General features: G+C 38.4%; 4 protein-coding genes across 4 annotated transcripts; 2 read left to right on the top strand and 2 right to left on the bottom strand.

Annotated features, from left to right (window-relative positions):
* Positions 1-27,228: 27,228 nt before the first annotated feature.
* Positions 27,229-36,206, top strand: SBSPON (somatomedin B and thrombospondin type 1 domain containing). The gene is made up of 5 exons (XM_083876989.1): positions 27,229-27,466; positions 33,026-33,220; positions 33,784-33,874; positions 34,709-34,885; positions 35,560-36,206. The coding sequence occupies exons 1-5, from the start codon at positions 27,250-27,252 to the stop codon at positions 35,675-35,677; spliced, it is 798 nt and encodes a 265-aa protein (XP_083733115.1). The 5' UTR covers positions 27,229-27,249; the 3' UTR covers positions 35,678-36,206.
* Positions 36,207-36,750: 544 nt separating this feature from the next.
* Positions 36,751-53,378, bottom strand: TERF1 (telomeric repeat binding factor 1; the record flags this gene model as incomplete). Its single annotated transcript, XM_083859276.1, has 10 exons — positions 36,751-37,961; positions 42,221-42,285; positions 43,306-43,349; positions 43,434-43,499; positions 44,652-44,758; positions 46,838-46,987; positions 48,273-48,359; positions 48,910-49,040; positions 51,123-51,218; positions 53,018-53,378. 10 exons carry the CDS (start codon positions 53,376-53,378, stop codon positions 37,803-37,805), a joined length of 1,266 nt encoding a protein of 421 aa, XP_083715402.1. The 3' UTR covers positions 36,751-37,802.
* A 1,173-nt stretch (positions 53,379-54,551) lies between these two features.
* On the top strand, positions 54,552-81,324 carry LOC310908289 (ATPase family AAA domain-containing protein 2-like; the record flags this gene model as incomplete). Its single annotated transcript, XM_083859144.1, has 21 exons — positions 54,552-54,567; positions 62,373-62,451; positions 63,395-63,493; positions 64,387-64,477; positions 64,664-64,779; positions 66,045-66,219; positions 66,918-67,006; positions 67,338-67,497; positions 68,740-68,830; positions 69,256-69,570; positions 70,198-70,303; positions 70,780-70,960; positions 72,030-72,215; positions 73,443-73,578; positions 73,730-73,926; positions 75,150-75,309; positions 75,698-75,820; positions 76,523-76,813; positions 77,520-77,650; positions 79,680-79,808; positions 81,268-81,324. 21 exons carry the CDS (start codon positions 54,552-54,554, stop codon positions 81,322-81,324), a joined length of 2,928 nt encoding a protein of 975 aa, XP_083715270.1.
* Positions 81,325-97,904: 16,580 nt separating this feature from the next.
* On the bottom strand, positions 97,905-261,057 carry KCNB2 (potassium voltage-gated channel subfamily B member 2; the record flags this gene model as incomplete). The annotated part of the gene is made up of 2 exons (XM_083869949.1): positions 97,905-100,367; positions 260,479-261,057. 2 exons carry the CDS (start codon positions 261,055-261,057, stop codon positions 98,205-98,207), a joined length of 2,742 nt encoding a protein of 913 aa, XP_083726075.1. The 3' UTR covers positions 97,905-98,204.
* Between the last annotated feature and the right edge of the window lie 27,301 nt (positions 261,058-288,358).

Raw genomic sequence — 288,358 nt, 5'->3', positions numbered from 1 at the left:
GAAAGAGGAAATGTTTTCTGTAGAACTTTTACTGTATCCCATGTATCTCAAAAAGGGTGTGGCTGACTGGAAAATCGTTCATATAAGAGAATAACCTGATTGTGTGAGGTCCCTCTCACAGATGTCCAGGTGGGGAATAGGCTTGGCAGTTAATACTGGAATGGTATGACCCAGTAAATCTGGGAGACAGATTTTCCTTCCACACTGGAAAGTTAAAATATTGTTTTGCCTCTGGTCAAAAATTTAGTTGATCTGGGAGGGAAAGAGAGCAAGCCTTCACTGACTGTGGGTGTGTGAGGACAAGAGGAAGTGGAGGATTCAGCCTTTTCTGAAGTTTCCTGCATCTTTGGGCTGTGTGTGTCTCTGGGGGATGGGGGTATCACCCAATCGTAGTCAGAGCAGTCTGGCAGCTTCACCAGCCTCACTGCTCCTGTTCCCTGAGACAGCTCTTGTATCAGGGACAGGAGCCACAGGCTCCCACCATTCTTAGAGCTGTTCCCTGTCTGCAGGGAATATTCTCCAAGATCAGGTTCCACTAGGATTATGGCCCATTTTCACATCTCCACAGACCATTAGAATGTGCGTAAATTATATGACTTATAAAAACAAAGTTATCCAAAGCAGGAAGACAAGGAATCTTGCTCTTCGAATATAGTACATAGAATACAAGAAGGACATGACTCTGGGCTGAAGGAAATCTATTAGCTCACAATTTCTCTACTGGCTTTGGTGGAGTTAGTCCAGGTTTTAGTTGAGCAGTTCAGCATCTGGCAAGGTTTGCAGAGCTTATCTAATCAGATCCATTTGGATTTGCTGTTTTCATCAATTGAGACCTTAAACTATTTCACCACAGTCACCAGATTCAGGTTCCATAAGCAGGAAGTGAAGGCATCACTTGTTATACCATGTCACTCATTTCCATAGGGAAATATATATCTTTCTGGGGTTTTTCTCCAATTCCTTAAGGCCTGTGCTCCATAGTCAAATAATTTGACTTGTATTTGTTCCATGACTCCTGAGCCTGAGATTTTTAAATCGTCTAATGATGATCACTGTCCTCCTCCAAAACCAGTTAAATACAACCCGGTCCAATTGGTTGGCTTTGTCAGAGTGCTGACCCAGCATGTTTTTTGAGTGCCAAAAGTCAATAAAGCCAAAAAATCAGGGTCAAAAGTTGCTATTAATTGGCACATACCTCTGGCAGGCTTTAGAGAATACCCTGATTAAAGCATTTGTTAAACCTTGACTGATTGTTTTTTCCCTTTATATAACTTTGTCAGATTTCATTTTTTACTCTCCACATGATTTTGCGAAGAGGACTGTGATCAGAATGGTGGAATAGCAACCTAAAGCAAAAAAGCGGGATTTCTGCCACACCAGGGGGGGTTGCGTTATTTTACATTATTAACTAGTTTGGTGACAGGTGCTACCTCCTGCATTAGCCCAAGATCTTTTGCAAATTCAGCTGGGAGTGCTGACAACACCGCTGGAACACTGGGACCTGCTGTTGCAGCGACTGCAAAGAACCACCAGATGGTGCACGGAAATAATGCATAGACTCGTAGCATAGTTTGGGTTGGAAGGCACCTTAAAGATCCTTTATTTCCAACCCCCCTGCCACTAGACAAAGTTGTTCAAAGCCCCATCCAACCTGGACTTGAATCATCATCAGAGGGAAAGTATCCAGCTGGGCCTTTTTCAGCCTTGGCCAGGGCTCAGCCACTGCTTGGTAAAGTTCCATCTCAGTTTCGGTGGAGATAGAAGTGAGCCCTGACTGAGGGAAAACTAGATGTGACTTTGTGGTTTTACATCAACCCAGCAGGCTTGTAGCTAAGCTAGTTTTGCTTTCAGGGGTTTAGAATTAAAATTTAGACACTGACACAAGGAAGAACAATTGACTAAAATTTTTTGAGATTTAAATGGAGTTCATTGCCTGTTGAAGCGGTGCAACAAAAGTACAGTCCAGCTGTATCTGGTCATCTTTCAAAGTTCAAATCCATAGTGAATCCAGGGTTAATTGATGGATGGACCTTTTGCATCCAAATGGTGAAAACCTTGCTGATTTTTCAGGTCTTGTGCAGTTTCTGCTTCCTTGGGCTTGATCTGGAAAAAATCTGGCAAACGCTTTGTTTGTAGTTTGTGCCTGGCCCAAACTCAAAAGTTTGGAGTGAAGTTTTGATCCTTAGGTGTGAGTCCAACCTCTCATCTAGGCATTTGGCGTTTGGCTTTTAGGTGCTATTTGGATCTATAACTGATCCAAATATGATACAACACAGCTGAGCATGTGCCATTCTGCCACAAGAGGAAGTAATCCAATGGTATGTGACTTCAGAGCCTTCCTGGTGAACCAGAACACCATTAAAAGCATCACTGATAATGCCTGTCTCTTTAGAATAAGTCTTAAATACCTTATTATTTACCTTGTGTGTTTTACATTTGGATGTTTTACCTGTGTGACAAACTAGGACTGCACTTGATTATGTGTCCCCGGCTGGGGAATGCTTTCCTTTGTGCACAGTGACTCCAAAGGAGAGTATTATGAGCACTTATTATTTCAGGAGAGGGAAGCAACTGGAATCCACTTTTTGTCTGTGATCAAATCTTAACTTTCTGAACTTGCTGAACACCATTTTGTCTCATACTTTTTGGAATTTGTAAGGTGCAGAGCCCTTTTTGTGTATACAAAGAAGACAAATCCTTGTACAGATTATGGTCATTATCTTATCCAATTTTGGCCTGTTGTGAATGCTCCTTTATAGTGGATTTTGGAATAGCTACAGATAATGCAATGACAGCAGCATTTACAGTGATAAAGTTTCTCTATCACAGAATGCAGAAACTAGAGGTGTAGCCAGAAAAAACCCACCCAGGATTGTCCATTCCACCAAAACAGACGTCTCTGATTTATATCAGCAACATGAACTGTAGTGAGGATGAGACTAGCTATGGAAATCTTGTGTAATACAGGCTTTTACAGACAAAGGATCAGACAAAAGACCATCACTGGAATGAACAAGAAGCCTAGGGAGATACGACTACCAAAGCTTTAGGCAGCCAATTTCATTAAGCTCTTTCTTTGCCCAATGGAGAAAGACAGGACCTGCATGGCTTTGGATTGTTCCCCACAGTGTCTGTACCTCTTCCTGAATCAGGTGGAACAATCCAAGTTTTGACTCTTTTTTTGGCACACTAGTAAGGGTCCTTGGCTGTCATAGAGACCTCCAATGATGCACATTTTCTTCCATATTTGGAGTGATGTAATTATAAGGAATACAAGCTATTTTCTTTTGGGAGTAGTCTTCCTTTTCTTTAGAAAGAAAAAGTGTCTAATTACTTTTAATTAGAATTTTTTATCTAGGATTTTGCAGGGCAAATGTTCATGAAGAAACCAACTAAAAATCCCTCTCCTAAGAGAGTTTTTCCACACAAGAATATTTTTTTCCAACTTTTCTTTAATGGTTTATTCAGATACAAATTTTCCTGCCTCCTTTGGAAGAACTATAGGGCAATCTGAAGCCATTACAGCATAGCCTGGCTTTTTCCTGTACTGGTAGCATTTTAGTGATTTATAGTCTTTCAATAATTAAATCCACTTTCCGTGAACATTGAATGCAGTAGTATTAAAAACTTACATTTTGAGAAATTTGAGCAATATTTGAGCATGTATCTGACTTGGGATATCTAAAGGACACAGTTCAATTGTCATAATTTCTACAGCAAATTACATATATAAAATTAATTACCTACTTGGGTAATTAAAAGAATAAGAAAACAAGGCAACTGCTTGTAAGATTCCACATTTAGAAAGAAGAGATGAGATTTGTGGAACAAATTATTCCCTCAAAATAATGTCTTTAGCCCTAGTCTTTAGAAAATTTCTGTCTACTTAAATCTTTGAATTGGCTCAGCCCTGGGTAGAAACTCCAAAAATCCTGGATGTAAAACTTCTCTGAATTATTATTAGTGTCTGGCTTAAGTCCCACATTAAAAATACCACAGAATGAAAGGCTTCGTTTTGCACCAGAACTATATTCAAAAGGGTGAGATGAAAGGCACTTGAAAAATTACTTTTAGCTATATTACTTACTTGTGTCTTTAAGGAGAACCAGAAAGACAGAACCATGACAGACTAAGGATCCAAAGGTCCTTACTAAACTAAGAACTAACAGGTGTTTTATCATGAACATCCTTATTTTCTTACTTCTCTGGAAGTCAAGTTTCCAAGGAGTGTCTTGGATCAAGATCAGTTTCATAGAAAAATTAAGTCACTGCAGCAATATTAGCCAGAAAGGATTTTAGAATTGGCTCTAGTTATGCATATTGTCAAACATTAAGGTGTTTGAGGGGTTAGTAGTTTATGGTATCTGTCCCTGAATCTTCATGGGAAGCATATTCCCCCAAGGACTGCCTGTGCTCTACATTTCAGTGGGGATCTGCTGAAATTCCTCAGCTCTTCTTACCAGGTGACTCCAAAGTGTGATGGATGTGTATCCATCTGGTGCCAGCCACAAAACTCCAGCTGTCAGAAGCATCACAGCTTTTTCTATGCCCAAGCTGTATGTCTAAACAGAGGGAGAGTTCTGAGGGACTGGAATGGATATTAAGCTCTTGAGTGGTATCTTGGTATTAAGATTACTGTATGAAATGCTGACTCCAAACAAAGGATTAACTTTAAACCACTCTCAAATGTCAACACCATTATTTATTTTTCAATATCAAAGTGCAAATGGTCTCCTTGTAAAAGAAAGACTGACCTTACCATTATCATAAGGTAATCTTTCTCACAGGGACCAGAACTCGTTGGCAGAGCAATTTCTGCCTCCCAGAGCTCAAGGACTGTGGTGATCTCAGGCTGTCTGTACTTTTATGTTTACTGCTTCTTCTTCTGCATTGTTTAATAAGCAGCAGAGATACATTCCAAGACTTGTTTTTTCTATACCACAAACAGCACTTAAAGAGTCAAGACAAATTCTCAGCTGGTATGTTACCTTACAGAATTCTGCAGTACCATGTTGATTCATATTTCCTGAGGATACAGAGGGCTTACTGGAAATACTTTGCAGAAGGAAGGATTGTTTCCCTAAGCTTTTCTGTTTAAATCACTCAGCTGAAAGAATTCTTTGACTGGACTATATTATCTTATTAAAAATATATATTCAAATAAAAAATGCTATATAATCCTATTAAAAGTTATCCTCTGTAGCCCCACCCAGCTGGAATATACAACCTCAGAGGAACTTGAGAACTGCTGTCAATATCTACCAAACCCACATGTGAAGCAACTAAAGAAAACTGGTGAAAATACACAAAGAATTGACCTAAAGTCATCTGCCTGTAGAGAAATATTCAAAACCACAGATGATTCTATGTCTTAAGGACCAATTCACCTCCTGTTCTGGAATGAAGCGAAGCCACAAAAGCACCAGGATTTTGTTAATGTATTTTTGGCTTTAAAGAAGGTAATCCCACTCCCCAGTTTATATAACATGTAATCAGATAACTTCAAATAGGATATAGTGATTTAATAAAGTTGTGACTACTTGTGGTTATAAAGGAAAAATTCTGAGGAGCTTCTAAACAGAGAAACACTGTGCTAGCAAAGAAATTTCCCTGTCTACTCAATAATTATTTCTTGCCCAAGCAATACTGTGGCTCCCTGTAAACTGTTTGGCCTGTTAGACCCACTGTAAGGTTAATAAGAATGTATGAGCATTCAGGAAAGGAAAAAGCCTTGTCAAGCCTCTAAAGGAGGGAAACGCTGCCTTAAGTTTTAGCTTTCATGTTTTTCAGATTCTGTGCTGCCTAGGGGTGTAGTCCTGAGCCTCATATTAAGTGTTAGTAAGTTCTCTTCACAGAGTAGGTAGATAAAACAAATCCTTTTCCTGCTAGAGACCCGGGACAATGGTTACAAGTTTCAGGCCCAAAAGCATAAACAACAGTGGATTGAAGAGAGAAAACAAGAAGGATGGGACTTCATAACCTGAAGCTGTAATTGGACAATTAAACCCCAATCTGCAAATGGACCAAAACTTATAAAAGTGTGAGACCTTTTGACTGGTCATTCATTTTGTGACCATTTTAAGTCCATCTCGGGTGTAGCTCTGGTCAGGCTCTTGTACTGCCCAAGGTGTACCCTTAAAGGCTTTTTAAAAAAATACCTACCTTTATTCTCTAGCTCTGTCCAGTATCCGTTCCAAGTCAGACTTCCCAAGGCATCAGCACTGTGCCTGCAGAATGCTGGGAGAATGTTCGTGCATGGTATTAAAGAGATAATAAAGAGATACAATCTGCATGATCCAGCTGAAGACCAATGGCCTTGTGAAGGTAGATAGTCCAACCCTCAGCACAATGTGAGAGAAAGAGATGCAGGAAACACCTGGCTCACATTGGAATGATGTTTTTAACAGGATTAAGAAGAAGTGATGCCATTCATAAAACCAAGAAATAGTAATGCCACTGAAGTAAAAAATGGCTACTCCTTTCAAGACCAGCGATAGCAGTCTGAAATATAAAGGACATTTGTCCATGTTCTCTACACAAAAATGAAAAGAGCAGCCAAGTGCTCACAACAGCAGTCTGCCTCCACTCCTCAGTGACTTGTTATCCACCAGACAGTACAGTGGGCTGCTGAGGCTGGTGAATTGTAGAGATTAACTGAGCATATGTTTGTTCCTGTATCGTATATGACTTTGCCAAATCACATTTCCATCCTTTGAGATCAGATCAGTTGGTCAGAACCTGGTGCTAAAAATGCCAGGGTTGTGGGTTGAATCCCTGTATGGGCCATCCACTGAGGAACTGGACTTTATCCTTGTGGGTCCCTTCCAACTCACAGTATTCCGTGAATCTGTGATTCATGTAATGTGAACCAAATGGCTGCTTGTTGAACAGCAAGGAACTCCCATTTAATACGAATTAGACACAATAGAATAAAGGTGCCCCAGTTCAGCAGCATTTAATCTCCTCTAAACACACCACTGTAGCCTCCTACTCCTTCCTGCAGGAAGAATGTTTCACTGCTTGCAGTGTTCCACACCCAGAAATGTAAGTCTGTCGGTGAACTAGACCAACTCTTGCTCTACCTGAAATCAGTACAACTTCTGCTTAATTGTAGGCCATTTTAAATGCAAGACATAAAATTGTTTGAATGCATTCAAAAAGGTTTATTTGAGCAGTAACAGCATAATTGAAAATTCAAACACGTTTCAGTATTGCATTTCAGGAAAACTTTCAAGCACTACTTTACTGAATAATAGATAAATCTTTATCTTTGCTGACACACATTCTACCTGAAAGCAACTGGAAGGTCCTTTTCAGATAAGCATTTTGGCAGCTAATTCTGTATTGCAGTATTTTTATTAGCACTGAATAAACCCCTCAACACACTTCAATAAATAAATTAGAATCATTAAACCTATCTGTGCAAATAATAACCCTAACATATTGCAAACAAAAATTATTTTATGCGTAGCTGAGCAAATAAAGCTTAGTTTCCTATAGATTTGTATGTTACATGTCTTCATTCTCTCAGCCCCCTCTCCTCACTGCAGTACAATCAGCTCCTTTGTTATCCTCTTTCTCTTTAACTGAACAAGAAGTAGCAGGATGCATTGATTAAATGGATGCTGCACCAGAGTAGAAACAACTATGTTAAAACTGTCTTTCCTCACTAGAGGAATTACTTTGGTCTTTCTATTAAACTTCTGATTTTCTCAGATCTTACAGGTACTAAATGTATTGAAAGTTTCTCTCTCTCTCTTCAAACATACTTTTAGTTTTTCAAATATATAAAAAATCTCCATCTCTTTGTCAAACTGTCTTACCTAAATATAACTTGGAGTTGTCAGAAATGTTCTTCTCAGTTATTCGTGTAACTGTGTAATGCTGGAAAAACACATTTCAACAGTTAACACCTCTGTCTGAAACATTTGGAAGATCTCTCCCCAGTTTTTATTTTCAAATCAAAATTGGCAGAAGTATATTCCTACTGTTCAATGAAAATGTAATTAAAATTAAACGGAGTGTCAATGCAAGATGTTCAAGAATTTATGGCAACAAAATTGCTAATTCTTTGCCCACAGTTTTGTGATTTGGCCATCAGCTTCAGCCTGGCCAAAGTCCAGCAGGACTGTTCCATGAAAGTGAGATTAGAAATGCATCTGGGAAACCCTCAGGGTTTCCTTGTCATTTTCAAATATTAAGAAGTGTGTTTTGCCACTTTTTTTTTAAGCTTTCCAAATTGATTTTCAAAATATTGGGGGAGCCTTCTGCTGCTGGCAGAGGAATCCAGAAATGGATATATTTTGAGGAGGAAGCAGACATTTGTCCCCTGTGATGCCCTAGGAAGGACTAGGGCTGTGGAAAACATGCCAGAAACCTGCTGGGAAGAAATTGTGAGGTGCACTCTTAGCTGGACTGAGTACTTCTTTCCAAAGGTCTGCTGCACTAGAATCAAACACAGTGGGAATGTTTCGCCCATTTCTAATCTTTGCAGGAACGATTCACTGTTGCTGGAAGGTATTTGCCTCTGGACTTAGAGGATTCATGCATATCTACTGGGTCCAGGACATTCTGGCACAAAAAAAACCCAAAAAAACAAAAAAAAAAAAAAAAAAACCCAAAAAAAACCCCAAAACAAAACAAAAAAAAAAGCCAGAATAAGGTTGGAAAAAAGATGTTAATTGCTATTCAGCAGAGAAATAGCAACATTATTGGCACATAAAAACGTATTTCAAGAGGTGGTCTGGAATCTCATTTGCAGCCTTTTTGAGCAGGGATCATGCTGGATTTTTTTCTTCATATGAAGGACCTACGTTATATACAATATGAACCCTCAGCTCCAAATTCCTTTATACTAATGGAAGTCTAGTGTTAACTCCAAAGGCTTCTGAATCTGGTTTATGGAGTTTAATCAAAAGACCTGCATAGCTCTTCTCATGCATTTAAGAGGATAGAAATATAAATGGAGTGAAGGAAAAAGTGGGTCACAATTTTGGCACCATTTTTCCTTCCCTCTATTTTTGGTCTCAGAGTTAAAGCCTTCAACATCTCCTTGTATGGACAAAACAATTAATAAAAACCCAGATTTTTTAATGGAGGCAACCATACAAATAAAATGACTTGACTTTACCAGTGAAAAAAATACATAAAAAAGGCAACAGCCTGGAAAAGCCCCAATATCGTGCCACATATGGTGAGAACTGATAAAATTAACATAGTTGATCAACAGATAATGTCTGTGAAATGTTAACAGTAAAACTGTATGCACTGAAGGCCTCCAAAGTTTAAATAAATATTTTGAGTAAATGTTATGAAAACCTCTACTCTTTCATGAGCACCTGTTCCAAGAAGGTTAAACGAAATATAGTTTATTTATATGAATCCCATTCTGATCTTCAATAAAAATAAAGTACAGGTTGTGTTGGACCGAATGATATTGCACGCCCAGCAGGACAGAGCACAAATGCTGTTAGCCTCAGAGATATGTCCAGCCTGGGGAAACAAGAGATATTGACCTCCCAGGAAAGTGAGATATATTTTGTTCTACATGTTCCAGTTCTGCAGGCTCCAGAGTGCTTAAAATTGCAGGTTTGACTGATTCTCCTGTAGGAGGAAATCCAATTTAGTTTATTGCCTCTAAGAAAGCTATAAAAAGCCAAAGGGAATGGAACATGTTCTGAAACACTGTGTTGAGAGAGGAAGGTGGAGCTGAAATGCTGAAGTAGACCCATGCTGTTTCAGGGGCTGGTGGACCTAATTAAGTTTTAGTGGGGATAGATACAAGAAATCTCAGGCCCTGCAACTGAGAAAATATTTCTTGAGAAACTGCAGGAACAAGGTTTCTTTCTTCATCTCCCACCTTCCCAAGAAGTCTTTCTCTCACACAAAATACCCAGTCAACCTCCTGTACCTCTCCACTTATGTGGCATGCGGGGCCAAAGGAAAAGGGTGGAAGAGGAGAAATTAAGGTAGAGAGAGAGAGGTCCCTTATCAAGGGAGGGACAGAAATCCAGCTGGGCCAGTGAGCCATCAGAAGAGCCTCAGACGGATGTCCTCGCTGGAGTCTGTGCTGCTACAGAGGACAAAAGCAGCTAGAGGAGGGAGAGGCAGAGGAGGAGGCTGTTTGGCAGCTGGGGATGGGCAGGCTGGGGCTGGGAGGAGCAGTCCCTCTGCAGTCAGAGAGCAATGGCTGGCCTTGTTGCTTGAGAGTCTTCCCAGGATTTCAGCTCAAGGCCCTCCCTGTGGGATGAAAAGAGAGCTGATTTAAGCTTTCCTATCACTGCTCCTCTCCACTCCTACTGCACCAGACTTCATTTGTGACTGACTGTAAGTCCCACAGTTTTATTTATAAATTAACAAATTCCACTAAAGTCCTGGACCAAGATTTCCATAACCCCTGTGGAGATGATCCTTTCAACATGGTAGGTGACCAGCGCATGTGAGTTGTTATCAATGGGCTTGGGTAGTGAGATAAGGACTTGCTACTGAAATTTCAAGACATTTTGGGGTGGTGCAGAGATGGGGACAATGCAAGAAGCAAAAGCAGGTGCTGGGACCATGGAGAGGGCAGAACTACCTCCCTCAGGTGTGGCTTGTGACATTTCCTTTGAGAGAACTAGCCCATTTCATTCCCCTGGAAAATCTTTTTTATAGATCCAGACCATGGCATAACAAAGCAGGTGGAGTCAAGCCTGAGTCATCCACATTTTCAGTTCTTGATTTTTAAAGGCTAAAAATTTGAAATCACAACAGAATCACAACTGTCATGTTTTCATTTAACTGGACATCTTCAGTTTCATAAACCAATTTTCTCTTGGGTTGATACTGCATGAATTGAGTTTCATGTTTATGACTGAGTTTAAGACCCTGAATTAAACAAATAATACATGAACATGAACATATACTACTTTTTGTAACATTTTTTACTTCGTAGAAATTAAAAAAAAAGTGCATTAGATTAATAAGTTTTAGCTTGGTTGCATAACTGTGTCATTTACGTTTCTTTGTGTTCATCTAGTACAAATTAAGTGGCAGCAAAAACCTATGTCTCATGACAGCCATGTAAAATGCTCCAACAACAGTTTATCTATTCACTAGATGAACTAATTGTTGCTTGGATTTTTGTGCTGCACAAAAGACAGAAAATCTTTATTCTTTGCCAGGCTGTGGGTAGCTCTATAAACAGGTGAAACTGATGGGGGAAATAACAGTGGAGAGTATTCAAAATATTGTTTTTTCCCCTTTGGCTTGTGCTTATGCCTGTTTTGTGTGTGATTCAGTTGTTAAAACCTGAATGCTAAGGAGCCTGTACATTGTCTCTGATAACATAATAAATAAATCTAAAATAATAAAAAAATAAAAATTCCGAGGGTTTCCCTCCAATATTAATATTTCAGTGATCAAGTTTGCCACAGGTGGGATAGGATTCCCTTTTATTTATATTGTTACATATGATATTTCCAGATGATTCACTGAATATGGAAATTTTACTATCATGAAGTATCTTTGACAGAAAAAACAGCACCATTTAATTTTTGGAAAGCTAGTACTTTCAAAAAACCTTTTTGTAGTATTTATGGATTACCAACCTTGATGACCTAGTGTTAAAAAGAATATTGAACTGAAATAAACTAAAAATATCAACAACTTAGGTATTACTTAAATATCATGTTTCCCTTGACAGAAAACTAACTTCATTCATCTGCACCATTTCCTTTCATTTTTATTAGCTTGCTTGGAGTCAGCACTTTAAGTCCCAGTCCTACTTTTTTCAATTTGAGAGGTCACACTGAAAACTGATAAAAGATGCCTATGTTTTTCCTGCTACATTTGCAGTGCTGCCAACTGCAAACTCAAAGAAAACAAGAATATAATCCCCTTAGCCTTTAAATGGTGTAAAAGTCATGAAGAAGAAAAAAAAAGTGGGTTATTCATAGCTGACTTGGGACTTTTCAGCCCTGAAACTATAATTGTCTCGCATTCTTCATACTTTTTCTGTAAGTAAAAAAGACAGAAGCTTTGCTTTAAATGCAAGGGGAGAGTCCCATGAAATAGAGAAGTTTTTGTTTTCTTTCAGCCAGAATCTTGAGGCTTTAAGAAAATACATAAGTAGTGAGGCTTGTGATGAAATTTTGAGAGCTGGCAACACCTCAATCAAGTTTGTTCTTCATTTTCATTGAAGCTGAAAGGAAAAACTCCAAAACCATACTTTTGGTGCAAAAAGTGATAAACCAGCAGGAAATAGTCTTGCCCAGTCAGCTTTTCCCCTGAAATGAAAGATGAGCATCTTGTAAAAGGTCTGCTCAGAGCTCCAGTGAAGTCAAATTGCAAAATCAGCTCTCACTGACTCCAGTGTTGAAATAGTTTGCTCACTCAAGGAGTTCTACAAGGAAAGAGAAGGTACTCTGCTCCTTAATAGAAATTCATATATTCTGCGGCTTGATAAGCCTGTAACTCTCTAGAAGCTGGCACACAGACACAGATTTTTTTTTTTTTTATATATTTTTTTTTATGACCTCCTTACCAATATGATTTTCTGCTACTGGCTTTGTTGTGAAATATTGAAAAGTTATACTGAATACTGTGCTTCTGTTAATTTTTAACAAAAGCTGAATTTATCAAGCTAAGTTAAATGTTAAATAGAAGTTGAAGTGAGTTCTTTGGGTAAGGGGTATAATAGTGTAAGTTTAAGGGTAAATATGTCACCATGATGAACAGCATATAAAGCTGAATACTCATTATCTTTAAAACTTTATGGCAATGCTAATGCCAAGTTATTTTCAGCACCACCACACTCTTTTTAAAGGTGGTTTCTTCATCCAGTTCAAGGCCATATTGCCACCAAAAATGCCTCTGCAATCCTCTGTGCTTCAGTTCTATGTCTACCACGTCTTGCTATTAGCACTGGCTATTATGCAATCTAAGAACTGTTGGATCTACTTGCACAGCTGTCTGAAAATAGCCAGGCAGAAAAAGAAAAGAAAAAGAAGTTAACATTTAGCTGCATCAGTAAGCTGACTTGGCTCTCTGCTCATCTCAAAGAGCAGACATGGGGGCAGCAGTGGCACTGGAAAGGCAGGATTACCTATTCCACAGAAAGGTATTCTTTAAACTAGACCTCTGTATTAGGAGTTTGTTCAGGATAACAAGATCTGCCTCATTCTAATTGTGCTAGCTTTTCGCTGCCATGCACATAGGAAACCCTTCCAACCTGTGCAAACCGGGCTTCAAAACCAGGGCAGGTGAACTGATATTTCTCCATTGGTAGTGTTTTCTGTCTGCTTTCTGCAGGTATCAGTCACTCAACATGTGCTAAGCAAAAAGCCCAAGGGCTGCATTAAGTTTTATTCCTTATGAAGAAAACTATTTTGTACTACTGTAGTAAAAATTAATGTGATCATAATAAAAATTTGTTTGCATATTTCCAGAGTGCAGAACTTCAAATTTTCATTTATATCTATTAGATTTTAGGTGATCATTTACCCTTTGCTTTATTTCCCCCTGCCTAAATCAAATTAATTTTATGCTAAAGACATGATTTCTATTAGGAATCAAAGTAATAGGCTGAAATAGCTATCAACACATGGTTTTGTTACTTACTATAGCAGTGAGTTGATTATACTTACTGAAAATTTTAAGCCATTAAGAATTTCCATGTCCCAGAGAAAATTCCCCACTGTGTTGCTTAATACCAAACAAACAAAACAAAACAAAACAAAAAACAGAGCTTGAAAAATTAAGGATTAAGAAAATTCTACAATATAACATGATACTCTTTGGTGGAAATATGAGGACATTGATCTATTAGCACAAGCAAATGCCTAACAAGCAGTGCTGTGTCTTTTACTTTGCCACTTTTCCAAGTACAAAATGGGTGGATTGATGTCAAAATTAACTGTAAACTGTAATATAATGTAGGTGTACATAAAATAAATAAAATATACTTTAAGTGATTTGTCAAGCCCAGATATACAACTGTTGCTGTTGTTGATGTGAGCAAACAAATACACAGCAGTTCAGAATTACTAGAGGGAAAACAACTTTTTTCCTCATCAGAAACAAATCATATATATTGTAACAACTGAGCAATTAAAATCCTTTTTAAGAAAAATCCTTTGCTAACTTAATGCTTACCTAGAGAACATGGAAAGGAAATATGGTGTATCTGCAATTTCTTTTTCACTGTATAGTGAACAAGAAACTACAGATAGACCATACAGTATGCAGTTCAAAGGAGCAATGTGGGTGAAGTCTAAATATCTCCATTTACTCTCTGTAAACCCTCAGTGTGTACTGTGCAAGGCCAAGCAACATGTAAACACCATTCTTTTGACTGAGCTCTGATGACTCTGAAACAGAGAATACAGTCAAGGTCACTAGATGCTTCACAAGCTGTGAAAGGGATACTCTGCAATTCCTACCACTATGGACAAGTTGCATTGGTTTGACTAAGAAGAGAACTGTATATAAAATTATAAAGTAATACTTGTCTAACAGGACATCCAGAGATCTAGCCCAAAGCATGGCCAACTTCAAAGTTACATCAGGTTGCCTGAGGTCTTGTCCCCACTAGTTCTATGTATCTCCAAAGATGGTGGTGACACCACAGCCTCTTTGGACAATCACTTCCAGTGTTTCACCACTCTAACTGTGAAAAAATGTCTCTGTTCTTCCTCAGAGATTCAGTCCAGTAAAAGAAGGAACTGCCTGAAGCCTTAGAACGGAAGAAGAGGGGCAGCACGTGTGCTGGGCAGGATGCTGGAGAGACAGACAGGTGGCACCCGAGAGATGAAGAAGGTGGCTCTCAGGGCTGTGAGGTCATTTGGGTCCCTTGCTGGGTGGTAGCAGTGGGAACACTGGTGCTGTGCAGAACTGGAGGATGATATCTGGGTCCATGAGCAAGAGAAAAATGCTGGTATTTTTTGTCTGTACTCTTTTGAAGGTGAAGATCTGTTGGAGGTCACTTCATCTTGAGGTCAAAATGGTAACTAGGCATTTCTGTAGCTCACACCGACATGAAGGTTGTGTAAACCATTTGCATAGACAGTTGTAACATTGTTAAGGTGCACCCTTTGTTAACTTTAACTGACTGACAGAAAAAGGCCATTTACAGTATTCTCCCTAGCACAGAAATGCTGTAGAGCCATTCAAAGTGTGATGAGGCTTGACAAACCACTTCAGGGAGCTGCATCATTTCCTTTTTAGTCAGACTTCAGGCTCTTCAGGCTCTCCAACACTGCATCAGCTGTTGCACAGATCTTTCCCTGACACTGTTTTCCTGACACTGCTGCAGCAGCAGTGCTAAGGACTTGAGCTTCATTTTTACCAGTGATAATAATTCAGTCTATGTGCTATGTTTTCTCTGTGTCCTCCACAGAGCCATATATTATTCATTCAGGGGGTCAGTTTAATCCTACTGCTTTAACTGAGCTGTACAGGCCAGTATGGGACTTACACTTTTAAATCAGATTATGTATAAAGAACAACATTTTTGTAGGTTTTTTTTTATTCAATTCCTCACTGAGTGCCTGTTGATTTCAATAATGTAGTACAAGTGATTAATCTGTTTTTTATGTACAGTAAGTCCTATTCTGTAAACAAATAAACATCTGTTTCAGGAAAGTGCTTACCACTTGTTTTATCATGAAAGATCCAAAGAGAATGTGAACTGATTTGTAAGGAGGTCAAGACACCAAGTAACAAAACAAAGAAACAGTCTTTTTTTTTCCCTTTAAGAGTTTGCAGAAATGCTTGCTGAAAATATCCACTTTAAGAAACTGGGCTTTTTATCTCCAGAAAAATTGCAGCAAAATTTGCTTAAGGCCTTGTGTTTTGCAGCACAATCAGATGCTGCCCGTGGCATAACTTCCAAAGTTCCAAACTGATTTTCTTTTCCCCATAAACAATCAAGTCCCATTTTATTCGAAGCATTTTATATCCTGTGCTAAAGCACTCATCTCATGCACACATTTAAACATGTACACACAGGAATGTGCTGGGAGATTTTTTTCTCTGAGGCCAAGAAAAGGCAATGGTGGAGACTAAGTCTGAAGTCTCTTGATGCCAGTGATGGAGATTCAAAGGTTACTGGATAAGCTCTGAGCCTCTGTATGAACATCTTAGATCAACTGAAAATGTGTCAAGATCTATAATGTTTCCTAGAAACTTTAAAACCTCTGTGGATTAGGAAAACCATTCCCACAGCTTACTTGTCCCCATGGGCAAACACTGTCATCTCAAAATTGGATAACACATGGGATATTACAAGCAGTCTAGAGGCTCTAGGCTATTTGCTTCTGACAGTGTAATTTGGACCTCATGGGGTATTAGATGATTATTTTGATTTACCTTTGTCATTATTCTTTGCAGAATAAGAAAACGAGAAAAATCAGTTTTGTACAGCTGATGTCCCTGTAATTTTAGAAGATAGTTAACTTTGACATAATCTATTCCAGAAATAACATCCAGTCATGAAACATGGTTTTCTGTTAAGCCTGAGAAAAAATAAATAAGAGAGGAAAAAAAGATGTAATTCTGCTAACAGTTTTGATAATCTTTCCAAGTAGTTAACGTATGAGAAATAGAAATGAGAATTGGAAATCCTGATACAATAATGATTACAAACATAGGCCAGTGTATAACTTCAGGTCAATAGGATTACAGAAATGAAGAAAAAACAAGTAGGCTAAGAAATACAAACAAAATTCACCAACTAAATTTATACCCAAGTTGGAAAAAGCTGTTGTGCATGAGCTTGTTTGTAAAACCAGTGCTCTGCCTTTCTCAGGCAAACTGATAATTATGTTTTTCAATTCCAAATACTCTGATCACTTACCCTGGGAGAAAATGTTTGTTGGAACTTGCTGTATTTCTTCCAGACTTTTAATTATCCTACTGGGATGCAATTTACAGCCCACCTTTTAGGGTGAGTCTTGGAGGTGCAGTTCCCATTAACATTAATGATGTGTGCATTCTGTGATGATAGCTGTAATCCCTTCATAGATGAAACACTTGGTGCTGTCAAAATTTTTCCTAATTCTGCAAATCTGAAGGCATTCAAAATGGGTGTAGGGTTTTCTTTTTTTTCCTGTATGAGTGATTGCAGTATTTTTGATTACTTTGTATGAACAAAAAGTTCTCTCCAAGACTGATGTTGTCTGCCAGAAAGAATAGTTACGAATGGGTAGCCTGGTTAATGTAGGTGCTCAGAATTTTCAGAAGTCACACCAAAGAATATTGGCACTATGGTCTCATTGGAGCTAATGAAGTTTAACTGCATAAAAGCATACAAATTTGAATTCTTCAATTTAATTTAAATTTGCTTTTAGATTGCTGGTGACCCATTCTGTGTTGATACACATTCAGTTAGCAGGACAGTTCTGTGAGTTTCATGAGTGGTGGGTAAAGCTGGAATGTGATCCCTTGAGAAAAGAAATTGCTCTGCTTTCTGACATATAAGTTTCTCCATGCACTAAGTGCAGTATATCTAGTTTTGCTCTCCATGGATGTAGCTCTAGCTGAACACAAAAGCAATGTAAAAATTTTCAACATCAAATTTGTAGACATGCTTTGCTGGTCTACAATCAAATTAATGCACAGATAATTGTACAAAGAATTGATAAACGTATTTCAGATGGAGAGGTCTAACTGCAGGCATCCTCTGCCCTAGAGACCTCTGCTTTGTAGCTAAGCCAATATTGGAATCCAGAGAGGGACAGAAATATAACAGAAGAACTCACATATTCAAGCTAGATAGCAAAATCAGACGTTTAAGAGAAAGATACAAACAAATCAAGACACAATGTAGCCCTAAAATTAATAACCTTTTAGTATATCATTCAGTTTAACCTTTTTATATATTATTCAGTATTATGTATGATATGTATCTTTAAACTCAGAGACACTGAGATAAATTCAGGACTATGAATAAATGGGTTTCCTGGGTGGTAAAAGCCCTCACACCTGCAGGCACTGGTTGTTCTGCTTCATCTGCTACAGGCAAAGCTGAGCTGGCTCCTCTTGAGTGTTCTGTGTTCTGTGTGTCCTTAACATACATTCACCCCAACAGAATGTAAAGCCTAGACACATTTATCAGCTCTGTCTTCTTCCAAATATGCAGTGGTAGTAACTAAGTCCTAGACTCTCATAAGCAGGGAGAGTCTAGGAGTCAGCTACTACCATCTTAGAACCCATCAGAAGTATCCTTGAAGGAAATGAATGCTTTCAGGTTTGCATCCAAATTTCAACCTGCTGGTGTGTGATATAAAGAATAAAAGTTTCAAAAATGGCACAAGGGTAAATTTGTCTTGGGAAGAATTTGGCTCAGGCTACATAAACTGTTTGTGCTCTTTAACACTGTTCAACGTTTTATGAACCTTCTGTACACTCAGGGTAATCTCCATTCTAGTTGACACAGACTAGATGTACCCAGACTGCATCTACACCAGGCCAGGCTTGGTGCTATTATTACTGAAGTCAGACGAAAAATATATGAACCCATCCTGAGTTCAGAGTTTGAACTGGAGCCGAATTCAACACCTTGGTAGAAAAAGATTATTTCTCACTCTTTGGTCCCCAGTTGGCCCTTTCACTTCCTCACTTCTTCCTGCTGTCATTTGGGAAAAAGGCTCCTCCAAATCATGCTAATTTGAAAAAGTCTCTTGAAAAAAGGAGAGGACATGCAGGTATTACGCACCAGGAAAAAAACACAGATTAATTTAAGACTATTTTATGAAGTGCAGAGCACTCCAAAAATTTCTGGGCATGTGAATTAGGCAAAATATGAAAAAGTAGATCTCTGTGTAAAATAACATATTTCCATGTAAATTACATGGAGTGATGCCAGCTGAGACTTGGGATTGACCTCTTATATAAATCTTATATTCTTTTTCTTTAAAACAATGCACAGGGTTTTGTGAGTGGAACTGCAAAGCACTCAATAATATTTACATTGTGGCAGGAGGGACCTTGATTCTGTGACCACTGCCCCTGCCTGTACTCCAAGTTAGTGTTTCTATAAATAAGGATACAGACCAAAAGAAGGAAGCACAGAATAGTCCTTTCAGTGAGGTAAGCGCTAAGAAAACACTGATCCACTCTCAGGCCCTTCATGTGCACTCCCCTGTGAGTCCAGGGGAGGCCACTTACCTCTGCAAGGACAGCCTTCAAAGAAGGAGATGGGAATGTACCAGCTGAAAAGTCATTCAGGGTCTCTGCAGAAAATTTTCCCAAGCCAGCTGGCTGTCTCCAGCTGTATTGCCCCAGTGTCACAAACTCCTCAGGTTCTGCAGAGGCAGTGAGGGCCCATGGCTGTTGAGGCAGTGCCTGGACACGCTACAGACAGAAGCAGCCAAGGGGAGAAGGTGGTAGGAGGCAGTTTGGTAGGTGATGCAATTCCAAGGACACTTGCAGGGAATTTTCTGAAAGAAGCCTTGAAGTATTGGTGGTAATGGAGGGATCTTCTTAGGCTAGATCTTCCTCTTGATGCAAGTCTGCAAGGTTAACTGGTATTTTGGCTGATGAGGCTCATTTTTTACCACATACAGGTACCGTGGTTATCTGGCAGCTTAGTCAAAGGCCATTGCTATCAAGACAGGTTTGAACACAAGAGAAAAATGGTAACTTTTGGACTAATTGCATTATTTCCAAGCTTCTCTCTACTGCTGAGGCACTTAAACATCCCCTGAGGACCTTCAGGTCCTGGCCCTGGTACTTACAGGCAGAAAAGGATACTCCAGTCCTGTGGTATTGAAACGCCAGAGTCAGCTGTGGCAGATCAAAAGCAGATCCTCCAGCCAAGCCAAGCTCAGAGGCTCGCCCCCTCACCCTCTCTTCTCTCTCTATGTCTCTCCCTGTCCCATTTTGGCTGAAGATCACCAGTGTATTACAGCAGGTTTGGTAGTTATGCTGCTGGCAGGATCCAATGATGGGTGGATGAAAACACAGCAGGACACATGAAAACACAACTATGGGCATTATTGTGGGATCTGGTGACTTCTCCATTATTTCTGGTCTCTAAAGTAAAACTCTTTCTGCAGAGGTCAGTACATCTAATGGAATATTTTAGGGATTCAACCCAAAAATTGTTGAAAATGGCTGCTGCTTGTAAAGTAGAGCTACTTTAACTCCAAGTCATCTGCCTCTGCGAGGAAATTATCTGGTGAAGTGTTAAAAGCCTGCATTGCACTGATGACAGATGCCTGGAGATAGTATTTTTTTTTCTCTCTCTTTCTGAAATACTTTGTTTCTTATAATGAAAATATTATCAGGACTATCACACTATCTTTTCATATATGCAGCTAGGACAGATTGGAAATTTGACATCTTGCTTTTCTCGTCTCCCTAGTGTTGGATAAACTTTCACAGGTGTGTTTAACAACATGAGTAATAGTTGTCTTCTTTAAAAGTGCAAGTGTGTATATTGGAGTGATTGATTTCAGTAGATATTGTCAGTCTTTTTGGTAATTATATATGCCTCTTTTTAGTTAGGCAAAATCAAAGAATGCAGTCCTATTTGGAGTACAGGAGGCACTTGGTTCTTTGGAAGAACTCTTTATTTCCTGTGGATTTCTCCTTGAATTCCCAATATGGATAATACTTCCACACAGATAAGCTCTCCCCTGGTGACTAGTGTGGCACTGGCCTCTGGGCAACCATGAAGAAAATGGTCAGTACGGAGCTTGATTCGAATTTCTGCAGGGAACTGATGTGCCTAAGTTTCACATTTTGTCTCTCAGCTGAGACTGTTGCATATGGAAGAGATTTTTCAATTCCTTCCAGGCTGAATTAGAGGGTCACAACATCTTGCTGCACCTTTACCTGCATGGTTCACACAGGTGTGTGTACACATGTGGGTAGAACTCAGTGCAGCTAGCCTGTCTAAAATGCAGGGACTTTAAGATCTCATAGAGTCAATTAGATGAATTACAAAGAGGTGCCTTAGCAAAAGTCGAATTTGCCTAAGTCATCATCTGACTGAAAACTTTTATTTGCTCAACAAGATATGCATGGAATTTGTATGGGGAAAAAAAATCAGAATGCTCTAGATGCTACAAATTCTAGCTGTGTGTGGTTTAGATTATTCCTCTGCAGCTTGAGAGACGAAATCTGCCCTGTACACCGACACAACTACATTCACTTACGTGAAGTGACATGGCTGTAACTAATTGGACTAAGCAGGGCAAACTTTCACTGCACACAGCCAAAGATAAACTGGCTCCAAATATTTTTCCCTGAAAATATTTTCATGGTACCTGGCCTCATTTTAGTCTGAACAATGCATTTTTGTCTCCAGACACTAAAAATAGTTCATGAACTAATTAAAAAAAAACAAGCTGTGACAGAAAACAATAAAGGCAAGGAAATGGGAGAGCATTTTTACATAGCCAGCAGCTTTCCTGGCACCATTTCTAGCTATGAAGAGGGTTATTAGCAAGCCCAGAATTATATAAACAGTTCCCTCTGCCAGCCAGGGTACACCAGAATCATGATTTACTTTCAAATTATTCAAGTCAGCAGAATCCATCTTTTCATCAGTCCAGTGGAAAGACTGGCAGAAGTTCTCAAAAGTGGGATTACGACAAAAAATTACTCTTTCTCTTAACAGTTCAGTGCTCTAATTTCATAAACTCATAGTTGTTCCTGCTTTCTTCATTGACAGAAATGTGTGTTTATTCCTGCTAACAGAGCGTGCTCATCAGCTGCAGGAGGGGGAGGAATTCTTCTCTGCAAAATGCACCATCATCAAAATCATCCAATAACTCCAAGATGCAGAATCTTTGCTACTGGATGTGATAACTGAGAAAGAAACTGACTGAGTTTTGGACTATGCTAATACTGATTATAGTTTAAATCAGCAGGGAAAATCTGATCTGGATTTAATGAGAAATAAACAGTCTTTTGCACAAATTTTAATAGTGAATTTGAGTATGAGCTATTCAACATTGGCTTTATATGCTGACGATAAAGGAGCTGACTGAGCACAAATCAGAGCTAATGTTTGCTCTAGGTCTGGCAGAATGACATGGCTGCTCAGAGGCAGTGTATGGAGAGGCTGGTGGCTGCAGCCTGCAGCTCAGAGTGAGTGGGCTGAGCCTCGCAGCCCTCCGGCACACCGGGAGGCCCTGGCTCAGTAAATCCTTCAAGATTGCACAACCTGGAACTAGTGAACAGTCCTATGGTGGTGTTATTATGTGCCTTGGGTTATGCAAGTGCTTAAGCGTTTTGCTGGATAGGTGCCCTCATCTCTCAGTATCTTTTTATCTTGTCTTTAGAACGGTAATAACTATTCCTACATCGGGAAGGAAAATAATTGATTTAGTCATGATTGCACCAAAGAGTGCAAGAGGTCTGTAAATACTAAAGAAAATAACCCCAAAGCAGGGGAAACAGGAAAGTGTGTGGAATAACATCCTGGGATGCTTATTTTGTAAGAAGCAGTTCTGTTTCGGAAAGTGTTAAACTGCCACCCTCTCTTACTCTGGCTGATTATGCGGCTTTAAAATGTAAAACTACCTGGTAAACCCTGCAGGAAGATAGCTAACAAACTGGAGTCAAGTGGACTGTGTTCCTCACACATAATGAATAGACGCCTTCACATCTCAGCAAAGCCTTTGAAAGCACGAGTGTCCTATTTGGCCTGAAGAACCAGAATAGATTGTCTGAATAAGAGGCTGACTTTCCAGGATGAGGAGTTTAAAAACACACCAGTGGTTCTTCAAATACAACCAGGTACTCAGCATGTTCCCTTGTGAGTGACCCCTGGGGGAATATTGTTCTCAAAATTACTAAGACAAATGAAAATTGAACATCAATAACACTTTGAGATTATACAGCATTTAGAATTAAGATGAAATAAAAACATAAGAAAGTGTACTTATAAATGCAATACTACTATTCCATAAGGCAGGGGCTGTTATTGAGACAAGAGATGTAGTTGTAGCCTAATAGAGCAAGGGGAATGTTCTACCATGTGCACTAGCTGAGCTAGTGTCATCTTTAATTGCTGCTGGTGGAGATAGTCCTTTTACCCATTCTGCCCTGGGTTACCTCCCCTTCCTCATGCAGACTCAATTGCTCCATTTCCTTTTGGCTCCTGAATCTGAAAATGAGAAATTCACGGGAAAAGACAGAACAAGGATGCCTTCCAGTCCTTATATGCTTAGGCTGGACACACAGATTTGCTTTTTCCTGTGTGGAAATTCGACAATATCTCTATGTTCATTGCATTACTTGTACATTTCTTCAAAAATTTACAGGGAGGATGAAGGCCTTTAAAAATCAGCTAAAAATATCCTGATAGATAGTTTTTCTATATTTCCATTAACCTCTCCAATTCAAGCAATTTCGTGCATCATTACCAACCCCAACCAAAATCAATGGTTGTAATTGAGATGCAGCAACCCAGTGCGCCTCCCATGAGCCATGACAGGCTTGTGCCTGACAGGACTGCCAAGGCAAAGTGGATGCACAGCAAATGGCCTCCCTCAAATACAGCCAGCTCTCTTAGGAGTGATTCAGTGTAGAACAGTTCAAGCTCGTCTTTGAAACTACATCATGCCTTCTGTATAACAACATGGGCCATGAAACTATAGAAACCCTTTTTTATGCACCCTCTACTGTGTTTCAATACTGGTTGATCATTAGTGAAGACAAAATACTTCTCATTTCTCCTACATACAAAATGTTGCTATTGCTTTAAGCTGTCAGCGACACTAGCAAACATCATGATTTGGTTATCCACCTTAGCAGGGATTATTTCTTATCAGGAGAAAGTCTACTTTTTCAGAACAATGGGAACAAGGGCCTCATATAACAAATCAAGCTGTAGCTGACTATGGAGCTCTTAGGAAGCTTAGCCCTGTGTAGCAGGAGAGAGACAGCCTGTAGCCTTTGTAGTAACATCAGTCACCATGTTGTCCCAATACGAATGCAAGCAGGTTGCTTTCAGAAGGGTATTTCTCTCAAATAAATAAAGCTGTGTGCAAACATGAGTCTGAAAGAAAAAGAAATGCTCTGCGGGATTTTTGAAGTCCTCTCAGTTTATGCCATGGATTAACCTCCCAGCAGCAAAAAAAATTTAGTTCTATTTGTGCAAGTTTGGAGCTTCCAGAGAGTTTGCTCGTGAGGAGGTGTGGGCATGTGGAATGCTGTTGGCTGACAGATAATATATTTGAAAAAAGACTTTGAAGTTAAGTTGAATAGGCCTTACATCAGGTACTCAGAATCACTGTGGCTGTAGGTTCAACTTGAAAAAATAAGAAAGGTATTTTACTATTGATTAATCATATATTTTGTACCCAGTCTGCAGCTTTTCCCACTTGCAGGTGCTTTTAGTCTTCTACTGAGTATTATGGGTAGACGTGTGCCACAGGAATGCGTGGAGAGTAAAAGCTTGGCTCTGCTTTACCTTCTTTATATAGAGAAAGCATAAACAATCATGGTAAATAATAATAGTGATAAGCATGGTTAATAAGAGAAACCAGTTCTCATTCTAATTTATTGTTGGAACACACTTGGCTCAGTTTTGTCTTTGTGGCATTTTAAACCAGGGAGAACTCCATGTAAGGCAATCGGGACACTTGGGTTGGAAATAAAACAATGGGACAAAATTCATTGGAACTGTATACAGGTTTGAAAAATTAGTTGAAAAAAAAATATTTCACAGTCTTGGTTCCTTTTCCCCTCTCACCATATAATACTGTAGTTGCATGTTTTAGTTTGGGAATCTGAGTTTAGAGATTCCAAAGCTAAAATAGGACAGAAATGGAGAAAAAAAAAGGCTGACAACTTGAGCTTGATCATGGTTTTCAAAATGTCAGAGCCAACAACAACACCTGTATTTGAGAGGACTACAATACAGTCCTTAGATTTCTCCTCACCTCTGGGATTAAGAAGTATTTTGGCATGAAGTGCACATGTGGAACAGATGCCTGATGACCTCTGCTCCAGGCAATGCTCCTCTGTGGCTTACAAGAAAGAGCAAGGACTCTGCATGTTCCCTAAGCTTACCTACATGTGCATTTCAAATCTCTGCTTTTCTTGTAAAGTTGTTTGCATGAAAAAAAGATAACCAACAGCAGGTACTGTGCAACACCTACTTTCTGTGGACCTTCTCATGTTAGACTGGGAAGAAATCTCTGCCTGTTTTGCTGGAATTGCCTGTAAGGGTTTCTATGCTGAGTCACTGCCAAGAACACATCACTGTGTTTCTTTGTCCTTCTTAGATACCTAGTGCTACTTCTAATAGAAAGGAATTAACTAAAAGAAAAAAACCCACAGTATTTGCTGGAACAAACTGGGTGAGCTTGTTCTCTCCTTTAATTAAGATTCTATTTTTCCTGGTTGCTCTGAGGAATCTGCTTTACTATGTCTAGTAGAAATTGTAACATTTTTCATTTGTATTCTCTTTTCTTTTACTAGACTATTGAAGACATATTTTCTTGTTTTTTCTGTAAACATAGCCACTAAGAGAAAGCCCCTCTGACCTGTTCTGGACTCATCCAAGTTTTATTGACTTACCCTTTCAGCTTAAGTCATCTACACACAATTTATGCACCTACAAAGGTAGTTTCTACTACTATTTGCTAATATTTTTCCTTTCAGGTGAAGCACAAGAATACAATAAAGGAAAGGAAAACATCAAGAGGCATTCCTTCTCTCACACTGCTTTTACCAAGGCAAGCTTCAAGTCTTAGTCTCCTTTCACCCACCCCAGGAACCCTCCCAACATTTGCGATTCAGGGGTTCAAGTTCTAGGCTGGCAGAATGCCAGTAAATTCATTAGTGGCACACTGGATAACAAACCAGACCAAATCCTCAGAGATTTAAACAACATTTTAACAGTAATATTTGATGGCTAGAAGAAATTAAATTCTGTCTGGCCTGAGCTGTCTCAGAGGGTCCAAGTACCCACATGTAGTAGATAATATAATAAACTGTTACCTCCCCTCGTAGGCAGCTTTGGGAGACCAGATGTCTCTTGCTTTAGTAGCTATCTGCAAATTGAAGTGTGCAAAGCTAACATATTTTTGCAGTCACCTCACTACTTACTCTTGAGATTTGACTTTTGGCTGAAATTATCAGGTTCCATTAATCCTGAAAACCTCTTAGCACTGAAGTAAACGGAAAACCAGAATCCAAACCTCTTGTTACGAAGAAGTTACTTGGGAATCCATCTTGCTTTTCTTGTGCACCTGCAAGTACAGTTTCTTTTTGTCCTGGAAACAGATTAAAAAAAAAAAAAAAAAAAAAACAAAAAAAACCACAAAAACATAACACGTGTAAACACTGTGTGGGACATGCCCTGAAATGAGAAAGTGCCTGTACCAATAAACCACGGCTAGTGGCACCAGGTCATTCCCATCCACAGGGCTCTGTGGAGATGGCTGGGGATGCTCTGGAAGAGTTTTGTGAGTCACTGTGATGTGAGTCACCACTGTACATGGAATGCCTGGCCCGTTCACAGCTGTGCAGGACACTGCTGGTTGGGACATTGCCGTGCAGATCCGTCCTGTGCAGGACATGGCTGTGTGACACCTCTGTGAGGGACATTGCTCTGTGGCTCATCACTGCACAGGACACTGCTGTGCAGGACATTGCTCTGTGGGAGGGCCACCAATGAGACATTGCTGTGGGGATCACTGGAGTGTGGGACACTGCTGAGGGGACATTGCTGTAAGGGTCATCCTCATAGTCATGGGAGGCCATTGAAAGTCATCGCTGTGTGGGACATGGCAATCTGGGTCATGGTGTTCAGGCCATCCCTGGGACATCACTACGAGGTTCACACCTGTGGGAGTCCTGCAGGGTGGGACACGGTTCCAGCTGTGCAGGACAGACATCCTAATGCAGAACATCGCTGTGCGTGACATCGCCAGCTGTCCCGCCATGCGGACCCTGAGGGAAACACCCACCACCTGGCAGGACAACCCCGGGGACACCTACCCGCCCCAGCTGCCGCTGCCTCCGCACCCCAAAGCTCTGCCCCGGCAGCTGTGCCACTGCCTGACCAGGCAGGGCAGGGCAGGGCACAGGGCCGGGCCGGGCGGGGCAGGGTGGGGCAGGGAAAGGAAGGGCAGGGCAGGGCCGGGCCGGCCGCCCCCCGCCCCCGGCGCCCGGCCCGCCCCGCTCCGCTCCGCTGGGTGCCGGCGGCGGCCGCAGCGCGCAGCGGTGCCGGGGCCCGCACGTCGGGGCGGTGTGGCGGTGTGGCGGTGTGGCAGTGGCCGGTGTGGCGGTGTCGGTGTGGCGGTGATGGGCAGCACGGCGCTGTCGGGAGCGCTGTGGCTGGGGCTGCTGTGGGCCGGGAGCGGGGCCGGGGGCAGCTGCCAGGGAAGGTGCTGCCAGGGCCGGGATGCCGCCTGCGTCGGCCAGGGATGGAGGGAGGGGGGTGGCTACGGGACCTGCTACTGCGACGGAGGCTGCCGGCGGAGCGGGGACTGCTGCCACGACCACGGCCAGGCGTGCCCGGGTAGGTGCCTCTGCCCCGACCCCGGCGGGACCCCGCGGGCCCGGGGCTCTCCCCGGGACCGGAGCTGCCTGCCGAGGCTATGGATGGGCAGGTTTCCCTGGGCTCAGGCTGCGAGAGGGGCAGATTCCTCCTTTTCCAGCCCCGGGGCGAGGGAATGAGCGGGCACCGGGCTGGGGCAGCGCCAGGCTCAGGGAGGGAGACAGAGACTTTTCCTTCACCAGAGAGAAAAGGTTTCCCGATCGGCTGTAGAACAGTGACAGTCTGAAGTTATTTTACCTCTAAAATATTATGTTGCTTATTTTTCACTCGGGCAAGTCCCAAACACAAGTCGATTGCGGGGGGGCTGTCCGATTAGAGACAGCAGGGAGATTAATTCAGCACCGCCTGTGTCTCTCAGCTGAGTCCTCACATCCTGACAAACAAATATCAATTAAATAATTGGGGAAGTCCCCACGGTGAGGTTTTGTCTAGGAGCATGAATCCGCAAGAATTTACTGTGAAGGCAAAGGGTTTAAAACAAGGATAGGAGCGTGAGTGAGAGGGAGGGGGATTGCAGTGTCTCCCAGGGAGCAATGGCAAGGAGGGGAAAGTAGCCCAGTCCACCGAACTGAGTCACAGTGCCTCTTTCTGTGGGATTTCTACCCCTTGTGGTTTTCACAATTTCACCGATCCCTCTCTGCCTGGGATGCAGGACACAGCTCTTGCTGTGCAGGTGCAGTACTATCCTCGCTCAGCCTGAAGTCTCTCCCCAGCTGGCTGGACACATGCCAGCCTACAGCCAAAAAGTCATGAGCCTGTGCTGCACAGTCCTGCTCATGAGGGTGTGTTTAGCAGGCTCAGTGCCGTGCTGACATAGCCACATAGCTTTGGGACTCAAGTTGGCTTACATCTGCCTGGATTGGGAAGGGGGAGAACGACTCTCAAATGGCGTAGACCTGTCCTAAGGGATGTAAAACTGCACAGGAGAACTCACGAGAGCAGAACTGTGACCCCAGGTCTCTAAAAGAAATATGGTCAGCTCTCCCATAGCTAAGTAATCTCCTCAGAGTAACAGAAGGGAAAAAATGGAACACAAAGTCTGACAGAAGGTGGCATTTTTGAAATTAGCATTTTAAAAATACATTGTTCTTTCATTCAGGAAAGTCAGTAGAGGGAGAACTGGCAAGATACTTGTCATACAGCCACAGCATATTGCACCTTTTCAGTAAATCAAATGATTTTTAATATTCAAGCATAAAAGGAGAGAGCTGATAAACATGCACAGTGTTAGCATTAAAACAGAGCTGAAATCCTTTAAAAAGAAGCTCAAGATTGTGCTTGAGAAGTTCTAGTTTAAACACTTTTATTACTGTGACTTCTGGCATGAATGATGCCCTGCTGTTATCAAGATGATATTTTTTGTCTCAGGCTCGGTGGTGGTTGTCTCAAAAGAAGTCATTAACTTGTATTCTGTCATTAACTTGTATTCCATATAAATAGAAATTCTAAATAGTCCCAGTGGAAGTTTGTATCAATTTACACGAGTATGGCTGAAAATATTAGTCTTCTTTGTTCCTATTGGATATTGAGGTCTCCCCTTTGAGTCTTGCTAGGATCTAAGTGTTTAGTTCATTGGAATAGTTCACTGTTTTGAATGTAGAGTTCAAAACTTTAAAATGGAAATGTGAAGAAAGATGATTAATGGTTCTCATGCTACAGATTGTTTGTCAATCTGCTCACAACTCATGATTTCAGCACCTGCAGAAATTACAATTTTGGGGACTTTTCCCAAAAAATGACTTTTTCTTTGGGGAAAGTGTAAAGTACCTAAAATGTAAGTGATCAAGAGATGCTAGGATGCAAGAGATGTTAGGAATCATACAAAAACAATGCTCCAAAATAAAACAAACCACTGAAAGAATGAACATCCTAAAGCTGCCAGCGGCAGGGTTAAATTCTGTCATGCCTAAAAATTATTGGAGGTTTGGTACTTTATAAATAGATGGCTCAGCAGAAGCTCATGGACTGCTGAACCCAAGTTCAAGAATTTTTAGGTAAACTTCCTTATAGTTCTAACACTGAAGAATATTTTTGAATAAATTAGGAATATTTTTGAGGGAAGAATATTTCTGTACACAGCATTTTAAATAGGAATTACTGCCCAATGAGAAAGCCTAAGAAAGGAATCAGCTCACCATTTGAATCGAAGTGGTTACTCTGAGAAAATCCAGAGACTCTTATACATTGCAATATATGTTGTACAATGAACGTTCTACAATCCTCTGTTTTTCTTTCTCCAGAGATGGAAAAAAATTAAGTAGAGTTTGACTCAGAAATAAGGATCTGTGTTTCATACTGCTGCAAATGGGAGACAAAACCAAGGTTTTGGCTACTCAAGCTGTCTTTCATAAGATAACAATGTAATTTTTCTGAGTATTTTTAAAATTCCAAGTGTCTTGTTAGCTTCCACGTTTTGGTAGGTACCTGGGAACAAATCCCATCCTTCAGTTTCCTTTGACTCACATCCTCATTGTTTCAATGAATCATCGTTTGACATTGCTCTGTTAAGTAAGCTGAGCAAATAGCAACACAGGGAGGGATCCATAAAGATGTAGCTATGGGCCCCTGATGCTTCTTTTTGTGTGTCAAGAGATGGCATCATTCCTTTTATGTCAGCTCATGGACACAGTCTCTGTCATGCTGGGGAGCTTGACATCTTTCCGACAAGGCACAAAATTGATCTACTGTCCCCTAATACTTGTTGGGTACTGACTGCAAGAGCAACAGTGTTATCCCATTGCCTAAATTCCATTCTAGGAACTCAATATTCTTATTTTTCCACATGACTAGGGCAATTCATCTTTCTCATTCTGAGTCTTGATAACCATAAAATTACCATGTATTTCTGGATATGACCAATATTTAACTGTCGGCTTGGTTTGATTCCAGTAAGACATGAAGTCATCACTTTATTTGTTATGTGGTTACTCAGTCCCTTTGGGAGTTTCTTCATGGAAAATGTGATGTTAGACTTGATGTTATCTGCATATCGAGGTGCTAATATGGGATTAAAGTTGTGTGGAAATTCTTATTTATGCAGGTCATTCATGTAGCCAGTTTGGAAGAGAATCAATAGATAAGGGAACAGGCTAGATAGACACTTACTGTTCTTTGGATACTGGGGTAGAACTAAGATGTGTGATCAGGCATTGAAGTTTGTGCTTGTACCATTAAATCAAATGGGGTCAAGGACTGTGTTTGGTGGCAAAGACTGTGAGGTCCATACTACATTTAGCACTTGCCTTGGCTATCCTGTGGTGGGGTCTAAGACATTTTCACTATCACTAGTTTTCTTTTCAAGTTCACAATTCTTGGGACAAACAGTCTGAGGACTGTACTGCAACATGTCAGTGTGGTGCCTTCACAGCCATAGAGGTTGTGTCATGTACTTTGGGGGACCTGGATGTGTCTGAGGGTGGTGCCTGGTGGTGCAGTGTCAGGTGTCTGCATGTGGCAAAGGGAGCTTTTTCTGTGATTTTCCAGCACTGTTTTATACAAATCATACTCAGGAGCTGTCTGGGAAGGTGTTTATCAGTAATTAGAGGAAAACACCAGAGAATACTAATCGTTGAACATGATGAACAACTGGTGGCCCAATAGCCAGGGCAGCCCTGTGGTTCTGTTTCAGTGGAATTCCTTAGGGCGTGGGATGCAGACGCTCAGCCACAAGACACCTGGTGCTGTCAGGCCACTCAAAAGTGGGCAAGTTTGGTCAGAACAGCTGGTGCACAGTGAGAACAGAGGAAGGGAGTTTTAGTAGATTGGTGGTAAGGACATCTGCCAAGTAGCCTCTTTCAGAGGTTTTATCTGCTTTATGATATTGGTAGTCATCCAAGAAATTAGAGATGTAATGACAGAGCAAACACTGCAATTTCTGTGTTTTATGAGAAGAGTCACAAACCCCAAGGAGGTTATTACATTCTACTCTTTCTTCCCAATGTCTTATACTGGCAGAATCCCAGAGGGCATAAAATATTATCCTGAAAGACTAGTTTGGTCCCATCACTTTCCTGCAATGCTGATACAAGGATGTAACTCGTGGTTAATCTGTAAAGCTTCTTGGGGATTTAAATTGTAATCCGGAAATGCAGAAAAAAAACTGAAAGCATGTGCTATGTTCCATTACAAGCTAATGAAAAATAGTACACATGGGAAATGCAAAAGTTTTATTTAACTAGATAATAAGGAGCATGACCCAAAGCAATCTAGGACCAGTTTAAGCTAGCCCACCTATTGATAATAATGTGTATTTTGTACCATTCTCTAATCTGGAGCACCTACCAGGTGGCCTCCAGGAAAAAGGCTACTGGAAATTGATCACCAATCAGATTAAATGTCTTTGTAGGCCACAAATTGAGGATCACTTGTGTATGGAAATGATTGTTTATCCTCAGAGAATTCTTCTACTTGATGGATGCCTGTGTGTGACATTTTTCTTATCTACTCTTTCACTGCTCTTCCTGCCAAGGCTGTGCAGATTCAAAGTTCCCAGGTGGAGGGGTGGTATTTGTTCCATCAGTGGGCCTCCAGAGGTCATCCTACTCCAAACCCTCAGGGCTCAACCTGCAGTACAGTTTTGAAAACCTGTAGTATTCATTCTAACTGCTAAAGGGAAAATTTTTTGGTCATAGAGTTTTCAAAAACAGGGACTTGGTGTTCATGGAGATGAGGCTAAAGGAAAGCAGTTTCATGGAGATGTGAAATGGCTGTGTGATCTTTACAGCTGCATATTGTTTTAATGGAAAAATAAAGTGAAGCTTCTCACTCAGGAATAATGTATCTATTACATGGTTTTGTGTTCTGGGAATGACACCGCAAAACCTTTTCTTCCCCTGCCTGAGGGAAATGCAGTTTCTTATGGTTGAAAGTTTACTTTAAAAATAATGGTACTTTCCCCCAAATTTTTGATTAAATTCAGAGGAAGTTTGTGATCCATGAGAACTGAAATTCAAATATCCACTGAACTGTTTTGTAGTTGGAAATGAGCAGACCTGTGTTAAAGCAGAGAAACAAAACTGTAGCAGTGGGTACAGTTCAGTGTTGAGGAAAGAGGAGTTAAAAAATGATCTGAAGGGAATTGGGCATGCTGCTACTTAATGTTCTAGCCTTTAAACAAAATCTAGGTGGTGTAGGAACTGCCAAGGAGGGCCAGACCAGTCTGATGGAGATAATCCATGAGCTGGTCTCCTTTAAGGCTAGTGCTTTATGCTTCAGAAGAGAGTACAGGAGAATCCCACAGCTGTAGTGAATGGTTTTGATGAGGGGCTGTTTCTTTGTGGACAAGGGATGGAATAGGGAGCCAAGCATTGCAAGCAGGTTTGAATTTTCAATTTGATTATGCAAAATCCTGGAAGAGTGTCTAAACCCATATAAATAAAATTAGAAAAGAGAAAGTAAAAAAAAAAAAAAACAAACCAAACAAAACCCCCTCAATATAATCGTACTATCTCAAGCTTCTGAGAGCAATTAGGATAAAACAGAAGTCTTGACTACTAATAGTGTTTTAATACTGCTTTGCAGCTATTCCCTGTGTTGTGGGGGAGTGGAGTCATTGGAGTGGCTGTGCAGAGCAGTGTCACCCTGGGCTGCGGATCCGTAGGCGCTATGTACAACAGGAACCTGAAAACGGTGGGGAACCGTGTCCAGCTCTGGAGGAGAAGGCTGGCTGCCTGGAATACCTGACTTTCCAGGGAGAGGACTGTGGCCATGAACACGGTATTCTCAATTTCATCTCTCTGCTGTACATTGTGTCCATCACAGCCTTCATAACTTTTCCTGACGTCAATGAACAGCAAAAAACCAAGCATTTATCTGCACTTAGCTGGTTAAAAATCTAACTTAGAACACTACTTTCTATGTCATATTGCTTTTTATTCAATAATTTGTTTTCCTACTCTGGCTTTTCTTAATTTCTGTTATGGAAATAACTAAGCTGTGTGCATTCCTTCACTTGGATGTAAGTATCAAATTCTCTCTGTGTGAAGTTAGAACACAAATTCAGTATGAAACAGGAAACAGTACTCCTTGTGGGATTCCAGAACATCCTATTTCCTCACTGACTAGATGGCATGCATTGTTAGATATTTTCCTTCTGAATAGAGAGCTTAGCTGTAGGGAATGGGGTTGAGGTCCAATGTTGCCAACATTTTATCACTTTTTCAATAAAGTGAGCCAGCATCACAATCCACAAGCTCTTGATTCCTTCACCCACTGTTACAGTAACTGAAATATGACTCAGCTGTGCCTTGCTGTTTTACCATAACTGTTTTTTTCCTCAGTCCCTGCTTTCATAACTACTTCTGAATATGGTAAAGAAAGAAAAAGACGAACAACATCTTCTCTCTGGCCTTCAGACAAAGAAGCATCAGGGTAATCTATTTATCATATGTATGTGGGTCATCTTGTTCAGGAGAAACCAGCTGGCTACAGAGAAAAGTGCAATTAAATTTGCAATAATTAAACAATAAGCTATAGCTTGTACTGATTTTCTCTCCTGCAGTTTATTTGCATATTCTAGATGTTTCTTATTACTTGCTAATTGTCCTGAATTAGACATTGGGATCATGGCAACTCTGATGATTGCTGCTTGTGAAAGCCAACAGCAAACAACACTAAAACAAAGCTGAATGTATCCTAAGTGTAAGTCTGAGAAATTAGATGTAGGTCTCTGAACAAAGTGGGCTGAATGGGATTGGTCTCGAGACCTTTTTTTAAAAAAAACTATTTGACACAAGCAATAAGAAATTTTGTTTAGTTACCAGTAGAGATGGTAATGAAGTTTAAATTAGGCGATTACTGGGTCTGTGATGCTCATAATGCTTTGTCCTGTGCTATTTTCCCTAGAACAATAAAACTCATTGATATTCTTAAAGTCTCTTTTCCATTTTCTTTCAGCAGCATAGGGGAAAAAAAAAAAAAAAAAAGGGGGTTACTGAGATGTTTTTCAAAATAATTTAATATAGAACACTACCAGAAAGTGAGATTATACATAAAACACTGGACTGGGGCATAGAATGAGAAATAGTTTACATAATGTTTTTAAGAATCCGCTGATTGTGTTAGGGTCAGAAAGAGATTTGTTAGCAATGCCGACGTCTAACTTGCACTTCACAAACATCACCCTTACGATATGTAAATCCATTCAAAGTGCCTCCTTAGCTCATGCTTCATCTTTCATAATTTGGTGCTTTTCCTTCTGAGCAGATACTGTGTGGAGTTCAGGACGGAGTCTCTTTCCCAGCACTGTGCTCTGGAGACGCGCCCGTTTGCGCGCTGGATGCAGTACCTGCGCGAGGGACACACCGTGTGCGTCGCCTGCCAGCCCCCAGCCATGAGCACGGCCACGCACCGCTGCTCCGGAGACGGCCACAACGCACACGGGTAAACCAAAACCCAGAACAGGAGATGAAACTTCTCAACATCTCATTAAAAGTTGCATTTATTATACCTAAAAAATGGAACAGTTCAAATAATTTTGTAGAGCTCGGAAGGTTTTACCATTTCAGTTCTCACAGAAGTTGCTTTTAAAACCTAGATAAAATTGGGAAGTAATTTCAATATAGGAATTCAGTGCATTGCATGCTTTATTCACTGTTGTGAAGAAGTGCAGGAATTTGTGCAGTGGAAGAGGACTTTTTACAGCTATGGGCACTTTTACTTAAAAAGTGTATCTCCTGCCATAGTCCATGTCTGATTGCAGATTTAACAGTGGTGGATTGGTACTCCCCTCAAGCCTACATACCTGTTTTTTACAAAAGTAATTGTGAAAGTAGGTATTTATTGTTCAGAACTGATTTTTATTTGATCCATACATTTATTAATACACATACTACTTAATACCTGTACAACCAGCTCCTCAACCTACCATCTTGGATATTCCACTTAGGAATATAATGTCTGCCCCAGAATCATTTTAAGAGATAGATGAGTTTAATAAAATCTTACTTACATGATTAAAAAAAATCCAATCTTGTAACATTTTATACAACACAATCCAGTAACACTAAATACACAGCTTTTACTCCTCTAATTTCTCATTTATTGTCTCATTTCAGAGATAAAATATTACATTGGGAAGCAATTGGCAACTCTCAGTGCCAAGGAACGTGGAAGAAGATCCGGCAACTGGAACATTGTTCCTGTCCCCTGGTGCATAGTTTTATTTTTACATAAAAGTTTAAAACACCTTTAAAATGGCAACAAAAAGAATAAGAAAATTAACACCGATACCAAGAAACCTATATATTTCTGCTGCATTTTCTGGAGCCTTAACAAATTTTAAATGAGTTGAAACTTTGGCAGAAGTGTTTCAGGAAATTCTCTCTGCCTTAGTATAAAATGCAAAGAATGACCTCTGTATTAGAACACTAGAAGCATGTTTCCATGTTTCTCTTTTGTAATTAAAGAGCTAATATTTCTAACCCTAGTAGTTGCTTTTCCTGAAGTTCTCCATCTTTACTGGCCACAGCCCTGTGTACAGGCACTGTTCCTCTACTCAGTAGTCAGCCAGCCAAATATTTTTAAGTCTGAGAATAGTCACTGTCAACATTTAAGAGCAAGGGTAAATAAAAATGAAGTTTTTGAGAGCTGAAACCAATTTCAGTTTAGGTCTTTTGTTCCTCTCTAGTATCACCTAGACAATTTTTTACACTACAACGCTGCAGTTTTCACATTCAGCCACCTGCATGAACACATATACCTAGTCAGCAGTATTATGGAATTGGTCTCAGAACTTCATGTCAATAATACAGTGTAACTTTTCTGGCAGATGAACCTAGACAAGACTTAGTGACTAAGGCCTTGGCTAAGAGTAAAAAAATTACTTATTACTAGTTAAAAATGCTCATCTACAATGATTAACATAGGAACCTGCAACATCTGGCAAGACTGCCATTCAGGTTGAGAAAATTTCCTGTTAAGATAGGCAGCATCTCCATGCAACACAAAGACTCTCTGGAAGAAACCATGACATCTCTTGGCAAGAATGAGGAAGGTGATCTGCTTGAGCTTCTGTCCACAATAAGAGTGTGTTGTGAAACAAACCTTTGAACTATATTTTACCATTTTATTATAAGGAAAGCAAGCCTTCAAAACAGAAAGTAGAGATTATTTTAATACTTTCTGAACACTTCAGATTTCAAGAATATATGTTTTCCTTTTTAATGGGGAAAATTATCTCAGAGTGCTTTGTTTTATTATGACCAATTTAGTCAGGTACTTTTTCTTGTAAGGTTCTTGGAAAATAAAAAACCTTAGTCAAGAAAAAAAGGTACAGAAAACATCTGAATTCAAGGGATTTCACTTTTAAAAGAATGCTAGTTATTACTATGGTTGTTCAAGTCACTAGATCACACCAGTCTGACAATGGAAAGCATGAGTTTTAAGAGATTGTGGAAATCTCTTCCCAATGATCTGAATCCAGAGAGACAGGCTAGTGCCATCATTCATCTGTTCTAGTCTCCCATGAGCAGGAGAGTTGCAGTGGCTAGCAGAGACCTTGACAGTGACCCCTGTCAAAGTGTATCTTTGCTGTCACTGACAAGTGTAGACTCATTACTGAGCCTCACTTTGGCCATGCGTTTTTGAGCTTCCCCTTTCCTGCTGGTCTAGACGAAGTCACTTGTCAAGACAAGGTAGGTGGCACAAGGTAACCAAGAAATGCTAAGTGCTAGAATAATAGTATTCCATTCCATGTAAAAAAAACCAGTCTCTTTGTTACCTACAAATACAACATTATAAGAATTTACACATTTTTAACTGCAGAAAAAAAGCCCAAGAAATCATCAGCTCATAAAATTAGCAATACTAATACATGCATACTTTTTGGTATAACTTACAGAGATGACAAGTCTGACCAAAATTTTGAAGTGAAGCAAAACAAATTAGAATGGGTTATATAGCAGGAAATAAAATTATGAAAAGGTCAATCTAAAAAGAGATACAGCACTTTAAAAATACAGAACACTGGACTTTTTATTAGCCTCCATCAAGCTAAAGATGTTGCCAGTCAGATCTAATACCCCTATTTACAGAACAGACATTTCTTAAATCACTGCAAACATTCTCACATTTCAGAATCTAGACCATCTATTATTACATATAGCAAAAAAGGCCAGACTTTAAGTCTTCATTACCAGAGCAAGTGAGCTTAAATGAATTACTGTTACTATTCTGTTTCATTTTTTATGACAGCAACGCTGCTGGACACTCTGAGACTAAAATAAGATGTTATTCTGAAGAGCTGGAGTAGGTCCTCATCTAGGGGAAGGTCAAGAAGAGTTGGTTCCTGTAGTCCAAATCAGGTTGCATTGATCTTGCTCAATGTTCTCCACCGGTCTTTCAACATGACACTTGTTCGGTTGTTAAAGTTACCATGGGCTAAAATTTTAGCCCAGTTACCCACTCCAAACTTCCTTATTCCCGATTTCAGCTCTGAGTCTTCTTTGTAAGTCCATCGCTAGGGCAAGAACATAGACAAATACCAGATACACGAGGAGAGAAAGGTATTAATGTAAGAACTTACAGCAAATATAAAAGCAAGTTTTCAAACAGCTCCTTGTTATTAGAGTACAGATGTCAGTGGGGGGTTTTCTTTTGAGCACCGTATCTTGAAACTAGAGGTAAATGATAAATTTGTAACTAAATGTGTAGAGCTTTATGGGGGGGTCCCAAAGGGGACCCGTGTTAATAAAGCCTTGTGTTAATTGGAGTAAATGGATTGGAAGTAAAAAATGTTTATAGAACATTACAAGAGCCATAAGAATTGTAAATGGCTGAATCTGAAGTCCTAAAATTTATAGCTTGGTGGAATAAAAAGAAGGCTGGTTTCCCAGAGTATGTATAAAACCTCCTATAAGTAACAGATCGCTTCCAACTATCAAATGGATAAATGGTGTTGGCTATAAAGCAGAAGGGAACATTAGGGAATCATGTTATGGCTCACCTTTACAACTGAAACCTTCAAAATTGTAAAGAACTGGGCAGAAAGGGAAATGTAGGTGCTAAGGAATAGCTACAACTTAAAGCCAAGTAGTAGATCTGGTAAGTGCAAGGAAACGTAAATTACAGGGGAACAAACATCACTGAACTCTGAAAATAATGAACCCAATGGAAATGTAAATCTTATGGCTGCTGTCATTACACAAATGCATACCCTGCTGCTTGTGCACAAGGGAGGATGAGCAGCAGGAACACCCAGCCATTATGACTGTCAGTGGCACAAGAACCCACATCCATGGAAATAGGAAGAAAAAATAAATCTGTTTCTTAATGATGTGGAATTCTTCTGGGATCTTTAAAAGATTCTGCTCTTGTAAGCATCGACAGTTCAGTCTCTGGCCAGGTAACAATTTTGAGTGCTATTCTGCATGGTTCCACCCTTCTGTTACATTTAAACTTCCAAAAGTTGCAGCAGGGCTCAGACATGAAAGACAGGGGAAGTTTCTGAGAGGGAAGGAGCTTAGATAACATTCAGCCTCAAAATTGTATCAGATCAAAACTATATCCTGCTTATTCTCCAAAAAGGGAAAATGTGACATCTACACAAAGTGCAAGCTGAGGTGTGTAAAACTTCACATCTCAAAGATGGATTTATTCCAGCTTAATGCAAGTATCAGGGTCTCCTTAGTAAACTTTGATCACTGACAAACCTCACTAAGCAGTGAAAGAATTAAAAGAAAGAGTAGTTCAACTGTATCTCTAAACAGTTAGGAACCTAAAAGTTCTCTAAAGTAGTTTATACTTTATCAAAAATACTTCCTTTTCCCAATTCTTCCTGCTCCACAGATCTTTTGCAACATTAGCAGTGAATAGCTTTCTTTTTTTCTACTATTATTAAAAGGCCAGAGATTCCATTGGAATCATGTAGTTCATCTCATTTAAGAGCATGCCAGAAAACTTTCCTAAATAAAATCTTTATTCAAGTAATACAGTTATGCTTGACCTACAACACCAGATAATTCAAATACTTTCATCAAAAGAGACAATCACAACCCTTGTTACTTGCAATGATTAATTATATTTGCTGTTAAAAGGGTTGTTTTTAGCTTGTTTTGATTTTTTAATTGCTTACATTGAGCTTTTTTAAAAAATAAATTTCCCTATATTGTATAAATGAGGGGCCTGCTTTACAGGTAAATCAGGGACTGACTAATTTTTCATTTTCTTTTCACTGAGGAACAGCACAGCACAGTGATTGCCCCCCGCCCCACTCACTAACAAGCCATCTGTCCCCTCTGGGACAGAATTTATGTAGATTCAGCTTTGCACTGTTACAACACTGGTTGAAAGCCTGGACATAATGCTGCACCACGCTTGAGCTCACATCAGCACAGTGCCTGGTCCACAGCGACGTGACATCTGGCCAGCTCTGAACACCAGCAGAGCAAGCTTGAGTTTGCCAGGCAGAATGTGAAGACTTTCCCTCACATATCTAAAGATCTTGTTATTCCTTAGAGTCAGTTCTGCTCTAGTAACCTGTCTTCCTTTATGCACTATGGGACTCCGCTCTGAGTTTTCTCCTTCAGCTTTAAATATATGGATTTTTTTTTTTCCATACAAGTCCGATTAAATTCTGAACCCTCAGATTTTCAGGTACATTGTTTAATTTAAATAAAGTATCATGCAGATTTTAGACAACTCAAAGAACTTGCCATAGACTTACTGAATATAAAATTGAATACAAACAATTCCCTAAATTCTGTGACACTTGCATCCCCTAATTTAGGAGTAAGAAAATACAGTATGTGTCCTTTCAATAGCACTGCAGATTGTTCTATGCAGCTAACTGAAAACACTGCAGTGAAAGGCTGAAAATGGGCACTGAACCATTGCAATGAAATGCCATTTACAAAACAAGAGCAAACAATGCCAACATTGAATGAGGGACTACATGGAAAAGGAAGTTCTAGAAGTCAACAGCTCTGACATTCATTGCATTCTTTCATGCAAGTGGACAATTTTATAACCCAGATGATTAAGCAGAAGAGCAGATTTATTGTTTAAAAGGCCAATTATCATTGCATTCTGTAAAACATTTATGAGGTTTCAGTGGTAGGGAGTAAGGCATAAATTTTACAGAGGGAGCAAATGCCTACAACTTTTCTAAGTGTTGAAAGAAACACAGCTCTGAATCTTAAGTTTCATTTAAGTTCTTTTCAATGCCAATGTCAGATGCAGTCCTCTACAGATTTAGTCTTTATATTCAATTAAGGTTGAACTATAACAACATAATTAAGCAAACAACTCCTATTTTTTTTGACAAGATGTGTCTGTAAGACCTAGACCTAGACACAGTGCTTGTAGGTGACCCCATAACAGACTAGCTCAGCATAAAAATATGTGAATACAAAGCTTTCATTAGCTCTGTGTTATTGTGGTCTAAATAGTTTAATTCTTAATATTGAAAACAAGCTTGGAAGTGTTAATGCTTACCAGTAACTGGCTAACAAGGTACTTATCAAAGTAGATGCTGGAATAAAGTAATATGTCTTTAAAGGCCAAAAGCAAATCCAGTAAGTGCTACTATTTTTTTTTTTTTTTAGTGCACTGGTGTTATCTGCAGCTTTAAAAGAGGTTGTGAGTTATTTAACTACTCCTGAGATTTGTGAGAAAGTAAAAACTTTTTATTGGGGCTCAAACTTCAAGGGTAGATGAGGCCTCATTAGGACTTCAACCAGTATGAAGACAGCATGTAATTGAAGATTTAACCAGCATTTCAACTTCAGTAAAATGCCTGAAGATATAGGAATAAGTACAACTCTCCTCTAGGGAAAAAAAAAAAAAAAAAAAAAGAAAAAACACCAAACCAAAAAACATAAGGATATTTGGTCTTCCCTGTTATATGAAACATGAAATATCAAAATGAACACCAGAAAAATGAAACAGCTCACATCAAAATGAATGTATGATGATAACTTGCACTATTACCTAAACAGAAGGACTCTGCATTGCTTCCTAAGAGATATTATGAAGAGGAATCCAACAATGGTAATATATTTATTTAATGTTAATTTCTTCAGTTATCATGATAAAATACTTATGAAGGAAAATTTGCTATAAACAAAAATTAGCTTGAAAGACTCCAACATCAAATCAACTTCAAATTGCATTCTATTAAGGCAAACACTTCTGCAATTCTAGCATTAGTGAACCCAGTAGGGTTATTTTAATGTAATTCAATTAAGTAGGCTTACCCATGAAGAGAACACAAAGGACCGTTTGAAGTGGAGCATTATAAGAAGACTACCATTTGGTTTATAAAAACTAGAGTAGTTTCCCAAGTAAAAAGGTTTTTACATCACATAAATGAAGGATTGAATTATAAATTTGCTAAATATTTAACCCTTCTATAAAGGAAAAATAAGTTGCCTCTGATAGTTGCTCAAAATTCTCACAGGCAAATGACATCCTGAATTCTTTAATCCAAAATGTGGAAAGAACTTTTATTTCTCCCTAAGCTTTGGTAATGGTGTATTTCAACAAATAAAAGGCTTGGAAGCATTAACAACAATATTTGAGACAGTAAAAATATGTTTTATTTCTGGTCTTTAAAAAGAAAAGAACTGTAACCATTTCAGGAACTGTAGCACTTTGAGTAATCTACAGAATCCTAAATCTAAGAACTAGATTTAAAATTAGATTAAATAAAGCTGGGAAAGAAATTCTGGGCATGCAGATTCATTTTATCTCCATTTAGAAGAGAGAATAGGTACAAACCTGTCTTCTTCGGCTGCATGCCAGAGAATCTCCATTTTTTCCCAGATTTTGCATGTTGTTAAGACCTAGAAGACAGTCAATATAAATCTAGAACAATGAGGAGTCAACATCAAGGCAGCAGTTTTGCATTTTTCCATTTACACATGATGAGAATGTACACTGTTTTGATGTGCTTTCAGAGATTGGGAAAATTTCATTGTTTGTTTACATATAAGTATACTTTTATATATGAATACAAATGAATCTTGTCATAGTCCAAGGGCTTCAAATAATAGGCTATTCAAAAAACCCTCCATATTTTCTATACAATAGACCTCACATAAGAATTATATTTTAAACCCTTAGGTAAAATTTGGTACATAATAATAAAACATTTTGGTAAAAACATTTTTACTATGTGCACTGCTCTCATTTTACATAGAGTGAGCGGGACGTAACAACCAATCAGAGCTACAATTCTTTGTGTAGAAATTCCTTCATTTCCAAGTACATGTATCAGATTTTAGCTGGGCAAGCATTCAATGCATCTTAATTTGTCCTTCCATGTCCATGTGCAGGAACTATATCATAATCTCTCTGTGGTAAGAGGGTGCTAATGGTCATTAAGAATTTACTCATAAGTATATTATCTGTGTTGTTAGGTTTTTAAGAAGTAATACCAGGAAAATGCACAAACATCCTGACTTTGTGCATTTTACAGTACAATTTGTTTTTCCAATCAGCTAACTTTTTTAGTTCCTTCCCAATCAAGCTCTCCAGCACAGAATTCAGAAAGAAATGAATTTCAGTACTCCTCTGGCAGCTTTCTTTTGCACAGAATACCATAAGTCTTGTAAACCAACCAAGCAAACCAGAAAACAGTGAATGATTTTGCAAAATTAACTGCTAGAGAATCTTAAAAGCCACTTCACAGCTTCCTAAATATGGCAATCACCAAACCTGCATTTGTGCAGAAACCACACACAACTTCGAGTGTTTTTATCCACCACAACCATTTCTGCATTAATCCAATCATATTGGATAGTAGTTAGAAATAAGTGTTTGACGTGACTGTTTTGAAAGTGTAAAAATCAACTAATACTCACTCTGAAAAACTCTGCTCTCTTTAGGTTTCTGTCCTGAAAGTTTCCTGTAAAGAACACAGATCTAAAGTAAAAATACAAAAAACTTGATGAAAAGTCTGTGGCAGAGCAACAACAACAAAATTTTTTACCTTACTGTGGGGTTTTTTATGTCTCCAGATGACTGAGTTGTGATATACTGTTCCTCTTTCACTAGTCTTAAAAAGAAAAGACAAAAAATTAATTTCCTAGGCAGCAACTTGCCATTTATATGATTCAACAATATTTAAATGAAAGAAAATACTAAAACTTCTACAGAAGCAGTGACATAAAATCCCTGCACCAATGCATTTGTCCTCTTAACCTTGCCTCCCTGTACCTGGAGGAGAAATACAGAATCTGCTTAGTTGGAAGGGACCCACAAGGATCACTGAGCACAGCTTTTAGTCCTGCACAGGCATCCCCAGGAGTCACACCATGTGCCTGACACCACTGTGAAAACACTTCTTGAACTGTCAGGTTTTGTGCAGTGACCACTTCCTTGGGTAGCCTGTTCCTAAGATATTTAAGTTGAAGATTTGAGACATTTTGCACTTCTATTTTTTCATTAGGAATTATTTCCGTAGGTTTTTTTGAATGAGTCTTTCATCATATCTCTCAGATGTGTCAGGAGATGCCCTTCTTAAAAAAAAAAAAAAAAAAAAATCTTATTACTTGTATTCCTCTATACTGTCTGCACCAGCCAATTTTATTAACTAAATGATGCCAAGTATTCCAAATACAAAAATGAAGACATACAGACTCTCTCCCAACTAAACACTGCAATGTATTCTCCCTGAAAAACAAGTGGTGATAAACCTAGAATATTAGCATTTTCCAAAATAATCATGTAATTGTTCCAAAGGTTTGCACTGTCAGAATCATGAAGCAACGTAACTATTTCCCTTCACACTAGTATCATTAAGGGGTCAGCTGTAAGAAAATTGTAACAGACTGATTCCATTTCCTTGTTCTTTTTCTTCATGAGATGATCTATAGCCTGCAATTAGAACTAAAAGGAGTTCAATCAAGCATTAAAAAAGCAAAGTCTTTTTTGTGCTTTTATTATTATAGACTGACAGCTGTTTAAACTGAAAATTGTGCAACCTCACACATAATTAAACTTAATGACAAGTTGTTTGATGTAAATGCCAAAAGTAACAACCACAGATGAGCACAAATTAAAAAAAAATACGGAATGTGCTTGTAGCTCATTTTCTGTTGGACAGCAGTTTGGAATTTAACGTCCCTCCTTCTACCTACTTTTTGGTTTACAAGTTTCATGTTACTGTCCAAGCATATCCCTTAGCAATATAATACTTAATACAAACCTTTGTTTTGATTCCAAATCGCTTTTGTCATTTTCATTGACTTCCACAGCTCTGTTTAGCAATGCTGTTGCTCCCAACCCTTGAGACACCACGTGTTTTGTGGCTTCCTGTGAGGAACAGAATTGATATCTCAAAATTAAAGCCAGGCAGTACCTAGGATGGGAGTTTGCACTAAGATTAATATGTATCCTTTTTATTAGAACTAGCAGTGCTTATTTGACAGACATTTCAGAGGTATTAACATTAAACTAAATAGTTTCTAAACAACTTTAGTATGTTAAGTTGAAATCCATAAAGATCTTTATCAACTAATAACTTGGAGAAATTTTAGTCATAATTGCAATTGATTTTTATGTTGACACAGAGATACAATGAATAGTTGCATGAGTGAACTTAATGTGTGAAGCAAATTGCAGAACTTAACTAAGACTGCAAATACTATCAATGTACTCCAAAGTCTGGATTTTATAAGTAGGTTAGAAACTAAAGCTGGAGGTGTCAAGTTTTTCTAGGTCTGTAGCACACGGCTGGACAAAGCATACATGTAACGTTTGCAAAAGACATCTCTAAGCAGACCTTAGGCTTGTAATACAACCTTCTTTGCACTGGCAAAAATTATTTCTAACATCCTGCTCAAACTTTTAGCCTTAAACTAAGGTTATTTCTCCTCTGTTGCTAAGAGAAGGAAGCAGTAATCCATTACTCCCTTTTAGAGTACCAAAAAGGGGCCTCCTACACGGAATAAAAATGAGAAGAACTTCTTAGCAGGGCCTGTAATGGTGGCAAAAGGGTTAACAGTTTTAAACTAAAAGAGGGTAGATTTGGACTAGATATAAGGAAGATTTTTTTTTTGTTGTTTATGATGAGAGTGGAAAAACATGGAACAGGCTGCCCAGTGAGGTGGTTGATGCCTGATCCCTGAAAACCTTGAAGGCCAGGTTGAATGGGGCTCTAAACAACCTGATCTAATTGCAGATGTCCCTGCTTATTGCAAAGGGGGTTGGACTAAAGTACTTTTAAAGGTTCCTTCCAATCCAAACTATGCTATGATTTTCTTCTAGTGTCAGATGTAGAAGTATAGAGAAGAGAAATTAACAGTTAAAGCTAGAGTATTCTTCTGCAGAGAAGACAGGTTACACCACTGGGAAACCTGTGTGCTGAACAGAAGTGAGAATTCTTCACAAAACTGTCTCCTGTATATGCCAGAATAACTCTGTTCAAAGTAAGATTTGCCATGTGGGTGCAGACAGTAGTACAAATGTGGAGGCAGTGAGGGCCTTAGACATGCCAGTATGGAGTTCTGGGCCTTCTCTGACACCTCCAAGCCTCCACTTCCTCTTAGACTCAAAGAAAGAGCCTTGAAAAATTAACTTGAAAACAAACTTGAAAACTGACAGTCAAGTGAAACCACTAAAAGGTATTCCTTGCATTATCCTTTGACTGTATTTAATAAGTTGTCTAGTCTCTCTGGTAAGAAAATGAAAAACACAGAGGAACTTCAGGATTGTTTATTTAAAATTTGCTTCTTATTACCTTTAGACGTCCGTGCTTTTGTAATTGAATAATTCAATATTCTTTTATATGAAGTAAACATAAGAGAAATTCTTTACAATCCTCCTGAAGATGAACTGAAGAAGGAATGTTGTTCTTGCCAATTTTAAATCATTTTTGAGCAAGTTAAGTAAGAGTTAAGACTGTTTTAAGGAACATTTGTATTTACAGGAAAAGAGCAATAATAGTTTTCTATCTCCTAACTCCTCTGACATTCCTAAAGCTTTTAGCCAAATTAACAGATCTTGATTTTTTATTTTTAGTATAAGTAGTCATGTAGGCTTAAATAAAACAAGCATTAAATATAAGGCTACATTTTTTAAGGAGTCCCATATCAGAACAACTTCTCTTAAACAGATCTTGTTTTAATTACGTTATTTTCCTAACTGTTTTTCTAATCAAAACAGTTGTGGGAAAAGCATTCATAGAAGATATCTTAGTCTCTTTCCTACTCACTTTCTTCAAGACATAGTAATTAAAACAAAAAGGCTAAATATAATGTAAAGGAAGGTAAAGTTTCCTTTTCATTTAATACAGTAACTGAATATTGCCTAAACAACTCCCTTGAAAGGATAAATCTATTTAATTATATCAGGTAACTTTTCCCAAAAGTTTTTAAAATACTTTCAACATACCTGTATTAAGAAGTTAGTTTCATTTTCTTTCATGGAAAGTTTAATGTAAGACTTGACTTTATTTATCAAAAGACTGTAACTGAAGCTTTGGAGAAGAGGAACATATGGATCCTTGGTTTTAATTACGGTTGCCAGCTTCACCCTTAAAGGCTAAGAAAAGCAGTTTTATTCAACACAAATCCTGCATTAAACTTGATATCTATGCTAAACAGAAAATACAGAAAGCTAAACATGATGATTATATAGTTTTCTGAATATCCCTTTACAACTTCATGCTGCAGTTTGAAAGGGTTCTAGAGTCAACTAGACATAATACCAGATATTAACTTTATGTGCTCAGTAAATGGTAAAGTTTAACTGATCAGAGATGCACATTTTAATTTTCTTTACAAAAACACTGAAAGCAGGGTTGTCAGTGGAGTAAAAACACACCCAGAAAAAGCCACCCACTACTCAGTTCTCTCTTCTCATTTGATGCCTCAAAAAGACTGCCATTGAAAGGGGTGTACAGTGTTCAGGAAAAGGATAACTTAGTACAGCAGCATTAAGGACACATCAATGCTGCTTAATCAGAAATTCACATTGTGTCTACCAATCCATCTGAATTTTAAAGAAGCCAATATAGCCAGAGAATTGTCTTCTGTGTATAGGCTGCATTTTTATTTATGAATTTGAGTACTATTACTACACTCTACACTTTCCAAACATCCAAATCCTCTGAATGGAAGTGTATCTGAAAAGTAAGTTACACACAGGCTACTAATTACATAGAACATGTGTCCTAGTATACCAGTTGAAGATATTGGTAGCATTTTTAACTTCTTTTCTTTTTGCCTGCAGTCCTTCTATAGCTCTTTTCTCCACCACAGCAAATGCAAGTGTGTGCACTAACTATTATATTAAAGAGATATGCACTCAAGCTTGCAACTTTCTGAATGATGCAGTCAACTTCAAACAAGGAGGTGGCCTGACACATATGTTGTCTTTTCCAGGAAGAGGCATAATGGCATTCAGTCTGTACTACAGAACCTAATGAGTTTTCCTTCCCTGGGATGCTTTGGTACATAGAACATTAACCAGAGGTGACAGGGTCCACTGCAATAGAAATCACCACACTGGCTGTTCAGAGTCAGCACTATCAAATTTCCAGAATTTGTAGTGTCATCTAACTCCTCATGTGAAGTGGGAGAGAGGATGAAGAATAACTGCTGCTAAAAGCATTTTAATCCCACAAATCATCCAGTATTTCTGTCAATCAATCAATCTCCTAGCCACAAATCTCCTTTTGTATTTTTAAGTGACATAGGTGTGAAAGTGACTGCATAGACAATAATGAGGTTGAAGTGCAGGTAGGTTTTAGTAGCTTTCCAAACCAACTCCCCTCTTTTGCCTCTGAAAATCAAGAGCTTTTAATGCAATTTAAGCAAGTTACTACCTTATCTGATTCAGAGTCTGTGAACAGCCTTTCGAGAGCTTCAGCAGCTTCCTTGAAATATCTGTTTTCCATAAGGACTGCTACAATCTACAGGAAATACAATTACAAGATATTATGAAATACTTTCCACCTGAGATTCAGAAAAAGCAAGAGAATTCACAATTCTACAGTTTTCTAAGACTCCCAAAACCTCAGAGGATTATATATTTAAAGGTTACTGACACTTACGCAATTCTAACAGTTAGTTTTGAAAAGTATTTCAATTGATAACTTTTCCAGATTGGCAGACTTTGAAACAAATTTGAACTGGTACAAACAGCAACCATATGAGATAGAAAAAGGTCCCCTGTACAGATCTATTTACTCTGTCCTAAAGCTGAAGATTCAGTTCAGTCTGCTAATAACCCAAGCTTTTTGTAAAAGGAGCTCTGTTTAAGCAGGATAGAATAGAATTTTTAAGGTTAGAAAAGAACTTTAAGGTCATCAAGTCCAACTATCAGCCTAGCACCCACCACCATATTAAACCATGTCCTCAAGTGCCAGCAGCCCCAGGTCCTTTCCTGCCAGGCAGCTTTCCAGCCACTCATTCCCAATGAGTAGGCAGCATCTGGAAGCATTATGAGTGAGTGACACAGACCTGAATTTGAATCAAGCGACGAATATCTTCATGAAGTTTTTCCAGTTTGTTTTCTTCCCTTTCAAGTAAAGTCCAGAAAGATAGAGCAGATTCCAAAGGTGAAATTCTTTGATCATTTTCAAACTTTAATCCTTAGAAGGGAAAAAAACAAAGCACTTGCAAAAATTAAAGGATAAAGTTAAATAGATTATATTATTTATATACAGTAAAGTAATATGTATTATACAATTTCAATTCCTTTTCCCTCATTTTTTAGGTGTGTTTAAGAAACCTGAAGCAACTGTCTTCTTTTCAGAGAGGTTGGTTCTTCCTAGCCTTGCTAATAACATTACTGTTGCATTTTCAGGTAGTGTTATGTCAACTAATCATTCTTCACTTAAAACACCACCTGCAATTAAGTATTTGGGCTGGCATTAATAATATATTAAACTTAGCATCAAATACCACACCATTTGATATTGATACTATTAATTTTGTAATATAATCACCATGCTAAGTTTCTTGGTTTTTTTTTCCTGAGTCTATCACTATTTCCATTTCTTACACCTTTTGTTGTATTTGAAGAGAGGGAAACTCAAACAGCTCTACATAGGACTGTCACTGAGGAAGCAGAAGCAACCTCCCACGCCAGTGCACTGCTGTGCCAACACCAAGTTTGTGCAAACTCCCAGCAAAGGATCAGCGACCATTTCTGGCAGAAATGTAGCCAAGCCAAATATTTATCCCCTCAACACTCTCAAGCAGTTTCCCAGTCTGGTCATTGCACACCTGCACAAGTGAGTGTGCCAATGTAACAGATGCAGGAGGAGCTGGCAGGTGCACAAATGGTTTTTCCCATGGCACTGCCAGCTTAATTCAAGATGTTCACTGAACTACAGCCTCACTTATGCCTTCATTTTACGGTATCAGCAGAATCTCTTTTAACTTACTCCTTTCATTAAGTATTTTTCAAACAGAAAGTAAACAATTTACACAATACTGAAGAGAGAAGGATTATTTTATACCTGCTACAATGTTAAACAATGAAATTTCAAACATATGTGCATATATACACAACTAAAACAAAAACACGTGTTTCTCTGATTATTGTTTCCATCAAGTAACATGACGTGTCATATTGTTTAATAGTGTAAAACCAAAGTATTTAGCTCTTAGAGAGCTGAGGCAGCCTACTCTGTGTGATCAGCAAAGATCAAATACTTTAATAACTAGAAAAAATAGGAAAGATACCATCTATTATCTTTCCATGTACACATGCAATCTCCCTCACCACACAGATCATTCTCTACTGATAAGATAAAAACACAGTGAAGTAATATTCTCAAGTGTTATAGACAATAATATAATTTAGAGCATTAGCACAAAAATTTCATAATCTGTATACTATTTTAAATAATTTGATGAACTACTCTAAATATTAGAATTTGATTCTCAAGCTAAACTAAATCAGGGTGACATAATACCAGATAAGCAACACAGGAAATTTAATTGTATAAAAAAAAGACTTTGTGACATCACTAGGCCAGAATACACTTTTTTCTTCCATGCTCATTCTTTCAAGACTGCTTCTGAAGTCTTTAAATTCCAAACAGGTTTATCAAATAGTGGAAAAAAAAAGTTAAAGTCTTCCAGAAACTCAAACAAAATGATCTTGGCTAAACCAACAAGTTACAAATACAGCCAAACAGAAGATATGGTAGTGAGTAAGAGCCCCAAGGACTTGCTGCCAGCAGAAAGTCTTACAGTCTTCTGTAGGAAACATAGGCAGTCATCCTTTTCATCCATATTCTTATTCCTGCTCTCTGTCTTATTTTAAACTCTAGAGTTAAATGTGCAGAAAGGAACACATATTCTGAGTTTTGAACTTGCAGGTATTGCTCACTTAGAGCTAGTCAGTCCTTTCCCATATATTTCTTTTGTTGGTACTACTCTGACAAAAGACCTGGTAATTTAAGAAGTATAAGGTCATTCAAGCTCCATGCAGCTAAGTCAGTCAGCACAAAGTAACACAAGTCCTGCAGACAGGACAGCTCAGTCAATGTGTAATAAAGATAGCGAAATTTATTCAATTTATTTGTATATAGATATAGCTATAGATAAAGGTATATATAGATATGCACAGTAAAGGCTATGTGAAAGTATATCTAATACACCTCTGTAGAAGTTCATGCAACTATTTTTAAATGAGCGAATAAAAGGACCTGAATATTTACCAAGGCTTTTTCCTTGTGCAATTCTTATCAAAAGCTGGCAGAGATATACTGTTTTCTTCTGATGTGGAGGTATTTGGGAGAGGCCATTAATAAGAGCTGGAAAAGAAGAGAAAAGTATCAGTCTTGCTCCAGCACTGCCACAGTGTGGCTAGACATACACTAGACACTGTGATCAGATTTCACTAAATGTCTACTTCCTTAAGAAACCAATGAAGCACACTTAATTAGTATTCTTCCATGCTAAAACAACTTAAATAGTATTTAAGAGCTTGACCAGAAGAAGATATCCTTTTCTGAAGAAAAAGCAGAATTAATCACAGGCTTATATTCATCCAATTTGAAGACCATAGTATTGAATTTAGGGTTTTTATTTTTTTTTTTTTTGGTAAGTAGGTTACTACAAAAGACAGGTGTCTGCTTCAAAGAATACTTCCAGGGAATGCCCACAATCCAGGAGCCACAACACTTACAGGTTGCTATAGCAACTTACAGAATTAAAGCAGTGAAAGTGACATGGAAAGCTTGCTCAGAAATGTAAATTTACAAGGGAAACCCTCCTTGCACGGCTGGAAGGTCACAAGGATTTAAAATGGGAGTTATCACGAGTTTATTCCCATCACACAGGTTACTGTGAATTTCTTATGCTAATGTGCTGGATATAGTAATTCATCTTCACAGCATAATACAGAACCATTCAAAATGCAAAGTGAATCACAGAATAGCTGGGGTTCGAAGGAGCCACTGGGTGTCACCCGGAACCACAGCCTTCCTACCCTTCTGCACTTGCTTCAGTTTGAATTGACTTTCCTGTTCACAGCCAATCATTATTTCTGTAGGGTCTCCCTTTGGCACATGCAAGAGTAATGGTTCTGTGTTTCTATGGAAAAACCACATCCACTTTTCTATTACAATCTTAAGACTATGCTTAGCTTTTCCCAAAGACTTTTACAATACTGACTTTATAATCTTAGAGTGCCAAACTCTTTCCTCTGTTACTGAACAGAGTAGGAACAGGTTCAAAATTTGCTATTATTTCTTATTACCATATGACCTTGAATTCTGTACAATTTAATTAATCGTTTCTACTAATACACTTGGTCTTCCCAGTGTTTCTCAGGAGATATTTTCAATCTGCTTTTGCATTGACAGTGTCTCTGCTTCCCACCTTCACAAAACTTCAGTACGGTTCTCCTGCTGAGTTGCAGTCCAAAGGCCACACATCCAGAAGCAACATAAAAAATTTAATCTAGCAGTCCCCTATTCAAAGTACATTATTAAGTTATCATTATTTTTCTTACCTCTTACCATATCCCGTATCAATCTACTTAGCAATCATTCTACATGCCATTCTTTGCAGAAGTTTAAACAAGTCATACTACCACATTTCACTTGGGTCAAAAACATACACAGACAAAAAATCCCTTTAAAAAAAGCTCTAACCTGGTATCCTCAGGAAAACTGCTTCTTACAGAATAAAACATAAACCCATCGAATTTACCTGAGACTTAGACATTTACTTGTAATTGTCAACCACTCTCACTCTAAAGTTTATTTCTCATTTTAAATATGTTTTGCCATACAAAATCCAGTCACCAGACTTCATTTCATCCCATCTCTGATTGCCAGACTACAGTTCTATGAAATATTTTGGCAGTGCTGTATTGCCGCCGTGTGCGGGGGCTGCCGACACCCCCCAGGCCTCCAGAGTCTCCCCGGTGGCCAGGGCACCTCCCGAGGCTCCGAAAGAGCCGAGCACCGCCCCCGGCGCTGCTGACCACGCCGGCCGATGGGTTACAGTGCTTTAGCGCTGGCACCGCCCGGCGTGTTGGAGATAGCTCCCCTCAGGCCCGCGGGACTCGCTGTGGGAGAGCCCCGAACCGCCGCTCCCTCCTCACCCTGCGCAACGTCCCTCCACCGCCAGAACTCCGCCCCGCTCTGCTCCGCCAAGTGCCGGCACAGGCAGGAGCAGGCGAACTCCAGCATCCACTCCGCGGCTACGGCCTCCACGGCCGGCGGCGGGGCCGGGCTGACGGAGGAGCTGACGGGGCTGCTGTCGCTGCTGTCCCCGCCGTGCGCCGCTCCCGGCGCGGCCGCCGTCGCCATTTTCAAACCGCGCGCCAACGGCTGCCGGCCCTGACTTTCGCCGCGTCGCAGCCAATCAGACCGGTTTCCTCGCCCAGCCTCGCTCTGCAACCAATCAGCGCGGCCGGCTCTCGGCATGTGTGATCCGAAGGGCTTCTCTAAGCGTGTCTTCATGTGGGTGCTGGAGAGAGGAGCCTGCGGGAGGGAGGGAGGAAGGGAGGGAGGGAGGGAGGGAGGGAGGAAGGAAGGAAGGAAGGAAGGAAGGAAGGAAGGAAGGAAGGAAGGAAGGAAGGAAGGAAGGAAGGAAGGAAGGAAGGAAGGAAGGAAGGGAGGGAGGGAGGGAGGGAGGGAGGAAGGAAGGGACCAGAGCCTAGAAAAGCTGAAAAGCGGGAGCTTCGACTTGGCAAGGAAGCCCAGGACGGAGTGTGGAGAGGGACGGCATTAGCTGGAGTGTGTCTGTCTGAGGAGGCAACCGTTTGTACATGTTAAAGTGTAAAACCCAGGGAGGAAGAAGGTAGTCTGTGAAGAGCTGAATTTAAGGAAAGTGCTGAAGGGCGGAACAGTTTTCCTCTCAGGGATGTGATGGAGGGTCAAGCAATGTTCTGGTAGATCTGGTGAAAGGCTTTAATTTGAGCTTTATTTCACTCTGGGAAGGAACAGTGTGGTATCAGAGAGCAGGAGTTTTCAGCCGATGGGCCTTTAACCTCCTTCCACTCCTGTCCACTAAATTGCACCTACAGCAATCTTACTGTGGCATTAATAAATTGAGGTCAAAGAGACAAGAAAACATATAATTTAACTTAAAAGAATCTTCTATTTGAACAGCTGTATTAATAGAGTGCAAACCTTAGGTTTGCACTTTGAAAGATTGTGACAAATTCTTGCTGCTGATAATCTGAGGAATCAAAATTCTTAGTGTTTGACATGAGCCAGGTGGACATAAAAAATGAGATTATTATGCAATAATGTTTAATTGAGCAGGCATTTTACGAGTTTTGTAGTAGAAACTGACAGGAAGGTGGACCAGAGCTTGAAGTTACCATGATGAACAACAGCAGGACCAGGTTGCTGAGTGTAAGCTCTGCTCAGTCCTAACAAAATCATCTCTGTTATCATCCCTGTGATCAGCACAAATCCAAACACTGCTCCTCACCAAGCCACTGTGAAGAAAATTAACCCTTGTCCCACCAAAACTGGTGCAGCACCCAGCCGTGAGTGTCCTTGAGGGGCCCATAATATGTGGACAAATGGATTTCAGACACTGCCAATCTCTTGCCCTTGACAATAGAAGGAGCCTGAAGAAGTATTTTAGAAAAGATGACTATTTTGTAAGTGTTTTGAGGTCCGATGACTCTTGTTCTGGGTGAGCTTTCAGCAGCATGAGAAATGGTACTCTAGTGTGGTAAACTCCATGGTTTTATTCTCATGAATGAGGTGTAAAATCACACTAGGTCAGTATAATTCCTAAACCAGTTTGTTATTTCTCTTGCAGGTGTTTCTACCACTTCCATCTGTAATGGTGGCAATATTTTTCTTCCCAGTTCTAGCTCCTGTAGCCTGGTCTCCAAACCTGCAACATGATTGCGCTTTCCTTTTTAATGCTGGGAAGTCTTACTGTTTATCTGCCTTGTATACATTTTAAATTGCACTTTGCATTTCGTGATAAAAATACTTGCTACTTAGACCCTCTGCTAGAAATCTCTCCTGCAGATGGATCTGCTGAGGGGAAATATGAATAGTGTTTAATCCCAGTGAAACTAAGAGCCAACAGAGGATTTTGCTAAGTTAGATGTGATATATAGGTGTGTATGCATGTGTATATATAGATATAGATGAATGTACATGTATTGCATACCTATATACATGTATAAGTATATATTTATAAAAGTATAGGCATTAGCATAGGGAGTTAGTGTGTATATATTTTTCTCTATGTGTATATACATACCTATGTATAAATGTATATGCGTAGCAATTTAGTAAGTGCAAGGAGTCTCACTCAAAATTGTAAAATGTGTAAAATGCTCTCTCTTGCTCTTCACGACAGTTAAAATAAGAAATAAGACTAAATTGCAGCACAAATAATTATCAGTAGTATCATATAATAAAAGAGTAAATACATACTTAACAGTATCATTATATACTTTTGGTCCCCAGACTCAATAGTCTGGATTATTCTTGGTTCATAGTTGCTTGTTTATTAGAATTTCCAGTGTAAAAGGCTTTAGTCTTCTGTTCATCTGCTAAATTTTTTTTGGTTTGAATTTATTTTTAATAAGAATCTTCAAGGAACATCACAAAATTGACAGATCTTTTTTAATCCCCCCAAAACTGTGCATTTTAGCATTTTAGCTACTTTAGAACAACACATACAAATTCAGGATGAAATCTTAAACAGCATTAAATAAGACAATAAGAATTATTTACCCTTTTCATTACAGCAATAATACTAAAGATATGTGAATTACTTTACTGAATTGTTTAAATCTTAGCATTTATGTAACTTTATTCTTCATTTTCTTTTTGGTGTTATTGGGAAGTAGGAGACCCCTTTCACTGCATTTTTATTTTGTTTATGAAAGCAAGAGGAATTCTTTTTTCTTTTGATAATTGGGCCATATTAAGTTCATGCAATATTTAATCTTAAAAACAAAGAACAATGGCACAAGAAACATCACATACTTAGGCGATTAATCTATTAATATATGCTGTTATTTTTATAACAGCAATACAATTACATGTGTAAAGCAATTTTTTAAATTTGTCAATGAAAGCTCAGCAATACAACCAGTAGATGGCCCCAGCCTAACATCTCCCGTACACAGTGGTGCTCTGGTTTGCTGGATTGCTGGAAAAGTTCTTGCTAGAATACTCAATGCATTGATGTATAAAAAATAGGGATCAGAATGATGTCTAAAAGCTTTATTCTTAGAGGCCCAAATTATAGGATATCCTTCCATAAAGCTGGGAACGAACTGAATGTTAAACTGAATGTTTCAGGAGATTTGACTTGGGCACTTTCTTCATGTATTTGTTTTCCTTTGTGCTTTTCTCACAGGTGGTAATGCACACAGAATGAAAATTTGAAGTAAAATCTAGAACATTTGAAATGCTGTATGGAGTGAAGTCTGTGCAAGTGAGAAGCTGAGCTGTAGATTGGACCCTGCTGAAAGCAAGACAAGAATCAATCTGGAATTTCATTCAATATTGCTATTGGAAAAAAACATTTCTCTTACTATTTAAATTTTTAAAGTCACAGGAATCAACAAAGTTTTCTAGCACTAATGTTTTACAAATTGAATTCCACTGAGTAATAAAAGGAAAGTAGGATTTTACTGTGACCAAAGCACCAACCAGGGATTTATAAATGCAGATGGTACCTGGCAGTGCCACAGATTTTCAACTAATCTTTATAAAATAATTTATTTAAACCTGTATTTTAATATGGAAATAAAAGTGAAATTCATAAGGAACAAAAAGTGTATGTGACAATAATATTGTGCTGTAGACCAGATGGTTAGAAAAAAACAAGCATCAGGGAGGAGTTGCTCAATTGGATGTGTAATTTCTTGTGTCTGCTTGAATTTGTTCATACACTAATTCCATGAACTGTTGAGTACCTAGTGAATACATATGTGAGGGTATGTTTGGGTAAGTGGAGCATGTATCTGTTAAAGATACAAACTTTGAATTTAGACATTTAGCAGTTTCAACATATGAGGGAGCTAGAAAGTCCCAATAAAATGTAATAGGAAATAAAGTGCATTCATGTATCCGTTCATGCCCTGTTTTAGATGGAAACAAAGGAAATATATCCAGAATTATTCACTGACTTTGGATGCCTTGGACCTGATTAATTTCATAGTAATTAATAACATTAGACTGCCTATAGTCCTCTAGAATTAACTTCCAAGAAAACTAAAAGAGGAAAGAAGGACAAGTTATCTCAGTCAGTTTGGTTTAGATGAAGAGCAGGTATCCTAAAGCTCAGCTTCTGACTGTAGGTAGCTGCAATTTCTTTGCAATCTAATATCTGTGAAATGTTAAATTACAACAATGAGATTTTAAGATTCCACAACCCAAGCTGTGAGGATTTAAAATAAGGTATAGAAAATGAGGAAAACCAGAATTACTAGCAATTTTTAAAAAATTATGATTTAAACTATTGCAGTATGGTCTTGGATTTTGCAGAGAAAGAGAAGTTTGAATTTTTCTGGGCAGTACTCAAATTCCTTAATCTGACAACTGTTCTGCAAGTGCTACCTTTTTCACTATATCAAATTACTCTTCTACAGCAAATGACAATTGGCTCCCTCACATTTAGCGCCTTCTTCAATACAAACTGTTTACTTATTACCATATCTAAGTGAGATGAGGATCTTCTGAAAAAAACCCCCTCTCATTAAATGACCTGAAAAGGTATTCATACAGCTGAGATGAATTAACATTATAAAAGCAATCTCAGATATTTCTGATCTTCTGAATGAGTCACTGATGTTCTCTTAATGCAGCCTTTGTTTTGCATGAGTTTTTTTGAATGTGAAATCACAAGGAAGCAAATATAGAATTAAATTTATAAAGATTTCTTATTGGTGCTGGATCATTCCAGATTTTCAAACACTAATCGTAAAGAACAGAATTCAATATTTTAACTAATATTTTAACTAATATTAGCTATTGTAGCCAAGGGCAATTCAATATTTTAATATTACAACTTGTTTTGATGACACTAGTAGGTCTCAGCTGCTTTTCTACTTGAACATACCTCCGAAAATACTATACAGAAATGTGACTGGTTTAGTTCTAGAATACATCAGATATTAATTTAAAATTTTAATTCCTTTTTTTACCTGTGACTTAATAATTCTTTTAATTCATACTTGCATATTTTATAAGTTTAACCACACAGCAAATAAAGAAAAAATGTAGATTTTTTTCAATTCTGAACTGGCTCAGTATTGAAACCTCTCTAGCTGTTTTTTTGTGTTGTTGTTTCCTATCACAATATTTGTATATATGTCTGCATTACTTTTTTTTTTTGTCCTTTATATTCTTAAAAGCACAACTTAAAAAAAAAAAAGATTAACAGTCCTGTTTTTAAAAATTATTTGTAGTTCTACATCATGCTAACTCCATATGTGTTGACTGCTTTACAAAAAGAAATTCATAGGCAAAACCCAGCCACTGTACAGAAGAAATTAAAAAAAAAAATCCTTGGAAAAATAATGGAACAGCTAACATGAAACTAATCAATAAATAATTAAAAGTGAATAGCAGAATTAATGCAAATTCATTTGTGTTTATGGAAAGTGATCTGTATTGGGTCTGGCTGAGATAGAGTTCATTTTCCCACAGCAGCCTTCACAGTGCTGTGCTCTGTGTTGGTAGCTGGAAGGGCACTGATAACACATCTCTGCTTTGTCTACTGCTGAGCTGCAGAAACTTTAGCTTTTCTTTTTTTGCTTTGGTAAATGGCCTTATCTCAAGCTACTAGTTGTTCCCCATCTTACTTTTTCTGCCCTGTCACCCAGGGAATGTCTTGATGGGCACCTGGCTTCCAACCCACTATATAATCCTATCAAACCATTTTCACATTATCTTTTCTGTAATACTGGTTGCTTAAAGGATGAAGAAAGTTGGGATTTAGAGGTCTGTTGAAGCTGTTGGCTTTGACAAAGTTTTACACCACTATAAATCAGTCTGTTTTCTTTTGCAATCTTAGAACAAAGTAAGTTGGGTTTTTTCATCATGCAGAGCTACTAAAATGAGCCATATTAGCAAGCCTTTGTGCTAGAGATATTCTTTTGATGGCAGAAGATGATGTTTTTGTTCTTGGCAGCAAGTGGTAAATGTGTGCATTGGTTGGGCTGAGACTTCCCCATGTGCCACTATGGATACAGTAAATATTGTGAGGGTGATAGGGTTGTCCAGACAACCTGTGGATGCCCCACCTGTGGAAGGCCAGGCTGAATGAGGCTGGAAGCAACCTGGCCTAGTGGAAGGTGACTCTATCCATGGCAGGGGTGTTGAACTTGATGGTGGCTAAAAGTCCCTTCTAACCCAGGCTGTTCTATGATTCTTTGGTGTTGGGCATCAGGTGCCCTCCACTGTAAAGCCCCACCAGGGACTTGGGGGTTGGGCATGATCAAGCTTGGAACTTTGAGGGGGCACTGCCAAGCAACCTGACAAACATTCCATAAACGTTCTGCTGCAGATGATCAGGTAGTGTCTCCTGCTTGTGGCTTGTCTTAAGATTTACAATTTAAAGACTATGCACTGGAGGATGTATTTCTCAGGTGCTTTATGTGTAAATATTTTGGACCAGCCAATGTTTAAATTGGCCACCAGTGTCTTCCTTTTGGGATTGCAAGCTGTAGAGAGGTCTTCAAGCCAGAGCATCTTTTATATGTGGGCTGGTTTCTTGTGAACTGAAATGATCACTTTGTGTTGTGACTTTCAGTAGATTTAACCTGCCCTCTAAATTGATCTTCTTGACACCAGAATTGCCTTCATGTTTAATTAACTTTTTTTTCATGCTTGCAAATAATTTTGTAATGTCCTGTTGAGTTAAGAAATGGTGGGAAGTTGGATACAGGCAAAGTGAAGCTGTTCTAGCATTTCTGCTTTTGTGTCTGTGACTTAATTCTCTTTGCCAAATTGAAAGCCCAAATTGATATTTTTTTCTGAAAGGTTTTCAAAGTATATCAGCAGGGAGATGTTATTTTTTTCTAGCATATATATTAATGGAAAATCAGCATGAGACCTTAATTCCAGTTAAGAGAAGACTAAGCAACCTGTTGTCTGAGGATGGTTGTGAACTAAAAATCACTTACTGCTATCATGCTGACCAACTTAAGTGCTATGAAAAACTGGCATAATTTCTTTTTGTTGTCTTCCTATGATCTTCAGAATTATTTTTTTCCCACTTACTGAGAACCTTTTTGTACTCTGTTCATCAAGAAGGGGAAATGAACTGAAAACAATGTGTCTTTTCAAATCCTCAAACACTTGTTTTTAAACCTCTCTATAAAAAAACCTAAACATTTGACCTAATTCTTAAGTAGTGTTGAAAAATGTAGCTTGAAAAAAGAGTCAATGACTCTTGCTTTGTGCACACTATATTAAAATATTATGCTGACAATGTGTGTTGTTTTCAGTGCTTTTTTTTTTTTTTTGTACTCACTTGTCTTTGCCCTTACATGCCAATTTTGTATCTTAGTACTGCAGAAGCAGTCTTGTAAAAAAAGAGGGATGACATGGAAAAGACACCTAGACAGCAAAGAATGGGAGGCTGTGGGGTGTTCCACTGCAAAGAAGAAGTAGATACTGTAAAGAAATTGTTTAGTTATATTTTTTATTTAGCTGAAATAATATTTTTCCAAAGCTTAGTGTAGTCTAATATTTTATTCAAGCTCTCTAATTATAATTTAACATCTTACTATTACAGTCATGCCACAGCTACATTCTAAGATGGAAAAAATACCTTCTTCAGAGGACATGAAAGGGCAGTGATACACTGAAACACTTCATATACTATGCTTGTTGAATTGCCTTGCAATTTTTGAATGGATAAATAAAACCCCCAGCTTTTTACAAATAGCTGTCTCAGGGCTTGGGTTTTCATTCAAATCTTAGTAAAAACTGAATTTATTGATGCCTGTTTATCTGTGTTTGTTCTTGTGCCAGCCTTGCCAGTGAGCTCAAGTAGTTCCCTGTCCTAAGCAGAACTCATGTTAAAATTATAGACACTAATCAGTCATATTCCCTCTGTCTTGGTTTTGCTCTATTAAATCAAGTTAGTCCATTGTTCACTTGAATGCAAGGCACTTTGTTTTTTAAACAGATCCATAGCCTGCTTTCATAGTTGTTTTTGGTCAGATATTCCTTTGTTGTTTGTTTCGACCAGAATTGACCATTTCTAAATCATCTCTAAAATGCCACTATTAATTTTTTTTTCTGCTAAGAATTTCTTTGTCCTGTATTTTACCACACTCTTGGATAATTAACCTTTGACTCATTAATACAGTCAGTTTTGTATCTGGCCAAGTGTTTAAGTTTCACATCTACTAAACCCTAGTTTACAGTAGAAATCCTTGTTATTAATCCTGGGTTCCAGAGTGGTGTTCCTATTCCCTCTTCCTTTGTATTGATTTAATCTTTTGCATATATAGAGTACCTTGAAAATGATACTATAAAGGCACCAGATATCCTCATAGGTTTTCTGCATGTTTGTGTCTGATTTTTCCTGTTTCTTTTAATTAGGAGAGTCTAGATATGGAAACAACTGGTCAAGAAACAACTGACATACCAGGTAGCATTGTAGGCTATTCTGTTCTAAATTTCCTTGACTATACCCTAGCCAAAAGCTTTTTTCTTAAGCAATTGAGATGGACTGAACTACTGGGTATTTTCATCTATTAAAAAATCTGTGTTGCTCTTGACATTACAAGCCACAGCCACAGATTTTAGGGCTGTACTGGTAAGGAGCTCATAGGTATTCAGACAAAAAAGTCCCAAACCCCAGTGTTTTTCCAAAACACATGTATGATAAAAGGGCTGTGGACAGGAGGAAACACCTGTTGTGTGGCGCATTTTGAATATATGATTATTTGCAGCAGTACTTAAAGAGTTTAATATTGTGTGCAGTAACTTCATTGTAAAGTGAGGCAAACGGAAAATAGCTTTGCTTTGTTGACTGCTACCAAAATACATTGGTAAAGTAGGTTTTAGGCACAGTTTTTCTTAAGAGCTAATTTCTTGCGTGGAAGCAAGAATTTTTTAATGGAAATACATGCACACACTCAACTTTAAATTTCTTACCTTCATTTGGCCAGTAGCTTTTCTTAAACGTGCATCCTGTGCACATTCTATTCATTTTTTCTTTTTGGGATCCTTATTGTTTTCCAGTAAAAAAATGACCTATCTAGCCTTGAAAGAATAGTAATTAAAGAGACTTTATAATCTTACTCATGTGTTTTACATGTTTCTCCTTAAAAATCAGCTGCACGTTTTTTCACTTCTACTGTGCATTGATTAACCCCCACCTACCTTGAAACTTCCTCCAAACTTAGAAATGGGTGATACACATCCTGTTTTCCTCCTCTTTGACTATCCCACTTTATCTTAAGCTTGTTTGTGACTTTATTCTAAATTCTTTGCTTTCAACAGGACCTAGAAAATATGAGACAGATTCTTCAGTCCAGTCTTCATCTATCTCAGTGAGAGATCCATGCAAAGGGAATAAAAGGTTTGTGTATGGTTAAGTGATAGTTTTTCTTTCTCAATAGTGCTTTCAAGGGGTTTTGGACTGGTGGCAACTACAGATAAATAGTATGATTACTGTGGTAGTCTGAGAGTATAAAGAAAAACACTGGCAAGGGCAGGCCATGCTTTTTACTAGCCATCAGATCTTATTTGAAAATGCAGTATTTACAGTCGCTGATAAGGTGATGAGGAGGATTGTGGCTGAGATTGTGTAACTGAAATTCATTTATTCTGTAACTGAAGCCAGAATCTCTCTCTGAAAACCTTAGACTATTTAATCTTGAGGGATGAAAGTTATTTTCTTAAAAGCAAAGACAGTTCAGTTAGAGGGAGAGCCTGTAAGGAAGTTTTAATGGATTTTTTTTTAATCACTGATTCTGATGTCTCTTTGGAATCACTTCATGTTTCTGTATGAAACTATCCTTAAACCAGAAAAATATTAAATGAAAATCTAATGTATGATTTGCAGTAGGAATGACAAAGGAGTGTCAGATCATTTAAACAGAGCACAGAGAGTGCCTTCTCTTGCTAGATAGAAACACTTTGTTTAGTATCCTTAAAAGTAAACAATTGCAGAAGGAAGGGGTTTTGAAGTAAATTTTTAAAATAAGTTTTAAATCTTGATGTTTCACAGCTACATAATGCTAAGTGAAACTTGATTTGTGTGTCTGAGAAAGAGAGGCTGGACAAAAGGAGTAACTTGATTAAGAAATTTCTTTGCACACTAGTGATACATTTTACCTTCCTAAGAAAAATCAAATATTGCTGTCACAAGGAAAATCACATAAAGTACTATACAATCAGATAAAATGTCCAATGATTTGAAAACTTACTAGATTTCAAAGTAAGCTCTGAGATAGTGTTCACTTAAATTTTGGTATTACTTAGAATGAATTTTAATTTTTTACTTGTTTGAATGTTTGCAGACAGAGATATGGACTTCTCAGCAGTGATTCCCTTTCCTATTCTGATGATGATGATGATGAGGATTTTGAAATACCAAGGAAGAAGATAAATTTAAGGAGGTTAATGAAATTAGAGAGTAGGGGAGGGAGGAGTGTACCTGGGAGGACTTTGCATATGCCTAGCTACGAAGTGTTGCCATCTTCATCTTGTACCCTTTCTAAACTGGGGCAATATTTAATCGCACCTCTTGGTATTGACAACTATAATTGGAATCTTGAAAATTGGATTTTTAGAATTGACTTTTAATAAGAAATTTGTTTTCTAGATGGGAATGGGAAGAAATGTGGAAATACACATGTTGATGTATTTTTTTGATGTAAAACTTCACTGCTTCTGTGCTTTACCATTTTTTTTTTTCAAAACGAAAACCACTCTAAGAGAAAAATAATAACAGTATAACAAATGAGTTTTCAGCCTGACATCTTTTAGATGTATCTTCTGGCACACACATTCCAAAGTCCTCAGGAAAGCCCAGGAGTAATGGGCAGCCTTTATAATGTTAACACCCACTAATATAAGTGTTCCCCTGGGCTGTAACTTTTTAAAGGTAAAAGCTAAAACTATTTGAAAGATGTCAATGTGTTTGGGAAGGGGAGGAATTCTTCCATCATACTAATCAAGGTCAGTCCATGGTCTCCACAGATGAAATAATTGTTCTAAGCTTGTATTCCTACATGTGGTGTGATGACTGGCTTGGATATTCATAAGTGCTATTGTTAAAATAATCAACTCAGTTTAATGTCTGGAGTGACCATTTTCCTTTATATACTCATAGCCATTAAATGGGAAGCATTGGAATGAATATTTACCTATTTAGGAAGTTCATGCTGATCTATAAGGTCTTCTGCATTCACTTGCTATCATTAGAAAATCAAAAATAATCTTCTACCTGCATTGTAAGTTAGAAAGCACCCTTTTTTCCCTCAATTCAAATCAGATCTCTTCTGATCAGCTTTCAGAAGTGTGCCTCAGCGGGAGTTGACAAGGATACCATGAAAATTGGAGATCTGGCTGGTGTGGAGCAAATGCAAATAGATGGTTCAGTAAGTATTTTTGATTCATTGTGGCAGTGAGATGTTTGCAGTATTTATGAAAGCTTCCAGTAATGGGCCATCTACAACTCCCTTGGTTTACAATTTTCTCTCAAACAATCCAACTTCTCATGGAACCTTATCAAGGCTGCAGCTTTTTTTAATGTGTAAAATATGTTCTGTTGACTTCATCTTTAGGTACAATTTGATGGCGTGGGTGGTCTTTCTGACCACATTTCATCTTTAAAAGAGATGGTCATTTTTCCATTGCTTTATCCTGAAATCTTCGAGAGATTGAAAATCGAACCTCCAAGGTAACAGACACTGTTTAAAACTCTAAGTTCTAATTTACCTATTTTCAAGAGAATTCAACTGGGGCATCAATATGTTTTCAAAATTCTCAGCAGCACTGACTTTTTTTTAACAGTAGTAAAACGTAATTTTAAAAAAATTTATAGAATCCAGTATATATGTAGGTCCAAAGATTTACTGTGTGGTGAGACCACCCTTTCAAAGTGTCTTGCCTTTTAAAGGTGGAGTTGGGGATTTTTTTCTTTAAAGTTCTGGTATGGAAGTGGACTTGATTGATTTGTAAGCAAGAAGCACTTTCTACTCTAAGTCAAATGTTTGTTTAGCAAAAGTCCATTTGTCTCTGCCACCAATTCTTGTTTATTTTTTTTAATTTTTTTTTCAAGTTCTCAAGTATCAGTTTTACAACTGATAGGGCTATACATCTAGAAACTTGCAATGTTTGTTGTGCTTGAGCTAAAATAAGAATCTGTCCACTTTTTACAGTTAGGTGGCTTCTGTGTTACAAAACGAAACAAAACAAAACAAAACAAAACAGTGATTTAATTGTTAGCTTTATATATATTTCTTGGCCAACAAAACTCAGTCATGGCATATTGAACTAGGACCTAAAATTCTTTGCCTTCAATAACTTTAAAAATATTTCAAAATAGAAAGAAAAATATTTCTGTGCTTTTCTTTATTAATTGAAATTCTTTTTTGAAGCAGCACTGTATTGGCTTTTCTAGTTGATGTAAATGCAGAAATGCAGAATATCTTTCCAGCTTTAGAATACTTCCTTTATCACCAGCAAAGGGAAGCCAATTCCAGTAATGCAAAGCTTTTTAAAGGAGAATTGAATGCTTTACTATAAAATCTTGCATTATGTGAAAACAGGAATGAATATAGAGTGCATCATTGAAAAATGAACTGATGATTCCTAAGTTAGTCTAGTCTTAGATTATGCATTGGAAATTTCTTCTTGTTTGGATCCAACCACCCCTGCAGGATTGTCAGAAATTTTGAAAGTGTCCTTTTGGGATGCTGCAAGCTTTTATCAAGGTTTTGTATTTCTGCATTATCCTCTTTATTGATTTTATTTGCTGCCTCGGAGAACTGTAGGAACACTTTTGACTTTTCTCATACTCCAGCTGTTACTGCTATCTTATCCATGAGGTGTTTTGTTTAGAGCAGAGTTGTATGTTTTAAGGATGGGGTTTGTAATAGGCACTTTTCCCTGATGTTTCTTTCTTATGCGATTTTTTAAAATTTATTTTTGTTTAAATTGCAGAGGCTGTCTATTCTATGGTCCACCGGGGACGGGAAAGACACTGCTTGCTCGTGCACTTGCTAATGAATGCAGTCAAGGTCACATGAGAGTAACCTTTTTTATGAGAAAAGGTGCTGAATGCCTGAGTAAATGGATAGGAGAATCTGAGAGACAGCTTCGTTTATTATTTGAGCAGGTAAGGTTGAATTGTGCCATGTGTTCTGTCTGAGTTGGAATTAAATTTCTATGGTCTGCAACATGTTTTGTCAGCTCCTTTCACTGAAATGGGATTGGCACTGTTTCCTTTTTCAGTGAAGTTTTAGGGGCTTGAAATCTTGAGATGTATTGAGAAAGGTTAGTGAAGGAAATAAGAAAATCCTGCAAAGCACCACCACTACCATCCCTCCTCCCACCAAAAAAACAAAAAAAACCAAAAAACAAAAAAACAAACAAACAAAAAAAAAAAAAAAAAAAAAAAAACAAAAAAAAAAAAAAAAAACAAACCATACCCAACAACGTCACAAAAAAGGTTTCAAGAAGTAGGAGTTGGTGGTTTAAGATCAGAGGGAAAAAGATGCAGGCTGAAAGCATGGTCATTTAAACTGGTAATGGAGGGTTGCTTCCATAACCTGTAACTTAATTAAATCCTGTCTCTGTTCTTGTGGTTGTCAGGTAGATGTAAAAACTACTGGTGTGGTTTCTTTCTTGTCACCCAGTCTCCTTGGGTTGGCATATGCTGCTGTCTCCTGTTACTTGTGCCACTTTAATGTTAGCTAAATGAACAGAGTCTGAAAAATCTAGTTTGTGCCTTTCCAACCATGATGTTTTTCATGCATTTTGTCTTTCAAATAGGACTGTTTTTCTGATGTCAGTATTCCTGTGTTTTCATTGTAGGCCTACCAGATGCGACCTTCAATTATTTTCTTTGATGAGATTGATGCTCTGGCTCCTGTACGGTCCGATAAACAAGACCAAATTCATAGGTAGGGCATGTTTTGTGTCTACGTAGAAGCTGCTTGATCTTTGTGAAAAAAGATGGCAACTTATTTAACTGCAAGTGATGCATTCATTTTTCCTGAAAAGTAGTAATTCCCTGCAAATGAACCTCAGAGATTGTTAGACAGTATTTGAAAACAGTTTGCTGAGCTTGGTATCAGCAAAAGGCCTGTGTTATCTTATCTGTATTTTATTATGACTTAAAATGAATCTTTTGCTAAACAGCATCTCATCAACAAAACTTTTTGAGTGATCATTGGACAAGGTTACATGTAACTAAAGAAAATTTTTTAAGCTGGTGAATTTTTTTTCTGTTAGCTCTGTAGTGGGGACACTTCTGGCACTTATGGATGGCTTAGCCAGCAGAGGAGAGGTTGTGGTAATAGGAGCCACCAACAGACTGGATTCTATAGATCCTGCTTTACGTAGACCTGGGCGCTTCGAACGAGAATTCCGCTTCAGTTTGCCAAACAAAGAGGTCAGAATTTTCAGTCAACCTTATGTTTATGTGGCAAAGTCCATCTTTATAACAAACCTCTGTAATAAGGCAGCATTGTGCAGCAGTGCAAGTCTCCATGTGTAGTGTACAGCTTGGACAAAAGCTGTAGGGAGACAAAAAGGGGTATCTGGAGAAATTGCATTGCACTGTGCAGGGCAGACCTGGCTCTGAATATGTATGAATAGGGTAATTTCAGCAAGTAGTTAATTCTCTAGTTAGTTTTGGTTTCTCTGTGACTGGTGAAGAAAATGGGATGCTGATAGTAACTGAAATGTTTAAGAAAGAATGGATATATTAATTAGTTATAAACTACTCCTATAGCATCTTGAAAGTAAAAGAAAGGGTGATAGAATTCCTCCTCGGTAGCAAAAACTTTGATCCAGGCTAATGCTAGAGCAAATTAAGTATATTGGGATCTTACTGGAAGTTATTGACAGGGACTTGGACAAAGATGTGAAGGAAACTGCACAGGTGCAGGGCTTGGGAAGCTTCTAGTTCAATGGCAATAGTTAAGCAGTATAAAAATGGGTATTTTTCAACCAAAAATATTGAAGGGGGGAGCATGCAAAACTGGAGACTTCTTTTTGTGTTTTCTCTCTGGATATGATATTTCTTATTGCTTCTTGGAAAAAAGATGAAAAGGCTTATTGATTGAAAGCTAGTAAAAGTGAACAAAATTATGGATTGAAAGCTAGTAAAAGTGAACAAATATTTTTCTCCAGTTTTCTCCAATTTTCATCTGCTCTCAGGAACAGGAGATGAGATGCCATTAAAAAGATCTAACACATGATTCCCTACTGTGGTAGAGTTCTAGAAATCTGCCATAATTAATCTGTGTACCAAGAAATACTTCATGAAATTTTGCTAAGTATGAGAGCATTTTTTTTGACCAAAAAAACTCTCTTTGCAGATAAGGATTTTACAATGATTTTTTCTTCAGAATCATTAGGTCTTACACTTGGGAAAACTCACTTTTATGGAAGATGTAAATGCCTTTTACTTTACTGCAGCCCCCAGCAAGAGTTTAGTGTAACAAATTCTGAATTATTAAATTTCCTGCTTAAAGAAGTAGACAGCATATTAATGACTGACCTTTAAAATACTAAAAGGTTTAGCAGATAAGAAAAGTATTGGTAATGGTAGAAGGAGTTTTGTGGGTTTGTGTTGTCATTATTCTTTTAAGAGAGAACTTAGAGCAAACTGAAATGCAACTATTTTCAGGCAAGAAAAGAAATTTTCAAAATTCACACACGAGACTGGAACCCGAAGCCATCAGACAATTTACTTGAAGAGCTGGCTGAAGAGTGTGTTGGTGAGTTTGAAAACAGTGTGGGTTACTACATATGCCTTGAGTCCTAAGGAACCTGAGCTGGTACCAGGCAGTACCTGAGCTGTTGTACTTTGTGGCAGAGAGAGGCAATGAGGAGGCACTTGGCATGGGAACAAATTTAGGCACTGCTTTCAATTTTCTTTTTGTCTCTCAGAACATTGAATGGGTTTGGGAGATCTTTCCCAGGAGCAGAGTTTTGACCCACAGGCTGCTGCCTAAGTGCAGGATATCAGTCTGTGAGCCACGTAACAGAATTTTTCTGCAGTGTAGTAACTCTTTAAATTATCTCTTAGCCTTGTAATTTTTGGCTGCATAAAGTCTTTCAGTGTTGCACTTTAGAATTACTGGCCTTGAATTCTGTTTTATCTGAGACTGACATTACATTTGATTCTTGTTTTGTTTATTAGGATACTGTGGTGCTGATATTAAAGCCTTATGTGCCGAAACTGGTCTCTGTGCTTTGCGGCATCGCTATCCTCAGCTATATGAAAGCAGAGAGAGACTGCAGATAAACATGGATTCAATTAAAATAAAAGCAAATGATTTTTCCATGGCCATGCAGAAGACTGTTCCAGCTTCACAGAGGGTTGTGCCTTCCTCTGGGCGAGCACTATCAGCTATTTTAAAGCCACTGTTAGAAAATACTCTGGAAAGGATTTTAAAAACCTTGCAGAGAGTATTTCCCCATGCCGAGCTTGCATTAAAGAAGGACCAACAGCAAGGTATAACATTTACATCCACTTTAAAAATCTGCCAGAGCAAAAGCTTATGATCTGTGCAATCAACAGTCACAAATGTACTCAGCTGTACTGGCAGCCAATTCCAGTCCAGCTAATTCCAGCCAATTTTATTCTTTGTGTGTGCACAATGCAGGGTGGGAGCTGTGAGTGACTTGCAAAAGCAGTCAAGAACTCCAGGTTCTTTGCTGGAGCACCATGTTTCTGACAGGACCTAACATCACATTTATGACTTGCAGAGAGGAATCTAAGTTTTAAATTATTAGCACTTCTTTTCAAATAAATGCTTAAAGCAGGAGAAGTGTTTTTCAGGTGTCTAGGAACACGTAAGTTATTCCTAATCGTCTTTATTCTAAGAAGAAAATCTCACAAGTTTTTGTCAACAGAGAGATAATAATAGATGCAAATCATGGGACATATGACAGCTTTGTAGAGACTTGTGTATTCTCCTTTGATTTGTGGTAGAATGAACTCTTCAGAAAATAGCATTGAAATGATGAAATACAAGAGAAGTGTTTTGCAGCATCGATTTTGAAGGTGTATTTCTGCAAGAGACTGATGGACTATACAAGAAAGTTAACAAACCTCTCTTCTCTTTAAATCCTATTTTAGGAAATTATGTGATTGACAATGATGAGGAATCACCATCACTCTCTGACGAGAAGCTGACTCATAAAGCACCAGATCAGAAAAAGTCTGAATTCCGCACTTTTAGCAGGTACGTTTGTCCCTGTTATGGCTCCATTTTTAATATTCTGAGTATGTAAACTATTTTGGTGTGAGGGATGATAGATGAAGGACTTGAAAGTGTGTGTGTGGGGGGATCAATATTGGCCAGACGTAAATGTGAAGGTTCAGCTAGTTACTTCTGTTCTAGCTGAGTACACTGCCCTGACCCATCAAACTGAACTGTTGTGTGGGTATTTGGCTGGACAGTCCCACTGTGGGTTTTAAGAGCTGTTACTTAATCCAGACAAAAGAGTAGCAGACATGCTGGGGACTGGCAGGATTTCTAGCAGAGTACTAGTTTGTGGGAAAGTAGGCTTTGATAGTCTTCCTGTTCATGGACCAGCTTATTATTTTGAGGGATAGGGAGAGTATTTACAAAACAAAGTGCATAAGAAAAAACTTTAATGCCTATTTTCCTATTTCCTATCACTCATTTTTAAACTTGTTGTGTTCTCATTGCTGTAGAAATCCTCGTGACCAGCCAACATCTTACAGGCCACGGTTCTTACTGATTGAAGAGCCAGGATCTGGGCAAGCTTCTGATTTGGCAGCTGCAGTAATACATTCCCTGGAAAAGTTTCCAATTTATGCGCTAGATACACCAACTTTGTTTGCTAGCACATCACCAGATGAAACATGTGTACAGGTAGCTTTTTTTTCTCATTAGTGTCATAGCATTAGTGTATAAACTAGTGAAGTAAGCAAAAGTCATTTTCAATATAAGTGGCCTGATTTCAATGTGCTGTATTTACTTTTGTCTGAAAATCCACTTTTCCGATGGAATGATACCACGTAAGAATTTTATACGTAGCCATATTTTCCATTTGAAATGTAACAGGGAGGATACTACTAGCAGCTTAGGCAGATGGGAAGTGCTGCTAATAAACCCCTCTCTGTGGCAAGAAATCCTGCTGATCTCATGTGGGATTTATAAAGTTGTTTTTATTGCTTCTTAAGACTCTGTGCTACCAGTAGATGGCTCTGCACCAATCTGTCAGCATGTCAATGCAAATTTGTAGGTTCTTTTTAAATTGTATTTGTAGGGCAGCCAAGATTTTGAAGAAACAAAAATTTTTTGGTTGGGATTTTTTTACATATACATTTACAGCTTTTACTGCAGCAGTACATGCAGCAACAGTGTTAAAATTCATGGAATACTTAGATTTGTATGGTGTTGAGTTTTCATCAACTAGGAAAAGGAAATATAAGCAGTTTAGTGCTGTTTTGCTTTTTCACTTTTGGGCAGTAAATCCACTTTGTTTTTTGGCATAACCGTATTAAAATATTTTGATCTCTAGTAGCAGCATTTGACAGCTGTACAAGTTAGGAGGGACACATTATGTGACTGGCTACTCATTTGTCACATAGGAGCAACAAGTCTTTTGTAGATCGTTAATCTGAAGTGGTGCACAGAGTAGTTTGTTGTGTGAAAGAACTGTTCCACTTCCCTCATGCAGTAGATGTGTGTTGTCTTCTGTGACTGAGGTGCCATCTGTAGGCAGTGGCTTGTGGTTTTCCAAAGCCCAACTTTGGTAATGTGAGGCATTGAGTGATTTAGCTCTTCAGACAGTCTAAAGACTGGTCATCTCTTTAAAAATATGCTTGAAGTTATGAATTATACCTCTTATTTCATAAGATAGTTTGATGGATATGTAGTTATTAAGTAGTTTGTTCTACATGATGTAGTTTTCTTATCCAAGCTTTCATTTTACCAGTTGATGCGAGAAGCTCAAAGATCAGCACCCAGTATCATTTATGTCCCACAAATCCCTTCATGGTGGGAGACTGTTGGACCTACGCTGAGATCTGTTTTTACAACACTACTTCAGAGCATCCCAAGGTTTACTCCAGTTTTACTCCTTGCAACATCTAATGTACAGCTGGGAGATCTTCCAGAAGAGGTATTTCAGTTGATACTTTTCTTCCTTCATTACTCAATTTCTTGTTAATTTATAACTCCCTGAAGCATTAGAGTTACGTGCCACTCTTAAAAAAAATTCGTAGCTGTTACTCAGGCATCCAAACTCAGTCCCTTAAAACTTGCTTAGACAAAAAGATGCTGAAAGCATTTGCCTAATGCATCTTCTGAGTAGAGATTGACTTTGACCCAACTTTTGATCCCTTCTCACATACTCAAGCCTATTAGACACATATATAGACTTGCTTCAGACAATGGTTTTCTTGGCTTCAAGATGGTTAGGTGTGTCCTTAGTGAAGAATGTGGTGCTTGAAAGGTAGCTAGGAAAAAAAGACTGCTTTTCTGAAAACATTTTTACTGATAAGTCAGAAGTATTTTTGCTGAAAAAATACAGAGGTCACACTGTTAGTGATGGAATGTAATTTCAAATTTAAGTGGTTTTTTTAAAATTAATTACTTCCTTCATCTGGGTGAAAACTCAACAAATTGGAAAGCTAAGTTGCTGTTCAAGCAACCTGGAAATAATTTTTTAAGTGTATTCTTTAATAAAATTCTTTAAGATGACATGCTGAGCTTTGTAGAAGTGTGAAATTGTGCATTAAAGGAAGGACTGTTCAAAATGTGAATGTGTTGCTCTGATTATTTTACTGCAGTAACAGAAATTTTCATGCTGTTAATAAGTGCCTTCTAAAATAAGGATTGAAATCCCTTCCATACTTTTTGGTAGTAGAAATAGAAAAATGGAATACAACTTGGAAATACTCAAATTGAGAAACTTCATTTAAATTAATTTAAAATAAAATTAGAGAAATCCAAAACAGCTTACTAAAAAGCCAGCACTTGTACTCTGAGCCTTGCCATTTTCCCTCTGTAGCTGCCATAAAGATTCAGTCCAAAGAACAGAAAGGCACATAAATGCAAAATAAGCAGCCTTGGGGATGGTGAATCCCCAGTCACCCTTTTCTCAATTTATCATACAATTTCTTCCTGGAGCTTAAAATCTAGAAGGTGATCCTTAGAGAAGGCATTTTAAATTGCCAAGCTATTAAAAGCCTACACTTTTAAGGCCATGAAGATAACTTCTCATTGATAGTCTTATCCAGATAAGTATTCAGTTTAATTCAGGGAGGTACTCATCTTTTTTGGATCAGAATATAAGAAGTTTGTGTGGCCTTGTATAACTGAAGTATATTTTCTCTTGATGCTTTAGGTAAAAGCATTGTTTAATAATGAATATGAAGAAGTTTTCAGAATCCCGCGTCCTACCTTGGCTGAAAGAAGACATTTTTTTGAGGACTTAGTTATGAAGCAAGCTGCTCAACCTCCTGCATTAAAAAACAGTACAAGTGAGGAGGATATTCTACATATAAAGCTTTGCTAGCTCTAGGTTAACAGCTAATACAGTATTCACTTTGGTGATAATTTTCTATCAAATCATTTTTAAAATGCTTGTAATTGCGTACCAGCAATTAACTACAATTTTCTGATTCAATTAAGCTTGCCAGCCTTTGGAACTGCTGCCTGTAGCACCACCACCCAAGCCTCGAAGGCTGTCAGAGGAAGAAATAAGACAGGTGGAAGAGCAGGAAGAGGATACATTGCGTGAACTTAGGATTTACTTAAGAGATGTGGCTCAAAGACTTGTCACTGACAAACGTTTCAAAGCATTTACAAAGCCCATTGACCCAGAGGAGGTTAGTATTGACTTATAATACCATTATAACTGTGTGCATTCATAATTCCTTGTGTTTATGTTTCTTTGTGGTTTTGTGCTCTTTCTAGGAAGGTTTATCTTTGGTGTTTTGACTGTGCTATTCTGATTTTCCAAGAAGAAGGAAGTGAATTTTGCTTTTACTTGACTCCTTGAGGCTCTCAAATGTTTATTATTTGAGAATTCACTGAAAGTCCTATGTTCTTTCTAAAAGATCTTTAAAACTTTAGAATATTTCAGTTAGAAGGGTCCACAGGGATTATCTAGTCCAAGTGCCAAACGGCAATACAATTTGCCCATGGAAAGATTTGGGTACATGGGTGTGTTACAGCACTAAAAAGCAGAGAGATCACTTTATATTTATAAAAAGTACCTATAGGGCTGTTGTAATAAAGTCTAAAGCTCTTTGATTAACTGTGAGATTAATAGATTCTGTGTGAACAGGAGTAGAAGCAGCAGTTTGTACATTTTCATACATTTTCAGATGCTATTCTCAGTTTCATCTGGGGCTTTCCTCAGTACATAATCAATCATAAGGGCTGCATGGTTTTTTCTTGCTCCTATACACTTCCCATTGGATTTATTGAATAAGTCTAAGCCAGGGGCATGTACTTCAAAGTCAGTTGTAGTTTTAAGATAGATTTACATTTCAGCAAGTCCCATTCCCCTAAGCACCCACTCACTTTTCTTTTCTTTGTAGTTCCCAAGATGTGAATAACCTATAAACACATAGATGTCCTCATCTAAAGTAGTCATTAGGCTCCTTTTAAGCTCTGAGTAAAAAAATTGGCATCTCTGGGTCCAGTTATCTCATTCTAGAGTAGATGCTCTTAGGACAGGTGCTTCAAAGGTGCAAATCCTGCAGATATTTTCTTACTGCCAAGAACAAAGGGAATCCAAGGTGACATTATTGAGAAAGGTTTCTCTGCTGTGATTTTCTGAAAGGAATTGAAATGAATGCTGCCATGTCCCCTCTCTGCTCCACACATGCTTCTGATCACCCTGCTTCTTTTTCCCCCTTCTCCTGGTCTGTCTCTTTAAAGACATCCAAAATACCTTTTAGATTTTCAAGACGCTAACTGGTTATTTTCTGCATCTTTGAGAATGCTATAAATATTTGGGGCTCTTAAGAAGTCTTTATTTGACTTTATGAAAATGATTTATTTTTGTAGCTTAAATCTCTGAGCATGCATATTTAATTTATAGGCAACCAATTACAAGAACACTACTAAACAGCCCATGAACCTCTCGACAGTTGTCTCCAAGATTGACATGCACCAGTACCTAACTGCAAGAGATTTTCTAAAGGACATTGATCTAATCTGTAGCAATGCTTTAAAGTACAACCCAAATAAAGGACCTGCAGGTGAGGGTATATTTTTTACCCCTAATTTGGAAAAATTTCTGACGTATAAATTGATAGATTTTGTCTGTGGAAATTTAGTAATCCCACAGTGGATATGGGATCAGATATTTTTAAACCACCACATTAGATAATTTTAAACAACCTCAGAGAGCAGTTGTAAATGTTTTAGCATTAGATATATTGTTTGAGTATGGAATTGTGATAGATGTGTTGATTGGTAACTAGTACTTTTTCTTAAATAATTAACTTTTCTGTTTTTATTCTGAAAATACTGACTGAGATAATGTTTCAGAACCTGCCTATGAGAAAGAAATTCATTCTAAGTAACCAAAATAAAAGAGTTTCATTGACTGGTAGAAAATGCACTGTTCTGGCTGTAAAATTTCAGATCATCTCCTGCGGCACAAAGCTTGTACTTTGAGTGATACTGCATATTCCATAGTGAGGCATGAAATGGATCAACGTTTTGAGCAACGCTGCCAAAAAATTAAAGAATATCGTAACGAAAGAGGTATGTTTTTTGAAGCTGAGGATTTTAAGACTTGTTTCATGCTTTGTAACCAGCCACACAAGACACAATCCCTTGCTCTGTGAGTGTAAGAAAGCAGACCCAATGTATAATGAAAAATGGAAGATACCTACAGCGCCTGCGCCTGTGGATGCCAGTATCTCTTGCTCTAATGATAAGTTGCATTTCATTCAGACTTTCTTGTAGAAGGTGTTAAAGTCCCTGCTACCTTCTCTGTTCCTGTGGCCTAAAAGCAGGTTCCTGTGATGCTTGGTTCCTCATACCAGAGGCACTGAATTTTTCATTATGCTGCTTCAAAGTATGTGGTAAATCCTGATGTCATTCATTCAGTATGGTTATGAGGTTGAAATGCATTGGCTGCATGACATTATAAGAGCCTGGCCTTGATGGCCCAACTGACATTTAATGGCACTGACATCTTAAAGTCCAAAGCATTGTCTGTGGCTGTTCTGAATATTCAGCTAGTTTTCAGTTACATGAAACTGTTTTCCCTTTCCCTGCCTGTAATATATCTAATAGAGAACTGATCTCATTAACTTGCAACATTTTCTCTAGACACATGTAGAGAGATGGTACTGAGGCTCCTGTGGTTATTTTCTTTGCAAGATGCTGCTGCTGTGTTTTGAGGAAGGAACTGCTTTGGGAATGTTTTGGATTACTTTTTTTTTTGGTATATCTTTGTAGATAAGTCAAAAAGAAAATGCAAAATGAAGGGAGACTCTTCAAGTATCACAGTAAAGAGGAAGAATGTTCAGTTTGCATCCTCCCAGGACAGTCCTATGGAAGAACTTGAAAATTTACTTGAAGGACAACAGAAAAATGAGACAGAAAATAGAAGTGAGAGAGTGACCCCTGTGGCTAAATTCCCTACTGAAAAAAGGAGTGTCATGCTTCCTGAATGTTCAGACCTAAGAGAGGAGAGTGAAATGCTGGATTGCCCAATAGCCAGAACTTCTGAAGATGCATGTTCAAATGGTAAGTGAAAATTCAAACAAGTAATTTAGCTCCTTTTTGTTCTTGAGCAGGGTTACACTATTTATTAGGTTTTAGCTGTCTTGAATTTCATTCTGTTACTTCTTTTGCATCTCTCTTAGATCAACACACAGTGTTCCTTCCATAATGATGCTGCTCCTCTAGTTATGTTTGCTACAGTCATGGTTTTCAGCAGTGGCTGCTTTTTTTTTGATTCTGCAGTTTGTTTTTCAAATGATACTAAATTGTATCTTCCCAGTAATAAGCAGTCTAAATGTAAACTATACTACTGGACGTAAAGCAGTGTGGACCCAGAGACTGCTGTGGAATAGAAGAATTATGTCCTTATATTTGAAAAATAAGATGTCTAGATGTGTTTCCTAACCTAAAATACTTTTTTTTAAGGAACATATTTGGGTTTTTTTAACTTAAGGTTTACTGTGCAATGCTGTAGTATCACCATGAATATTTTTTCTTAGTTTTACCCTGCCTTTTTTCCCTAGTGCTTTTTTTCATGTTCGAGTTCCTAGTTTTTATGGAGCAGCACTAGAAAGATAGAAGTCAAACATTTTTCAGTAAAAAAAAAATTGTAACAGTTCTGTCTCTATTATTGCAGAGGGCTACTGTTTTCCAGGTACAGGATACTTCACTGATACTCTATTTCAGATAAAGAGAAATCCTGAATTAAAAAAAATGTGTGTAATTCCAGATTCACAAGTACCTCATACAGCTTGTGTGGGACATTCTCAGGTGGATGAGCAGCCGGGAGTGTGTGACGGGAATGGGAAAGCAAAGGAAATTCACACACAGGGAGTATCTGTGGATTACTCTGAGCTCAAAGTAAGTCTAATTTCAATTTTGTTAATACTGAAGTAGGGCGTTTTCTTACTACCTGTATGGTTGCCAATTAAATCACTTGTTAACCAATGCCAATTCTAACAATTCATGAGAGGCTGTGAAATAATTCAACCTGTAATAACTTGTTTCCACAGCTGGTGTGGATGGCTGCTCTTGCCTTTGGTGAACTGAACTTTAGGAGACTATTCTCTTCTTAATTCTCAATGTAAAGGGCTTGTTCAATTTTAAGATAGCTCATTGACAACCTGCTACTGCTATTGGTTGCATTTTTTATGATGGACTGGGGAGATGAGTATTTTGGTTTGCTGTTTGCATGTTTTCATTAATCAGGAACTGGAAAAGGACCTTGATTTTTAGCAGTGATGACTTAAACCTGAAATTAGAAGGTTGGCCAAAAGATCATCCTGGATAAAATATTAATATCTGCTTTTCTGAGATGCTTTCAAAATTCAGTGCTGGAGTTTTGGATCCATACAATTAGAATGTTACATGATTTTTCCAGTCCCCTGTAGGACAGAAATTGTTATCCCAGGGTATAGCTGGGGAAAGGATCAAACATGGGCCTAACTGCAGGAGGGAAAAGAGTTTCCTTTTCCTGAATTGGAGAAGGTAGAAGAATGACCTGCCCTTCAGGGGACATAGCCAGGAGAAAAAAAATCAGGAAATTGATACATTGAAGTCCTGGAGGTTGGTCAAAGCAGAGGAAGCTGCTGTTTACCTTCCCTGATGAGAAAGGGAGTATTACTTGGTTGTTTCCCTTGTGTGGGGAGAAAATCCTCTTTGGCAAAAGGGCTCACCAGCACAATTTCTATCACATTTTTAAGTATTGATCTGAACTGTAGAGGTTAAATTACCTTTCCAAGATGGCTTCCTAAGGAAGCAAATTTTGAGGTATTGTGTTTTTCATGTCTGCTTGTATATTTAAAGAAGCTACATCAGTTTTTTCTAAAATCAGAATGCTAATGGCATGTAATCTGAAGTTATTGCCTACTGACTGAGGAAGTGGTAGGGTGGAGCCCTTACAGATGCTTCTGCTCATATGTGTTTCAGCTGTGAGGAGAGAGCTACAATCATGAAACACATCTTTTATAAGACTTGTTTCCTTAACATGTGTGTCACTGGAATTCGCTGCTTGTACCAGAGAGCCCCTCCAAAATGGATCTGCTTGGTTTTGTGTAGGGTTTTTGTTTAGTTGATTTCATTTGTTTTCTTGGTGGTTTCTTTTGGACATGTGCTCACTTATTTGCTTGATATTAGGTGTAGAACTCAAATCTTGGTGTAGCTGATCTAAGGGAGGCTGAGTCTGATGGCAAGCAGTTGTGAGGCAGTAATATTTTTGTTTGGTGTGGCTGCTCTCTTCAGCTACATCTGTACAGCCTTCCACAACACGCAGCTACTGAACAGCCCCAGCAATGCTGCTGCTATCTTGTTAGTGTTGCTTTCCCCAGATTGCCACACTCACATCTTTGGTAACACAAGGAACTGTGTGAGAGATTGGTAATTTCTTACAGACTGCTCTAATAGTGCATCCTGTCTTGAGTAGAAAGTTAGGAGCTGACTGATGTTAGTCACAGTACAGATTCAGCTAATGGGTAGAGGTGAGCACCTAGGGATGTTTCTGTTTCCATCTGGCAAAAGTCTGTCTGGAAGATCTGTAGGCTTGTTTCTGAAAATGCATTTTCCAGGGCCCTGGATTGCATTTCTAATGAAATGCAACCATCACTTCCCTGAGGCAGCTACTCTGTGACAAAGTTGATCGTGTCATTCCCCGCTGTTCTAGAAGCAGTTTATTGGCAGTTATGATCACTGATGTCATATAGTGATGAGTAAGAAAATACTGTCTGAAATGCAAGCATTTCTCTGATGTGTGCAATACTAATTTGCTTCCTCCAATTAAATATTTTGAGATATTTAATCAGTTTTCTGAAGTGCCACTTTTATTTAACAATATAAGAAAGTAGGATGTAACTTGTGCTATTCTGAATTGTAGTTTCCATTTTTTTTGCTTCAGCAAGTGCTGGATTTGGTCATCGTGGCAACTGAGAATGTCAGTATATCTCGCATGGAAAGACTTTATGCTCTTCTTAGCCAGTGCATTTACCGACATCGGGAAGATGATGACAAAACTGAATTAGTGAAGGTAAATTCTTTGTCTTGCACACCTTTCTGTCATGTGCTATTATACATCTGCATGTGTGTGTTATGTATATGTGTGTGTGTTATGTGTATGTATGTGTGCACTGTGAACACCACACTTACTTGGCAATACACTTTACAGCTCAGTTGCCTGTTTCACAGGGCTTTCATTTCAGTCCGGAAGACATTTGTCCGTGTTGCAAAACCATTGTTGTGTGTAGCAAAAACGTTGCCAGTTTCAGCAGGGAAAGGCTTGAAGACAATGGGTCCGCCCACTCAGGCCTCTCAAACCAGTTAACCTCAGTCTGTCAATAGTCTTCCCCAGAAGCCTTTCAGGGGTGGGAAGCTGTGAAAAGAGAGTGCATTTCTCCTTGTGTCGCTTCTTCTTTCTCCCCTTGCAGGCAGGCACACATGGTAATGCTTGTATAGTAGTCATCTCATTCTTGAAAAAAATTAAGTATAAAGCATAACAAGAACTTAAGACCTTTTTCTAGTCATACCAGACTTTCTTTTTAACTAGCATGACCCAAGCATCTTTAATTTGACAAATGGGGAGTTTTCTGCCTATGACAGTCTGCTAATGAGTCAAATTATCTAATCTTTGCCTCTGAGAGGATTTCTGAGTTGTCAGAACTAGGCAGAAATCTTCCAGAGGCACCCATGGTCCCAGTTGGGCATTGCCAGTATTGAGTTCATTAAGATAGGATTGGATATTCAATCTTCAGCTTCAAGGCCCTTGAATCCATTTGTCTTTCAAATGCATGTGCCTGAGAATAGATAAAATTCTTTATGCCTCTGATTCTGCCTTAAAAAAAGTGATCAAGCTTGTTCTTTTTGGCCCTGGTCATCTCAATCTCTTCTTCCACTGCTGATAAAGAGTTAGAACAGACTTTGTTCTGATTTTGCAGGCCATTCCTGAAAAATGCACCCACCCTTCTCTAATCTAGCATATTGATGTGGTTTAGTATGAAAAGGGACCTATTTATGTTACCTCAGTGCTTTTGAGCTTTTGTGACTGGACTTGATTTTTCAGTTTATTTTCTTCTTCTACCTTAACCATAAAACATCTCCTCTTCAGAGTATCCACATGAGTTGGTCACGAGCAACCTCTGCTGTATGAAGAGAGACAATCAGAGTGCAGAAAAGAACACCTCCAGCTTTTAGTTATGGCTCTTTGAGAACTGCTTCTTTTCTTATTGTTGAAACTGTCATTGATAAAGATACATAGTCCCATAATACAAATTCCTCCAGCCTCTCTAGCCTACTCTGTATTTTGAGTCCCTAAGGATTTGTTTGAAGCTAAGGGGTCTAGAAAGACGTGATAACACATGTATTGGCTAAACATTATTAACAATTGTGTGTATCAACATACTCTCGATTCTTTTGATGAAGGAGCAAACAGGGTTCTCTTTTGCTTGTGTTCACACTGTGACTCCTAATTTGTCATTTTTTTTCTTTGTTAGGCAATGAAGAAAGAAATTGCAACGTTATCTGTGAAACATTACTTCAGTATATTCTAATGTTGATGTACTTCTCCCAAATGGAAAAATTATGTTTAATGTCTCAGTAATTTCAGCAACTATACAACAAAGAATAGAAGAAAGAAACTTCTTTTACCATATGAAGGAAACCAGACATAACCTCCACGCTGACTATGGATCATCCCCTGGCACACTGGGTGAAAGAGCCTGTTTGAAGACAACAGTGTTTTCTTTCCATGGAAACAGCATGAAATTCTTCTAGAAGGTCCTGATTCTGACTCCTGATGTTGTCACAAAGCTTCCAAATATTTTTGTCTCTATAAAATGTGGAAACTGATTTTTTCTTCCTTTAACGTCTTCCTCTAATTTCTAGTGAAGAGAAATGAGCTGGGAGGTTCTGGGTTCTGCACCTTGGATGCAGCAACCCTGTTTGTGTGTACAAACTGGAGAATGAGAGGCTGGAAAGCATTGCCACAAAAAAAGACCTGGGTCTTGATTGATGGTTGAATCTGAGTCAGCAGAGCCCTGGCAGCCAGGACGGCTAACTGTGTCCTGGGGGACATCAGGCACAGCATCACCAGCCGGGCAAGGGAGGGGATTGTCCTGCTCTGCTCTTCACTGGAGGGGGCTCACCTTGAGTTGTCTGTGCAGTGTTGGGCTCCTCAATATAAAAAAGACATTAAACTATTAGAGGGTGTCCAAAGGAGGGCAACGGATGGTGAAGGGCCTCGAGGGGAAGCCGTATGTGGAGCGGCTGGGGTCACTTGGTCTGTTCAGCCTGGAGGAGACTGAGGGGAGACCTCACGGCAGTTACAAGTTCCTTGTGAGGGGTAGAGGAGGGGCAGACACTGATCTTTCCTCTGTGGTGACCAGTGACAGAACCTGAGGCAATGGCCTGAAGCTGTGTCAGGGGAGGTTTAGGTTTAGGATATTAGAAAATGGTTCTCCACCCAGAGGGTGGCTGGGCACTGGAATGGGCCCCCCATGGAAGTGGTCACAGCACCAAGCTTGACAAAGTTCAAGAAGAGTTTGGACAATGCTCTTATGCATGTTGTGGGATTCTTGGGTCTGTCTTGTCCAAGGCCAGCAGTTGGACTTGATGATCCTTCTGAGTCCATTGCAAGTCAGAATATTCTGTGATTCTGTGAGTGGCCAGTATTGAGATCAGATGTGGCACAGGCTGGCAGAGGATGTCACTCTGGGGTGAGGGGAGCACCCACCTTCCCCATCCTTGTCCCTCAGCAGCCCTTACCAACAGCAGCTGGTGCAGGCATGGGCAGGATGGGACCACACCATTGCCTTGCAGGTGGCCAGCACAGGGGTGTTGGAAGTAGATGATCTTTAGGGTCGTTTCCAACCCAAATTATTCCATGGAATGTGTGGCCAACTGGGTATGTATGATGTATAGATATGGTATACATGTGCTTTCTCTGCACGTGCCTACTGAGAATAACGCTTTTGCATGCTTATCAAGTGAGTATTAACTATTAATATTGCATAAACTCATTTTTTTACAACTCTTTTCTGGACTTTAGAAGGAAATAGATAAGGGGAAATAAAGGATATGAGAACAGCACATGGGTAGTCTGAACCTGACTTAAAATAGGCCTGACAGAACTTCATGCTGGAATGCAGAGCTTCTTCAGCAGGCATAACAGACTATAAAGTTTTTAGTCTGCAGCAGGGTTAGATTTGGTAATTTTTTTATATATATCTTGGAAAATATGCTGAGAACCAATGTCATTTCTTACTACTGTTTACATCACTTATCACTATTTTCCACTGTTGCTGCAAATGTGTTTTGAAATACATTCTAGAGTCTCAGGAGTTTCAGTCACCCCCCCAACATTCTTTATTGTTTTTGTGGGTTTTTTCCCCACGAACACTAAAATTGCAGTGGTTTAATTTCCTTATTCTGAAGGCTTCCTTTCCTTTTACATGTCTGCATGAATTGGTCCTCTATTATTTTCGTCTTGCCTCAAGTAGAATCAAGAATCCTATTAAAAAGTACTTACCAGAGAAGCTAGGAAGGTGGAAAAAAGAAGTCATGCATTGAAAACTCCAAGGTCCTTTATCAAAGTTTTTGCACTGTTAGTCCAGTTTAGCCCTTTAGCTGCCTTTTCTGCCTGAAAGGCACACTTTCAAAGCTGCTGAGCTTTTTCAGGTGTGTTGTATTACAATCTTTTGTTGCATGACAGAGCTACTTCTTGGCTCACAAACCGTAATTCCTCCTAGCTGTGACAGCAGTTCTTTTTTTTTTTTCTTTAATCTTACTAGCAGTGCTGAGCCATCAGACAAATTGAAGCAGTAGACTTTAGAACGAAATATATTAAAATTCTCACAACCATGAAACGTAGATTTAGCTGTAATAGAGGTTATATAGTATTATATGCAGCTACTTTGGAACAAAGGAGGAGGAAGTTGTTTAATATTCTTGATATGTGTGTAATCAACTAAAATGCTCTGCTGCAATCACCTTTTCATATTAGTCAATGGCAATAGTTATGAGACAGAATGATGGAAAACTGGAAGTAATAGAACTCAAAAGTTCTTTTAAAATAATGTTGCTGAAATTTTTCACCATATCTAGAAGTACAGGACAGAGCAGACTTCTGGTAGAATACTGACTAAAATAACAGATTCTGGAATATCACATCTGTATAGAAACTACGGGCAGTAAATTTCTATTTGGTGAAGGATTTTAGTTACAAGTATGCCAAGATTATGCAAGGATAATACCACATAGACATTTCACAGATTTATGGATGTTATTCCTGAGCCAATACTACAGAAGCAATTAGATACAGTAAACTTCTGAGAAGACAAAAAGACATGGGTGAGGCTAGTCTGCAATAGAAAATAGTTGTAGTTCTGAAACTGTGTTCTGTCTTTCCTTGATCCTCTGGGCATGCATCTGCTGTGGTTTCAAACAGTTTGGACTTTACCAAAGTAGCAAGGGTGAATCAATGACTCCCTTGTCACATTCACAGGCCGACTGAGTGCTGGGGAATTCCCATGGTGAGGTCTAAACCAAACATTTCTGTATTTCAACAGCTTCTTTGGGGGATCTGGAGGTCTCTGCCAAAGCATATGGTCCCTTTGTGGATACTGTTTCTTCCAAGGGGACGGATTTCCTTGTAGAACTCTGATCAGTGGGAAGGGAAGAATTTTCTGATTAATTGACTAGAGAAAGTAAAAGAGAATATTAGTCTAATTTCCTGGGACCTGATTAGGAGCAGGGTATTATCCAACATATATGTTCCCATTCTGCTTTTTCTAACTTAGATTACTTGATTCAGTATTAAAGATTTCAACTGCCTTCTTGTAAATAAATGCATTTTATGGAATAAAATGAAAGAGCAGTTTAAAAATAAATGAAAGGCTAAATTTCCCCTGTTGAGAGTATGATTGGAACTTGTAAGATTTTTGGATGACTTCTGAAGCTTAAACTATAGATCTTTTTGCATGGTTTAAATACTAGACATGTTAATGGCTCATTAAGCTAATATATGTATGAAAGAATAAGGACTGCATTATTCTCAGTTATTGTAATGCAGTTTTAGAGACAAATATATTACAATATTCAATGTTACAAACTCAGCAGGGTCTCCTCCCCTTTGCTGAGATTAATTCATACATGGAAAAGGAACCATACATGATAGGTAGTTTATTCCGTCCCAGCTGAAAAACTTGAATTAATTTAAAGACAGTGCAGTTGCTACATTATCACTAGCCATGTTCACTGGCACATTCACATCACTGAATGTCAAACCACTGTGTTGCCCTGGTGTTTGGGACTCCCCCTAGAAAGAATGGTAAGTTGGAATGCTATGCAGCACTGACTGTGGTCCACCTTGTGAGAAACAAATACTTCTCACATTTTGTCTTTACTCTATGTGTCTTGTTTTAATCAGGGACATGCTGGTCCTTATAGCCCCTATGCAAAACTCCTGATGAATTTATATGGAATTCTCCTTGGCTAAGATCATAGAATTATAGAATGGCTTGGATTGGAAGCGATCTTAAAGAACATCTAGTTGCATATTGAACTAGAACATCTAGTTGTCTAGTTGCAACCCCATCTAGTTGCTGTTATGTGTAGCAGCATCATCAACTAGGCCAGGTTGCTCAAGGCCCCATTCACCTTGATTTTGAACAGTTCCAGGGATGAGAAGTCCACAGCTTCTCTGGGCAGCCTGTTCCAGTGCCTCATGACACTCAGAGTAAAGAATTTCTTCCTAATGTCTAATGTAAACCTGCCCTCCTTCAGTTTACTACCATTCCCCTTGTCCTATCACTATATGCCTTTGGGAAAAGTCCCTCTCCAGGTCTCTGGTAGACACCTTTAGGTAATTGATGTCTTCCATAAGGTGTTCTTTGAGCCTTCTCTTCTCCAAGATGAAAAATCCCCACTTATCCCAGCCTGTCTTCATAGGAGAGGTGCTCCAGCCCTCTGATCAATCAATGCATTTAAGTAAATTTAGCAAATCCATAGTGTTTACATGATTTAATGGATTTAAATTATGTTTACAGGTTATCTTTTATGTAAATTAAGATTTTCTGGTGAAAACACACAGAAAGAGTCCCTAAGTTACTGGCCGAATACTGGTATCTCTGGTATACTGAGTAATGACTGACATTTGGCATAGTTTTCTGTGGAATTATACCTGAGATACACAAGTGCAGCTTAGGTGACTGTATTTCTATGAAATGATCATTAGAGATGTCTCAGAAAATTTGCTTGTTTAGAAGTACTAATTTATTTATGTGTTTGTTCATTTTGCTAAGTATGCTAGACACTAGGAACTAACAGCTTTCCAACTGTTCTCACTGTGAAAATAAGGTCTTGGAAATATGATTCTCTGGCTCTACTGATTAGTGGAGTATTGAATGTGTTTAGCAACCTGGAAGAAAGAGGATGAACTTGGAACAATATTAAATACTGTAGAAATATTAAAGAGAGACACACTTATTGTATATCCATAGAAATGTCAGAGAAGATTAGTTGTAGTCAATACCAGAAAATCTGAGATTCATTTGAATGGGTGAAACTAAATCTAGTGCTTCCAAACGAAGAGGAAATAATTTACTATTGTTTAAAAATTGGAGATTGGTAGATTTTATTAGATTTCTAATGCTCTGTAAATAGCTATTGTGACAGACAATACCTCTGAATACGTGAACACCAGCAAAGTAGTTTGCCTTGATGACTCATCACAATGAATGTTAAATTAATTTGCAACATCAGTACACTCCTGGAATTACAATTTTACTCATTCTGAGCTCTGGATACGTTGCTGACAGTCCCTGAGTTTTAATTCTGCCAGAGTCATGACTAGAAATTCCAGGGAAACAAAACATGCTGATTATACAAAAATCAATTTCGTTGTTAACTGGGGAGAAACACTGAAGTGAAATTGTACTCACAGAAAGCAGAGGTAGTGGAATATTTATGCAGTGGTACCTGTTTAAATCTGTTTCTTCTTTATTCATTTTTTGTGGGTGAGAATGAGATTTCAGACATGAAAAACAGCTGCTCTTTTCTGTTATTTTTTTTAACACTATAAAATTGATTTTCTTTTTGTATGTACTAAGGTCTTTATTTCTTTTGATTGTTGGGAATCTTATTTTGTCCTCCCAAAGAAGTGTGAGTAGTTTTTTACTTAGTTTTGAAATATTTAATAGAAAAGTTGAGCTTTTCTCCCATCTTGCAAGGTAACCATATGAAATCTGCTTGAAATTATTAAACAGGATTTGCTTATGTTCTTCTGATGAGAAGGGTGGTCAGGCAAGAAGGAGTGGCTGATAATTAAAGCAGTAGATGTATTGTTGCTGCTATAAGAAACAACTTTTTTTGGAGATATAACTGTTCATGCTGGAATTAAATTCTTCCAGTCCATCTAGGTTTTAATTTACTGCCAGGTATACAAGCCTTGTAACAATCCCAGTGATGCACAGGTGTAAACGCTTCCTGTGTGAAGGGAAAATGATGTCCTGGATACGTGACTTACTTTGTTTCAAGTATGAATTAGAGTTGTGACAACTATGAGATCTTTCTGCTGTGCCTTGGTGAACTGAGATATCTCTCTAGATTGTCGCTACATCATACCACAAATGCAAACTATTGCAGGGTTTGCAGACTATGGTGCTAAGACAGTGCCACATTCCATATATGCTCTGTGTGGGGGGGAGTTTTTTATGTGTGTGTATGTGTATATATATATATATATGTAAGTGCTGAAGTGGTCAGCAGACTTGCCACTGGAAGATGAGTCACAGGTGCAAAATGTTTGTTACCATCCTGCTAAAGGATCGAAGAACTGAAAATCCAGCTCCTTTCTAAGACTGGTACAGTTATGCCAGCCTCTGTATGTATTATAATGAAATTATTAAATCAAAACCAGTAAGAGATTAAACAAGAAAAAGTGGTTAATAAAGACAATTTTTTGAGTGGCTGAGCAAATGAATTCTATTTCTTTATGGATCTATGTTTTTGATCATTTAATACCTCAGTGTTTAATAAGTTAGGAATACTTCCTGCAGTTGGGGCAGTCATAGTGGCTCTTTTAACTGCAGATTGTCCAGAGTCTAATTGGACTAAAGATCACTTTAAGCTCTTTTCCATAATGAATGCACTAAATTGCAAAAATATCTGAAGAAGCCTTTTTAGCTTTCATAGCACAGATATGAATAATGCACTGATAGTTGACAGCCGACAGCTCGCCTCTTGTCATCTAGTAGAAACAAACTGTTGTGGGAAGATATTTTGAAGAGTAATGGCAAATTGCCATTTGAAAACTGCCACATAAGAGAACAAATTGTAAAAACAGATTTCTTTTGCAAAGTAAAGCAATAGTTTCATTAGTAGTTTCAATACCAGTGAATGACAACATAACTCAACCTGAATGTTTTATAGTAGGAATACCTAAATTGTAATTTAGCAATGATTCACAATAAATTGTCACTATGCTGTTTTTCAGTGTGGGAAAGATGATAATTTTAGAATGTATGAGAATGAATGGTGAGAAATAACAAATCAAACTGATTTATACTAATGTAAAAATGCTATTGAATGGCACCGTTCCTTCTGATGGCATACACTTGATATGTCTTTACTTTCTGTAAATAAGACATATTTTATAGTTATGGTCTTTCAACATTATTAACTTTTTAAGACCAAAACTGCTTTTTTTTTAGCAGCATTGAGTAAACTCTTGTTCCCTCTGGGCTCTCTGATATTAGCTAAAAAACTACTGATAGTTTTTTAGTTTTTCCTCATCATCTGTTTAATAGTGTCTGTTTCTAATTCAATGAAAATTTGCTTTCAGAGAGTCATGGTTTAAGCCTATACAGGAAACCCGAAACATGGTTTAAGCCTATACAGTAAATTAAGGTTTAACATGATATCCTGAATATTAAGGTTGCTTACTTTCCTAATATTTATATCTAGAAATGCTAGGGATTTATTTTTTCTCTGAATAGATTATGGCAGGATACTTTTTGTGCTAACCTAATGCTATCTCAGTATTTTGTCAGTGTCATCTCTATTGACCTGCTCTATTCCTGGCCTGCCAAGACTATTTCTTTCTTTTGGACCTAATCCAAGCACATATCACACTTGCAGGTTATCATAAAATAGTTTTCCTGCTTTCTAGCTGCATTTGTGTTCAGCCATAGGTCAAATTGCACCAATAAAATAGTGGAGATTTTCTATATCTTATTTTCTCACTAGCATCAAGTCAGTTCCTTTTGTAGGCTGCTTTGGGTCTGGGATGAGATGCTGGGCTTCTTGACATTTTGTTTTTGAAATGTGTTCAACAAGAAAAAGTAGAGAGAGAGGAGAAGATGGGAAAAGATGAAATTGTCAGAACAGAGAGATTTCCTAAACTCATGGCATGACTGAAGAGATGTTGGGCTAGGAATTACAGTGGTGTATCTTAGTTCCTTGACTTTGCTTTTTGGAAAATGCTCCCACTTTTTTTTTCTTCTATGTGACTTAGTCTCCTTTCTGCATAACAAAGATCTGAAGAGGCCTAAGTCTTGCTGCAGGATGGAACCATGTGGCAGCTGGAATGTGCATGTAGAACTGCAGTTTTGCAAATACTGTTGGGTACCAAGAATAGATATGTTGGCTGCTTGGTTATTGAATAATATATAACCCCCCAAATCCTTTCCTTAAAATGCATTTACTCACTTGAATGACAAGAAGAAGAGATTTGGACAAGCAGTAAGAGAGATTTTCTTCTTTTTTTTTTTTTTTTTTAAGAAAAAAGGAAGTTGGGAATGTGTTTGAGGTTGAATAGAAAGATGGAACAAATTTAGATCTATGTACAGTGCTGCATATTCATAGAAGGAACCCTTGGATTAAAAGCTGAAAGGGTAGTTCTGCAGTACAGTGAATGGTGTATTAAGAGATGTATAGCACAGTGCGGTTGTGAAAATAAAGCGACTCTATGTTCTTGTCAAAGGGATGAACTTGGACTTCCCTTTTTTGCTTCATTGCAGTGCTGTTCAGATGTTGACATTAAAAAATAGCTTTCTAATTTGAAGGTGAGGGAATTATATTCCCAAATTTCTGAATAGTAGAGTTGCTCTGTTTATCATAGGTGGATTTGCAGCAAAACTTTACCTGTAAAAAAAACCCTGTTATTTTCATGACTCAACTTAAGGGAGTAAAATAATTTCCATTATAACCTAAATTTTCTTTTACAGTTTTAAGGTGGACAAGAGATTGGTTTATCCACTACGCCTGAATATTAGGCTGAGGCACCTAGGTTTGACTAACCAAAATAGGGTGCTAAATCCTTCCATGCTTCTACTTTCCATCCTGCAGGCAATACTGTTTCACCCTTGTAAAGTCATTTGAGGATTTGTGTCTATGACAGTGCAAGTAGTAATTACTACAAATTCTGAACAGGGAGGAAAGAAAAAGCCTCAGAATCACTACTTTTTTTTTTTTTTTTTTTTTTTTTTTTTTTTTTTAAGAATGGATTCTGACTTTATTTTCATAGCCAAGTGATTTATTTCTATACATATTGTCTGTCAGAGATCCCTGTATAATTTTGTTAAGTAATGGCACCTAAAGACAGTATGGATTATTGTTTTGGTATATATGCAATGCTCAATGTAAAGTGGTTTTATGAAGAGAACTGAAATGAGACACAGATGATTAATTTACACATTTATTTACTATCCTTCTTATTCTATCAGACTGAAATGGAGAACAATGCATTTATTTTAAAGACATTTGACATAAATTAAACAGATATTTTGATGTTGAACAATTGTACAGACTACAACATGCATATTAATATGTAGATTGGTGCAGAAATACTTAGTTGATCAGCAAAATCTAGTATGACAAAAATAATAATAACATTTCCTTTTTTATGAAGTTAAAATGCAGCTGATATGGAAACAATGATACGAATACCACTAAATGTGAGAAGTTATTAGTCTAATGAAATCAAATGTTTAGTTGAAAAAATGAAGCTATTGTTGAAGTTTTATCTACAGAAAGAAACTAAATTAAATGTTTCTAACAAATACAATAATAATGAAAAAAAGCATGTTTGATGCAATTACCATTGCAAAATGCCCTATTTTTCCCCTGCCCCACCCCCAAATACAAACAATGCATGAAGCAAAAGCAGCATATTCTCCCACAAAATGTCTGGGGCATTTTGTAAAGGCAGATGAATGAGATTAGACAAGACTTATCACATAGGCTTTTATCTCCTAGTGACAGTACTTTTAAAGAAAGATACATTATTAACAGAGCAATGTATGATGAAATGTTGCTAAATCTGTAAAACTGAACAATAGTGAAGACACTGCTATTGCCCCAAGAGAACTTGAAAAAATACTGTTGTGCTTTTTTTGTTTGCAGCATTCAGAGCATTCACAAAGGAATACAAAGTAAAGTTCATTAAACTCCATAAAACTAATAATAGTCATGCTACTGTATCTATGAAACTAACACAGTAATAACATATAAACATGAATTAGTACATATTTAATTTGATATTTACAGTGATCTTAAAGCAATAGGCTATGTATTCAATGCTCAGCTTCTTTGTACACTAATCCCTCCATGTTTCAGCTTATCAGCATGGCTCCTTTGATTTTTGAGAGTTGTACAGGTAAAATTCTGCAGAACTCTGATAATTTAGACATAAAAATCCAGAACTCTGCATCCTAGCAGAAGTACCCATGATTGTCCCCAACAGTAAGTTTTTTATTTTTATTTTAATGTATTTTGTAATATGTTAGAAACTGTTCCTTTTGCCTAACACTATAATACATTGCTCCATCCTTCAGTTTTATACAGGCAGATTTCCCACTGGTGTTCTGCTTAAGGACTTCAAGAACAGGCATTTCTGAATTGTATTCTGAACCTTCACAGAGAGATGCTATCTGAGCAAAACTTAGAGCAAAAATACCACTACAAGACTTATGTCCTCCACCTTGAAATGGTTAAAAGAAGTAAGATAAGGAATAGGCTTTTTGTTCCTTGCATTACTTGTACAAGTTATGTCCCAGACATCAGAGCAACAAAGCACACAACCAAAACGCTACTAGTCCCTCAATTTCAATAAATTTCAGCTGGTGATCAAAACAGGAAGATATCTAGACATGGCAAATCGGCACAAAATACTCAAGCTGGGCTTCTGATCCTCCATTAATGCACAACAATTTGCTTTTATTCATACCAGTATAAAGTAAGGGTTACTGTTAAGTGAAATAAAGTTACTTGCAATCAGTTTAATAATTCCACTGATTTTGGAGTAAGTCTGATGCTGTCTGTACTGTCTTCATCAAATATAACACCAACTTTAGAGAAAACTGACTGTAGAATTAAGCAGAATATAACATTTGGTCCAAACTACAAAACACAACTATCCAAAGGTTATCAAGAATTTATTGTTTAAATGATTTTATATGGGTTAACTTGGGGAATGCACTTGGAGAACAATTTAATCTACATATGGCTTTTTAAATGCAATACCACTGATGAAAATGGCAAAATTTGCTTGAATAAGTGATTTAGCCAAGAGCTATATGGGCTGAAGACAGTAGCTGTGGTAGAGGTCTATGTCCACATTAGCAAGTCGTACAATACAAGCAGATTTGTTGAGGAAAACGGTTTGTGCTGACAGTTTACACTATCGGGATACAATTTTTGGACTCACTTTTATCTGATGTCAGGGCCTGAATGGTTTGTCCTGCCTTTAGTGTAGCTGGTGCCTTCATAGAAGAAGTTTTCTGGTTCAGATTCACCTAAAAGTAGCCCAATTTGCATGTTGCAAGATTGCTTGGTTGTGTGAACCAAAGCATGAGAATTGGGGGTAGCTGACAGAGTCATGTAAAGAGAGCTCTCCTGATTTTCTCTAAGATGCCAGTGTAAACAAAGCCATAGACTTCCAGATTTAGAAGTGTACATTATTCCTGCTGATGCTAAATATGTATTTAAATATTTATTTGAGTTTAAAAATTACCCTAATGAAATTAATTACACAGACTGCTCTTAGATTCATGGTTTATGTTAATCACAGGACTACAGTTGACGTCTAAGGTAACAACAGGTCACCATTCTGTTTAGTTGATAGGTATAATTAGGATAATAATATTTTTTGATTAAATGTGAGCTAATATCATGGTTTTTAGTTACTTCTAAGTAAAAAGAGCAATAATATTTGTGTGCTGCTTCCTTGTTCCACAGTGATATTCATCAGGATCTGCATTAGGTGTCGTAAAAGAAAACTAAATATCAATCAATAATAATATAGTATTATAAAGTGTCACTGCTGGAAATCTCCATTTTACTAAAGGGTAATACTTCCTAATTATCATAATTCAGCATTTAAAAAAAATACTATTTAAACCTGAAACAAAATAAATACAAAGACAAGTACATTACCCCACCTGCAGATGTCCCATGGTGTATGATCACTGAACAAGAAACCATCACATGATGCAAACAATTTTTTTTCTTTCATTTTTGCCTGCCAGTTACCTAACCTTCTTTTGTTAAGGAAACTGACAGAGGGTTTGGCACCCAAAACACCTGATTTGTTTAACAAAGCATTTCAGCTGGAGTTAAAGCTGAGTTCCAGTAATAAAACCAGATTGGACAAAAGACAAATATTCACACTTAGACCAATGGTTCTCTTAATAGCATTTGCCAATCAACTGCTTTTAAAAATGTTCTTGCAAGAACACTGAAAGGTCTTGCATGAAGGTTGGGTACACTGTGGGAACCCTGGAGAATTCAGGGCACTTTACAACTAGAAAACAGGGAGAAGTGACATTCACTTCTTGTTCCTTGGTTCAAATGCAGCATCTGGCCATTTGCACCACACTTCCAAAACACTTTCCCGACAAACAAGACAGTCCGACAAGATATTGTTGGGAGGGCTGCCTTCTATCTGCTCCCAAGAAGAAGAGAAGGTTGATATTGTGAGGGAAACAGGAATAGATCCAACTATCAGTCAAGATACCAACATCTTTTTTTATATAGTACACTAAAGCATGCTTTGTTTACTTACAGTTTTCTGCCCTTCTTTCCCCCTTTGTTGTATTTGTATTTCTTGCTTGATCTGTGCTGGCTACTTAGAAAAAAACAAAGGCATATTTGTTGTATTATTTTGCTTCTAATATATGCTTGCATGATTAAAATATATATTTTCTATCCAAGTGATTCAAAAATTACTTTAATAAAAAAGCCAATCAGTTAAACCCTGGACATTTTTAGCAGTCTGACTGTATCTGCAATAGAGAGTCAAGAAGACAACTGTCTTTTTTAACAGGACTGTGGTTTAGAGATGAGGTTGAAGCAGTTAATTAAATAACATGAAGGTAAACCTTGAAGGAAACAGAAGCTCAGTCAACATGTGGGGGAAGAGGTCTGCTTTTAAAAGAACTCAGTGTTTTTCAAGGAATACAAATACATTGCCCAGTATTACCTGTTAGGAAATTATTCACGAAGCCAATTGTTATTTGATTTATGAATGTTATAGGCGAAAATACAACTCTCTGTACACATTTTGGGTTACATAATAGTGTGCTAAAAGGCTCTTAATGTCTGTTGCTCTAGTATTAGATCAGATATCACCTCTAACATCACTAATGTTTGAATTTTGAGACCAATTGTGAAGTGAGGACACAGTGCATTAGACTGCTGTATTAGCACAGAGGCTTCTATATTCTATACAATATAGCATTAAAAGGCCTTTTGTGTTTTCATTTAAAAAAGTGTATTTTATATAAATTCGGTAGTGCAAAAACTTCCTACACCATGTTACATTCTTTACATTATATACTTCCCCTGTAAACACTTTCCTGTAGGAACTTCCTTTGCAGTTTGTGCGACATATTATTCCCCCCCCACACCCACCCAGATTTGGATTAATGTGACTATTACTCAAAAACTCTTCTAATTACTCTGTGAACATTTTTTAAATATGTGCATTTGGTTTTGTCATTGAAAAAGAATTAAAACTTTGATTCAAGATTCTGCAGTTAGTAAAAAATATAAAAAATAGATCAATTGCAAAGCTATCTCCCTGAACATTCTTCATTTTCCAGTGATGCGAGGAGTCAGACCCCTTTCAGATGCACAAAGGAGTCACTTCTTCCTAAGATTCCTTAAGTTTCGAAACTGCACAGCTGGCATTAGAGATTGACTCCAGAACTCAGACACATTCTCTCCCTACTGTGGTGAATGGGTAATAAGTCCAAAATGGCTTCTAAGTTTTAGAAAACCAACAAAATTGTGCAATTTTGTATAATTTGCTGCATGTCAATTCATGGTGAATGAAGTGATCCTAGCCTGCACTTCTTACACCTGCTGTACTCGATAGAAAACTAGATCCAGTCCTGCAACTGCTCAAGTAGATATTTTAATCAGGAATTATACAAGTTAGGTATTCAGAGGTGGATCCTATGTATGCAGTCAAGACTGGAAAAACCACATGTCTAAATCTGTGCTTCTGGAAATAGTTTTCAGCTTATTCAAAAGTAGATAATAAAATTATACCAAAAGCACTTCTAAAGCTTAATCATCTTGCTTCCAGTATTTCAGAAAAATAAAGCATCTGTTAATAAAGTGAATTGCATTTCTTATGCTTTCAAAATAAATGTGCTTCTCTGAAAACATTTAAAATACAGCAGCAAATAAGGGCCTGGTCTTTCATCTGATTTATATAGTTAAAGCTCCTGTTGATTTTCATCAAGAGGGAGAGACTATCATTCTTCTCATTTATATTTCAGTCAGTCCTCTTTTCCACCAGACTCCCATTGGTTTCAGGGGGAATTCATCTGCACAAGATGATTCATCTGAGGCCTTGACTTCACTCCTTTAAAATTTTTAGTGATTTTAATAGGCCAGAATCAGGTTTGCATGAAGTCTAGCTCAGGAGAGCTTAAGGAATTAAATCTCTGTCCCTGCAATACATTCCCTATGGCTGGACTCCTCCTTTTCCATCAAATGGCATAGGTCTAAGGGGCTTTTCCAAAGCCTAAGGGTCACCTGGGAGAAAAAGCACACAGAAGGAACATGACACAGACCTCAGTCTTGCCAGAACAACATCATTGTCTTGAATGGGAATTTTCTGTGGATCCAGAGCATGGGACCAGGTCCCATTTGGTCTTAATTTGGACTTCAATAGTTCACTAGGATGTAAAGGCAGATTGAACAGGCCCATGTGATTTCATAAAACTGCACATAGAAAATACAAACCAACACTTCAGGCATATAAAAATTGACTGGCATTTAGTTTTTGTCACTGAAAATATCTAGAAACTAAAAAATAAATGTAGAAGATTAATGACTATAAAATATTAAAGAGCTAAGTTTGGGGAGAGTGAGACACAACATGATTGAAAAGTGTCACGCAGAATACAATATAAATACATAAAACTGAATGCAGCAACAAGTTGAAAAGAACTGCAATTAAAGACAAAATAATTTTTTTTATTTTGAGAATTAATGACCAGACATTGTTTGAAAAAAGACATTATATTCTCAGTTATTCAAATGACTAAAGAGACACCTCAATATTATGTTGTTACAGAAATGAGAAAACTGATGGTAATATAGGAACTTTTTTTAAAAACCCACCTAAACGGTTGTGCTGTGCTCATTGTTTGGCCCAGCCCTCAGGATCAATATTCTGGGGCTCTTCAAACTTGCCTCTTTTCTGTGTGTCAGGCTTAAGTGAGGTCTGTGGCATTGGCCCAGCCATTTCAAGCAAAGGGCCACGTTATAACAAAAAAAGGGAACATTTTTTAGGACATATCTATGTAACTGCATACATTTGCTTATGATTAGAATTAATGAATTGAATAAACTTTTTATAATTTAGGGAATTAAAGCAATCTACAAGATTTTAAAAATATTTTATAGCATAGGAAGCTATGGATTCTGGATAAAATAAAAAATTACTTTTTGAGACAGTGGTTAGATGGGTACTTTGTAATGAAGGCTTTGGTTCAGCGTCTTTCTTTTACAAAGCTGGAGAAATCAGAGAAATGAAAGATGCTTTGGCAGTTTTCAGTGGAATTGACACTTTCTTTTGACATTTTCTTTTGTTTAAACATAGTGGAAATCCTGTCCCTCATTTCAGAACAGCTGTGGAAGGATGGGTTGAGGCAAAGTTGGTGAGTCAAGTGATATCTTCTGTCAGTCCAAATGATTGAACTGAAAAACACAAAGAAGCTTTAGGGATATGGAAGACCTGAGGCAAATCACATGTACTTGAAGCCTTTTTTTCTCCAGCTGTATGATTTATGATAATGAAAGGTACCACTTTCCCTACAAACCTTGTCTCTTATGTCCTTACACCATAACAGCTTCAACAACATCGCCATTACTAAAGTATGAGCACTGCATGGAGAACAAAAGATAAGAGTTTAAAGATCATGTAGAAGCAAATTGTGTTAAATCAAAGGAAAAATAAGTAGTGTGGGAAATATTTTTTTAATACCAAGGTATATTCTATGAGGTTGAAAACTTTTGGATATATCTGAATAGCCATTTGGCACTATTTATTGCCACAGAAATAACTATGATTTTTAAATTTTAAATTGGAACTTTTTTCCTTAGTTATGAAATGTTGGCAATTTTGTATAAATATATCAAATGCATTAAGTTCTGGTCATTAAATCTTTGCTTTTCCTCACAGGATCATTAATTAAACTGACAAATGCAATAACTGAAGTTCTGCAAGTAAAAAAACCCATAATGATTTATAGCACAGATAAACTAAAATACCGTAGTCCTTAATTAACAGATATACTCATGAGCTTTTTAACAGAAAGCAAGATACGTGAGATGCTTTAAGTAGAAGTTGCAATTTTGCAACATAAGTCTGTACAAAACCTCCAGGCAGCACGCTGTGAAGGAAGTACCTGTGTCCCAGGAAACGCTTTTTTCATAAATCCTTGTTAACAGTAGCTTTCCCCCCAACCCCAAACTATTTACAAGTATATGCATTTTGCAAGCTCAAAGCACCTTGTTTCACATCCTTATGAATGCATGCATTGACATTTCATCCTTTCATGTGCAAATTCTAAAATTCATTGTAACCAAGGAAAAAAAAAAGTTAAAAGAGTTCAAAACCTGTCTACAATCATAAGTGAAAGGATCGCAAATGTCAGATGTTGCAGACCACTGGCTCCTAATAAAGCTCCCTTTATTGTATTCACTTTTCTTGAGTAATTTTTTCCCTGTTTTTTTCAGTTTGTTACAAAAGCAGTCTTTTTTTTTTTTTTAATTAAACAGTATTTAAACTAAACAACTCTTCATGCCATGCAAAAATAACATTTTATGCACTTTTGTTGAGGCTTTCCATGTTTTAGTTCATAGGCATTACTAACTGTGTTTTAAGAAAAGATATATTTATTGCTTCTGTAACTAGTCACATGCTAGTTTCGCGTGTAGGACAATAACCAGTTTCTCCTGGACTTGAATGAATTTCTGGAGCAAATAAATGGTTTTCCATTTTGTGACCTTCTTGGTTACTGTCTGGCTTTACCTCACCCACAGCATGGTAAATGTCTTGCGTACAGTTGTGGCTCATGCTTTTGGGTGAAGAGGTGACCTGTGGCTCCCCTGTTAAATTGTTGCCATCACTGTGTTTATCCCCACAGCAATTTGTCTTGATATCCTGTTTTTTCTCATGTTTCATACCATGTAACTCCATAAACTCTTCTTCTTCTCCAGTGTCTATTTCAGTGAAGCTCCTCCTCTCTTTTGAAGGGAAAGTAAAAATTTTTTGTTTGGGAAAGAGAGGGGATGATTTTTTCACAGGTCCTTGACAAAGTGCAGATGCGTCAGCACCAAGTACAGGCCGTTCACCTTGGGGGGAATTTTCTTCTAGGAGAATGGTGCTGATGTGCTGGGGGGTGGCCTGTGTGAAGTCTCCTCCTGCTGTCACTGGCAGTGGCCTTGCAGTGCTTGGTGGAGTTTGTGGAGCGCCACCTCTATTGTCTTTAAAATTAACTTTAAGGGATCTAGATTTTAACGGGTTGCTACCTTTCATAGAGCTTTTGGGGCTTTCCATGGCAGTGTCAAAATGAAAATGACCATGTGAAACAGTTTGGGACCCACTGCTGTCACTGATAACAGCTCTGTTGGTTGGATTATATTCAAAGGTGATATCAGTTGGAGAAAATCCTCTGTCTTTTGCAAATGGTATAAACTGAGAACTTCTTGGTCTTTGGTTTTCTTCCAGATTAATAGCATCAGTTGGAAATCTCATTTGCAAGTGAGAGCCAGGAAACAGAGAGAGAGGAGACCTCTCTGTTTCTGTGAAGTCAGTTGCACAACTGGCAAAACTGTCAATACTGGATGTGCTTCTCATGTCCATTACAATGTCCGCAGGCCCAGTTGGCAACGGATCTCTCTGACCTATAACTTCTTCCATTTCTATTTCTTCTTCATAACTGGGTGGCTTTGCTGACTGGTCTTGGTAACCAGCGTTAAGATTAGGCTGAGACTGGGTTTTAGTAATTTCATTATACAGCATCTCCAGTTTTTGGGCACTGAGGTGCTGGGGGCTGGAGGATGCTGCAGCATTATTTAATTGCTCATGGGAGTCTTGTTGACTAACTTCTTGGTACTTGTTTTCATAAGATTTGTTTGAGCTTGTTTCAGACATTGTCCTTCTGGCCCATTTCCACCGGCTTGGGGATAGGCGGCTGTCATCAGGTGTCTCCTTTGGACTGAGTGGTTCTCCAAGCTTTCCTGAATCCACTGCTACATCTATCATTTCCATGCTGCGAGCAAAGGCATCTTTCAGATTCATGGAGACAATACTGCCATTTCTTTTAGCTCGCTCAAGAGCTTCTCGCCTCTTAATTGCCTTCTCCTGTCTTTTCTGCTCCTTATAGAACTCTGAGAAATTGTTCACAATAATTGGTATGGGCAGGGCTATGACCAGCACTCCAGCAATACAGCAAAGTCCTCCCACTATTTTACCTAATAAGGTCTTAGGATAAATGTCACCATATCCTACAGTAGTCATAGTGATTGTTGCCCACCAGAATGATGCAGGAATACTTGTAAATTTTGTAGCATCTTCATCCTTCTCAGCAAAGAATACGAGACTTGAAAATATCATTATTCCCATGGCTAAAAATAATATCAACAAGCCTAATTCGTTGTAACTCCGCCTGAGTGTAAAGCCTAAAGACTGAAGGCCTGTTGAATGTCTGGCGAGCTTAAGAATCCTTAGGATCCTCATAATTCGGAATATCTGAACCACACGTCTGACGTTTTGGAACTGCAGGACACTTTTGTTGGACTCTGTGAGGAAAATGGTGACGTAGTAGGGCAAGATAGCCAGTAAGTCAATGACATTTAATGGGCCTTTGAAGAACTTCCACTTATTTGGTGAAGACAGAAATCGCAAAAGATACTCCATGGTAAACCAAGCAATACACACAGCTTCAACATGTGCTAGCTGAGGGTTGTCATTCGGCTGCCCAAATTCATCTATTTCTTGAAGTTCTGGCAGTGTGTTAAGCGACAACGCAATAGTGGACAGGACGATGAACAGAATGGACACGATGGCCAAAATCTGTAAAACAAAATAAAAAATGTTTTGGTTAGACTGATACGAGTGTACTTGTCAGGGTTTTATTAAATCCTTCAAAATGTGCACGTGCCAAATAAACACAGAATGGTGGAAGCTTATATGGCTACTGCATTTATTATTTTATTGTTTTATTGTTTTGAATTTTGCACAGAGTAAACATTAGACTCATCTTAGACATGGTCAAAACCTAATTGCTTTACTGCCTGCAGTAAGCCAGTTCATTTCAGAAAGCAGGCCATGACTGGTCTTACCATTTTTAAATTACAATAGGAGGTGATGTTTATTAGTGCAAGTTACCAAGTGAAAAACATATAGTTCCTGCTAATGTGCAGAACACTATGAATTTTCTGCATTAATTATAATTATGTAAAACTTTACATAGTGTGGACAATTGATTGGGGAATACCATGTGTGAGATGGTAATTAAGTACTATATAGTGCACACTTTCCTAGACAGGTGTAAATTTATAAGCTGAAAAGTTAAGAAGAAAAAGTTAAGAAGAATAAACAGGAAGCATGGTTCTGGAGACTACTTCTGCTGATTGGTCATGTCTGGACAAATTTCAGATGCTACAAGAATTTCAGGTATTGGTGCTGAATTAGGTTGAGAACAAGATTGTAAAAAGTAAGTAGTATGAAGGTGAACCAAGTTTCTCATAATTATTAATATGTGTAGACAGAGGCTTTCAAGAAATAAAATTTTGCTTTCTGTCTAAGGAGATAGGTTTTAAAATATATTTCATCACTCACTTTCATAGAATCTTAGAATCACAGAATCATAGAAACATTAATGTTGAAAGAGCTCTCCAGGACCCTTGAGTCCAATGTGACCAAACTCTGCCATGCCAACTAAACCATAGCACTAAGTGTCACACCACTTCATTCTTTAATGCTTCAAGCTGACTCCTTGGCATCCTGATCAAATTCCTGACAAACCTTTGACTGAAGAAATTCTTCCTGATGTCAAGTTGAACGTCCCATGGCACAGCTTGTGGCCATAGCCTTTCATCCTGCCACTGGTTGCCTGGGAGAACAGGCTGACCTCCACATGGCTACAGCCTCCTTTCAGGCAGTTGTAGAGTGATGAGATCTCTCCTGAGCCTCCTTTTTTTCCAGGCTAAACAATTCTATCTTCCTCAGCTGCTCATCATAACACTTGTGAGCTGCTCTGTGCTCCAGACACTGCACCAGCTCTTTTGCTATTCTCTGGACACACTCCAGCACCTAAAAGTCTTTCTTGTAGTGAGAGACCCAGAACTGAACACAGGACTTAAGGTGTGGCCTCACCAGTGCCAAGTAGAGGGGGATGATTGCTGCCCTGGTCCTGCTGGCCACACATGGCTGATCGAGGCCAGGATGCCATTGGTGGTCTTGGCCACCAGGGCACACTGCTGGCTCATGTCCAGCTGCTGTTGAGTAGCACTGGCAGGTCCTTTTCCACTGGACAACTTTCCAGCCACTCTTTCCCAAGTCTGTAGCACTACATGGGCTTGTTGTGCCCAAAGAGCAGGACCCAGCACTTTGTCTTGTTTAACCTCATAGAGCTGGTCTTGCCCCATTGATTCAGCTTGTTCATATCCCTTTGCAGAGCCTTCCTGCCCTCCAGCATATCGACACTCCTGCCCAACATCATGCTGTCTGCAAACTTACTGAGGGTACACTCAATCCCCTCATCCAGATCACGGATAAAAATATTAAACAGGAACTGGGAAGCCCCAATAGTAACCAGATGCCAGCTGGATGTAGCACCATTAACCACCACTCTCTGGAGCCAGCCATCCAGCCAGTCCTGAGCCCAGTGAAGAGTGCACCTGACCAAGCCGTGGGCTGGCAGTTTTGGAGAATGCTGTGGGAGGCAGTATCAAAGGCTTTGCTGAAGTCCAGGTAGACAGGATCCAGAGCCTTTCTCTCACGCACTAGGCAGGTCTCCTGGTCATAAAAGGAGATGAGGTTGGTCAGGCAGGACCTGCCTCTCCTAAACCCCTTGTGGCTGGGCTTGATTCCCTGGTTGTCCTGTTTGTGATATGTGATTGCACTTAAGATAATCTCTTCCATAACCTTTCTCAGCATTGAAGTCAGGCTGAGAGGCTTGTAGTTCCCTGGACCACTCTTCTGACCCATCTTGTGGATGTGTGTCACATTGGCCAACCTCTAATTTTCTGTTCTTGAGCTCTACACAGTTGAAAGACTTGCTAATGTACATACCCACCCAACACCTCTCTTTCCACACCTGCTCCTTCTGAAGAGCTTATAACCATCCATCGTTAACATTGTAACATAGCAAAGTGTTAAAATAATACAAAAAATCTTATGACACTTCGAAAAAATATATTGTTTTGGTTGGAAGTCCTAATTAAATCCAGGTTTTTATTAGAAATACTAAAATAAATTTGGTTTTGTTTTAAAGCTCAGTTTAAGCTCATTCATAAAAGCATTTACTTTCATTTCTCAGAAATTGTTAAACTGTCAAATCCATTTGGTGATGTTCCAAGGACCCATTAGGTCTGACAAAATTGCTGGAAAACCAAGAAGAGTGAAATGCAGCTAAGAAGAATGCAAGTGTGTATGAAGAGAGATTAGTCACCGTGGTGATAGAGGCTCTAGAGATAGAAAGGCCACCTCACTGTAGCTTTGAGAAAAATAGCAGTAAAATAGCTTCATCTATGGTTTACCAAGTAGATATTCAGCTCTCTAAGCACAAACAGAAATTGCTCAAGTTGTGGTGCGTATTTGACATCATGTTGTACTTAGGTACTATCTTTGGCCTTTTTCAGCTACTAATAGTACAGAAGAAGTATACAGGTATCACTTTTCATATTCTAAAGCATTGAAACATATTTATTTGAATGTTTTTCTACCAGCGCTGCATTTTTATTTTTTTTTTTATTTTTTTATTTTTTTATTTTTTTTTTTTTAACCATATTTATTGGAGAAATAAGATCCATTAATTTCTCCTGCCAAGTGAGTTATGGACCATCTGTCTTCATCCTTCACACAGCCCATTCAGAGAACACAGAGAACATCCTTAGGTTAATCTATCCTATTTAGCTAGGGTTTATATTCCTTTAAAACTTCTGCTACAAGAAGCCAATCTTAGTAAAGAATGAGGGCAATAACAGTGCATATGTAGGCAGGGCTGATTAATGAAATTTGTAGCTAGGACTGATGTAGACAAAAGACCACACTATAAGAGAGCAATAACTACCTTTCAAACTGTGAAAGTCGCCTGTATCAGATTTCACTGTATTAAAGTTGAAAATTTAAATAAGGTGTACTAAGTATCCACTTCATCTAAATGACTGTGGAATAGCTAATGCAGGCCTGAGTTCTCTAAAATACTCAATAACATAATTATACTTTCAGAATTTACAGAACAAATGAACAAGGCACAGGCCTGAATAGTTGAGCTTGCAGTTTCTGTCAAGCTGATGGAGCCTCACTGGGGCCAGAATCAGAATGTAAATAACAGGATCGGAAAAGTTGTATAATACCAGGACCCAATTACTTGACATGCATTGTTCTTAAAAGGAAACTGCAAGAATGTATCTGCCCAACTGTCATCAAACTAATTTTAATTAAGAAATACTGGCATATCAGTCTGTCATAAGGGATTTATTTTATCCCTAAAAGTTTACCAGCATACAAAAGAGGTGAGCCAGTGAATAGCACCTCCTCTTGCACCATGCGACATTGGTAAAACTCCATGCATTTTATAGCCCTTGGACACAAAACTTTCCTGTTCAGAGTTGCTACCCAGCATGTTTTATTGAAAACAAGCATCTATCTGTTTGTTCCAGCTATTCCTTCATATGCTGCTAACACACAAGCCTGAACATTCCCAGCTCTTTTAATAAAATATGCAGTATAGCAAGCCTGGAATTTTAAATGTTTTATACATATCATCTATAAGCATGAGTCTGTTCCTTGTGAAAAAAAAAATTACAGCAAAGTAGAGTAGTTTGGTTTCTTCTAATGTAAGATTCTCAAGCTTTTATTTGTTTGGGACTTCATTTTGTAATTAAAGTGGTGCATCACTCCACACACAGTATGTTTTAATTATTGCAATTGATTAGATTTCACAACTTATTAGGCAAAACATGCCAGGGGAAAACTTGGAAGAAGAAGAGCAACTATGAGAAAATGAAGAAGAAAAAAAAGAACTCTCTATCCTGAGTCTACATAAAGAATGCTTTGCAGCTATTACTATGCTGGTAAATTCTCATAGAATAGATGTAGATTGTATTAAGAGAAGCACAGAGTTTATAAGAAAGACCTGTAGCAAACTGCTAGGCTGCTTATGATGATACAGAAGAGTAAAGAAACCACCACTGACTGAATCTTTCCCAGCAGAATTTCCTGTTTATTACACAACATTTCTAAACCACTTTCTGGACTGAAATGCCTGGACAATTTGTGTAGTCCAAGTAATTAATCTATGACCACAGTTCTTGACATAATATTTTTAACCTGCATTTCAGAATATACTCTGTTAAATGACAGATTCTGGCAGGTTATGTCATCTAGCTATGGTACTACAAAAGCACATAAAAATCCAGATCCTCTTAATTTTTAAAAAAATATTTCCTTTTAAATGGCAATTTTTCTAAAAGAATGGACAGATTTAAATTTCTTTCCTATGGGCTGGATATGAGGCATTTGAGTCTGCTGATGCAATGAATAGTGAAACATTCCTTGAGTTAATGATGCAGTCTTAACAGCCTCTGCCAGATGCTGTTGTTTCTAATTTTTGGGGTGCAAGGACTGGTAGCAATCTCCTGAAAATGTAGTTGTTTCCCAGTATTAAATTGCCACTGCTTTTTTGTTCCTGTCCACCATCTCATTGCTTATCACTGCCAGAAGTATGAGGAATTCTGCATGAAATGAGCATACAACTAATGTAGAAAATAAAGTTGTATTGGAATAGCCTTCAAATTGTTCCTTACAATTCTGCAACAACTGATATGATATGTGAAATGATACAGTATGTGAAAAGGCTTCTGCTATAACTGACAAGCCAGTGTAATTTTTATGTACAACAGAGAAAAAGTATGTATCAGGTTCACACTAAAATACAGCTGAGGGGAATTTCAGTTGAGCCCTACTGATCAGCCAGTACAGTATGTTTGATTAATATAGGTTCCAGTCTGGAAGTGGGTAAGATTGTATTAGCAATAGTGCTTCCTTAGTCTCTTTTTTCCCTCTCCAGGGTGGGTCTGGGGTGGGATATAGAGCATTTAAATAAGAGACCATGGTATAGTCTCATACTTTTCAAATTTCTAGACTCCACAGACACTGGAAATGATCAGGCTGTCACATACTCTTCACTTTCTGCATTTAAATATATGATATTGTCTTCCCATAAAGTTCCCTGGCAGTATCTTTCACTCTGCCTTTAGAAAATCTCAGAAAAAACTGCTCTTGTTCAGCTTTTGAAAGGCCTCTGGATCAACTGTATCAACTTTCTTGGGCACTTATCTATATATTCTCAGGAGCATCTGCTCTTGGGAAAGAGGTGTCTTGATCTAGATTTAAGCAGAAAGATATCTGGAATTGGTCTAGGTTCTTCAGATCAACCTGAGAGGTACCAAGTACTGTAGCCTGCAGGTCAAGCTGGATCTTGCATGGAAGTGTCCTTAGCTTGTAGCACAGAGCTACCAGCTCTGGCCAGACAATCCACAGACTCACAGCCACACTGGCAGGAGCAGAAGGTCAGATAATGGATGTTTTCATTTTTCTGAGGGAGTAAGCCCATGAAAGTGGAAGATATATTTGTAGACTTGATGAGAAGTTTATAGAAATTAGTTTACTTCAGCAGCATCCTTTACTGTCAAGTGTCTTCAGATTGTGATATTGAGTTTGCAACTGAATGGACAAAAAAGTCTTGCTCAGTAAGAAAGCTATCTTGTACATGTGTCCAAATGCATTCTGTTCTTGACATCTGGGACTATCCAAATTAGATGCACATTGGAAAAGCAAAGACAACACTACAAATTGAGTCACCTTGCAACTATAACTATTCCCTCATGAGAAATTTTAATATTAGTCAGGACATCAGTCTGTAGACATTTAGGACAAGGGGCCATTAAAATACTCTTCTATGATGCAAAGGACAAGAAGGTCATGATACAACATCTCACTGCCTGGTTGCTCCATTTTCTCCCTCCACTGCGTCCCTGGGACTTCCCAGTTACAAGCATCACCTCTTGCTTCTGACCCACAATTCTATATCATGCTGCTTTGCAGAGGGGACTGTACTCAGCTCACACCTGTAATTCTGCATTCCCAACATGTATCAGTGTGTCATAGATCACATCAGACTTAAAATTACTTTAAATCTAAGGTTTCAACAGACCACACTGAAAAAGTTCAACAAAAGGCAAAACATTTTGCTACATTCCTTTACTGGCTAATGCTCTTTTTAAATATAGGGTCCTTGGCCATGGGAGATGAAAAAAGAGACAAATAGAAACAAATCTGACTTGTATTTACTCCAAACTAGAACACAATGGAGCTATGGCAAGCCTTAAGCATGCCAAATCTAACCAATCTCAATAGTCCTTCAACACTGAGAATTATCTAAGAATAGAATGTTTGCAAATGCTCCTTGTTTTAAGTGATGGAAAAATTCATTTCCAGTTACTAAAAGTTTAATTTTTGGAAAATAAGAGAGGGGAATAATTTAACAGAACAACATAAATTTAGTGCAGTCTATCACTGTTGCCCTTTCAGGAACACATCTGATAATTCTGACAGCCTGTGTGATCACTGAACAGCTTCTCTCTGCTGCTCTTGATCTCCTTCCTTGATGACATTATTTAGAATTCTGACCTTTCATTTTCCTCTTTTCCCGAGATTAGTATTATTATTAATATTTTTAAGGACTTGGTTTGAAGGTTCTTCATTGCTCTTTCAGGGGTATTCATCAAGCCTCACATTAACCACGTATATGAAGGTTAAGCTCTCAGTGTTGTATTTATCTGGTGTCTCAGTGATGCACTTTTGGTCTCTTTGCACTGGGATGACTCTCACTTAAGCAGCTTGGTTTAGAAATACTCATTTAGAAGGTTTTCACTCAAGATTTCATGAGTAGCTCCATAAACATTGTATTTTTAGATATGAGAATTATCTACTAGTTCATCAGTAGATGAAAAAGCTCTGTCTCCAGTTTAGCTTGACAGACAAGTTTCTATGAAGAGAGTGAACTCAAGTGCTTCTAGATGTTTATTCATGGTTCTAGGAAGTTCAAGGTTGACTTTACCTAAGGAGTGGCAATTGTCCAGGGATGTGCTGTTCTATCAAGCTCACCCAGACTGGGAACCAACATGTGGGACCATCTTTGTTTCTGTAATGTGGTGTCCTTCAAGTCTCTGTCTGAGGAGGTTTAGGGCAGGTAGGAGTTTGCTGCCTGCCAATGCCAGTATGCATGACAGACCAGAGACAACAACATGGGCAGGATCATAATCATGGTAATTCTAGTAGAAGGCATGATAACAGGTAGTTAAACCTCACATTTTGCCACTAGATAAGTCAGACTTCTCCAAGCACAGCTGTAGTCAAGCAAGATATTTTGAAACTGGCTAAGACAGGACTACCTGACTGGAGAAACTGCTTCTGTCTTGGCAAAAATCTTCACTTCAGAAGTTCAGACATAAAGCCATTCTCTGTAGATGATATACTTCCTGCTTGAGAGCACTGTATAAATTCAATTTTTTTTTCCACAAAGCCTCTCCACCACTTTGTGCTGACCTTCCCATAGATGAATATTTGCCTTAGAAGACCTAGTATCTCAGAGGGAATAAACTTGCCTAGGAAAGGATATTTTGTTATTTGAGATTAGCAAGCATCCTTCTGGATTAAAGTAACAGCAATAAAATGCATCTCTCCTGCATTTTGTGGCAGGTAGATTACTGTTTGTTGTTTTTATGCTATGAGGGTAACAATAGAACACACCCCTTCTGCATTCTGGGGTGAGCTAACTCAATTTACTTAATGACTTGATCATTGCTTTAGGGAAGGGTGGCCTTGGGATTTGTGCCACCAAGATTTTCAGCATAAGAATTTAGGTAGGGTTTGAGAATTTGATTATGGCTGAGTATTGAGGTAGTTTTGCATGAGGCAACTCAGTGGGCAATATGGCAAATGAGAACCCTGGGAATGGACTGAGTCTCTGTGAATCTGAACACAGGAACCACTCAAGTCTCTTAGAACACTAGGGTGAAATTAGGTACATAGTAGAAAACTAAGTACAACACTGCAAACATTTGGAGGATGTATCTCCTAATATTGCAACCAAAAAGTGACGTTAGATGCCAGAAAAATTGCAATATGCAAAAGTAATAGGCAATGGATTGCAAAATGGGACTATCAGCTTGACCTTTAGCACAGCCCTGACTAAATCTGCTGAGATTCATTATAGACAAAAGCTGAGGCTAATACTGAAGGCATCTGTTGGACTGGCAAAGATGGGAGACCTTAAGTAGTTACAGATGAAGACAGTCTTCATAGTTTGGGAAGAGACAAATGTATTCAATTTAGCATCAGTGGAGACAACCTTGAATACTCAATCAGCATAGAGCTAATAAGAATTATTTTTTTAAGCATATTAAGATCCATATCAAGTCAGCTACAATTTATTTTGCTGTTGTTCAACAGCAAGAAACTATTTCAGCTGGTGACATGAAATCAACTATTTAATGATATATCATCATAAAATATAAAATATCATATTGCTATCATAAATAGCAAGCTGTACCCTAGGTATTAATGTAGAAGAAATGGGAGATCCAGAGCAAATGTAGGTGAATTGCCTTGGGTTTTTTTACTATGAAATTGGATGAGCCCATGGATGTGACTGTCATATATTGACAGAAATATAGTTAGTACCTGCTTGAAATTATAGTGTGACTAGTTTAATCAATTAAATGGTTTAATATAAGGTAGTTTACAGTGAAAATAAAAAGTTTATCTAGCTAATACTTTCTTTGCTCGATAACTGTGTGAGACATTTTACTACCTTACAGATGATCACAAAAGTTAACTTAAAGATTCATCTTAAAGGCTGTGTTTTGTACAACTGTCTAATTTTTGGGTAGCAAAAGCTGAGTATTATTACTTATATGAATGTACTACTCTTCAAAATTTGCATCGAAGTCATGACAAGGAGCTTGCAGTTTCCAATCCTTTTGCATAGCAAACCATATGCAAGATCTGTTCTGTGCTACTTCACGCACGAAAACATTGGCTTCGTTACAGGAATTTCATTAAAGAAAACCCAAACAAACAAAAACCGAAAAAACATTCTCAGCAAGGCAGCCCAGCCTCCAGACCCGAACAGAGAAGTGTTCTCCAGCAGCAGCCGGGCTGGCTGTCGGAGGCCAAGGGAGCAGGGCAGGGAGAGGGACAGGGAGCTGGGCTGGATGGGGCGGTGGCACCCGGGAGCTGTCCCCGGTGCTGAACGCGGGGCCACGGCAGATGTGGCGCTCCCTCGTTCACTGTAAACCCCTTTTGTTCTGTCACGTTTCTTACATCAAGGTATGAAAATTACGCCGTCTGAAAATATAAATCCGGGAAAATAATGATAGCTCTGGTATAATATTTGTTTTCTTGGACAAAATGGCATTGAAGGAGGCAGGAATCTCAGCACAGGGGAGATATTTTTTTTAACTTCTTGACATTTAGTAAGTTATTATTAACACCCAGCAAATCACGGTAGAGATAAACAAGCAGGAAAAATGAAAAATGAAACACGAATTGTTTAGCTTTAAGTAGTTTTAGCATATGTTGAATGGATTTAATGGAGGAAATCAGCACACTTGATATACAGATTTATTCTGACACTACCTATTTTGATATTAGCATTCAACTTAAAGCTGAAAGCTGAATGTAGCTTATTTTTAAAATGTAGAAATTGGAAATCAAATTTATTGGTTCTCACTGTTTCTATTTGCCATTTTTTAAATGGAATTTGCTTACACTTGGGTTATTAACCAGGACTGTACACTTGAATCTAATTTGCTGACAAACTTATTAAGATTTTTGTTTAAACTATTCTCATTTTATCCTCTTCGTCCCATTGAATAAGACTGGTTTTTAGCCATATAATACAACGAGTAGGTATGGTCTTCCTGAAGGCAGATACTATCTATCAGATTGATTTGAAATTACGACAGGCCCCAAATTCTTTATTCACAATTTAAAAATATTTTTTCTATCTTGGATTCATGTCAATTTCTAGATAAATTTCAGAATGAAGGCTGTATATAAAATACCTATATTAATCCATGGTTTTATGTAAAGGTTATGCCACTATTTCCCAAACTTGTAGAATAAGAGAAATTGTTAGGGAAGGAATCCAGCTTGTTGTCGTTTTTGCAATGCAGTAGTTAAAGGTCTGCATATCTTAAGTGCCATTTCCTTATGTTAGATGTCACTCCAGGATTACTTTTGAAACTTCATCTGTAATACTGCAGTTTCAAACCCTCATTAAGGTGTGATGTGTGCTGTAACACATACAGAGGGTACCAATGCTCTTCAATAAATATGTAAATGTCCTTATATCCCATTTAAGAAGGTCAAATTGTAATTGAAGACAGATCTGATTCACAAAATATATTATCCATTATTAAAATACTATTAAAAGGTACTGCTCATGCTGCTGTGAGCTCAGGCTAACAGGATAGTATATGAGAAAATGCCAATAAATTACGGGAATTTATTCCAGCTTAGGGCTGTAATTCAGACTGCATTTAGCACAAATACCTCAGGCAGGTGCTGAACAGGGTGTTCAAGGAATGTCTGCTTTATCCCAAACTGTGACTTGGATAGAAGAAGGCCTGAATATTCCCTGCTCTACAGAAGACTAGTTTTGTTCTATCACAAATTAATGTCTATTATGCTTATGGTCTATTAAATTGGGGTCTATTAAAATTGGGGTCTATTAAAATTAGGGTCTATCAGTGTTACAGAGTCTGTTTTTTTTTCTCAGGAAATCAAAGGGAAGTTTACTGTTGCCTTTAAACAGAATGCATCAGTGGAGTTTGAATATTTTAATCAGCTGTACTGGGAAACAAAGGAGGGCAGTCTGACAGGGCTTAGTCTAATATTCTGCATAAATTTTGATATTTTTCCTATTTCGTATTTTAACCAGTAGATGTCTCTGTTTTATCATGCAGATGTTGACAAGGACACACTATTCCTGTTGTCACAACATGTATTTAGTAAGACAACCATTTGTTTCCCATGGAATGAATACACGTGAATGTAAAAACGCCGACTTAATGTTCTCAGCATACCCTGACCAACCTAAGCCCCCAGAAGCTTTGGTGAGAGCTCTGACTGCTAAGCAATTTTCAAAATCATCTTTATGGAAATGTCCCATAGGATTTTAAGAGGACGAAAGGGGAATTGGTGAGATTCTGTGGATATTTATCTAAAAATGTAATAAATTTACTACATCTTTTTTTATCCCATGGGAAGGCTCTCAGAAGCAGCTTACAGAACAGTATGGAGTACTTGATTTCTACACAATGCCTCAGGAAATTCCATGTTGTGATAGATGAATTATCTCCTCTGCTTCACAAATGTGTAAGATATTATTTTTGCATCTATAGGCATCAAGAGTAGTTATGTAGATTATTTGAAACTCTTGCACCTAACTGAAAATACTGTGATACAATTCTATTCAGACTTCTGTATATTCCAAATTTGAAAACAAAAATAGGACATATGCAGTTTTTCTAAGATCTTTACAGAAGAGATCAGCAATTTAAAAATTATATTGAAATTCTATTATTTAAAATATATGAAAAATGAAGATATATTATTTCAGAACTTAAAACTTTTTGATTTTTAGTAATTGTCTAAGAATGTGATAGGTTTCTATCAGTTGTTTCCTGGCCTTGTTCTTGGTCTCCTAGGTCAGTAGTCCACACATTTAAAAATTTAAGAGCTATTTTTTTGGTCTGTTTTCCTGGGTATCTTTATATTTGAGATCCTGGATTAGGTCATCAGAGAAAAAAAAATACTAGACTGGATTTACACTGAGCCCTGAACTGCATCAGAATTTTTGTTTGTGGGTTGCTCCATCCTGGTCAGATGCTCCCTTTTAGAAATCCCTGCAGAAACTGTTAGGATCTGTTGTTGTGCCACATACTCATTAAAGTAAAAAAAGCATATAATCTTAGAGAAGAAAAATGTCACCTCTTTTAGATGGCAGCTGTTGCCACATGAACAAGCAGTATGTTGGGGCCTTTCTTTCCCATTAAAACCCAAGTCAACAATGGAAACAGAATTTCTCCAGTGGGAGGGAGCGTGCTCCTCAAGGACAAATACATGTTACAGACTACCCCTGTGTGTTCACACTTCCACCCACTGTGGCTCTTTCTCCTACTATCAAGTGGAACCAGAGGTGAGCTATTTCTTAGCCCACATTTATGCTCCCAATGCACTGTGATGAGAGGCATAGATGGCCAGTCTGAGTCATCAGTCCCCTGTCACTGGTTCCACCGGGCTGGCCATTTCTGGGAGCCAAGCAGAACACCAAGCAGCAGAAATAGCAGGCCTTACCCTGAAATGGTTTATTATTAAATACAGCTTTTCCCAAATGTCTGAAAAATGCAGAGTTGATTGTAGAAGGGGACATGAGTGTTGACTAGTTTCAAAAGAAGGACCAAATTGTCTGTCAAATCTTCCTGGTTGTCAAACTGATGACCAGGCCACAGAAACCCCACATGGTTTCCATGACTGCAGCTACACAGTAAAGTTTTTACAGCTCAATCAGGCTTAAGACAAGAAATAAACCTGGAAATAAATTTGTCAGTATGAGCAGCTATAATGCAGCTATCTGCAGCAAGCCTATGGACAATAAAATTCATCTTCAAAGAACCCTTGAACATGGAACAAATACATTATACTCTGGCTATGCTTCAGGAAGTATCTTTCATAGCTGACAACTTCATAATATATACATTTTTATTTTCTTTTAACTGCCAGCATCTGGAAATTTATGATAAAGACTTGGAACAGTCTTTGGGGTATTTACAATTGCTTTTATCTACACACTGATCTACTTCTGAAAGCCACATAAAGCCCCCACACCCACTAACAACTGAAAAATCTGCTGGAAGGGCAATGTGATTCTTTATTTTGCATGATCTTTATGATAAGGGATAGAACTGCATGAGTAATTAAAGAAGAAAAAGGTTTGTGTTATTACTCAGTCAGAAGTGCTAATCAAAACAAAGTAAATAGTTTTGAAAAATCTCTTACTGTGGAATATATATGACAAAACCATATGGCTTTTAGTAATTACAGAAGTGGCAGCACTGGAAGAAAGCACCTGGTTCATTCAGGTACCAACTGGAATAAACTGGAACCACCCTGTATAAGGAATATATGTAATATTACTATACACTGTTAAATATGTTTTCTCTGAGATCTAAACATTCAGGTATGTACTTTCAAAAGGATTATTAATTATTGATCTTGCAGATTAGAATGACTTCTGCTTTTTCTGGGTCCTTTATGTCCAATTATTTTTCTGCAAGCTGTATAATTAGAAACACATTTTTATGGGAAAATACCTGGCTAACTATACCTAGGAGCTCACTGACAGTGAAGTATTTTGCTGCTGTTAATAGAAAGAAACACAGCAATGACACCATAGCTGAGTTTTTTTTTGTTTGTTTGTTTGTTTGTTTGTTTTTTTGTTTTGTTTTGTTTTAATGATTTATCTTAGTAGTCATGGAAGCACATGCTCCTATCATTGTCCCATGCTCCTTTGAAGGATAGGAAGTGGGACAGAGGTGATTTGTTGCCTTAAGTACAATGCATTTGACATTTTAACAGTTAATGTTAGCCTGAAAGAAAATAACTGGCAGTACTGCTTTTACTGTCATATAAGATGGAGAAATGGATGTCATGTGGAAATTAAGGAGTCAAAGCACAGGAATATTTGAGGTGCTTTGCAAAATTTGTGATTTTGACTTCTGAACTGAATTTTCAGCATCTAAGAAAACATTCTTCTTCTTTGAGATCCTGTTTATATTACAGAATGTTATCCTTTTAAAATATTTCCATTAAGACAGAAAATGAGAACATAGTTTGACACAAAATAGGATTTAGAAATAAGGGACTATATTAACTCACAATGATTGAAGGAAATACACTATCCTCCATCTGCCCTAACGTCACTATTTATGAATACATTTCTACTCAAGCAATTACCTCCTTGCTTCATTTCCATATCCTGGTCACTTCTGGGCTCTTTCTGGAGGCACATGATCACCTCTGTGTGAGATGAGATCAATATTTTTGATAATATACTCCAGGAGAACAGTGAGCAGGAGAACAGTTCCTGTGTAAAAGCAGGAACAAGGATGTTTTGACCAGATGTGTTCATGACCTCCGCCTCTGCACAAGTGCCCCTCCTGACACTTCTGGAATGGGAGGGACTTTTGAGTAACCTGTCTATGTGCTTGGACTGAGCCAGAAGAGATATTTTCATCACTATCACCAGCAGGCTTTCAAATGTACCTTTTATAGACACAATCTGACAGTGAATCTGATTTACATGAGAAAACACTCATACAGAACTGTGTGATGTTACTGTACATATCTAATGCTTCTGTTGGGGGAAGCCTGCTATATGTAACTCAACAAGATAAACAGTCATTTCTGTGGATTTTTAGCTGCAGGAGGCTTGTTTCAGAGCAGCATGATTTGGGTAAGAGATTTCCCTAAAGGCATGTGAAATTGCAAAGGAAGAATAGTTTCCAAATCTCTCCCAGTGGAAATCAGAGCCAAACAGTAAAATGGTGCCAGTTAAGAAAGTGAGGAACAGATGTACTTTCATTGTCTGATCCTTCCACTTACAGTTAGCAATAGTGTTCATCATATTGAAAGACTAACATCAAAACATGCAAATAAAGTTGCATTGACAATGTCAAGCATTGGTAGTGTTAGTAGGGTCACTAGTTTCACACCGATTCTGGAAGCTGGGATGAAAAGGGCTTATGATTTTTATCTTTACATTGAAGGAAAATGTGTTTCCTCTGAAACACCCTGTCAAAAGGAAAAGATGCAGTCCCTTCTCCATCATGAAGCATTGGATTTTTATTAAAATTCATTTAGTGTTTAACTTTGTAGCTGGAAAGAAAAACAATATTTATTTTGGAGTTGCCAATTGCTTTTGATTTTGACAAATGACTTAAATTATTTGCTTATCAGATTTACTTTAGGAATGAATTGCATATTTTTTTCCAGAGGGTGTTACAATTCCTAAAGAGTTTCATCAATTTTCCATTAATGTGCCAGTCAGTCTTAAGCAATAATTACTAAAGCAGAAGCATCATATTAACCTCTTGATACCAGAAGTTGGAATTAGCATATTAGCACTTAAGCAATGTAAACATTGGCCCATTGGTGACAAGGGATTAAACTGCAGCATGCTGTGCCTGTTGTGAATGAATTCACTATACCTGGCCCAGCATATTTTCTGCAGTGCACGAATCTTTACCCAAATGCACAGAGCTCACTTGGAATATCCTCACAACTTCAGGAGTCAAACCTCCATGTAAAGCAGGAGTCAGGAATTAAAATCCTACCTCAGTCTGATGTATCTCAAAGTAGCTCAAATGAAGGAGCTTTTAGCTTTTCTCATGTTTTCTTTTCCTGCACTCTATACAGTAATTACTGGGGGCTTTTGCAGGCAATATGCCTGTGCATATTATCAGCAAACATTTTTGATCAGTAATTTGTACATCAAATATGCTTCAAAATCTGATTGCCACAGTAATCCTAGATGTAAGAACCCCATTGCTTTATATTAAAATACTAAAAAAATTTGACATGGTAGAATTATAGTAGCAGCAGTATAATTTTAAACACAAATTTAGTGACTGAATGATTTTGTTTTCAGTGAGAAATCTGGCTCAACAGCTATCATTCATTTTTTCTTCCAGTAATATTTATCACATCACAGCAGAAGAAAAGAAGCATCAAACATATAGGCATAGATACTTTATATAAGAATTTCTAGTATTTATTAAGCATATCAGAAGTTTTACAGGAATAAATTTATGAAAGGAATTTTTTGTTCTGCCTTATTATTGCCTAAAGCCTTGATGACCTGTGAGTTATCAAAACTTGCAGATGGGTCCTGAAACTGAAAGCCAGGTCGCCTTTCTAGACATAAGCTGTTTAATTTTCAAGAGAAATGGCAAAGAGCTCCTGGGGAAGACTGTGGAATATCACACCTATGGCCTCACACTTCTTAGATATAAATTTCTTGTTGTATAAAACTTCAACATAAAAACTACTATACAGTTGCTGCCAACTTTAAATTGGTCTTATAAGGATCAATTAATTAATTATGTCTGGAATTCAATAAATTTTCAGAGATCAGTTCCCATTTAAATCAAAGCATCTTGCTGGCTCTCTTTCTTATATAGGAATGCAAGGTAGGGTGGGTAATTGTTGGTCATGTACAGTCACACAGGCACTCAGGGTTTGCTGGCCATAGTCTAAGGTCCTGCACAGATATTATCAATCCTTAAGTGATTCTGGAAATGATACCACACTGGACCAATAGTCAGCACTAACCACAGATGTGCTGCCTCTCCAAAGTGCCCATTTGTATGACATGACCTTGGGGCATTGGATAACTTGTTTTCTTTGTAATTAATCATTTACTACTGTTTGCATTGCATTGCTGGAAGAATGCAGTTCCGTTTGAGGTGGGCTCTTTACGGACAATTGGCAGACTATTATCTGCCTCTAGATTAATCTTGATACTAGATGAACACAAAAAATAAAATGGGAATATAGGAAGACAGAGACACGGTCTTTACCATTTGAAGCTTGGTACCACATATTATTTACTTTATATTTTTTAATATGAGTGTCCTTACAGGGAATGGGGCCTTTGTGAGTTCAGGACATTATGTAGCAACAAGTTCTCTTTAGATGGTTAAAAAATACAATTTATTATTTTCTATGGCAATTTAGTTTTGCATACAATTTATATATGTAAGAACTTTTTGCAACAGTAAGAAATGCAAAAAAAACCCTCCTTAGATTGAATGAGAGTTGTGTTGTCACATTAATTCATCTCCTTATAGTGAAATAAATACAATCCTTGAAGATAAGGGCAAGATTTGAGATGAATAAATTGGTCTAGAGGCCCAGAGTTTTTATAGCTTATTGCTTGAAGTGGCTTATATTAATTCTGTTCACCTACTCCCACATCTCTAACAAATATCATACAGTATTTCCAACAAATCATTGACTTTTCCTTCTTTTCCCTCCTGAAAGACACTTGTTTGCAGAAATTCTTCAAAACCATGAAAACATGACTAATCTATTTATTTTATACAGCTTCCATGCCAGAAAAGAGCTGAAAGTATTCCATTTGAAGAAAAGCCTATCAGGAAACTTGAAATGAAAAAATAATTTCCTTTTTCTTTGTTCTCCACTAGTCTGTGAAGCTGGAAGACTGACATTATTAGTTCTTTTCACTGGACCACCTTCTAACTATATTTTATAAATACATTACAATTCCTGTTTACCATTTTATAGGCTTCCACTTCAGCAATTTAGATGAAGAAATAACCAGTAGGTGCAGGTATCTCTGGTTATCCATCTTAACTACATCATCTGCAAAAGCAGAAACCTTAATTATCTTAATGCAATCAGGAAAGGAACTTCTGAGTCCTTTCAATATAAATGCCCTATTAATGGCTTTTACAGCTGATCTTCAAAATGCTGAGTTGAAACATATGAGAACAGCTGACACTGTGCTGATAGACAAGAGGTCAAATCTTTACAGGGTCACATATGTTACTGCTGAAAGCTTAAGCAATTGCTTGCACGAAGGGTTATTTATAGTGTTGAAGAGTGAACCAATAGTATTGGTATCCAATCCATACCTCATATAGATAAACCAAACTGAATGCCAACCCAGGGAACAGATGTTCCTGAAACTCGGCTGGTTGACAGATGCCATAAAGTTTATTAAATATTGATGGCCACTTAAGCAGATTTTCTCTGCTAGTTTCTCTCTGGAGCAGCCACAAAATCTCAAATTATCTAGACTGCATTATAGCCCATGAAATATGCTACTTCAAGGTCTAGGGAAGGTTGCATCTCGAGTGCTTTCACCAAGAACCTTCCTCTTTCTGTATCCCTCACAGGTGTCAAAGTTATCTCTCACTTGGAGCAGGGCTTGTATTGGTTTCCCTTTACCACATTTTTAGGTTTGATTATCCTACTTTAAAAACAGTTCTTGGATGCAAACATGCTGCTTGGTTAGGAATACAGCAATAAAACATCACCGCAATGCAACAATAAAACAACAGTAAAAATAATATGTCTAGTTTATGAATAGTAGTAAAATCCGTTTGCTTGAGCCAGGGATTCTTAAACTGCATAACACTTATAACTGCCATGAAAGAGGCATAGATAATTCCTAGGAAGCCAACAGCTTCCTTCTGAGCAGAAATGTGACTGGGAACTGCTGTCGTTGCTCCCAGCATTACCACAGAGATGGTACATGAGAAAAATAAAGCTGGGGTCTTCCAGAACCCTTTGTGTTTTGCAACATTTTAATAAAACTATTCAGTTCAGAACAATGAGTAGCTTCTCTCCAGGACACATGCAGGAGGCCTTGCAACACAGAAGCAAAAACTTTCTATATAATGACCCACTTCACATAGCAGATTATGTGGTAGCCTTTCATAACAGAGTAAAATAATTCCCCTGGTGTGAGCCTTATTTTAAAAGACATCTGCTTACAATTGTAAGGGATAATATTTTGAAGTGATGGGGAATATTTGAATCTCTAGCAACAAACAGGAGTATTGGCTGTGACTACCTACAATTACCATTTGAACTCTCTCTTACAAAGATACACTTTCAGGTCTCCACAGCAGTTCATACATTCATGTACTGTACAGATGAGGAGGACAAAGATATCTGCTCAGACTACTTGCCTCTCACAGACTTTTAAGTACTTTGGGTAATTGAAAATGTAAAAAGTGTACTTCTAAAACAGACAGAAGAACGTTGTCTTAAGATTACAGTCTCTGAAGAAAAGCCACCAAATCTCAGATTTACTCTTACTAAAAACTGCCATTTAGAAATCTAGAGATTTCATGAGAGCAGCAGATGGTGAAAATACATTTTTACTTCATTTATTTTCCATGCAGTGGGATGAATTCTTTTTGCTCTCCTCTTATGTATCCTCCCAATGCAATTCTAACATTATTTTCAAAACCTGAAGCTGGTTGTAAAGTTGGGGTTTTTTTCTCCATTTCATTTTGTATGGTTTTTGAAGTGACAAAGAAGTAAAGCTTCAATTATATTGCAAATGCAAGACCTGTCAGCATTCATATATATTAGACATATACACACATATATTTACATACACACACACACACACATCCACATATATATGTATGCAAGTACGTACATTTATGCCTAGAGAGATCCCTGTTAAATATCTAAAAATCTGAAAGACAAAAGCTTAATTCAGGAGCATTTAGGGTTGCAGGCTACACTGCTGGCATAGTGCTAAATTCAATTTACTAAACCCTTTATGCAATGTTTTATTACACAAAAAATTGTAGATATGCCAAAAGTAACAAAGCGGATTGATGTGGAAGATTTAATGAATTTATGTTGCTCTGGAAGCCTGAATCAAACACGATATTCCTGGAGCTTAATTTGGATTGCTAGTGCTTTCTAAAGTAATTAAGAGCATACTGTTAGGAGACATTTGAACTGGGCTAGAAATTATGGGAAAATACAATTTGTTGCATATCTTTTCTGCATTGTGTTATTTTGGGTTCCTTTCTATTTTTAGTGAATATTGCTCTGTCCAAGACTTTAATTTTCCATGTATCAGTTCTCAGTTCCCATCAATTTCTGCAAGAATTGCACCAATGGAGAGTGGCAAGAAAGCAAGCTCAAAAATACCAATGAAAGTGCTTATGCACCATGGTAATACTCTATGGGCTCTGAGGATTTCAGGTAGATACTTGTGTACCAAGTGCATATAAAGCGATTTTTTGTTCATTCAATATGATGAAATATTTGGAACACCCTTCTCCAAGGGTTCTTTGAATTTTAACTTTTTTTAATATCAATTCACAGTATTTCCTGATTTGCTTCACCAACTTGATCTCATTTCAACTGTTCTCTTTGTAAGATGAAATGGAAAACATCTAACATGGTCAGTTCAGTTCAAAATTCAGTTACACAGAAATATTTTTAATGTAATATTGTGCTGTGATTTATATCCATTTAACAAAGCCAAGCATTAGCAGACTCAAGAGAAAGAAGAAAAAAATTGAAGTATTGCTGGACCTTACACTAGACCTTTTCTTCAAAAGCAAAGAAAAAGTAAAATGAAAACACCTCTAGACTGACCTTTGTTTTAGAATTAACCACATAACATCAATATGTCAAAATTAGGAGTATCTACAGAATACAGAATGAATCCTGGAGATACTTCACCAGTGATTTAATGTTCATTATGTATCATAAATATTGACTACTCAAACAGATAGGCAAGGATTTTCTGAGGAAAATTTTGAGAGAAATGGAAATGAATAAAACATTTCCTCCATGCCTTTTCTTCTGTTTTAATGGTAAAAGTATTTTGTTTAGAAACCAAAATGTCAGATTACAAATGTAAAAATTTTATTTAGAGGGAAAAGCTTCTTTAAACAAATTTCAAGCACTAAATTTCTGACTCTCTCCATTGCAAACTATGAATTGAGCTTTAAGTGCCTGGACAAAATATGAGAATATTTCTGGGGGTATTGCATCACTATCACTTGTGATCTGAGTCCCCTGTTGGAATAGTCACATTCCACTTTCCAATTTAACTACTGCTTTGCCTCAGGCAGGTGAATCTCTGCACAAATGTTTAACAGATCCATCACAGTGGTGATATGTTCCAATGCACAGGAAATACCCAAATCCTTGAAAACAAGGCTCACTCAGGATGTGCAGAACATCACCTTCTGGGGTATTTGCATATGCTCAGGCACAAAAGGAAGAGGGTCCATCTTTAGTCTGATTTTAGATGACATTGTGACAGCACTTTTAAATGAGTTCATCAAAGTTAAGGGTGTGAAGTTTAGGTGGAATGAATTTGAGTTCTGATGTTCATGATATTCTCTGATACTTCATAAAATCAGTAATTTGTGTATGATTCTGTAAAGAAATAAAAATTTAAATAATAAGCAAAGCATATTAACCTTCTCTTGGCCTGTGTATAATATAATACAGTACAGACTCATATGTATGGTAATATGTCAGGGAAGAGAAAAGTTTACTTTTTTAACTGCAAGAGAATTCAATATTATTCAGAGGGGTATTCCATACTGCTCATCCTCAGGCTAGAATGTACAGTGGATTCTACTATAACCTCCTTCTCAAAATGCTATTTATAATCCTTTGAGCCTGTCAGTTCAAACAGTTTTCAGACCACTTCACTGCCCACTCACCTAATTTGTATTTAATCAATTTGTCTGAGAGAACTTTATAATGGACAGAGTCAAAAGACTTATTAACACTCACTAATCTCCTCACATCCACCAAGAGAGCCATGTTATTACAGAAAGGTATCAGGTTAGTTAAGCATGATTTTCCCATTTGTAAATCCATCTCTTAGTCACCTTCATGTCTTTAATACAGCTGGTAACAGCTTCTAGGATGATTTGTTCCATGACCTTCCCAGGGATTGAGGTGTGGCTGACCAGTCTGTATTTTGTCCTTGCCCTTTTTGAAGTTATGAGTGACATTAGCGTTCTTCCAGCTCACAAGAGCCGCTCCTGATCACTGCAACTTTTCAAAAATAATTGAGAATGGCCTTGTGGTGGCAACAGCTGGCCCCTCATCACTTCTTGATTTATCTCATTGATCCTATCAATTTGTGAATGCCCAGTTTGTTCAAATATTTCTTAATCTGATTCTCCTCCATGGAGGGTGAATTCCTCTTTTTCCAGAACATCCCAGGATTCTCACAGATCTCGTATGATCGTAAGATGGTCAATCTTATCAGTATAGACCCTCTGTGAATTGTATAATTTTTCACTAGTAATGGATGGGTTAGAAATAGTTTTCTTTGACATTCAAGTTCTAGGCTCATTTTTTTTACAGCCATTAGCCAGAAAAGTCTTATTTTTCCCTACCAGCTGAGATTTGCATTTGCATTTGCAGAGAACTCCATTCATTATGGTGAAGATGTGGGACTAGGAACCTCAGGATATGCAGCAGATTTCAAGGAACAGCTCTTTGGTAAATCTAATCACATACCACTACTTCAATGCTACTAGTCCAAAACTAACTAGAATAAAACCAGCAAGTTCTGTACATGCAACAATAACTTCTACTATTTTTCAGAATTCTGTCAATAAACAGAGAAAAGGCACGGAGTGGCTCATAAATAAATAATATAACCCACAGAAACAGTTGCCATAATTTTTTGTTTTATTTTACTGCTGAAAATTTTCCACTCTGAAGACCAGTTTTATGTTCCATATAGAAGGATATCTTGTTACCACAAAGTACTGAAAGTCACACATTCTGACTAGTTAGATATGGCAGAAATTGATCTTAGCCAAGAAAGTAAAAAAGCCACAGCAAAATTATCATAACTATAAATTGCATCTGAAGAGCACCATTGTTTTTGTCTGTGTATGTGTTAAGTGGTAATACAGACAATAAATTCAAACACATGTTGTAATGAAACAATTCAACAAATGAGTAGGAATTGAAAGGGTTTCCTGGAAGCAAGAATGGGCAGAGCAAAAATAAGAATGAAACATGATTATAATAAAAAAAGAACTTGGGAAACATTTGTTGTTTGGGATTTTCTAAGGCTCTTTTTTAGTTTTTTCCATGCTGTACTAGCCTGATTGCTAACAAATTTTGTCTTTTACAGACACCTTTCTCTCACTGTTGCTACCTGAAAATTGTAAAGATAATATATTATATCAGGCAAGGAGAACTCTTTTTGCCAGAAAATACTTTCCATTTGTTTAGAGGTTTTCTAATTTTAAACAAGAGAACAAACTCCCATCATAACACAATAAAATTTTGCATGCTTATTTTTATGTTTTATTGATGTGATAGAAATAAGTCACTGATAGGCAAACCTCAGAAAAGATTTAAAGGCCATATATAAAGGGATACTTAGAAAGTCACAAGGAAATCCACTGAAAGCAGACATTTGCAGTGGCAGGGATCTGGGGGAACTGTGCTGACACACAATGGGGTTCACTGAGTGCACAGGCACAGGAGGAAGGAGTGGGGTGCTCAGCTTCTTCACAGTCACAGGAAGCTTTTCCCTTTCAGCCCTGCTGTCCAGCAGCTGTGGCTAATGCCAGCAGATAACAGCTACTAATGCGGTCTGGGATGAGCAGAGGGATTGGCTCTGTTTGCTGAAGGGCAGAGAACAGTATGAGCCAGGAACAGTCGAGGCTTAAAAGAGAAAAAAATAGCAGGAAATATGCTGGGGCAGAAAGATGGCATATTTCAGAACAATATGCTATTTTTCTTTGAGATACAAACAGAAGACCTGCTAAAAAAGCTGGGGGCTTGATTACAGTACCTTCTTTTTAAGCAGGGCTAAAAGCTACTTGCTCACCACTGTATTCACTAAACATCTCCATTTACTAACTACATGTTAGCAAAATATATAAATGACATTTCTGAACTGTCATTGGTGCAATATGATGTTTCCCCATAGCATATGGACTTAGAAATGATCTTCCTTGCCATTGGCTGGAACAAACGCTTCATTTCCTGAGCCTTTGGATATATTTGCATCATAGGACTGTCACTCTACAGCCCATACCTAAAGCCCCAAGGTCATTAATCATCTCTATGAAAGATGTAAAGCTACTGGAATAGAACACTGTCACCAGACATATTACAGTATATTTCCGACCTTGTGTCTTTAATATTTATCATTGCCATAAGTAGATTTGTGGTGCTGCTCTTTTTGAGAATCTGAAGAAAGCTGCAATGATGAAGGGAAGCTTGTCACTTGTTCTATGAATAAATAGGGCACTTCAAGATCCATCAATCTGATGTCTTCCCAAAGCAACAGATTCAGCTTCAAAAGGGAAAAAAAACTTCCACCTTCAGCTGTTGATTTAATTTGTCATTATTGTACGTGTATGTTTCTTTTGATGGTTTAAAAGCAAATTCTTAGTGACAATATTTGGCAAAAACATGAAAAAATTACCTCTACAAAACCTAACACTGTGTTTCACTTTGAAATCTATGTCATTATTCTCACATCTATTTCCAGACTTTATTAGGGTGTGTGGTAGAAAAATCCCATCAAATCAATCAGAACCTTTGAAGAAAGGTTTTTCACAGCTGTCATTTATTCTGCCTCGTTTTTGACTCTGTTTCAAATAACCAGAAGAAAACACCCTTATCCTTCAGTGAAAACACCCTCACCCTTCTCTTGGTTGCTTCTTTCAAAAACAGGAGGTATCTAATACTTTCATGCCCCATGGTACACCACAGATACGAAATACAGCTGTGTCATGAGACTGCACTACAGCAGGGCAGAGGCCAGTCCCCATGGGAAGGAAGTGGTAAATTAACTAGAGACAATATAGACTTATTTTTTTTTGTTGGTTGGGGATTTTTTGGGTTTTTTTGTTTGGTTGGTTTTTTCTTTCTTTTTTTCCCCAAGGAATTTTCTGAAGGAAAGCAGAGGAAAGAGTTGCATGAATCCTATGAGATGTGTTCTCTGTGTTGAATGAAAAACTCTTTAATTAATCACAAAAGCTATTCATGGGCTTTATAGCTATTTAGATGGCTATTTGAACCACATCATAAATATTTTCCACAAGAAGGGAAGGGGAAGGGGAAGGGGAAGGGGAAGGGGAAGGGAAGGGAAGGGATATTGGGCAGCCAGTGAACTGGGTGTAATGGACAGCATACATGTGTGTGCGTGTGACTTTGGAAGACTACTGATAAGATGGAGCAAAAGAAGACTATAAACATCTGATTTTTTTTTCATAGTCTATTGTGGTTATAAGCCAAAGTGAGCAGTCATGAATGAGAATGTTTCCTCAGGCCTGATGATCAGGGTTGTCTATGTATAATTTCAGTGTACATGTACAGCTCTTATCCATGCAAGGGCAACTTGCTTTGCTGCCAGAAAACCTGTGCAGAGTGGCAGGTAGTGTTTAATGCAACTTATGGTCCTGTGAAGGTCTGGAACTGTAGCTTGACTGGCTATAAACACGAAACTGAAATGGCACATTACTACTCACACCTAAGAGGTATTTAATATGATTTACATGTAATTGATGGAAGTGTATTCTATTTTGGTAGTCCATGCAAATCAAATGTGTCACATGGTTTGCTATTCAAAGGCACAAATCAATAGTGTAATATTAACAGTCCTGAAATAGTGTCATGGAAAGGACAGGCATGCACACCTAACATAAGACACTGAGTTTCACAGAGTACTTTGCTGTTTAATAGCATGTACATTTGCTGGCTCAGACTTTGTTTCCTGCAGGCTAGCACTAAGCACACCTGCCTCAAGGAGTTAGTTGCCAAACTGATAAGCTGTGTTTTTCACATCTTCCAGAATCAGAAGCATCATCCTCCATAGTATAATATAATGATAAATTTCTACCCTTCAGGTCTTTTGAGTATTCCCTTGGATGGTTCCCTCCACTGCTAAGAAGTGTTCACAAGCACATTAGCCAATGCATTTCTGTATGTTTGTATGAAAAAGTAGTCCGTAAGCTGTATATTACTGTGCACTGACACCAGGGAAACCCTTATCCTCCTGTGCTCTGTTCTCCTGTGCTTTATCATGATTTTCAGGTGCTATGCCTCATAACAATTTTAGTCTGTTCAGATCAGCAGTTGACCTTTCCCTTTGTTATGGAAAACTCCATGCATATTCCTGGAGCTACACAAATGATAAATAAAAATCACCTAATCCCTAGCTGTATCACCTAGCCCCTAGCTGGTGTGCACGGGAAACTCTCCATATTAAATTTTCTAACATCTGCCCCTAGGTATTCATTACTGTGAACAGCCAATGATCAGCCTATAACCTGGATAAGTTTAGTGGAAGGACACATTTTAAGCAGCTCAGAGTAAATACACAAATAACTTAATTACCAGAATTGTCCAATAGAAACAAGAGTCTGTACAGAAATCTTGTTTTATCTCTCTCTCTCTACCTCTGTTCTTTAAGGCTCTTTTTCTTGAAGTTTTAAAGTTCAGCCTCATATACATGATTTGTTTGTTTTAGTGCCCTAGTACCTAATGCATGACATTTAATAAGCTAATAATTTACTAAAGCCTAAAAACGGTACTGTTCTAAAATACTGTTGAAGAAACATCAGATGGTTTGTCATCCTGTACCAGGAAAGAATGAGTAAGTGCTAAAAGTGGCTTCACATCCTTTCTATATATAGAAATCCTATTACAATTACCCTTAACTGTCCTTTGCCTTGCTGTAGTAGTTTCTTCTGTGTCCTCTATACCTCCATAAGTAAATACAATAAGATGCCAGGGTTTGTTTGTGGATATAAAAAGAAGAGGCAATCCTGATCCACTTTTAGTGTATAGCTAATTTCCAAGCAAATGTGCAGTATTCTCATTGTCATCTTCACCTTTGTATCACAGTTTGTATCTGCAGTAACAGTTGTTGATGCTGTATCTATTTTCACATTTTGAGAATTAAACTCAAAAAAAATTCTCAGAGTATCTCTCATTGCCACATCTTTGGACTGCAAAGCATTCAGAAAAGAGTCAGGCAGCATTAATAGCTTCAGGAAGCAAATCTGTGCAGAATTCTTGGTCTGCATAAGGAGTGAAGGTGCACTTTAGTGAAAGACTTGTCACAGATGGATAATGATTATAATAATCACCAGTGCATTTCATCACTTTTTTTTAGCAATTCTTTAAAAGGCTTCTTTGTTGGCAAAGTTTTTTATTCTTGTTGCTGTCAGTGCAGAGCCTGTTTCCTTCCTTCTGAAGATTAATGGTCAGTTAACTGCTCATGGCTGAGCAAGGCTCATTAAAAGAATATTGTCTAATCATCGACAACACTGCCTGTCTCTCCTTATTCTAAGCATATAATTTTGTGGAAACAGGATCAGAGATTAATTGAGTCAATTAGCAGCTAGATTTGCAGACAGTTCGGGAGACCTAAGACTTCCCACTTACCGTATTGATTTGTGTACAAAATGGCATCTAATTTTCCACACTTCTAGGACTGGCAGGCATCCAGTCTGTTGTTTTTCTATCTTAATGGCTAAGAACAAGTTGTGTGATCTTTGCCAATAAGTTGCATTTCTTTAATCTTCCTTCTAAATGCAGTCATTCCATTTAGGGACTTGGGGGGTTGTTTAATATATTTTTCAAAAATCAAGCTATGTTTGCAAAACACAGGCCCAGACAAGCTTAAATCAATGACATCAGCTCTAAATCAGGAGTTACAGTGCTTACCTGACTGAAAATGGGCCGACTTCTGCACTGTGATAACCTGTAGATTTCTGGTGAATCACTGCTTTTCACAGAAGAGGACAAGCTAACATTAAATTCTTCACTATGTACATATAGTTTGAAAGTTTAGACTACTCTCTCTTCCCACATCTGGTCTTTATCATTCTTTACCTTAAGGCAGAGCTCATGCAGTCGATGGATAGCTTCTAGCCATTGATCAGGACCTCAGATTAGGTTTCAAGCATTCTGAAAAGCACTGCTGCCTTCTTCCTGGGTGTGCTTAGATTTATATGAGAACAATTTCATGAAGCTAAATACTGCTGCTTTACAGTGAAAACTCTAGCAGAGTTTCTATTTAATCTTTTGCCTTCAATCCTAATAGTGCTGAGGTACTTCCCAATCATTAGCACTGAAAGACCTCTTACGTCTTTACAAGATGCAGAGGAAACCAATGATTTAATCTGTAGCTCTATTTGTGAAAATAAATTATTAGGAGCTTTGACTTGCAAGAGTAAATGTTTTTGTGACTTTCTCTGCTGAGGAAGACCACCCCAACCACACTGTATTCTCTTGCACCAGCACAAAGTGTACACTTACTGCTGACTCTCAGCATTTCTACAGACTTGCTAGACCTAAAGTTTCAGGAAAAATTTCTTTAGGTACAATTTCTCCTGTAAGTAGTGGAATATTGTGAAGACCAGCTTTTATGTTAATAAGAAAAGGAGTGAAAAGGACTGTCACACATTTATTTCTGTCTAAAATAGAAGTTAGCAAGATAGAAGTGAAGGAAGGAGGAGAACAAACTTCAGTATCTGATTCTGATAGCTTTTTAGCCATTGGGAAGTGGGTGACTGATTTGAATGGACTTTCACAGGGAAGAAGGAACCTCAGCTACAGAACTGAAACACCTCCAAAGTCATGGAACATGATCTCCTGCTACATCTACTGATATTTACTTCTGTTATTTCCCTACAGATAGCCCTTGGTTTGGAAGGTTAAGCAAGGCTTTTGGAAGCTCTGGAACTCCTTTAGTGTCTTTCAATGGAATAGGCTCTCTGTTGCTCAGATGATAATAGTAATTCTTTGTTCTTCCTTCAATTACTTTTGCTTCAGCAAGGAATCAGATCCTTAGTGTCCAACATTTTCATGTAGCAGTTTTTTTCTGTTCGCATGTCTAAAATGAAATTGAGAGTTTTAATCTGCTTGTTTACTAAGGTTTCTTAACAGCCTTAACATCCACCTCCTCAGTTTTCCATCAGCAAGTACCACCATTCAGCAGAGTGGAGAAGAGTGATAATTGCTTGAAAGACAAAAACCACAAGTAATTCAAGATTGCATGAACCAGCTCATTAGCAAGAGTCCTCTACACTTCCAAAGTGCAATTCAAAGCTCTGGGCCAGTTATGCACATAAATTTGGGGATTATTTAGTGAAGGTGATGGGAAGTGTGCTATTGTAAGAAACCACAGCTTTCATTTACTTAGTGGGTGCAACAGATTCTCAGCTACTTTGTGTAATCAGATTTGCTTCTTTAGCTAAATCATGGTATCCTGTTAGCTTTAAAAAAAAAAATAAAAAAATACAGGAAACCTTGTTTCTAACCTGGCAGTTTTTAGCGTCTGCCTCATCTCTTAGATCAGATTATCTGCTTGCTATTTCCCTTTCAGGACTGCGAAAGGAAAGCATCTACTCTTCTGGTTTCTTTAAAGGAAATGTTTGTCACTGACTCTTTCGCATCTTTTCCTCCTGTTACCAGCTGCCCTTTTGTTCTGTGGCAGGCAGGTATTCTTGAAGGTGAGAAATCACTATGAGAGGACCACTAGGGAAATGGGAAACTTCCAGTGAGATCAACAAATCTGAGTCTGGTGTGGCAGAAGTTCTGGTGAAAGTTGACCCCACAGTTGCTTAGGACAGATTGTTCAGTAGCCGCATATAAAAAATTGCTATTAGCCCCTGTCTTTCTCAGAAGAGAATTAGCAATTTTATGAAGAAGGTATCTGAAGTCTTGCACTATACTGGAAAACAGCAAAAAGCAAGCCTTTCAAAAATTATGCCTCTTACAGTGGAAATAAGATTCTTGCTCCTAGTACCCTCCTATGTTTGTGTTGCATTTTTCAGTACAATTTTTTTTTTTTTTAATTCAGTGAAGCCGGCTATTTTAGCCAAGATTAAGAGTCGTAAGGATCATGAATACTAAATTCTATTTATATAATACCAGAGTCATAGAAGACATATGATATTACAGCAAAGAAGAGAACATCCTAAAAAGACTTCAGTGTATGCATAAAAAGTTCCAAACAAAGCGCAAACTCCCCTTTCAGTCTCTTTAAACTATTCACATCCTCCAAAATTGTGGCAAAGACCATAAACCTCAGGTTTGTAGCTATCTCAGGAAATGTTGTCTTTTATTTCTAAGAGTGGATATAAATTGTGACTTACAACATATGGCCAAAACCAAACCCCACCTGCCATGGGATTTAGGTAGATACTTGTCACTGAAGTCCTACTTTACTTAAAAAATTCACAACTTAAAAAAGTACCGGGAGGGACCTAAACTGTTTTGCTACTTCCTTCTACTTCAAAGCCTCTCCTCTGATATACAAACCCTAGAAAGCAGAAAATATGTGTCCCCTGTGATCTCTTTAAGGATCTCTTTTTAGAATCTGATGAAATGGTTTGGGGTGCTTATTACACCCCAAATTTTGTAAACCAAACCAATGTCTTAGTAACACAACGGAATGAAAAATACCCCTATACTTATTTGCCTATCTTAAAAGTATGCTTCTAAACACACTGCAATGCAAATGAGAGTAAATTAGCATATCTGACCACAGACAGTCATTCTCTGAAGAGTAGTGTGTTTAGATATAAATGATTACCCAGTAATGAAATAGCAGCAGTAGTGATGAACCTATTTCCTCAGTTCTAATTACATAGGCTCCAAAGAGGTCTAAGCTATGTTCCCTGAAAAGCTAATTATTCTACCAAGAACACTTTCTGCATTACAAATAAATTAATCCCCACAGGAATAACTGAGCTGAGGTAAATGTGACAATGTTTCTACCACGCTAGGGAAAAGCATTTGCTCCAGAATTTTTAACCATTCAAATGCTGGAAAAGCTCCATTTGCCCCCTTGAAAATAAATGCATTTTGATAAACAGTTCAGATTTTGTAAGGTTCTTGATCTCTCTATCTGGTTATTCATTACAAGGACCATTTTAACCCCTTTTACATTTTCTAGAAGACATTACTTCTGGTTTTCAATCTAAAGTTAGTTACTCATTACCTTTAAAACCCCTTATAAATGCTTTAATATGGGGCGTTAATAAAAGGACTTTACAAAAAAAAGTCCTAAAACTGCAACAGAACTGAACTGAAGATTTCTTCATATAACCTTAATGTAGTAATAAAAATTACTAAAATAAAAGTGATCTCATATTTAACAGCCTACTGCCAAGAAGTAAAAGAAACGCTTATTGAGAGCTCAAAGGCCCCCTAAAATCAAAAGGTACAAAGGGGAAATTGGGACTTGAATTGAAAGCCCTGTGTTTAGAGACACACTGCACAACACTAGGGAAAGCTGTAAGACTGCTACTTTCCAAATGCTGCTATTTGAAAATATGCAAAATATGTTGTCTGCAGCTTTCCTTCCTAGGGTACTTTGTATCCTTTCTCCTCCACACCTCTTCCTTAGATTTGCAGCAACACAGGTGGACAGGGAGGGAAGGGGCAAAGTCCTTTTCCAACTCTTCCCCTATTGTTACGAAGATAATGTACACATGTGTCTAAATTGAGAAACCAACAGATTCTAGCAAGATCACAGATGTTCAGTTGTCATGTTCAGTTCTAGCAGCACCTTGAGACTCTTTCCTCTTTCTAATTTCTGTTTCTGTTATTTCTCATCTTTGTTCATGGAAGAAACCCACCAGCTCTGGATTTAAGTATGGCATTCATGGATACTTTATTCTTGTCTCTAAATGGATGGTTTATCTTAAGCTCAAAAATTTTTCTTGAGATAAATATCTGCCAACCCACCCTGCAACTGAAAGCAAGGGAGTGAGCAAGGTGCTCTTTTGGCTTTTTAAAATAACCAAAATATTTCCCTGGAAAAGCAGAGCCATCTAAAGCAACACTAGTTACTCACTAAGGAACTGCCATAATATATTTTAACTGTGTAAGTAATAGCATGATCAGAATGGTAAATGGATTCAAATATTTAAATTTCAACTGACAGATTGAGGCAGAGGGCTTATATTCATTGCATGCCATTTTATAGTACCTAATTTTTATACTTAGCATTGCAATGAGGATTGATAGAACTAATCCAAAGCCCTCACATAAAATGAAACAACATGAAATGAGAAGACATATGATTTATAAATTATGAAATTATGTATAAGATTAGAGCTTTATGTCTGGAGTAATATAGAAATATTCAAGAAATATTTAATTTCAAACAGAACAAAGAGCATGATAGACTTTTTTTTCCTCTGATGTATAGTCCTTATGGATCTGTCTGGGATATCTGACATAAGAATAAAGAAAGGAAACAGTTTGTTGAGAGGTTAGAGCCTTTTCATGATACTGAAAAGCAAGAAAAATAACAGAAATCAGAGATATAATTGTTTTTCAGTCCATTAGATAAAGAAATGTGTATGTCATTGACCAGGTAATAGTTTTTCAGAACTAATGAATACTCAAGATTCAGTCTGGTGGTGATGCAGCACAAGAATATGGCAAGGAAAGAAAACACAAAATGCCATATAGAAATCAAATATTTGAGCTGAAAGCAGAGGGAATTTTAAAAACAATGAATATGCTAGTGCAAAGGCAGATGCAGTCTCCTGTAAAAACACACTTTCACTGCTTATATTTAAGATTAAAATCACTTTACTTGAAACAGTGAAAACTTGTGAGGAAAAACATACTTGATATGCTCCAGGCTTAATCCAAAAAGCTGTTTAGTTAAATCCATGCAAGTTTTTGACACACATAACTACCTTGCCTATGATTAACAGTCCAGCTTTCAAGCCTTCATTCTTCACAGGCTCTGACTATGGAAATGCCTGATATCTCCAAAAGAAACTATAGCACTGAAGGATGCCAGGTAAAGCAGGGTACAGAGGCATGTTTTCCTCAGCATCACTGTCAGCCACTGCAAATGTGTCAAGCTCGGTTGCTGTGCTCAACATTGTTCCCCGTGCAGTGCAGAACCAAGTGAAGGTCACAGCCTTCATCTTCGAGGTGTCTCCCCACTGAAACTAAAGATTTAGTTTACAAGGATGTAGAACACAGCTGACAACATTTCTCAGGTGGAATGGAACAATATGGCTACACCTCGTCTTTACAGAGAATAGGACTAGCATAATCTGACATTAAAATAATAATATCAGACACCTACAATCTAAAATAGAAAGCTCATTTATTTTACCTTGTCTTCTTACATGAGTACTAATGATGTTGCTCAGTTAATGTATATGAATTTTCAAAACCAAACACTCAAATATTCACTTCTATATCTGAGGAAAGGGTGGGAGAACAAACTGCCTCTCAGGCATTAGATACAGTGCTTAAGCAAGATAATAAGATACATGTTCAGTTGTGGGCTCCTCAGTACAAGACAGACATGGAGCTCCTGGAGCTGGTCCAGTGAAGGGCTACAAAGATGATTAAGAGACTGGAACATCTCTCTTATGAGGAAAGGCTGGGTAAGTTGGGCCTGTTGAACCTCAGGATGAGACAGCTGAGAGGGTATCTCATGAATGTGTACAAATATCTGGAGAGAGGGCATCAAGAGCCTGGCACCCGGCTCTGCTCGGTGGTGCCAAGCAGTAGGACATGAGGCAATGGGCAGAAACTGATGCACAGAAAGTTCCACCTCAATGTGAGAAAGAACTTTACTGTGTGGGCGACTAGGCACTGGAACAGGTTGCCCAGAGAAGTTGTAGAGTCTCCCTCACTGGAGATATTCAAGAACTGTTTGGATACAATCCTGCTTCATGTGCTCTAGGATGACTCTGCTTGAGCAGGGAGGTTGGGCCAGATGACCCACTGTGGACTCTTCCAAACCGACTCATTCTGTGATTCTGTAACTAATTTCAATTACAATGAAAAATGCAGTCAGAAAACAGAGGAGCTTAAGATGTAAAACTCTTGGAAAAAAATAACAGGCAAAGTTGTTGGGATGGAGGAGGAGAAGGACAGGGAGCGAATAAAAGGTGTGAAGAAAGGGACTGACAAAAGCATTTAAAATCTCTTCCTAGTATTTCCTTGATTTCCTGCTTTTTGCATTCATTAGCCCTTCTTTTATTAGACATAAGAAGCATTTGACTTTGTACAACATGGAATGGGAGGACTAGAGAAGTGCCCTTGAACCATTCTAGATACAGGAATCATCTATGTCTGTCTTCTGTTTTTCAGTATCAGTTACCAAGAACAATTAACTTACTTGTTGGGCATTTCTATTAAAAATGGCTTGCTTTTCTAACACATAACCCACTTTCTAAAAGAAAAGGATGAATGACTCTGAACAGTGAGCAATTCCATCTTATCCTTGAATTTGTTTTGTTACTAATGTGAGGCAGATTGCTAGTCCAATACTGCAAGCAAACAAAAAAATGGTTTTATATAATATCATCTCTTTTCCATAGTACTTACAAGGGGAACAGGTTTGACAGTTAAGGAGATAGAAACTACCCTTCCTCTGAGCTACTGGTGGAATTTCTCCCAAAATCCCAGCTTCTGTATGGCTATTCAACAGCATGCCTAGGAGCTGGTTCCTGTTCATCTGTGCTTTAGCCCTCTTTGTGATGAGGGCAGATAAGGTGATCTTTGGCTTCACCCAGTGCAGACTTAGAAACTGATTCTAAAATTACTGATAATGATGGTGAATCCATGTAAGATTTATTGCAGGTCATTAATTCGTTTATATATGTCTGTGTAGAAAGGTACTCAAAGTTTTTTAGGACAGGACCAGTATCTCACTATTTGGGAGGATCTGTGGCATTACACTGTGTCTCTGAAGCCTGGACAGATGAAATCTAAAGTGATGAATATTTCCCAACAAGAATTTATCACCTTAGAGCAACGGTTACTGAAGAGTGAATGAGGCAAGAGAGAAAATTATGCTGATGAGTGAAGCAATGTCTTTGGAGGAACTTGTGATTCTTCAGAGGTTAAATCAGTCAAGTGACAGGGATCTTGTAAAATCTTTATTTCAAGTGCTTGCTTCCATCAAATTGTGATAAAAATCTGATAGGTGAAAGTTTACGGGATAGCTTTAAAGGAAGAACAGCCTCTATTCTGACTTTTAATTCTCACATTCGAAATTCAAATTCAACAGTATATAAGACAGAAAATATATTTTTGTCAATACTTGAACAAGCTTGCATTTTTATGACAGGATGGCCAAGATGAGAGCATAGTTGAAGCACACTTCGCATTCTGGCTAACTTTAACCAGGTTTAGCAAACTTTTCAGTCCAACACTTTCCAAAAAGTAGCAGCAGAATTGAGGGTAAACAAAAGCAGTAGAAATATCTCATAGGCATCACTTTTTACATATTAACGTATTGGAAAAACATGGATAGCAGTTATGTGTGGCAAAAGAGTAAGCTGTGGATTTCTTGGAAAATAATTCATTCTGATGATAAAATCTCTTTTTTGACCCCTTGCAATATTAGCATACACATACTTTCCACTATAGTAGCTGGTTCTCTGATTAATGTCAGCAAAATTAAGCTGCCAGTAATTTTTCCTCAGGTAACTGAATTTATTTCAGAGTGGCATTCATTTGGTCACATCTGCTCTTTGGCTTTTTTTGGGTTTTTTTGTGCAGAGGACTGGTAGGGCCAAAAAGCCATGGGAACACCTGGTGCAGCTGCACCATGCTGCCTGGGGATGTTTTCTCCCAGTGCAACCTGCTCCGGGGGCTGTGCTGGCTCCATCGCTGATCACTCCTGGTGAGTGTCTCCCAGAAATCCTCCAAGCATCCCTGCTAACACCAGCTGCTGGAGAACCAAATATATTCAGGCAGACTGTCCTATTAACAGAGATTATGATTCATTTAAAAGCACAGAGGTGAAAAGCAATTAATATTAGTGATGATATTAAAGTGAAATTCTTCTGGAAAGGAAAGACTACGAGAGAGAAACATTTTTTTCCTGATGTTTTTCAGCTACCGAGACTATTTCTAGATAAAAATAAGTGATTCACCCTAGTCATTTTTGTCACTTGTTATTTAAAGGGAATTGTCATGGCTTGGCATTAGTTCTGAGGTATAATTCACAGTGTTTAAAATAATAAATATGTAAGAGCCTCTTTGTAAACAGATCCATAGAAAGGGCAGGCAGATGGAGGTCTGCATGCTGTTTTGTTATATGTCCAGCATTACTTACATTTGGTAACTACTGAAACCCTTAAGCTTTAAATCTCCTCTTTCTCTTATAAAATACTGTGAGATTAGGAGGTCTGCACTAATCAAGCACCAACAATAAAAAAAAACCCCAAACCCATTGTGGAGCAGCCAATGCTAGCCAAGTCAAAGGTGAAAGTATTGCCCAGATCCCCAAAGATACCTTAAGTACATTTTTCTCTGCTTAATATGATTTTTAAAATATGAAGGCAAATGTGTTTCTCTATATCTGATTGTCTGCTGAGAACAATGCATTAGAACAATGAGCATAAAGATAATAAATAATACACTTATTAAGAGGAACAAAAAGACCTTGTTAACTTCAATGCTTCAGAGTCTGGGATTCACACTCAGATTATCTCTAATCCATTGTGAAAACAAACATTTGTTTTCTTTTTTAAAAAACTTCCTCATCTTATAGTTGGGGTATACTAAATGCCCTGGGTGTACATACACAAAGAAGCAGATAATAGCAGATGAATCTCTGAGTTTAAAAGATATCTGTTATAAGTGTAATTCCAAATTGGAGACACAACTTGTTAACTTTTTTTTTTTAATATCACAAAATATTTATCTAGACTTTTCTGTGCCTAAACAACTTCCCTAGTTTTCTTATTTGCCGGGAAATACAGCTACAAGACTCATGAAATATTAAGTTAATAAAAAAATAGGATTTCATTTCTTGAAAAACTTTATTTCTGACATTTTGTAATGAAATGCTTTGATTTGGTATGTGGAAGATGAAATTTAAAATAATAAGAAATATACAATGAGGTACATCTTTCCAAGCTGAACAAAATGTCTCTTTCATTCAAGATGAATTATTAAAGTTTTCACTTTAACAATTTCAAACGTGAAATTGAAAAGTCTACTAGATAAAAAAATAAGTATTCAATATATCTCAGTGACTGTATTGGTATTTACATTTCTAGCTTGCTTGGCTTAGCGCCAAATCTATACCCTCTTCTAAGAGATAAAAGAGAATATTGCTTAGAGAAGTGCTAGTGTCAGTTCATTAGAGTCCTGTGACTGAAGGCCTTGAGCTGAATATGTGGTTCATTTTACCCTTTAAAAAGATTATCCCCATATTAATTGAATTTCCTAAACATCCTTTAAGGAATATCACTATTATCTTACTTCTTTATTGAAGGCAAAGCCCATGAGTGTTTAAAATGAGGCCAATTTTGCAGCATTAAGAATAATGATTATCAGTTATATTGAGGATAACACTATGCCACCTTACATTAGCTACTTGAGAAGGAAAAATAGAATTAACAAGTTCTACTCTTCTCTGAGCCTAACTATTTTAGTATATTAAAATTTGATTTAAAATTAACTTAATTTTTTTTTCTCTCTCTCTCTTTTTTTTTTTTTTTTTTTTTTTTTTTTTTTTTTTTTTTTTTTTTTAACTTATGAGCCAGAGGCTGTCTGGATGGCTGAAATTTGGAAGAAAAACTTTTAGTATGATTTATGTGCACTGAATGAGATGTGCTGAAGCCAAAAGTTCTGTAAGTGGCTCAGCTGAGTAGCACACTCCAACTGTGAACGAAGCTCAGGGTAGTTTACTGGCCTCTTGACTAGTAAACATGAAATGGATTCTGCCATGTAGCAAGGTATAACACTCAGAATATTACAGAAGTCACCAAGGAAAAGAAATACAGCACAGAATTGGTCACTGACTGAACATTCATTTTGGTTTTGGTTAAAGCATGAGCACAATTTAGATGCATTTATCAGAATAACTAGAAATGGATCCTGAACCTGTCTCATGATTCTCCTGTGCATCCCACATATCAAAGTGTTGTTGGTCTGAAAGTCAGCTGCAAGCAAAAGCTGCAAAGCAAAATCTAGTTTTCTTTTCTTTTCTTTTCAATGTGAATATCTCCATCCCCACCATACTCCTCTCAGCAGAATGCCAGAGGGCTGATAGGAAATGGAGGTTCATGAGTTTTTAAACATATCATGGATATTCTTGTTCTTTTACATTGAAACAGTTTTCACTGGAAACGTCAAAATCCAAAGTCATCTGAAAAGCTGAGAGTTTGAAGGAGTATCCATACAGTAGAGTATATTAGAACCTGAAAGTGGAAAAGCTTATTCTCAGTCCCCCATAAAGATTTTCACAGATTTTCAGAGGTACAAGATCTTTCATCTTGACCTCGCAGTTAAGAGATCTTGTCAGTCTTGAAATTCAGAAGAGCGGGTTTTGTCTTGGCCATGAAACATACAGCACATGAACATTTAAAATGCAGTTCAGAAAAAGATCTCAGTAGGATTGGATCTGAAATCCATTTACATTAATTCCTGATTCAGAAATACGTCTGTAAGAGTGTTCTCTCATTTAAAACTAAGGATTTAGACGCAAGTATGTGATGAATACACCACAAAAATAGTTACAGAAAACTTTCCAGAAAGCTCAGCTTTTTGGTCTATCAATCTTGGAACAGTTTCTTTGAGTAGCAGGAATTATCAAACATCTCAAGATATTCAGTGTAAAGATGAAGCTTTTGATGCCAGTCAAATAAATGCAAGTGTCAGCTTTCATTGGCTTATAACCTTCACAACTGTAACAAACAGCTTGAAAATGTGACAGTCAGAGCATGATCACTGACCTAAACACAGGCATCCAGTGTCATTTAGGTTGCCCTTCTGGACCCTAACTGGCCTCCAGCTACTCCTCCACAAGGCCACAGCTCTTCTATTGGCCTCATGTCACACCTGCAAGGCTCATGCAGATGCCCTGGGTACCCCACCAGGGCAACTCAAATGATACTGGCTATCTACATTAAAGCAACTGATAACTCAGATCCATAATTATTTTTAAATTGTTATAATTATGAGAAGCTCACCAGTGATTTCAGAATGCTTCAGCTGGCAAGTATTCAACTGGAGTATGCAGAGTGATTTTTCACGTATCTGCAATTAATTAGGCACTGGAAGTATTCAGCTAAGTCTTCCCTCAGATGAGCATTTATAGGAAGGATAACATTTTGGTGCAATTCTTTTACTAACAAGCTGCTTGGGAAACTGCAGTGTTTTGCGAAAATTTTGGACTGACTGCTTCAAAACCTTGACAATATGTTTAGTCTGCATAAATGAGGGAAAACATATTTTGTTTTGTTCAGCATGCTCTGAACTTTCACAGTTACATAATTATCCACTCAGATGGTCCCACAATCTTATTTTGACTGAAAGGGAAATTGGAAATGTTGATAAAATAAACCCAGGCTGGAAGCTTGGCAGCTCTGCCTTTGTCAGAGAGAAAAAGACCCGGGTTCAGGACTTTCTTTAGCATGTGATGTTTTTCACTGCAAACCATTCCCTGACATGGCGATAGATAGCTGTGACAAGGACATAAGAAATGGCTGGACTATGCTTTTCTGGTCTTCTCTTGAACAAAGGTATTATAAAGGTGTTGAGTTGCATATTGTGGGACAAGCTGAAATGCTGGCACTTCATACCACCAAGCATCTGAATCAAAATACTTGATCTGATTTTGACATGAGACAGTCCAGGGTTTTATTTCTCACTTTAATCTCTCAGGAAGCCTCATGTTTTCTTTTCCAGTACCTGATGTGTAAAACTAAGCCGTCAATGATTTCCTCTGGAAAGCATTTTGGTGATAACAATGCTATGGGCTATTTAAGACACAGTCTTGTTGAGTAAAAAAGGATAGGTATGATTTGAGTCATAACAAGTGGGTAAAAATAAAATTGAATTAAAATATTCAGGTTATTTCTTGTCAAATATTTTGACAAACTCAGTCCCTGACCATAAAATGAATTTCAATGTGGGAAATTTTCTACTGTGACTTCTCCAAAAATTATTGTCATTCCTTAGTTCTGCACAAGTCCTTAACTTAAGGTGAAGTTGTTTATAGGAAACAAGATCTTCTTTACCAGCTCTTTACCCCCATATCAGCCAAGACAAAGATGGTCTGAAAGTGTAACTGCCCTGCATCTTTAATCATTGTCTGTGCTAGCAAAGAGTGAAACTGGCTTCTGGAGCTCCTGTTGTTAAAGCACCTTACGTCCCTTGTTCCTAGGTGTAGATGCCATCATGGCAGCTGAGGTTTGTTTCATTAATTTTTCATGCGTGCATCAACATGTCATACTTTTCTGCTTACAATTTAATTGATTGGTTCTTGACAATTTTTTCACAGAAAAACCCGAACTGTCTCCTAGCTGCTGCAGCAACAGAGAGGTCGGCTTTGGGCAGATCTAGAAGGGAATGCAGACAGTTTATCTTCTCTTGCACACAACCAGTGGTGTGTCTGCTCAGTATTAATGAATATGTGCAAAGTACAACTTGATACAGATTTCTTAACTTCTGGGACTGCTAATGAAGTCTGTTGCTTTTGGCTCCTTGCATCTTAAGTTTCAGAGTAAAACTCTGTTTTATTTCAATTCTGCTGGTTTCATACTTTCTCCCTTATCAGAGAGGCTGAACAAAACCGTCCAGGCCATGAGGAACTGTCAGCTTTGTCCAACTCTGCTCAGCCTGCCCATGGGGGGAGTCCCTGTCAGAGGTCTCTCCACTCTGCTCAGGGCACAGGATCTCATGTCAGCCTCCCGGGGCCACCAGCTGCTGTGGGCTCTGCTGGGCCAGTCCCACCTGTGGTGCCACAGCCCAGCCTTGTCCTAAAACCTGGGGGTGCCCTGTGCCTCCCAAAAACTTGGGTTAAAACTATGTAATATTCCTACATAAAGAAATTAAAATTGAGAGGAATGGAGAATAGTGGAGTTGGAGGTCCTCTGGATATGAACAAAACTTTCCAGAGGCTGGCAGCCAGATGTACATATAGTGTATCTCTCAGTGGCTTTTTCTGGTGTATTGACTCTTTATAATTTTTGGATTAAGTTTAGGACGAGATTAGGTGTGTCCACCATGCCTGTTATGTGAAGCTCTACTGTATCTGCCTGTAGAAGACCCTCAGGACTCACCAAGACACTGGCTGTGTCTTAGACTGCACAAAATACCCCATGGCATCCAACAACAGCTCTCCTGCCTTCTACAGCCTTCCTTTCTCTGTAGGCTTCTTGTGCCTTTATATACCTGTGCATTTAACAGCTTTTCAGAATTCAAAGTTTGAATATTTTCTAAGGTGTCAATCTAGAACCATACTGTGTCCTTTCCAATGATCAAAAGAGTTAACCTTGAAGACTAGAATGAAAGAGCATTTTTTATTTCCAAGAAGACTTCTGTGCTGAGAGCACTGACAACTTCATGCTGCTTAGGACCTCCACTGGTCTTCCTCTATTCCAGACAGAAAAGAGCAGTAGGGCTATATTTTCTTGCAGATATTCAATCCTAAAAGGATCCTAATTCTGGTCAGCAGGGGATCCCCAGGAAATGTTTCTCTCTTCCAATGCTGCCTGCAAACTGGCCTGAGTTACTTTTTCCTTGCAGATATTCTGCACGTCTATAGGTGATGTTTCTGGGTTAAAGAACCAGATGGGCCTGGATTTAAGGGATAAAGGCTTTAAAACTCTCATCTAGAAGTTTTTCTGTCAGTGGGACTCAAATATCAGGGCTGCAGGAACACATCAGGACAGGCTTTCATAGGACACTCCCCACTCCTCAGAGCAGAATACAGTTAACTTTAAAAATACAATCTGTTTTCATACTGCATAATGCTCATGATTAAATGTGAATTTCTCATAGCTGTTACAGCCTGAGGCAGTCACCAAGCCCCAGCTGATAAATGTTGCTTAAATGAAAAGACATTTTTGTTAGGCTCCTGGCAATTCAATAATGATGTGGACAAATCTCTGGCAGGATAACTGCAGACCCTGCAAACTTTCAAGGAGTTTTTTTTTTTTCAAATGTCATGATAACAATAGGTCAAATCACTAATTTCTGGCCCAGAATCACATACCACAAGGATAAAGCTCATTTCCTTATAACTCCTACATGACACTGCAAAATTTCGTTTTTGATTTTGGAAAACATACCAGGAAGACACAGAGCTGAAGTAAGAAATAGATATATAGGCCCTGATAAATGGCATGACCCATGAGCCATTTTGTTTTGTGGTAACACCTCAGGACCTCTGACAGGATTGTGTCCTGTGGTGAGAGGTGCTATGGGCAAGTAGCAGTAAAATCATATCTGCTCAAAGACTTTGCAGCCAGAAAAGCAGTTTGCAGCACAAAGAACAATCTAATTCTTGTTCTACATCCTGATGAGTGAGGCATAAGAAGCGCCTTTGGTAAGCATGAAAGGGGAATAACTTATTTCACTGCTGTGTAGGCTCTAGCATTGTAATTATATTATAAATGTCATGTCACGACACAGGATGTTATATAGTCAAGTTTGTTCATATATCCCATTGCTGGAGCTGGGAAAACCGCTCCTGATGAGTAAGTTAAATTCTTCAGCAGTTTTAACTTTTAGCATTAATCATAATGATAATAAAGTTCATGCTAATAGATGCATTCTATAATTTAGGTATCTATATATAGCAGTTTCCTGGGGCTCTGACAGTGTGAGGTATTAGCCTTTCCTGACTGGTGTACTGAATGGGACTTTCTGCTGGGAGCAATGTGAATCATGGATTTAATTTATGTAAATTCTTTCATGTCAAATCTTTTCATGGGTTGCAACCTGCCTGCTTAGACTCACAATCTGTATTTGATATGGCTACGATAAGAAGTTCTGCAGTATTTGCTTATGGTGGCATACCATGAGGGGAAAGGGTTGTTACATGTTATAGAGGAAAGGCAGAAGCTATGTGTTCCTCTTTGTAATACATAATAAATGAAAATGAAAAACAAGTGCAATCTCTAAAGCACTATTATTTAAATTTATGAATCATTAGCTTTCTAGTACAATAAGAAATAAACATTATTTAATAGGCAAAGCATAACAAAGGGAACTTGAAACATGTTTAAGTGATTAAACAGCAGAGATCAGCAGGTTTCAAAATGAGAAATTGTTTTAAATATGTTTCTTTAAATTATTAAGTGGATTACTTCACTTATTAGCTTAAAATTTTTATTTCCCAGAAATTATGTCTCACTTTCCAAAGAAGACATATTTAGAGAGAATGTACATGCTTCTTCTGCCATGGTGAAAACTGGGAAAAAATGCCCAAACCTCTGCCTTATGTAAAGGCTATTTCCCAGCCAAAAGAAAAAAAGAACAAACGGGTTTTTTGTTACTGCTGTAATATGCTGTTCCTAAAGAAGTGACAGGAATGCATTTGCTGAACATACAGCAAGTCTCTGGAAAACAATAATCCCCTTTACTTCTTAATCTTAGTGAGAAAGTCTAGTGCTAAGAAGGAAGACTGAAATTTAACCAGACTCAAGAATCTAATCAATTTTGGGTAAATTTAGCTCTCCTTCCATGTAATCTGGTGGCAGGCTGGTGAGACAGCAATCTTATGACAGGATATGTACTACTGAAGTAATGAGTTGATGACCACAACCTGACCTCAGATTGTTTCTACATGAGCAACACTCTCTCCTGGATGCTTGTTTTGGTACCACGGAAATGAATCCAACAAATCTCACCTCCAATCTGCTGTTCATTATTCATAACCAGGGGTAGCACAGGGCACTTGAGTCCCCTGGAGGGACACAGATCCCACAGCTTAGAGGCACCTCAGAATTCCTCAGTATGTAGGGAACATTCACCACTTCTAGGCTCCTGCTAAAAGCAAACTTTGGGGCATCAGCACACAGCCTCTTTCTCCTCTTTTACATGCAGAAGACAATTTTTCCCTTCCAGTATATCCTCTTTTTTAAAGGATGTGACCCAGCTTCATGGGGTATTTATGGTAATAATAACAGCAGGCATTAGGAAGGTTTCCTGGATGCTCTCCAGATAATAAACAATGTATGGGATTCCTGTTGGCAGGCTTCCACTCTGTAGCCAAGGGCAGTTAGCTGAGATGCCCACAAAGCACAGACCTACAGCTTGGTCAAACTGTGGTATTTTGATAGGCCCTCCATGAAGCATTAGGACAGAGGATAGAGGAGCACAGCAAGAGCAAATGCTCCGCTGGTGAACATATGGAGAAAGTCTAGAAAACAGTCCCTTCATTGCTGGGGAAGGAAGGGAAATTAGTGCCAAGAATATGTTTATTACTGTTTGTGTGTACAAGAATGGATCCTGGTATTCTGGCTGCTCTCCAGGACTCCCAAGGTCTGTGGGTAATTACAACAGACACAGAAGTGTGACCTAACTACAGGTCCCATAAATTATCCTCTTGCATACTTTGTTTAATATTTTCTTATGATTTTTACATATACTACATATACAGTTAAAGAAAATATATTTATCCTATTCCAGCATTTTATTAGTAGAAAGATCAGAGAAAGGATTAATTTAAAAATCAAAATCAGGAACAATTCCTTCTGTTATGATTATTTTGCCCATATTTACCTACTGCCCTATTCAACCTTTTAAATATTAGCTTTCCTGGATAAGTCTGCTATGTGTAAGTTTCTTTAGTTTCCTCTAAGTAGGAAATTCTAAACAATGAGCTTCAAAAATATTTTTAATTCTGAATAAGAGTAGTTCAAGTTGAAATATTATTTTAGGATGATCAAAAACCAAATATAAAGCTGAGATTTAAAACTTACCAAATCTGAAAAAATACAAATTACCTAAAAACCTGATCTAGAACTGAGTTTTGTGTTATTAGCTAAGTTACAGATATTTCTATTTTTCACCACCAAAATTAAAAATGTTTATTACAAATTAGCCTTTCATTTCAAAGTATTTTTTTTTTTTTTGAGAGAGAGAGAGAGATAAATTAGAAGTGGCACAAAGTTTTTTCTTCCTTTTTTCCTACAAATTTACCAGAAGTTACAGAGGCCAGTTTAAGTGGAACTGCATTAGCATGCAAAACCTTTTTGTGTCATAACCCCTCCCCATAAAATACAGTGCTCTGTGTATCCTTCTGGGTAATATAATGTGAACTTTGCAGGACATAATAGTGCTACATCAGTCAAGGCCTCAATTACAACATAGGAACTCAGTTTGATCTAAATTGTCTAATAACATAGCCAGTGGAATTTTGCCCAAGCTACACTGATGATAAGTTTCCTTTATAGTTCAAAACCAAATGGTTTCTTCTTTTTTTGTCACTGATGGGCTAAAGTGCTTGATAAATAGAAAAGAAATTAGTCTCCAAAGGACTTCTGTGACAGGACTTGACAGATGTTACTGTGGAATGAAGTCCAGATCTAGTGCAGGGTCTTTAAATGTAGTAGATTTCCAATTTCACGGTAAAAATCTGTCCATTCAAAGATGAGGGCTAGCACACCTTCAGAAACAGGGAGGTTTTGTCTGTAGGCAGTAAAAGTGTGGGAAGGAAATGCCTGAAAAAATACATTCTAGATAAATAAGGCAAGGTGGAGAGAGTAGGAGATTTGGGACAATGACTACCCAAGTAAGAAATGAAGTTTAAAGTACAAGCATTCAGCTTGAAGTCAGCCTCCAACCATCCCTTCGTGAATGGCTTGAACTTTACCATATTCATTGCCTTGTTGTAAGCGAACCCCTGTCAAAGTCTTAGCAGCTGTGGGGATCTAAAGTAATCAAAAGGAACCCAAATCTGTGAAACAAGAACTTGGTATTCCATTAAGAATAAGCGCTTCTCCACTTTGATCTAACACATCATTGATTTTGTCATTCTTCACTTTTCTAATGCTGTTTTTCTCTTTTAATTTAAATATGATTACACTTTTCATGTAATTTATTTCAAACACTCTTATTAGCAATAGCAGCAAAATGAGGTATGGGAATGATGATAGCAATGTGGATTTTGAACTTATAATAACAGAGTTCTCTTATATAAGTCTATGCAACAAGAGAATGGTAATCAATCTTTACTACAAGGTAATTAAGGACTTGTGCCATCTCCCCTGTATTTGGTTTGAGCAAATTTTTTGGGTTTGCTTCTTCCACGTAAAAAAACCCACAAAACAATTCTCACACTGTGTTTTCATATTGTAACTAATTTTTGACAATGTCTTTATACCACAGCACCTGAACTCCTCTGTGGGTGCCATTAGCCAGTGTCAATAGGAAACTATGATGCATTTCAAGTCATATGGGTGACTAAGAATGGACTCTGAGGGTCTTAAGCCCAGTAAAGAAAATTATAGGTAGTTTCCTTTAGTTTGTCTCAAAAACCTGTGGCAGGACCCGAGAAGTTCAGTCCATGATTGCTATGAAAACTCCATGAAATCTCCACAGATTATACAATTGAAAATACAGCTAAACCTGCTATATCCCAAAGGCAGGGATTTGTTCTAGAATTGTTCTCTGAAAACATTTTGTGGAATTATCTTGAGAAGCTTATTCTATACTATGAAAAGCAGTTTGTGGATGCAATTCATGCATTTCTTAATACTTCTCATTTACTAAAGGAATCACTTTGATACCAATGCATCAGCCTGGTGTCACAGAATGCAGGAGAACTCCAGCTGAATGAATTTTAGGCAGATAAATGTATCTCTGTAATGTCTGCAAAGACACCTTATAACTAGAGAGCATTCAGTGCCCTTACCCCATCAAATAGGCTAACAAATCACTGCCCTGCAAAGCAAGAAGCAAGCCTGAAAAAACTAGGGGGATTGAGCAGAGTGGGAGTGTGCTGCATGAGTGCTCCAGCTCTGAAAAGGAGATTTAGACTTTAACTACAAATTTAACATCTGCTTCCTCCAAAGATCTCCAGGGTTTGCACAATTTTATCCAAAATCAAAATTTCCCAGTCCAACCTCCCCTTTGGTTCTAGAAACAGTAACTTTCTTGTACTTTCTTTCAGCTAGAAAAAAATCAAAGTGTCAAACAATGTGCTTTAGAAGGAAGAAGCCAAAATTCAGGAGAAGTGGCAGCTCCAGCTGTTCAGCCCAGTCAGTCTTCTGCCCAGTAAATGCTTCAAATTCCTGGCAAAAAAGGAGCACCATCACCCAATTCCATGCCACTAAATCATTTTTTGCCTTGCAGCAGTTTATTCTGGAGTATTACAGACATGAAATCATTAATATATTACACAAGAGCACAATGGTGCCACTGTAGCTGTGACAGTCTAAAGATACATGGCAGAGGGTTTGCAGTGAAAAATGGTGTCTTTTGCTAGATCAACCAGCACAGTGTTAAAAAAAAGAGGACAAAATATTGAATGAAAAAGTTTTTTTTTTCTGATGATTTGATATAACCTTCTCAGTGTCTAAGAACTCCTATAACTAAAAAAATATTTGCTTAAGGATGACAGTGTTTGTTGATATTTGACTACTATGTGATCATACAATAGTTAATTCTACAGATCATTTGGTAATGTATCATGTTGCAATAACAAAAGTAAGAACAAACATTAAATGAAATATTAAAAATCAAAGTGACTGTTGACATTCATCTGGCTGTTGCCCAGATTTCATCAAGTTTTCCACTATTCTTACTAGTTCCAAAGGTTTTGCTTAATCTTTCATTGTATTATTTCAGATTGTGGTTGATGACTGAAGGATCATAAAGAAAATAAAATAAGAAAGAAGGAAAGATAATATTTTTTGAAACTGTGGTCAACTATTCATCTGGGTCAGCTGTTGCAATGAATGATGTCATGTAGATCTCACTTAGCAACAAAATACAAATAGAAAATACTGTTCCACCAAATGCAAAGTACTGCAAATTATGGAGATAATGAGTTTTTAATGACTAAGTTCACTTTGTGCAGTCTCAAAAATGTCCCTGTAAATGCTGTTTACATCATGAAAAGGGCACATTAGGTACAGTTTACCACTTTGCACTCCCTCCCTGCACTTACAGCAACACCATTAGAGAAGAGATTTGAAGATATTTGAAGTCTGTTGTAATTACCTTACATGAAAGAGAAGTTTTATATCAAAATCCAGTGAGAAGGGATATTTTGGTAACAATGTAAAATCAAAGTGCTACAAAAGAGCCTAGAATTACTTAAGCATTTTATCCTGAGCATGAATATAAAAGGCTACAATTGAATTCCAGGTTACAACAGCAATTGCAGGTATATAAAAATGAGAATGGTTCATTTTGCTTGACCTTCAATTTGCTACTATAGAAGTAATTATAAACATCTAGCACTTTTTTTTTTCAGAAGGAAAAAAAGGATGTATATACAGAATTTAGGTGAATAAGGGATAAATATGGAGAATAAAAGTAAAATTTTGAGTTGCCTCACTATGACAGTAATTTTAAACTAGTTCAGCCAATATTTATACACATTGTGAGAGCCTGGGTATGATCATATGAGATCCATATCTGATTCACTTGGAAATTAGAAGCATTTTATTGTGATTTTAGGGCAATTCATTACATCTTTCATCATGAAAATGCTGAGTGCATTGTGAACACAGGGTAGTTTGTACTGCTTGCATTCTGTGTTTTTAGAGAGCATTTGCTGATTTAGACAATTGTAAAAATTTATCAGTTTCAGCAATAGCAAGGTCAAAGTACTAAATATCTTTGACTAATGTATAGTGACTTCACACTTGCATGCTGATAAATATAGCAGTATCGTTTGAAATGTTTTATTTAGACTGAATTAAGACATTTTGGTTTAATTTCTAATTCTTATTTATGGCATAAAGTTTAACAATAAGAGAAATTTATTTTTAAATAAAACTCTTCAGAATTTTTCAAGGCTAAAAAGTCAGTTTGTGGTTGTATTTTTTAATTGTTAAATCTATATTTTTCAATAGAAAAAAATTTCTGTTTCAAATTTTCTAATGAGCTCCTGTGATAGATAGATTATCTAAAAACTATGTGGCAATTAGTACTCTCTTTCTCTGGCAATTTTGGATGGCATGACTATTTTACATTTCCTTGTATATTGAAGAAAAGAAAACACTTTAACCCTAATTGCATTTTCTCCAGTAAAGTATCTGAAAGTTTACAAATGTCTTTGTCTTGAGATATTATCACAACTCCCATCCTGTATTAAATGGTTAAAATTCTTCACCGTGTCTTGGCTTTACTGACCCTGGTTTCCAAAAGTTGCTGGTTTCCTATTTTCACATAAACTCATTATCTAGTGATCATCAGTTTCCTTTGCTGGGATTTTTCACCACTTCTATCTCAAGCATATTTTTCCTCACAAAATTCTTCATCCATGTTCATTGCCACTTTGTCGGCAATTTGAAAATGTTCAAGCACTAAAAAGAAATCCAAGAAGTCTAAATTTTTGAATAAAAGTTTCTCAAGTAGCTTAAAACAAGCAGTAGGGTGTCCACACTGGTTATATAAAAGAAACTGAGAATGAACTTCTTGTTGATGGCTAGTGCATTGATAAAATGTTTGCTAGCTGTTCTCTCACCTCACTTCATCCCTGTGGCCACAGATGATTGATTACTCATAAACCCTTTGAACCCAATTAGCCACCACAGTAATTATCAGCAGTCCTCATAAACCCCACTAACTTTGTAACAAAACACCAGAGCCATTTATGACGGACTTTGTAATGATGAGCAACACACGCAGCGGTTTTACTCCACACTTGAAATGTTTCTTTTCAAATGCAGACAATCCAAGACACAAAAGCAATTTTGCACACAAAACACCAGTATCACTTAACTTGGGCAGAGTGTTAGAGCTGCAGCAAAAATGTCATCTCTGTTCCCCTGGGAGATTTGGAAATCATCACATTCCTGCAACAGCAAACTCAAACTTTAATTCATTTTATACTGGATGCTATGAAGTCCAGTTGGTTGAGAAATTACAGCTTTGTATTGATTTTCTACCCCTTTTAAAAGGCTCTACCAAAGGTATTAGTGTTATGCCATCTTTAAATTAATGACATACTAGTTTTTATGGCCTATGTCTATCACTGACATAAAAAAAATGAAGACCACAGAAAGGGCAAGTCTGTTTTCTTCTGTACAAGGAAAAAACCTGTAGTCAATATTTTGACTGGGCCTGTGAAGAATAACACAAATAAGATTATAAAAAAAAAGAGATCCCACTTGACAAGAAGGTGGTTTTGTAAAATGATACACAATGGATCAAATCCATTAGGAAGAAAAGGATGTCCCAAGAATTGGCTGGGGTGAAGACTGGACAGCATTCATAAATTAGCTGATGCTTAAAACTGTTATTCATTATGCTCTGTTTATCAGCTTGGAAAGGCTCCCATTTTTATTTATAACAACACTTCTCCTCAGTTATCACCCTTCTGCCACTTTTCATTACATTAGAAAATTCAGTTTTGTATACGTTGTTCTCCCCCAGAGAAGCAGAAATTTATTTTCCTCCCCATCTTTTGATTACAACGTGCATTTTTGCCTAGATTCTCCTGACTTTTATTAGTGCAATAATTTACTGGACAACTCTCCACAACCTCAAATCTGTGCCCATGAACATCATGCTGCATCTTGATTTGTCTTCTTCATAGCAGAATATTGAATTCAATTTCAAAGATAAAAATGCCATCCCATTTGATTCATCAAGTGGAATAAAGCCCTCTTGCTGAGAAAGCCATTTGAATGAGGGTTAACTGTGACCTGTGCTTCTCCACAGTCCTTGGAACATCTGGCCATATGGGCTGTAAGCAGATTAATCCAGTGCTTTGCACTCTCCTCCTTTAAACAGCTTAAAGGTTGCTGTTTAAATAGCACGGCATGCAATTTTTTAAAAAAAGATCAGCAAATATTCAAAATAACTGGAACCGGATGAATAAACCCTCTCCATGGGAAGTTTTCAGAGGACCTGAAGAAGCAAAGTATTTGGAAATTACTTGATTTCGTTGTGGTCTTATGTTTTAACTTAATACATCTAAATTTAATCTTTCCCAAAGTTGTCAAATCCTATCTAGCTTACATGATTGATCCAGACATACAACTTCCACTACTCCTGCTTCTGACAATTGTAATAGACAGTTTTAAAGTCTGGGCAAGAGAGACCTGTAGTAACACCAGCTTGTCTGGATGAAGCCTTTGTGCCTTGGTGAAGCATCCCTCCTAGGGTGCTGGTGGCAACGCACTTTTAGCTTCAGCTGCAGCTCTAAAAAACTGGAAAGTTCATCTTCCCAGCACTGACCACCCAGCTGGTGCCTGCTAGTGCCCAGAGCTATGTAAGCATCTCACTGACATGTCCTCTGTGGTGCAAGCGCAGGCAAGGCTCTGGCTGCCCTCCTCACGCCGGCTGATGCTTTTGGCCGCAGGAGCAATTGCAGCCAGACTGCACTGATGAACCAGAGGTCATGTGGAGGACACTAATGCAAAGGCTTTTTTTACACCTGGGTTTTTGGTTTTTTTCCTTCCCCAACAGCACAAAAAATTGCTGATGTTAAAACAAATATTTTTATTCAGTTGTCTTAAAATTTATGTTTTCTTAGGGCTTTTTTTCCCACTGAAAATGGAAACCTCTTCACAGGTGGAATTTTGGTAATATTTGAAAACAGGAAAATTCATTTAATTTATTTAAAAATAAAAGGTTTCACATGGAAATAATTATTTTAAAAACAAATCAGATTGAAGGCAAGTTCCAAGGCATATGAAGTCAGTACTTTTTATCTCCATCTCTGTTTCTAAGATTTTCTTTGGTAAAAGCAGGAACTAAACTCCACAACCCCAAATTTTTGCTTTGTTTGAAATTGTACTTTCAGGTTTCGCAATACATCTAAATTCATATCTGCCTCTTGATTTCTAAGCACTTCATCGCTCAGTTCTTGTTCATAGTTACTGCACTAGAGATTTAGTTCTGATCGCTGTGCTTTGTGTGTATAGCATGACCAATCCTGGCCGGAAAAGTTGCTTTCCTATGTGAATTTGAAGAAATTGTCTTCTTCACAGGTGTGGGTGGTCACTGTAGCGCTACAGACAAGCTGAAGTCTTACTATCTTCATTTTGCGTAGCTACTAATTTTAAAGTTGTCCATCATGATTAGTCCTGGGACTAAATCCTGTCAATTACCAACCATGGTGATTTCAAGGTTGTCTTGATAACTTTAAGGAGAGGAACTGAGGAAACTCTGATGGTCCTCTGAAACAATATTAGAAAACAGTTTCTGAAGTTGGAACTCTTATTAACATGCAGAGCAGCACATTGCCATTACTTTGCATTCCTAGTTAATGGAGAAATTATTAGCAGATAGCACTAAGTTAAGAAAGGAAATGATATTTTGATGGAGTTATTGATCTGGCTCTATTAAAGAAAACTCCATCACTGAGTTGACAATCCTTGCTCCTCATTCTGTTGTGCATCTTCTAGGAGGGGACCTGAATGAGAGCAGAGTGGCAAGGCTGAGGACAGATTGCACTGGAGACAGGTTGCAGGAGCATTGCCACAACTAAGGTAGTGTTTTAAGGACTAGATCTCATATCTTGCTTAAGTCGTAGGTGTTGTGTACACCAAAAGGCCATCCTGAAACAGGGAAATGGCAGCAACTCACAAATTTTGGTCTGATGATGCCACTGACAATACTCCAGCAGCCAGTTCAGGCCAGATGAGTATGAGATGCATGATCTTTGTGGATAAATAACAGTGGACTTTTTGAAACACAAAAGGCCCGAGCAACTCTTTCTTTCAAATATTTGCAGCACTCTCATAGAAATTCTTTATTCCTAGACCACAGTAGGATGCAATTTTCCAGCTCTTTAAAAGTTTTTGATTTTAAATTTTTTCCATTCCATCTCGGTTGAAACTAAGACCTTTCTAGTGAAAGCCCAAATCTCAGAATATCATAAGTTAGGATCTTCATCTAAAATGGAAGATAATCCACATGGATCTTCTTCAGCTCCCAGTTTCTGCCAGAGATTTCTATTTTATCAGCTCAGCTGGGATTCCTGACTACTAGACTACAGACTTGGTATCTCTTGCTGTGCCCTAGTAACCACTCAATTATTTAAACATGGAATAGCTCCAATAGATACTATTGCAAGAAATACATTCTATAACAGAACAGCCAAGGCATTCACTTGGGACAATGGAAACCAAGGGTCAAGTCCTTGTACCAGAGAGGTTTAAAATCTTTATACAGAGAATTAAATTTATGCTAGACACACAACACCACTGGGTCAGGGGAACATAAGTTCAAAGCTATTTTATGTCCTAGGATGGAATTAACTGTTGCATTTTGGCAGAAAAAAGTTTTTACATCTTATGAAATGTCATCCTAAGAAGAAATAGAGATCCTCCCTACTCAATAATGCAAAAGTCTAATTGACAGTGTTACAGACATTCTGATAGATATTTGGTATGAAAACCAGATATTTTGTGGAAATGCAGAAGTTTTATTAAAATAAGAAGGTATTAAAGCAAATTTCAGACTTCATGGTGGCAGTTCACTTTCTTAACAACTCAAAACAAGTCTTTGCATTGCAAGCAACAGACAAAACTGCCTTAGAACTAGATATTGAACCCAATATTCCTGTTGGGGAAGGGACTCCTGAAATGATGCAAGTCCAGTAAAGATTCATGCAGGTCAGTGGAACTTTGTGACTTCACACCTGTTGGAAATCCAGCACAGAATCCCTTGGTAATCAAACCAGACCTCTAGAAATTTACCTGTAGTCACTGGGGGAAAGGCATTTGCCTTCAGCTCATGGTGAAACTCCTGCTATTTCCAAGGCTGCTAGGTGGGCTGGCAGTGTAACTCCCCTCACTTTGGGAGGCTTTCATCATGCTGATGTCAGAGCTGCAGGTTGTATGTTTTGTATGGCTCTCAAGGTGTGCAGGAGCAGTGGTAGCACTGGGTGAGTCTGGACCAGCATTCATGAGCTGGGGAACAGCAGTACAGCCACTGCCCTCCCCAGTACAAGGGGCTGCATCTGCCTGGCCACTCCCAAGGCCCCTGAAACCTGTACAAGCTCAGAAGAGCAGGCAGATGGAAAGCACAGAATCATCCCATATAAAAAGCCCCAATTTACAACTGGATGTGATTTCTTCTTTCTGAAACTCAGTGCTTTTCCAGTATGAATGATTCTGTGACTACTACTAAGATGATGCCTTTGTTCAAACTGATACCCTGCAATAATTTATATAAACACTGTTAATTACATATCTGGACTGTATGTCAATTTTGTCTGTGCCCACTGATTTCCCTCATAAAACAGAGAAATAAAACTTAACACAGTTTTCACATACATCACCAGCTGCCTGTCTAATTTCTTAAAGTTAACAAAAGCAGTGTAGGTGACAGTCAAGACAGGCAAACTCAGTCACTCCCAAATCATATTTACCTTCTATCACTGCCTTTTCCTTTCTGATTCATCTGTAATGAATAGCCTCCTCTCTTCATTAGATCTAATTACTATTTCTTTGTCTACAGTAACATAATCCACACGGTTTAAAAACACAGTTCCCTATCTCTATTTCTTTCCCTTTACCATTAGTATAATTGGGATGAAGCTTTGCCCATGAGACCTACAGATAGAGTTTGCAGTAATAAAGTATTGGAGAAGGTTAAAAGCAAGAGACCTTTATGGCAGGAGGAAACACTGCAGCAGCTGTTCAGATGAACGAGCCCGGGTTTTGTGAGGCACTGAGTGCCTGCTGCTGCCATGTTACACATGAAGAACTTAATGTGATGCCCAAAGGCAGAGTACGTGCATTTGACAAGGTAGGATGCCTTCCCCCGACCTGGGAGCTTTCAGGCACAGCAAGAACAGGGCCAGCTCTTGAAAGCCATACAGCAGCAGCTTCTCACCCACTGCTGCTGCTGCCACTGGTTTTCAGGAAAGGATGATGGGACTCAGGAAGCCCCTTCCTCATGGCTTGCAGAGACAGCACTGCAAGATATCCACATATCACAAGAAAGACAGGAAAAGATTTGTAAAAGAGGGAATTTGTAAGATTTCTATACTCTTTAAAATAAATCTCTTACCCTGCACAGTGACTTATCTTTTCCGGGATTATTTTCACAGCCACGGATTTCCCTTACTTCTTCACTAAGTGAATATCTAAACCAAGACTTTAGTACTAAGACATATGGAAATCAAACAAATCAAGACCCATACAAGCTGGTGTCCTCTGGTTGACCTGTCATGTGTGGAAAGCAACTTAATCCTCAGATTTTGGATTGCATCCAGTCTATAAAAACATGTGGACTGTGAAGAGAGGATTGGGAGGCAGGCTGAGCTGCAACAGGCAGTAGATGTGGACACTGCTCAGCCAAAATCCCACAAGTCTGTGGGATGCATCCCTCTCCACTGCTGCTTCTGTCCATTTTGGCTTGTGAGAGAGAAAGCCTCGAAACAAAAAGCAACTCTCTGCTGTGAGATCAGTGACTGTCAAAGCCCATCAAACCAGTAAAGGGCAACCTCAGGTCTCATCTCTGATGCTGGGTGTTAGAGCTGGCAAAACAGCCCTACAGCACGTGTCCTGGTATTTGTTTCTGCCATCTGTGCTGTATTTTGCATTTTAGGGGGGAAAAGATCGAGCCCTCAATTGGAGTTTACTTCCTTTGCCTTTCTACAACAGAGTCTAATACGAACAATAAGCATTATTTGAAAACTGTTTAAGAGGAATATATTACAGTAAAGTAATGAAATGGTCCCTTCTCAGCATATAACTGCCTGCCCTTTGAAAGCATTTTATAAAGCACTAGCTGTCCCTGTTCCATTGCAATGTACATGCCTGTATCCTGCCTGTTACAAAAAGAGGGCTGGCTCAATCTGTTTGAACTCTGGCTCTGCCAGAATGCCAAAATGCTGCTGTGAGCATCAAAGGAACATGCCAAAGATTGGACAAAGAAATCCTGTGTAAACCAGCAGAGCACAAGTGCTCTGGGCCCTGCAAGGGAGGTTTGCCCTTTGAGCTGCCCAGCTTGCCACTGGGTCTCCTCCAGCCCATGCACCATCAAGCACAGAAACTGGGGCCAGGGGCCAAATGCAACCCAAGCCAGAGCTGGCAGCCAAAGATGCTGAGGAAGGCACTGGTCCAGAGGCCAGAAAGGCAAGAGGCAAAGCCTGTCTATCCCATCCCCTGGAGGAGCCAGGACAAGGATCAAGGAACAGAAATTACTGAACTAGAGGAAGGGTGAGGCACAAGGCTGAGTAGCAAGAGGGGTACATGGCTCCTGCCAAGAGACAGTGCAAGCAGATGAGGACAGTTGAGGTTATTGAATCCTCTACTAAATGAGCAGGGCACACATTTAGTAGTTGGATTTAGCAGATCATTTCAGTGGAAGAGCTGGGCTGTGGAGCTCTGAGCTTGGGCAGAACCTGTTATCTGAGCCAGAGCCCATGCTGCAGTAGCAAAGAAGATCACATAGTGAGGGAGGAGGAATACAGCTTGAACAACATAACTCTACGCTGCTAAACCCACCCTTGCTTATGGAGAGCTGGAATCTGTAATTTTTTTGGCAGAAAAAGGATGAGAGTTGTGAGCCACCTCCAGCTCCTGCCTGCCTTGCTCCACGGCCCTGCAGCACAGGGGGCACAACCCATAATACTGTGGGACAACCAAGTCTTCAATGAGGACATGCTGCCATTACCCTTCAGAAAAATATGCTGGTGTGTGGATCAGTAGCATACAAACATATTGGGACCACTTTTTAAAAAATAACCTCACTTGAACTCATCTGCATTTTTTGCCTTTTGATACTTAACAAAGCTCTCAGATCCCTCTGAACCCTCATTCCAGCTCTTTTAAGTAATAAACTCTTGCAAGACAGGCACAAGAAGGAAAAGGTAAAGAAATCCTTCATAAAACAGTACTCTTAGAATAGTTTTTAGGTAAGATATTAATGTTGAAATGACTGATAATGGCAGAATTATATAAGCTCTAATGTAAGATTTCTTGTATTTCATGGAAAGACAAGTACAAAACAGCACATTTGTTATTCATTACATGAATCTCCATAAAACCCCAGTCTTATAAAATGTAATGTCAGGAAAAATCTGATTAAATGATGCTGTTCTCCCTCAGGGAAAACCTAGTTAAATTAGGAGAAATTGTGTTAAAGCCTGCATTTCCTGCTCCATTTCACTTTATTTACTATTTCAATAAATTTATGTTAGGCCAAAAAATTGCAAAAACCACTGAATGTCAGGTGAACACTAAAAAAATATATGCATTTAATATACTCACCTATTTAGACTTAATGTTTTTCAGTTGTCTACTTTAAAAGCTAAAGTATTTACTTTGGGCTTAGTTTTGTCATCTTGACATTTTTAATAATCTGAATATTTAGCTATGTTAGTCTCTGGCATAACTGGAGCTTCCTGCTTTAATTTTGGTCAAGAATAGTCCTTGAAGTGGATAATCAATGTTATTTTGAAGCTACATTCAAGTATTCTCAGGTATTAAATGTGAATTTTGACTCCAGATTAATAAAAAACTTTGGTTACCCTTTGCAATAATTACATCAGTATTCATTTAACTTTGATTTAGGAAGACAGTTGTATTGTGAGTGATTAGATGATTGCTGAGGATATAACTGAAAATTATCAAATAATAATATATATTTTATCTTTTCCTGTCTTTGTGTCTATTTTGCAACTGTGAATTCTAGTGATTCTTTTCTTACCGTTCAAATTGCTACTCTGTAAAAATACCACCAGCTTTAAAAACACTAGCTAAATTCATACCTTAGACCACTGACATATATATAGAGGTATTAAGAAATAAAGCATGATACTTGTCCCTTTAAAATATGGATGTTCACTTCATGTGTCCTGTCGTATATGCTGGACTGCAGGAGACTAAGCTGCACTGTATGAAATGTGTGACATCTGCTATGGCTATAACAGTTATTAATGAGCTTGCACATGTGTTCTTCAGTTTACTGGGCTCATGGCAAAACTGTGAAGGCTGATGCAAAGGCAGATTTCATTGGTGACTTTGTTCTCTACACACTGGAGGCAGCTTGAGGAAAAACCAGCTGAGTTGTGTTCTGGCAGGGTAGGAGCTCACCAAGGAGCCAGGTGCCAGTCCTCACATCAGTTTAGCGAGAGTTTAGTTTCCTCTTAAACTCTCACTTATTTTGTCCCTTCCAAATTCATGGTCTCCTCTACTTTAAACTTTGTTCATGTTTTACTGGTGAATTTTTTTTTTTTTTTTTTTTTTTGCTTTCTAGACTCATGAATCAGCTGTAGGGAGGGACAAGTTCATGCAATACTCCTTCTGATGCAAGACCTGTTTTGCAGCTTTAATTATAACAAGAAGATATCAAGAATATGCACTTCTGGGCAGTGACTTTCATTATTAGAATGATTTCTAGATTCAACGAGTTTTTGATAAATTTTCAGTTTCTTGCCCACTTTTTTGAACACCAGGGAGAGGCCATTTGAAAAAGAACATTTTTTGAAAAGGCTTAGACATTGTTCAAACACTTTTCAGTGTAAAAAAACTCACAAAAAGAAAAATGACCAATCCAACTTTTTCTATATGCTGACTGGTAAAATTAAGAATTCAATAGGAAAGCAAAAAAAAAAAATCAAATAATTCCTTGCTTTTAGCTACTCAGAATCTAACTTTCATCCTGTACAAAGAACATGGAGTTTAGCAGAATACTGCAATGCTATGTGGAAAATATTAATCCTTGAACTTTCGCTGAAATTTTTTGCTGATGTGCTGAATTGTGGCAAGAACTTTGTCATTCTGGATGCTGAGTCCTGGACTTAAACCTTAAGGTCTAAAAAAGGACAAATTTGGCTGAAAACACAACAAATTTCAGTGTCAAAATGAAGGTAACTTTTGGAATAAAACTTTTAAAAATAATAAACAAGGCAAAAAAGAAAAAGAGAACAGTCAGGTTACCACAGATATCATAACCAATGATAAACAAAAAGGTAACTGATAAATAAAAAGAAGTGCAAAAAGTTATGACTGGCATAGACCCATTTCTATGTAGATGGTGTATAATGCACAGACAGGACTGTTTAACTAATTAATAATTTTTTTTCTGTTTTCACAAGAAAGATGTTTTTAAGAGCATGATGACTTTCTAGCACTTTCATGAAGGGTATCAAACAGTATGTATAGGAGATAAACACTTTTCAGGCTGTAACCCTGAAAAACTCACATAGAAGATCCGATTTCTTCTGGAACTCAGTCAAGCTTTTGAATAGAAAAGCAAGCTCATCTGCCTTTGATCAAAACTTTTTATTCAATTAGTACTTAGTGACCTAAGATTGTACTTAAAATGCAGATTTATAGCTAGTCACTACCCCAACTCCGAATTAACACAGTGTGCATGTCTCATTAGCAAAGAATTTGGCATGACAGGAGAAGATCAATAGATCAAAAGACTTTATGCTCTGGTTCCTACATCTTTGTCAGATGTAGTTGAAAGAATTTACTTTGAAGCAGAGTTTGTCTATTTCTGAGATTAAAAGTCTCCACCTGTTGAGGCTCAATGCTGCTCATGGCCACATGGGTTTGAATTCTAACCTCAGAGAGAGGGAATGACAGGTTTTCATAAACACTTGGAGGGGATTTTCCAATTTAGCTTCTGCCAAAAGAAATTTAAAATCCAAAATTGTGATCCTAACTAAACCAGAACATATCAAACGGGAGTGATACAGAGATTTGCTTTAAACCAGCCCAAATACCACTACAACTATAAGCATTCACCCAAAGTAACAGAATTTCTTGCTGTGCCACCATCCATGTCTCATCTCCACAGATTTTACCTAAGCCCTGTATTTAAGAGGATGATTCATAATATGACCAACATGTTACAGAAAAAGAAATCAGGTTGTATGTCTCCCCTGTGGTTCTCCAGAGGATCTACTCTCCCTTTGGCAGTGCTGGTTCCTGATAGCACTCTGTAAGCTGGGAGGCTGAATGAAGCACTTGTGAAGGTGCTTTGAGAAATGTCTTCTGCAGATGATCTACCTAAAGAGAAGAGTAAGCTATGAATCATTTTGAAAGGCTATAGTACTATGGCCAGTGCTGGAAAGCTTTACTGCCTGAAAAAATTGTCAGGATATGAAAGAAGGAAAAGCAGTAGCTTATACAACTTCTTCAGGGCTAAACTGCTATCTCATATTTAGGAGCTCTTGGCATGAAGTATCCTTAGTTACCCGTGGAAACTAGGCCTGTGTGAGTCAAAACCACATAACTGAACAAAAATAAACACAACAGAAAATCTTCATTTGAGCTGTTGCAGATAATAATTTTTCTATATGTTTTCTTCGGTAAATTGAGACAAAGATTTGAGAATTGTAATAATTTGGGGGCATTTCTGATAAAAGTAAGATAATAAAGAAATTCCTTCCTTCCTTCCTTCCTTCCTTCCTTCCTTCCTTCCTTCCTTCCTTCCTTCCTTCCTTCCTTCCTTCCTTCCTCCCTCCCTCCCTCCCTCCCTCCCTCCCTCATCTTGTAGCTAATAGAGCACATGGATGTGCTCAACTTCCTCACCTGCATCTGCCCCTTCTGTGAGAGACCTTTTCAGACAGATGAATGGAAAATGTAAATTACAAATTGAAGATCTGTAAGGTAATCATCTGGTGAAGACCAGTAAGCCTTCTCAGGAAAATACAAGAGTTTTGGTTAAATTATTCTGTGCTGCAGAAATGGGTTCTTAGGTGCCCATGTATGTGTATATGTATAAATAGAAACACACATCACAATTCCAGTTTTAGCAAGGGGAATATGCACATCTTGTCTCATTACTCACATTCCATTTTCTACTTTGCCTAAAATATATTTAGTTACATCCCAGCATGGAGTATCTTTGAATTTTAGTTTGGAAGGAGTACCCAGCTTTCTAAACTCTTACCTGGTTAAGCTCTTTTCAGAGGAACAGCTCTCAATTCCCTGTTACAATAGGAGTACAGTAGAAGGAATAATTTGCCAGGCTATGTGCAAAAAACTCTTATACAAAGAAAGTTTTTGCAGGTCTGTTGTGCAGCATGAAGGCAACTCTTTGGATCAGCACTGAAGATTTATTTTGCGTGTAACATTAATGGCTTGACTTGTTAGCACCTTCTATTTTAGAAGCTGTAAATCATAATAGGTAGGATGATTGTAAGATAAAGTATTAGGGAATTTTTAGACATTTCACCCTGAATATACCATAAGTAAGGAAAACAATCTTAGGTGCAACTTAGCCTACGTATTTCACATTTAGTCACATACTTTTTTAATACAGAATGGTCTGGCATATTTTTCTTCAACTATATGCAATTTCATATTATGGCTTGCCAAGTTATTTTAAAGAGACTTATAAAGACAGCTCATAACATCTTCAGAGGCTGAAAAACTGTTATATCTGTAGGAGGGATGGAAAGGAATCTGAAAACCATTTTCTGGAAGGGACTAATGGCTGAGAGCATGAGAAGAACTTAAGAACCATTTCAATGGTATTTACAAGAATGCATTTTTCATTTAGCTCTTGGAAGAGGTTCTCACATGGGTCAAATGTGTCTTGGCAATTTTTCAGTAAAGTGCAATTTGAGTTTGAAGCACTCAGAACTAAAGCTTCCAGAGTCTTACTTGTGGCCTGATAAGGAAGGTTTAATTTCAGTAACTGCGGACCTGTTTCTCTATTTCCTTTCTCAAACCACTAATGTCACTAACTTGGTGAATGCACTCCCAAAGTGATACAAAGACCATTTCTTGAATTCTAGAGCAACTGTTACCAGGGCCACAGGCTACAGAACAACTGGAAAAACAGTGTCTGGGCTTCTGGCATGTCTACATACCGAAAAGACAGAGGCAAAAGCAGAGGCGAAAGAATCACACCTTAGGAACAGACTTTACTGTGTCACCCCTCACTATGGCCCAGAGCATTTTACTCAGTGTCACTTTGCTTTAGTTTCCAAAGGCAGCTGAAGTCTGTGGCCAAATAATCTATTCCAGCAGGTCAGAGGAGTTCCTCACCGAACAGGCTGCTCTAAGCAACGACCCAAAACAATTTAGATGATGACAGAAAGGAAAACCTTTGAAAAAACACTGCTTACAAAGATGATAAAGATGTTAATTTAAAGGTGATAAATGTCTTTACAAATCATATGACAGTTGGTGGTACATCCACTACCCCTGCTTACACACCCCTCTGTGAAATAGCTGCTTTACAATCACACAGAGGATGTTGTCCATGACCCACCACACATCACTCTCCAGAGAATCCATATGGAAATCATGATGTCTAAGCCCCATATCTGGTCAAATAAAACTTAACTATTGAGTTCTAATGCTCAAATGCTAAAGGGATATTACTTCCTTTCCATAGCAATTATGGGGAACTCTTCTCAAGAACACAGATTGCTGATGTATTTGATGTTACTATGACTTTGCTACATAAACTCATGACTGTATTTTGCACACATTTTTGCACAATGAAGTGTCATTGCTTTTTCTCTTAAGTAGGAGAAAAGATTTAATCTTGATTCGATTGAAGAGCATCTAGTAAACAAAGTATAGTTTCTACTCAGAGAGAACAGCATTTAAGTTACCTTTTTTGCTTCGAAGAGTGAGAAAGAACAGTGACAAAAATCCAATGAAAATTATTCATTTTAATATCCATATAGCAATCCTTATCAAACTGAAAATGATTTTGCACTAACCTTGAAAAGGTTAGCTGGCTGCCTAAACCTCAGGGCCCTCAAGAAAAAATAACTGCCAGTGGAAAGGACATAAAGGCAAAAATACTGTATTGGATAATTCATTTACATAACACATTTAAAATACTATTCTTTAGGATAAAGATTATCTTTGTTTAAAAAAACCAACAAAAACAACAAAAAAACCAGCAGGAAAAATCCTTCTGGCTGTTACTATGCTGCTATATAGACATTTGTGAAGACTAGAACTATTACTCTAAGTCTCAGTCAAGCAGTGCTATTAAATACGTCATTACATGGAACAGTGCAATTACACAGAACAGTGACTTCCACAAAACTCATTTTAGACTCGTCAATTCTAGTAATTTATGCCTACCATCACCATAAGCAAATGGGATGAAGAACTCATTTTATGACTGCTGGCTGAAAGAAGATACAAGAGGACTGGAAGAGATTGCCTGGACCAATATTTTATTTAGTTTTTCCTCACTTATAGAATGAGACTGTTAGAGCATTCTGTAAAAACATAGAAATGGAATAACACAGAACATTGTCTACCCAAGGCTGGAAAATATTATGTTATAAAAGAATCCTATAAATATCTATATATCTCCAAGTGGTTAACAAATAAAATACCAACAGAAAGCACTAAGAATAAATAGAGAATTTCTGGGTTTTGGAAAAACATTAGTAGTCCTGATTACACAATGCAAATAGGCTCTTCTTTGCAGTCCTTGTTCTGAAACTCTTGTCATGCTCTATAGAGAATTTAATGGTTTGTCCAAACTCACTCACAGATCACAATTGAAAAAGAGGTCTTTGATGGACTTTCAAAAGGTCAACAGCTCAATTTCTAATCAATGTATTGCTGAAAGCCAAGAAGTCTTTAAAGATTGTTGAGCTAGTGAGATGCAGGGAGTTATACAAATAGTAAAGAATTAATGTGTAATGATTCAGATTGCTCATAGAATAAGGAAGGATAAAGGCAAGAAAATCATGATCTCATCCCATGAGTGTCATTTTCCCTGCGACTGAAGTTTTTCCAGGAGTAATGTACACAATGGTACTGGTTTGGACAACCTGCAGAACTGGTTAGAGAAGAAGGAAAGAAAAACATTCCATCTTTCCGATAAAACTCCAGAGGGAATTTTCTTGATGGGATGCAGAGTAACCATTTGATTAATATCAAATGGGTTTTTTGACAAATTCTACAATATTTTTGGAAACTCCTTGCCCTTGCTTGCCCAGTTTAAGGGCCTAGCTGAATCACTCACAAATATATTTCGGAATATGTTGTTCAATGTGTTCCATGACATTTTAAGTAAAATGTACAATGAATACATTTTCCCAGTTCTCAGACAACTGAAGTAATTAAACAAAACTGGTACTTGGCCAGGACACGGGAACTAACAAAATTACTAAAAAATGTCACGGGAATTTTTAATGACGCAAAAAAAATATATATAATACAGCCTTCTCTCCCCTTTCTGGACTCATGGGGGAAGACTAATTGAGTGCAGGCAGAGAAATCATGGTCTAGTGACTGAGCAGAACTACTGTCTGGGTGTAATTACTGCCAAGCTACAATATAATTACCCTGAAGTGTGAGAGGTGGAGAGATCTCAGTGTGACATGCCAGCAAGAAGTATGGGGCAAGATAGGCAATGTGAAATGTGGAAAGCAAAGATGTCTGCACACTCATTCCCTACTTCATTGAAAGTATTTCATAAATGTAAAGATATCAAGCAGTGAGAACTTAGGGAATGCTAGAATTAGTGGTTTTTATTCAGCATTTGTCTTTATTCACCCTTCCCCTTCAAGGCATAAGAATAGTTTTTAATGCCTTGAGCCCATACAATTTTTTTCCTATCTCACTGAGTGAGTGCATTAAAGGGCACTTGATGTTATTTCCTTGCTCAAAATATTGTGTACATTTCAGTAGAGAAGCTCTCTCCTGTATGTAATAGATACATTCCTGGGCTGTTCTGTACACAGAGGACCATCAGGTGATTTGAAAATTTTATTTATATATTTTCTTGACCTGTAAGGTAAGAGAATAGACATCAGCACAATTTTACAGATATGTTATTAAGCGAAATAGAAATTGAAATTAATACTACCTACCACTTTTAAGCTCCTTTTGAGATGCCCCTAGGACTGACATTTCAGCAGAGATAACATTTGTACAGTGGTTAATATATTCTGAGAACAATTCTTTTAAGTTAAACTACTTTGCCAGTACTTCTCCAAATTAGAACCATGCTGCTCTCAGGCAAGGCACAACTCTACAGAGAAGCTTACAATTAAAGGCTGTGGCAAGTCTGGTTCGTGTGACTTGCTCACTAAAGCACAGAAAGGAGCAAGAACTAAGGAAAGAATCCTATTTCCTTGGACCAGAGTCACCTTAACTATATGAGTATCCTGCCTCCTCTAACAGTTCCATGCACTGCACCCCTCAGCTCTGGCAGTGACAGAAACAGCATGCAAACAACAGTCTTCCTAATAATACTTAATTCTCCATTTGAGTGAATGGCAACACGAAGAAACATTCTTTTATGACAGACCAAGAGATTCCCCTTCCAAAGATTGTGAACTTATCAGGAATAGTTTGACAAAACCTACAAGACTGGCTTTCATTAAAAATATAAAATGAAAATAATTTGAACAAAGTATTTTAAATCTTGTAATATATGTAATTAATATAGGACCTGATTATCTTACACAGTCTGCAGTGAATGGAGGAGGGGAACAAAGTTTTACAAAGCTTTGCACTAGACAAATGATGGTGGTTTATATATCTATTTTGACTTGTATCTTTAGTTTCCAAGTATGATTTCCAGTACATGCAGGAACAAGCCTTAGGTGAAGACTCAGGTGAATTCATTAGTTCAGAGCATCTGAACAGACATATTCACCCTCAAATTTATGATGATGTGAAGCACTTGCAGTCTACCCCCTTTCTGGAATTTCAATATTTAAAAAGCAAAATATTCATTCTCTCTTTCTTCTACAAATGCAGTTTAGGATTAAAGGGTTTTTTTTTTTTCTGATCCAAATAACTTAGAGCAGTTGAAGTCTGCTGCCAGCCTGTCTCTCTGTGTCTCACAAAGCATTAACAGAACTATTTCCTGAGCCTCAGACTTCCCTAGTTTTAACATTTTAAAATCAAATTACAAGCTCAAGGATCACAATCACAGCCTTGGTACTGAAGCCTAGCTTCTTTTACCCTACGAAATGAATATTGCCTGAGAAGTAAACCAATACCAAGCCTTGTACAATGAACAGCAAAGATACCAAAACATTGCTGCTTTTCTGCTGCAGCATTGTATTCTGAAATCAAAATCAACACAACAGCTTTCACAGCTAATGGGCTGTGCTGGTGAGCACTCTCTGTTCTTCTAAAGATCTGTGCATTAGGGACTGCAAAGAAGACTCATGAGAGGAGGTGAGATTTGTCAGAAGCAACCCTTGGTACAATTGACATTGTATTCTGGTGCTGACAGCTGAAGGCTAAAGTTCTAATTAATTTATTTTATTTTCACTGTAAACATTTTCTTTTTCCTTTGAAGGTCCATTCAATCTAGAAAACTGATGGCCCTTGGCAGTACTGGTTATTCTAATGTGGTCGGTAAATATGCAAGAAGGCTTTGACTTCTAATTTTTCCCTGAGTTTTCAGCTCTGTCTGGACTCTGCACAAGGAGTGAACAAAAGCACAGAGTTTCAGCAAGCCAATAACTGACGTATTTACAGAAATGAACAGTTCTGTTCTCTGATCTCTTTTTTGGCCTCTGTACAGGCAAACAATATAAGTGGGAGTTTTGCCTGTGTAATGAATTTAAGAAGCATGCGTGGAGAGCAGCAGTGCAATACCCATGTTTTTTTCCCCCAGTTATCTGCAGAAAAAGAACAGAGACTGGACTGAGGAACAGAATTCAAGTTTCAAATTAACAACAGAAAGAGGATTATCTGATATACTTTATTTCTAACCTCAACCTCCAAAAGCCAGGTGCAGGCATTACAAGTGGAAACTGAGAGAAAGACTACCACTATGTTGAGTCTTAGAAGAATTTTAAAAATTACTTAATATTCATTTAAATTATTTGCAATAGGACACATTAAGATAGATCCCTCTTCTGTAAATGGCAGGAATATACAGAATTTGTAAAGAGAAATTCCAGATGGGCACCTAAAACTATCCTGAGTTGCAATCATATTTTGTCAATATTTACCATTTCCCAGATCACTGGCTTTTTCTTGGCTTTTGTACTCTTTGTCTTGTCACTGAGAAAATACTGTGCAGTGAAACTGTTCATTAATCCCTGCAAACATGTTCTGGAAGAGACTAAATAAATAAAAATGCTATTTATTTAGGTGAACAATCATAAGCAATATAAATTTGGCTTGAGGGAGAGTATAGTACAGAAAACTATAGTCTCCTTTATCCTAAGTAAAGGCCATTAATTATGGGCTCTAGGATAAATATCTAGAACTTTTGTGACTTCAGCTTGTTTTCCCCTAAGCTTTTATGGAAAGAACAAAAGAACCCCAAGCTCCTTTTTCAGCTGAAATATGTTTCCTTGAGCTGTAAAGAAATGGAACCTAGAATTTTGCCTGGCTGAGAAGATATGAAATGTCTATCATGTTGATCTGCCTGATGTTTGGTTTTGATCTGGACACAACAACACACCCAAAAAATCCATTGTTACATTGCCTTAGTGAACAAGAATTCGATCCAAATTGAGGGAATTTTTACTTTGTTTAATGACACAGTATCCAGAGTGGTGCCAGTGATTTAAGGTAAGGATCTGGTCAATGCTAACTGTGTCAAGCCAATGTTTTCATGTTAATAAATTATATTATGATGAAGAAGTAAAGAGCCTGGTAATATAGGCATCTAATCTTTGCCCTGAGTGAAGATGTCAAGTGCTGTGCCACACAGAGAATCCCTCCAGACCGGATCTGGACACTCTCTTGCACACAGTCTTCAGCTGGTACCTTCCTTTCCAGATGATAAACTTCATAAGGTGTTCCACATTGCATGACAAGCCTGTGCACACTAGCCCTTAATGGGAGGGGAGGGCTGCTTGAAGCAAGAATTTGATTGTTTGGAACAAAGCTTTTGGCTCAAACTGCATGACTCAGTCCATTTACATCATGAAATGCTATATTAAATCTAAAAACATATTATCTTACCCATTGAGCAGTCTTTTATTAAGTACGTTATAAACTAGTTGATAATATATTTGAAAAAAAAAACAACTATGCAGTGAATAGCGTAGACCTTGATTTTACACTGTCCTGAGAGGCATCTGAAATTTCCCTGAGATAATACTCAGAACAAAAAAATATTGATTTCAATGGGAATTATGGAAATACAACCTCATATGAACTCTGTAACAGGAAGATTGAAGTATTTGGGACCTGCATGCTTGGAGTTTATCTGCCAAAATACAAAGGATAACGGGGAGTGTGCTAAATGCTATCTAGTGGTTTGGAAAGAGGCATCCATTTACCTTTCTCACTTACATATTCTTGGTCTGACTGGGTAAAGCACTAATGTGCTGTCTAGACATTTATATAGAAGCTGATTTGGTTTGTAGGAGAGTGAGCCATATAAATGACTAATTACCCTGTATCTTACATGAGCCATCTTCAACTGCCATATATTTTATTGAGATGAGCATATTAAGAGGCATAAACTCTATATGGTAAATCCTGAAATGCCCCACGTAACTTAATTTTCATAGATAAGAAATGCAAAACAGTCTTTCCAGCGTACCATGACTTTCTGCAGGAAGTAAATCCATTAGAAAATGAAAGCTTTCTAATGCAATGACAGGGTGCACAGTCTCATCATCTGCATGTGGGACTGGCACTCACAAATTATTGTTCCAGCTGCCACCAGGCAGCTTTCCTTATCAGATCTAATTTACTTGTCTTTTATCAAGCCATGTGAGAGACATCTTAATCATGAAGGACAAGATTTATCTTACCTAATGTCAGCTTTCTGAGGTTAGGCAGATGGTACTATCCTCAAGACAATGCTTAGGGTCAGAGGAGCGGGGCTCCTCTTTGAGATACCTGTTGTGGGGTTAAGTCCATGACCCTTCAGGGTCTTCTGTCTCTTGCTGCTATCACAAGATCACAGACATTTGGTTTAAACTTTGGTTTTAGCCTTCTTAAGCAGGTTGGGATGAAACCTGTGTTTCTTTCTCAGAATACTAATGACAGAGGTGAACTAAGGTTTTAAAATTTGGAACTGCAGACTCATTTTTCTCCCAGATGATGGCTATGTGATGCTTTTTTTTTTTTTTTTTTTTTTTTTTTTTTTTTTTTTTTTGTTAAATCCATTACAGAGAGAGGATCTCACAGGTATTTGGACTCATACTATACTCATTCAGGTTAAACTGAAGAAAATGTCCCTGTGAGATATCAACCACCCAGTTAATATGATTGACTGATCTAAAGGCAGCTGCAAACCTTAGATACCAACACAGCATTTGCCAGTTTGCTGCTCCAATGGCTGGTAAGCACAAAATCTGACATGAGAACAAAACTATTAACCTGAAAACACCTGATTTCCCTTATTGTCCACAGAATGTGTTCCAAACTGGATACTTTATGTTTACCTGATGCTTTGCAAAACAATTTTGAATGCAAATAAATTGAAATAGCAATAATATGAAGGCCATCAGATAGTTGCCTAGATCATGTTTGGTACCTCAGAGACAGCCAAGATGAGAACATGGTTGAATGAGAACATGAAAATATGTTCAGTTTAAATATTAGATATGATTTTCAACAGGGACCTGTTGAAATCACGTTCCATATGGCCTTCGTTAAATAGTCTCCTGCTTGAACTTTGTTGTGCTCTTGATACCAAGCAGGTTGAAAGCTTCTCTAAAACACAGTGATTCAGTAGCACTCAGAGATGCTGTGATTAAGAAGCCAAGCAGTGCACAGTACATAATGTTACATCACCAGCCTGAATTGTTAATGCCTTGTTAATACATATACCAAAACATGAGTTTATGTTCTATAATACTGATTAAGCTAAATTTATTGTGATCAGGTTTTATTATTCCCAAATAGAAAGCTCTATGTATTAAAAGAAAAGTAAATGCATGTGTTTTACTAAAATACATGTGCGAGTAAACTGGCCAGCTTCAGCAAAATTGCACAAATTGACCTCAATGTCAGTCAAGGCATCTTCCCAAAATGTTATTTTCTTATACTTTCCATTTTCCTTTTCTGTAAGTCAAGTTAATCCAAATATAAATAGTGTAAAATATAATGAATAACTGCTGTGAGGTCAGAAATGGGTCAAAGAAGGATAAAGAATTAATCTCAAGACCAAAGGCCATTGTATTTCAGATATGCAGCTCACAAATGGAGGAACTCTATAAATTTTAAATGAAATTTGGCAAGCTGAGGCTGGTGCGATTGACATCCTTTTCTAGACACCACAATCTGAATTCAGTTTGCTGCTATGCATGTCCACATGTGTGAGAAACACTACTGAAGTGAAAACACAACCAACTATATGGGAATTGATTAACTGCCATCATCCACAAGAAATGCATTAATTTAATTAATTTAATCAATTATTTTGATTCAAATACATTGATTTTCCTTATTGTTCTGAGCTAGGTAGTAGTCTTTAATTAATTATAATACACCACAAAAGTAAATTCAAATATAATTTAACTATAGAAAGCTTGGTGTCAGCTAATATTCTACAGTTCCTAGTAGTTGGGAAACCTATCTCTAATACAGTAACAAGACAAGTAACTGCTTTTACACACACCAGTATCAGGAATTCCTTACATGATTCATGTACAAAGGGTAGTTTTGAATACCTGCTGATGCAATATAATAATAGAAATTTGATTAAACCTTGTTAGTGGCAGAGTCCTTCTTTTTCACATAGTTATTACAGCCTGGTATTGGCTGCCTCGCTAAATGTGATAGATCTTCCTCTCAGTTTGTTGTTTGAATTTTCTTCCTGTTTTGATATTCAGCTTGAGGACAGTAATAACAAACACAATGAAAGTGCAATACTGCTGGAACACTGCTTACAGAAACAGCCCAGGGGACTAGCCACAGCGAGGTATTCTAGTCCAAGCTAAAGGCTAAAGATTGATCCTAAGAAAGAAAATAAAGGAAAAACTGGTAAAAGGCTAAATATCCAATCTGATGCTCCACTACATGTCCAAACATATATACTTCAATTGTGGAGGAAATGAGGGCATTAGAGAAAATGCTGCCTTGCCTAGCACTGCCTCTTCTTCCTCAAAAAGGCATTCCCTTGACTTTCAAGACTCTGATATTCTTTACAAGAGTTAATATCCTGTGATTTACCTCACATCTCACTGTAGTGGACAAGAACTTCTATATCCTCTAAGAAGCAGCTACTCTAAGTTTTGTGACAAACGTCACAAGGAAATTTCAGAAACTTACTTACTTTTCATCCTTCCTGTGTTCTGCAGCAAGCTCAACTAAGTCACAGTTACGGCCATATTCAGAGAAAGGTATTTCTTCTGCTTGATGTTAAACTCTGGTTTAAACTTGGTTTTAGAAGCTTACATCTGTCTAAATTTATTGGTAATAAATGGTGATAACTGACCATGAAAAAGAAGCCCCAGATGAATGGACTTCAGCACAAGAACACCAAAACTTCATGTGGCAGAAAGGCTACTTCAGAGCTGGGGTCTGACATTATTCCTCAGCTGGAATGAATTGCTATCAGGCATCTCCTTTTTGCAGCTGGGATGATCCTGTCCAGTGGGGAGGTCCTTCTAGCACTGAGAGAGGACTCAGGGATAAAGCACAGGCTGCCTCTGTTTGTCTAGAAGATGAAGACTTGGTGTTTTTGTGGCAGAACATGTCCAGCAGAGGAGATGCCCACTGGACCCTTTCCAAAGATCTTTATTAGTTTCTCATTTAAGCACTATCAGATAAAACTCGGCTCTAAACTGACTCCAGACCTAATGCTCGCCTGGCTACTTTGTAACTAGTAAAAAGTGCTCCACCAGTGAGGGGGGTAAGCAGGAACATTCTGGTTCACCCATGGCAACGCGGGTACCTAGCCAGCCCAGTGACTGTGGGACTGAAACTCCTCTGCCCAAGCAGTAAGAAGAAGGAACCAAGACTTTGTCAGCAAATTGATATGCTTCAGATTACCCAAGTGGATACTTAGCTGATTAAAATCAACATAAACCAAACTGATATTTTTTGGTCAAGGTATACCATGTAAGTATGTGATCCATTTTATTTTCTAATTATGAAATATCTGAAGCAAAAGGATTAAAGTATTTGTCATCTTGGTGTCTCAGTCCAATTAGCTGCACAGTCCTGACAGAGTTACAGAGAAATTTATTTTTTGATCATTAGGTGCCAGACACAAGAGCAAATGTCATTTCTGAAAGTGAAGATGAATATATAAACTACACAAACAGTTCTGAGAATTTATATAGTGCCACAGAACATTTCTCCTGAATTCCTATTTAGGAACTAGGGTTTGCTACGGTGACTGAGCCCAGGTGCACTGGCTGACGTCCATTTGAGCAATTACATTCAGTTCAAATTCTTTTTTTTAGAAGAGCAATGCACTCAATGCACTCTCTCTTCATCCTGACACATTGTATGGTGGTGGTGCCTATTATTTCAAACATGCACCCAGCCTCGGAGACACCTGTACTCTATTGATAGCTGAAAAAAATCCTTGAACCCACAGCTCATATTATCTTTCAGAATTCTCTTTCAGGCTCTGCTCTAATTCACAAAACAGACTTGCTATTGCAGGTCTTGTGTAAAAGTTCCTACCTTCTTTTGCAAGCCACTTTGAGAAGCACAGAAGAGCAAGTGAGTCACCTGACTGACAGCTAGTCCTTCAAAACAGTAAGAAACAAGAGACCATAAAAGAATGGAAAAAGAGCTCAAGATCATTACAGCCACCTCCTGTGTCCAGAGACATCACTACAACATCCCTTTATCAGCTTTCCTGGAAAAGCAGAGAACAGCTCACATCTTCCCTAGCCATCATTTGGTGAGATGTGCGCAGAGCCTTAAAATACATTATTTTTCCCAAAGACAAAAACATTTCCCTCAGTCCTTTTTCAAGTCTGACATTACATCTGGAGTAAGTACTGCATAGTATCCTTATTACTCAACCTACTCCTGCACTAGACAAACTGTGTTGCCACTGACGTGTGAGAACTTGCAAGGACTGGACGTGAGGAAAGTCAAAGGGTAAGAAAAGAGTATGGTACAGTATGATCTTACCATTCATCAGTGTTATCTTTTTGAGTTTTTCACTTTGCTTTGTCATCCTCCCTCCCTTTTTCCTTCTTTAGCTACAGCTTCCTGTCTCAATGCTATAAATTCTTTTCTTGGTTTCATTACCAGGAGAGGTTTGCTTGTAAATGCATTAAGTGTCTTAAGATGTTTAGTCATAAGGTTTGGAAAAGGGCACTTGATTTTTTTGTGGAAGTAGGAGCACTGTGCACTGGTATCTGATGCCATGCCATTTAAACAATGGACGTGCCTCTATTCTCTTCTTCAGATCACTGTCTTCCACTTTTTAGTGTTTTTTTTTATCCTATTTCTTGTCTGAACCTGGTTCAACATCTTTAAACCCACAGAAAGGTAGTGCCAAATTCTATTCCAATATATGAACTGGCTGCTAGTAAATCATTACATACTTTGTTTTTACTTCACTAGAAGTTTACTAGAAATGATATTACTACCCATGATGCCATCATGGGACAACAGAAGATTTTTATGAAAAAAGCATATAGGAAAAGTTGTTTCTACACAAAAAAACTGTTACCAATATCTTTATTGTATTGTCATTTGACATATGGGAGGGGACAATAAATGCAATGGTGTATTTGCCAAATGGAAAAGTATCAGCCTGGTTCAACAGAAAAATTATTTTCAGACTTTTGACAAGATTTTACAATTAACAAAGAAACGTGAAATTAAATTAAATAACACACAAAAAACATGCAATTTTGCTATTTTTTCCCCTTATTGCTTATTCTTTCTAATAGTCCTGTTTACTAGCTTTTGCCTCTTTTGATCTGACTCGATGGAGTTGCCACCCCTTCTCTGGCTTTCATTGTACTCTCACACTTGGCCAAAGAACAGAGGAAATGAACAAAGCTGTTGATATGTAAATAACAGCTTTGAAGATAGAAGTACCAGATTGTTCCTAAAAAGAAAAATGCGATAGCTTTTTCTTTTTACCAGAATAAAAAAACAATAACAACAACAACAACAAAAAAAAAAACCCAACCAAAAAAACCAACAAAAACCTGATGTATTATTCAAATGGTGACTGAAATAAAAGATTCCATTATCTCTGAAGAATAATCATTTCAGTCAAACCAGGTATTTCCAGAGAGCCAAGGAAATTGTATTAGGAGTTCAAAATGTTACATTCTAAATGTTGTTGACAAAATTGCTTATTTCAATCCTATTTCACGTTCCATGTATTACATTATAAGTACCTTTTAGCAGGACATTTTAAGAGATGGGTTGATTTTCCCCCACGTAAAAGCATCTGAGGGCCAAATTCTGATGCCTCAACTCCTGTAGGTGGTATCTGAATCACAGTCCCAGAGCTGGAAGGTATCTATGGAAGTCACCTGGGCCAACCCCTGCTCCTCAAGCAGGGCCACCTAGAGCTAATTGCCCAGAACCATGTCCAGAAGGCTTTTGAAGGTCTTAAGGATGAGAAATCCACTACCTTCTTGGGCAACCTGTGCCAGTGCTCATTCGGCCTCACAGTGAAAAAGTGTTTCCTGATGCTCAGAGGAAACATCCTGTATTTCAGTTTTTGCCCATGTGTGGTTTCTCTGATCCCAGAGAGAATCTCTCCTGACCACAGAATTTATGATAAATAGGCATCAAAACTCACTCAAATCATGTCAGTGACTTCAATATTTCTGGACTTCTGCATAACTAGAAGGAAGAAATTAGGTTCATTTTCCTGCAAGTACTATTGCAGTTTGCATTGTATTTCTGTATGAAGTGTGTTCATGGGAACAATTTCACTATTCAGTGAGATACCCCAATGCCTTAGTCAAAACCTACAGTGGGTGGCATGTGGATAATTTGTAGATTATGAGTTGCATGTGCACAAATTTGATAGAATGAGCCTTAATAATTGAAAAGGGCTTGTTGCAAAATAGTCTCAGAATGGAATAACTGCTGCTGAGGCATTGCCCCAGAATACCCAAGGAGAGCCTTACTGGTTGTCTTTCTAAATAAACAAGATTCTGATATTATTTTTTTTAACTACCCAAAATGAATAAAGTGACCTGTTTTTAAATCTTAATACCCAATAGTGAATTAGTGGAAGTGAGCATATCTGCCCCACCTGTTGTCTAAGAGATACATAAGGTGTCTTCATGTGTCAAAGTGTGTGTCAAAGACTCCTTCCCAGTGTTTAGAAACAGTTACATTTTTTACCTTTTGGAGAAAGCCACGGGGAATTTCAGGAGAATCTCAGGTGACATTCAGGTAGTTCACAAAATTATGCAGTGGCCTCTTCTAGACAGCCCAGTTTGCCTCTTCTTCAGGACACTTCAATGACATTTTGATCTGTTACTGATTCTGTCTACATTCTGAAAACTAGCCAAGTGATGCTGCCTGCTGCTTTCCAAAGGGTTACAGTTCTATGTGATGATAAATGATGGGTAAGCACTACCATTAGTAAACAATCAAGGTGTCTGATGGAGAAAAGTCAATGAAAGTAAACAGCACATAGCCTGATACAGTTGGCCCCAACTCAGAATTAAAGGGAAGTAAAATTATCTGCTCTTATCTGGCATGTAGGCTTATTAAATACATTTTTTCAAGCCTACAGATGTAGAAAAGGCAAGCTCTACATTGCTTGAAGTAGTGACTATCAGCAATATGAGACTACAGCATGGTAAGCAATAATGAAAGTTGGTTTGGTTTTTTTTCTTCCCACTATGTTCCTTTTAATAGGAAAACAGAACATCTTTTTAGTCCTCAATACAAGCAGGTGAAGAAGATGTAGGCTCATGAAAAAAGCAGCACATTTTTTCCAAAAAAGATGGTGAATTGGAAAGACTTATAAGCAAGAAAAAGAAAGACTGATTGAGAGAAATTCCAAGAAATTGAACACAAATGGTAGAGCAGGGGAACAGGGTAGTGTGAGAGTACCTGGCTGCTGGGTTGAGCCTGAAAAGTTAAGAGAAGAAAGTAAAAGCTCATTTCTACCCTTGGATCCATAGACATAGGAGCATAGGAATAGCTGCAGTCTCAGAAAAAAAGGAACCTTATGCAGGTGGGACCCAGCTGGGTTTGATACCCAAGATTCACTGTTCATCAGTGGGAAGATGAGTAGAAAGATGATTAGAGGGATGGAGCACCTCTTCTGTGAGGGAAGGTTAAGAGATTTGGGATTGTTGAGCCTGAAGAAGAAAATATTTTGGGGTGACCTAATTGCTGCCTTCCAGTACTGGAAAAAAGCCTAAAGGAAAGATGGTGAGAGACTTTTGACAAGGGCATGTAGTGATAGGACAAGGGGGAATGACTTTAGACTTTAGATTAGGTGGAAATTCTTTACTGTAAGGTGCTGAGGAACTGGAACAGGTCGCCAAGAGAAATTGTGGATTCCCCAGCCCTGGAAGTGTGCAAGGCCAGGTTAGATGGGGCTCTAAGCAACATGGTCTAGTGAGAGGTGTCCCTGCCTATGGCAGGTGGGTTGGAAGTAGATCTTTAAGGTCCTTTCCAACCCAAACCATTCTGTGATTTGCTAAGTCATCAAGGCTTTTTTCCCTCTGGCATATCTACCACTGGCATCCAAGACAGCTGTCATTTCAGGCAGTGCAGAGATGTTCATTCCACTTTGGACTTCTTGGCTCTCTGTGTCCATCTCCTGAAGCAGCTCAGAAGGAAATCCAACTCAATGCAGGGGACAAGGGCAAGGTGGAAACTACCACATGCAAGTTTTGCAAGAGACTGCTCGGACCAGAGCATTGGATTACACTTCTGTCTGAAGCTGCTGAAAAACTATGTGCTCAAGTGCCAGGCTGAATCATTCCCCTGAAATGAATTCTCCATGTGAGGCAATTCAGCAACTCTCTAGTGGGGTGTTGAGTTTTCTCATCTTGTCCTTGGGCTGCACAAATGCCCTTGGCCACTACCAAGCAGTTTAAAAAGGAGAAAAAGTAGAAAACCACTTCTCACAGTGTTCATTTGACTGAAACTGGAAATAAATGCTATTCTTCTCACCTCACAACCTCCCTATTGTATCCAAGTACAGGGTAAGAATAAAGCATATGAAGTCTATGCTCTTCAGTGGAAAAAGAATTAAAAAGGTGAGTTTTGAGAAATTTCAACTTGCTCCCTTTCTTCTAGCATGAGTTAAAAAAGCACTTAAATTTCTGGCCTCTAAACTCATCCACTCACTCCTAGGGGGGAAAAAAAAATACATTTCATGGCATATGATAGCAATAATCCTGTTTACCTCTGAGTAGACTGAAAGATTAAAATTTCTGCCAATCTACTGAGTGAATAGTTAGGCTGCAGCTTTCTGTATATTACAAGACAATCAGAGCTCACTTTTAATTAAAGCACAATGTGGGCAAATAACTTATGGAGACAGTTATTAGACACATTATTAGACAGTCACACATTAGATTGCCCCAGAAACTGCACAAATTTAACCTGAAGAAACAGTGGTTTAATTAAGCAGTATATATACAACTTTAGGCACGCTGTGCTTGCCTAAGGATGTCTGTGGATGCATAACACAAAATAATCTCAGCTCTGATGTGTCCTTCTGTGCTGCTATGAGGTAACCTTTGCTGCTGCTATGAGGTACCATTCACTACTACTATGAATAACATTTTGCATGTATTTGTTTATTCTGAATCACCCCAAAGCAATTTCTCTTGAGGAAGCTGGGGTCTGGAATATCACTCATTAGCACCAACATGACGATATAATGCACAGAATATACAGTCATTTGTTGTGAAGGATTTCAAAATACTTAAAAGGTGTTCATCCAAAGCCTTTACATGTTTTCAACAGTGTATCTGCAGCAGCACACCTGTGAGATTTTTATCCTCAACTGGATGGATTTTCTAGTGTATCTATCATTGGTTAACTGGGTTAATGAGGAGAAAAAAAGTCTAAGATTCAAAACACTGTAATTATGTTTTGAACTTGAAACTTTCACCCAAAAAAAAAAAAAAAGTCCTTGCAGGGACCAAAATTGGTACTTTTTATTTATTTAACCTGATTCGAATTACTGAAAAAAAAAAAAGGAAAAAAAAAAAAGGGTGAAAGCCCACTAGTGCCACTTAGCATTACTTAGCATTTGAAGAGAGCCTTTTGTGAACCTTGCTATTAAAAAGGCCATGATAGTAGGAAGCAACTGTAATTTGGCTATGAATCACAGAGCTATTCACAGGAAGACTCTTAGCAAAGACAAAGGCCCTGCTGTCCATTATAAACCCATGAATTGCCTTCAGATAAATGCAGCCTGTCCTTCCATGTAAAGCTACTCACCGCCATCCAGCCAGCAGTCTCCATTGTTCATCCTAATGAAAATGCACTCTGGAATAAACTGTCTAATTCATTTCAGGGGAGGCTAATTTTTTCCAGCAACTACTTTGTACTGAAAAATTTAAAAATCTCCAGTGAAAGCAGAAACGGGCTTTATTTTTTTTTTTTCCACACAAAATTTAACCTTTATTTGCAAATGGCAAAACCACCTTTTTCTTAAAAAACCCCCAAATAATAATGGTGTTCCTTTTGTGTGTACTTAGCAGAAAGGTAAATCTCAAAGAGCTTTCCTCTATATCATCTTTAGAAAGAATCTCTTTTTTTCTGGGTTTTATGCATCTACAAAGGCTTTGAACAAGAGGAAAGAATTTCTTTGGCTGCATTTATCTTCTTCCAGACTCCTTTCAATTAATATTTGTTTAATATTTGTTAATTGCTGCTAAAGATGCTGTATCAGGTAACATTTTTCATTTACCTACTGAGCTTGGAACTGCAGGATAGAAATTGTATCTGTGGATATGCCATTGTAGAGCAGCAACAATAGCTTTGGGCTACAGCTGCTAAAAATAACTTGCTCTGTGCTGCAACTCAGGCATGAGAGATTCAGACCATTCATAAGAATTGCAATTAAAAGCTTCAAATGCAATGGAAACACCCTCCTCCATTACTCTGGCAATTCCTTTTTGATGAGTCTATGCAGTGGTGAAGTTTCCCTCTTGTTTTGTGTGTTTACTGTTACAAGAAAGGCACAGCATTTCTTTTGATTACCTTTCTGGGAACCAGTAATTCTAGAGTAGAAAAAGAGAAGTAGGCATAATTTTAATTTCAGACAGACAGCAAGGAAGAAAAAAGACAAATTTTCAAGGACAAGCAATGTTAAGACTGCTGGCAATTTTTAAAAAAGCAATTAAAATAGTAGTCTTCATAATAAATAAAATCCCTTCATCATTTAAATAAAATGTGGCCTCCTGCATATATTTAATTAGCATATTTTTCTTCACAAAGTCTCTGTGGGCATGGTTGACCTACTCTTACCAAAGCACACATCCTTGAAAAGCAGTCCCACTGAAGTTGAAGAGATTGATCATGCAAATAAATCTCTCATCACCTGGGCCTCAGAATAAACACTGCACTGTGACAGTCAGAGGAAAAGCTGAAACTCTGCCTGGAAACCTTGCTGGGAAACTGGCTGTCAGGGAACCAAGCAAAACAAGAGGCAGCAATTTGTACCACACGCTGGGATGGCTCAGAGGATGGAGACAGGGGTTCTTTTCCTCAGCTTCCTTCTTTCTCACAAAGCAATCCTGAAAGGTGCATGGTTGGTGTGACTGGAGCAGCTGCTGACTTGCAGCAGCTTTGACTACTGACTTTCCAAGGAGAGGTGGACAAAGCCCTTTTCCTGCACGCTGAGCATCACAGACACTTGTGTGAGTGCAGGTTGCTCCTGTTACACCACTGGCAGCAGAATCCCAGGGAAGATGCCAGCCAGGGACTGTGCTGGGGTTGGTGGGGCACTCAGGCCCCACATCCTGCAAAGGGAGCAGACAGAGGAAGAGCTGTGGCACCTGGCCAGCTGGATGGCCCCATCTCTGCTGCCCAGGCCACAGCCACTGCCCTGTGCTGGGAGGAAGCAGTTTAAATCAGCTCCAGAAGTGCATTATTTATTTGCCCCAGTACTCAGGCTCCTCTTCACCTGTTTTGCCTCTTCTTTGTCCCTTCTCTGCTATTCAAAAAGGAGACAGAGCACCTGCTGCTCTGCGGTGTTCTTCCTCAGGATACCCACTCTTTGGGATAGGGAAAGGGATCTTCTCAGATCCATGTCAAGCAGCAGCAGCACAGACAAAGGGTCAACTATCCCATCAATATCAATGATCTAATCAGGACTGAGAGTGCCAATAAAAAAAACAATTACTTTTTCTTTCTTCCATTTGGAACAAACCGAACAACATCTTTTCCCTCCCTTCATTTTGTTCTGCCCAATTAAAAAAAAAACAAACCAAAAAACAACAAACAACTTCCCTATCAATGTGTCCTTGGGTCAAAACATCTCTTCAATCTGAAACAAAATGATCCATCCTGTGGCAAACACACAAAAAGAACAGGGAATGGAGGACTGGCTGCATCTCCACTACTTCTTCCTTCTTCCAGAATCACCTTCAGTAATGAATCATCTTCAGTGATGAAGATACTTCTGGGACCTGAACTCCAAACTCTAGACCCAGTGCTCACTGAAGGGGTTCCAATCCACACCTCTTGTGAAATGGGCCTGCCACTGTGCTATGCCAGTCTCCTGCACTTGACGCTGACTGCTTTAGTATTTATGAAAATGTATTTCAGAGAGGTAAATATTGAGGAAACATATTTGGTGGTTTTTTTTGTTTGTTTTTTTTTTTTTTTTAAATCCATAGTTAAGGCACTGTTGAGACAAGAGAATTATAATTCAAACCAACACAGACAGCAGTGAACACAGATCTCCTATGTTTTTCTTGACATTAATTGCTGGACACTGAAAAAGCAGAAGAGACATTGACTGTCCTTCTGTCAAGCTATGATGACTCCTCAACAGCCTAGCATGTTTACAACTGAAAGTACTTGGCAAATTTGATCCAAGTCCATGTAGATTTTAAACTGTACAAAACCATTTTTTGGCAAATTTTCTATTTGTACTACTTGTAAATTTAAATCCTGTTTTGCTATACTGTTGTCCAAGAACAATGACTTATAAGGAGTAATTTTAAAAAAATCTGTATATTTATTCATATTTTTGTGAAAACTGAATGTGTTTTGCATGTGAAATATTTCCTGTGTTAAATTCATTCTCACAGTGCTGTTTTCCATACTAATCAGTACTCAGTATATTCAGAATATTCAGACTGATATATCAGGATGATAGTGGTTTAGTACAACTACTAAATTATTCATGTGAAAACATATGCTGCACTAACACTGCCAAAGTGTTTATAAGCAATATGTCTAGGAAAAAAAAAAAACAACTGAAAAGAAGAGACAAGAATTATCCACAAATTAAAAATGAGAGATCTTGCAAAATTATCATTAATACGATGTAGTAGTATGTTAATGAAAATTGCTTTTACACCAAAATAGGAGGTAATGTCCATTAGGAAAGAATTAAAATATCATGTTGGAAAGAGTGCTGTTAAAAAAACCAGGGATTGGACAAAAGGGAATATGGCAAAGCTGAGGGTTATATTCACAAGTTTTCCTTATGGTCAAATAAAACAAAGATCAGGTAGAGGAGCCTGTGATATTTACAAGTAAGAAACAGTGGGCAGAAGCAGTGACACCAAACAATAAAGGGACAGACTCAAACTTTCCCTAAGCCAGGGAAAGCACCATAAGCACAGATTCATGCAGTGTCTGGCCAGTGAGCCAGGATCTCAACACAGAGCCTTTTCTGACAATCACATTGCTGATACAGGACAGACTCCCTTGCAGATGGCACCATGCAGTCATAAGTTTCCTGCCCAGGAACAGTTCTTAGACAGACATATATTAACTTCCAAAGGAAAAGCACTGTCAGGATCATCTGTTTTTCATAGCTATCATAGAGTTGGGGATAATATCTGAAGGTATTTTGTGTTATTTCTAAACTCTTAAATCCATCTTTTACAAGAACTTTTAAGGTCAGCAGAGAGCAACACGTGCAGCAAACAGATTTACTGGGCAGATTAGCTAAGTGACCTCATAAAGCGAACAAAGCATGCTGCTCTTTCAATCAGCATCTTTTTAAATCTGTTAACTAACATTGAAATATTTGCTTTGACATGAGAGTTTGCTGCAAGTGTTTCCATGGTAATTCTTGGCCTCTTAACTGTGGGGACAATTTCAGCTAACTCCAGCAGGCAGAATGGGCTTAAGGATATCTTCCCACATAGCCTTCAGACTATTTTCTGCACAGACCCCAGGAAGAGCTGCAATACAGATGGGGACAAGGAAGAGCATGGTCAGCACCCTCAGCAAGCTGTGAGCTCCAAGATGATCTTTGGTGTAAAGGGAAAGGGGTGCAAATGTTCCTTCCCAGTGGTAAATCTATCCCTAAACTGAGATTAAAGACAGGAGATGCAGGATGGTGTTTTCCCAGATTTTCCTGAACTCTGCCTGTAGCTGTAGCACAGCTCTCAGCACAGCAGCTGGCTGTGGGCTCCAGCTGTGGGCCTGCAGCCCATTCTCTGCAGGCCTCCTGGGACCCAGCAAAACCACTGCTCTTGGACAGCCCTCTGCTACAGACAGCAGGAAGACGTCAGGCCACGCGAGCAAAATCCTTTCTTCTAATCACTGACTGCCAGCTAATCCTACCACAAAAACTCTCATCCACCTTTCTAAACAGCTGAACTGCATTTACTTGTATTGTTCCTTCCAAACCCCCTAAAGTACAACTATTTACAAATAACATCTGGACATCAGTTTGTGCAACTAACATGTTTATATTTTTTACACATTTTATACAGCAAACTGCATGTGGTCATGCTTTGACCTTTACCAAGAGGGTTTGAATTTTTTTTTCCAAATTTCTTTTGAACCTAAAGTTTTGCAACCACTTATTAGGATCTGTGACTTTTGCATTCTATTGTTTTCACATTGCTCTCAAACTTATTTTGGCACTTGAGGATTGCAGAAGGAAGAGGAAAACTGTGGCTCCAGTAAGGCTTGTGAATTTCCTTCTTTGACTGTCTCACTGCGCAGCCACAACCCTCTGCTCTAAAGCAAGGGGTCGTCTTTGCTGTAAGCAGATATATTGGCAGAGTAGCTTGATTACAGGCAACAATGCAACACTTACAAAGTCCATGTAACATTAGAAGATAGTGCACAAATTTCCAATAATTAGGAAGAATCACAAATAATCCTCCAAATTTCAAATTTGGACCACTTTGTATCCTGGATTGCATCAAAAGAAGTGAGGCCAGCAGGTCTAAGGAGGAAGTTCTCCCTCTCTTGTGAGACCCAGTCTGTAGTGCTGTGCAGAGTACTGGTGTCCCCAACATAGAAAAGACATGGAACCATTGGAGCAAGCCCAGGGAGGGCCATGAAGTGGAGCACCTTCTCTATGAGGACAGGCTGAGGAATTTGTGACTGTTCAGCCTGGAGAAGAGAAGGTTGTGTGAAAACTTCACAGCAACTTTCCAGTATCTGAAGGGGGCCTACCAGGAAGGCAGAGAGTGACTCCTCATCAGGAACTGCAGTGATATGACAAGGAGTAAGGGGTACAAACTGAAAAAGGGGAAGTTTAGGTTATATAGCAGGAAGAAATTCTTTACTCTGAGAGTGGCAAGATACTGGACAGGTTGCCCATGGACGTTGTGGATGCTCCAGCCCTGACAGTGTTGAAAGGCAGGTTGGGTGGAGCAAGGTCCATCTTTAAAGTTCATTCCAACCCCTTAAGATTCTATGAAATACATGAATAACAGGCCTATAAATATTATGCATGTAATAGTACAACAATATAAATATTGAATCTATTTTGCAAAGTATTATGTATGCTATATATAATATTATACATCAGTAAGACATCTATATACACGTATAAAGACGTACAAACTTCTGCACATCTATATAAAAAGATTATGGAACCCACTACAAAAGCAAAAATACTTGCTTGCCATAATAATGAAGAGAGCAAATGTACCCTTTAATAACATATATGATGCAGAGTGGAACAGGAATAAGGATCCTCCTTAATGAGCTTTTGAATGTTAATGATATGAATAGTCTCTGCTGCACCTTTGAGTGGTTTTATAGCTGCATGTCATCATGACATACAACACCTCCAAATTTCTATCAGCATATTTCATACTGGACATACTTCTGTGTCCATTGGTTTTTGGTGTGTAGTACTTGCTCTATCTTTTTGATTTTCTTATTTCGAATAGGGTGAAAGAAACTCAGAACCAAAGGCCAGGGTCAAGTCATACAAGTATTAAATGTGCACTGCAGAGAGCATTTCCATTTTGCTGTCACAAGGCTGCTGCCTGTTAGCATAAAAGCACATTTCCCAAGCAGGCTTTACACGGGTAACCTTACAGCTCTCACAGGTTCCAACTGCAGCTCTCTGTGATGGGATGTTTCTCTTTGTGGGGCTATTCACACCCTTCACCTTTGGGCAGGATACTGAGAAGTGACACATAGTAAGGGAAGAGTCAGGAAATGACACCTGACCTGCCAAAAGCAAAATGTATCCTGACATATTTACCAGCATGAGCAGAGCCACAGAGTCATCAAATGGGAGGCTCTAGCTGCCCTGAGTCTAACAAAGGAAGAACAAAGGAAGAAGTAGTCCCCACTTGGCTTCTCCCATCATTCTAATGCTGGTCTGCAGGAACATAACCCACTCACCCTGCCAGGGAAAGGCACCCTGGGCAACATGCAAGGAAACACCCACCTGGCTGCAGAAGTGTTTGAGGCTCTCAGAAAAAGGTGATACAGGCCAAAACTCCCCTCATACACCTGTCACTGATGAAGCCAAACTGGGGAGTTTCCTAAACCTTATCTTTCTCCTGGATTCCTCACTCTGATCTCTTTGATTTTCTGGGGGTGAATGATCTGTGATTTAATTCTGACCTTCACAGACAGTCCTGAATAACATTTTTATCTGAGATGCAATCAAAAATAGAAACCAGCAGGACTCTCTGGTTCCTAACAACTTTCTTTCTCTTTTGTTGTTTTATTTTTGGTTTTGTTTCCATTCATCATGCAAATAGTTTATTTGTGTTATTTTCTTGAAACAAGGATATTTTTTCTTTTATTCATCTCCAGACATGAGCTATTACATGCTAAATAAATATTGAGTCTTAAGGTGTTAGATGAGAAAAACTCAGTATGAGGTTTGTGTAACTCCTACAAAATTCTTAATGCACTTGGAAATTAACTTTTATCTCTGTTTTTAGCCTTCCTATTTAATTTTACTACTTAAATAAAACAAAAATGAAACCTACACTGATCTCCAATTGAATATTTGAACCTTGCCATCATGCCAACATAGCTGTCTAAAATAAAGCCAAAGCAACAGGAGGAAATAGGAAAATAAACACACTTGAACACGATTATACCTAGAGGAAGGATATGAAAAAAGCAGCAGCATTTTTCAGGAAGTTGTGCACTAAGAGCAATTACAGACAAAATGAATTGTTCCTGGTTGCAATGAAACAAGAATATTTCTTGTTTTGACATGTACCGGCATTTTCTATCAGGACTGTTTTTACTAGTATCTTTAAAATACAAATAATTCTTGCCTCTCATCTGAGAAGTATTTTATTTTAGTTTTGCTTTGCTCTCCTTTGTGGTTCCAAGACAGCAAATAAATATAAAAATGCATTTAATTAACTTACCATGCATGATATTTTCCATCAGTAAAAGAGACACCAGGAATAACCACATCAAATTCCAGTCATTAATCATATTGCTTTCAGTCCTTTTATCTTACCCTTTATATATTGTCTTAGTTTTGCAGAATTTTACAGCAGACATATGGTTTTTCATCTACCTGCTAATTTCACATTGAGAGATTTGCTACAGTGACTACAGCAGCAGTTGTGTTTAATTAGAGCATTCTTGTCAGTTGGGGAAGGTAGGACAGAAATTATTGGGTAAAGTTTCCATAGAAAATATCCCTGGTGGAGATAAGTGCAAATAACAATGAGAACCTCAATTCCCTGCTCTAATCCCCTCTTCCTAGGGTTGCTTACCAATGAGAAGGAACTCAGTGGTAAAACAAACAACTGGTTGTCTGGGAAAACACCAGAAATCCATAAATCTGAGGATGTGCCAAAGGAGGCAGAGGATTTGTACTCTTTTCTGCCATCCTCTGTGGGCTGCAGATGTGGTCAGAAGACTCTTGGGAAGAGTGGCTGTGTCACAGTATCAGGGTGCTGAAAAGTGTGTATTCCTGAAGGTGCTAAACCTCTGAGTTTTGGGAGTTACAAATCAAAATCTAGCCCATTACTCCCTACATTAAGCTTTTTGTTGGTGGCTTGTATTGCATTCCAAAACCATATGCTAGCACTGGTTAAATTATTACTGGATCACACCTGGCACTGTATTGGAAATTCTTTCAGCTTGTACTATACACAACCTTATGAAATCAAAATTGATTCAACATACACACACAAGTAGCATGTGCATGTATGAAGCTTTATACAAAAAAGTGATCTCTAAGCTTCCTGTTTGAAGAGATAAAAGGGTACATTTGTGAGTATGCATGCCCTTGAACACATTTATGTGTTTGTATATAACACAGTATATAATGTGTTCATGAACACAAATGAAAGATGTAAATATTTCCAAAAGTTAGGATTTTCACCACATTTTGTCTTTCCCTGATGTTGTTTTTTTTTTTTTTTTTTTTTTTTTTTTTTTTTTTTTTTTTTTTTTTTTTGTAAATGAGCAGTGAAGAATGGTCATGGCACTGGTTGAAAAACATCACATCTACTGCAAAGTTATTTTAATCTAAGGAAGTATCTAATGGTGCTTTGGAGAGATGGGGCTACCAAGGGGAGGACCAACACAAATAGAATAGTTAGAATATGAATAAAAAGGAAGACTCATCAGAAGATAAATAAGTACAAAAACCCTCTCCCTTTCCCAGGAGATGTAGTATCTCACTCTATAAGGTGTGAATCTATGGTACTGAGAGAGACAGTTATCTTCCTGCAAATGGAGGGGAAAGAGAACAATGAAAAAGGCTTTGATAAAAAAAAAAATAAAAACCCTCTGTCCCCCAAAATCTCATAGCCCAAAACAATTTAATGTTTCAACAAATATTATATGTGTCCTATTTGTCTAAGGTTATTTGAGTTTTCAAAGAGATTTCATCCTTAGATATTTCTGTTCAGATCCCTGAAAATTCAGTCAATGTGCATTACAAGACAGAACTTGGTTTAGATTCAGAAATAAACATATTATGCAAATTCTTCAAATAGGGATGAAGAAAGCACCCTTACTTAGGACAGAAGCAAGACTTGCTTAATTATGGACTACTTCTACCATCAGATAGCAAAACATTAATGAATGAACATAGGGTACATTTTTTTCTCAAATCTGTAATTTCAGGGCTCTGTTTTGTCTTTGAACACAACACATGATTAATCTCAGTGTAGGATTTACAAAATCTGCTTTTAGCTATAGGATATACTCAAAAAAGAGGAAGTAAAATGTGGCTTGTGCTAAACTTAGCAGCTTTGGCAACTAATGTAACTTTATTAATTGATTCAGTCAAGCAAAATAGTTTGCTAGATAACTATACAAATTGTTCCTGCAATGTTGAATACTACTGCACATCCAGCCAAATGGGTTTTAGAATAAAGAAGCCAGGGTGATTTATTTGTAATCCCTTTAGTTGTTTTTTTATTTGTTTTTTTCAGATTGCAAAGACTAAAGAATATCATACTTACCCAAACCCTTGGATTATTTCCATGCAGAAGATTTGACCTTAATGCTCTTTGTGTGTGTGTAATAAAATCAGATGGGTTCAAATGATCCTGGTACAGTGACGCATTCTTGATACTGTCTACTTATTTTAAGCATGCAATTCTGCTAACTTATGCCCACTCTGTCTCTGCCAGCACATGATGGGGCTTGGGTTAGCCTTTAATAAAGGATGATGACTTTGAATCCCACATCATATATTCTTCACCAAGGAGGAACCCAAATTTCAATATTCATTGGGAACAGCTTCCTGCCCAATGCAATCCCATACCTTTTGTCCGCTCAGACTCCAACTCCACTGGCCTCATCTTTCTCATGTCATCATTCTGACCTTTAAGAGCCCTGATCAGAAAGGCTCAAGAGGAGATCTTTGATGAGACCACACTGAGGAAATAAACAGTCCCAATTGCTACGACATTCCTCTCATTGCTTTGGGGTGTGTGTAAGGGATGAACTGAGTACCCAGGGCTTTAAAATTAATTTAATGCAGAATGGAGTATGAGCTTTTAAAGGAGGAGAGGGAACAGAAATCCCATTAGTCAAACAAATAAGAGTATAGTTTTATTTTGTATAATGAGGATGAAGATGTGAATGAAAGCCTTTTATGAACATTTCTATGCATTGAATGGAACACCTAAGATGAGGATTAACTTCAAAACTTGCTTTTAGCAGAAGTAAGTGAAGACCCTCAAGTTGGAAGAAATCTCAATCGTAAGAAAGACAAGCATCATCTCTTCATATCTATTGCAGTGTCATATACTGAAAAAGCTATTCTACATTTTAGGTGACACTTTAGAGTGGCTTTTAAACTATTTTACAAAGCATTTCAGCACCACTGCTCATATTTCACTGAATGTGGGACTAGAAAATTAAATGGTTTGCTGGAAGTCACTTCAAGTGGGCAGTAGTCCAGATTTTGTACAAGTGCTTTATTGTGTCTCCCCAGGTTGTGAAATTATGGTAATATTGACTATCATTACCTTCTGCTGTCCTATAACTTAATGTGCAAAGATATACTGAAAATACATGAAATTATTAGGATCACCTGTCCACAAGTCTAAGTAGTGAGTTCTCCTGTCTAAGAATGAAGTGAATAGCTTGCAGTACACACAGACTGATCTAGCAGATTAACAGTTACTCAAACTTACTTCTGATGCCAAAATACTCAAAACAAGGCCAAATGCAAAAGCTGCTCAAGGGCACTATTACTATCAAGTGCAAGATGAAGACAGTCATCATGTTCTCAAACACTGGAATAAAAATATGTAGCAGGAAAATCAGAAATAATGGCTAACCTTGGATCAAGTCCTCCAGTCTCAATATACCTGTGCAATTCCTCAATATCTTTGCAGAAATATATGAACTAGAGGTCTTTCTTTCAATCTCGAATCCCTAATCCTTTTGTTTTCCCATTCCCAATTATAAGGAGCTTTCAAGAGTAGTAATTAGCTAGAACTAAGAAATATTGGACTTTGAACTCTACTGCTGATAAATTCTAGGTCATGTCTGAGCATTTTTATTGTTAGTCTTATTCATTTTCTTATATTGAGGCATGTGGTTTTTTTGAATTATGTAATTATACATAGTAATCCTTCACTTAACATAGTTCTCACCACTTCTTCTGCTAAAATCTATATTTGTTATTAAAGTGTTAATAATTAGGGATGTGGACCCTAATTATGTCTATTAAGGCCATAAGTTTTCTTTTTAGATTCCATGCTTCCGATTAGCATCAATTTTATATCAGATAAAAACTTTTTCCAAGGTTATCTGCTAAAAAGCTCTAGGCATGTCCTACCATCGTTCATTTCACATAAAGTTTACTACCACTGTTTTAAATAATTCAGAAGTGATCTCTTCCTCTGTGGCAGGGGTTTGGTTGTTTGTTCAGGGTTTTTAAAATATTACCTGATGGTACTGGACAAGGACACAGGGATCATCAGTAAGGCCCCTCAGAAATTGTTCCAGTGTGTTTCAAAGAACTCCAAGACAAATAGATGCAGCTCCTTTTTGTACAAATACATATCCTGAGGAATCATCACCTTGCTCTCTTCTGATCAAGAGCAACACAGAATCACAGAATGGTTTGGTTTGGAAGGGACCTCGATAATCATCTAGTTCCAATCCCCCCTACCACAGGCAAGGGACACCTTACACCAGACCAAGTTGCTGAAAGACCCATAAAACCTGGCCTTGAACACTTCCAGGAATGGCATATCCACAACTCCTTTGGACAACCTGTTTCAGTGCCTCACCACCCACGGAGTGAGGAAATATACTGATCTGTTCAATTGCATGGAGACAGATTAAAACTGGGGTACAGTAGCTTGCTCAGGGTCTTTCTTGAACAGACTTCTCAGCTGACACTTACCTGTAGAAATACAAGTGAGCTTACAGATTATTTGAGTCTGGTGAAAATACTGCTAAAATCATGAAAGAGGTTTATTTTTCATGAAAGTTGTATGGAAATGTGCTACACAATTGTTGGAAGGTGATGGCCATGTGGGTCCCCTAGCTATCTTTAGTTGTGCTGTGCTGGGTACCTGCAGGTGGAGCAGAAAGGGCTGGTGGGGCCACTGGCAGGACATTCTGGCCACCAAATCCAGCCAGCAGCATCAACCTCCCCTGTCCACCTTCTCCCTCTCAGAGCTTGGTCCTGCATTGCTGCAGGGAGACCAGAGACAAGCATCCACTTTTGTCATTGGGTATTTAGTCCCCTCCAGGCAATGCTTGTGATATTCTGCTCTAAGATCTGGTGTTTACACAAATCTAAGCTAGATAACCGATTAAAGTATTTAGGCCATCTAATTTAATAAGTTACTAAATATCACTCAAACCCTGGAAAAGAAGGCAGGTACTTCTGAATGGAGCAGAGAAAATAATTTGGTATCTGAAGAGAGATCAGAGCCTCATGTAAGGAAAAAATAAGATGGTTCCTGGATGTCTTAAAATAGCTTACCAAAACAAATCAGAGCACTACTAGGAGCTTTAAAAATCTATCCCAAAACATTGAATAATTAATAAGTTCATTTTTTAAATGTTCAAATTGGTGTCTCATTTAACATATGTGATGTGTGAAAAGGTTAGAGACCTATAACCTCTGTTTTACTCAAGGCTACTTTCAGGGCTCATAGATACCACCATCTGGAGAAATGCAGTAACCTAGTATATATTAGTAATGTTATTTATAACATCTTCTTCTAAATATTCAAAGAAACAAGATCATCCGAGATATTCCAGTATATGTTCCAGTAATGTTTTTTAGCATTCAAACATTCTGAATCAAGTTAATCTGTTCTATAACTTCTTTGTCTTCTCGGGGTTGCATCAGAGAGCAAAATGGTCCACCGTATCTTATGAAATCTTTTATAATTTGACAGTAACCATCCCTTTTAAAAATTCTTCTAAAACATTTACATCAAATTAGAGAGGTGAAATTGTCCTAGAACAGAACTTCAGGCTATAAAAATAAATCTACAATATAATTATTTTGGGGAACAACTGGCAATTAGAAAAGACCAAATTCAAGGACAGTCAGGCACTTTGTGTCTTTGCTAAAAGTCAGAGGTATGATTTACTTTTTCTGTTTGATTAGGTCATCAGAAAAATAGCATAATTAGGAATAGTAATGAAAACTTTGACGTTCAGTAGATAACTTTCAGCCAACTTTCTCTCACAAAGAGGAAACATATGTGCCTTTCAGCAACCCATAACATAAAATATATTTCAGTGCCATATGTTATCTTTCCTCTTTGGATCCCATGATAGAATCTGTAACCTCTAAAAATGATGGTATTTTTTTTCACCAATTGATTCTTTGCATCAGTCATACACACATTTTTTTAATCATAAATTTGAATTTTGGACATAATTTTTTTGTGAGACATGACAGGGTCATAAAATCAATTCAAATGAGCTGTGCAAAATTAACAGATGAAATGGTGTGTTAGGTTTGTTTTCAGCACCACGATCATTAAGTACAAGGCTGGCTCATTATGGGAAGACAATGTTTAATCATCCTCCAAATTCTGCAGATGGATTTACGTCTGTGCATATCCTCCTTCTGTGATGCTCAATAGCCAGGCACAGTCTGTTCCAACCGTCTGCAAACAGTACCCTGTTCAGCAGCCTGCTCTGGTTTAGCAAAGCATTTCAACAATCTGAGTGGGTCTTGTTGGCTTCACAGGAGTTTAAGCCCATACTTAAAGCTAACAAACCTACACTAAGACCATGGAGATTGGCCTTGTGTAGGTGCATTGCTTCTTTTCAGAGCTGGAGTACACCACGAGCTGTGAGGACTAACACCGAGATGGAACAATCTGGCCACTGCATCTTGATTAGCCAGTGCTGCTACTGCAAATGAAAGAGTGGGAAGAACAAAAAAAATTCTAAGAATCCCCAGAGATCTAAAAGCAAGAACAAATGTTGAATAACCATTTTCTTTACAAGATTAAAAGACATTCCAAGAAGAATTAAAAATATATATCAGCCTATGCTTACCATTTCCTTGTCACATTCCTGGCAACAACTTGAGGTTAAGTTATGCTTAAGGGAATCTTATTTTGGTCTAATTTCTCAGCGTAATTATTTCCCTCCCAAAGGGATGACACATGGGGGAGGCACTGCAGTGCTTTGAGGTTCTTTTCCTCAAACAAGGCAAACGAGCAATAACACACAGGATTTTGCCAGTGGGACTCTGCTCCAGCCTTGCCCTTCAGCTTCTTGGCTAAAGAAGCCATGAAACCCATAACCTGGCTTCTCAAAAAGAGAAGTCTCAGTGATGCTAAGACTATCACTGAAGCTATGTTTCTAAGTTTCTGCTTACAAGTATCAGGTTTTAATGATGACTTTAGAAAATGCACATGACTCATTGGATAAAAATTGTTGGCTAGTATAATTCTTCTATTGCTATTGGAGGTGTACAGAGCATGGGGTTAATTCTCTTTATCTGACCATCTCATTTGTTTTAAAAAGATACATCTCTTTAAATAATTCAGGAAGAGTATCACAATTAATAAGCTTATTCTCACTCTGTCTTTGTGTGCTTGACATTGATGAAATCTTTTGCACAGGTATGAAGAAGGGCACAGCAGCTGCTTGGTGTCATGGCAGAAAAGGGAAATCTGATATATGGCTACCACTGTCTAGAAAGGAGTAACTAGAAAATCCAAACTGTCCAAAGAATAGAAGGCATATGACAACGAGGCAAGAGACAGGTTTTGTTTCAGTCCTGAGAGGGAGTCTCCAGGACAGTGGGCTTCCCAGGTCAGTGAGGTCTAGGCAGTGGTCATTTATGACCACTATATGACATTTGGGCCATGAATCTATCAACTGATAACTCAAATGCTTAATTGTGGCAAAGCTATTTACTGAAAGTTAAAGCTTTCTTATCAAAACATTTAGATAGACCACTCTGTACATTCAGAATGAAGAGATTATTAAAAATGAGGTAATAACAGTGCAAGACAACAGGAAATCTTTTTATGGAAAGTACTGGAATGGTCTGCTTGGAGAGGTGGTGGAGTCATCATCCCTGGATGTGTTTAAAGAAAGACTGGATGTGGCATTCAGTGCCATGGTTTAATTGAAGTGCTAGGGTCTTGAAGGTCTCTTCCAACCTAGTGATTCTGTGAAAAAAATAATCAAATTTGGAAATATAGTGGCTAAAAGCAGATGTTCTCCTGAGAACTCACACATACCTGATTCACTGAAGGATGGATCTGACTCACTGTGAAGAAGAATGACTCAGATAAAGTCCTGCAAGGCCCTTTTATTGAGTATTAACCAAGAAATAAAAACTGATTCATCTCCTTACCAAGAAACTAATGTTGTTACAGAAGATGGGATATTGTTGTGGTTCCTGGAAACCAGGCATATGGAACAAACTGGCACTGGTGGCGGTACACAAAACAAATATTAGCAGGTATGGTAAAAGATTAAAACTTTTTCCTAAATGAAAAATATAGAAAAACCACTTAAAAGAAGAGAGTAAATAAAGTATATGCTTCCGTTTGTATTGTCTGAGGATGGCAGATATGGAACATCCAAATGTAAGCAAAGAAATCCTACACAAATGACAGTAAGATGATCCAATTGACCCTGAAACTGGTACTGTTAAGGAGACTTCTTACTCTTTAATGTTGCATAAACTTAGCGAGAGAGCTATGGCGCAAAGCACTTTTCTCTTCAAATAAATGTTATAAAGTAACCAAATTGTTCATCTTCATTTTCTCTGATTTTTTTTAATATAGCATACCATATATTAAAAATAGAAACTTTAGTAAGATTATTTTTGAACATTTTAACATAAAGTAACATGCTTTGGTGGCTATTTTTACAAGGATAGATTTAAAAGAAATTATTCAAAGTTTCTCCAGTTGAGCAATCTTCTAACAGCTTGCTGCCTCATCTCTTTCCCTATATTCTTTAGAAAGGGACATTTTATATCAGGTTATTTATTATTACATTTAATTAATATGTTATAACTGATATTACATTTAAATAATTCAAATTATTTAAATTTAAATTATTATGACATGTTGCAATTATTACATTTAAATCGGGTTATAAAACTTAGCAGGGTCGGCACCTCTGCTTATTCTGCATTTAAGAGACTTACAGATTCATAGTCATGCTCTAAACACGAATTAGCCAATACATAAATAATGATCCATTATTATTTTATTATCATTAATAAATAATAGAAACAACAAGAAATTTTTCCTGAGTCAGAACCCTATAATTTGAATCCAATACTGCAGTTTATTCTCTGATGGGAAGAGGAGCAGTAACGATGGGATGGTGTGGGCCAGAATACAAGAGGCACCTATTTTATCTTGATAAACCCCTTTTTTCCCAGGAGAGTGTTGAGGTAGGTGAAGTGACTTGATGCAGCAAAGCCATAGGCTCATGTGAGTATACCTGCACTGAAGGTTCATTCTTGTGGACATGCAGAAAAAGTATGACTGCAAGTTATGTGGAAATGTTCACATTCTTCCATTCCATCTCCCTAGTTCCCAGGGACAAGACAGCATTTTAAATAGACTTGAAAGCAGGTTTTTTCCATGCTGAGAACAAATTAACAACAGTAAGACACTAGTTAATAATGTGGACATCTGAGAAAAAGGTCTTGTTATTCAGCTATAAATAAAAGGAGGGGACAGGCAACTTCTGTCTATTTGCCAGTAAACAGTGAGAAAAATACTGGCCACAGCACTAGCTAGGAGCTGGAAAGGGGATTAATACGATGTTTTCCAGCAAGATGGCTCATTTCCCCAAGCTCTAGAAAAGCTACATTTAGAGCAACAATGATTTCTTTCCATTTCTAGCAATGGTAAGAGAAGGTTTCACAGCCAAGAATCCATTTCTTCCATCCTAGAATGTGCTGCAGGAGCACGCATTGCTTCCTGACATAGCAATCAGGGATTTGTTTTGCAAATCAAGCAGCAGGTTATGATATAGGGACAATAACCAGAGTTATTTCTGAACAACCACCATATTCAGTCATGGGATTTGGAGGCGTACATACTATTGTATCAAGGCAAGAAAGTACTGCCAACTCTATGACTGCTCCAGCTGGCAGCGACACTTCAGGGGTAGCACAGGCAGAACTTGCTGTACTTCATGCACTGAGGTGGTGCTGAGTTTTGCATACAAACCCAAAGTGTCAGGTGCTGCTAAAGGACTTGGAGGGTGAAGGTCAGATGAAGCTGCACAAGTGGGTGCCAAGGCCAAGTACCAGGTTATATTAGGGGGCATGATTCAGCAACACTAGGTATGAAAGCCAAATGCAGACCAATCCCAAAATGTTGAAAACCGGCACAGAATCTCTTCATCAGGTGTTTTATAAGGTTAAATTTCAGTGAACTGTCAAAACTTTAAAAAGCAGCTGCATTAGCCTGGTTCTAACAGAAATCAAGTGATTACAACTGCACTGCTGTCTGGTTTATACAAGCAAATGTCACACTTGAGTCTCAGATGGGCTTATTTCACAGGGATGAACAACAACCCCCTTCAGAGAGCTTGTTTATTTCCTTCTTGGAGGAAATGGCAGGTAAAGTTTAAAACTGTTCTAAATATGACACTGCAGAAAAAGGCAAAATGGTGAAGGGAGAAAGAACATTATGTTTGTTTTCTTCCTGTACATTTCTTTTCTGGGGCTATTACCAGTGTTAAATCTGCAACGGCATCCAATGGTGTATCTCAGAAGAAATCCTCCTGCACATTGTCTCTGGGACTGTCATGACAACCTGTCACCAGAATGCTGAGAGATCTGAAAGACAAGGTTTCCTTTCAACCAGGCTTCCAGGTTCAGCCTTCCTACGCTGTTCTGTATTGTCACCAGAGACACTGGGATCTGAATCCCTGCACTCACACATTTTGAAACAGGTATTGATAATTAATTTCTGCCAAGGGTTCCAAATGCTATCACACTTATATTTAGCCTCTTCATTATAATGTTTTGATACACCATATGACCTTTAGGCAGGTAAAACAGATATGATTCCTCCAGCTTGGATGAATGGCCCTCATTTGCCCTGATGAACAATGCAGCAGGGCAGCTTCCTCCGCGTACCTTTTTCTGCCTCATGTGTGTCTGATGCTGTCAGGCAGAGGAATGTTCCTCATGCACTTCACGTAAAATTAAAGGGCTTTTACAGAGTATTTCAGCTAACCTCCCACACTCAGCTGAAAATTCTGAAATAAGCTCAACTTCTACAAATCAAGAGGAATCCAGATAGGAAGCTCCTTAAACAAGCGCAATCCGAATCCGACTCTGAAATGGGTTAAGGAGGGCTTTCTTTCTTTTTAAATGATAAACAACGTCTATTGCATGTTGCAAATCGACTGTCACAATAACAGATTGTGTTCTTCTGCAAGAAGCTAACTAGCTAGATGTAATAGAAGTAGACTGATTATTTGTGCATATTGCATTTTGTAATTCTTTATGTTTATGAGTTTTTAGCCTGGTACTTTGAGAGATTTGTCAATCTCTCTTGAAAAAACAATAGATTCTATATGTAATATCACATTATGCTAACAATCAACACTGGCTACTTTTCAAGACCAATTTTCTTCTCTAAAACATGAACTGAATTTCATAAATGTGGCCATTTTCTTCTTAAAAATGTAAAATTCCTGCTGTTTTCCAAGATTATATATTCTAAGTCTTCCAAAGCATAATGACAGAATTATTCAACCAGGGTCCTGTAATGACTTAACATTATTTAATTATTCCTGTTTATTTGGACTTGTCTGTAGCACAGGAAAAAGAAAAAATTGCTTCCATTTAGGATGCCTCCTTCATTTGTTTTGATGTGACTGATTTTAAAATTGCTAAATATGGAGGATTAAAGATTTAGGAAGAAGTTACACAGAAACATATTTTTATCTTTTTATTCACTGGAGTGAGCCCACTGACTCAGTAATAAAGTAATAAGTAACTAATGTAGACAAAGCAGATGTTAGAGCAGGACCTGGACTGCAGTATTTATTGAGCACTCTCTCCATTGGAGCTTCTTCAAATTTCAACTTCCAGCTTATCTTTGAGGGGGTTTTGGCCTACTGAGGCTGACAGTTAGTAAAAGAAAATAGATAGAAATTAATTTGCCACATTTGAAGCTTATTTGTAATAAAGCACCAACTACTGAAACTTCATCTGTTCTGTGGAAATCTCTTTCTCCTTTTCAGCCTCAATAGTGTCTAAGAGAGCTTCAGACTTTCCTGAAATCTTCACCCCTCTGTGTGAAATGACTTACACTAGACCCTTTGCCTCAGATGCTACTATTTATTCTCTCATGACCTGGAGCCTGTGTTAGGTCCAACAAATGTCCAACGAAGTGCCTTTTGGTGGATATCAATATAGGCAAAACACTAATAAGCAGTCAGGAAGTGGGAATCAGGCCCTTTTAGATACAGAATACATCTCAAGAGCTGGCTTGCATCCAGTCTAACTCTTCCTTCTTCCAAACTGATCTTCCCCCTCCTAATATGAAGCCTTTCCGTTCAGAGCTTCCAAGGTTTTGTTAAAAAATGAAAAGCCCCTTCTAAAATCAGAACTGAAGTTTTAAGTCCTTCTGAGAATCTGCTTGTTTGAACACCCCAAATACATGATATATAATTGTTTACATCTTGGGTACACCATCTCCTTAGAGAAGCAGATCATTTTGAGGCTTCTTTTAAAAGAGGACTGCCAACACCTTCCCATGTTTACTGAAATGTTTGTAGGCTTTCCAGTGTGGGTGGCAGCTCAATTGTGCTAGCTAGCAAGTCTTTTACAGAACTTGGCACCACTGCTACAAACATGCAGTGGTATGGAAGAAACACCAGTTAAATGTAATTCAGAAGCACTATAAATACTGTACCACATTGTTTGTAAACAAGATCAGCAGGTAGAAAGTCTGGTCTGGAAAAGTCATTCTGGGAAATTGGTCACCAGTGAGAAGACCTGCAGAGAAATAGTGTGACTTTCTGAAGGTTTCTTATCTATAAATGGGGCGTTTTTCAGCTGGCAACATCCTTCCAGTTCACCAGAACTGTATCAAAGCTGTCATCTGTGCTCTCTTCACTTTCCTTAGCTGCTTTTATTCTCTGATTTCCTCCAGTTCCAGCCTTTCTGCCCCCCTTTTTCCCACCACAAGGCCACTTGGCCACTCTGTCACCATTTGCCCCCTCTGCTCTTGTTCCCTTGTCATGACTCCTGTTGGACTCCAAGCTGGAGTTCATCTCACCTGGTCCCTGTTGAAAGGGAAGAGTTTGACCTGAATTAGTCATCCCCACACCCTCTGTAAGCAATGGGGAGAGAGGCATTCCCAGAGCATGGGACAGCCCATCCTAAGAGAGAAAAATCCACCCAAACTCTCAAATTAAAGGCAAATGCTATCTGCTGCAGTTACAGTTCTACCACCTCCTATCCCGCTGCCTCAAACCAACAAAAACAGGCATCAAGGGATACTTCCCTGGAAGTATCCTTGTATCTAAATTTCATAAATTTCCAGGGACTTGTATTTCCTTGGCAAATATGTTCAGAATTTCTTCACAATGATAATAGCAATGATGGGGAAAAGGATGCAGAAAAAGGCAAATAAGCAATACAAATGCCTTTAGGCAACACAGAAAGGAAGCATTTGATTGAATTTTACTAAGCTACTCCTTACTTAGCTCTACATTCATTGATACTTCTTCATCCATACATATAAATATATACTTTAAATCTTCATCATCTTATATCTCAGCATTAAAAGTTTGGGGGGTTTTTTGCCTTTTTGACCTCTCTAGTCTGTTCTTTCCCGGTAGACATCACAAGCTCTGCTGCAAAGGAATGGTTTTCTTAACACTTCGAGTATGATTAATCTGCACTTAACAGATATTCTCTCACTCCTCCTTCTCCAAAAGATGAAGCATAATCTGCTTGAAGTCTTCCCCATTTACTTCTAGTCCTTTCAAACATATGCTTCACATGTTAATGCATGTAGAGCCAATGACACCTATCACATTCAGTCTGCTTTCAAAGCAGCACCTTTATCCCACCTCTTTAAATTCAATCTTCACATCCTTCTCATTACATAGTTCTATGGAAGCTGAAATTTCCTTCACCCTCAGTAAGAGGTCTTACTGTCCAGTTTTGGGTGCCAGAAGGGAGAAAAGAAAATGACCAGCTGTCTAAAACAACTAACTTATGAGGAAATATGTGTTAGCTGTCCCATCTGAGAGAAGGTTGAGGGCAATTTGCATCATATTAGTGAAACAGGACTTTTACAATCAGCTCTCCATATCTGCTGTGAAAATTACAAGATGTAACAGACTCAAATTTCAGCAAGGAGCAGGCAGGAAAATCAGAACAGATTGCCTGGGATGGATGTGAAGATGCCATCACTGAGGATGCCTAAGGAAAGATCAGAAGTTTGTCAGAAGGAAAGATGTATTTGATTCTATGCTTACAGAACTAGCTAAGCACTCTCTTCTTGTCTATTCTACTTTATTACTCCATGACTCAAAGATAAACATCTGCTGTGTAACTTCATTGTGCTTCTTCAAATACATCTATACAAACCTCATCCATCATAATCCAGGAGAAAAAAGGACCAGTGCCTATCATAATTTGTGCTCTCCTATCCCTTCAGGCATATCAACTCATACCATTTGGATCACCTTTCCCTTATCAGCTCACTGACTGTACTGGCCACATTAATAAACACAAGTCCCCAGACCTGCACTGTACAGTACAAATGGTATTCAGGAAAGATAGCCCTGAGTGGGATGGTAGATCACCTTGAAGCCAGACACACATTCTCCCCAAAGCAGGATACAGATTATGTAGAAGCAGCAAGTCACTTCCAAAGCACTCCATTCCAAACCACTCCCCAAATGTACTCAAGAAGCATTTGCTGTCCTGTATGCAAATCCAGTTTATGGTAGCAAAGGTATTTTTTGCATTTTTCTCTTTCATAGTCTCTAAACTTTTCATTATCTAACATGGTGCCTAGGTTCTAATTTTATTGATGGGTTATCTGTTCTATGGGACATTTGGGGGAATTTAGGGAAAATTAATTACATTTTTTTTTTAACTTTTTCTTTGAAAATGCAGTAGTTATAGCAGTGCTATAGCAGTGAGGGACTCCTGTACCCTCACTCTTGTCTATTTTTTCCAGCTACCATCATCTGGTTCAGTGCCAGACATGTCTCCCTGGAACTTCTGCTTGTTGCTAAATTTTTTTGCTTGTTTTTCAAGCCTAAACCAAAATGCTGCACAAAAATGGTGTTGAGAAGAAAAACATTGTAACTCACTTAAAGCTTTTCACCACTGAGAACAGGACACAGGCTTTTTTTGGACATCTTTCATATTGATACAGGCAAAACAAACTCACAAATAGTGATCTTAACTGACATTTCTTACATCACTAAAAGCTCCAGGACTCCTTTGTCGGATTTTTGCAGCAGCTGAGGCTTTTTTTTTTGTTTGGTGAAGCTCTGACTTGTGAGATACACTAACAAAATCATCCCTCAATTAAATGTCTGAGTGTATGACACAACCTCCAACATTGCAGTGGAGTCCTGTAGTCCACGCTGCTCACTGGTAGTGGGGAGGTGGTCAGGAGCCTCAGGCACTGAACTCTTTTGCCAAGAGAAGGTCTCTGGTCACAGACCCAGTATGGGGCTTATCCTGATCTTCCTTCTCATGGGACTGAGCCAAATCCATCTCGTCTCATCTAATCTTTTCCTACAGCTAATATCCAGCCTTCTGGTGTTACTAGTGTTTCTTCTATCCCATTCATCCTTTTGCAATAATGAGATGATCTGAAGGAAGGTGGCTTTGTCTGCCAACAAGCAATGCTTACTAGGATGAAATGTGGTTTATCTCCTTTCCATATTAGTACGTATTATTTACCTGATATTTCCTTCAGTTTTCCTTGTTTTCTTTTCACAATTGTCCCTCATGTGTAACACAGGACCTTTGAATGACTGCAAACTATAAATGCTAAAGAGACATTTTTACAGGATAGATAAAATCATCAGTTCAGATTCATGTTTATGAAACCCAGAGAGACTAGGAAGAGAGCTGTTCTGGCACTAAAGCATCTGATACTGCTGGTCTACATGAAACAAAGTTTGTACAAACACAAATAATACCATCCCTAGTGGGCATTAGCAATTGATTACTTCCCTTCTTCTTACCTACTTCTATTTTGTGAACACATTATGCATGTTTGTGCTCAAGTGAAGGTTTGCCACTCATTTTGTTTCTTAAAAGCATACATGTTTCAGTATGTCAATAATGTGGGATACATGGACATTAAAAAGGGGATATGGGCACCTGAACAAAAGATGCCATAAAGTAATTTTGGTCCTGAGCTGAAGCATATCCAGGCACAATTACAGCTTTGGCCACATATGGGCACTATGAGAACCCTGCCAGGACTGGCTGCACAGCACCAATCCACGCCATGGGACTCATCTTTCTCCAGGCTGACACACCTGCAGGAAGGAAGCATGGAAGATGTGGACATGCTTGTAAAGCACCAGCATCAGAAGACTGAGATCCATGAAACACGATCTCCTTTGCCTTATCTATTGACTATTTCATTGAAATGTTCTGGTCTGAGACAGGGATACAAATTGGAAGATAATGGCTTTGAGCTTGCTGAGATTTTGCCCAGTCTAGGAAATAAATGGATTGGATTAATGTTACCCATAGAAAAATTGTCAAAAGATGCTTCAGAGTAAATGTCAAGAAGGCAGAGATAGAAAACCAGAACTCTGAATAGGAATTAAAAGGACCTTGATAGTACTGCTTAGGATGTCTGACCACTGGAAATAAAGAGCTGAGAGCAAATCAGGATGCATGAAAACAGCAATTGCAATATTTGAAAAGCTTCATTATTTGAAATAGCTGATCACCAAACCTCAGCATGAAGGAGCTGAGGAAAGTTATTGTTTATTTTTTTGCCAGTTGATTACAGGTGTAAGAGATTGAGGGCTTTTATATTTTAACAAGCAAATGTCTGTGTACTGACAGAACCAGTTAAGTTCAGCTGGAATTCGAATTCCAAGTTTGATTTTTTACCATTCAATTCTCTACATGATTTTGTGCAGCTAATGGCAGCAAGAGCAGCACAAAATAATGAAAAATAAAATAAAATAAACAACAAAACCAGACAAGACTGACGTGCCCAGAGAGCATACTACCATATATCAGAGTGTTCAGTGAGGCTTGCTGGAAAGGAAATATAGTCTAGTTTTCTCATCAAATTAGAAACATTCAAATATATCTTTGCATACACTAAACCCTATGGGATTGAATATGCTGTGTTAATGAGATAAATATAGTCTTCTTGATTAATCCCTACCTGAACCTCATGTAAAGCCTCCTCATTTTTTTTAAACAGTTATTATATTCTCATGAGTTTAAAAATTGCTGCTGTATTGCAGAGGTGTTTCTGTCTGAAAATTAGAGCTTTTTTAATGTTTACCTTAGAAATATTTTCTAAATTTGGATGGAGCAGGCATTTTATTTCTTTCCACAGAAAGAAATGGGACCACTGATATTGACAGGAATGACTTGAGATCAACTTGTCCAATGTCATCCTGCTGAAAGTAGGGTCAGCTAACAAAAGCTGTCCTTGACCATGCCCAGTATTTAGGTGCCGGATCATCTTACTCATCTCTTATTTGGGAAGAAATGCTTCACATTGGTACAGAATATCCACAAAGAGCTTCATTTGATTTAAAAAAGAGGAATTGTGTCCAGTCACTTCACTGGCATGAAAACATGTATATTGATCTGACCAGAAGGCACCAGAAGTTCTTGTATAGCTTTTATTTGGATGTCATTGATTTGATAACCAGACCTCAACAAATCAAAAGAGAAGGGGCTGCAATTTGTTACACTGGTTTCTACCTCTGATTATGTATTTTCTGCACCACTTTGTCATTCTAGTTCAATTAGGGAATAGATTCCAGTTAAATTAGAGAATAAATCTACCCACAACTATATGGCAAAACCCATTTCAAATTAAGGAAGGCACAGAATCTGCCCTGAAGGCCCTCACATAATTATTGTAGATTTCAATTACCAAACAGTTCAAATACCTGTAGAGATCATTTTATGAGGGAACATTTAAAAGACTATATAAGGCTAGCCTGGACAAATATAGACTCAATTATTTGTCTTTCAACCAATTCCACAAGAGTAAAATATTCAATGAGCCTACTCTCATGGTTAGAATGAAGTGTGTGCTCATGAGATTTCAGGATTGAATTTCAGGACTGAATCCTACTTTTTTTTTTTTTTTTTTTTTTTTTTTTTTTTTTTTTTTCCAAGTATTCTCAATACAATCAGTATTGTATTGAGATATACTTCCTGCTACATGAGTCTTCAGGATTGTATTTCCTAGGGAAAAAAATGGTAGCAGCAAACAAATACTGGTGACTTTGAGAATAACAACATGGAAGAGGATTTTTAAAAGCTCATGACTAAAGATTATGAACAATATTTGATACACAGCAGTATTTAAGTGGAGATGAAGATCCATTAAAGTGTGGGAAGTTTTGCAATGGTTTCCTTGACATGATTTTAAATTATATGGCATTTCAGTAGCACTAACAATTGCCAGATTTTCTTCTGCTGTTGGTGACTTTAGAGGAAACATAACAACACAGGGCTAACCTAGTAAGTATGACTGGAGTTTTAATGGCAGTGTAGAATAAAAATGACAGTGGTTTTACAAATTGCATGAATTTCAACCCATCACAACTTCATGAAAATGAATGAGAATTATTAGCAATTAATTTTAGTTATGCAATTTGAGGTTTAAGAGTAAATAACTGCTTTACATAAATACCAGAATTCTATCATGGACAATTTCTTTGCAAAGAAAACACAGGTTTCAGGTAATAAGCTTTTCTCAGTCTTCTTGTAATACACACTTCATAATAAATAGCAACACGATTGCCAAAACTAGAGAAAAAACAGAAGCGAAATTCTGTTCATGACATATCAGGGTATGTGGAAGCCTACACAATCCCTTTTGTTTGACCTCTTGTTTTTGACTGCAGAAAATTACAAGCACAATGGAGACAGAATATACCGACTGAGCAGGCTAAATGAAAGGATTCTAATGAACGTACAGAAATAGCCTATATATATGGAAATAGCACCTACATACATACATAAAGCTTTATTCAGGTTTCCCATACCAGTGTTGACTTCACTAACTCCTAAAAATAGCCTTGCAAAACCCTTTTTTCCTTACAGGAACATAAATGGTATTATGACTGTCCTATTATAAGCAGTGGTAGGCTGGTGAGTTTGTACCAGTCTAAAAGAAGCTGATGTGGCCTTCAAAATCTTCAACTCTAAAGAACCTAAAATCAATAATTAATTTATGAAATGGCTAGCTCAAGGAAAAGAAAAACTAATAAACAGTTATTTAACTCTTAGAACACCAGAGTCCTCCAGGCTGCCAGTAAAATCAGTGCTTTGGAAAATATTTATTGACATCTACACTACACACTTATTCTCCAAGGGGTTACCTTAAGTATTATTAAGCAAAACTGACAGGTTGAATGATGGCAGCATTAACAAACAGGCTCTCCTTGGCAGTCAGGAAGGCTTATAACTCATGCTAAGATGACATCTGCCATTTATAATTGCTTTAAAAAGACAAAGAAACTCTACTACAGTGCTGCAAAGTCAAGTGTTTTATCTTTTACCCTGATATCCTACACTTTCAGCTTGAAAGCTATTTACTTTTAATACATACAGAAAGTTCCAAGTCTAGAAATGACAAATATAGACCTTGGCAAGGTGACAGTGACATTTGGTGCTTGCTCTTTTGCTACCATTTGCTACATTGCTACATTTTTAGGCACAAAAAACTCTCAGGATGGAAACACTCAGTAGGAAATTATGTCTTTCAGCCAACCAAATGTTGTTCCAACAAGCACTGCCTTAGAATATTGGCAACATAGCTATGATCTAACAAGCTCTGACAATGCATGCAATATTGTCTTGTTATCCATTTGATGCCTGTTGATGAGAAATACTCACAAAAATAAATTGGCCTCAAACCAATCTAGAAAAACGCAAGAGAGTGACATCTGGACAAATGCAATAAAAATAAGTATCTACAGGAAGTGGAAGAAAAGGAGAACTCTCTTTTGCCCTGTGTACTGATGTTCACATTCACACCAGCTTCAGAGGCCTCTGCAGTTCAGGTGTGAGCTCACTCACACACAGATCAGAGAACCATAATTTGTTTTTTTTCACATTGGCCATTAGGTATGATCCCAGCTAACACCTACAGCCTGTGCATGTTGCCTTTACATCCCTGTCCTGCTCAGTGTGCAGATGCCTTGGGTGGAGAAAGATCCAAAAGAATGGTTCTGACATAATTTTTTGCCACGTGAAGATTTTCCAGCTGCTGTATTGCCTACTGGCAGCACATTTATTCTGAAGGATCATAGTGGAGCACTTAGCCTGGTTCTCTGTGTGCTATAGAGATGATAAATCCAACTCTGATGAATACATGATAAAATCATACTACTTGCCCTACAGAGTGTAAGGAGCAGACTAAAATAAATTGGTGTATGATAGAAATCCATACATAATACATACTTCCATGCAGCTTTACTGAATAACTTTGTGTTAAATGTATAATTTCATCCTGGATTACTCTGTAGTTGCTTGACTGGTTCTCTCTACATCCTTCTCTGCTCTGTTATGCAAGGCTTCTTTACAGTTAAAAACCTTTCTATGGTTTACCCAGGAGCTCAGTGTGATCACATGCTGTGTGACCGTAGGAAGGTCTTCATCAGGCAAAGGTATAGAAGTCTGTTCGTGGCATGACTTCCTAAATGATAAAAAGTCTTGCCTGTTGGATTCTAACACTTTCAGGGACTCTTACCAAAATGGTCTTCACATCTATTTTGCTGTCTTCTTTGATAGGGGCTCTCCCGCTCCAAGAAAATTTGAAGTATGAATGAACAAGCTTGGCATTGACTGTCACTATGTGTTATTAAGTACTTGACTGTCTGAAAAAGATGGGCTGTAGAGAGAGCTGGTGATAAAGTTACATTCTGAGATTGCTGAGACTTGCCAACAAAGGTTTAAGTTTGGAGTCATGTCTGGTTGAGTGGTAAATAGCCACCCCAGAGCCAGCTGCAACTATTTTGTTTTAATTCAATTCAGCATTTGCTTTTGATGAAAGTGTACTACCTAACTTGCAAAAAGCAGGGGTAATCCTGCTTCCCATGACTGCAGTTTTGTTTAAGAATTACCATAAAAAGCAGCCCCAGACAGACCTCTGCTCCAGGCTTTTTCATTAATTATGAGATTGGAAACCTGCTGAACTTTCCTGTAGTTTCCATACAGACGTCAATTCATTTCTATCCCTACTCACTTGTCTAACAGCACTGGATGTGTTAGTGTGAGGGAGAGATCTACAGTTGCTGGAAGCTTGTACACAGCCTGAATTGTCATAAAATAATAACAACAAATGAAAAATGCAATAAAAGACATGACATGGCTTTTACTAGCGCAATCTAATTTATAATCCAAAAGCTTCCTTTAATATAAGATGCCATCAGGTAAAGACATGGTTATAAAGCTAATAGCAAATGCAATGAAAGGAAAAAAAAATCCAGAGGCAAAGTCCTTGGCGAGCTCAAGAATCTTCAAAGCTCATGGGTCATCATTAAAAGTTCTACAATTGCTCAGTGCCTCAATATTTCCTGTAGGAAAATACATCAGTTATATTTTTCTTCTCCTTCTTGTTCCTTGCTTTACCTATTTTGTGTTGTGAGGCTGCAACTTTTATTCAGAATAGTGAATTGTGGTACTTACCACTGATTTTAGAGAAACTACCTATCATACTCTTTATCAGCCTATGACAGGGTTACTTACAGTTTATCAGCTTTTTGAGGTGAGGGACTGTTTATTCTTATGGGTTTCAACAGTATTTAACAAAAAAAGACCCAATTTCCAAAGATTCAAAACACTAACAAACCTTCTGCAAGTTTTTACCCCAGATATTCTTTTTTCCCCAGTCTATACATGTGATTAGTCCATGAATATCACCTTCTATAGGGCAATTTTGCCAATTTAGCATAACAGATTGACTTTAGGAATCAGCTTTGTGAAGATGTAAATACTCAATTGACTGGATGCACTCTAACACAGACATCAAAAACTGGAGGTAAGAGTATCTAGTCAAATTTATATCAGCAACATTTGTGTCCTCTGCCAAACCCCTGTGCAGATTTTACACTGCTGCCAGAGCCCCGTGCTGTTGCTGTTTTAACACCAGCGGCTTGTGCGGCTCAGAGCTGCCTTCACTGCCTTCAGCAGGCACAGAGGTGCAACATTAAGGAATCTTTAACAGCGGGGGATTAACGGCAACTGTTGGCACTGGATGCTGAATACCTCAATGGCAATTCCCCTTCACAGTCACAGCTTTAGCATTCCGACTTCCCTTGAAGTGAAATGTAAATTTTGGAACACTTCCCAAAAGCAACATACTTTCCCTTTCACTAAGTTATTCCAAAGCAGTGTTCTTATGTATTAAGTTATGATCCCCTTATTCAAAGGCTGAATAAGAATTAAAGAGAAGGCCTAGCCCTAAACCATTGCACATGTGAACTCTAGAATGAAAAAAAACATTCCAAAGCAGAGAGGAGTATCTTGACTCAGCAGTCAACATCAGTCTACCATTTTTGCTTTGGATTTCATAATGACCACTGTGAATCACAAGATCCTGCTCCCCAGCTGCTTCTGCTGCTCTCTTGTCATAAATATCCTAAGATGATGGAAGCAGATGTTAATTTTACGCAGAGGCCACATATAGTTTCCTATATAGTGCTTGTCTGCAAGGCAAAATAATCTGATTTGTTATACAAGGAGAATTGCATTTCGTTGTTGTTTTTGTCTGTCATATAACCAGAGCTCAAGTATATGAAAAAGTTGAAAGTTCCAAGAAATAATTGTGATTAAGATCCGGATATAAATATGACCCTGCGACATCAACTAAGCTTTTGGAAACACACATGGATTGGGAAAGTAGCAATAAATTTCAGGAAACAGCATCACAAAGCAGGGTTGCAGAAAGATAAACAAAAGAAAACACTGCATTTCAAAGCCATTGACAATCCTTTTTCTTGGCAAGTTAGCTGCAGTAATCTCCAACCAAAAGTGCCTTGAATAATAAACATGAAGAATTGGATGGCACATGGAGTATATGTATAGGGAGGGGGCAGAGATGCAATTACTGATAACTTCCCCAAGACTGTACAAAATGCACAGTGTAGGCTATTCAGGCACTTGGCCATGAGTCTGAGCTAGCATTAAAGTTTTGCTAGTACACCATGACAACCACTGTTTTTATTAGGTTCAGCAATAGAAATGTATCACCTTGCCACACAGCATTATGATACATAACATTTAAAAATCAGGGATGTTGCTGCAGCCTGAAGGGTGAGGTGAAATAGTTAGAGTGAAGAACTGGAGCTATAGTAAAGAAGGTTGTAACATCCTCAGAGGATTTTTAACACACTGGTCAAGCTGACTGAGGTAGCAACACTCATTTAGCACCACTACAAACTTGTGACGTCTGCAAGTCTTGGGCTGGCAACACAATATCAGCACCTCCTTTCTCATGGGGGCACATGCACCTCAGCAGAGCAGAATGGCCAAGTCAGCAGCAGGGTCAGGCTGAGGGCAAAGACATCTACACTCCTGCCAGGATGCCTGCTCACTGCACAGAGGTGCTGATGGTGCTCCTCTAACTCATTTCCCAGTGCATCATCCCATGAAACCGGTGCTGAGAGGCCCTGTCTTGTCAGCCAACATATGGACATCTCTGCCTCAGGTTCTCCAGGTCTGCTCGCCACCAAATCCACAAGGGGAACTCACACAGGTTTATCCAGCCACACTGCCAGATTCCTGAAAGCACTTGAAAATTTTCCAGCCTGCCTAGATTAGGAAACCTGAACCATCTTTACTTTTACTTGTTGGACATATATGGAGTTTTTGATGTCTATGGTGAAAGCCAGATTCTCAGAAGCAAAAGTATTGAGAGTGAATTGCAGATGAGATATTTTTCACCTAACAATGTATGAATTAGAAACTAAAGTAACCAGTCTCACATGAATACTCAGTAAACCATATAACGATGGTAGTTTAATTAGGATAAGATTTATTAGGATTCAGTTGACTACCATACAGGAACAGTCCCTTTTCAGTTGGCATGTGCTGATTAGGACAAAATTCAAAAATTAAATGACTGTTCTAATTAGAAGCTGAAAAAAGTTAGCCACTAGAAGCAAACTAATGACCAGGCAATGTGCCATTTTGTGGAAAAGTAATCAAAGATAACCCAAGGATTTTTGTAAGCAATACTGAATTCTCAAAAGTTTCTGCCAAGACAAAATCAATGGCACACCTGGCAAAAAAAAAAAAAAGAAAAATATTTTTTCCACTCACTCTTTTCCAAAACAACTGGTAATTCTTTCAAAGTATTAAAGCCAACCTCACCTTGCAGCAGGGGATAGCTAAATACTCTCCAGCTCCATTTCTGAATATACAGCTTCCCAAGGGAAGGAGACAGACATTGTCAATCTCTTCTTCTGCAGTTCCCAAGACAGTGATGTGCCAGATCTAACAGCTTGCTATCAAAAAAGCTGAATCCCAGTGCACTCTTTTCCCATCTCTTCTGCTCCTAATTGCCAGCTTCTGCTGTTCCTCTTTACAGGGCTCGGTGCTCATTTGACCTCACTGTAAGCTGGTTCCATTCATTATTTTTGGAGAAAACGAGCAGAATGAGGCAAAAGAAAAATAACATTTTTCTTCCAGGCTGGATATTTGAATTGTCTCTCCATAAGATCTGATGAGGGCTATAATAGAAAAAGCAGGATTGTACATGGTAGGGTTAGGAAGAGGGTCAGAGAAATGGGATTTCCCCTTTCACAGCAAACAGCTGTAAGACCAGATGCCATCAGTTCTCTAGGAACACATTCGGTGTCTCTTCAGCCAATAGCTCTACTCCTGCAGCACTCACTGGCTTCAAGTATGCCCACCGACCAGGGAACTGCTAACTACCTTTAATTGCTGGCAGAAGTTCAAGTGTCAGCAATTGCAGAGCAGAGGACGAGGTGCTGCAGACAGCTCTTGCTCCCCAGTCCTGGTGGAAGGGGGAGGAATCTCTGCTAATTCAAGTGGTCATACATGTGTGTAACAAAAGAGGCTGGTGTTTTAGTTTGGGAAACATGCTCTATGTGGTGCACTCAAGCACACATGGCTCTACAGCATGCAAAGCCAGCTCTGGCATTCTGCTCTCTCAGTACAACCATTTCTTATTTTATGACTCGCTTGAAACAAGCAATTCGCAGCCAAGTTGTGCACAGTGATAAAGCCTCATAAAAAATGGCTCAATTGGTGGCTTTATGGGGCCAGGGAAGACTTATGAGAAGAGTCCAGGGATTATGCCACAAAAGCATCCCAAGGATAGACCTTCAGAAGAACCTGTCATGGAGAGGAGTAAGTTGTGCCATCTATCTGTCTGCAGGTAGTGAAGCAAATGACACTGACTCCAGTTATTTCTAAAGATCCTGGCACTCTATCAGGGTGCCAGTAACATTCATTCATTTGTGTGGACCCACAGGCCTAGAGGTGTTCAGGCTGGGGTGCTCCTAATCAGCTTCTTGCCAAATAAAACCAGCACTGAAATACCTGATTGCACTGCATACATATGCCTATTTCAGGTGTTTCCTTAGATTACAAAAGAACTCATTTTATCATTTCAGATGAGGAAAAGAACAGATACTCAACCTAAAAAAAATAACTGCGTTCCTTTTTGTTTCACACTTTAATTTGGAAAGTTCAATTAAGAAGTTATTGCTTTGCTATGTAATACAAACACTATTAAACATAAATACTCTAACACAGACATTACACAACTTCATTGAACAGCATTACTACTATTGACTAGTCCACTAACAATGATGAAATTAGCCCCATAACCAGCTACAATCAAGTAACAGTATATAGATCACAATTAATTGGCTAAGGGTATGGGTAAAATTTTAAACTGTCATTAAGAATATGGTTTCTAAACAGAAGGAAAATTTCACTTGTTCACCTGGGGACCAAACTCAAAATGAAGCAAACTACATGTTTTTTAGGGAAAGATAATTCCAAGAATAACTTCTTGTAATGAAGACATGATATAAGTAAGGGCTGCCCCAAAGGAAAGTTTCACCAGATCAAAGAATGCATTACATTTAACACTAAATAAGGCCTGATGCGTTCTGAAATTAAAGGTCCTTTTCTTCAAGCACAGGTTAATAAATTTAGTAGTCCATACTTCTCTAAATTGAGATGTGCATAACTAGAATAGCACCTTTTTAGGATACATCCCAGCGAACATTTTTGGCTTTATGATAGTGAATGATCACAACAATTTTTTAGCTGGGCTACCATTAACAAAAATTTCCCTTAATGGGATGCATGCTGATTGTGTCAGAGGGTTAAGTGGTGCTTAACTAAGTGTGAAATTCCAAGTCCATGTCCCTTAATAAAAAAATCGTTGAATAATAATTAACAGAAGAAACTGAAATGAACTGTAATGAATAAAATCTGAAGCCTTGTGTTTATAGACAGCACTAGAGTAACATGTACACACACAAAAAATGTACTTCAGAAAATTAACTTTTTTTTCCTTCCTGAACAGACTGCTATTTTTCAATTTTTTTCATTAATTGAAGTAACTGAGAGACATTTTTGCAAAGTAACTTTATCTGAGGGTAAAACGGAGCTGTTTGTTTTGGGGGTTAGCTTTCCTGCATGGGAATGACTTTACCTGGATAAAGAGACCACAGGATGGATTGCTGATCTTTGGCTGGATGGGCATAACATACAGTTGCATTTACAATGAGAAAAGCTGATGAATGAATTTTGTTATCTGATCATACTCTCCAATATTGGCTTAAGATTTAAAGTTCAGTGAATGCTCATCAGTAAACCCATTAGCCAAGGATAAGAAATGAGCAAAGCTGCACTGTCAGGCAGGAGGCATTGTATTTTACACTTCAGTGACAAGCATTTTACAGAAAACTGTTTCTAAATTTAACTCAGACATTGTTGCTACGTCATGACTGAGGTAATGGCTAGGCTCTACATCAGGGAGAGCACATCTTCCTCCTCTCCTCAACCCTTGCAGTCAGGCACACATAGGAGAAAGAACAAAGCTATTTCCAGTCTTATCCCACTTGACCACTCTCAGTTTAAGCCAGTCCTGAGGATGCCTCTAAACCAGGACATACACTGAATGGGGAACAAGTTGGAAACAAACTGCGAGTCCTTTATCTGTGTTAGTGAATCAACATCCTGCCTCAAGAACAAGACACACAGGGAAGTCACAACTGAGCCCTTCCTCCCAGCTAACATAATTTTAGATGATTTGGCATCTTTTGGACTTCTTTTATGGCTGCTTAAAATCAGGACAGCTTAATGAGGGATGACAAACAGCTGATAGATGTCCTCATTAAAGAAAATTTAGTACCCTATTTCTACTGCAATATGTCTTCCTTTGTTATTTTGGAAAAACTGGCTGCTGAGTTGAACACTGTAAAGTGTTCATCAAACTGTCTAAATTAATATTATTGGGCTGTGCAAGGGGATAGCTTACAAAGTATGTGGTTCAAATACTTCTCAGCTGAAGTTAGCAGTTCAGCCTAACTGCTCTTATCCAATTTAGAAGTGCTTCCGTGTGATACAAGTAGTGGCATAGAATAATACAGCACCCATTTACACAGGTGAAAGCACACTTTTGGAGACTCAGTTGCATATCTGGAAGGGTTTTGTGATGGTGTGCTCCCCCATGGCCCAATCTCAGCATTATTTCCCATAGCCCTGCTCCAGGGGTAGCCACTATGGCAGTTGTACTGGATGCACGTGGCTGTGATGGCTGCATCTGGCTCAGGGTGGTTTCAGGGGTGACAGGTAACGACACAATAGCCAATGGATAACTGGAGCAATGAGCCCACCTAACCACAGAAAAGGACTGACTCAATAATCTTACTCCATAAAGAGTGAACAGTCCAGGGAGGTTCCATTAAGTTTTCCTGCAAGGCAGTGGGCTGCATGCCACAATCTCCCCTTGAGCAGAGGCAGCTCTCAAGATTACACCTTGAGTGAATTCTTATCACATCAGGTACTTGGTAAGTCAATTTGAAATAATTGTGCTGAAACTTTGGAATCTTAGCTAAATGATAGAAATTATTGCTTGTGCACATCTAATCCTTTAGATATAAATCCTTGACCAAGTTTAGGACTAAGTCTGGATCCAGCCTCACCTAAACTCCCCTCTGAGGACAAGTTTAGAACTCAAGGGAGTCCTTTCTGAACCTCATATCTCATTGGGAAGGTTCCCCTTAAATTTTTATCTGACCCTGCCCTCTATGCAGTAAATAAACAAGTATTTCCATTGAGCCTAATTAAACCATTGTCATATTTACTATCGAACTTTGTAAAATCATTGTTTTGTATCAAAAGAAGTATCTCTACTTCCCTTGTATGAGTGAAGAGTATCACTCCATCCATGAACTAGTGCAACTACAATGTTCAAGGACAAACACCTTGGAACATCACAGGGACTTGTAGCAGGGGCTAAATTGTAGTCAAAACATCTGTCATCAGATATTATGGGGGTTTTATGTTTTTTTTTTTTTTTCTTTAGTTCCATGAGCCTCCTTTGATAAAGGAGAATTCTGGTTAAAAGTAAATAAAGAGATTGCAAATGCTACTGACCAACACAAAAAGGGTTTGCTTTTTTTTTAATTTAGGGTTTTCCTCAATGAATCTTGAAAGCAAGTTTTCTAGTTATATGCCTTAGTTCTCATCATTAGCATACTAAATTTCAATGTTATTTATTGATATGGAATAGAGGGACATTTGCTTGGATGGTTCCAAAAATGTACAGTCTTTATTACGAAATTCATTCTCATGCATGAGTTGGCAGGCTTATATCAATGCAAATAAAATGTTGGCTGTTTTGCATCATTCCTATTTTTATCCTTAAATGGATAAAAATCAGTGGATGAGGAAAAACTCATTTCAAATCCATAAAAGCCCAATTATTTTATATGGACTTTCTTATTCTATCAAATTATAATCAAATTATACATAATGATGAATGACATCAAAAATGTATCAAATTATAATAATGTATAATTGAATAAATTTTATAATGATATATGACCAATATTACACTGCTTCAAGATAAAAATTAAATCCAATATTGCTGCTTTCATTCATTTGCTTTTTCTTACTTTTTGTTAAGAAAGAAGTTGTTTTCTTTACGCATTTCATTTCATTCTGGTTCAGAACTTCAGAAATCACACTTGATTTGTCTGACTGTCTCTTCAAGCTGTACATCAGTGGAGTTATTTCTGATTTACCAAGCAGAAAACCAAGATAGTGCTGAAAGGGTCTATCTATGGAACTACTCCTCATGTAGCAGGAGATTTGGATGTGGCCTACTCCTCACTGGGCATTACTTGTCCCTCTGTACTCTGGAACAGAGTGGAACAGTTTGCAATAGTCCTAGATTTGAGTTTACAGTAGTCCTAGATACAAAGATATTGAGATGCAGTGAGCAACTGCAAAAACTAAAACCAATAGCTCTGGAGTTTGAAGCTCCCATTGTTAGCTAGGATAGCAGATATCACAAAAGTGGGAGTTGAACTAGGGATGAACAAACTTTGCAAATGTTGATGAATGAACTTTGCAAACAAACTTCTGAATCTGTGAATTCAATAGTTCCTCCTCCTTGGTCTAAGAGGTAAGAAAATTTCTTGAAATTATTGTCTGCAGAGTATCTTCAAGTGCATGTGAATACTGTCATACTGCTGAAGTCATACACATATGTCCACCAAACTAAAAAAATCACACCAACAATCAGCTATGGCATGACTGTACATAGCCACATTACTTTTCTAAATGCAAAACTGCAGCAGTCAGTCCATCTGATTTTCAACTGTACCTTACAAGAGTGAGAATTCATAAGACTCCTGTAGGATAATTTCAGTAGGTCACAATCAAACTATGGATTACCCTGTGGATTATTCAGGCATACAGTCTATCTTCCCATGACATTTCTGTTGTAATGAGCTTCTCTAATTAAGTAAACAAGACCCATTGTCTCTGCTTAGACATTTTTGGGGAGTATCTTGAACATTTTCTGGACTGCATGAGGAAAAAAACCATAAAATCAGAAGGAGACAAGGATGATGGAAAGGCATGCACATCACAGCTGTGCAAACTCCAAAGCCTTGTAATCTACCAGGGTTCTCCTCCACACTGGTAATCTTTGTTATGTGTTGGCTGAGTTGCTCAATCCTTGGATAAGCCATCCCTGAGACTGTGCCTGTGCAGGCAGGAGCTGCTGGGGCGGCAGGGAGGGGATTGGTCCCGCAGCCGACTTGTAAAGTCTGATTAAGCGATCTGCCGCTGGTGGAGTCCTTCAGTGACCCGCTGGCTATTTCTGTGTCTAAGACATTTGTGAAACAGCCCCAGCATGTGATGCCCTTGCTGACGCATGCACACACCAACTGGGCAAGGTGGCCAGTGGCTTTTATCTCACAGCTAGGAAAAAAGCCTACGCACACCTATTTCCTCTCATTTGCTTCTAATCCAAGGATTGAAAGTGTCATGTTAGATTGGAATGGGAGCTTCATAAACAAAAAGAGCAAAAAACAGAAACAAAAAAATCAAACAGAAAAAAAAATAAGAAAAAGAAAAAAAACAACAAAACAAAATCAAAGAGATTTCAAACTAATTTTCAAATGCTTTAATTTGAAATCTTTTCCTTCCAATAGCAAAACTGTTAGCCCATTTAAGAGAACCAAACTAGCTCCAAGCATTGCACTCAAACTCTCTGCTTTTTCCCTGCTTTCTTGCCTACATTTAATGGAAACAGACTGACAAAAAAAATAACCTATAGAATGCTAAGATGTTCATACTTTCATGAGAAGATGTTCTAGGACAGAGAGGTCAAAAAACTCAGTTACTGACAACTTTTACTCATATCACACCAAAAGTCTGTCCTTTTATTATCTTGCACAATATGATTCTCTTGCATTGCAGACAATTCAATAGCCTGCACTGCTTCATCTTCTATTTGCAAAGTATTTTGGTATTGGAGTGGGGGTTCTGTTAGATGTATTTAAACCAGGATAACACACTCAGAGTTAATTATTTAATGAAGATGCCCACGCTTGAAAGTACTGACACAAATTTTCCTTTGTAGAAAAGGAGAATGAATACACTTCTTGAATGTTTTTAATTATATAAAACATTATCATGATTCATTAAAAAAAAAAAAAAAAAGGTAGTTTGTTTATCTTAGTTACTCACTAGAATCCTCCCAGCAAAGATAAGCAGGCTGATTTTCATTACTCAGAGTATTCTTGCTCCTGGTACCTGTCTCTGAGCCTTATCCAATTCAGGAACACTTATGTTTCCCAGTGCTAGGGCATCCTTATGACAATGACACCAGAAGCACTTTGTTGACCACACTATACTGATATTATGAATGATGACCTTTCAGTTCTGGGTGCTCTGTTAGATAGTGGCTACAGATATAAAACACCTCCTTCCAAGTAAGCTGCCCTGAAAAGGTAATTATTGCTCCTGCAAATTTCTATACCTCATCAGAATGGCAGAGCAACGTGACAAAAACAGCGCTACCCACAATGTCACTCAAACGCCTGGTCAACATGATAACCCGTGGCACAACCCAATCAATTTTTTTCATAGCACACCATGAATAATTAATTAGATACACAGATGCCTTTAACAATCACTTAAATGATTTGCACTCCCATTTTTCTGCATATCAATTAAAATTGTATTCAAGACAGGGAATCACTATTACACTTTCTGGTATCTACTCTAAGGCTCACAATCATGCCCAGTTTGAGTTTTAGGAAATTATTAATCCTAAAGGCTCCTACAATGGTTTGGTATCCATTAATATCCACTTCATGCCAAGTACTTCTTCACTGCTGAGGACAAGTCTGAGGGTGGATCACTTAGAAAGAACGGTCAAAATATGAAGGAAGAGTTAGTTACCAGGCTGTAAAACACTGAAATTGGTATGTCTAGCAAATGACTTTTAAAAAAATATGATCAATTTTGTGTTCTTTCTCCTACCCAATGCCACAACTTCACATTCACCACATTCACCATCCGCCTAGTTGGATCTAGTCTCCAACACACTGTCCATGGACTTTACCATCTCAGAGTACTTTCAATCATATTGTGAATAGTGGCACAGCCAAGTCTAGCTTGAAAGAAACTGTATGACTTGAGTTTGCCTGTATTCTTCCTTGTAAATGGGTTCCAGATCTATGAGACCACAAGAAGCTGAAGGAGCTGGAGCTGAGGAAAAAAATATCTTAAACCATTTCATATGATACTAGCCCTCTGGAGAGCAAGCACCTAGCTGTCTAGGCTTCTCTATAGATAGAGATAATACTTCCAAAGGGCATTTCCTCCCTATATTAGAAAAAATACCCTTTACAGTGGATCTTTAACTATGAGGCAATAAATTCTTTTACTTAGTGCTTCATATAGAAGGAGACAGATACCAGAGTCTCAAGATTTCTGCTTCATTCTGCCTTGTTTTTTTGAAAATAATTTCCATTCCTGGGACAGTTAAGAAGCACAAACAAGTTAGTATCAGTGTTCTGCATGAAGTAAAACAATTTCTACAGGAAAATGGAATGAAGCCCCACTTTTCCTATATTTTCAATGTAATTTTGTTAATGTAGAAAGAGCATTGTAGTTTTTCCTTACAGATCAGGCATCAGTGGATGCTTGACTGAACAGAAGGCTGACTCTGAGACAATATCACAGACATCCTATCAGCATTTCATTTGCCCTAATGGCAACATGTAATTGAAAGTCCTTAAAAAATGTAATGATAAAGGGCAGTCTGGTTTGTCAGGGGTGTCAGTTTTAGACTGTCCCTCCCATCTTACACATGGAGAGCACCTGCATCTGAGGCTGAACACTGCAGCAGACTCCTTTAAGGCACAGAGCCTGTCAGCTGGGATTAAACTGGATTACACTGGTTGAAGCAAGTGTTACCTGAGAAATGACTCCTTATGCTACTTAAGATTAGATCAACTGATACAGTACAGTAATAGAAGTAATTTTACAAGGAAAAAGAAGTCTGTATTTAGAGGATGAAGCAACCTTTAGAAAGTTGGAGTATGCTATAATGAAAAGAAAGTCTTGTGCAGGCTTTATTATTTTATCAGGTAGATTAATAAAAATAATGAATGAAGGGAGCATGGCATATGCTATTTGAATTTTAGTGAGGCATTTTGGAGTCTCTCAAAACAAATCTTAATTTTCTAGTTAATACAAATTACCATGGATATCAACATTATTATGAGGATTGAAAACTGGCTGAAAACATAAACAAGCGGTGATGATGAATGACAATGTAGTAGTGAGAATGTGTGTATTGAGGATCACAGGAATCAGAGCAAGGCATGGTTATTGCTAAGTACCTCCATTAGGGAAAGGAAATACTTGTAGTAATGAAATTTCCACGTAATGCAAAACAGAGATGAATTGAGTAGCCAGGTGTTGATAATAAAGGGGTCTATAACAATTAAGAACATGAACAGACTGATGGTGAATTATGATTTACTCAGGGAAAATGCAGAGCCATTCAGGAACAGGAATGTATTTTATGGATTGCCTACATGTGAAAAGCTGCCCATATATCTGTACAGAACAACTACATTGGTAAAACTATTAGGACACGTCTCTTGTGCAGCCATTCCAGTCTGGGATAAAAAGGATTTCTTTACTCTCAGATCAAGTCACTTTAATTCCAGAAAATCAGTTTCCAAGGGAAATTATACTGGAGCAGCTGGATGCAGCTGTGCTGTGCACTGGGCTGAGTGATGTGGGTTATGCATCAGCTCTGCCATCAGCAGGGTTCAACCCCCCTTGGAGCCCTGGAGGGGCTCTGCTGGGCTCTGTGCTCTCCTCAGCTACACTGGCAGGATTTCCTTCTTGAGAAAGCCCCCAAGACCCAGCAGGAGGGAAAGTCAAGAAGGCAAAGGCAATGGCAAGGGGCCTGCAAATGCCATAGCTGGTAGCTCAGACATGATTTTGCAATGCAAAATTGCAGCAAAACTGTGTTTAAGGGCACACAGCATTGACAGAAGGGGAAAGGGAGGTGGCCTGGTGCTCCCTGTGGTGTTCCCTTTATGTAACCACTTTACATGGCTGTCCCAGCAAGGTGGCCCTGAGCTTTGCTCACTGTCAGGAACACTCAGTGCAGCAGAGGGGCATTTGAAGAGAAGGGTAGAAAGCGCTGACTCACGAGGAAAGACCAGAGGAGATACACATGTAGCTGGCTAAAAGCAGGCTGAGTGGGGAACTCTGTAGTACTTTATAAATATATGACTCTGGAGATGAATTTTCTCAGAGTGACACTAGAAATCATGGCATGCAGCTAAGAAAGGTAATTTAGAGTAGGAGCCAGATAAAACTTCCTGACAAGGAACAACATTAGCCTTGGCCAACCCAAAGATATGAAAACTCAGCTAATATGTGGGAGGTGGTGTAATCTGATTTTCTGGGCTTGAAGGGAAGGTGAATTCACAACAGGAACCACATCAAGTGGAAAGCAGAAATGCTTAATATTTGGCTCTGACCCTGAAGAGGTCAAAGCTGCAGTGATAGACTTTAGTCTTATGGGGCTGTGCAGACACTGAGAGTTTTTCCACAAAGGCCACACTGGATCTGGACATCTCCTGCAGCACAGGGAGCCCTGAGGATAGCCCTGCAGCCAAGCCATATACAGAGGAGCATCATTCCCTCTGCCTTGCTCTATTTAATGATGAATTCCTAGCGTGGAGACAGTTCTACAATGCTCAAACAAATTGAAAAGGATAAAAGTTTAGACACTTACTGTTATTTCTTAATTGAAAAGCCTGGCTGACCTTTGTGACAGTGTTACTGCTGTCAGGAGATAAACCAGGAGCACGAAATCCTTCTGCCACTCCTTGGCCTTACAAGGGGCAAACACACAAATTGGGGTAGCCCTGTGCTGTGGTAGATGCAAAACTAGGGGATCACACCTACCTGGATGATAAAGTGGCACTTTGTTCAATTTGTCTTGCTAATATTCCATACTGCAGCATGGAAACTGTTCTCAAAATAGGTTTCTAATTTCTGTACAGATTAAATGCAACCAAGCTACTTTACTTGCTGATAATTTATCTAATACCTCTTAGCTGTGCAGTCACATTCACCACAGTGATTTGGACTAGGAGATATCAGGTGTCCTGTGGAAATTCAGAGAATTACTAATGAAAGAGCAGCCTGCTTAAATTAAACATACATTAGTACTGTACTTTCAGGCTGGCACCTCTAAATCCTTATTCTCTTGATGTCACTTTTACATCCTGCCCTGTCTGTCAGCATCCATCTCATGCTTGTTAAATTCCTGTGCCACATACTATCTTAGCTAAGCCAACTTAAGGAAAAAGGGCCAAGATATGTTGTGAAGGATCAGAGTTCATGTCACCATGATGGAATGAAAGTCTAGACAAGCCTTTTCAAGGAACTAGCTGAAGTGTCACTTATAGTTCAGCACTGAGGAACACCAGGAAACTTTCCAGCAGAAAAAAAAAACAAAACAGAGAAATAAAGATTTGGATGACATATTCAACTGATCCCTGATCTGGTATGGCTGAACTTCTAACTCTCTGGGCAGCAGTGAATCCTTTAGGATCACAGATGAGAAGAGCATATGATTTGAAATTCTCCCAGAATTTTCTTACAAGGAATTCTACAAGGAGGAATGAATGATCTTGCCTTTACGTTTAAAAATTGCAAAATAAAAAAAAGACTTCTTGACTATTTTTTATACTAGGTATATCTGCATAAATAAGAAGTAGAAACAGTTCTACTTCAAAGCCCTTACTGTGAAATTACACAACTGCAACTGGGCTCAGAAAAAAAGTTGCAAATAATTCAGGAAATTAAAGGTGTGTGAGAGTCTCCATGTTATTTTATATGTCAGAAAATAAGGAGCATCCCCAAGAGAAGAGTAAATATCTCAGTATCTCAAGTATATGTTTTTCATGTCCATGTCATTGAGAGATATAAACAGAAGAAGAAAACCCAAACAGTCAGACACCTCTGCTTTGCTCTGCAGAATGGATGCATCCAAAATGCTCAAAGGAGGTTGAGAAGCCACCAAAACACTTGGCCAAGCCCCTCCTGCCCCCGATCCAGTTGGTGGAAACTTCCACAGCTGGTGCAGAGAAGAGAAACAGCAGGTAGCACTAAAAGCCCAAAAGCATCTTATCTAAGTCACTAGAGGACCTAAAAGGAGGTGATAGGAGATTATGCTTCTTTTTGTTTGTTTATTTGCTTGAGCTTCTTTTTGTTAAAAGCATGAATATTGTTATTTATTTGTTCTCTGAATACTCCTTGCTTCCCTACTTTATCTATGATGAAAAGGTTCTGTTTAGTCTGTATGTTACTTTTTGCAAGAAATGATTGACATTAACTTAATTAATGAGAAATAGCTAGAGATGCTTCTAGGTCTCCTTCCTGCATAGGGCCAGGCAGATGTAGGTAGAGAGGAGATATGAGGTATAATTGTCTACCACTTACAAACAGTGATGTCCATATTGTCTTTTAATTCTATTTTAGTCTGGTCTATCCTATTTATTCAACATTTCAGAAAGCGAGCAAAGACATTCTTTGAGAAAGCATTTCTTCTTGTTTATTAGGAAACAGTGATTATTTTAAGTAAAGGTGGTACTATCTGTGATTTAAAGAAAAGTGAGTATTGCTGCCCAAAGCCTCCTCTAAAGTAATGCCCAAAAGCTATGGTGGTCTGGTGACAACAGGTTACTGTTTGCTGTAAGCCTGCCTGTTTAGGGAATAACAAAATAAATATCAGAGGGTCAGACATGTAGCTAGCACATGCTATGAACAGATGCTTGCTAGTAAAGACTGGTAGTTCATTCATTTTGAATTAAACTGTAAATCAAGGAACTATGAATGTGTGGGAGGAGTGGATTAAAAATTTAACAAAAAAAGCTTTTGGTTTCTTAATTCCATGATCAGTCATATCTCTCCATCTGTGCAAAATGAGTGGGTGTTGCAGAAAAACCTGAAAGGGTGGGGTGTTAAATTGGTTTACGCTGAGGTTCCTGTGCAGCGTGGCTGACTTCTGTGCTTCCCAAACAGCACCATTCCAGAACACCTCTGCTTTTCTACAGAATCAAGCCAGACATATTTATCACCAGTTAGACAAAAAGTGATTTTAATAGCTGGACTGAAAATGGAAATAAAGGCCCTATCATGCTTGAAAAATGCCATTTACTTCAAAGGGAGATTTTCTACTAGTTCAAACAATAACAGAAAGGGACACCTGATATATTCTGCCAGTTTGCACTGAGAGAATCTTAGGCAAAAAAAATTCTACCCTTGGAGAACCAACAAGAAAGAAAAACTACACAACATGTGTCTGAAAGAAAAATGACAAATGATTCCAAGATTTTATTGTAATTTTACTCCATAAATTGAACTTGCTATTCCTAAGTATTGATTCCTACACATTTTAAAAATCATGAAAGGGAGGTTGGTCCATAGAAGTGCTCTCTGAAAATGAAGTACAGTGCCCAGAAACTGACAAAGTTAGCTGAAAGTTAATATATTTAACAGTGAAAGGAATAGTTTTAAGTGCAAACTCCTGAAATAGCATCATGTAATTCATGTATCTCCCTAAGTTGCTGGATCTGTTACTTATTTTAAACTGTCTGTATATTCAAGCACAGAGTCACTCATCTGAAAATGTGAGGTAGTTCATCCCTAACTATAGCTAGTCTCTGTGCAGGGAAAGACCAAAGGCAAACTCCTCTCAGCTTTGAACACAGCATGCTTTGATGCAAGGGGACTCCCAGCAACACAGCTGACTAGAGCAACAAAAGCAGTACCAGCAGAGTCTGGACCACAACAGGTTCCCATCTGCAGCTCTACTTTTGTCATGAACAACCTCCATGTCCTGAACAGCAGCCCATCTGAATGAAAAAATAGGGGAATAAAAACCACTAGAGTACACAAGAGTGCAGAGTCAAACCAAACTGGCACATGAATTCTTCTTCTTACACAGGGATCAAAGTAGGGAAGATTGGTTGAAGTGTCTTCTTTCACTTCAGAGCATGTGTATATCCCTTTCAATGAAGAAAGATACTATTAATCATGATCTCCCACTCTCTCTAGGTCAGATAATTCAAAATTCCCATCTGGCTGGTGCTTGGTAAATTTCATTACAGGTCTTTCATATTTCTGGTGTCTCATTATCTCTGGAGGAGTTTCTTACACTATTGGCAGCCATGCCAGCTTTGTCCCTGACTGTGAGACTACTCACAACATCAAGGAAGGAGAAAAATAAAATAAAAACCCACGCAGCAGAAGCAAACTATGATAACTGGAAGAAGCCTACACTGAGAATGAGAAAAGAAAGAGTAATTTGAAATGTGGGCTGTGTGTGGAAAGTCTCCTCCCTGGGAGCCTAACTGGCTGGCCAGAAAGTGAGGAACTGCAAGTGGATACCTCCAAGGCAAATACAGGAATATTCAAACCAGTGAGACTGGCCATCAAAGGGAAAACCAACCATAAACATAGATGGCAATTCCATCCCTTCTCCCCCGCTTCCTTTTTCTCCACCATCAATGTTAAAAATGCTTAACCCCACAGAAACATTTGCCTCTCCTGTGAGCTGGATCTGAAGCCTCCCGGAGCCAGTGATTTCAAAGGGGTTTACTAGGCTCAGTAGGGTCTTGGATATGATGGCTCTGTTTCAAGGGAAAATCCTTTCCAATCTCATGAACTATCAGAAAAGATGGAAGAAAGAAGCCTAAGAGCCCACTATCCTTTCTTCCTGCCATCTGACAGAGTGAGCAAACAGAGAGGTCCCTTTAGTCTTGTCTGTACAGACCAAGATCTGTGGGGAAAAACCCAAATTAGCTTTTACAGAATAGCATAAAAATTGTCCAAGGGTGCAAAGCACAGAAACACAGAGTGGCTGAGGTGGGAAGGAACCCTTGCAGATGATTTGGTGTAACCCATCTCCTCAAGCAGGACCAGTTGTCCAGGAACATGTCCAGATGGATTTTGAGTACCTCCAAGAATGGAGACTCCACAACCTCCATGGGCAAACTGTACCAGCCCTTGGACACCTGCACAGTGAAAAAGTGTTTCCTGGATTTCAGTGTGTTACCTCTGGTTCTGGAACTGTGCACAAAGTCCATTCAAGAACCTTGAAGAATCTTGAGTACTGAGAATTTGAGCACTGACATGCGTGTTGCTAATCTGGTTAATTTAAAGATAGCCTGTGTTTGCATTTAACCCATTTTAGTCCTACACAAATCCAAGGTCCAAAAGGTAATCTGTGGGGGTTTTTTGTTCCCTAATGCAGTAAATTACATTAAAAATATACTTTTCTGATCATTGTTGTACTTTAGTGCAGTATTGCAGGTAAGTGCCCTCCAAAGTTCCCCTTCAGCTGCACTTGTGTAGCAGTAAAACAGGCATAGACAAAAAATATGGTGTAATAACATTACCTATAAGAAGACTCCTAATATGTATAGAATATCTCTGAGGTAGTGGCTTTTTCAACTACATCTTTGACCATGACAATAAGACCTTTAAAAGCAAAATTTTTGCATTTATACTTAATTCATTAATTTGTTTTCCATTATGTTAGCAGTTTTAGGCTTGCTGTATCTTGTTATTCTAATATTCTAAATAGGATCAGGCAGGGAATATTTACATTTTAATTAAAAATATTGCAATAAACTGGAGCAGCTTATTATTGGAAAAAAAAAAGGGGAGAAGGAATAGCAAGTTACTACTATTTAATATAATGGCATTAATCAGGCTTTTTTTTTTAATCGTGGCTTCTCTACGAATAGCAGTGTGTGAAAGTATTTTTTGTCATGCAAATCATTCTGAGCTGATATTATACAAATTTATTCTTGAAAGAATTCAACTGCCTTTCAGAACAATAATAATCTGGTATATATCTGAAATGGTTTTTCCAAGCTTGGAAATCACTGAAAGTAGAAACAATGTATAGGAAAGGTTAAGTTCAACAAGATCACAATGTGAACAAAACAGATCTAATTCTCATCACTTTCTGCCACTATGGCAGCATTAAGGATTCCTGCCTATGTGTTCCCAGGCCCTGTGGGGCTGCTTTATCAGAGGGATGTCAGGTAAAACTATATTGTTGTAAATGCAAATCTCTGTCTCCATTTTTGTAAATTTCTAGTAAGATGCATGAAACAGAAAGAAGAAAATGGATATCCCAGTGTGGCACTTCTGAATGCCTCTGTTCCAAAGAAGGAAATGGACATAAAATTGGTAGAAGTACGACATGTCAGGTTGAATGACAGGTGGAGGGAATCACTTCTCAAAAAAGTCAGCATCTGGAATGGCTATGAGGTCCTTCCATGGCCCCACAGGTCTAAGAGGCAGTAACTTTTCAGTGCAGAGGAGTTCTTAGGTCAGCAGGAGCAAGAGCAGGGAGACTTGCCTTCCTCCAAGAACCCAGTTTCTCAGGTATGTGTCAGTCTTGTGCACTGTGAAACACGAGCCACCATGCAGCCACTGGAACCTGAGCTGGAAGGTTTACAACAAACAAGCAAACTAAGAACATTTAGACTAGTCCTGTATTATCATTACATCAACATGGCAAACAAGAAATTATGTCAGCCCACCAAAGATTGCTTCTGTCTGGAGACAAGGAAATGTGAGGTTAACACTGGAAAGAAAACCAAGTTCCCAAACCTCTCAAACTTCTTCTAAAATGACTAACCTGAGAAAAATGACTCCAAGAAAATCACTTGATATCAGATAATATTTGTTTCAGTTCTTTCTATGTACACTTCCTATTAATCCCACAGGAAACCTGAAATTATGTCCCTCAGATCCTGTCTCAGAAGTTGTACAGTGTTCCACTTCTTCTCCCCAAAAACTTTTCCTTTGCTCAGGGTTACTCAGAAGAAGCCTGGAATCCACTGGGGTAAGAACTGCCCAGATGTTAATAGTTGTAATTCCACAGTCAAGCCTATTTCAGTAGAAAATGAAACCTATCTAAAGGAGCAGACAAGCCCCACTCAGGATATGGGGTGCAAGACACATACCAGAACTTAAACACTTCTAGTATCATCAGTACTGTATTTTCTGCCCATGTCTGGGTATAGAACACCTTTTTTTTTTTTTTTTTTTTTTTTTTTTTTTTTTTTTTTTTTTTTTTTTTCCAGTTCATTACATCAACTTGCAAGTCAACCATAAGTCCTTCCAGAAAATGTAAAATGGATTAAAAGGGAAGCAATGACATGGTTTAAAGAAAATGGATTAGCCTTCTGTGCATTTGGGCCATGCATTTAAGTTTTTTCCCACAAAAATGACAGCTAGAATATCACTTAAAAATTAATTACAGCAGAGGTTCTAACTTGTTATCAGCTTTGTTTCACCTGTTTCTGAGCTTTTCACATTGAATATCTTAAGGGTTTCAAACAACTGGAAGATGTGGCAACTTTAGATGGGGCACAACTTCTGGATTACCCTGAACTCCCTGTATGAGTCTCCAGATTCTTTGGTTCATTCCTTGAAAGTGCAATACAAAGGAGCTCCCTGGATATGTGTGTGGACTACAGATGTACTCTTACAAGTGATCTTGTTGTGAGAAGCAGTTCAGTGCCCAGAGAAAACTATTGCTTCCATAACTGCAAAGTAGGCAGGTGAGTACAGCCTGCCACTCCAGCTTGGCACTACACAATGCAATTCATGTGTTTCAAAAGGATAACCTCAGCAAACAGTGCCAATCAGTTAAAGGTAAAGTTAAAGGGATTTAAGTAAAAAAGCTTGGACACCTCACATAGAGGAATTCTTTAGGATCAGCTTCAATGGAGCTTTGAACAACATGGTCTAGTGAAAGGTATTCCTGCTGATGGCATGGGGGAAGAACTAGATGATCTTTAATGTCCTTTCCAACCCAAACCATTCCATTATTCTCTGATTCTATGAAGTATTAGCTAAGAGCATGTGCAGGATTAAAAGCTCAAATATGAGAAACTTATTTGTAATTTTTTGTAATGGATGTAATTTTATATATAGTAATAATAGCTGAATTATCAAGAGGCCAATTATACATCTCAGTGGTCATTTGCATTTGCAGTAATTATGCCTACAACATAATCATAGTAATTAGCCCTGCTATTGTCCCCTATCTAGCTGGAAAGCTAGGTCTACAGTTTTGGTGGTTTTTTTTTTTTTTTTTTTTTTTTTTTTTTTTTTTTGTTTTTTTTTTTTGTTTTTTTTTTTTTTTGTTAACTACCTACATGGAAAATAGGTCTTTATTTATCCATCTATCATAACTAACTAATTATCCATCTATCATAACTATCATCCTTCTTTTTTAGTATCTGATAGTACTGTTTACACCAAGACAAAGCAAAGTGACTGACCTGAAGTATTCCTGCCTCTTATAATGTTTTGGAAGAAAAGTCTGCAAAGCTTTTAAAATGAAAATTAAGTTCTGTATGTCCACCTAGAAAACTATCAATCATATAGATTTGGAAACACAACAGTCACCAAAACTAGAGCTTCATTGCAGATTCAGTCATATAACTTCTTGGTGATAAGAGAAAATAAAATATAATGTCAACATAAGCTCATAGGAGATCACAGGTTTGATTCAAATTCCACCAGAGTCAAGGGGAATGTTTTCCTAGGACTTGAGGAAGCTTTAGGTCGGATTTTGTAGCATGCTTGCAGAGTTTCTCAACATGAAGGTCTGAGTGGGAGATGGGTAATGGTGCTCACCACACAAACCCTGCTTCAGCATTGCACCAAGCTCAGTGTGTGGCTGCAGGGATGCATGGAGCAGTCCTATTTCCCTCATGCCCTCCATGGCATTGGAGCTGTCTGGGAAGAATCCACTGGATCCAGGGCCAGGTATTCCACACTGTCTGAAGCCATTAGGAGATAAGGGGTGTACATCACCCAGCTGGCCCATACGTGCCATGTGTTGGGCTAACCAAAAGGATGGACTCACGCCTCACCACTCATATGGCTCCAGTAAGCTCCACAAAGCCTGCAGGGCTGAGCTCACATTCAGAGGGAAGAGCTTCAGACAAACCTAGTATCAAATGCAGATTCAAGCCTATGCCAATGTGCATTATGGATCTGATGCATACACTGCCTTGCCAGACAAGCTTGAAGGGAGTACTCCTCCTTCAAATTTTAGAAGAGGATAGGATCCTGCCTTTTTAAAAGAGGAGCATGAGATAAAAGTGGAAGGACACTGTCTTTTTTTTTTTTTCCTTTACCCTTTACACACTTCTATACTAGTTGGATTTTTTTTTTTCTTCCCTGATGGCTGTCATCTTCTGAGATCCTAGGAAGAGTTTACTTAAAAAAAACAGAATTTAAAACGTCAAAAATATTGAGTTGTCTGTCCAGTTAAAAATACAGAACCTTTGAACTTAACATTAAAGGGTCATCCAAAACCAGCCATTGGTTTTTAGATAGCAGATAGGACTTTTTGCACTCAGAAATGGCAATGAGACTACAGAAACATAAATGTGATACTGAAACCATTTTGGTAATTTTTCTAGGCTATTAAGCAAATTTGGAGACTGATGTTACTTAAAACTGAAAGAAGCAGGTCAACCTATTTTTTTCTATTTTCATAATCTTCTTCCATAGTATGCAATTTTCAAAGTTTTCATCAGTTTTTGCAGAATTTCTTCACACACCAGTAATTTTTACTTTTTATAGAATTTACAGGATTTCTCACTTCCATTGAATCTGAAAGATGTATTTAAAAGATGAATGACCATTTTAAATGCATTTCTACTAAAACAGTGTTTAAAACTATTAAAAACAACATCTGAAAGAGTTGTGACACCTTGCATTTCCCATTTATCCTTTCAAATGTTTTGGCTAAACATTTGGCTAAATGTTTGGTGATATTAATATAGCACTTAAGTCACTGTAAAATTTCATTAATGAATGTTTTAATATGGCTAGCTGTAAAGAATTCCAGTGAATACAAATAATAATGACATAGAAAAATTATCAATTAATTTCTTTGCCCTGTATTTTTCTCCTCTATTATTTAAATCTTTTGGTCCTCTGAAACTCTCCTGTTGCATATGTTGCATATATCTGTCATGATAGGAAGGAGATTGGCCAAAAATATAAGTCTGCATTTGGTCAAATATCTGGTGAGGTGGCATCAGAAGATGCTACACTTCACAAAATGCTTTCCACAGAGACTGAGTCAGGTCCGTATTTTCTGGCCCTATCCATACAAACCTGGAAGAAAGGGACTTTCCATCTTTTTAATACCAATGCTTAGAGATGACTGGAGGAAGGTCAAAATATTCAGCCTCCATTGTTGGGAAAGATGGGCCAGGATGGGCTTGCAGGTATGATTGCCTGGCAAGAAATACTGGAGATGTAAAACCCGTGAGTGAAATAGAAATGAAAGCCAGCTTTGAGATGTAGGCATGGCAGGCAGGAAGACAGTGATTAGCTGGAGATAGGTTGAAGGACAGAAAACAAAAGGACCCAAGGATGTATCCCCTCTCCACCCTGCCAAGGTATCAGGGAAAAGGTAGATAAGAAAAGTAGTCTTTAGAGTTTAGAATATAGGATGATATGGTAATATAGCAGTTCTCATAGGCTGCAAAGTTTGTAGGTTTTATATCTTGTACTGGTTGGTCACTGTAAATTAGAATATTCAACACAAAAGGAGATATAATGTATTGTAACAAGGTCCTCACTCTCTTACCATTCTGACCCCTGCCCTCTTACCTGCCCTAGCTCTCTTAGCTCCCTTACCTCCCTTACCCCTGCTACCTCCCTTGCCTCATACCCTCTCTCTCTTCCTCTCTCTCTGGGGCTTCCCTTCAGCCGAGGCTGGTGGCTGGAGGCAGGCTCACAACCCTTGCAATAAAACCACGTTATTAGAATATCTCAGGTCAGCAGAGTTCCTTCTCCCTGCTATCCACAGATGCCCTTACATTCCATGAGCTGCCAAAGGCACTGTGGTTGTGAGGCAATCCCACAAAAGTCCTTCAGGCCATGGAGTAAAAAAATGGGGAAAACCCCCCACTTTTGCACAGGTCCAGTTCCTGACATGCAGGCAAAGCTGTCAGCCCTTTGGACCTTGTTGCTGTGACCTCCCAGTCTGGGGCTGCAGGTGAGGAAGGAATGTCCTTCACCCCTCTGACCTAGGCTGGCTGGAATCAGTCACCATGTGACTGCCAGTTCTGCAGCTGGGTAAAATACTGGCTAGTGATAGCTCACTTATTTTGCAACTCTAATTGCTTCCATGCCTGCCCCAAAATACATCCAAATGAAGCTCAAATAAATCTAATGACATAATGGCCTTGTTATCATGAACCTCAAACAATGACCAAATGACGAATAGCTACATGTTGCAATTCAAACTTTTATTACAAATAAATTTCACAACAATACTCTAGTACAGTCCATTATTTTTATATTGCCTGTTTTAACTCTGCTTCTAAATGGTTCTCGTAAATCTGCAAAAAGACCATTTATACAGTTATCTTAAAAGAGTCACATACACCTTGAGCAGAAATTGGGAAATGAATTTTAAGCACGTGAGTGTATTTGGTTTGATTAGGTTTAAAAAATATACTTAGGTTGTAGACTTTTATAAATGTAAACTGGATTACTTTTTTCCTAATACAAAATATTGTTCCAGGTTGGATTGCAGTCATCAGTGGCACACGAAGAGAGTATGAGCACATTTGCAAAGCAGGCTGGAAGGTAGCTAAGGGAGACAGAGATATGACAGAGCTCTAGTTTAGCAAGAGAACTGAGTTGATATTTACTGAAGAAATCCTTCAGTTATGACTAAAGGAGTATGTGGCACTTAGAAATACTGAAAATTGCAATTACTGTCTTAAAACATATCTTTCACTTTTACTGCATTATTTACTAGTCTGGTTATAAACTCTGAAAGTCTTTCTGCGTGGATTATATTAAAATCTTGCAAACTTTGCTGTAACATAACAGTTTGCCAGTGGTGAAGAGGCAGCTTTACCCCATCTAGAAAGCTTCAGAAGTCCACTGTAAAGAAAACCCACTCAGAAAGAGGCTGGAAGGCAATGAAGTGCCTTCAGCCAGGCACTGCTGAATGCCTGAAATACGTGTTTCTTGACAGTGCTGGGAATCAGGGTCCAGGCCGCCCTGCCTTCGTGGGGAGCTGGGCACTTCCCGAATGGCAGGCAGAGGAGAAGGCACTCACAGCTGGCTGATGGCATTCAGGCTTCTCTGTGCTGGTGCTGCAAACAGTGGGCATTTAATTAAATTACTGGGGTTATAACATAACGGAAATCATGTTATCAAGGAAACTGCCTAGCTAAGCAAAACTCTGGGGGTAATACTGGTGCAGCATCTTTGCCCATACTGAGTGCCCCAGGAAGGCACCCAAAGAGTCCCCAGGACAAACTGGAGAGCTGCTGTAAGTTCAAAGATTCCCTGGCCCAGGTATTTGCTTAAGTGTCAGTGTTCTAGGCATCTTAGGAGGGAAACTTTCCTTTTGTGCCCTAAAATAAATGTTCTTCCTTTGCTACATCAATCCCAAAGCTGAAATGAGTATTCATACCTGCATTTGTGTTGAATATATGTTGTTTCCTCAATACAGACATAAACTTATTCCTAAATTAAATATTCATACATTCTAAATTTATACATATTTTAAATATTATATATATGTATTTAAATTAAATACATATGTCTATATATAGGTATTTATACGGATTTAAATCATTTTCATACTGCCTCCCTGACAAGAAAAAAGGTATTGAATATTTTGCCAGGATTTTTCTAATCTCTGATAAAGTATGTATGCCTGACAGGCTGCTTGTCTCACTGCATTACAACTTTTGAAGACTCTGCAGTGCTTTAGGCATCACACAAATACAAGGATTGTGAGCTTGGGCAACACACAAGCAATGATGCTATTTTTTTCTTATTTTAGCTAAGATTTTTTCTCAGCTGGTTGGGGTGTTTTTTATCCCCAAAGCTTCTAATGTAAAATATTTTCAACTTTAATTACTTCAGATTGTGACCTGTCACATCAAGAGTTTATTTACATATGAAGGAGACAGTAATACACCTGCTTAAGAGGAAAAACCTATCTATCACTGCTTCTTCAAAGCCAAAAGGCAACTTAAATTTCTTGCTGAAGATGTACACACAGGTCACAGCTCAAAGGCTGTGAGGCTCAGAGAATGTTTTTACATATATTTTATTATTATATAGTACTCAGGCAGCTTAAAGTATTTTAAAGCAGGGCAAAAGGCCAGGGTTGTTGCAAGCCTATTGTGTTATTGCTACACTTCAGCAAAGCAGGGCTCTTTTCTGGGCTTGTTTTTGGGACTGTTGCAGCACTCACAGCTGCTGGGTGGGCTGTTACTGGCGGGCAGAGTGGGATCTGCTGGATCCGTTCACTCTCCGTATCACCACTGGGATTTAAAATGTCTCTCTCCAAAAAGGATGACAGCTCTCAATGAGAATACGCTTGTCCTCGGAGAGGGGAGGGATGGAGCTGGAGCGGGGATCCCCCACTCCTGGAGGATGTGCGTGCCCAACCCTCCTCCAGAGGGAAGCCGCAGTCATCAGAAACACTCCGGGCTGTCAACACAGAGCGTCTAATACGTTGTGCCACAACTGGGTTGGCGTTGTCATTACTCTTTTATGCGTGGCATCCTCCTTCCTGCCCACGCTCTGGCTCTGGCTCATTGGGGCGCACTGCAGCATTCCCCAGCTCCGAGGGGACCGACAGTGCAGAGCCTCCATCGGGGGATGCAGCAATGGGACACAGTACAGTGACATCCACTGCGTGCTCCCTGCTTGTAAAGGCGAACTCGGGTGGGATTGGAAAAGGCCTGAAACAGCTCAGCAAGCCCATACTTGAGAGACTGGGGCTTTGTGTGAATAGCAGGTACCAGTGAATCAGGGCAACAGCACTTAAAAATGGGCTTAAGATGGTATTTGAATCTCTAATCTACCTAATAATAATCTACCTAATAATGCCTGATATTTGTATCTAATAAAAAAGATAATCTAATAGTGTGCATTTTTTAAAGTCTTTTCTGAGTCAGTCTGACTCTGAAAGATCTTTCTGGAGACAATTAAATGTCATGAAAAATGCACAGCACTACCTTCCTTGGTGTCAAATCAATCATAGAATCATAGAACAGTCTGAGTTAGAAGAAACTTTAGAGAACATCTAATTCCAACCCCTCTGCCAGGAGGGAGGGACACCTTCCACCAAACCAGGTTGCTCAAAGACTCACCAATCCTGGCCTTGAACAAAGTTGGGGAAGTTTCAATTTTGATGTCATTTAGATATGTATACAACATCTTCAAACTCACACAATGTCAGAGGGTCAACACACTCACAGGAACCAGAACCACATGCAGATCTTATACAGGTTCTTGTGAAGAGATGCTGCAGGCTTTCTCACAGTGCTGCTGTTCCCAATTTTAGATGCACATCTCCACATGCTCATTTTAAGCAAGTATTTCTTAAATTCCTATGGTGGTTTGATGTAAAGTACTGTGAACTGATTAACAATGTCATGTAGTTGTTTTAAAATTGTATGATGTTGCGAGAGAAATGGCTGCATGATGAGATAGCAGCTTCCTTCATGCAAAAGTAAAAATTATCAAGAATTACTTGTTCTGAGTACAAGATACTCGGAGAAATGTTTGAGATTATCTCCTGCTTATAAAGATGGCCAGCAAGGTCAGACTGTTCATGTAATTTTATGATGGGCACAGGTCACATAGGGATCCTTCTGAGGACTCCTGTCACCCTCAAACATTCAACCCAATCCTTGCTCTACACCAAGGGAAAGTCTAGAAATCAGAAGACTGGATAGACTCTGACTATCTACTGATCTGAGAGACACGATGTAGAGACAGGAAGAAAATAAATTAGACAAGAGACAGGGTACAAGATATAAATGATAAGTTATATAAAGAATAAATTCAGCATATGTTTGGGAGGAAAAACCAGTAGAGTATGGAAACTCTTGGAGAAAGACAAAGAAAAGATGATTTGCACTGGAACAAAGACAAGAAACTGGGCCAATGGAGGACAATACAATCTGAAGAATAAAAGAAAAAAATGAAACATCAGGAGATAGGATAAAAAGGAAAAGAAAAAAAAGCAGGAAAAATAGGGAAACCTATACAGATAAATCCCTGCTACTATGCTTCTGTGGCTCCTCAGTGAATACAACTGCTTTCTCAATGCATGCTAGACTTAATTTGCCATGAATGATAGATTTCAGAAGAACTTTAGAATTCAATATGTACTGTGAAATGTTCCATGCTCAGCTACTCCTGTAGAGAGGGGAAATGGCAGGAAATAATTTTGAACAACAGCGAGTGTTATTTTGAGGGAGACATAATGGCTTGTTTGGTTTGACATCCAAAACAGATATAACTGTGACAAAATCATTTAAATGCTAATCTGTCATTTACAGCAGGTAAACAACAACCAACAAGCATAAAATCTGTGGCTCTTGTGAGAGAGTGCCCTAGAAGCCTGAAATACTACTTAACTCAGAGAAGACAGGCATCTCGGCAGGCACAATTTATACTCAAAATATATGAATCTTGAGAGCAAATTTTAGGTATTCAAACCTTTCTTTCCTGGTGCTGGATTTGGATCCTATAGTTTGGGTTTCAGACGGGAGTGATTTTTCATTTGCAGTGTATTTTTCTGAGATGGAAATATGCAGGCAGGTATTTTCCAGGAGCAGTCAATACCTGCACAGTCCAATCAAAATGTACCCCACACGTGCAAATTCGAGAGGTACAGAGAGATCCTAAATTTATCACGAGGTGGATCTGGGTGAGTCAGGAAGAAATGTTTTGTTTTGTTTTCTAATATTCTTTTCTTTCTGCTTGTATGTGGAAGTCTCCAATACACACGAAGACAAATTATGAAAAGTCTCTACACTGGACAAGCTGTGATCTATGACTTATCCCAAGCATGCAAAATGACACGAACAGAAAGAAACTCAGTCACCTGTTCCTCCTGCTTGTAGCATGGCATGATTTATCTCCTTACTATCCACTCACGTGGCTTTTGTCACGCAAGTCTCTTGGCTCCTGAGAGCTGCTGAGTAACTTGTACAGAAACCATGCTTTCACAGAAATAGACAAATATTTTTTGTTGTTGACAATTGTCTGCCAAGAAAAAAAATAAATTAAAAAAAAAAAATTACTGCAGTTATTAGAACATTCTGTAATGATCTGTTTGGATCTGACCTTGACATGGATGGCTAGGCACTCTGGCAGAACCGTTTCTAGTTTTGGACCTTCACTTCTTAACCTTCTTTTGTCTTTTTCCTATACACACTCTTCTGCAATACAGGAATAAACCATGTGCGCTCTTTGTTTGGAGAACTGCACTTTCCTGTGATATTGAGGTGTCCTGTTTGTCAAATATACATCCTTGGAGTGTAAATATGACACTTCTGCTGAGCTGGCAATTTCCCCAAGCCCCTCAAAGGGATGGTCATCTGCTCTATGCAGTACTTAGGTGCTGGTTTGTGAGATGTCACCTTCTGAATATCCCTTGTCCAGTGCTTGCTGTTTGTTCTGTGACTGAAAAGGGAAGAAGGGAAAGTTTTGCCTGTCCTATACAGAGCCTGTGTCAAAATGCACATTACAAACATCTGCCCAGAAATCTGAGTTTATAGTTGACAAGTTTAGAACCAAATTGTGCTCCCTTTATCTTGAGATGTGTATCCACAGGAGCAAGCATAACCGTTCAATTAAAAACCATGGTCTGATGTTCTTTGTGTTATTCTACTTGTGTTTTTTATGTTACTTATTTGAAAGTATTAATTGGACAAAATCGGCAGAAACATTCTTTTCCAAGAAAATTTCCAGCTCAGTTTCAAGTACAGAACTTAAAGGTATTCTAGAACTGTCTTAAAAATATTCAGTAAAATAAGGAAGCCAACACAGCATTCAACTATATGTTTTGAGAGTCTGACAATTTACTACTCTGCTTCAAAATGTTCAGTTATGATTGTGTGGGCTTTGACATTGCTCTTTCAGCCGACAAACATAATCTCATAGTGTGTCTAAGCCTCTCCACATAGATCTTACAAGCTTTACTTTGTTGTCAATATCCTGCCTTGAGTTTCATGACCTAGGTTCAGTGAATACTTCAGGACATCCAGCACATGGCATCAGACATCTTGATGACACCGAACCTTGCACACTGCTGTTTAATGACCTCTTGTATTATTTTTGTCTGTTGACTTTCTAAACCCATCAAAGCAGATTACAGCCACTTATAGTGTTCATGTCTTCTGAGTCCTCTGCTCAGCTTAATACAGCAAGGAAATCACCTTATCTGTCAGATATTCACTGTACCCCAAAACCTCTCTAAAATACATCATAATCCTTCAGTTGGACTAAGAAAGGATCTCTTTTGAAAGATAATTGCACAGTCTGTTTTAAACATCTTTCTCATTCTTATGTACAAAAAAGACCAGGTTTTACACTTTCTTATTCTCTTTCATGAGCAGTTCACTGATGCCAATGCTATAGGTACGAATGCAGACAGCAGGCTATGACTTTTGGTTATAAAGTTCTTTTAAAATTACTTGAAAGTGATGCAACCTAATAATATACAGAAACTGAGCCCAGGCACTACAGGTTACACGTACTTGTCAGCCATAATTCTTGACAATCTTGTATACATATACCTGGGATAAATTTTGCTGTGATAAATACAAATGTGTTTGTCTTGCTTTAGAAAGCCACATTTTTTTTAATTGAGAAGACGATTACAGCAGGATTTCCTGATCCTTGTTCTTGCATTCCCATCCTCTGTTGCTGCCCATTCTCATGCAAAGAAAAGTTACCAGGAATAAATACATATGTTAAGGTGGCAGCAAATTCAATGCTTTACCATTGCAAACTATCATTTCACAATATGTGATTGGGATTGATTGGGACAAGGGGAAAATACAAGAAATCACTTTTTCAGCCCTTTTTGCCTGGACGTATCTTTGCTTTGGATGTATAATCTGTAACAACCATTTTATACTCAGGAAGAAAACCTGAAGCTGAAGAAAATGAAAACTTTTTTAAGTAGCAGCTGATGTTCTCTTTAGCAAAGGGGTTACAGTGAGCAGTATATTTAGTAGTTTTGTTTTCTCCTCAGAGAAAGATCACATGCTGCATTTATGCAGGAAAATTTACTGCCACCTGACTAAAATTAGATAGTCCACACTTATGCTTGAGTTTATGTCATTATCCTGGGAATGGTGTGGGAGTTTAAATCTATAATCTCTGCATACACACGGAAAGGCTGAGGACTATTCTGAATAAATGCAACAGCCTTGGAAATTCAGGTCTTAGCATTTGAATCATTTTTTTTATGAACTCTTTTAAAGCATAGGTGCTGGAAAGCAAAAGTGGATGAGAGAGGAAGGACAGGTAAGCAAGCATACCATATGGGTACTTAATGTATCTGGCAGCCTGCTGTTTTACCACTCTGGAGCCTTGTAATAGTATTAGCTGACACAGACGTGTGACTGTGCTTATCAGACGTCACTGCAGGGCTAAGGGACACGCTGTGGTGGCAAGCCCCACCACTACAGTTTACATTGCACCCTGCAGCTCTGAGTGGGTGCTGCTTCAGCTCCTGCTACCCAGACCTTCAGAAGGGCAACTACTTAATAGATAACAAAACACTGCCAAGTGTAACATCTCCTGATCATTTTTTTATTTTCTTGGATTTCTGTTGAAAACTTCTGCTTCACTATGATGACTTTTTTTATTTTTCTTTTTTTTTTAAGCTAGCTGAGAGTCCAGAGCCCTTTGTAGTCATTGGCAAAAATGTACTGGGGACAGGGAGGGAGGTTGGCAAGGCACCAGCAGCTCCCAGAAAGGGACACCAGCTCCCAGTAAATTAGTTGTGGGGATTTGCCAGGCAATGACAATTTTTAGTTCTCTCAGACCTCTCTTTCTATGGAAGCTTCATATACTGTAGAATGTTGCATACTATCTCTTCTCCCTATGATAGGCTGCCAATTCAGAGAGGCAGGAAGTAAATACCTAATCCAAACCCAGTGTCAGTGTTATTTTGCTTGGATTCTACCTCCCTGCACTCAATTGCACTCTATCTTTCCAGAACTGAGCTCTTACAGTAAGCTCCTTACATAAAAACCAGTGGAAAATAATATTAAAATGTAATGCAAAATATTGCCATTTCCATCAGATGTCTATTTCCCATCAATGTGAAAAATCCAAGAACTTTCTCGCTCACCTGCTATGTCTATTTGTAAACCTCATATCCTATTTTCAAGACCTATCATAAGCAAATTGATTTGAACTGTGACACAAATCCATGTTGATGACCTTTAAACAGCATTAAGGGTAAGTCATGAGCCTAATGAAAACTGCTTGCTCTTTTCATTCACTCAAACATGTGTGCTAAATTCTTAAAAGAATATTTAAAGGATATAAGAAAGTTTTCAGGAATTCCCAAGAGGCTGGCTCACATCTTAAAAAGCAAAAGCAACTATTGTCCCAGAGTGCATATAAACAGAAACCATTAATCTAAAAGCCAGATTACAACAAGACTCCATTATGGAGCCAATTCTGGATAAGTAAAGACCTACTTTCTCCTTATTCTATATAATTTCTCCATTTTCTTTCAGTCAATATAAAGTCAGAGCAGACCAGATACAGTGGTTACTTGTTTTTTCCCATTAAACTATTAACTAAGTAGGCAAACAACTGTTGTGCATCATTTTTGTATACATCTAAATGTGTGTTCATGTCTTTGATCCTGATAATATCTTTTCAGTAAAATTAACAAGGCAAGCCCTGCAGGGCTAATTAGTTTTTCTTGCACAAAACTTTGGCAAGAAGTCAGCATTTTCTCCCATTTAACATTTTGGACTCAAACTGGCTCCACTTCTGCCCAAGTCAAAATCTAGCTTAACTATTTTTAGCCACAATGGGAATTTCGGTCCTCCACTAAGTGTCTATCTCTGATTCAGTGATTCAGTTCCCTGAGCTGTCTTTTACTGTGCATTGTCAGAACAATGCACTTAATTTCAGTGGCCAGTCCTGATCTAGTCAGAAGAGCCACAAGCAAGACAACTTGCAATACATAGTAAATTCTAGGTTTTTCCAGAGTTAGAAAAATATTCAATTTCTGGGATTTTTCACATGTCAAAACAATCGTTATTCTTCCTTCCGTCAGGTGTGTTTGATTTCTCTCTGCTATTCTGTTTTTTCCCTAAGCACAGTATTTTTTTCTTCCTCAGATTAGATGTCAACAAGAGAAGGTTTTCAAGTCAGAGTGAAATCTCCTCTTTTATGTGCCTTATACTGCCAGTTCAATACACAACAAGTGTTAAGTCCTGAGACTATGTCTGATCCAAACCATCTCATAGCTAATAAAATAAAATTATAGCAATGGGATATAATTGAGAAAAAGATAGAGCACTGTCTGCCCCTATGCTGCTCAACAGAAACAGCAACAGAAAAGTTTATGCAGACTAGCAAATTATTCTCACACCAGAAGACATATTCAGAGACTCTGAATTAAAAATGAGCACATATGCTTTTATTCCTGGAAGTGTGACATCCACAGTATTGGCAGTTTGGGACCCAGTGTAACAAACTCTTAAGCAGTTTCTACCCTTCTGGAGTACCAGATTAATTCTTCACAGATGAACATGATGTAAATATGAAGCATTTGGCTCCAGTCAAAACTGATTTGTTGACTATCCCACTAGCATTTCAGCATGCTCTGAACCTTATTATTTCTGTCAGCAAACCCTCAGATGGCCAAAAGTTTCTGCTTCCATCCCTACAATGCAGCAACCCTTTGTGAGACACTCAGAAAAAAACCAAAACGAACCCCCCAAAAAGCAATTAACTATACTAGTTCAATTTTAGATTGTGTCACTGAAACAAAGTCAAATACCTTAGGGGATGGAGGACCTCTCTGTACTCTCAGTATTTAAAGTTCTGCATTAGCTGTGACAAGGAGCTTTGAGAACAGTCATGATCAGCAACCACAGCCTGTAGGTGTGCTGCCTATGTGATGTACATGCAATGTAATTTGTGAATAGTAACTGAGGAGAAGAAACTACTATTTCCATTCCCAATACATGCTTTGATCTATAAAAATACCCTACTAGCTACTTGTGGGAGGGCAGATTCATTTCCTAACCTGACTACACAACAGAAAGCTCAAATATTACACTTGTGATAGAAATAAAGCACTGCAAAAATGACCAGGCTATAGTAAGGTCACTAGTCTTACCAGAGACCATTAATATACGTATATGAGAATGAATTTTGGAATTTTGTCCCCTAGGCATAACTTATACATTATCCCATTGCAACAGTATCTTTGACTCTGTTCTAATATTCTCCTTGGTATGGTAAAAACTTTTTTGAATTACTTTTTATTTATGTGACTGTGAGGACCATTTAACAGTACTATTCTCCTGATTAGAATTCAACATGTTTTGAGTTAGTTCCTGGAAACTGGAATTTTATCTTAAAGGTGGATGAATTAGAAAATCTATCAAATCTATAGGAAACTATCAATAGAATGGAGTTTGGATCACAAAAAAGTGGTGTATCTCTTCTCTGTTTCACCAAACCAATCACTGTAGTCAAATACCAAATTTTAAGAGATGACATGCAGTTAGGTACATGCTTAACTGCAAGTCATGTCTTAAAATTTAGCATGCTAATAATATGTACATTATATATAATACACAAGTAACATAATGAAATGAAAAGAACAAAGTATTCCCTATTAATTCTGTAGACAATGTGATAATGAATTTTTATATGCATTGTCATGGTTTCAAGCAGACTTACTATGACAGTTTCTAAGAAGTGACACATTGTTTGCATGTCACCACATTTACTGCTTTAGCACTATAATGCTGCAGCTCGCAAGAAGAAACTTTGTGTGACTAGCTGCAAACCTTTTCTGCAGATGGTAAGGACAGTCTAAAATTAAAAACAAACAAAACAAAACAAACAAACAAACAAAAAACCCAACACCAAAACCCAAGGTATAATATTGCTTTTGCTGTATTCTGATACCTGGCTACATTTCCGTGGAACAGGTTTTTTTTTGCTGCTGGGTGCTTAAGTAAAACACTGTAGCACATTAGATGATGGCCATCTTCTGAGACAAACTGAACTCCCATTTCTTTCAGGCACAAACTGAAGACGTTGTTTGCAGAGAACCCCTGAAGCTTTGTGCCAAATCCAGCTCTTTCCTGTCAGCATTCTGGAAAAGCTGCAGCTTTCATCCAAACAGCAGAGAAGGTGAGAAGCTATGCAGACAACTGACGTTAGTGCCTCATGGGACAAGAAAATTGAGAGGTTGTTAGAGCTAATGCAGTAAATATGGAGCAGGACAACAAAACCTGTTTTGCCTTCCCTTCCTCCTCCCTCTGGTGAAGTCAAGCATACTGCTTTTAAGCCTTTTGAGAGCTATATTTGGTGATGTTGACTCAAAAATGACTGCAGAACTTCACCCATGCCATGCAGGTGCTCTGCCCGAGGTCCATCCTCCTGGTGCCTACCTGATACTTGAATTTCTCCTACAGCCAGTGGAAAAAGACCTGTTACCTAAGGCTGCACTCAATCCCACTGAGCCCTTGTTTTTCCTGACTATGGGACAGAGCTGCAGACAATCAGACTACTGATCCAGGCACCTTGGTTTGGGTGCTGGAGGGATGAATCCTTAGGTCTCTTCGAACAGGACTGGGTCTGGAGAGCCAGTTCAACTCCAAGTACAAGGACCCCTATTGACATGAAGGAGGGCTGAATTCAATCTCAATGCTGCAGACTTCACATTTAGAAATGCTGCGGAGTAATCCAACCAAGTAAACTTTCCTAAGATGCATGGAATATCTCAAAATCAACACCCAAATGATTTTGACACCTAAGCAAAATTCAATTAATATAAAACACTTTGGTGTGAGTTTAGACGGTTCTCCTCTTCCTCTTCAATCCCTTAAAATTTTTTTACAAGTGAATAAAAAACAAACCTTGGAAAAAAACCCTCCCTCTATATAATTCTATTTCAGCAGCAACTGGAAAACTGGATCAACAGGAGTTCAGCTACTGCACACTTATGGAAGAAATATGACAAAGTGAGACACCTTGGGATTTATGTCAAAAACATGTCTGACAGAATTGCTTGTGGTTTTCCTCTTCTACATAAGATAAGTGCTAGGAAGTGCTGACAAGTATTATATCTGAATATATACATATACATACATACAAACACAGACAAAAAAAAATAAGCATATGTATGAAAGGACAGAACTCACTCACGGTTTGAAAGCTGGACTCAAAGGGAACACAGAGCTTGTGTCAGGGCAGGGCTGTCTCTTGTTTCCTGGGCTGGGACTCTGAGGGCCACCAAGTGAGGGGCAGATAAGGGTGCTGGGCAGGTCACCCACCCAGCAGCTGTAGAACTGAGAATGTGTTACTATTCTCCTTCTGGCGTTGCTGTGGGAAACCTCTCATGCCCCCTATAGCTCCTTTGTGTCCAGAAATTATATGTTAAATCTCATTTTTGGCTTTATATAATATCTCTGGGCATTGTAAAATTGCAGAATACTGGTGAATTAGATCACTCCCATCACATGAACTGCTGACACTTGAAATGCTCTTTTGATTCCCCTTTTATCTGCACAAGTTGTTAGACTAAAGAGCCAGACACCATATCTTTTTCTCTCACACAGATCATCTTATTTCCTATTGTTAGAGAAACAAAACCACCACATATTGTGTCAAGTGACATTTCTTAAATGCGGTAAAATAAAGGAAAAACAACTTCTTTTCTTTTCTAGATTGATACCTTGATTTTTGTTTAATTGTACTAAAATCCTTAATCTACTGGGTAATAAATATTCCCTAACTATTCTAAAAATCTCTATACAGAGACTAAAATTTACTCCAAAGACATTTGATTCTAAAGGACAAACGACGGAGATTATTTTTATTCAGCAGATTTCCTAATCACATACTGCCTTTGCTTCCCTCAGTATATAATGAAGTTCTCTAACCACTGCCATATTTCATTATCTCTAGACTTCTGAAAGAGAACTTTTATTAAATCAGTGCCAAAAATCTGAAACACAAGAAGTCAGATATGAAAAATACAAACTCTCCTTACAGTATTTAAATTCTCCCTCTATTTTTACTCAAAGGTTTATTCTACTCCAAGTACAGTGCAAAAAATACAAATTTTATTGATGAAATGAGTTTGAAAATTGTGACATGTATCTCTGGGTACAGGGAGTGAGAGGGGAAATTACTGGACTGTCACGTTCTCTCCAGGCTTGCACTTGTTCTCTGTGGTTGTCAGACTGTATCCATCTACCTGAGAAACTGCAGGGATGGAAGAAAAGGGGTAATTGCCTTCCAAAGGAGTCTTGGTGTTCAGCTAAGCCCTCATAAAATGAGCATCTGTAGGACAGAATGAGCACCACTGCACAGTGCAACAAAGAAGGCTTCCACATCATTTCCAAGGCCATTTCAGACTTGTCTGAAAGCAGACCTGAGATAAGACACTCCCTAACACGTTCCTGCTCAATATTTGCTTTGCACAAGGACTATGATTAATGAAAGCTCATTTCTTCACAATTTGTCAGTGATTCACACTAGCATTCAAAAGAAAAAAAAAAAAAAATTCTCCTTTATTTCTCAAGGCCAACATTTTATGTTGGCCTTGAGAAAGCCTAGTAGTTAAATGCTTTCAAGCCATAATAAAATCCCAAAACAACAAGAGAAAAAAACCAAAGCCCTGAAAACACAGCAGACTCAAAAGATCAAAACCTGGCATTACTGAAGAAAAACAACGTTATCTTGTGTGAATCCAACAATGCAGAGGAGATGTGAAGCAGCTGTGCAGAAGCAGCACAGCCTCATCCTCTGTGGTGTTGGACAGGGGTTCCAGCTGCTCTTCCTCACTGGCCTTGGACCAAGGGAAGCTGCCATCACGTGTGGAGGAAGGCAGGGACATATATTCCATTTCTCTTGTCATTTCCCTTGGGTGTTTTTCCATAACCACATTTCTGCTAATTAGCTTCACCTAAGAGTTGGGCAGGGCAACTGGTTCCCCTTCAGGCTGCAGAGTGACAAGAAGCCCCTATAGTCACACCTTGTTTGATCAACTCTTTGGGTATGAGCAGCACAAGGACACACAGACTTATTAAACAAACTCAAGCAAGCAAAATACCACTGTTTACCAGCAACATGCAAACACAAACCTCAGCTAAGGGGCCATTTGACCTTCAAGTACATAAAATGCACCCAGCAGTGCCCTATCACTCAGAAAACTCCCAGCACAATGCAGTGGTGAGGACGTAAAAAGAAGTATGAGCTTTCCCATAGAGGAAAATGTCCATGCTAGGACACAACAACAGCTCACCCAGCTTTTTATCACACATCTGGAAGCACCCAATGCCAGGAAACACCCAATGCCAGGGAGAGTACAAAAGGCAATATCTCATAAGGTCTAAATATCTGCTATTTATATCACACCTTATTATGCAATTTTGCATTTGCAGTCTTTTGGCTCCCTTCTCACAATCCCTGTCCAGACCCAGCTGGAGCAGCAGATAGAAGCACTGTAGGTTTTCATCCTTCTGTTTAGATCAGGGACTGTGGGCTCCTCCTGATAGTGTGAGCTCTTCACTCCTGAAGTATAGGAACTTTCTTCCAGTGGGAATCTTACTCTGTCATTTATACATACTTTGTACCTTTATATTACAGGATTTCTTTCCATCAAGGCTCTGAAACACCTACTTGGCTGACATCCCTAAATAAAACTAGACATTTCAATCCATTTGCCTTGTTTTTTAAACCTACATGGTTTACATAGCATCTTAACATATATTGATTTGTCTGTTTTTACATATTCGGCTTAATTAGGACTTTGCTAGCACTGGGGTGTTTTACTGACATTTTTCCTACTCTTATTTAAGAATAGATTTTTTCTTTTTTTATTTTCTCTCAAGTGGATGACCATCTGGATTTTGTGTGCTTCCTTCACTTGACATATTTTCCCTACTTTTTTTTGTAAACAATTTTCATAATGTCTTCAGTTCACCTTTTTGTGAGACAGAGAAATAACTAAATGCAATGTTAAGTGAAGACTTTATCAAAGTTTAGTTCCCGCACCAATTCTGTTTTTCAGAATGCCCAGTTTGGATATTTTTTGACCAGTACAAGAGTGAGAAATTGGAACCAGGTAAGGAAAAAATGAAGAAAAGTTAATTCACAGAAGTTTCATATATGTTGTCTAAGAAAATGCCAGGCACTATGGAACCCTTCAGCAGCCATTTGCTGGATGCCATTTGCTGTACCCAGGCCTTCCCCCCTCCTGCCCATCACTTGCTCAGCCTCTGAGGTCTCTGGGATTGCACACAGATATTCTCTACTGGCTGGTGTAGCTTGAGTGTAATGAAGAAAAATTGTGACCATAAGGCACAGTGAATAGGAGAGAAATGTCTCCATCCAGACAGCAGCTGCAGGACAGGTCCAACAAGTTATTTACTGCTCTAAAATTCAAAACTGTTGTCTTGAGTGAATACACAACAGCCTTAGTCCCTTCCCTTGTCCCCTTGCAATAAACTGTGTTTCTTCTCCTTTACAATATGCTGAACAAAAACTTTGGAAGACACAGAACCCCATGGATTAACTTCATGGAGAAATCAAATATCACTCAGTGTGCTGGTCTCTCCACAATGCACAGCAACACTGAAGCTGTCAGCATGGCCTTGCATCCAATTTTCGCCTCTTACTAAGGTGAATTTACGTGAAAGTAGCACCAAAGCTGATCCAACAATCTAGCTTCCAGTCCAGGGCTAGAGCAGCTGGAATTAATTTAGCAATTTTTGCCTTGCAACCCATTTCAGAATCTGGAGGAAGCAGCCTGTACCCATTATAAACTCTAGCTGTCCAAAGCTTACTGGAAGTGTAGGCAGATTGCAGCATCTCAGAGGTGATATTTAATGTTTGCTTACCAAAGCCAAAAGACCAGATTGGAATTAAGAATCAATGACTATGGATAAATATCTAAAGCAAAATCTGGATGCATCTGAAGACTTTCTTACTCTTTTATCTCAGCTCTTAGCATTTATTTTTGTTTTTCCACCCACAAAGTCTTTTTTATTGACTGAAATTAAATATTAATTCACTTTACAAGCTACAGTGCAGAAATCTGATCAAAGGCAAATGGTTACTACAATAAGTAGTAGTCAAATTCTCTAAATATAGAGTAATTTCTAAATTTTCTTCTAAACCATAGCACTGAATTAAACATGTCAAAAGACTCTGGGACCAACTGACATGCACACCATGACACAGATACACCCACAACATACTGGCTAAAATAGCTCATTTTCCATTAAAAGGAATAGAAACAAGGCAGCTAAGTATCTTAGACTTGTAAGCTTTCAAATCTCTGCCAGTATTATTAAATGAGAACATTATTTAATTACTAATGGTATGAGAGGATAAACTCTGCCTGTCCTAAGTCTAAAATATTTAAGACCAAACTTCCACAGAAAGAAAAGATGTTCCAGGTGAAGTGGGCTCTATTGGACATGAAAGATCTGGATCCAGCTTCCCATTTTTTCAGAAACTTTTTGTGGGACCTTATGCAGTGAACCTCAGGTCCACATTTGTACAACAGGGCTCCTCTGCTCTGTCAAACAATTGTAAATCTCAAATCACTTCAATATTACAAGGAACTCAGTACTAAAACAATGACATTAGGGACAGATGAGAACATACATCTACTTGTCTACATTTAATTTGTAAGCAAGGCTCATTAACTTTGCTCCTCACATACAACAAAATGCTCATGCTTTCTTTAATAGATGTCTTTTCACCCAGAGGTAAGCTTGTGGCACTAAATCTTTACTAGGAGTGATTTACACAACAAAAAAGATGAGAATATTCTCAGGCACAATGTATACCCCTCCCTGGGGTGCCTTGGTTTTGGGCTGGTGTGGTGACATGCTGATGTGACTGAGCTCAGCACCTCCCTTTGCACGGTAATTTTTGCATGCATACACCCAGCACACACAGAGAAGCTGTCAGTAAACAAGAGAGAACAGCTGTCCCCAGCTTAGTTTAAAATTCTGACCTACACAGTTGGAGAAAACACTGCTTTGCTTTCACAGAAGGAATAATCTCACTCACAAGTAGGTTAGTCATCAGACCTCCTCTCTCAGGAGATGGCTGTCACTACTCTGAAGTTCCTTGCTATGAATGAAGACATGGCAAACTGGAGACCCTTTGTATGGCCACTGCCTTTGACTGAGAGCTCTGACAATAGAAACAGAAGTTATTTGAGATACCGTACTAAGAATTTCTAAAAAGAAAGGAGTACTAATGCCATGGATTTTAGAAATAAAAACCATTAAAAATGCATTAGGATTTCAATAGATCTAGATACTTACTGATTATACTTCTCTTATTCCCTACCCTGTCCTTGGTCCTCTTTTTTTCTGATCATCTCTTCTAGCCTTAGGGAAATTATCTGGTGACTTGGACTGCAAATTTATTTTCTTTCTTTTTTTTTGCATCCTTACCATAAGAAATAATTCCAGCTGTACTGCTGACATTAGGTTACTTATACAGGGTGCAATTTAATTATCTAAATGGCATATGTTATTCCAGCTAACATGCATCTTGCTCCTGATACAGATTTCCTGCCTTTGACACATGACAAGCCAGCCACAGCTCTGACACCCTGCTCTGTCCCCAAGGCAGCTTGTCCTCAAAACAGGCTGAAGTCCAGCTGCCCCCAGACCCCTCCACTTGCCCAGGGCTGTTCCCTGGTGAGGCTTCATGAAGTATCAGCTTCAGGGCAGAGGCTGAGTTCTCACTATCACCAAGCCTGGTGGCCTTGAGGGTTTCCTATGGTCAAGGTACAACATGGAGATACAGACTATTGTGCAGAAGAACTAGAGGGCACTTGCACAACTGGGACTACAGATCTTGTGTGGAAGGGGAAGGAAAGACTACTTTTGCTGTGGCTCTGTGCTTTTTATGTTCATTTTGATCTATTATCTCACTCCCATTTTCTTTGAGTACTGCAAATCTCCTTTAAAAACTGTGTTTCAAAATAGCACCCTTAAGCCTAGAATATCTATGTTATCTGTGACAACTTACCAAATAATGAATGGCAAAGTATTTGACATCATTGAATAAATTTATCTGCATCTTTCATCCACAGAAAGATGTATCTTCTTTTTTTCTTACCCACTAGACCAGTGTTAAATCAGTGCACATCAGAGTCAATGGCTGGTTGACCTTCTATAAACATGGAGATCACAGGTGACTTAGGTGAACATCCCTCTGGAGGGGACGTTTCATTCCAGAGAAGTTTTAAAATAATATTTATGTTGGTATTAAAAAAAAGCACTTAGCAAAAATGTAAAAATGTTGTGAGATTCTTCTGTTTAGACCTAAAGAAAAAAGAAAGACTCACTTGACTTCTAATTGACTCTTTCATGCATTTATAATAGAGAAAAGTGTAGTTTTAGATAGATGGGAAAGGAAAAGGGGAAATCCAGTTAAAAACCTCCATTCCTCTTTTGTATTTTACTTTGGTAAACTTTAGGCAGGTTGGGTATCATTTCTGTGCCCAGAGGTGGTGTTTGTCTATGGCACAGCACTGAAGAATTGTTCTTCCATCCATCATCACAGTGTTGGAACAAGGAACGATTGCTATGTGTGCTCCTGCAGCAAACTGATCTGCCACAGGGATCCACGACTGGCACGTTCCTTTGCGTTGTCCCCCTTGCAGGAACACTCTTGAGTTCAGACTTGTTCACAAGGGATAATACTCCTTTCCACACAACTCGAAAATGAGAAAAGGTTTTGAAGGTTTTCTCCCCATCTTCCTTTTTAAAAATAGAGAGGGCAAAGGCATCATAGAGATTTGCTGTTGTGCCTCTTGCTTGCAGGGACCCAGGCTCTCCTGCTGTTTGCATGCTGGCTTTTCAGCTTGGCTTCACAAGCAGGGGACATCTGTGCCTGCCCTGTGCCCTCTCCAGCTGCCCCCTGCCTTCCAGTAATGCCCTGGGGGAGGATGCCTCCATGAAAGACTGGCAGCAGCAAAATCTTGCTTGTAACTGCTTTCTCTTAACCACTTCTCTGTCTCACACAGCCTCCTTCTCAGGAATATGGGTTTAGGTAAGGGTTGGGTTTTGTTTTTAAGTCCAGTTAAGAGAGGAAACTGATGCTGGAGTTATAAGTGCTGAAGTTACATTAATCTGAATCATTATTGCTGAAATGCATCAGACATGTTTTCAGAGATTCAGTGCAATAATGGAACTTCTAAGATTAGGTTTTTCCTTTCAATTTCACACCCGCCTAAACTAAAAAATTTGTTTTCAATTAACAACAGAAATCAGACTGAGAGGGGACACCTGTGAGTCAGACATAGCAGCTCTCATCGTCAAAGCATCTCATCATCATCAAAGAAAATTAATTTGCTTTCAGAAAAGAGGAGTATTTCAGAAGAGCTTATTCTTCATACAGACATTACTAACATTGGTTACACAATATTGTAATATGACTTGTCCCGCCATTCTGTGTTAACACATACTAAGAAAGCTTCCTAAAGAGCACATCTAGCCCTCATCCACTCCCTCTATAATACACTCATCAAGCAAATTATTTTTCAGTCCAAGAGCTCTCATTTCTTTCAGCTACTCTAATTAAAAGACTCTCTCTTCAACTTACTTATTTCATCCAAAATTACACATACAAGTATGTAGCAAACTGTGTGGAGTCTTCCTAAATTCAACAGACTGAAGAAGCACTGAAAAGCCAAGAGAAATTATTTACCATTTCACTATTACTGGAGCACCCTCAGCATTTTGAGTAAATTAGAATTAAATCCATGAACATCAACTTCACCATCAGGCAGAGAATATATCAATCTAAAATGCTGATTACAATAAATTGGTATCAGGTTCACTGAAGCATGTCTTATTGACCTGAGTAATCTGTCTATCCTGCTTCAATTCTAAAAAAAGACTGTAGAGTTCAGTGAAACAGGACTAGCTTCATACCTATGTACTCTTTTCATATTATATATTTTGCCTTTTGTGCTAAATGCTGGTAGCTATGGTGTAAAGAACTTTGAAGTGAATGTTAGTGTTGTGACTAAATTCAGGGGCACTAACCAAATTTTTCTGTGCTATCATCTTACAAAATGAAACTATGCATACATATATAGACCACAGGCCAAGATACTTTTGGAACAGTTTTTTTCAAATAGCATTTAACTCCACAAAAGAATTTGTATCAAATTTTTAAAAAGATGACGTATGAAAATACAAAAGCTTTGTGAAAGTAATAGAAATGGAAATGAGTTCCCAATTCTTCTCGGAATAAGCCTGTAACACATTGATCAGTCTGCAAAAGAACAGCCTTACCTATTTTATTTTAGCAGTATCCACTGTTCTCCAGGAAAACCTCCTCCAAAGTCAAACACACTGGTAGATACTTCAGTAAAACAATAGACAGGTCATCCAAGGATCCTTCAGTAAGCAATCCAAAAGGAGGCTACAGTGCTTGGGAAAGAAACTGTGTGAACTGTGTGAGTTTGTAAACAAAACTTGATGCCATTTTTGTCTGTCACAGAAACCCAACTGACTGAAAGAGTATGAAAAATGGAACCATCTCAGGAATTATCCAAAACAACCATCCCCAAGAATACATGAAATCACAGCAAGCTTTACTGTCCCAAAGAATGCCAGCAGCAACCCTTTGCAACAGGGCATTCTGCAAGTGGCCAGTGATTCCTGGAACTGTCACTGACACTTGGCTGTCCTTGGGATAGCTCTGGCCTGTGCCATACTGGAGGTTTTTCATGCAATGTCTAACCCTTGTGGTTGCATCAAGAGGGACCCAACAAAGGATGACTGAAGACAGTGAACTTTGGGTAACAAATGTGCCCCAGCGTTCTGCAGTGAAGCTCACTGCTGCCTTGGAAAGGAAAGCGCCCTCTTTAAGAGCTGCTTTGTGAAGAACTGGTTTTTTTTTGGACTTCTAATTACCTTATCTTTTAGAGACAAGGACAGAATAGCTTAGAAAATCCTAGAAGATTTTTTTATTAGTTTGGTGAAGCACCAGTTTTTAGACAGGAGCTTAGGGGAGCACAACATCATTTCCACAATAGCAAGCATAAAAGATTCTCAGTGAGGAATGAACTTGAGCCTCAGAGGTCAGGTAAGACCAAACTCAGGAGTTCACCTTGTCACTCAAATAAAAACTTCCTCAGACTTCAGGTTTGCATCCCATGGTTCCTGTCTTCCCTGCATTTTAGAAGAAATCCTGTATGAATATTTATTACAAGTAGCTACATGATGATTTGAAAATTCAGCAAATATGATTCAGGCAGTTTGTAGGCACTTTGAAAATTCAGCAAATATGATTCAGGCAGTTTGTAGGCACTTAAATACTGAAAGAAAACCACTGCTCTGATAGCTTAAGCCATCTCACAGATCTTCTTAATGTGCAATATTGCGAACATGTTTTTTTAATGGCTCAGCTGTCAGTATTGTATATACTTATGCAGAGCGTATGTGTAGGATAAACTCCAACAAATCCAAACACTTATTTGGAAATAAAGGCTATTTGGTAATATTTAGAATTAATGGCTACAGTGCTATAGTAAGCATGCTTTTCAAAGATAACTTAGCTCCTCCCACAGCTGCTCAAAAACACCAGAAGAGCTGTCTCAGGTATGGTATGTGGGGTACAGGTATTGACTCACCTACAATACCTGTAGGTGTATTGTAGGTGAGCCAATACCTGTACCATAACACCCATATGGAAAGGATACTGCATGCTAATGGAATGACTTAAAATGTTAAACTGTTTTCTGAGTCCCACCTAGTGTAAATCAAACTCACTTATCCCACCTGAAACCCTGGCCTTTTTTCATGCTTTCCCAAAAAGAGAATGACCACGACATGCTAAGAGCAGACTGTGGCAGCTTCATATAAGGACTGTACTGGGATCCTGTTTTAATCTCAAAGTCACTTTGAAACAGCTGTGCCAGTGTCACTTGCTTGTTTTCAATATTTCCCAAAGGACCTGGCTTCCAGTGCTATGTGTCAAATATTCACATATCTTCATCAAATAGAAAACTCATGAGTCTGCCATATGTCATGATAAATACCATGGGTTTTTTTCCTGAAATAAATAACATGCAACAGTCTGTTTGGCTTCCCAGTCACTTGGGAGCAATTTTTTGTTCTTCTACATCTTGCAACAAAATCAGAGAGCCAAACAAAGGCCAGTTTGCAGAGGATTATATAGGTTTGTTTTGCCTCTCAGCTCTACAGAAGCCAGATGGAGCCTGTTTATCCAGACAATACGATGCAGCCCTTTGTGCCCCATAGATTTGGTCCAGATAATGCTTCATCATTTAATTTATTAGTGTGTCTCCCTGACATCTGATTCCTTCCAAATATCTTGCATGAGAGAAGACAATACACTGGCAGCTGCTTATAAAAACATGGAACGGAAATGCAACATTTTTAGGACATATGATCTGCCTCTGAGTGAAGGGAAAGGCACAACAGCCTGGTCTGTCCATTCAGGCATTACACAGCTTAAGTGACATGTCACAGCTGAAAATCCAGCTCATGAGATGCCTTTGATTTTGCAGAGGGCATGCTGTAATGCCCAAAACATCACTCTCCTAACCAGAAATACTGCAGTACATATTTAAAAAAATATATGCCATTGATGCTACTCTATACTCAAAAGATGGTAACAACATAAAAAAAGGAAATGATCAGTGGTAAAGGAAGATGTTGTTGTAGAGTTAAATTGCTCTCCTAAATTAAGGACACAAGGTGCTGGGGTAAATTGGAATAAATGCTTTCTAACCATTATGGCAAAGGATAGCTATGCTCATGCAGATGGTACCTGCTGGTAAATCATTGTAATATCATATATTCCAAACCCTAGTAGGTTTCTCTGTGCAAGAAATACTATGCGAGTCTGTGAATGGTGTCACAAGTGCAAGCACGTTCTATTCGTTACTTTAAAATTTTGTTTTGTGAAACATTACCAATTAGATATTATTACCAAATACAGAAAATGGATTTCTGCAATTTTAAAAATAATTATTCTTGCCCTTTTTTCCCCCTTTAACATGTCTTACCATGAATCCCCTTTGATTTTCCTTAATGTATCCATAAAACCAGAGTCAGTGAAGTCCCTTATCACAGCTGCAGAAGTAAAGTTCTCACCCCTATGCTCATACAGGGAATGGGGATATTCCCTGGTGCCAGTGCTTGGACTGTCTGAATATGAGTCACTGCATATTTGCCCTTGGCACTGCTTCCACTCTTCCAGCATCTGTTTTACTGAGAATTAAGTGCCAATAATAAGCAGACCAGTTCAAAGGACATTTTACTCATCTTATTCCAATAGTAGCTTTTAGTAATTTTTTTAATAAGCTTGCACACCACTGATAAAAATCTCAGGACTGAAGGGAACCTATATGTAACTGAGGTACTGAACACCTCTGAAGCAAGACAGATCAGATGGTAGCTGTATTCCCATGGCACTTTAAACTGACCAAAAATGCTGAATCACGGGTTACATGATACTTCATATAAGAAGTATAAAGAAGGTAAATAATCTTTTAATGACCAGCTCAGCAGTGAGCATATGTAAGTTCTTCAAACAAAATCAATTAACTACTGCCAGTCTTCTTTGTTCCTTGATATAATATCTATTGAAAAAGCAATAAATTCACTTATCTTTCAAGACATTAAAACACTTGAGTTATTAAATATGAATGACTAGGATCCAATATAATCTCCTTGTCTTACAGTCACATTGACTGACTTTATCATTTGGCACAAGAAATAACTTCACCTTAAAAGCAAAGAGTGCTAATGAGTCTCCTTGGAAGAAACAATCATGAGATGAAGATATCTGTTTATTACCAATGACCATTCTCTGTGCTTTACTATAACTTTTTTTCAGCAGAAAAATTTCTATAAGGTATTGAGAGTGACAATACAAATTATATTATTCCTGGTAGTCCACTTGGATAAAGGTTTGTGACAGGATTGCCCCCAAAAATAAATTGAAACCAGAGGTCAAACAGCAGTTCAAGCCACATACCAGCTAGAAAAGAACACTTATCTCCAATGAATATCATGCCCTGAGGTATATGATATCTAACACAAAAACTTGTGAGAATTAAACTAATACAAATGCCATTTCTCCCATTTTAAAAAAGAGACAGTCTTAATTCCATCATCTTTATCCTTGGTCTACAATTAGATGGCAAAGCACCTAAGTATAAGCTTTTTATGAAGAAATATTCACAAAATCAGGATGACACAGAATGTGTAAACCTAAACTAAGAAGATAACATTGGCAAAAAAAAAAAAGGTGGAAGGATGCAAACATAACCAAATGTATTTCTTTCACATTAACACTCTAATATCTTTATGCAAACATTTAGCTGCTGACAGTTTGCTTATGTGTGTCAGCTCTTCTTCACAACACAACAATCAGCTGAGGTTTCCTGAAGTCCTTTGAGTGTATATGTTTAACTTCCCCCCAAAAGTAACCAGTAGCATACCATTAATTAGTGTTTACTCCTGAATGAACACTATGATAATCCAGGAGATAATTTATGAGGACTTGCAAAGGAAAAATGAAGTGTCCTATATGACACTCTGCTCTGTTCTGGCCATGCATAGTGACTCTGCTAATTTCCACTCACTCTAATACCACTTTTAAGCTGCTCTACAAGGAACAGGCATGAGAGTCAGTATGAATTATACATAAGACAGACTTATAAGACTTATAAGAATTATATATAAGTCAGTGGAAAATAAGAATCAGACCCCTAATGTAAAACAGGTGTGACTCTCTCTTGGCAAGTCATTTTGGCAAGCCTAGCCAAAATGCACTTGTAGCTAAATAAATATCAGTGGCCTAAATCTCCTCTTGTGTGCTTCTGTTCCCCCCCTCCCCCTCGCAAAATAACTTTGTTCACAAAAGGGATTAGTTACTCAATACAGCATACGAAGTCCTCACAATTTCCACTCAGGCTTGGGATAATTATACCTTCTGTAATCCACAATCCACTAGTTAGCTGACAAATTAGTATGCCTTTTACAAAGAAGTAATACTCATGTTACCGTTTGTAACACAAACCAAAAAAACCCTGAAAACTAACCCCAAGAAAAACACAAATCAACAAAACAAAATAAGGACAAATCAGCCACACAGTGAAACAAACAGAATTAACGGAGAACTCTTTCAACCCTGTCAGGTTTCACTTTAAATAAAGAAAACCCCATGCTGCAGAAACACAAAGGCCAATATTTTACCCTTCTGTGTGTGTACATCGACAGGGGTTATGCAAAAATTCAAGGATAGAATGTGATTGACTAGTAAGTTTTCAAATTACTTTGTACTACCTTTTGTACTGGATCAGTTAGTAGTCACACTGAGCTTGATGCAAATATTCATATGAGAAAAATGACTTGCACAAGAAAGAATGGCAGAATCAATCACAATCAATTACATTCTAGTTGTATTCAAAGGGACAACATGGAATAAAAAATACCAATTGGAAAATCTGAGTGATATTTGTTGATAATTTGTTGATATTTGTTACCATAAAGTAATTAAAAAAACTCTTCTAGATGAAAAGTGATTAAGTCACTATTGGATATCTTTAGGCAGACATCTCTAGGCAGACATAGGCTCTTTGTTACTCCTGGATATTACACTTATTTCTTATTTCATTCACTCTATATTTACAGTAAACCATCTTCCCTAGAAACACTCCATATTTATTTAGGATTTAGCCCAAATGAGTTTCATCAGTATTAAAAAACTGAGAGAAAATAATCAGGCTATTGGACCCAATAAACAAGAACAAAAGGAAGAGTCTGTGCACTAAAGCTTTCAAAGAAATATTAAATGTATGAGTTCATTTGATTCACACTCATTCCAAAGAAAGGCTCCTTGGATTTTGAGTGCACTGCACAGAACAATATACCTCAGACATAGCTGAAAAGGCATCAGCTCTGGTAGGTGCTCTCTTAATATGCCAGTTCAACAAGGTGCTGAACCATGAACACTGATGCAATTCAGCTGCACAAAGTTCACATCTACTGAAGTCAATGCTCATTTTGGTATCTGTTGAGGACTTTTATACTGCTGACAGGTTGGTCAGAGCTGCTGCTGCACTGAGGAGGCTATTATAGGTCCAGCAGCTGCAAATAAAAGACTAAATGATGGCTGATAGCATAAGTAAAATAACTTTTCTTTTTAAAGACAGCTTTCACAAACTACTGTTTACACAATAAGTATAAATAAATGCCTGGTCTAAAAACTCAGATGTTACTCTGGACCAAAGAATGCCAGACTCATGCAAAACTCTGTGGTTTGGGGACCAGGCTATAGGACTTTACTGGGATGTAAAATATACACAATTCCTGTCCTTCATAACTCCCAGCACTGTTTCTCATTCCATAGCACTGTACATGTCTGAAATAGCTGGACTTCTGGACATCTTTATCTTAATCCTACTTAAAAAGCTTATGAATGAGAACACTGGAAAATGGAGGCAAATCCTGTTTTCCTCAGCTGAAATGTCTAGTGAATTCACAGAGATCTTTCCTGGGGTGAGGACTAAGCAAGAAGTTCTGTGCCTCTAATATGGTAATTGGTGACTTAGATGAGGTACACTTCTGCATTTAATAAACTTAAAAAACTCAAAAAGTTAAGTGTGCTTGTACTCTGCAACTGTACTTGACCTATAAAATTCCCCTTTTTACTAGCTAAACAGTTTTAATTTCTTGCCACACATTCTTCTTGCTATTTATTCTCCTATTTACTGTTGCATATCCTGTAAAATACATGCTGCTCATTCACTGTCACCTTGTTCTGTCTCACCTTGCTGAAAGCAAAGTCAGTGGCAAACCTTCACTGACCTCGAAAGGCGCAGGATTTGTCCTGAGATGCCTAATCCAAAGCAGGACTCCCTCTTAATTCAGTAAGCTTTGGATCAGACCTAGAAGGGCTCTTAGCAGAATCAAGAAGTGGCAAGACACAGTCACATATCAAAACCACATCCGAGTGTTTATCTCACATTTCTAATCTTTGATGTGAAAGAGATTAAAAAGCAAGCTGTTCATGTCAACTGCTTGGATGCCACACAGGATCTAAATGACTGAATAAGCACCTATAGGATACCTATGCACATTCATACGGTTTCATTTCCTCAAAAGGGAGCTAATATTTGAGTATGAGGCTTATGGTAATAGTTCCTCAACTGGTTCTCAACTTGCCACTATCAAAATCTCACCATCCTTTCTACTCCTACAGAGGAAAGAAGATGGTTATGCCTCTTGTCTCAGGACAAACTAGAAACTTATTTGATCAAACACAAAATGAAAAATCTAAAAGATATGCTATCTAAACACTTCAGATAAAGCCTTGCCACAGATCCTAATGCAGTCTGTTTCAACAGGCATCCAACTGATTCCACCATATCTTGTTTTATGTTAACTAAGGTCAAATGTGTTGTGATGGTCTTTACTCTCCTTTATGTCATTCAGCCAAGTTTCTATAGCTGTTTGAGTCGCCACAGGTGTATCTGACTATAATTTTGTCTCATATATATATTTACAGACTGAAGGTAACTAGATAGAGAAACTGGGTGCATGTATGATGATGACATCTAGCTACCAGAACCACAGAAACCACATCAAATGGCATTAATTTAGACAAAGGGCAACTGAAGTAATGAAAAGCATTACAATATGTACACAAGTGCGGTGTGAACCTCCCTGTAGCAAGGAAGATCTATAACATTGAATCAAATAAGGGGATCAGGGGAAAAGGAAATAAAAAGGTAAAAATAATTATTTAGACATCTTGGGAAATGAAAGAAACAGCCACACTCATCTGCAAAATCTGAGGAGAAATCTGCTCAGAGTGACCAAAGGAGGATTTTCTTAAAAGCTCAGGGTCAGTCCAACTTCTTTTAAGCAAATTCATGATGGGGCACCATTAAGTCGTAAGAACAGTTTGGTGAATGGCAAGCAGTCATGCAAGTTTAACCACCCTATATTTCTGCATTTATTCAACATGTAAATGAATGAAAGTGAGTCACAGGCAAAGAATCTAAAAGTCAGTATATTACTTTTATTTTATTCATCTGCTTCATCTTACTGTGTTGACTCCTGCCTAGTCTTAGAAAAACACTAATTAGGCATATGTCTCAAGCCTTAGAGGCAACTTCTTTTCTGTATATAAAGGAGAAAATATTCCACAACCAAATCTGCCTGCTGGATGTCTCTGAGGCAGTGTCCACGGCCAGGTGATCCCCCAGGTCACGTGCAGTGTGGCTCAGACAGGAAATCCTCCTGCCCGGATCCAGGAGGAGAGGGCTGTTACAGAACACACTGGTGATGTTTAAAGGCATGCAGGATTGAGAAGCTGGTCCCTGAGTCCTGCAGGCAGTGCAGCAGCTGTGTCACAGAAGTGCTGGCGAGGGCTGATGGATGTTAGCTTGCACCAGGGGATCACGGTGTGTAACAGGGCCTCCCTGAACCCTTTTTGGCAAAACTTATGCCCATCTGCTTCCCCTCTGCTCTTTCTCCTGGAGAGGAACATATGGCCCAGAATATGTATCTTGGAAGCAGAAAATTTATTCATGTAGTTTTCTAAAATATTCTGAATACTTTCATTTTTCTCCTACAAGCTTTTATTTCAGTTATGAACCTTATATTCTGCCACAACTTTTTTTTTTTTTTTTTTTTAATAAAGTAAGTTCCTTGATTAAAAAGTTAGGTAGCTCACAATTAAAAAATAAATTTATTTTAAAAAAGAGTGTATTGTACTTCAATAGTAAGAGTTACTATTGCAAGAAAAATCTTTGCCAGAATTCTCATCTTTTTGTCCATTGCACCATCATATTTTAAAACTTACCTTGGTCCAATACCATTGCATCCAGTAACAAACAACCACAGAAAAAAATAAAGCCACAGTTAAGCTTAACATGAACATCTAAACATGAAACATTTTTGTTTTGAGTCATTCAAAGTGGAGATGAGCTTCCAAAATTTACCTCACATTAAATTATGCTTCACACCACAAACAGAACAACTAAGTTCCTCAAGATGCAAGAAAATCTTTCTTTTAAATACAAGTACCAACATCTGTGTGTGCAGTCCCATTTCCTCAACCAGGGTAAACTTTTCCATTGTATCAGTGAGACTTCAGCCAACTTGCCTGTTTGAAGACAGCAGAACTGGAACCAGGATTCATCTGAATTTGGTCTCACTTCTGACTAAATATATATAAACTTTACACATGTATATGTGTGTGTGTGTATAAATGTATAGAATATATACTTGTTTATATACATATACCTGTATACACATAAATACGCATACATATAAATATATACATATCCATATATGCATTATTATTTTAGTATTTTTATTCAATACACTAATTCTTGATTGCAAAAATGTAGTGTAAGGAAAATGTGCCATAGTAAAACCATGCCAGGCCAGCTGTTGACTCTTTGATAGCCTATCCAACACAACCTACCAAACACTGACACACCAGATATGAAATGCCTGTAACAGGACAAGCAATACTGAAATGTATGCCTGTCATAACCAAATGCTTTTCTAACAAACAAGTAGATAATGTACTCTGCCTGTATATTCATTGAAGTGTTTCATATGGAGTCCATTAAGAATCACACAGATGTTTCTCATCACATACAACAAAAGCAAAGTTGCCTAAAAACAACTGAACTCAACAGGGTTCCTTCTGCTGATTTTAGTGGGGTTTAGGACAGATTTGAGTGTTTTCACTTAACGATATGTGGATTTTAGATTCTTCTTTTCTCTAAATATTTCAGTGGATATTGTTGATTCCTGCAAGTTGGATGCATGTGTCAGGAAAACATTTTCTACTATCTTAGTATTAAGCCTATTGTTTATCCTACCTTTGCTGCAACAGATGAGTTGGGTTTCTCCAGCAAGTCCCAAAGCTTCTTCCTTTTTTCTGGGCAGCAGGTATTGTCAAACTCTTCCCCTTCTCTCTCTCGCAATGTCTCTGCCTCTCTCCTCAGTTCCTCATTCATTTGCTCTTTCTTTTGATGGTACCTTGCCTGGCAGCAAGATTCTAAATATATTTCATCAATTCCCCAGTAATCAAGCTCCTGGCCAAAAGAAAGAGCACACATTTCTTCCATCATATGTAGTTTCCCTGTCCTGTAGAAATTCAAAATGGAAGTGAAAGCCCCTGGGTGCCGATCAAAAAAATACTCATTTTCATTCAGATTATAGTCATCACATACTTCTAGCAGAGATTCATGGGTATTGCAGTCTCTGAGCTTTCCTAATCGTGTCCTTGGAAGTCTGTCCAAAGTCCTCCACAGCACTTCATGGTTGAGTCCACCAACATTTATTTTAACTCTCCGTGAGCAGGCTTTGCTCCTAATGATCTCCACTGGTTCTGGAGGGAGAGAAAGGGTGGATCTTGAAGACTTTTTGGTGATCCCTGGTGGGGCTTTCTCAGCCATTCTGCAAAAGATGAAGATGTAACACCAGAGTCTGTAGGAAAATGAGCTTGGAGACTACGAATATTTGGGCAGAATCCTCTTCAGACAGACAGCTCCATTCCTGAGGCTAAAAAAGACAAGAAATTAACATATCGCCATATACAATGCATCCCTCAATCTTTCTCTCTCTCTCTCTTTCCATACTTTCATATGCAGATGAAAATTTAATGATTGTAATTTGCCCTCTTTATAGTGATACTCTGTGGCAATATCCAGCAGTGTTGAAACAACTGGAACAGCTAAGAGCACTATGTTTAAGCAAAGGAAAAACTCACTGGCATTTTTATATTTGTGAAAATCAACTGTGAGAATTTGTATAAAGGACTTGGGTTTTTCTTCTTTTTTTTTTAAGAATCAGTTTCTGATTCAGCTGTGTTAGCTTAATTTGATTACTTACCTTTTAATATGTGAGGTGTGCAAATGGAAAGATTGTAGGAATATCTGTAAGTAAAGACAGAGGCTACTCTACCATTTACTGAAAAATTCAAGTTTGGGAGATACCGAGCCTGAATACAACAATCAGAGCATATCAAAATCTCCAAACTAAACTGCTTCTCTCCTTGTCCCAATTCAAATTTTAGTTTGCTGTATTATTTCATGGGTAAATATTATTCACCAAACAGTTTGACTTCCATCCTGAGAAATTGTATTTTTTAGCACCACACAGCACTTATTTCTTTACAAATGGGTCAAAAGAATCCTAAGTCTTTTGTGGCCAACTGACCAGTCACACACGTTATATATGCAAGGGCTGTACATACTGTTCTCTGGATCCTCTGAAAGGCTCTTCTCTGCCCCACTGGTCACCTGTTAAATTGCTGCAGACATGACTGCATGACAGCAATCAGTGACCTCAGTTTCAATAATCCACAAGTGCATCCACACTCACTGTGCCCAGTGCTTCAGTGAACTCTGAAGTGCAGCTGTTTGACACTAAATGTAGAATACCAGTATCCATCAGGACGGAAACCCACCCACCAGCTCCACTGCTGCCAACTGTCAGACACAGTGCTTAAATATTAACCTAGCAATAGTATCATGGCCCAAAGAATGCTTAGACAAGGCTTCTGTTCCAAAGTTGGAAAGTCCTCCTTAGTAATTTCCCAGAGCTGACATCTCCTCCTCCTGTTCTCAGCAAATCAACAATTCAACAATCTGGGTGTTTTGTTTTTTTTATTTGCTTGTTTTGTTTTGCTTGAAGTGAAAGAAGTCCAGCAAATAAAAGAATTTGAAGTGTACAAGAATTTGATTCTCTTTGCAGAGTAAAGCATGAAGGTTGTGCTGGTGGGGATTGTTACCTATAAATACATCAGAAGTAAACACCTGGGAGGGGTTTGAACTACTTGTGCTGAAGTACCAGTTGGCACAAGAACAAATCTGTACAAACTCATCATGAGAAAAACCAGAAATTTGAAAGAGAATTAGAAGGTCACATAGACCAGATCCTCACCAGAGCAGTGAGGATCTAGAATAATCCTTTACTAGAAGTATCAGGAAAAACAAAGAATAATTCCAGCATGTCATCTGACATGCCCATGACAGTATTGACTACGTTGCTGGTATAAAATAAAAATTGCTAAACATCATTACATCTAAACTTTAAAAGCTCCTCTGCCAATAGATAAAATAAGACTCAGTCAACTACAATTCTGGTAAACCAGATTATCATGTCCAAAACATCAGAAAAGAGGAAAAATTACTTATCAGAGCAATACTTACATCTTAAGATTTTCTTTCATTTTTTGTTTTGTTTTGTGCATAAGCTAAATGATGGCAACAGCCAGAAAACCACCATTTTAGTTACCAATTTCACTGTCAAGCTGAACTTCAAAATTGTAAGGATAGAAATATTCTGCATCTTCCCATCCTGCCTCCAGCATTGCATTGTGAAGATCCCTCCTCACCTCTCAGAGCAATCCAGAGCACTTCTGTGCCTAATTACATATGGGTTTAAGCCTATAACATTTACCTTCATTCACAAATAAGATAATCTGATAACTTCACTTCCAAAGATAAATGTCCTATCAAAATCAAAGCCCTGGCATCAGTAGGTTTACATAATTTATATCCCTTTCTTTTGTGTTTGTTTCATGGTTTGTTTGTTTGTTTGTTTTTCTTGACCTTAGGCTGATTTTTTTTCCTCTGGCTTTACCCTCCTCCTCATTGCCTTATAAGCAAAGGGACAATGGTGAGACTTCTGAGAAGAGGGAGACTCCAGTCTTGCAAGATCTCCTCACTTAAGCATTTCCTAGTGATCTGTGATCAGTCTTCTGACACACAGACAGCTACACAAGGAGTAAACAGTTATGAGAGGATATTTCTCTACAGAGGAAATATTTGCAAGGTTTATTTAAAAAAAATCCTTTTAGACTTCAATGCACAATGATACTTCTCCTTTAACGGTTGTCTTACATAAGAAAACACAAGAATTTAAGAAATTCATAAAGAGGTTATGTCATCCTTCATGAAATCAGTCAAGTCTTCAGGCATTTCTAGAGAGGTTCACTAGTTTATTCACTATTGTATCTCAGGGATTTATTTTTCTGTTTTTAAAATGAAAATGTGTACCCTATTATTAGCAATATCAAGTAAAACACAATAGAAATCAAGCAACTCATCTGATTAATCTTAAGTTAACCATATCCTTATTTATTTTTCTGATTGCAGAAACAAAAGATACACGAGGCTCTGCATTGTTTTAACCTTTCTGCAGTGTAGTTACCACACATATTTTTAAAACAATGCAAAAACTCTATTGTCACCATGACTGGTGTAAAGCTGATAAAACATTTTCTGATTTTTCAATATAATTAATGGTTGCATCTTTCTGCTTGAGGAAACGTGGTTTTCTAAAAATCTTTAAAAATCCTGGGGGCAACACTGCAGTCAGCAGTGATACACTACTAAGTTTAGTGTTGACAATCTGCTATGTATATATGTACATACCAAGGGATGAACCTCCATTCACAACATGCAGTATTCAAAAAAGATAAAAAAGGGCATTTTCTCAAGTGAAGAATCTTGAACCATGAGAGTGATTTTTTTTTTGCCTTTTTACAGAGCTCTTGTCATTGAAATATACACTGAAGAAGGAGAATGTGCAACTTAAAAATAAATAAATTAATTATTTTAGTTTCCTTCCTAAGTGCATTTCTTCCCATCTTCTTTCATTCTTCATACCTTGTTTAGTTCTCTGATGATAATTTTTAAAACTTTTCTTCCTGTGCAGCTTTTCCCCAAACCTTGGCTGAAAAGACTGGTTTTAACTGTGCCTTTAACAAAAACATAATCAATAGCCTCTACTTTCAGAATCATAGGGTCCCTTTACCATCTTCATAATCCTCCTTTGGGCATTCTCCAATATCTTTATACTATTATATTGTGGCACCCAGGACTGCCTCCAGCACTGGAGGTGAGGCTGCCCCAGTGCAGAGCGGAGCAGGACAATCCCCTCCCTTGCCCAGCTGGCCACGCTGTGCCTGGACATACTTGGCCCTCCTGGTTCCCAGGACACCACTGACTCATGTTCAACTTTCTGCTGACCAGGACCCTCAGGACCCTTTCCATGGCACTGCTTTCCAGCCCCTCATTCCCCAGTCTGCACATCCATCCAGGGCTGTCCCACTCAGATGGAGAATCTGGGAACTAGCCCTTTTTGAACTTCATATGGTTGGTGATTGCTCATCTCTCTAATTTATCAAGGTCTCTGCAGGTCTCCCTGCCTTCAAGGGAGTCAACAGCTCCTCCCAGTTTCATTGCACCTGCCAACTTGCTTAGCATTCTTTCCAGTCCAGCATCCAAGTATTTATGAAGATGTTGAAGAGCACAGGGGGAGGATGGAGCCCTGCAGAACCCCACTAGTGACAGGTCTGTCTGATGTCACCTCATTCACTGTAACCCTTTGTGCCTGACTCACAAGCCAGCTGCTCACTCACCCCATGATGTGTTTATCCAGCTGTGGGCTGGACATCTTGTCCAGAAGGATCATGTGAGAGTTGGTACTAAAAGCCTTACTGAAATCCCAAAAATGGTTGCATCCACTGCTTTCCCCCTATCAACTAGGTGGGTTATCTCATCAAAAAGGAAATTGCCATTGTGTTACTATATAAAATTTCTAACTTGAAAATCCACATTATCAGTTTAATACAAAATCACTAGATCTTTCATTATAACAAAATGATACAAGTGAGGTTACCTTTCCAATTCATTAAGTTACCTTTCTGGATTTTAGCTACTGTAACTAACTCAGAAGATTCTTTTATTTTTTTCTAAGAAGGCTTAAAATACTTTTCAGCTTGGCTTATTGCCGTAACCTTTAGGCTGTGTGCAACTCCATCATCCACCTTGTCCACCATGGGCTAGTAATAAATGCAACTATCCCTTGGGAGGCAGGCAAAGCCAGCCTGCTGCTCACCAGCACTCTTAGCAATTGGTAGAGAAAACCACAAATTCTACTCCCATAGATAAGAGCAAATCTAGATAAATCCTACATTCTTCCTGTGCAATAATAAAATTACTTTGTAGCAAAATGCATGTAATATTACATAAAACTCTTCAAATCAAAGCCAATTTTTTGCATTAAATAAAAATGAAAAACTTCAAAGACTACAACTGAAAAAGCCAGGGAAAGCCAGAAGGAAGGTTAAGTGCCCTCCCCCGCACCACAGACATGCAGCTTTTAATGGTGTGATTCTCCCATCAATCCCTTCTTCTTTACATGAACGGGTAATTATTTACCATTTCTTTTCAACTCTCTCATTGAGTATTTGGCCTCTGATGTTATTCAGCATTTCCTGCTGAAAGGCCTACATTACACACAAAGTGCTGAATTTCCCTCAGGGAGCTCTCCCTGTCCTACTCAAGTGCTTCCAGGGTATCCCAGCCTCCCCTTCAGTAGGAGGCCATTATTACCTTTGCTTTATAATGTAGAAATGAATATCATAGATGCCTGAGGTATCCAGCAATTTTGGCTGCTCAGATTGAGATATCTGCTTTTTACAGAGTCCTTAGCATTTTCAGCACTTTTGATGGGCATGCCTACGTGACCAGATTAAGCCCTCTGGCTGAGGAGCCCAGTTGTCTGTGCTGTCACGTGCTGTCACGCCGGAGCATCTCCTACCATGGCACAGTCAGGATTCTCCCAAGTCATTTGCAAGGATGGCTGGAGAATCCACATACTTCAAGGTCTGCTCCTGGTAAGTGGTTTGTTTGCAGCCATCTGCTTTGGAGTCCAGGTGAGTGTAACTGCACACAGGGAGGTTGCCACGACAGCTGGCCCGAGCAGTGCCAGCCCCTTCCATGGACTCCATGCATAAGATCCCTCTTCCCAAGCCACATCCAAGCCACTCTTGCTTGTCTTAGTCATAAACATCTCTCTCAATCTTTGCCATACAAATTTCGCCAAAGAAGATGGAGAAGTTACAGTACATAAGCATACTTCACTGTTGGTGCATGTCCTGCATTTAAAGCGGTGAGGAAGAAAAGTATGTGGTACCTAAGAAGAGGTTTAATCACAAGGACCACAGGAAAAGGGAACAATTTTGCTTTCTTCTGACTTTAGGAGACAAACTTCTACCATTTTTGTCAGACGACTTTTTGTCAAAATTTGTCAAATTGTTTTCAAGAAAAGATTGTATTAATTAATTCCCTTGCTTTGAAAACAAATGGAAGAGTTTTTAACAATTTTCTGGAAGTGTCTTCAACATTTTAAAATAAAATCTGGTTCTAAATGTACTGATATTTAATTTTTTTTAAGTTCAAGAAAGCTCTGGATTAAAAAGGAGAGATTTTGAAATTATTAAACATTAAACAAATTATTAAATGGATAATACCATTTAAAGTACTTATTTTCAGGTCTGGAGAGTCTAAGATCTATGTGCTGGTTTTCTTCACATGCAAAAATGCTCACCAAAATCAAGAAAAATCTGGGGACACAATTGTTTAATTTACTAGTTTAGCTGTTAAAACTGACTTAGGGCTTAAGAACTTCAGTCTGTATATAACGCAGATACGTAAAATTTTCTGAAGAAAACAGCTTTAGGTGTTGTAGGTATAATGTCAGGGGAAATTCAGAGAGGACATTAGGAAAAAGTTCTTCACCCAGAGGAGAGTTGGGGACTGGAACAGATTCCCCAGGGAAGGGGTCATGACACCAAGCCTTTCAGAGTTCAGGGAGCATCTGGTCAATGTTTTTAGTAGTACGGTTTAGTTTTTAGTTTTAGGTTATCCTGTGAGAAGCAGGGAATTGAACTCGAAGATCCTTATGATCCCTTCCAGCTGAAGAACTGCAGATACTCTGTGATTTTAAAAATCCTTAGAAAGCCTGTGCCCACCTCAGCATCTGACTCATAAAGCTTACAACCTGGGATCCAGCAAGTTAGCCAAGAAAAGATGAAGCAAGTCAGTTGTGACAAACCAATACATTTTTACTGAGCAAACACATTTTTGCTAACTTATTTGGTTGCATAATTCTTCTTTTCTTTCAGTGTCTGCTTTGCTGTAATCTCTCTGCTGCCACATCTTAGCTCTTAAATGCCTGCTCTTTGTTTCAAAATATGTAGACCTACAATTTCCTAATGGTGTGCTGTGGGATCTTTTACTAGAATTTTCCCTTAATTTCAGTTTTTAAAAAGATGGCTGAGGTGATAGCTAAAACTCTGCATAAAAGCATCCCGCTCAAATGAGTTGTTCGTTATTTCCATTTCCCACCTTCAGAGAAGTCACATCTCATTTAGTTAAGGATTGGCAAGCTGAATGCAGGAGGTGTCAGGAAACATGTCAAAGTATTCCTGAGCATCCTTTGTATGTCTCAGATTCATATCTATATGCTGGAACACATGCATGTACGCACAGGAGAGAAATATCTGAGCTTTGATTATCCCAATTGCTGGTGACAGCTCTTGGCGCAAGTCCTCAGAGGTTTCAGTAGGTGAAACCACTGGAAGCAACGTGGTCTGAGGGGGCAGAGATGGAGCCTTAGCCTGATGCAGCTTCTCTGTGAGCAATGGCTGGCTCTTGCCTGACTACAGCCATGGGCAGAGCCATACTGGAGAGCTGAGTCTTTCCATGAACTAAGACCAAATCCCACCTGTTGCCTTGACTGCTCTGTTAACAGCTATGGATGGGTTGGCCTATGAAAAGTAAGATCTTCTTTTGAGAGTAAATCCTGCAAAATCAGCTCTTGGGGCTAACCAGTCTGAAATGATTATTTCTATTTCAGAACAGACCTCACAGGTTATTTATTTTTGGTATGTGAAAATTTAAACTTTGGCTGCACAAAGTCTTGGAGATCGGCAGGAAACACTCAAAAAAGATGAGGCCTTTTATAGACGAACTTTTCAGATTGACTAAATCAGTCTGTCTGCTAACTCGCTGTTCTCACCATCTTGAGCACAGAAGTGTCTTTTAGATGGATGAGCTGAACTTCAACAAGGAGCAGCAGACTTTGAGACTCTATATATTCCCTAGGAGCCTTGGATAAGAAAACCCAGACAGAAATAGGTAAGGTGACAGAAGACAGAAAAAGAGGGAAAGTATAACTGATAAAATGTTTTTAAATTCTTGTAAAGCAATTCACACAAGCTTGGCAGTTTTGACTTATCTGAGTTTTGTAATTACCCCAATAGCACTTGTAATCGCTTACTGAAACTCTTACACAAGTAAAGCCATGTGGTTGGGCTCTAGACATGCTACAGGTGACGCAGACTGCTTTACAAAAACCTGAATGCTCTTGAGAGCATTCAGAGTAATTTTACCTCAAGTCTCATGGAATTTAGGGCTCAAGTAGTCTTTTTGAGTAGTATTTCTTCACAAGTCTGGATCTCAGCACTGGGATTGTGGCACCCCCTCAGCCTGCACTGAGGTCTCAAGAAAGCACTGAACATGGCTTTGTAGCCCATCCAGCCCTGGATCAAGATCCCTGCCAAACTTTATTTCAGATTAGCTCCCATTCTCTCTTTCCTTACTAGCAGCTCTGCTGTTGGTGCTTGTGACAAGTGTGGCTACATGATCCTTACAAACAATCCTGATGCATTCCTTCTCAGTTTACAAAAACCTTTCCATTTCCATTGCAGGTTGAAACATCTCTCATTTAGGATGTAGTTGTTGGTCATGTCTGCACTTTACTGTTCATGTTTACAATTGGTTGCTAAGGGCTGTTACTGCTTTTGCCAAAGATACTGTCTTTCACTGCTTATTTAGCCTTCCCTGGAAACTTCTGGGGAGATGAGCTGTCATAGAGAAGTACAAGGCCGAATGGCAGATCATTTTCTTTAATGTCAAACAACCAGATACTACAGAAATGTGATTATGTAAGGTCCTCATGTCAGGTCTAAATCAGACTACATATTTATATCCCAACTAGCACTCTGGATCCACAGGTTTGATTGGTGCTTCCATAAAATTCTTTGAGAGTCTACAGATGTTACATATACAGGATACACTAATAATAGCAAATACATTAATATTAATAAATTAGAGCTTTGAATTGCAATTTATTCGTCCACTACTTGATTTTCTCTTCTAATTGCATTGCAGTGCATTAAGATGATGGAGGAGATTGTCAACACATCATTTGTTCTTCGAGGAGGCACTAATGTAACCAGTTGTCCTAAAGCAATTCGTTTTAGGGTTATTCTAAATATGTTAGCTTCTCTAACCCTTCAATCTTCCACTGCTCCCTACAAATAACAGTGCTGCCAAGCAGCTGAAAGCAGTGAAGAACTTCACAGATGTCTTTTTGTTGTCCTGAAGAAAAGCTTGCACAGTGTAGTACTGAATGATGATTCTAGGTTTCTAGGCAGGGAAATATTACACAACATATAATATTATCCTATTTACATAGAGAATGATGTCTGAAGCAATGAGGCACATCTTACAAAAGAGTCAGATTTTATCCCTCTTTGAATGAAATTCCACCCAAAATTTTGGATGCTGCATTTTGGTCAGAAGCCTGGTCTAATGTTGAGTTTTCTAATAAAGAAAAATACATGCAATGCCACCATCCCAAATCTTCAATTAAGGAAAGCACTGTAGTATTCCTAAGTGACTTCTTTGGAAATTAATACATTTATGTTCAATTGCTGCTTCTGTCAAAAATTTCATTTTCAACCATTCCTAACTGGACTGTTCCCTGATTCAATCCAGGTAAATGGTAGGCCTAGACATACCTGGACCACAGACAGAAGAGACTTGGCCAAAAAATACGGTTTGAAAGGGGTGGATTTACTCAAGAGACATTTGTCTCAATCCATTAGGAGCCTGCCTCAAACTCCTGTTGCTGGTGCTTTACAGAAGCCCCGAAGGCGGAATGAAGGAATGAATCAAGACCTTGGTTTTTGGGTGACTCAACTTTTGACAAGTGCCTTTGTACATAGGTGGCAATGTCCCTGAGGTCACAGCATCAGCAAGTCTTTACAGAAGGCTTTTATCATTAAAAATTAAGACAAATTTCCCTCTAATCTTGATCTGAAAAATCCAACCCTTCAACATTTTGATGTCTGCAACTATAGGATGCCTTGGGAAAACATCACGAACTATACTATAAACTGCTGTGCAGGGCCTAGGACAACTCAACACCTTATATTGCCTCTCTGAGAAAAGCAGTCACTCAGAAAACAGAAAACTTTGCTTCCTGACCTTATCTAAGACCTTATCAGTTTTTGTTCCACATACTACACAAAGATGCAGTTGGTCTGGGGGCCAGTAAGGGAAATTTGTTCTTAGGAAGTCCAGTTTAACACTGTAGAGAAGAAGCTACACTAACTTTTGGTCCTACCAGATACCAAGAGTATTGATATTTTTTGACCCTCAAATCGACCTGACAATAGAAAAAAGTGAGGATTCACTATCATGCACAACCCTATGCTACTGTTACTATAATTCTGAAATCAAGACAGGTTAAAAGGAGCACTTTTATAAAACTGCCACTATGAATTAATTTATTTACTTCTATCAAGCCAAAATGTATTTTTAAAAGCCACAGCATCCTCTTAAAAATGTGCTTTATCAGAGCCATTAGTTCAGGGTTTCTAATATTAAACACACAAGTCCCAAGTTCAAAGAAGGGTGTGGGAACCTCTACGGCAGGACCAACACGATACTTTGCACAGTCAGGAAGAAGATGCTCTTAACTCCCATCCAGGCCCAGGGCATAAGCAGGATCAAAAGGGACACAGCCCACTTGCATGATATTCTAAGCCTGGAAACCTCCTCTTACAAGAGGTATGTGAAACAGTCCTTCAGAAGAACTGAACAAGGTCTACTCTTTTCATATATACTTTGATGTGGTGGCCTTGGTTCCACCTTGATGTCATTGCTTGGTCATTAAACATTCTGACTGAAGGACTACGTTCATCCCTGGTGATTCAAACCTGTGGTTTATATCTTCCAGGCTCCTGCTGCTATCAGTAATCCCCAGGACAGCTGCAGTGATGGAGACCATCCCCATTCCTACTGAGAAAGAACAAGGTGGCTTGTGCTTGAAAGACAACAGACGCGAATGGGTCTACAACTGAAGGGTGTGACCAGTCCTTTGCTGGGTGGTAATCTTGGATTACAAGAAGTGAAATGTTTATTTGCATCATGTTAATCTATGAAAAGCCTAAAAGCTCAGTTTTTCTCCATCAGTACCCTAATCACAAGGTTACTGAGCAAAAGTAAGATATTTTTGCTTCTACCTAGGTTATCTATAAACATGTTGAAGCAGTTAAATATTCTCATTCCTTCTTCAGTTCAAAAGGCACAGAAGATACACACTCTGGTAGAGCAGACGCTGCTAATGCTACTTTAGTGACATGCCTAAATAGGGACTAAAGTGACTATCAGTGGCCAGGCTAGTCCTGAGAATAAATTCAAGCATAAAGCTTACCCAGTTAAGAGGTTTGCTCTATGTCAGCAATAATGATAAGAATGAAGAAAGCATGAGGTGGAAATATTCCAAAAGGCAAGACCTTCTAGACAGCACTCCTGTCAAGGTAGAACGACTCTGTGCTGCTAATCTCACCAAGCACTGGAAAACCACGTACAATACTGTCATTCATAGCTGTGTGATTTCAAGGCTAATTAAGCCTATTCACTCTTTTGAGTCTGCTTAAATACATTAGTGGGATTCTTCTAGCTTCTGCAGCTTGCCAGCACTTTCTGCTCAAACTGTCTCAGAATGTCTCTGGTAAATGCAAATTTACACTGAATATATGGCTATAAATTATAGCAGGATTATTCTGCCATTTGAGAGTACATCCATCTGAGATGAGGTCAACAGCCTTGTAGGTAAACCAAATCCTCATACCTTAAGAGGGCAAATGACACAATTGAAAACTCTGCAAAAAGAAGCATTATGGCTTCATTTTGAGTTCTTTCATTTGACTGTAATTTTTATCTCTATATATATTGAAAATACACCTAATTTTCTAAAAGTTAACTACTGATGAGGTACTGTGAAATACTATTTTATGAACTACCTTATTAATGCTCTGAGGCAAATTTATTCTGTATTTGGACTGTACTGCCATAACTGATTTCTGTTTCTTAACTTGTTAGGCAATCAGGGGGAGAAGCTCATCTCCAGTGTCATCAAAGAAGATTACATTCGAGAGCTTTGTTCAGTTAATTATCAGCACAGCTTTGCATTCATTTCCTCGTAATGTGGTTTTACCTAAACGGCTGACATTTATTTCCTAACAAGCCAGTACCTGAATATGATGGCAGCATCAAGAACACCCTGCAACAGCAAGTCTGATTTCCCAGTAAGAAGCACTTATCTAGGGGTAACAAAAACCTAGGGGCTTATGCATCACATGCCGGCGCTGTGGTAAGAGCTGTTCAGCCCTTCTGCCTTGGCTCGGACTGTAAATGCCCTCACACAAACTTGCAGTGCACTGTGCTCCCCTGTCACAGTACTATGAGAGGTAAATTGGTCTATTGCCATTGCTCCTTGTAAAAAGTTCAACTGCTGTTTATCGCAGCCTACTCCTAAATGCTCAGAGCTGCATTATGCCAGCATTACATATATTATTTATTAGCTAATAGATTGTTGTTCTGACTCTTGCTGGTGCCAGCAGTGATGCTACTGACTACTCTTTACAGTTATCCAGAGAAGGAATAGGGATGTACAGAAGCCAGACACCTAAGTCACAGCTGATCTATCATTATGGCTAAATATAGATTTCCTGCATTAGAAACAAATAAATTTAAAACCCCACTTATTTTAGTGGCCTGAGACTTTTCTTTTATTGTTTCCCTATTCTTCTCCATGAAGAAGCGTGTTCAGAATAATATTCTTTCTTTTCTGATTAGGCAGTTAACATCATCATACTTTCATGCTGGTGAAAGAAACCTAGTTTAAGACTCTCATCCTATAAGAAATTCATCCATTAAGAAACTCCATCCCTCCAGACGTGGAAGAAGGAATGTATTGCACAGCAAACAAGTGAAAACTTAGGAAGATGCCAATGTCCGACTTGAGCTGAAATTTCTGCATATGCTATAGCAAGCACTGGGACGGACAAAAAGAAAAACAGCCTTTGCTGTCCTTCCAGATTTTATCAGGAATACAGGCAGGTTTAAGCTTGATAGATTTTAAATATCTTGACTGATGCATGCTCTCTCTAAGGCTTTTATGGTATTTAGTGGTCTGGGAAGCTATGCTTGGACTGACTTTGTATGGTAACCAAGAAAAGAAACCTCAAAGTTCTCTCCAATAAACACTTGAGTTGTTAAGCTTCTCTGTTAATTTTTTTTATTTAGTCATATAGATGCATTTTACTTAGATTTGAGTATGACTGAGCAATGCAATAAGATACCTCTGATTGCATAATCGCGAAGAAAAAAATTCAAAATAATTAAATTCTTTCCACATCTTTTCCATATAGCCAGAGAATTATAGATTAAAAAACATAGGCAGCTATGGGATGACTTCAAAATATACATTTAAAATAGGATTAAATCTACTTTGTAAAGTCCTAAGCAATTTCTTTTCACATTATCCCATAGAACACTGTTGGACATCTTAAAAAATCTCCACGATTTAATATTGGAAAATTTATTTTGGTTTGAAGTTAATATTCTTGTTACAAAGTAAACACACATTTCTCCCTACTAAAATGTGAGTTAAAACAACATGTTACAAAAATTTATTACAAAATCCAAAAGATCAAATACCCAGTTCCATTACTCCAACAATAATCACAAGAAAAAGATGCCTACTACAGATGAGAAATCAAAAATATTTTCTCTTAGGATGCTCATATCCTGATAAGAAACAGCAAAACACAACAAAGTAAACTAAAGCCTGTTTCTTATCATGCATCCATGTTTATAATGTTCAGACACCTGTTAGGTAGAAAACCTAATTCTTAAAATTGATAAAACTTACTATAGCAATATTAGACAAATGTAAAATCCTTTCAGAGGCAATCATTGCTTAATTCCAAGAGCTGTAAGCATTGCTGGGTCAGAAGACATCCAATAACATGACGAATTGATAGAATTGACCCCTAAAAACATCCAAAAATTAATTTTCAGACTGCATGTATGTTTACTCCGATGAAGCTGAAATAGTGTACAACTTCAAGCACTTCCCTTTCTGGCTCCCATCTCTTCCTGTGAGGAGCAGCAGGTCTGTACTCTGGTAGAGCAGACACCTTCAGGGGGGTCTGCAGTGGAATCCCACTGCACTGACATACTTCCAGTCATTGCCCCCCTCACCAGATATCTCAGCTTGTGTTCCTCCTCTGAGCTGAGACCAGACAAACCCTCTCCAACGTGCTGTTTATATCATGACGGATGAAGTAAAACATTGACTGAAATATCCTTCAGCAGGTAGCTTTAAATACAGCAGCATCATGGAAGATATATTTTACCTGCGCATGTAGTTACATGAAGCTCAAGGAAGTCACATAAGATCAAGATTTTTTTCTAAAAGTGACAGTAGCAAATCTTTTGGCAAAATCCCAGCTGTTGGCAAGAAACCTATTGCAAATCTTGACCTCTCGCCTTGCCTTGACTGGCAAGACAGAATTTGCCAGTTAACTTTCACTTAGAGAAAAAAAAAAAAAAAAAAAAAAAAAGGCTGAGAATGAATAAATATATGTGATATGGCATCGTTAAGGCAATGGGAGGTTTCAAAATGCTGAAGCAAATGGAAATGTTCAGGCTGAAGTGTGCTGCTCCAAACAGCACCTCTCCCTCATCTCAAGCTGAAGATGTTTTACTGTCTGCATATGTCTGAATGAGGGCAACCTGCTGAGCTCCAGCAACAACATCCAGCTGAAAAAAAGAGGCAAGAGAAACTCGAATGCTGTGGTGACAGCTGCCTGCAGAAGCACTCTTTGGGAAAAGAAAAATAAATAAATATATATATAACAAAGCCAGCTGCACGTTCCACTAATGCTGAACGAAGTGAGAGTTTATCAGTTGTAGCAGATTTATCAGTTGTTTGAACAGAGTAGACAGAGGTGCTAAGAACCAGAAACTAACTATTTTTTCTGTACTGCATCTTATCTCTCCGGGAAAGACTTTTGCTAGCACATCTTGGTGATCAGAGCACAAACAAATACCATAAGTGGCATGTACTCACTGACCCTGTTCCCCTGGAAGTTTCTACTAAAACTCCCTGGAGGATCATGTCCCAGGCTGGGTGGAATGTTCAGTTTTGCAGACCTTGCCCAGCCTTTAAGGCTTGGTTCTAGCTCTGCTCTGAGTTGGACAGACTCGCCAGATGAGCAAACTTGAACTCTAGGTGTTTTTAATGCAAAATGTTACCAGAAAGGCTTTTCCCCCTCCCAAGCCTGCCCAGTCTCGCTGCTATTCTTCCTCTTCTAAAACAATCCTGGCACCTCCTCAGAGCTACAGGACGGGGTAAATCCTTTGCTTAGGTGTCCTTTCAGTAGCAAGATCTCAATTACTATATATTTGCTAAGGAACATCGTCTGCACCTGATGCTATGGACACTTCCCTTCTTACACAAACATGGAAAAAGTGACAATTTTGCGTTGCTAGAGTCAGTCTTATCTGCAATGAATCAAAATGTCCAAGAAACTGCATATATTCTGCCTATTGTATCTTAATCATTATGTAACTTGAATTGAATGAAGTCCAAACCCTACTATAAATATGGACAGTACATACATGGGGTATAAACAAAGGTCTACCTTCACCCAGGCAGGGAAATTCTCACAGAAGAAACACGCCGAATGGTTTGTAGAAACCATGTAGCAAAAGAACGTGCCTATTCATAAGGACATTTATGTTTTTAAATCCAGGGGCCAGCATGCTATCTACCTACAGAGAGCATAAATGACAGTATATTTTAGACTCCCACAAGGTATTTTCCTCTACAGAGGGGATTTTTCAGTCCCCGGGCGGATGGGGTAATTCCAGCGACAGCCACCGAGAAAGGCTGAGGTTTTGTATCATCAGGTTTCCACAAGCGCTGTTAGAGCATCGGAAACAAATGACGAGCCTTTATCGGTGGAGCTCACCCACGGCAGGAGGCAGAATACTACGAAATGTCATTCCCTCCTTCCCTCCCTCCCTTCAGCAGCTCTGAAGGAACAAAAATACAAGGCACGGTTTCCTAAGCGCTCTGGGGCGAGGGTTGTGTTGTGGTGCCTCACAGACCGATGCAGGCGGCCGGGGAGGACCCCCCGTGCCCGTCCCGCCCCGCCGATGGTTCCCCCTCCCCGGGGGCGCTCCCGGGGCTCCCCGCGGGAGATCCGCGCTCCCGCCAGCCCGGCACTTCTCGCCTCCCGTGACAGTCCCGCCAGGGCGGGAGCTGGGCACGACTCGGGCTCTTAAATAAACCCAAATAAAATGAAAAGGCAGCCCCTGGGCGGAAAGAGGGATGCCCTCCCGCTTACCTGGCTCCGCGGGCGCCCGTGTTGCCGCCGGGGGCTGCAGGAGGGATTCCCCGGCGCTGGCAGGGGCTGCTCGGGCTTCCCCGGGCACCGCGCGGCCGCCAAAGCCACGGCGAGGGGTTTGTTTTGGTCGCTCCTTCCCGGGGAGGGTTTTCCTCTACATTCCCGGCTCCACATCACCGCCCCCCCCGGCACGGAGAGGGCTGGGGCTGGAAAAACCACGGCGAAGGCATCTCCCTCCTAGCCCCGGGAGACGAGAAGCCGCCGGAGCAGCCGCCCGGTCAGCGGCCGGGGGGGGTGTCGGGCGGAGGGGGGCCAGGAGGGGGGATCAGAGCCGAGCCCTCGCTGCCCTCGCCCCGCCGTAATCCCCGGCTGCATGCGAGCCGCCGGCTGCCGGCGCGGCCGCCCGTGTCTGCGGCTGTGCGCGGCGGCGGCGGCGGCGGCGGCGGGGCGGGGGGGGCACGGCCGCTCCCGGCCGGGACACGCGGGGCGCCCCCCGCCCCCCGCCCCGCCGCGCTCCCCAGCGCCGCGCCCGCGCACGCTGCGCGCTCCCCGCACCGCGCCGCGCGCACCCGCACTGCCCCGGGCCGGGGGCGCGGAGCCCTCCCCGCGCTGCCCCCAGACCAAGGTGTGCGCCCTGCCCGGGCTGGGGATGCGCTCTCAGAGACAGCAGCCAGGGACAGGCACTGCGCGGTGCCACAGGCGGGCACACACACACACTCGTGCATGTACACACAGCCCACACTGAGCCCCAGGCACGGCACACACACACACCCCACAGAGCCCACACTGACCCCCAGGCAGGGCACACACACACAGGCAGACATACATATAGAGCCCACGCTCAGGGCACCCTCTAGGCGGGGGATTCCCCTCTCACGCGCGGGTGAATCCACAATAACGTTCCTCGGTGTGGGATGCACACACCCCTCAGACCTCCCCGCACACCGTCCTGTGCAGGATGGGGAATATGCAGGAATGCACACACGTACACACGCACTTCCATGTACTGTCCCTACCATACACATGGACACACATCACCTTCTCCTGGTCAGTAGTGCATCCACAGCATCCCTTCCTTCCCAGTTTTCCTTTCCCAGCCAGGGCAGGGCACGGGCACACAACACACAGCACAGGACCCACTGTTCCCGGCCCATGACCTGGCTGGGCCAGCCTTGTATTGACATGCTGAGGGCCTTCCGAGGGCTGAGCCTCACAGCAGAAATGCAGTGCCTGTGGAGCCAGGACCCTTCATGGGGTAGGGACTAATGCACTATTGTCATCAAGTCTTGGCAAGGTAGCAGGCTGCAATCAAGACTTCTCCTGCTGCATCTTGCAGCCTCCCATAATATTTTACAGCTCTTTATTGTTTTTCCTTGATCATTCCTGATAATGGGAGGAAGTCTCTTTCCCTCATTCAGTAATGCCCCACTATATTTCTGGTATCGGATTAGAAAGCTATTTTCCTTTTCAAGCTCTTCTCTGTTTCTCAAGTTTCATAACAGTTCATCTGTAGCTTTGCCCTCTGCATTTGTTGCTCAGGCTTCATCTCATCCTCCAGCTCTGAGATCCAGCCTTAACTGTTGCACATTTTGCTGCTGGGATGAAGGCTTTCCAACAAAACTTTAATCAGCTTCCTTTTTTCTGCCCTTTTTTGTTTGTTTGTTTCTTTTGTTTGTTTGTTTGTTTTAATTCAAAGACCTCCTAATTCTTTTGAAAGCTATCCAAGAAAGTGATTGGGCAGTATTTACCACCACAATTTTAATTACAACCCACCAAAAATAGGTTAACCTTTGAATGCTCCTTTACTGTGCTAATTTTACACCCTTTTTATGTATTTCCTTGCCCACCGTCTTGGGAACATACAAACGTATGATTTTTTAAAAAGTTTGCCCACCATCTCCCAGCCTACCTGCAGAAGTTTTCTGAATGGCAACCACAGCAGTAGCCCTAATCAGTGCTGAGTTCTAGGCTAGTTTTCTATGAAAAGCTCCCCCAAAATGTACTTTGTCTGAAATCTGGCCATTTGTGGTGTAGACATCCAAGCCTATGCTGCTCAGCCTAGTCTTACCCTTATGGTCAATCAGGGAAATTCTTTTCCATGTCTTACATGTGATAAACAAAGCTCCATAGCAACCCATTCCTCTACTCAGCTACTCCCCAACTGAAATATTGGTATCTATGTATTTTATATGTGCCACCCCTTGTGTGTACATGTGTTTATGTGTCTCATTACAAATTTTTGAAAGTACCAATCAGTTTCAGCTGAGCAAAACTCTCAAAGACAATTAAATTACAACAATTTAAGAAAAAGGCAGGTGGATGAAGAAGCTAACAACATATCTCTGAGCATGGCAAAGGTGACATTAGGAGTTTTTTCCATGCCTCAGAATCTGCATGTACATCAGTGAGAAAAGTTAATGGGAGTATCTGCCTTCTTAGCCACTGTAGTTCAGTAAAACTCATGAGAGAGAGCTGTAGGAAACTGGAGTTCATTCCTTCAGATTTTCATTAAATAATACGTTCTGAGGAGCTCGAGTTCTCCTCTACTGCTTTTCATGATGCAGTGAGTGATTTTGAAGCAGACTGTGTTTTCTTGAGATTTTATTACTTAATTTTTCATTTTCGATAAAGGAAGACTGTCTTATCTCCCTTCCATACACACACCCCCAGACACTAATAAGTCTTGCTTATTGGGAAAACTGACAGTAAGTGCAGTTCATAGGTGAGTTCGTGCAGTTCTTTGGCTACACTGGTATGCATGCTGTGTAGACACTGCTCCAGAATAAGCAGTAGATCTGCTTTCAAGAAGGAAAAGTTATTCTGGAATAAAAAGCTCCTTATTTTGCTAGTATGTCCACAGTAAAAGTAACTGTATTCTGGGAAATTAGTTTTGCACATAGAGGTAAATTATCCTTCCTAGACATGTGTTTACATCACTACATCATTGTTATTCTATTTTCTATTATAAACAAATGCTAGCACTTCTTGGCTTGCTCCTTTTCTAGGCTTGGGGCTTTTATGTTTATGAACACTCATCTTCTACTCCTACACCAGCACACTTGGATATTAAGAGGAAACCTTTGTTGGTTCTGTAATTACCAGAAATAAAATGCAAAATATATAGCCATGCTGATGAGCAGTGTCTTTCAGATCATGTGGGAAAGATTTCCTTTAGAGTTTAGTCTCAGTTCATCAGATAAGTGAAAGAAAGAAACAGCTTGAGTGAAAGAGAAATCTCTTTTCTACCAAGATTTCTGCTGCAGGATTTTTCCCCTCATTACAGTGATGTTCTTCAGAATACCTTTCATTCATCAAGACTTGTAAACGTGGGCCTCTTCCTTCTCACTTAACACCTTATTTGCATAGAGGAGCCTGCTAGGTCTCTGTGAGACAGTGCTTCCCAAATACCTCCCAGCAGTGGGAGGAGAAGCTGTTTAGAGGAAGGTATGGATGGAGAAAGATGGGCAGACATGCAGAAAAAGTATAGTTAAATTTTGATATGACCAGGAGGATCATTCAAAATCACAGTCTAAATGTTGCAAGAAGTAGTTGTCTTCTCCACTGCTGACCATCTTGACCATACCAGTGAACTCATATTACCTACTTATTTGCTTCCTTTTTAAGGAAGAATGGGTTTATATTCGTCAGGGCCTTGAAGGCACAACCAGGAATGCTGGCCTTGATCCACTTTCCCTGAAGACTTCCCATTCCCTGTTTATAGTCCAGGACTTCATTTCAGCTCAACACAGGGTGCTCAGTCTCTGCCTCAGAGACACTTCCCTGTGGAGAAGGAAATAATCTCCATATAGACTGGTTTAATGGCTATTCCTTACTTGTAGGAGCAAATATTACATTAAGCATCAACAACAGGAGGACTGCTGTAATCTTCATCAGAGTTGGCCTGTCTAAATAAATAGTTAATAATTTTCCTGAGTGCAATCACCTCAGTTATTGCAATACCAAAATATAATGTTAGATGGTTTTTAGATGTATTATAATTCCCCAGCAGCGTGTCTAACAAATGGCAAAAAAAAAAGTTCTAGGAGAAGAGTGAACACATCCCACAGTGCCCTTTGTATCGCCCAAGACTTGCAGAAAAAACAAGTCAAACAAAGGCAGCTTCTTGGCCAAGTCCAATATTCTCTTGAAGTAAATCACATTGGGAATAGCATCTGGCAGTAGCACAACCCACCACAGTTCAGACCAAGTCTGGTCTGGATTAGGGACTTCTTGATTATTGGAATAGCTTTCCTTGCTTCCTATTGAGTGGTTGGGGTATGTTTTGCTTTTTTTTCTCATCTTTTTTTCAAGTTTTGGTTTCCTTATTGTATTTATCTAACTCAGAGTAATATGTTTTCTTTTTTTTTGTTGCCACAGATTAGGCTCTGACACACTTTTTCCAAGTCTTGGGTTTTAGAGGGGCTCCTGGAAGTGTTTTCAGTCCTTCCACAGGAGGCAATGGGACAGCTGTCTCACTAGTGTTTAAAGGCTGTCTTGTGGACATATCCAGGAATGATATGCTGCTGCACACAGGGACAATAGTAGCAGCTATTTCCTCTCTAGTGCATTAAATGGAAACTTACAGAGCTGGTTATCACAAAACCAGCAAAAGAGCAGAGCAAGACCATATCCAGGAAGGACAAATCATGAGAAATATGCCATTGTCAAATAAGCCATAACTTGGACGGGATTGAGAGTAGTTTTTTTGTCTGTTATAAAAATTGATTCATCATTCCTTTCTTCTGTGGGTTGATTTCTTGGGATTTTTTGGGTGAGTTTTTTGGGGGGGTATTGTTGTTTTGTTGGTTCTTTTGGGTATTGTTTGTTTGTTTGTTTCATTGTTGTTGTTTTTAATTCTGGACAATTCTGCACAAGAAAATAGTAAATGGTGTCAGAGCTACAATCAGTTGTAAACATGATGAAACACAAACAGAAACCAAACTTGAACTAAACAAAACCATATCATTGTGCTTGAAGTTGAGTTACTAGTTACATTTAGAGCTGTACAAACTGACATTTCAAATTCAAGCATCTTCTCATATGCAGAAGTCAAATAGATAAGATTTACTGGTTGAGTTTTATGGCAAGCAACCAGAATGCCTGATGAGTGGCTCATGGAGCTCCACACTGCAACATTTAGATTCTAGGATGTAAGACTCTCCTTTGTGTAACATAAGATAGTGATGATTTCCACAAAGTCGAAAGTCTTTTTTCACCCTCCTGTAGTAAGCTATTGCAGCTTGCATTTTTATTTTTTAAAAGAAATTCATATTTGGTAATCAAATTTTCATGGTTTTATTTTTTTTTATTAGCATGAACTGAATGTTAATCTTCTCCAACAATTAAAACCTTATCTACTGTTATTCACAGACCTTTAAATTGAGATCTCTCATTTTGGCCCTGTGCCAGATCACAACCTGAGAAATAATTAAGGTTTTTTCATGAATTTCATAGACAGTGTATCTCAGGTATAAACTTGGTCTGCTATTGCTTTCTAGAAGTAGCAGGAGTTTGTTCCAAGTTGATGACAACTGAGCAGTCTAATAAAACCCAATCTTGTCACTACGAAGAGCTGGCACTTGCTGGTTATATTATATAGGGGATGCTTATAGCCAAAGCTATATTTATCATGAGGCTTGCTTAGGTGATCCAATATTGCTTGCTAATTTTGAACTCTGCAATGAAAAAAATACGTTTCCTTAAATACCATTTCCAAGAAGGTGGCTTTCATGCCTTCCTCTGCCACTGCCTCTTCCACAGTCTCTCACTGCTACAATGCACACCTTCTCCTCCATCCCTGTCGAGACAGAGCCCCAAAAGTGGGTTCTCCATTCCCAGGAGGGATGTCATGGAAGACATGCTTTCCAAGCTCCTTTGAAGTTTTGTAATACCTACCTGGGTTTATGTACCAGGCAGAAATTTTACTGCCTTTCCCCAGTCTGGTGAAATGGGAGTCGGAATTTTCAGGCTTAATGTTTTGGATTATTTCTGCTGTATGTCAAAAATGATTTAATGATGGTTTAATTAAAAGTCATCTGTCACAATAGTTTGGGCATAAGCAGAAGGTATTTTCTGCACAGGTCAAACCTGAAGGAAAACAGCAAGGACTGGAAGAAGAGGTGTTCAACAGCTGCTCAGAATAACCAGCTAAATACTCTCTTTATTAGTAAGGAAGAATGTAACATGCAGGAGCAGAGAATTTTGCAATGGGAAGATGCCAATTGCAGAGAGAGGAAGATGAGACTGTGATAAACTGTGAGAGGTATGAAGCTTCTAGTTATAAGGGCACTTCCCTGCAGCTGAGTAGAGGAGGATAGAGACTGAGCAGAGAGATAGGGCTAGGCATGTGGGAAGAGAGCTTCCTCCATATCTTGATCTCCAACAGGGTCTTGGGGGGAGCAATAGGGAGATGAATTTTCCTGAAAGGCAGTTTAGGCCTTTCCCTGAGCAGGGCAGTTCTGCAGGTACCAGGCACTGATCTGTGCTCAGGCAGCTTAGAGCTGCCATTGGCAGCTGACATTGGGATGGGAACTGGGAAGTAAGCTTCCCAGAGATTGGACTGAAACTGTTGTCAGCACATCTGATGTACTTGTACTGCAGTTAAATATGATAAATTACATGTGGATAATTTGTTTAAAACTTACTGTATTCAAAAGTGAAGTGTTAGGCCTGGAGCTCTCGTTCACATCATTATTTTTCATTTTCAACATTTTCCCCAGGGATCAAATCTCAGGACTGGAACGCAGAAAACCTGTGGACATTTCCTCTTTTAATGAAATATCTTGATATCACCAGCAAACCCTGAGCAAATAATAAGCCCATATTTCTCCAGCTGTGAATAACACATGGCATAGAACTGTGTCTGCTCCTGGCTTGCAGCTCAAAAGAACCAGCAAGCTAAAAAAACCCTCAAATTTCTTTCAACTATTTTTCAGGCATTAGATAAACTTGGGGATTTTTTTGTTTTGGTTTGGTTTTGTTTTCCTTGTATGGGATTGTAGACAAATCTGATAGAGTAATAAGTTAACTTAATTCCTTTTTTTTTTTCTTTAGCATTCACCCCAAGAGTTCCCTACAGCCTTTTTATCCTTTGTAATGTCTGGAAGAGAGTACTGCTGTGATGTGTGAATGGAACATTGAGCCCAAGTGGAACCTCCTTGAAGACAAACAATAATGAAGTTCTTGCCAGGTAATGGTTTCAATTTGTAAACTCTTTTTGGGAAAGAACTGTAGTTTTTCTTAAAGCCATGTGAAAAACAGAGTTTCTTGCTCATGAGAACTCTTGCTTTTTCTAACCATGAATGACAGCATCTCAGCTAAAAAAAAAATACCAGCTTCCTGGACAAGCTGCAGATTAATTCAGTGGTGGAAGGTGAGCCCTGCCTGGGACACACTTGCACAGTGAGCCCATATAAGATTTTTCAGGCTTCAAACCTAAGGTGTGTGAGCTCGAAAGCTTGGGGAGTGTGTGTTTTCATTGGCTTCCACTTCACTGCTGAAAAACTGGAGGAAAGCCCTGTCTAGGTGGATGGTTCTCAGGTCTCCAGGGTCTTGGCTCAGGGAAATCTGAACAGAGACCAGTGTATGGTGATCAACACTAGCGTGGGCGACTCCAAAGAGATACAAAGCAGATTGTTTGTGGCATGGCAAGGCAGGTTCCTGAGCAGCTTTGGTGATCTTTGATGAAGTGGTCCTCGAAGAGAAACAAGGTTTCTGGCTCCATGGCATCTGTCAGGGAATTGAGTTGGTATGAAGCTCAACTCAAAAAAATGATAGAAATTCACCAAACCAAAGGAAATTTAAATGAGTATCTTGATACTAATACACTGGCTTTGCTAGAACATTTCAAGAACTCTGTGTTCATAACTAGTTTCAGAAATATCAGCCACTAAGTGACCAACTTTTTGAAGTAATTTCTCAGATCATGCACAGTTCCTTATTACACAGGAATGCTCTGCTTCCAATTCTGTATACTGGCTCTGTGGGGTTTGATTAATACCATGGGGTGTTATTTAAGTCAAGGAAATACGACTTTTATAAAATTACATGTCGAGTCCTCAAGTTCCCCCTAAGTATATCAAATCTCAATTGGCAGGTTACACACCATAATCTCGTCTGAAATATTTAATTAGACATTTTTTATACCTTGTGTAGCCATTTTTAAAATCTCCTGTAGTGTAGGATGAATGCAATGGCATTATGTTTAAAAAAATCCATCTTGGAGATCTAAATTTGCATGTTCACATTTTCCTAACTTGGCTAGAACACATTTCTCATTGTTTCCATTAAAAACCCAAACCCCACAAAAATCCACAAAACCAACAAAACAAGAACAAAACAAAAATCTAAAAATCTTATTCTTAATTTGCATATTATGTCCTTTGCAAATCAGTAGAAGAATGCAAAAGACACTGTATAGATACAAAAATGAAACACATTGTTTTTGAGGAATATGAACTAACATGGTGATTCAAATGTGGAAGCTGATTAAGACTGGAAGCAGAGTCATGAAACTTCATATTCTTACTGTAGATTAAACAGATTGGTTTTGAAGTGACTCTTATGTTTTAGTGACCTTTATTTCTGGCTACCTTCAATTGTACTTGAAATTTATTCCCACAAGATCCATTATTTCCTACTCCTGAAATACTCCTTATCTTGCACAGATACACTCAGTATCCTCCATCCACTGTGTCCCATTCCCTAGCTGCTAGTGACATATGCTGTGGGTGATTCTGAATTCTATACACTTAAAGGTCAGTGTTTCTACTAAATTAATCGAATAACAGAAAATGTGTGTTGCAGCCTCAGAAGAGAGACTAATGTGGGTTCCTTTCCTCTCCTGCCACTATTTTTTGTGAAAGCTGATAAGATGTTTTGAAAGGGGCTAATGGATTTAGAAGCGATGGGAAAGGGATTGTGGGGGGGAAAAAAAATGGACCTGAAAGACCAAGACGTAGATTTTTCCCTAAGAAGCCAGGCTGAGCTGTCATATGCCAAGCTGAGCAGGCAGAGGTGTTCAGTGGACCCTCTTTCCCAGTGGACCTGAATACTTGGTTGTGACTTCCAGTGACTTTGAAGCACTTTGAATCCTACCAAGTCTGATTTGAAAAAATGTTTCATTCATTTTGCATGGATGGAGATGTTGCAAGTAACAGGAAATTGTGCCCCAAGCTTTGCACAAACTTGTGTTGTTATTATTATTAATTTGTTTATTAACTGAATTTACTTGCAAATGACATAGACAAATGTCCTGGTTTATGAATTGTTTGCCTGGTGCATGGTTCTTGCTTTAGATGTTCATTATTCAAATTTGCTATCTGCATAGTGTTCTGGAATCATAGCAAGGCACTATGGGTCCCATAATAAAATTTCACTCCCCCACTAGTTCATTATCAAACACACCAGAGACTCAGGATGGCAACATGACCCTTGCATCATAACACCTCTGTTATTTTGTACACTGGTTATGAGAGTGAGGATCAGGTTCATTATAGTACCAAACATGCCACACTATTGCTGCCAAAGCTAATTATGAGGCAAAGAAATACCGTGATAAAGTTAATTGTATGTTTGCATTTGGTCTGGATTGAAGACCTGAAAAAGAAAACTGTGCTAGTAATTCAGTCCTTCACAACAAAAAAGGCTAAAAGCCTGTGTGTTTGTTTGAGGCAAAAGGTGTCCATGGCTGTGAAGAAGGATGGCTTTATCCACCCAGAGAATGTGATGTGGAGGGACAGAAGCAAACTATGTGGAGGATATAGCTCTTTTTCTCTGCTTTCCCAACATCTTTCTTTCCTGGCTGTTGCAGCTCTCTTTTATTCTTGAAGTCAGACGTTAACATCAGCTGTGTTATATAAAGCAGGGCTAATCTATTAGAACAAAGTCTTCCACTTGTATCTTTAGTTTTATGGGCAAGCTTGAGATTCTTAGAATAAATTGGGTTTTCTGTGTGTACTGCCAACTGGATATACATGATCTTCAGACTGATGGATGCCTGTGAGCCTCCAAGCAAGAAATGGTCAGGACATGAACTTATGCAATTAAGTTAAAGTGTTCAGAGTGAGCCCCAGTGTAAATTTTCAGTAAGACATTTCTATCACTTGATGAAGCTCTTGCTTAGAGAATTGGACCACTGTACAAACTACCATCATTTAAGACATAACCATCCATTCTATAAACTAAGGTGAACTGAATATTTTTGACAGTTCTGAGATAGAAAAGTGCTTTTGTGGATTTCTTCTCTCATGTGAATGATTGACTTTCTGTGAAACGAAGAATAAGCCCAAACAGACTGACAAGCAGAGCAATAAGATCTGTTTCTAATTCTCTAAGCCAAAGATAATTTTAAAGTACACACTTGTTGAAAATGAGTGGATTAGAAAAAGTCAAAATCTACAATACTGGACTTCTGGTTGTATACATCAATAAGTACATAGTCCTTTTCTCCTCTAATTTCCTGGTTATTTAATATGACTAGGAGCAACATTTGAACCTCTTTAAAAGGAGAATGCTTCCCAGAAATTACTTTATCTTTTTCATTTATTACTATTGAAAATGTCTAATGGTTTTCACCATCTGAATATTTTAAGTAGGTTCACTCTGAGTACTGCAGATCTGCATTATTCTATTTAGCTCCTTTCAGCAGAATGATCCTTTAGTGAATGAAAGGCCCTAAGGCAGAAGCTGGTTCCAATTTTAAAAGAAAATCTTGTGGTTTTCATCAGGTAGTGGAAAAAAATACCTGTAACTGTGGAAAAAAGCTTTGGTGTGAGTTATTAGGTACCAGAGAATTCACCATAGAGAAGTCCTTATAAATATCCAGAAAATACTTCTCATGAATATTAAAATTTAGTTTTCATGCTAACACTCAGATACCGATCTTTATTAAATTAGGCTTCATTGGTTCAAAGAATTGGTGTTTGCTGTGTTATCTCTAAGTAAAAAATGTGTTAAATGCCACTTATGCTTTTCTTTCAGAAGTGCCTCCAGTTGTCTCTAGTAGAACAGTTACATACACAATTTGTCTGATGTGCAGCGATTTGGGCATGGAGAGCTACGAGACATCTGGGACTTGCATGTTGCAAGGACAGTGTCCAAGATAAGGAAAGAAAGGTACCTATAAGTGAGAACTGTATAAGCAGGACAAAGGACACATAAATGGAGAAAAAATTAATACCTTAGTAAACTTAAAGTTCATCATCATGATTAATGTTTCTCTAAGCTTTTGAGAGTGCCTGAATAATGACACATTAAATCAAGAAGATTTTTTCAATATGCTATATTGGCAGGTGTTCATTAGAAGTATCCAATTATTAAGGATTTATATATTTTCTCAAGATCTTTAAAGATTAATGGTTGCACATATACATCTCTCTCCCTACAGAAAAAAACCTCATCATCCT

This window comes from Zosterops lateralis (genome assembly GCF_965231275.1).
Source record: "Zosterops lateralis genome assembly, chromosome: 1".
Taxonomy (NCBI): Eukaryota; Metazoa; Chordata; class Aves; order Passeriformes; family Zosteropidae; genus Zosterops; species Zosterops lateralis.
This window is presented reverse-complemented; position numbering and strand designations above follow the sequence as displayed.

Bases quoted from the DNA above. Each gene is read 5' to 3' on its own strand.
- SBSPON (XM_083876989.1), top strand. From the start codon at position 27,250: ATGGGCAGCACGGCGCTGTCGGGAGCGCTGTGGCTGGGGCTGCTGTGG. The intron at 33,221-33,783 runs GTATTCTCAATT...TTTTTTCCTCAG, and splicing joins GGACTGTGGCCATGAACACG to TCCCTGCTTTCATAACTACT. The intron at 34,886-35,559 runs GTAAACCAAAAC...GTCTCATTTCAG, and splicing joins GACGGCCACAACGCACACGG to AGATAAAATATTACATTGGG.